Here is a 256,783-nt window from a genome sequence, read left to right as displayed (position 1 = left end):
AAATACAATCTATTTGTATGTTTTTGTTTCTTTCATGGAACCCGTTATTAGAGGCAAAGTGCACTTTGATTGCCACAATACACTTTTATTTGTTGAATCTTACAAAATTTCAATTCTTGGAGAAGTTGTTTGATCCACACAAAGTTTGCATGCGATTAAAGGGATTGTCCTATATATTCAGCTTCAACTCTAAATCAAACAACTACATTCTATTTCTTGCTCTTATACAAAATAATATTGCCTCCAATAGGTATGTGTTACCCATTAGTGGAACGTTTGTCTTTAAGAGATCTTGCCCAATTCTTATTACAATACTCAGAAGTCAAAAAGAAAACAAAAGAGACATAACAAGGGGACAACCTTTGCATAGATACTTTTAACCGTTTTCCATTAGGAATTGGACATTTTTAAAGTCACAAGAGTTCCCTAGTATATTGGGTTCCATGGATTGCTAAAGCAGAATAGTAAGTTGAAATTCCTGCTTCTTCCTCTGCTTGGTATTCTCTGATGAAATTTCTCTGCTGCCGTTGTCATGGTGATAATAAATCTTTGGCCAAGGGTTCGATAGATGTAGTCCAAGATATGTAATTCTTTCCATTGAGTTTTTCTGATGTTACCGTGAGAGTTCCAAAGAAGGAGAACACCTGTCCAAAAGGAGAATAAAAGGGGGCTGAACACCAACATACCACAAGACAAGGTTGGAAATCTGACATGAGGGTGGAAAGGCATGAGCCATTGGAGGGTAGAGTATAGAGAGGTGGCACATGTGGGCATCTGCCGAGGCTTTTGTATCAATAACCACTAGTGTAACATCCCAATTATATAATAACCAATATTATATAATAAAGACGTCAACATTCAAATATAGAGAACAGCCAGAATATGACGTGTAATTTAATTGTTAAATTACAATCATCCAAATAAAATGAGCGAAAATTTAAACTTGAACAGTTGAAAGGATTGATCACTACAAGTGTTCAATCAGGAGATTTCTAGGAAGACTACTCTGCAACATTAGCAACCTCTAGCTCTTGATCCAAAGGACTCTCCTCGACAGCATCTGCTCCCATCCAAGTGGATGATCATCGCCAAAGAAAGATATCCAAATTGGCACACAACACAAACAATGCAAGGGTGAGCTAGATATAAAAAGCATGTTATACATACATCACAGTTAATTCATGCAATCATTCATAGATTCATATAAAAGAACAATTAAAGCATACTCATTGATCCATATTTCACATATTTCCATGACATGTAAACATTCATCCACACATGGTAAACTGACATCACAAGACTTGTTACTTTATACCCCGACTTGTTCCTTTATAAACCGACTCGTCCGGACTAGAATGATTACCGAGCTATGGCGGGTCTTGCACTCGTGGTGGCTTTATGAAACTTGGGCACTCCCGCCCTGGCACTCCCGCCTTGTGAAACTTTAGGCACTACCGCCTGGTGGAACATTAGGCACTACCGCCTGGTGGAACATTAGGCACTCCCGCCTGGTGGAACATTTGGGCACTCCCGCCCGGCCACAATCACGAGGTTAATCCGTTATTACTCACCTTGGATCATATGGAAGCATCCAAGACTAGGACCTCCTGCTACTCCTCACCACATGTTCAATCCTCTCTACATGAGAAGAAAGACCATTGGAGATTCAGGATGACCCCCAAAACTGAGCTACCATGTAATCATTCTATACAACCCCAAAACACCACCATGTATCCTCTCCTTGAGGATCATGGAATTACGTCCATGAATCATACTGTTACCTTGAACCTTAACCCAAGCCATGAATAACCAGATATCACTATATTATCACAACCAATCCAGCATACCTCATACATTTACATACTTCCCACATAAATCACATCATACTATGCATTCCAACATCCCACATACGTAAAAATCTGTTAAGCAAACAACATTAATCAATCCAATACACATTACTAAACAATAACAGTCTCAAGAGAACCACTAAACAATACAAATCCCCGTAACTCATACTTAGACAAAGAAAATGGCTTTGAAACCATCACCAACAGTTCCGGAAGGGTCCAAAACCTCCAAAACGACTTAAGAAACGTCCAAAACGGACACCCGGAACCCCAAAAACTATCAAAAACAAAGACAAAGTCACTTTTTCCGAACACCTCGCGCCCGGGCGCCAAAAAGGGGCGCTTGGGCGCGACTTTCTGCGAACATCTCGCGCCCGGGCGCCACAAGAGGGGCGCTTGGGCGCGATTTTCTGCGAGACTCTCGCGCCTGGGCGCCACCGGGGGCGCCGGGCGTGAACCAGAAGTCGTCCAGCCCCATACCAGTTGACAGCAACCATTTTGCACCTGTTTTGATCAGTTCGATGACTCTAACAAGTCACAAATGACTTACCTAAGATATCCCAATAACCCACATGTACTCAAAATCCTTACTCCCCAAAATCACTACCTCACTTCATCTCAAAGTGACCCAAAACTCTATCAGCTTGTTCAAAACAGTGTATACTTTCCTTACCTTCCACTTGATCACCCCTCCAACAGAATACAAATATCAACATACCAATCTCAAATATCATTTCAACCCAACCACATCCACAGTCACAAATTTCCAGCATACAATTCATACAAAGATCAACACATGTATTGTTCATACAACTCATAGAAAAAGATCTAGCTCCCCTTACCTCTTGAAGACTTCCTTAGATCTTGAATCTATTTTCCTCAAGACCTGCAACTGCAACTTCAGACGCTCTCTGCTTCACCTCTTCTAGATCTGCAGCAAACCTCTTCACTCTTCCAGAAATTCAGAATCAGCATCCAACACCCTTCTTGAATTTATCTCTCCCAAGACTTGCAGCACTAAGGCTTCTTTGCAGCTCCAGTAACTCTGAACTTCACCTCTCTCCCAGATTCAGTAACAAGGCTTACCACTCCTCCCGGATTTACAGAACCCAAAACCTCCTCTCAGTATTTCTGAAGTTGGTACAGCTTCCCATGGGTGCCCTTTGTACGGCTGGAAACGGGAGAAGGGTTCCCTCCCTCTGCTGCTCTCTCTCTCCTTCTCACATGCTAATAATGAGAGCCCCCTTTTTGCCAAGCCTCCCCCGTAAAATGCCCCCTTTCCTTTTCTCCCTTCCTCCAATAATTCCACTCCAATCATGCAAGTGGGTGTCCCCCACCACTAAGAAAAGAGGCCCTTACAACTAGGGTTGTGCATCAGTCGACAAGCCACACCAGATCCGGTGATTGTCCAAGATTCTGATGGATTGGAAGATACAGACTGAGCAAGATGGGGCCTGCTCTTGATACCGTGTTGAGAACTAGGAGCTTTGCAGAAAAATGAATTTTATAGATACTAAACTGATCTATTAATATAGAAAATCTGCAATCTGAAATACAAAAGGTTGATATGAGAACCTACACCCTAGGACCCTATATGATTGACAGGGACAAGAAAAGGACAACTTTAAAAGATTTTGTAGAAGACAAAATAAACTTTTTCTAACATCCATATAGCACTAATTTAAATTTATGAGTGAGTAATTTAATACAATTGTATGTTGTTGTTAAACACTATGGTAGAAAGAAATATTAAGCTGAAACAGTGTCTTTCAGCAACTTGGGTGCTTTGTTATACTGAGAAAAAAATAATCAATCATGTGAATTCAACGTGATAGAAGAAAAAAGAGGTGACATGAGTTTTAATAAAGCTCAATTGTCATAATTTCAACTCAAGAAAAGGAGCAAACATAATTTTTGTTGAACTAATTTTAGTTTATTTTGTTACAAATAATTATATGAATGAGATGTTACAATACCAAAAATATAGACTACTAACTTTTGTAAGTGGTGGACTTAGTTTTATTGCTTTTGGATGACTTTAGGTTGTCACAATTTCAATTACAATCAGCTACTAAGTAGTGAGGTCATTATTAGCTTAAGTGGGTCATCATTAGCTTTAAGTGGGATGTAATTGTAATTAATGAGTCCTTTGTAATTTTGATGACTAAAATTTTTATATAAGTTGAACCATTTTTATCAAAGAAAAAAAAAGTGCAGTTTTATTTTGAAATAATTGAGTTTATCTTTTTATCTTAGTGAGAGTGATTCTCTTAAGTTATTTAATGATTCAACAACCTCTTTGGTTAACCTCTTTGGTTGTATCAAAGAACTTTCTCATCCATTGTATGTTGTCTTCTTTGGAAAGAGTGTTTCTTTCCTTTCATTTTTCATTATCACTTTGTCTTCTTCCTTCACTCGATTTTTAGAAACTCACTTAAGTCTAGGTTTATCTAGTAGTCATATCTTTTATTCTATGCACCCAAATTAAGCAATTCTTGAGTTTAAATTAAAGTTCAGAACATAAACATTTACTTTGTTTTGGAATCACTTCAATTGAAGTTCTATAACTTGAGATAACCATGTTTCTTAAATATTGTCCAACTAGGAATTTCAACAACTTTCCAATCTACCTTTTCACTAATTTTCTAAATTCCCTACAAGGTTCTAACATAAAGATCCTAAAAATCAACCTTTGTGCAAATGAGGTTTACATCATTTGGTATCAATGTTTCGGCTTCGGGTTTAGAATAACGATGAAAATTTATCATACAAGATGTTTAGTAGAAGACTACCCAGGTTTAGTTGCATACGATTATGGAAGCGACACCAATGTTGTGAGCCAAAGATTGGTGGAGAAATTCCATTTACCAACAATCTCTCATTTGAATCAAGCATGGATCAAATTCACTATGGGGTAATGTGTAAACAAAGTATTATGTTATAACACTTCCATGGACTCTTGTCATATTGTTTTAGGATGGTCATGACTTCGTTTTAAAACACTTAATCTTGATGAATGCTCACGTTACTTGAGGCACGAGGACATAAAATTAAGTTGAAATTTATGACACAGACAAGTTAGTAAGGATCAATATAATCTAAAGGAGAAAATAGAAAAAGAAAGAATAGAAAAAGATGCAATAGAGAGTAAAGAAAGAATGAGAGAAAAAGAAAGAAGAAAAAGAGAAAGAACTAGAGAAAAAGAGCATGAAAAATTTATTTGTCAATGATATTTCTTCTACGATTTGTGATGTTATTTTACAATATTAAAAGGATGAGTATATGAATGAAATACCAACTCCCATGTTTCAAAAGAAAACATGTTCGTATTGCTTTATTATGGATTCAGTTTGCTGATGAAAAACAAAGTCTTGAGGGTAATGAAACATAATGCATGGAGTTATTTGTTGTTACATATGAAGGTGAGAGAGTGTTGAAAAGAGAGGTGTTCCACATATTGCAACCATTGAAAAAGAACAATTTTAAATTTATTCAAGTTATACTTGATCTTGGAGGACAAGAACTAGTTTCAAGTTGTGAACCATGTATGTAAGGCTTGAGAGAAGCAAGAAGGGTGATTGCTCTAATGGGGAGTCGAGAGTTACAAATCAGTTCTTAACGCTGAGATTATGGGTGGTTGTATTAATTGTTGTGATGACTTGTTTTGAAACTCTAATGATATGTCTAAATTATTGTTTGAGACAATAGACTTTGTGAATGATTGTGAGACTAATTGATGAAATTAAATGGTGTTGTTATATTATTATTGATGTGTATTATTGGTTATGATGTTTAATGTTCTCGTTAGCTATTTTTTTGCATGTGTGTGTTTAAGTGCAATGATAATATATCTTAATGCATAATAGTGATAAGCTTTGAGTTTCTTTTAGAGAAAAATCTTATTTTTATAAATGAACTTGTTTGAGACAAAAGTTATTTGAAATAATGTACACTTTCATTCAATTAGGGAGTTTGGACATTACTTTTTCGTTTTGGTAACCGTTAAACGAAAATTTCATTTTTGTTAATCTTAAAAAATAATATCAAAATTGAGAAATAAATGTTTTTAAATTTACAAATTTTATTAAATATCTTAAACAATAATATAAAATTTTTTACACACATGCACATATGCATGCACACCGCACACACGCTGACATGCCCATCCTTGCGCACGCACACACGCACGAACGTACGCACGCACACAGGCACACAACCATATATACACATGCCCACACGCACACAAGCCCACCCATCCACCCGCACATACACCAACACCCATGCACACGCACACCAACACCCACACACACACGCGCACACACAAACATACACACACACACACACAGACAGACATACACACACCAACATCGACGCACATGCACACATACACGCACACAGCCACACACCCACACACCCACACACACATACGTTCACACACACATGCGCACACGCACACATGCACACACGAACGTATGCACAAACGCCCACCTACACCCACACACCCACTTGCCTACACACACATTCACACACCCCACAAACCCACCCACCCACACACACCCCACCCTCACACAAACATACCCACCCACACACACACACCCACGCACCCGCTCACCCACCCACTTGCCAACTCGCCCACTCGCGCACCCGTACATACAAACACACCCACACACACACACCCACCCACACTTACCCGCACAAACCCACACCCACACACACACACACACACACACACTCCAACCTACCACCCCCCACCCACACACACACAAACGCAAACAAACACATTAATTGCATACACACCATCACACACACACACAAACACACATACAACATCACACACACACCCACCCACACACGCCCACACACACGCACACACTCATACAGACCATCACACACACACACACACACACACCCACACGCACACACCAACACCCGCACAACCCACACGCACACACACCCAACCACCCCCCCCCCCCACAAGCAAACCCACACCCCCACATACCCACACCAGCACACCCCCACACACCCGCACACACCCACCTACACACCCACCTACACACCCACACACACAGAGACACCCAAACCCACACATGCACACACACAAACACAAACACATACGCGCACACACACATACACCCCCGCACATACGCACACACACACACACACCAACACACTTACAACCCCACACCGAGACACTTAAAACACACACACAAAATCGCACACCCGCCCACTCGCACGCACACACACACACACACAAACACACCCACCCATACACCTGCACACTGGCACACACCCACACCCACACCCACCAACACACCCCCCACCTGTTTACTCGCCTACCTACACACACACAAAAACAAGCATACACACACGCACACAAACACCCGCACACACCCACACACGCACACAGACCCCCGCACATACGCACACACACCAACACCCACACACCCGCACACACCCATACCCAGACACACCCACCCACCCAAACACACACAAAAAATCGTACACCTGCCCACTCGCACACACACAAACACACACCCACACACTCACCCGCACACTCCCACACACACACACACACACCTGAACACTGGCACACACCCACACAAACATAAACACACACCCCCCCCTCCCCACACACACACCGACACACGCCCACACCCACAAACACACATACACGCACATACACACCCTCCCACCTGTTCACCCGCCTACATACACACACAAACCCGCCCACCAGTTCACTCGTCCACCTGCACACAAACAAACATAAACACACACACACACACACACACACCGTCACACACATAAACACACAAACATACACACACACACACACAAATACACCATCACACACACACACAAACCCGCACACACCCACCCACACCCACACAAACACACACCAACACCCACACAACCACACCCCCCCTCCCCACACACACACACCCACTCACACACGCACACACATATACGCACACACGCACACACGAACACCAACGCGCACACACACACACAAATAAATCGCACACCCGCCCACTCAACCCACACATCCACCCACACACACACGCACACCCACACACTTGCACAAACCCAGACATTCCCAGACACTCACCCACACCTAGACACAAACACCCACACCTTGACACAAACACTTACACAGACACACACCCACTCACACACACACACACACGCATACAAACACACACACACATACAAATCGCACACCCGACCACTCACACACACACACTCACACACACACACACACACAAATCTCACACCTGTCCACTCACACACCCACACAAACACACACTCGCACACACCCACCCACACCAGCACACCTGCGCACACCCACACACTTGCACAAACCCACACACACACCCACACACACACAAACACACCCACCCACACATGCCCACACCCACGAACACACACACGCGCACACAACAAACACCCACACACACCCACACCTATGCCCACACTCACACACACACACACACCCCTACACACACACACACCCACACTTCCACCCACCCACCCACCCACACCCACCCATACACACACCAACACACACACACACACATAGCCACACACACACCGACACCCACCCACACACCCACATACACACACCTACACACCCACGCTCACACGCACACACCCACGCATGCCCGCCCGCTCGCACACACGCACACCTCACCAACACACATACACACACTCGCACACCCGCAGATCCACACACAAACACATACACCCACCACACACACACACCCACGCTAGAACTCATGCACGCTCGCACCCACACAGGCCTGCACCCTCGCACGCCCTCACGCCCGCACGCGCTCACATACAGACACACTACATGTTGTGTGTGTGTCTATATATATATATATATATATATATATATATATATATATATATATATATTAATATTATTTATATTTCATTTTTAATTATATTTTAAATTTAAGAAAGGAATTATTTTTATATATATTATTTATATTTCCTTTTAATTATATTTTAAAATTAAGAAAGGAATTATTTTTAAATAATGTAAAAAAATGTATTTAATATTTTTATTTTATTTTTACTTATGTTTTAAAGTAGAAAAAAAATTCATATTCTTAAAGTGATTATAGTATAATCGTTCATTATTTTATCTATATCATTATATAAATATAAAGAGAAATTTCTATTTTAATGTCCATATTTATTTTTTTATTTTACTTTTTAAATAATTAATTTTTATAATAAAAATAATTATTTTATCAATTTTATCTATTGTTTTCTTTTTAAGTTTAATTAGTTTTTTCTGTTTGATTGTTTATCACTATAATAAATTTTTTATATAATGATCCATTGACAAAAAATATATTTGGAAACCAATTCTCTAATTAAAAAACAATTAAAATAAAGAAGAGTGAACGCTATGTGCATTCGTTTTTAAAATACGATTATTGAGATATTTTTTAAAATATATAGAGACACCAAGGAATCTATTTTCTGTAGCATTATAATAAAGTTTTGTAACTTATGTTATTAAATTATTTAAAGAAATTCAAAATATAATTTAAAATAATTATTATAAAATTTAGTGAATAATATCACGGGTTGAATGATTGAATGAAAAGGGCACGTGAAAACTGAAAGGGTTCATTGCAATGACACGAGTAAGAGTTGAATACGCCATAGTATCTTATCATCTGCCACAGGTTCGTTAGTTGTTAATCTCTTTGTGTTGAGGATTCAGAAAATTTGAATCTTACGGCTGTAGGCGAATGACAGTGAAAACTGTGTCTCCAAAATTTGCATGTAAGTTTCTTTTGATTCTGCTCTATCCTTGCGACCTCATTTATCATTTATTTCAGTTTCTGTTGTGGTAATTCATACTTTCTTCTCTATTATTGTTGTTTTCTTGGTTTGGTCTCTTTGGTGATAATCTTGAAACTAAATGAATCTGTTTTGTCTCTATTAATGATTTGAATAATTGTACTTTCTTCAATTTCTTTTACAAAAAACAAAAAAAACTAATTAATAATAAAGTTCCTAAATTGCGCATTAGATGTTTCACGCCAATACAATATGTGAATCCTATGTTCAATGAATGTGTTGCAGGAGGTAGTTTTGTTCTTTGGGCTGAAACATGTTTGCTGATAATACTTTGACGGCTGCTCATGCGGATCTGGCAGCTGCTATAGTGCCATTGTTGAAGCTGCTATGCCTTACAGTCATAGGGCTAGTTCTTGCAAACCCAAGAATGCAATTCATTCCTAGAGCTACGTTTAAACTTCTTAGTAAACTTGTGTTTGCCCTGTTCTTGCCTTGCCTTATATTTACTGATCTAGGTGAAAGCATTACTCTTGAAAATTTTGTGGATTGGTGGTTTATCCCTGTTAATGTGTTAGTGAGTACAGCTATTGGATGCTTACTCGGGTTCTTAGTGGTGATCATATGTAAACCACCTCCAGAGTTAAACCGATTTACTATTATAATGACGGGATTTGGTAACACTGGAAACCTCCTCCTTGCTGTGGTTGGATCTGTTTGCCATAGTGATGATAATCCATTTGGGAAGCATTGCAACACTAGAGGGGTGACATATGTTTCTTTATCTCAATGGGTTTCTGTTATCCTCGTATACACTCTAGTTTATCACATGATGGAACCTCCTATGGAGTATTACGAGATTGTTGAGGAAGGGATTGAAATCGAGGAAGAGCAAGCATTGAATGATATCAGTAGACCACTCCTTGTAGAAGCTGAGTGGCCTGGCATCGAGGATAAAGAGACTGAGCATTCTAAGACTCCGTTTATTGCTAGGATATTTAAAAGCATCTCAGGTATATCCCCGTCCAATATTCCTGAGCTTGAAGCGACAGCAGAAAGTGGTGGGAATAGTCCAAAATCCATTAGGTGCTTGGCTGAACCTAGAGTTGTCAGGAGGATCAGAATTGTTGCTAAACAAACTCCCATTCAGCATATACTTCAACCCCCAACACTTGCCTCTCTATTGGCTATTATTGTTGGCACAGTGCCTCAGCTTAAGGCTCTGTTCTTTGGATATGATGCTCCGTTATCTTTCATTACAGACACTTTGGAGATTGTAGCAGCGGCAATGGTACCTTCTGTGATGCTTGTACTGGGGGGTATGCTTGCTGAAGGACCAAATGAGTCTAAACTTGGGCTTAAAACTACTGTTGGTATTACTGTGGCAAGACTTCTGGTGCTTCCTGTCCTGGGAATTGGGATTGTGACTTTGTCAGACAAGCTAAATTTCCTAGTTGAGAATGATGCTATGTTCAGATTTGTGCTTTTGTTGCAGTACACTACACCGAGTGCTATTTTACTGGGGGCAATTGCCAGCTTAAGGGGTTATGCAGTTAGTGAAGCCTCAGCCCTTCTCTTCTGGCAGCATGTATTCGCCCTTTTATCCTTTTCATTGTACATCGTTATCTACTTCAGAATTATTATGTATGTGTGAAGTTGCAGTATACCTTGACGTTCATGATTTAAATTGTGTTTTTCTGGCTTGTTTTGGATTCACGATGAAATTGTTGATGCATGGTTCTTTCCTTGCAATAAACGTGCGGTATGTTGTAGAGCTTAATGCATATATGATCTCTTTTAGATACAAATCAATGATGAGTGAATTTCTTGAACTATGTGTTTGACATATGTAACTTGCTATGAGTTGCATTATTGTGACTTAATGCCATTGTGACAAATTCATTTGGAGTTTTAGTTTGGCACTGATGAAAGTGGAAATATTTTTTTCCTACGATTTGGAACAGGATACGGCCAACTTTATTTATCTTTAGAAAATTTGTCTGATGAAACTGTTAAATTAGATGCAATTTCTACACTTTTGGAGCCTAACTAGCACATGTTACTCATTCATATCAGTAACTTCGTGCTAAGATGGTAATTTGAAGTTTCCCTTTGACTATTTAGCTAATTTGATTTGAACTCCACAGCCAACTATTTCTTCAAAAATTCTGCACAATTAAGGTTTATCGTGTGGTGTTTGTGTTGAAAAATGTTATCAATTTTTCTGGGGAAATGAAGTTCACTTTCCAAATCTCTGATAACGGAGATCACTGGATTTTTTTAGTTTATTCTCAATGTTATTAGTATTTTTTCCGTTGACATCCTTACCGTAAAGATATTGTATAAAAGATTCAAGCATCGAAAAGAAAGAGACGTGGGTTTGTGACATTATTATTTGCATATTTGGATGATTTGTTTCACCTTGATAATGATTAAGATAGTTTTGCAAAGGGAGGTGTTATGAAAGCTTAACTTTTCGTATTTCATGTTGGTGAAATTATGACGTTTTCCATTTTGAAACTTCGTTTCTCTGGATCAAATATTTCATGTTTCAAGATTCTTTAATGATTGATAATGGGAAGAATCAAGATATTCAATGGAGGAGTGATTCCCAACCACGCACCACCTATTTTTGTGGAAAATCTTGGGTATGAGAGTAAGAACACAACCATTCACAACTAAAATAAAAGATGAAAATAAAAGTAACAAAACAGATGATAGATAACAGGTAAAGAATGTAATTTTACTAAAGAAAAAAGAAAAAATACATATCATTCTCTCTGGTTCTAAGGAGGAAACAATAACAACTTTTTTCTTGGAAATAGAAAAAACAAATACAAGGAAAACTTTAAAGGAGAAACTAAAATTCTCTTTCTTAAAAGGAGAAACTAATATTCTCTTAATTCTTCTCTCAAGCAATAAAGCAAAAGGAATGAAAACAAAGAGACTTTGGAATGTATTCTTAAAGAAATATTGGACTCCTTAAGTAAATTTCAGGTAAATTTTCAACTATGTGAGACTTTTTTTCTTACAATCTTCTACTTGAAGATTTTGATGAAATTAATCAAATCTTCACATCATGATTTATTCTTTGCCATTATGTTGCAACTCCCAATGTTCCTTTGATGTATCTTAGGATCCTCTTAATAGTACTTCGCATGGCCTATGAACCTACTAACCACTCTCACTGTTTGTGCAATGTTTGGTCTTATACAAATCATAGCATACATAAGGCTACCCACCACTAATGCATATGGTACTCAAGACGTCTCCATCTTCTCTGCTTCACTGCTAGGACTCATACGTGAGGAACAACTGATAGGAAGTGAGGGTAGACAATGGCTTGCAAGCTAGCATGTTGAAGTGCCCCAAGATTTTTAGTAAGTATTTTTTTCTGAGAAAGTCAAATCTTCCTAATGGTTTCTATCTTGATGAATTTGCATCCTTAAAATTTTGTTTGTCAATCCCAATTACTTATTAAGCTCCTAGCTAACAGTGTCTTAAATTTCTGGATTCAAACTTTGTTGGGGCCTACTTCCAACATGTGATCGACATACAACAACAAGATGATAAAATTATCCTACCCAAACCTATTGTAATAAGTACAATGGTCTAAACTCAATCTATTGTAACTAAGACTAATGATGAAGGAATCAAATCTCTTGTATGAACACCTAGGTGGCCACTTTAAACTATACAAAGATCTGTTCAACTTGCAAACCAAGTTTTCTTGTTTTTTAAAGCCTTCTGATTAGAACATCATTACATCATTGCTAACAATGACCTTGTGGGTAGTGGGACCCTATAGGCGATACTCCTTCACATTGTCAACATAGCCTAAAGACTTAATTCTTTTTCTAGTTTCAAGCTCTACTCATGCATTAGATTCCTTAAATATTGGTAATACATTTGACTTTCTCTTGATGAGATACACCCATAATCTCCTAGAGTAATCATCAATGAACAATGCAAAATATGTTTCCCCTCCTAAGAATAATATCAGAGATCTCCACATATAAGAATGAACCAAGTCTAATATGTGTTTGCTTGTGGTAGTTACTCTAGCAAACTTCAATCTATGTTGTTTGCTTATCACATAGTGCTTGTAAAAAGGTAAATCAACCTCTTTGAACTCAGGTAAGAGATTATGTTCCATAAGGGTTTGCAAACGTCACTCTGACATATGTCCAACAAGTCTACTTTTCACCTTTTTATATTTAATGTATGGTTAATGATGTTTTATACACTTGATAATACTATTTAATAATATAATAATATACTAATTTTATTTAATTCAATAGATTTTTGTTCTGTTTTAATTATTTTTCTCGATTTCATCATTATTTTATTAAAAAATTCAATATAGTTTTGTCTTTAAAAGAATGATGAAATATGAGAATACATCGTGTTTATTCCTTTAAGTAATCCTATATACTGATATAGATAAAGAAACACTTATGATAAATAATTAGTATTTCATTAAGGTAAATTTATTATAAGGTTAATCTAATATTAATTTAGGAACATAATCATCTTATATAATATTAGTATAGGATTACATAAACCTTTTAATTGTAATATAAAAATAATTAGATAGATTGATAGAAACAAGTCATAACATTTCTTTTAATTCAAATTCTTAAAAAAATAAGTATATTGTTTTGCAAACTTATTTTTACTCATGTGAGATTAAAATGACACTTAATTGAAATGATATATCAAAGTCAATCTAAGATATTGATATTGAAATGATAACTTTTTGAAAGGAGATAAGAATGATATGGAGAGTTGTAGTTATATTATCTAATGTTACTGATTTCCCATTGCCATCCTTCCAGCTAACTCACAACAACGGCTAAGCCAAGTTAGAAACCAACTTGCACACTAACGTGGGGTTAAGGTTGGTGATTAATTATTTGTTTGATATAGACTCATATTACCATCGTCATTGTTATCGCACATTTATATATCATTTTCGTAAACATGTCTTTTTTATTGTCATTATGGAAAAGTAGTGAGTTTTTGTCCTAATCTATCACTCACCATGCAATTCAGTGTCGGGATTTTGATGTAAAATAATGAAAATCACTTCTGATTTTCATCAGTTAATCTACATATAAAATTTTAACAAAGTATACGTTGGACAAAAATCACACATTTTTTAATTTTCATTTATTATAATTATTATTACAAGGAAAAAATAAATCTTATTCCAACATTCTAATTAACAAATAATATATCTTCGGTCTAGATTACTAAAACATATCCTATGTGTGGAAATGTAATAAAATAACTTTCTTAAAACTTCATTTTTATTGCATAAACATTATGAAGAAGAAACCTACAAATAATATTTGGTCTTTTCATACATCTTATATTAAATTGAATATCGATGGAGTTTAGTTAAACCATTATACAATGAGAATAAGCGAGATTATCACAATTAGTCAAAATGATTGCATCTTTAACTACTAGTCAAGATGATTGCATCTTTAACTTTTATAAATTTTATGGACATTGCATGTTCATTGGAGTGTATCAAAGTCCACGAAGATTATTTGTTTCAAGTTTATACTATAATGTTCTACAAATTCTAGATAACTTGTTTAAGTTGTACTTTCACAAAGAAATCATTGAAGATATTTATAACTTAGTTTTAACAATTGAAAAACAAAGTTTTTTTTTTCAATTCCATATTTCTTTTCTTATTACCAAATCTTTTCTCATATCTTTTCCCTCAAAATTAATCTTTAAAACATATTATAAGCTCGAATGATATTTGACACATTCTCCTTAAGTAATATCTTAGATGTTTTAGATGAAAAACATTGATAAAAGATTCTTCTAAAACTAATCAACCAAATGTTTGTATGAGTAATAGTCACCTAGAAACTAACTAATACTTCATAGATAGAAATCCATTGTAATAAAAAAATTATAAAAACTAAAAAGAAATAGAAAAATAATACAATAAATACCAATTGTTTCATTGAAATTTCCTAACTAAAGCATAAGTTATAAATTTATGAATAAAAAAGTCATCAAATCAGAGCCAACGATTCATCATGGTGACCGCTTATACCGTTATAGATGTTTTAGTTGTGAAATTTTATTTTCATCAGTTGTAAAATATTTTATAACATTTTTTCATTTTTATATTTTAATTTAAAATTTATACCATTATAATTTTTTTATAAATATTTTTTTATATTTAATGTTTGACAAATGTTAAGTTTTCTGATGTAATTTTTATTTTTTATAAAAAAATTGATATGAAAATAATAAAAAAAATCTATAAGCACGTACACCTTTTATCCTATAAGACAAAAATCCATTGAATGTGGAGATAAAAATAGGAATAGATATTTATCTTGAAATTAAAAATAAAGTTTTACCTTGAAAATAAATATGAAATAGTTAAGAAAAAAAAATGGAGATACTAACTAGATCACATAAAAAATAATAAACAAAATGCAATCCAATTGCAAATATCACATCAATTTTCAAAAGTTGCGGCATTGCTTTACTTAACTCAGTGGGTTTTAATCACAGCAGGAAAAAGAAACAAATTAAACTGCTTTTAATTAAATCACACCCACCTTTTTCGTTTTCCATCGCTTTTAAGTCTTCATCACAACCCCACTTGCCCCCTCCTCCCCAGTTCCATAAATCATCCAAAGTTCCAATTTTTAGTTAGAATGCAACACAATCCTAAATAAACACTGTCACCATGATCAACCTCTAAGATTTCTTGAGGATCCAAAATGATGGGGTGCCATCTTTTAAGCTCTCAACACTGAACTTTCTTGTGGCAATGAAGTTTGCTTCCTTGATTGTGTTTCATTTGCTCTTCTTCATCTTCCCCCTAGCACTCTCTGTTCACTTTATTTCAGCTTTATCTCCAAGTGGGTCCATCAAACATCCCATAAAGTTTATCCTAGGTTGGTGTCTCTGGTACTTTGATTACAGGGAACGTGTTTTACCTTGGTAACTATGGTGCGCTAGCTGTAAATCTGATTTTCTCACAATTGTTTGGTTTCTCTGAAAGATGGGAATGTAAAATGAAATAATACGTAACCACTAGTGCTTCGTTTCATATTTAATATCAAGAAAATTGGATCACATAAGCTGATCAGATTGACAATGGTATTGCTAAATGCTTACGTGAATTTTGACATCTTCCAATGAAACAAGGCATATTCTTCATTCCATAACAAATAATGTTTCTATTTAAGGAAAGAGTATGTTTATTATGTGTGTTTTATTGGAAAACAAATCCAACAGCATGTTTGAACTGCACCCTGGTTTCGTCCATATTAACATATTTTGTTTTGTTCTTACCTTGCCTTTTTTGTTTTAAGGGGAAGAGAATTTGGGTCCGTGGAAGAATGAAGTCGCACAAGTAGCTCCAGAACCACGACCCGAGACTAAGGGTACTCTTGTCCTAGCAGCAAACAGGACCAATAGGCCTGACATTCTACGCAGATTTCGGTGTTACCAAGGTGGCTGGGACATTGCAAATCGACATTATTGGGCCGTAAGAGCTACAATGCTTCATTTTCATCGTGTTTTCAAATGACTGATGCTAATTTATTATGTATCTTCCCATCTCATTCCTGTTATATTTGACACTCTAGTATGTTGTTCTTCCCGGAGTTTCCGACCGACCCCACTCAGGATATTTGATCAGTTTGTTTGAATTGGACTTGACGATGTTCTTGTTGAGTTTGTTTTATTAGAGCTCCTTTTCACTTTTTTCTACTTTTGAAATGATATATCTTAAGTTGAGATTGTACTTTTCAGTTATGTAGTTCTTTGGGCGATTCTTTACTTTCCTGATGTTCCCAATAGACTCAAAATTTTGGTGTTCTCTTCAACTGAATTAATCAGTTTCAAACTCTTGTGTGTTCAGTCAGTTGGATTCACTGGTGTGGCTGGCTTCACAGTTGCTGTCCTATGGTTTATTTCATTTGGCTTGGCACTAGTGATTCATCTATGCTGTGGATGGGGAATTACAATCAAGGATAAAGGTTCAAATCGTTTGCAAAGAGTCTGGCTTGTGTTGCTGTTGTTATTCACCTGTGTTGTAACGTAATCCTCTCAACTTTGATATGATTTAATGTCTCTTTGTTAAAATCTAGGGCGACAAGTATCTTTGTTTTATTGTCTATTGTGTAGCTAATCCTGCATTTAGCCTAAACATTTTCTGTTTGGCACTTGAAAGAAGTCCACCCACGTAAATCATCATATTCAAATCCCTGGAATCAGAAATCATGGATTAAATTGTTAGAAGTTTTACGTCGACTAAGACCAATTTTGATAGTTACTCTGAAACTTTCTGAAACTTTGTGTTAACAGTGATTAATGATAAAGCTATTATTAAGACCAAAATTTACATATTTATTACATGTTGGTTACTAAAAATACTGAAAAAATCTTGTTAGAAGTATCAATTTCAAATGGTGAATTAAAAATTGATTTAACTGGTTATTCCATTCAAGCTTTGCTGGTAAATGTTACCTGGTTAACATTTTATATCCTCTTTTGATCCCACAGGACTGGATGTATAGTTCTCTCTTTTGGGCAGGAAAAATTCAATGGTGAGGCAATTGATACTCTCCATTACGTTGTGAATCAGTCAAATTACACAGTGCACACTCTAAGAAATGTTACAGAGTACCTGTCTCTTGCCAAATCTATCAAAGTGGCAGAGATGTTTCTTCCATCTGATATCATGGAGGATATTGACAATTTGAATGTGGATCTAAATACAGCAGCAGATACACTTTCTAACCACACAAATGAAAATTCTGTTAAAATACGAAAAGTATTTAATGCTGTGTATGTTTTCATAAACTTCACACTCTTCAGTTATCAGTATATGCAATTTAATATAGACATACATATGGTAAACTGATTCATTTTGCAGGCGTCTTGCTTTGATTATAATGGCAGCAATGATGCTACTACTGGCTCTAATCGGGTTAAGTATGTATTATTGATGATAACTTCTTCCAAAATTTGAGCTAATTTTCTACCTACATTCTTGCTCATGATCTACTTCTATGTTTTCTTCAGTCCTGTCTATCCTTGGATATCAACATGCTATCCTGGTGTAAGTTGTGATTATTACCTTTGCTTATTAATGTTTCTGTCTCAAGGACCGTTTTTATATTTTAATATTTCAATGCAGATTTGTTATCAGTGGATGGTTATTGGTTGCAACCACATTCATTCTTTGTGGAGTGTTCTCAATCCTTAATAAGTAAGGCCAATGTAGCTTGCTCATTCACAATGAACAAGCTAAAAATGAGTTCATTAGGGAGAAATTTGTTTTAATTTCCATTCTTATTTGTTTATTCTAAAAACATTTGTAGAGAAGTTTATCCAAATAGCTTTGGATTTCCTTTCTTAACCTAATATTAGGGTCAGTTAGAGACAGATTATATATATATATATATATATATATATATATATATATATATATATATATATAACTTCAATCCAACCCATATAAGAAATTGATACTACTTTTAATTCAAAATCTCAAGGTATTTGTCATTTCTACTCAATTTGTTAAAAAATGAACGTTAAACCTAACTCAACCCATAAACCGACTTATAAGATGAGGTTTGCACTCATTTATATATTATAAATTGACTTTATCTCTAGTGGAGGTGAGACTTCCAAACAAATGTAGGACTTAGTTTCACTGGTATTATTTCCAACACTTTACTTATCACTTATTACTTAGTCAGTGGACCAGGCATGATTAATTTATTTCTATTGTAGTGCAATCTGTGACACGTGCATGGCCATGGAAGAATGGGTGGAGAATCCACATGCAGAATCTGCTCTTAGCAACATCCTTCCATGTGTTGATCAGAGAACCACAAACAAGACACTTTTCCAGAGTAAACAAGTGGTTACCAATATTGTTAGTATTGTGAATCGGTTCATCTATGACACTGCTGATGCAAGTCCATCACAAGGTAGTATGAACTATTACAACCAATCTGGACCTTCAATGCCCCCTTTGTGCTATCCCTTTGACTCTCTCTTTCGAAAACGCCAGTGTACGCCTCAAGAAGTTCCCTCCGCCAAAGCTTCATTGGTATACTTATTAATGCAATTGAATTGAATTATGTTATTGTTTTTGTATTTATTTCTTGTAATGATGTTAGTTGAAAGTCCCACATCGACTAGAGATAAAGTCAAATTATAATATACAAGTAGGTGCAAAGCTCACCTTATAAGCCGGTTTTATAAGGTTGAGTTAGGTTTAAAAATTCACTTCTTAATAATGTTTAGGTAATTCATCTAATTCTTTGTTTGAACTTCTTAATAGGTTTGGAAGAGGTATGAATGTAAGATATCTGAGTATGGTGTTTGCTCAAGTATCGGCAGGGTGACCCCAGAGATATACTCGGAGTTAGTGGCAGTAGTTAACGAAAGTTATGCACTGGAACATTATACTCCAATTTTACTTAGCCTTCAGAATTGCAATTTTGTGAGGGAGACATTCAAAGAAATTACTTCACGTTACTGTCCTCCATTGAACTATTATCTTAAGCTTATCAATGTAGGATTGGGTCTAATTTCAATTGGTGTCTTGCTTTGTCTTGTTCTGTGGATACTTTATGCAAACCGCCCCCAAAGGGAGGAAGCGTTTGTTTGGCTCAACATAGTCATAAAACTAAGGAACAAATTAAGCAAGAACCCCAACAGAAATTCATCTCTGTCAATCGCACTGAGTGAAGTATAATTGTTGTACAATGTGTAAATAATTGGAAAAAGTAAAATGTGGTGTATAACTAAAAACAAGGTGAAGCGAAGCTACATCTTTAGTGGGAATTGGTGTACTGTACAAAATTATTACTGAGCAAAGGAAAGAAATCAAATTGTGTTTATTGAGTAATACATTTTTCTTATATATAAAGGTTATTCATGTGAAAGTGTCACTATAAATTATATGTTATGAGATCTCGATTTGGTTCACACTCAAAACTTAATAATCATTTGTTGTCAAGACAGATAAAATATGATTAAAAAAGAAACAAAATAAAAATAAAACCATAAACAAATAATATATGTTCTCACAATAAAACCATCGAAGAACCTTAGAATCTATCATGAACCTTATTTAAACTTTCTCACAATAACATATGTACACTATACTTGGTAACACCATAAACACCAGTAATAAATCAAGGGTAAATTGTCAATTCAATGCAAAAAGTATTGTCATGTTTTGTTCTTAGTACAATAAGAAAAAAATAATAATCTTTGTACACAACTTTTATTCGTTAGTTTTATTTGAATTGCCTTAGTGATTGAGGTGATTAAATAGATGTTTGGTCTTTTAGTAAATGTGTTGGTAGGGTTGTGATCCTTAACCCAAAGTATTTAAAGTTGTCTGCTCCATCCTCCAAGTTACACTAGTTTCTTTCTTCTCCTTGTCCTAGTCGTGGGGGAGGTGCCTGCAGAAGACACTCTCAGCACTTTTCATAATAATCTTGTAATAAAGATTAGTAACTAGAGTTAATTACCATTAGGTTTGACTCATTGAACACCAATAAATAACTATTATTTTCCTTAATTGCCCATTAATTCCTATTATTGTCCAGATTAATTACCAGTTAATGACTGTTCTAGACCGATAGATTCCTTACTGGATGGTCAACAGCTCGGTCCTTGGCTGACAGAGTGGTCATATAGTACAATAATGATCGTGTGTGTTTATCATAGGAAAAATTAAACTTAATATAGAATTAATCTTGTTTTTTGTTTGAAATTTAAAATCCCTTCAAGGTTAACTGCATATTAAGGTTAATTTTTTAGGATTTAATAAACACATGTCATAATTACTAAAGATAAAACATGTGCTTAATTATTCTAATCATTAACAAATTTCAATCAACACTAACAAAATTAAAGTGTTTGTACTAGAATATTTATTTTTCTTATTATACTAAAAAGAAAATATATTAATACTTGTGATATTGAACTAACTACTTACCTAAAAATTAGTTGGTATGACAATCTGATAGAAAACTCTAACATTTGTGTACATGTATAGACTAATTCACATTTAACCTTAGGGTTAAAGAAACACCATATTAATAGGACTTTTATCTTCTCTAACATTAGCTCTAATGAATTTAAAATCCATAACAAACTAAAAAGTATTTGGGTTGTTATTGCCTAAACATTTGCTCAAAGACCTAAACAAAGTGTTGCTCCATACAATGATTAAGATTTCCTTTGTTCCTATTGACACTCTAGGTTCACTCACCGTTCTCTATATATAAAACTAAACAAATTTTATCAGTTATGTACTGTTGAAAAAAAAACTTGTCTTTGCTACTAAACTACTTTGTTGCACTTTTCTCCTTTACAAAGTTACATTCAATCACATACATGTTATTGTGAAATCAACAACAATCTAGGTTTCCCTTCATTCACTACTGTTATGGCAAGTTCATTATTTTTTATCCTTAACAACACAAACTCTTACTCAACAATAACCACAAGATAATCAAGAACACATATAACATACAACTATAAACAAACAAAGATAAGTTTCCCCATACTTTGATCAATCATAAGGCTTTACCTACAATCCTAAAACACGGCCAATCTTTCTTTACACTAAGAGTTTCTCATCGCTCTCTCTCTTCTTCTCCCAAAACGTCAATCTCTTCTCTTCTTATGTTTTTTTGATTTAGAGTTTCTAAGGCTTCTAAACACCAAACTACCCCCTTAATTAATTTCAACACCAATTAAATAAAGGTAAAATACCCTTTTGTCCCTAGGCAGAAATATAAAAATAAAGAAATAACATAACAATTATGTTCAAACAAAAATATACACTAAAAAACACTAATTTTCAAACAAAAGCTTAAAGTCTCAGGACTACTTTATTTCTATAATCCCTATTTTTCCGAGTCTTATAACTGTTGGAAAAATTTATTAAAAAAAAATTAAGATCAATACCCAAATCAAATCTATTTAAAAAATTAACATGATTTTCAATTCAAAATTAATGAATTTATGATTTGTTTTTTTTATCTCAGTAACTTTATCATTTGTGAGACTTATACTTATATTTAGTTTTCTATTAAAAGCCTTTATAAGCCAATATCATAAAACAAACAATAACTTGTTAAAAATAATATATATAAAAGCTAAAATCGAATACTTTCAAGTATATTTATAAGTATGAAAATAAATAAGTAACTAATAAGCTTTTTAAAATATATTTTTTGGTAGTTGAGAGGAGGATGAAAGACCTTCTGGAGAAGAAAAATGGGGAGAGAAGACCAGATGTATCGCTAGCTACCCATCCATAAGCCTTCCTTGGATGCTCAACTTCATATTCCACTGCCATTTCAATTAACCTGCAACTCAAACACAAAGTAAATCCAACAAAAGTTAAAGACAGGAACAATAAAACAATGTTTAATGTATATAATGGAACCTGAAGTTCCTTAATTAAGAAAGCTAACTATACATAAATTGGACAGTGGGTCCTTCTGTCGTGTGCTGTTTGCCATTGACTTAATTGATGACCTACTACATTTGTTGTTAAGCGATTTTTTTATTAATGGTTATATGCTTCTTTTAATATTTTTTTACTTCTAAATCATTATAAAGAAATTATATATATTTTTGAATTAAATTATAAATATATTTAATTTATGTATTTTATAAAACAAATGTAAATAACATTTATCTCACAAATGAAATTTTACATGGACTATAATATATCATGTTAGAGAAAACATTTTACACAACTTTTATAAATTTTACAGATAAATATTTTATTATTTAATTTAGAGGAAAAATATAATTTTTATAAAATTTTTGGAATAAAAATATATTTAATTCTTAAATAAATAAAAATTATGAGAGTGTTGATAGGATAACAAAGTCTAATTAGAATATGCTACAAGAAATATCATGCTTATGTCTGTAATGGTATTAATTAATGAATACAATCAAACAGAGTGATTTGCAGTAGTCCGTTGACCATTGTTAGCGCAGCCAGCAAACGTATATGCATTGAATTAGTCAATACTTTCAATGTAAATTACAGTTTTAAAACATATGTATCCAAATTCTATTTTAATGGTATTTATGTTTGAGGGAATGATAACCAGTGACCACTGTATTAATAACTTTTAATTTTATTATATTTACGTGAAAACCTAGAATAATTAATTTTATTAATTACAATAATATAAATTTATATGACATAGAATGTTATCGTGGAATCAATGGCAATCTAGGTTTCCCTTCATTCATTATTGTTATGGCAAGTTCATTATTTTTTTTAACATATTTTCTTTCAAAGGTATGTTAATTTGTTCATTTTTGTATAAACTTACAAATGATGTTTTACAATTTTATTTTAATTCAATGCTAGGATCACACTTTTTAATAGTTTCAATATGGAAGCAAGCAGTATTAGCTCAAATTTCTAAACTAATGCATTTAAAAGTGGATCACACCTTAGTCACTACTTTGATTGAGAAATGGAGACCTAAAACTCACATTTCACCTTCCAAGTGTCGAGTATTCTATAACATTACCAAGCCTTGCATTTGAACTGGGTCTTAGGGTTTATAGAAGAATAGTAGTTAACACACAATGTCAAGCTAGGAGGAAAAGTTTGACAACTATCCAAAGTGTCACACCAATTAAAAGTCAATCATTCATCGGCTCACATGTCAAACTAAAATAACTAAGAAAATAGCTTTTAACTAGATGGCAAATCCATACAAAAAAAATTACATGTCCATTGTAGGGCATGCATACTAAGTTTGATTGCAAGAATTCTCATTCCTAATAAAATAGAAAACAAATTTCCATGTACTTACCTTTTTTTACTAATATGTACAAAACTATGTGATACAATTGGGGTTAAACTTGTTTAACTATATTATATAAGTAAATGTGTAGGGTGCTAATACAAAAATAATGGTGTTAGGAACAAAACAATAAATGTGGAAAGAGAGAAATAAGCAATACAAGAATTTAACGTGATTCAGCGTATAAATGTCTATGTCCATGATTATACTAAGTATTTTTCAAATACTCAGCAAATATCAAGGTGTGTTTTAACTTGTTTAGTGTAAAATTGAGTTCTACTGTTTAGGTCGTCTAACACCTTGTAGTTGTACAATGGCTTAACCTTTCTTAGGATGTCTAACCCTTTGAGTCATTTAACACTTTAGTAGTCTAACACCTTATGTTATCTAGAGACTTAAATCATCTAATGTTTTTATCAAGTGATTACCTTTAATGTATTAGTCTAACGCAATTACTTGTTTACTACTTAGACTTGTCTAATGTTAAAACTTGACTTTTTGCATTTGTCAAACTTTCAACTTACATTAATATTCATAATTCTTAAATATTATCAATTAAGCATATGAAAATACACATAGAAATTATATACTTTGATCTGTAAAATATATTAATCGATTATTATAACTCATTATATTTATAAGATGTTCACTTGTAGTTGTTTAATGTTTTTTTTTTTACTTCTAACCAGAGACTTCATCGTTAGATATAATGAGTGTTTTATTATCATCAAAAATCTTATTCACTTAAAAGAGGCTCATTTACTTTAACAACTAATAGAATGGGAGTGTTGACGGGCAAGGTGGTAATATAAAAGAAGAAGACGAAGGGATGGAGATGGAAGTGAGTTTGGAGAAGAAAAAAAAGAAAGAAAAAAAAAAGTAAGTTTTAAAAAAATTAACCTTTAATAATCAATTTATTGTTAACGAGTCACTATATGTTTGCATTAGAAGTGTATTGAATATACAACTCGATTATGAGAGGCTATATACTAACTATTGGATTTAGTAATTAATTTCTTTCACTAAGATGGTGTAAATACCTAGTTTCTGTGGTTAATTAGCTTGTCACGTATTTTTTTCGAATTTCAAATTCAAACAATTCAATTTAAAAACTATAAAATTAAATTTATTATAAAGTATTAAATTTTAAGTTGTTAAAATAAAACAGTATAATAGAAAATATGGAAATAAAATCCAACAATCCATTATTGAAAAGAAAATACATATGTGGCAAATCACACTAGGTATTCGAAATATAGTGGTCACTTTGTGTTTTATAAGTGAACGTGAATCAGTCCAAAGTGGTAGAAGGGTAGGGCTTCAACGTGTTGCCAACGTCAATCACAAATCGATATTTAACGTCAGCTTTGAGTAGACGCTCCATTGCTGTGTTAACATAATCCATTGGAATTACCTCAATTTCTGCTCTAACATTGTGTTCTGCTGCGAAATCTATCATTTCTTGTGTCTCCTTTATTCCTCCAATGTAACTTCCCGCTATACTTTTTCTCCCTGTCAATAATATGGAATTATAAACCTTACAATAATATTAATATCCATTGTCTTATATTAATTTAAAATCTTAGAGATAAAAAATGTTGGATTTAATAAACTTTAGACTGTTTCATACATTTACATATTTTAAATCGAGTTTTTTATTAAATTTTTTGTTCATTGAGTGTTTAAAATATTTATTTTTTTAATTGAGAATTTTTTTATTTAATGTTTGAATTAATTTCGTGATGTGGTTATTTTTTTAATATTTGCTTATTTTTCTTCATGAAGATGTGTTCAATATAATAATATCAATAATATAATAATATCGATGCGATTAATGTAAAACAATGTGACTTTTATTACTCATCGAAAGTATATTGGTAATGGAGTTCATCATATTTTCTTATGACTTCCACGTTAACATAAAAGGCTACTAAAAGACTATTTTGCCACTATCATCGATGGAGCACTCTTTTCATACAACACATTTTCAATTAAAAAAATAAAAATTAATTATTGGTTTATATTAACTTCAATATTCTTTGTAGAACTTTATAATTCTTAATATATAAACATAAATAAAGGAGACGACCAAAGAAAATAATAGTCACCTCACCTAATTAACATAAATAAATTAAACAACGAAAGTTTAATTAAAAAATATAAAAGTTTAAAATAATTAATAAAAAATTAATAGAAATTTAATCGAAATTTAAGATGGACATAAAATGTAACCAATCCAAAATTTTGTAGCTAATTTATATATGATTCTTACCCAAAATTAAAGACGGAAGTAGCAACTCGAGAGGCTTCTCTGGTGCTCCAACCGTCACTAGCTTTCCATGAGACTTTAACAGATCAATCAAGGACATGATAGGATGAACCGCATAAACAGTATCAATTATACCATCCAAGGTGCATTTTGCAGCCTACATACAAAGTTACAGGTGACAAAATTAAATGACAATACTTTCTAACTTATGACTAGTCACACTTATTTGGTAAAAATCGTAATATAAGATAGTCAAACACAATCCTAGAAAATAAACCATAAAATGGTCAAACACACAAACAATAACAATATCAGTATATCATAATTTGAAAAACATGGTGTGAGAGAAAGAACAAAATAAGACACCTTCATTTGATCCTGGTCTCTACTAAGCACAAAGTAATCTGCTCCAAGATGTTGAATGGCTTCTTGTTCCTTACTAGGAGAGGTACTAATGACAGTGACTTTCAAGCCAAGGGCTTTGGCAAACTTCACAGCCAGATGGCCCAATCCACCAAGGCCAACCACTCCTACATGCATACCAGGTTTGTCAAGGCCAAAATATCTCAAAGGTCCATACACTGTGATCCCTGCGCAAAGGAGAGGTGCAGCAACATCAAGAGGTAGGCCATTTGGAATGTTGACAACAAAGTGTTCGTCTGCAACCATGAAGTCAGAGAAACCCCCATATGTGATGCTACCATCCACATACTTGGCACCATATGAGGGAATCGCTTGTTGGCAGTAATTCTCAAGATTGTTGACACAATTTTCGCATGAGGAACAAGACCCAACCAAACATCCCACTGCCACCTTGTCTCCAATCTTAAACTTTTCTACTTTGCTTCCCACTTCCGTTACTTCTCCAACAATCTCACGCCTGAAATTAGTTATGCATTAAAATTAACTCAATCTTAAGCTTTTATCATAAATTTTTGAAATGAAAGAAACACAAAATGATGTGAAATGTCTAATGGACTTCCTTAATCTATCTTAAAAATCTCTCGTTTTGTTCAGAGACTAAGTTATAATATATAAATAACTAATATAAGTTAATATAACTTATATTAATTATTTATAATTTATTGGATAATCCAAATTGATTAGAGATAAAATAGAATTATAAATATAAAAACAAATACAAAATCTCATATTTCAAATTAATTTTGAAAAGTTAAGTCTACTTTTTAATAAAATTTATTCTGTGTTGAATTTGTTGTTTACGTTCAAACTATTGTTGAATTATTTATTATCTAATCTCAGGTTTAATATATATATTGTAAAGATGTTTTCAACAACTTTTTAAAATAATCTTTAAATAAAAGGTTAGGAATCTCAAACTTCTATTTGTAATCTCATCACATATTAGAAGAGTTTCTTTTATACGAGTTTACCATTTATTTTTTGTTATCTCTATTTTCACACTTTTCTTTGTGTAAAAAATATCCATTTTCTATTTTTTATCATACTTTTTTCTTACCAACTTAATTATAAATCATTTATAAAAGACACCAAGGTAAAAAAACATAGACATTATTAAAAGAAAGTAGAGATGATACCCAGGAACAAGTGGATAAATTGAATCACTCCAGTCATTCTTCAACTTGTGAAGGTCGGAATGACATATTCCACAGTACAACACCTTGAATGTCACATCCTTTTCTCCTGTTTTTCTGTTATTCCAAAAGAAAATTTTAGACACCCTATTTTTGTTTAAAGTAATTATCGATTGACATAGTAATATTATAAACAAAAACTCCTTATTTATCACACTACCTAAAATATTTGGAAATAAGAAAATTAAAATTGTTTCATTGTCTCTACCATCTAAATCATTATTTCAGTTAATAATTCGTATATCAATTTAAATGATAAATTATACACTCATACGACATCACATCATGAAAATAAACTATAAGGTTCCATTAAAAAAAAGAAAGAGTCTTCTATCATGAATAAAATATGTTAGAATTAGGAATCCATTAATATAACTTTTTGTGACATAAAACTATTAATATACATTATTCATATTTTACTATAATTTTGAAAACAAGATACTGGTGGAAAAATTTATTGAAAAAAAAAATTAAGATCAATACGTAAATCAAATCTATACTAAAAATTAACATGTTTTTAATTCAAAATCTTATATCTCGGTCAACTTTATCATTTCTCACACTTGTTTAATGTGAGACATATATAATTATATTTAGTTTTCTACCACTACAATAAGAAAAAAGAAAAAAAAATAGAAGGTGTACCGTAATTTAAGCCAATATCATAAAACATATTATTGAAAGTTAATATTCATATTAATTAGAAATAAAATTAATTTAGAATATCATAAAATATATAATATTGAAAATTTTACACTAATTAAAGATAAAATCAATTTAAAATATATAAAATCAATTTAAAATATACAAGTGAGTGTATTTTTAAATATATTTATAAGTATTAAAATAAATAAATAGCTAATAAATTTTTTAAAATATATTTTTTGGTAGTTGAGAGGAGAATGAAAGACCTTCTGGAGAAGAAAAATGGGGAGAGAAGACCAGATGCATCCCTTGCTGCCCATCCATAAGCCTTCCTTGGATGCTCAACTTCGTATTCCATTGCCATTTCAATTAACCTGCAACTCAAAAACAAAGTAACTCCAACAAAAGTTAAAGACAGGAACAACTAAACTATGTTTAATGTAGATAATGGAACCTGAAGTATGAAAGTTAACCTATTTATAAGTTGGACAGTGGGTCCTTCTGTCGTCTGCTGTATGCCATTGACGTATTTGATGACCTACTCCATTTGTTGTTAAGCTTTTTTTTATTAATGGTTATATGCTTTTTTCAATATTTTTTAGTTCTAAATCATTATAAAAACTTATATTTCTTTTTAAATTAAATTATAAAATATTTAACTTGTGTATTTTATAAAACAAATGCAAATAACATTTATCTCACAAATGAAATTTTACATGGACTATAATATATCTTGTTAGAGAAAACATTTTACATAACTTTTATAAATTTTATAGATAAAATACTTTGTTATTTAGTTTAGAGGCAAAATATAATTTTTATAAATTTTTGGAATAAAAATATATTTAATTCTTAAATAAATAAATTATGAGAGTGTTGATAGGATAACAAAGACTAATTAGAATCTGCTGCAAGAAATATTATGCTTCTGTCTGTAATGGTATTAATTAATGAATACAATCAAGCAGAGTGATTTGCAGTTGTCCGTTGACCAATGTTAGCAGCCAGCAAAAAGTATATCCATTGAATCAGTGAATACTTTCAATGTAGTGTAACTATTGGTTTATAGTTTTAAAACATATGTATCCAAATTCTATTTTAATTGTATTTATGTTTGAGGGAACGATAACCAGTGACCACTGTATTAATAATTTTTAATTTTATTATATTTACGTTAAAATCTAGAATAATTAATTTTATTAATTAGAATAATATAAATTTATATGACATATTTTTTTAAGATAAAAATATCTTTACTTTAACTTATATTTGCCATTTAGGTTGTACAAACACGAAGGAAAAAAAGTATTAATTTGTGGAGTTTGTGTGCTTGCTATCAAACATGTGTTTAACAAAATTGCCATTGTTGAAAGAAATACGAAAAAATCACTCTTTAGTGTTGGAAGAATCACGAAATCGTTATTCTTGGAAAAAAATTGTAAGTTCATTTTTTCGTTTTTATATAAGTTGAGGATTTCTTGTTTCTGTAATGTCAGGGATATGCGTCTAGGGTTGTTGTTATTTTTTGTTTAATGTTGATGTTACAACAACGAGTACACTATGTTGGGAGAGATATATCTCTAATTAAAGGTATTGATCTTATAAAACTGTGGTGGAAGGGGTCCAAACAAACATTACTCACTGATGGAGAGGTATTATACTTAGCTAACTAAGTAAAGGCCAATGACGAAAAGATTCAAATATATTGAAATATGTTCCTAGTGAGGCTTAAGTAATTAACTTCATTGTTATTGGTGCATTGGATGAAGTCATGTGTGAAGAGGCAGAGGTAAGACACGCAAAGGTCATGGAGGAAGAGGTTAATGTGGTTAAAGAAGAGGTAAACATATGCTCCAGAAGGTTGAAAAATGATATAATTTTACTTGCAAAAAATTCTCTTATACTCAAGTCAATAAAAAAGTTAGATCTTAATGTGCAAAATAGTAAAAGTGAGTTTCAATGTGTCTTTCTTAATAAACTACATGTGTATGAGTCTAGATGCCCTATGTCATTTATGTGATTTAAATATGAATATAATTGTTACAAACATGTTATTGAAAAACATTTAATGACTATTTAAATGATCTAATAAAATTGTTGAGATTTTAATAAAGGATCCTTGTTGGGTTGCGCGATTAGTAATGTACTAACGATCCTAATTTATGTGTCACTGGTGTTTTTTTAAATTTTATTGTGTTTTAAATATTTATATTTCAATAATTTGATATTACTTTTGCCACGTGAAATGATCCTCCATTAAACTCTATTTAAATTTTATATAAATTTTATAACAATATTTTTATTAAAATTGATATTTTTATTAAGTATTTTCATTAAATATTTTTATGTAAGTATATTTAAATTTATATTTTCATTAAACTTTATTTAAGTTTTGTTTTAAAGTTTTAAATATATGTATTTTAAATTGTTATTAAATTGTTTTAAAATTTTACATTTGAATTTAATTTTTTTAAACCAATTCTAACATTTGTATAAAAAAAATTATATATAAATATTTGAAACAAAATTTAAATAAAGTTCAATGTAAAATAGAAATTTAAATAAAAATTATGTTATATTTTTGTTTTTGCTTAACCACAAAATCTCATTGTTCAAGCCAAGACTTACATTTACGTGATACCTTATGTATTTATATTTCTCAAGAACAAATGATGGAAACCCATATAGGGAGCTTGATGGAGATCCATCCAAGAAATTACAACTTAACCAGGGTTGGTAGGATGAAAGAAGAAGAAGAAGAACTCTAATCTTGTGAAGATGGTGTTTCAAGCTTATTTTTTTTCTTTCTCTTAAGTTTAAATATTACATATGTATTTCTTTAGCCCTTATATTTGGGCCAATGACCTACTTATTCAGAAAGCTTAGTACACATTGACGACTTTGAAAATTTAAGTGCATAGGTCAAGAAAGTACCTGCTTACAGTTAATTGAAAACCTTTGGAGTCTAGTTTCCAAAAAATAAATCAGCTCATTTGGAGTTCTCTAGAGAAAGTTATGAGTCAAACAATCAACAAAGGTTAAAGTTGTCAAGATGTTGTCAATTGAGCTAGTTCTTGGCCTTCTAGCATTGCATGGGCCTTGGAAAAGGAGAGTGCCCCTTTTGGCTTGCTTAAGCTTTAAGATACATTTTATCGTTTGGTAGATTGATGAAAAGGCTCTCATGCATGCACTTGGTTAAAAATTTAAGAGAAGGTTCCTATTCTTTGCATTTGGACATTTCAAGAACCTTTGCTAGTTCAGTATACTTTTTTTAAATTCATGAACTTTAGCTTCTTTCTAAAGTCACTCATTCACTTATAAAAGGAATGCTCTATCATTTGTAAAATCAACTTGAAAATAAACATAAGAAAAATTATGCCAAATTGCATTCTCTCTTCTTCTAAGTTCACTAGGTTTTGTCTTTTATAAAGACTTTTCCTAACCCTTTACTTGTAGTTTGACATAACCTCCTTTAAGAACATCTCAAAAACCACCTACAAATTCCTTCATCAATTCATGACTTCCGCTCATCTTTTTTTATCTCCATGGAGGTTTCATCAAGTTACTCGAAGAGGTTTCCTTCAAAAAAAAAATCCTAACCCTAAAAATATCTTCTACCTTCTTTAGTCGTTGCTTAAATCTCTTATAGATATACATAAATATCCTTTTTTGTTTTTATTTTTGTTTCTAACAAAGTTTCATTGTTTTCAATACTCACGTTCCCTTTATTCCCGTTTTTGTTTCTGTTTAAAAGTCCAAAAATTTTGTTTTCAATCTTCTTTTTCTTCCTTGTGAAATCCCTATGACTTATCTACCAATTATGTATTTGTTTCTAATAAAATGACCAAAGCTTTGAATGCATGCATAATTAAAGTTTTTTTTTTAAAAAAACGTTTTTCTTTTAAAAAAAAACTTGGCTCATGTGAGGCTCCATTTTTTCATTTAAAACGACTATATGTTGTTTTCTCTCTCTCATTTTTAAGCACCACTAACATGGAGTGTTGCTCCCTCCACCACCTGCAATACCCCATACCTAATTTGTCCTTACTATAAAACGAATGTTGACATCCATTTACATATTTTATATTTTATTTTATTATTTTTATTTTAAAAAAAAAAAGAAAATTTCAACGTGGCCACATCCGTTTAATAGATTTTTAAAAAGTATTTTAATTATTGTTTAAATAATAATACATAAATTAAATTAATAATAATTATTTTATTAAATAAAAAAATATTAATTTAAAAATAATTAAGTAATAATTTTAAAAAAATTAAATAATATTTATATATTAATTTAAAATACAATAAATTAAAAAATTAAAAACTAAAAAGAAAAGAAAAACTTCAACGGACGTGGCCATCCATTTTAATAAATTTTTAAAAAACATTTTAATTATTATTTAAATAATAATACATAAATTAAATTAATAATAATTATTTTATTAAATAAAATTAATTTATAAATAATTAAATAATAACTTTTAAAAAATTAAATAATATTTATATATTAATTTAAAATACAATAAATTAAAAAACTAAAAACTAAAAAAGAAAACTTCAACAGATATTGTCTTATAAAAAATATTTTAATTATTATTTAAATAATAATACATAAATTAAATTAATAATTATTATTTTATTAAATAAAATAAAATTAATTTATAAATAATTAAGTAATAATTTTAAAAAAATTAAATAATATTTATATATTAATTTAAGATACAATAAATCAAAAACTAAAAACTAAAAGAAAAGAAAAAATCTCAACGGATATGGTACATCTGTTAGACTTTTTTTCTTTAACAGTCGACATTTGTATAAAAAAAGAGACAGGGATATAAATATTTTAAAATATAAAAAATAGATTTAGAATTTAAAAAAAAAATATATAATTTAAAAAATAATATGGGACGGTGTAGGGAGTAACCTCCTAGTATGCACGTAAGACATTTTACAAACCAAACCCTTCTTTAAACTGTGAGCCCATACAGTGAATTCCCAAGAGAATGAACCTTCAACCCATATGCATCACCAAAGTAACCCTAACCACTGTTATAAGCTTTTCATTGAAAATTTTACATAAAATTATCCATAAAAAACATACAAAATCCAATAATTATAAATTGATTTATTTATTTACCAATAATTTTAACACAAAATCACACAAAAAAAAAAACTAATTTACTTTATCTTATTATTTTCACATAATTTTACAAAAAATACAAAAACTAAATTGAAAATTTTCACACTTATCCCAACTGTTACGGGAAAAAAAATTCTTATTATAATAATTAAAAAAAAAGTAAAAACACTGGTGACAAAGTTATCGTTAGTACAAAATTAACGAAAGAATCAAATTACGTCACATTTTTTTAAATAAAGACCTAACACTCATCAAAATCTGATGACATGATATTTCAAATAAATTGAGGTTTTAAACCTTTTATTTTTCGGTTTTTAGTAAATTAGATTTTAAATAATGTACCAAAAATAAAGACGTCATCATCAAATACAGAATTGCAGAAGAGACAAACGTGTAAAATCAGCTGGTTGATTTAGTAAAAAAGAATATCTACATAGCATGTCCCTCGCATTCCATTTCTAACTGTTAACATATTTTCTGAAACTGGGGCTTTTCTTGCGGTGCATGTCCCCTCGCATTCCATTTCTCGCCATGGATTCTTCTCTTCCCCTTCATGTTGACGGTGCTGACAAAGGTTTTAATTGCGATGCTGAGAAAGGGAATTCTTCGGTACGAGTAAACTTACTTCCAATGCAATGCTCTTTTATCTGTAGTTCGCTTGCTCAGAGTGTGCTTGTAAGGTTGCATTGAAACGTTTTCTTGTTGTTTGTATTGGTAATTTTCTTTTCAGAGTGCTTTCCCCAGCGAGGACTGGAAGCAGAAATTAAACATGCTTTTGAATGATCAGAGTAAGCAAGAGTTGGTCTCAAGGGAGAAAAAGGATCGGCGTGATTTTCAGCAAATAGAGACTTTGGCGAGCAAAATGGGGTTGTATAGGTAATTTTCCCCTTCCCATTCTCGTGATTTTTCATTGTTTGGACGAGCTTATGCTAAATTGAAATTGAGTGTTAAAATTAGCCTATGCTCAAATTATTATTATTATTAATATTTTTAACTTCAAGAAAAGTCATCCTCATTGTTTCTTTGTTATTTTTCTCTCCTAGAAGTCTTAACCTGAATTCTCAGAGTTATAATTCTTAAATGCATTTATATATGGCAGCCATATGTATGCGAAGGTGGTTGTTGTCAGCAAAGCCCCTCTTCCAAACTACAGATATGATTTGGACGATAAACGCCGCCTTAGGGAGGTATGTTAACTTCTTACATCATGTGCTGTTGACTTTCCTGAATCATTTGAGGAGGATAAGCATTAATGAGTTTAGATAGAGTTTCTTATTGCTAATTTTATTTCATTGGAAAACTTACTAGCTATTTCTTTGAGAGAGTTTCCTAAAGCTTCAAGAATTGACAGGTGAACCTACCTACTACTCTGTTAAGGCAAGTTGATGGATATCTTCAAGAATACCTAACCCAAAAGTCAAGAAGGAAGGAAAACTTTTCCAATTTGTGGTGTGCAACACCAGCCGACAGCGGTGGTACAGATGAAGGGCTTTTTGAGCCACCTAAGTCACTATCATGCAGCAGGGCTGTAGTGGATAAATTTCTTTGTCAGAGAAGTTCACAAATGCGTGATCAGCAAAGAACTTGGCAGGTCATCTTCACTGAAATACAAAATTATGGCCTTATTGTCTTCCGAGATAGACTTTATGTTCATATTTTATTTTATTTCTTTATGTTTTCTTTATAATTAAGACTTTAAGCATTTTTTTGGCAGCTTCTAAGTCTGTTTGTGTATGATGGTGATACAAACCTTGTATTAGAAAAGAACATAAGAGAAAAATGTAAACATGAAATGAGAATTATATATTAATTCACACTTTCTACAGAGAGTACAAGCATTGAATATATAGACTTTAAAGCCTATTGTTTTGAAACAGTTTGAAACACATAGTCCCAGTATTTTAAAGGAACATAAGCATGGTAAGATCTAACTCTGTGATGTGTCTGTGCTTTCGTTCAACCACACCATTTTGATGGTGAGTAAGAGAGCAAATAATTCTGTGAACAATACCAGTAGTTTTTAAAAGGGTCGTGAAATATCTAAACTCCACACCCATTTAGTTTGTAAGTTTTTAATTTTGGTTCCAAACTGAAGTTCAACCATGGATTTGAATTTTTGAAAAACAGTGAGAGTCTCATAGTTTTGTTTTAAAGGGTAGAACCATGTAAACCGGGAAAAAGCATCAACAAAATATACATAATACACATAACCATTGATAGAGGAACATGAGAGGCTCCCCAGAGATCACTAAAATCCAATTCAAGAGGAGAATTGTAAACAGTTTCGGAAGCAGAAGAAGGAAGTCTTTGAGACTTTCCAACACAACAAGATGAACAAAAGTCCACAATTTTATTAGATGGTTGAAATTTGCAAAGGGTCATAATAATTTTCAAGACATGAGCATCTGGATGACCTAATCTAGCATGCCATAGATTGCTAGATTCAGAAACAGTGTTTACAACGGATTTAGAATTATCAGAAATAGTGGTAGTTGTGTAAGATTGAGGGATCTTTGACAAGGTAGGAGGAGAACCAACTTGAATATTGAGGCAAGGAAAGGAGTAAAGGCCATCAGATTCTACGACTCCTCTAAGAAGAATTTCATTTGTTGCCTGAGATTTAACAGTACAATAACAAGGAAAAAACTCAAAATTGACACCATTATCAAGAGCAAATTTACTTACAATGAGTAAATTTTTGTTAATTGACGGAACACTCAACAAATTATGTAAGTAAATTAGAGTGGTGGGATTAGTGGAATGCTTAAAAAAAGAACCAGAACCAAGGACTTGCAAACCTTCAACATTGGCAATATAGATTTGATCAGGTCCGTCAAAATGATCAAAGTGCTGAATGTTCTGAGAATCTCGTCACATGAAAAGATGCATTAATTTTTCATTAAATATTTTACGAAGATTTTTCTGAAATAGCACCAGATGATAACATGGCAGTTGACATGTAGCCTAACACTTATGCTGTCAGCTGAATTACGCTTTTGGTCCCTCCAGTATGATAACCGTAAGAAACCAAGACTGTAACTAAGGCATGGCAGTATTGTGTTAGGAAACATGACCATTGTGATGTCAACATCCTTATCACATTATCAAAATCAGTTAATATTTAATAGAATGACAAAGAAAGACCGAAATCACATTATTGCAGAACAATGGTTGAAAGACCCAATTTGTACAATTGGAATATGCAGGACCAAAATCATGCAATTGTGATACTTGAGAGATTAAAAGTGAAGTTAAGTCAAATTTTTATTTTATAAAAAGGTTAGGTTAGAAAGTCAAAATATAATATTCTTGGTAGTTGACAAGAACAATAGGATGGGATGGAGATCCAACATAACAATTAATTTTATTTTTCAACAGAAGTCTAAAATCATAACTATGTAATAGTAGCTATGATTTTTATTTTTCATCAAATTGGTTGTGGAATAGCATGTTTGAAGTCTGGTAGCTAGTTTTCATTGAGGTTGGGTCTAAGCTTTTGGGCAATTCTATTTTTTTATTACAATTTATAAAATGTGTCTTTATCCGGTTCTAGTTTACTTCTTTTTGAGTATTGACATTCTATATTCTATCCACTTGGGCCTGATCTAAGCTGATATTTCTGTTGCGCATGTTCTTAGGTTTCTTTACCCTGTCGATGGATCTTTTGTGGAACTTTTATAGATATAATTAGAAGCAATCTCTAACTGCTAGGAACCATTGCGCCAAAGGTTGAGCTTAATTTTTGTGATAATGAGTTAAAAAAATGTATTGGTCCTCGGTGCCTTGGTGCTCATTGTTTTATGTATTTCATCAAGAAAACAAAAGTACTGTTTGTGTATGCTTCAGTTAGCTATCCTTTACCCCTTTCTGTACAAATTCTTGAAGATAAAACGTTTTAATTTTAATGTTGTATCCATCCATTCAGGAATCTCCAGATGGAAGAAAGATTCTGGAATTTCGTAGCAGTCTACCTGCTTATAAAGAGAAGGAAGCAATATTATCAGCCATATCAAGGAATCAGGTTTGCTGAAATAATATATTTTGTTAATACTAAGTGACTAATGACTACACCTTATTGATACTGGAAGCCCCTCTTATTTTCACTTGGATACTAATTTGTTAGTCATTGTATTTGATTGTTAAATCTGTTTTGGCGTGTACAGATTTTTTTTGCCTTATTTTCTTTTATTTTAAGAGTGTTATAAGGCCCAACAAACGCCAAACCCAACCTTTTTAAAAGATAAGCACCAAAATAAATCTAATTGAAATGATAAAAGACTAAAAGTATCATATATAGTCTTACAAATTTTAATTGTAGTATAATATATATACTAAACAAATATTTATTTATTATTTTATTTATTTATATGTTGATAAATATTTATCCTTTGCAAATGTTTACATTATTTCTAAACTTTCTTTTTTCAAATCTGTTTTCTTATGGTTGGCGCTTGCTTATTAAACAATCTTTCTAAAGTTCTGGAGTGAATGTTAGATGTATGTATACTCAAGATGCTTCAACGAGTCATATCTTCCATCTAACTTAATAATTATATCATTGAAAAGTAAATCGTGCTTTGTAGTATTAATTTGAATCTTTTTAATGCTTGGCTTCTCAAATTCAATTTTAATTATTATTTACATATTTTTCAGGTACTTATCATTTCGGGTGAAACAGGTTGTGGAAAGACAACACAAGTTCCACAATTTATCCTAGAATCTGAGATAGAATTAGTTCGTGGAGCTGTGTGTAATATCATTTGCACACAACCAAGACGCATTGCAGCAATTTCTGTTTCTGAAAGAGTTGCCTTTGAAAGAGGAGAGAAATTGGGTGAAACTGTGAGTTTTAATAACCGTTCCAATAATTCTCTTTGTTTTGTAGTACGTTGGATTCTAAAGTTTCTATCTCCTTCTTTTGACTTCTTTTGTGAAAGGTTGGATATAAAGTTAGACTTGAAGCCATGCAAGGGAGAGATACCCATCTTCTCTTCTGCACCACAGGCATCTTATTAAGAAGATTACTAGATGATAAAAAATTAAAAGGCATAACTCATATTATTGTTGATGAAGTTCATGAGCGGGGAATTAATGAAGGTAGATTTCTGAACTTGATTGTGTATTTAGGTTTTTGTAATATTTTTTATGATAATACTATTGCAATATTTTTTTTTCCTGTGACAGATTTTTTGCTTGTTGTGCTTAAAGATCTTCTAGCTTTCAGGCCAGAACTGAAACTGATTTTAATGAGTGCTACCCTTGACGCTGAGCTCTTCTCTTCATATTTTAATAATGCTTCAACTATGAAGATTCCGGTATGTTACATAAAATGAATGCCAGCTTGTTTATGTTGTCAAAGGATAATTATATCACTAGGAATTTAGTATAATTGATTGATCATGAATCTCAGTGACAAAGCAGCGATTTATGTTTAACATCTAAGCTGTAAAATGTCTTGTATTGTTAATCATTAATGATTTAGTGAGTTACATCTCAAGCATTTATACAATTAGATTCAATCTTGTTAGTTAAAATCTCTAACTGTTCTACGACAGGCTCCAGATGTTCTAACTTCTAATAGAATGACAGATAGCTGGCCTTTTTCATATGCATAACCTCAACTACCGTAGTAAAAAGAGACATGTACAAAAAAGGGGGGCGGGGGGGGGGGGGGGGGGGGGGGAGACAAAACCTGACCCACTAATCATTAACCCTTAACCCTATAAAAGGGAAAATCATATCTATCTCTGAAGAACTAAGGACAAATGAAAGATGGTGCTAGAAGTTGTTCCACCTAGTATAACATGAGATCTAGTTTCAAACCCAACAAGTTTTTCAACACATTGATTACTCTCTTGAAAAATATGTGAAAAAGGAATACACATAGTATTACTATTTACAAAATAATTCAACCATCTACTACAAAGATCCCAAAGAGTAATAGAAGTATTAGACTACTTCGTATAAGAAGTTGAGAGACACACTCAATTCAAAACCTTTGGAGACAGCAACTGCCATTGCCAGAATCACACCTATCACTTCAGCATATAGAGCATTATGAGTGTTAGATATTATTAAGACTTTATTAATTACAATATCCCATGTTTGTTACAATATTATGTATATTTGGGCTTAGCCCATATTTTTGTTTATAATTCTTCATTATAAATATATTACCCTATGTGTATTTTCGACACAAGAAAATTAGTCTTAACCCTAATTTTCACTACTTTCAACATGGTATCTAGAGCTAGGGTTTTCTACTAATCCATACATATTTTTTTCGTTGGTCGTTGCAACTGCAATCGCCACCAGAACCGTCGCTAGAGTTATTGCTGGAGCCACCGTTTAGGTCGGTGACCCCACCAATCGTATCATCTGGATCATGTGACTACCACATTGCAAAGATTGACATCATCACAGCAACAACGCACCCGCATGCCCCGTTTAAAGTCGAACATCTGTTCTCTTTTGCTGCTGCGTGTGGTGGCGTGTCACTCCTCTCTGACAACAATCACTTGCGCCGAGATCGCCTCCTCCTCCTCCTCTTTTTGGATCTGTACTTGTTGCCTTGATTGAAGAATCTTGGATTTTAGGGTTTTTTTTATCCTATTCATCTATGGCTTCGACGACTTCAACCTCTATTGTTACCCCAGCTGCTACCAATTCCTTTGATCCGTCAATCTACACTAATTAGGTAATGGGCATCTAACCATTGACAAATTAGATGGCAATAATTATGAGACTTGGGATTAGACAGTAAACTTTGGTTAAGAGTCAGGGCTATGTGGATAATCTCACCAAGAGTGTGACTTCTATTGATGCCAGTGAAGCTCCGTGTTGGGTGAAGATTGATGCTTAATTATGCATGGTTCTCAAATCCACTATTCACTCATCTTGAAAATAATTGTTTTGTACCTATGAAACATGTTTTGAAGTTTGGGAACATGAAAAATTGTTATACACTAGTGACACTCAATGTCTTTATGGTGTTTGTCACAATCTTCTTGATGTTGTTGCTCCTAAAAGTCGTGGCCTAATGGCTGAATATGTGGGTAAAATTGATTCTCTCCTTCATGATTTTAATGAGTTATTACCTCTTGCCTCTACTTCTTCTCAAGATCTAGAGCAATGGTCAAAGTTCTTTATGTTATTGGCTTTACATGGACTTTCTGATGACTACTTCCATGTTCGTGATCAGATTTTGGGATCCCTTGTTGTTCCCACTTTTGCTTTTGCTTGATCCATCCTTTTGCGTGTACCAAATAAAAAGATTGCTAATAAACTTACTTCCATTGATGATGATTCCTTTGCTTTGGTATCTCAACGTGGTGACGGTAATCGCTCTCACAAGCTGAGCAAAGGGCATCACAAGTGTGAACATTCTCACAAGCTTGGTCATAAGATTGATCAGATGATTCCTTTGCTTTGGTATCTCAACATGGTGACGGTAATCGCTCTCAAAAGCTGAGCAAAGGGCATCACAAGTGTGAACATTCTCACAAGCTTGGTCATAAGATTGATCAGTGTTATGCCTTATATGGTTGTTGTCCTCGATTTGCTGCAGGAGACCAAATTGATCCTCCCTCACAACCATCTAATGTGATCCTACTTCATTTAATATTGCAGGACACTCTATTATTCTCAATGAACTTTTCAAATGGTACAAGGATCATCAAAAACCTAGTTCCATTGCTTTTATTGCACACACATGTACATCTTTTGTTGGCCTAAATCAATCTACTTCCCTTGGACCTTGGGTTCTTACTTGGGTCCACTGATCGTTTGACAAGTAACAAATTTTTGTTTTCTTCTGTATCTTGCACGAGTTATTTACCTTTAGTTACCATGGCTGATGGATCTAAGGTCTTATCCCATGGAGTTGGTATTGTTAATCCTTTTCCTTCTTGTCCATTGATAATGTTCTTTATGTTCCTGTGTCTCCATTTAACTTATTCTCGATTAACTAATTGAGTTCCACTAAGTACACTAACATTGCGAAGTACAACACAAGTATTCTTTGGATTCGTAACCACTTCTGATCAACCCCTTGAGTATTTTTGGGCCTTCTAGCCACTCATGACTAAATCCTTGAGTACTCTTTTAACAATCCACTATTGGCTCAATCAAGTATTATTTCACAAGTCACTCTTAGTTTAACTTGAGTATTCTTTCGACTCAGCCATTCTCAACTAGTTCCATTCAAGTTTTCTTTCTACAAGCTACTTTTGGCATAACTAAAAGGTCACCTTTGGTTCAAGCAATTATTTTTTGAAAAATAGTCGCTCCTAGCTAATAACTAAGTATTCTTTGCCAAATGGTCACTCTTATAAGATAGATAGTTGGTATGTTTGGTGATCACTAATCACACTTTAGCTCACTAGAGAGGTTGATCATTTGTTAATATATGTAGGATTGATACTTTCCTGTTGATTGCTCATTGAACATGAACAATATTGTTCTTTGAAACTTTAGTTGGATCAAAAGTTTATGCTATGTTTTGGCACTATTCAAAGTGGTTTCCCTCTTCTTCTTGAATAACTTTTTATAAAATCTGATGAAAGTAGTTGTTGTTAAACCATTTCTGGCTTATGAGCAACTTTAGCTCTTTTTGAATGCCTTACCTTTTTCTGAAGAGTTTGATAATGATGGATGCATTAAATGCACTCCATGCAACAATAAATGCGCTTTTCTCCATTAAGCAACATCCTTATAGCTGGATGTACTTTGCTTATTCTTGGGCAATGTGGATTTCCTTTTGTCTTAAACAATAGTGCCTTATGAAGAATAGAGTTCTCCTTGAGTTCAGTGATTTGGTGAAGAAAAACAACTTTTTCTATTTATCGAGGAGATCCATGGATGTGCCTGGTCCGTTGTGTGATGGATCTCTTTTGGAAACAAAAGGGGTATACATTACCTACAACATAGAATAAGTATTTATGGTGTCTTCATTTGATATGAGGTTAGCTTACTTTTATGTGCTTATCGCCTGAGTATATCTATGCTATATTAGACATAAAAAAAGATTGAACAATGTTGCTACATTTGTCAAATGAATCATTTGCGTCTTTTATTATCTGTTGTCGAGATAAGTTCATCGTCTTTCAACATATGGGAGTGGAATGGATGAGATGTGTGAAAACAAAGATTTAACTGATTTTGCGAAAACAAAGATTCAACATTTGTTACAATCACACATGGAATTTGAAATGGAGGTGTTGTGTGAAATCTTGGAATCACACGATTTCATCATCTTGATCGCGATTTTAACTACATTCGATGGTAGGTTACGGTCATACCCACTCTGATTCAAACTTGAATTGGATGTGATCAGTAGTTAGAGTATTGTTCTCAATTGATGTATTTCATATTTCATATATATATGAAAGGAGAGAAGTACAATACAAGGAACAACTATGTAGCCTATAACACTTTATCCTTTGGGATAGGTACATACACACAAAAAGCAGTATAGAAAATTTCAACACATGATGGCTCTCTATCATGGTATGCTCTTGTATTGACTTTGGAGACAAGTAAGATTGTTCAATATTTTGGCAACATTTCATTTCTAATCTCAAAGCACTTTTTACAAGGTATGAGCACCTTTATTTATAACCAACTAACCCTAGAGGTGTCTCAAAAGTAGAAGCAAAACTCTACAAACCTAAACTTTGCTAACTTGGGACAAGGCTAAAAATCCTCTCCATTAGGAGAAGGACATGTGGCCACTACTATAAGAAAATCCTCTCCATTAGTAGAAGGACACATGAACACTACTAGGAGAGAATCTTCTCCATTAGGAAGAAGACACTTGGCCACTACTCTCACTAAGGGAGAGCCAATCACGCCCTTGCCTTGCCTCCCAGGGTGATCTTGGTGGATGTTGACTAGAAGTCAGCCACAAAAGGCACCACCAATGGGTCAACTTAGGGAGTCGACTTATGTTGACCCATGTTGACCAAAAATCCTACACTACTTGGCCCATGATACAAGATCCAAATGGAAATACTATACTACTTGACCCATGATACAAGGCCCAAAAGATTCCTACACTACTAAATATGATCCAAAATGGCCCAAGAGAATAAGAGTTTGGCTTCACCTTTCATAGATAACTCTAGCTCTTCTTGAATGTGCTAGATCATGCTTCTTGTGATTGGTCCCTTGGCTAGGGGTTTTCCATCCTCCTCCTTACACCTAAACATATATATCTCAAGAGTGGAACTACACATTAATGGGTGCTTCGATAGTTCGGTTCCATCAGCAGATGACATGATAAGTCCAACAAACAATAAATCTCACATACCATTTATAGAAGTAAACTTTAAGCTAACTCAACTTTACAAAACAGACTTGTAAGGTGAGGTTTGTACCTACTTATATATTGTGAAATCGTCTTATCTTTATAGTCAATGTGTGATCTTCAACATGGTGTAACGTACTCACATTGTTACAAGTTAGTTTGTCTAGCCAGTTAGATGGTGACTGTTTATTGAGTCACTTTGTTGTACACCTATATAAGGCTTCTTTCTCTGTACTCTATTTTTGTGAAATCATTTACAAGGTAGTCTAGTCTTATTTCTCTGTTTTCTTTGAATTCTGTTAAATTGAGCAATATTTTATTTGATGGAAGCGGAGGTACTATTTATTTTAATTTAATGCTACTGACATGGCTATTTTGGGACTAAAATCTAAGTTTTCCATTCTTATTGGTTGGGGATGGGTTAGGGTTTTACCTATCCTGTCAGAACTCAATTTTTGGAGGATATTTTGGAAATCTCGGGCTACAGATTGACTCCTGACAATCAAATTGATGACTATGGTCCAGAAAGGATTTGGAAAATGAACAAACAGTTGCCAGGAAAGAGGAAAAGCCAATTATCTTCTGCTTTGGAGGTACTTAAAAAATTCTAAACATATAGTTTCTCAAACTTTGCCATGTATTTATTAAATTCTTTCTGAAAAATATGACCAGGATGTGTTAAGAGCTGCTGATTTCAATTATTACAGTCCGCAAACAAGAGAGTCTTTGTCTTGTTGGAATCCTGACTTTATTGGTTTTAACCTCATACAATATATACTGTGCAATATATGTGAGCATGAAAGACCAGGTGCCATTTTAGTTTTCATGATTGGATGGGATGATATAAATGCTCTGAAGGAGAAGCTCCTAACACATCCTGTCTTGAGTGATCCAAACCGAGTTTTGTTGGTGATGTGCCATGGCTCAATGGACAGTTTGGAGCAGGTAATGACTTGTCTTTGTTTACTGTTTGTGTATACTCACTAATCTGTACTTATTTTCTGCATTATTATTTATTGCATGAGTACACAAATGGAAAAGAATGCTATTGCATGAGTACACAAGATTTTTTTGGCTTTCTGTTGCTGTAATGCATATAATTTGGTCATTGAAAAAAATATGCGTAATGGTTTTGTTCCCAAGCAAGATATTTATTTAATAACAGAAATTATTGTTTGAATTGTGCTTACTGATGTAGTTTACCCTCTTGCTTACAAGTAATTTCTTGATAAACTATAACTTGAACATGAGAGAGAAAAAATATTTTATTAATTACAATCATAATAATTGCATTCTCAAGTCCTCTATATGTAACAATCATACTCTTAAAACAGGAAATAAATATCTGTTGAAATGAATATATAGATTCTATGAATATTTTTCCTAATTATTATAGAGAAATAGAGATATTTTAATCTAAATAATGAATTTTCTTTCTAGTTTCATAATAATCATTTCCAACTTCTGAAGTTTTGTCACTAAACCACGCTTCTCCGCTTCAGAAGCATTGTGGATATGACACTTGTCTGGTGTGTACTTGACACATTGTCAGACACACTTATTTTGGGTCAGACACGGCCTTGTTTCCAGACTCAGGAGAAACTGTCCGCTTCTGAGAAGCACTGGAGACGTGTCGGAGAAGGGGTAAAAGAGGTGCCCGGGTTGTAGAGGAGATAAGGGAAGGGCCTGAGAAGCACTGGATACGGCCTTATATTATTTAATAAGCTGATTTTTATTTCAGGGATCCCAATCATTGCTCCTCACCAATCACAATTTTTGCACTTTATCAACCTTCTCTGATTCTCCGTTAATCAAAATACATTTTGCCAAACTTACCTTCACCTCCTCACTGGTTTCCTGGATTCTGAAATAAATTTCAGCTCTAGTAATCCAGGTAGCAGGGTTGTCACCATTAAATAGGGGCAACTCGATGCTCTTGACTGATTGTTGGAATTCCTTCATTGCATTCCCTTGAAGAGGGTGCAATCTAGACCCAGAAAAACTCTTGTTTTCCTTCTTCTTCTTCGAGCCCGCCGACTTGCCTCCTACCTCTGTTCTTTTTTGTGATAGGCTAAGGGAGATCACCTACATCAGCTACATTCGTGCCTCTGCCCGAGCCTTAAACTCCTCAACTGACACTCTCATCCGTGACACTTCAGCCTCCAACAAGTTCACTAACAACTCCATGTTATCCTCCTCCACTAATTCCTCAGTCTGTATGATGATTTTCTTCTTCCTCCCTTTTGGCATCCACTAACATCAACAAATTCGGGCAGGTCGAACCAAGGATACCAAAAAATTCAAAAATAAAATAAAGCACAATAGGTGATCGAAATGTATATGATATTATTGAAGAGATAGGAAATTCAAAAGGAGTGAGACTCCAATTCCTAGAGTAGATGGTTCTCTATACCCAAAACATTCCCCCCTACCCCTTCTCTCTATGTAATGGAATTCCTCTTTCTCTCACCATAACAACCCACTAAACCTTATGGGATTGACCCTACTACCCCTGCCATCTCAGCACCCTTGCATCATGCCTTTCTTCCTTCTTCTCACGTACACTTTTCACTTGTTAAGATCGGTTTTCTCGCGTTAAGAATGGGCCAATAGTTCTTTGGGCTTCATCTCCATACGATCCTCATCAGGAAATAACTCTAAAAAATATTCTAAATCACTCGTATTATTCTCATGTATGTCACAATTCAAAGTAATGCCTAACATGAATGCCGTATTAAAAAAGTTAGATTCTCAACTCTTCTATTTGTAATAATTGCACTCTTAAAAGAGTGAAAAAAAAAATATCTTAAAATAAATGTGTAGATTTTAGGGATATTTTTCCTTATTATTATAGAGATATTAAGATATTTTTATCCCAATAATCCTTATTTACTACACTATTTTATAAGCAGAGGTTAATCTTTCAAGAACCTGAAGATGGAGTACGGAAAATAGTGCTAGCAACAAATATTGCTGAAACGAGTATCACAATCAATGATATTGTTTTTGTTATCGACTGTGGGAAGGCAAAAGAATCATCATATGATGCATTGAATAACACATGTTGTTTGCTTCCTACTTGGATTTCTAAGGTTTCAGTTCAACAAGTAAGATTATATTATTATGTTGTCATTGTCAGTAATGATTGTTTCTAACATGTTCTACATTACTTGAAAGCATTTTTTATTCTTGATGTCTGATATGTAACACTGGGTTCATTTATTTCAATTAACTTTTGATAGAAACTTTTGGAAACTGTTTATTATCAGTTTAGTTGGCCGAGTGCTGTATTAGAAGGAGTGGTGGCATTATGCTTAGTCATAGGGCTATGTGGGTATGGTTCACTTAAGATTGAAAAGAAATAATTCTTGAGGGCTTAATTGATCCCTCTCACAATCTTCTATTTATAAGAATAAATTGATACACAAATACATGATAAATAGGGTAACCCTAGACACAATATAATCATGATAAATAGGGTAATCCTAGACACAATATAATCATGATAAATAGGGTAACCCTTGACACACTATAATGATGATAAAATAGGATAAATATCCTAACACTCCCCCTCAAGCTGGAGCATACAAATTGTATGTACCAAGCTTGGAACAAATAAACTCAATCCGAGGACCCCTTAATGACTTAGTCAATACATCTGCGAGTTGATCGTTTGACCCAATAAACTCAGTACATATTTCTTTGGTCAACAACTTTTCACGAACAAAATGACAATCAATTTCTATATGTTTAGTCCTCTCGTGAAACACTGGATTTGATGCAATGTGGAGAGCAGCTTGATTGTCGCAATACATCTTCATAGTATGGATGTCACAAAATTTAAGCTCTTGAAGGAATTGTTTCACCCATATAAGTTCACATGTTAATGATGCCATTGCCCTATACTCGGCTTCCGCGGTTGATCGAGCTACTACATTCTGTTTCTTACTTTTCCATGAAATAATGTTTCCTCCCAGAAAAACACAATATCCTGTTGTAGACCGTCTATCAATAGGTGAACCTGCCCAATCTGCATCACAATACCCAGATACATGAATGCTTCCTTTATCTTCATATAACAATCCTTGCCCGGGAGCCTTCTTTACATACCTTAGAATGCGAATGAGAGCATTCCAATGGTCAACACATGGAGCCTGCATGAACTGACTAACCACTCCAACTGCAAAGGATAGATCTGGCCTTGTAATAGTGAGATAAATCAGTTTGTCAACCAGCCTCCTATACCTCTCTGGATCGGAGAATAATTCACCTTCTTCTGTCCTTAATTTCTGGTTTGGGTCCATGGGACTGTCTACCGGTCTACAATCAATCATGCCTGTTTCTTGTAATATATCAAGAGCATACTTCCTTTGGGAGATTACAACTCCATCTTTTGATTGCGCTACTTCAATGCCTAAGAAGTATTTGAGACTTCCAAGATCCTTGGTTTGAAAATGTCTACACAAGTACTCTTTTAGTTGAGATATTCCAACAGCATCATTTCCTGTAATGACAATATCATCAACATATACTATTAAGTAAACACATTTCCCGAGAGAAGAATGACAATAAAAAACTGAATGGTCTGCTTCACTGCGTTTTAGCCCAAATTTTTGAACAATGGAGCTAAACTTTCCAAACCAAGCACGTGGGGATTGCTTGAGGCCATATAGAGATCGATGCAATTTGCATACCATACCAGACTCCCCCTGAGCAACAAACCCAGGAGGTTGCTCCATATAAACTTCTTCCTCAAGATCACCATGTAGGAAGGCATTCTTGATATCCAATTGATGAAGTGGCCAGTGACGAATGGCTGCCATGGCAAAGAAGAGACGAATAGTAGTCATCTTGGCAACAGGAGAGAAAGTGTCACAATAATCAAGACCATAAACCTGAGTGTAACCTTTTGCAACAAGCCGCGCTTTGAGCCGATCAATTTCACCATCAGGGCCAACTTTAACTGCATACACCCATCGACAACCAACCGCCTTTTTTCCTGGGGGAAGGGGCACCAGCTCCCAAGTATTACTGTGGTCAAGAGCCTGCATTTCTGCAATCATAGCTTGTCGCCATCCAGGATGATCAAGTGCTTCTTTCACATTCTTGGGTATAACAACAGAGGACACTGAGGATAAAAGAGAAAAATAGGAGGGCGACAATCGATGATAGCTTAGAAAATTATAAATGGGATGAGGGTTCCGAGTGGAACGAGTACCTTTTCTGAGGGCAATAGGCCATGCTGAATCATTTGCACCAGGAGGCGTGGGAGGAGGTGACGAGGGAGAAGAATCTGAAGTAGGAGATTCACCATTGTCTTGGGGAGGTGGACTATCCATTGAGGCCCTGTGTGGGATGATCTCAGTATATGGAGAAACAGGTGTAGAAGGATTGTGATCAAGACTTGGAATGACAGAGACAGTGGAGCTATTCGACTCAGCCATTGGAATAGGAAGGACTTGCTGGAGGATAGAAACATCCTGAACAGATGGAGAGAAGTAAGGAGTCTGTTCAAAGAATGTGACATTGGCAGACATGTAATACTTCTTAGTTTCAGGAGAGTAACACCGATATCCTTTTTGAAGTCGAGAATAGCCTAAGAAGACACATTTGAGAGCGCGAGCGGAGAGTTTGTCTAGACCTGGAGACATGTCATGAACAAAACATACACAGCCAAACACTCGGGGAGATGTATGAAAGAGAGGATCATTAGGAAACAAAATGGAGAAAGGGACTTTATTATCAAGAGAGGAGGAGGGCATCCTATTAATAAGATAACATGCAGTTAAGATGGCATCCCCCCAGTGATGGACAGGAATATGGGCACCAAGCAAAAGGGTACGAGCAGTTTCAACCAAGTGTCTATTTTTTCGTTCTGCTATACCATTTTGTTGTGGTGTATGAGGACAAGTAGACTGATGTAAGATACCATGGGAACTCAAGATGGCAGAAAAGGAGGATGAGAAATACTCTTTTGCATTATCAGTTCTTAATATTTTGATTACTTGACCAAATTGATTCTTGATTTCATTCAAAAAGGATGTAAAGATAGCTAACAATTCAGAACGATTTTTCATAAGATAAACCCAAGTACATCTTGAATATTCATCAATAAAGGTAACAAAATATCTAAAACCAAAGGAGGAGATACGACTAGGTCCCCATATATCAGAATGGATGATGGAAAAACTAGAATTACATATTGATTGAGACCTTTTAGGAAAGGAAGATCTAACATGTTTTCCTAATTGACATGACTCACATTCTAAGGTTTGGAGACTACTAAGTTCAGGACACATCTTTTTTAATTTGGACAAATGAGGATGACCAAGTCGATCATGTAGCACTTTAGGATTAGGAGCAGCAACACAAGACACCCTTGGACGAGATCCAAAATGGTATAATCCGCCAGCTTCATATCCTTCTCCAATCTGTCTCCCCGAACCACGCTCCTGTATAACAAAAGATTTATGATCAAAGGTTATTGAACAATTTAACATTTTAGTCAACTGGCTTAAGGAAATTAAATTAAAAGGACAATTAGGGACAAAAAGGACTGAGTTGAGATTGAGGGAGGGAGACAAAGAAACATGACCGACTCCTTTGGAAGAAGTTTTAGATCCATTTGCAAGGGTTATGAAATGAGGTTTTTCTCGAAAGGAAATAGATGAGAACAAAGAGCTATTACCAGAAATGTGATCAGAAGCACCTGAGTCAATTACCCATGAATTTTGACATTCCATAGATTGAGAAACGCAGGCGGTTGATGTATTGGGAGATTGAGATGGTTGTGCCAAGCTGTTAGACTTTAACCTTAAATACTCTTGATATTCATCCTCAGAAAACATAGAAGTGGAGGTTTCAGTTTTCGAAGTGGAAGTTTCAGTCTTCGAAATATTGGCGGTTTTGGAAGGGAAACCATGTAAGGAGTAGCAATTCTCTTGAGTATGACCCATCCTTTTACAATATGTGCATTGAGTACGTCCCCGACCTCCTCGTCCTCCTCCTCTAGTGCCACGTCTTCCTCTTCCTCGTGTGGCAACCATGACAGATGGTTCCACTAGTTCATGCGCTTCTTGAGTTTGAGATACCGGGACACGTAGAAGGCGAGTGGTCAATGTTTCCAAAGAGGGGACCTCATGACTAGTTAGAAGTTGATCTCTGAGATGATCAAAATCGGGATGTAGGGCACGAAGGATCAACACCATGTAAAATTTGTCTAGTTTCTTTTTGATATCCTCTAATGGATCTACTTCCAAAAACATCCTAAGTTCTTCGACAGCAGATTGGGCTTCAGCCATGAAGGACACCATATCATGGTCAGCCATTTTAAGAGATGCAAGCTTGTTCGTAGTGTCATAGAGACGTTGAATATCGTTGGCATAAATGTTTTGGGCTTTCTTCCAAAAGGAGTGACAAGTTTTGAAAGCCCTCAAAGATACAAGAAGTTTGGGTTCCACTGATTGCCATAACAGGGTACACAACTGGAAATCTGCTTGTTTCCACTGAGCAGCTTTTTCAATAGGCACATGGCTTCCATCTCGCTCAAGGTGGTCATAATGCCCTTGGCCGAGGAACCACATTTCAACCGCAGCAGACCATGATAGATAATTTTTTCCATTTAGCTTCTCGGAGGTAATTGATGGACTTCCAGAGAAGGAAAGAGTACTGTCAGACGCCATCTCTGAAGAAGACAAATAGTACTAGCGAGGAACAAGAAAACCCTAAGGGTTTAGACGAAGGAAACTGTGACAGTGATGGACGACCGGTGGCCGGCAACGGCGGGCGGTGAACGGCGGCCGGCGACGGACGACGGTGGCCGGCGGCGACGGTGGCCGGACGGTGGCCGGCGGCGGCGACGGTGGCCGACGGCGGGCAGCGGCGGGCAGCGGCGGGCGACGAAGAACTGTGGCGCCGGACAGATATATATTACGAGACAGAAACCAGAGCGGGATCGACCCGCTCTGATACCAACTTAAGATTGAAAAGAAATAATTCTTGAGGGCTTAATTGATCCCTCTCACAATCTTCTATTTATAAGAATAAATTGATACACAAATACATGATAAATAGGGTAACCCTAGACACAATATAATCATGATAAATAGGGTAATCCTAGACACAATATAATCATGATAAATAGGGTAACCCTTGACACACTATAATGATGATAAAATAGGATAAATATCCTAACAGGTTCAATTAAATAAAGGCCCTATGGGCTGCTTGAAGTTTTTTTGTTTTAGAAGTGGGGGAGCTACCGGAAAACAAGACATTTGTGTTACATGATTATGTGGTTAATGTTTGACTATGTGTAATCAAGTTTTTCAGTTACAATTTGGTTCTGAATAACTTTTGTTTATAGGAATGTGGATATTATACTTAGCTGGGGACTTCTATTGAAAGATTTGTTGGAGATTTTATATCAACTAAAGATATAATCAAATTATAGTATATAAGTGAGTGTAGAATTTCATCTTGCAAGTTGACTTTCTTGACATCGAGTTAACCTTAAAATCCACTTTTGAATAAGATTCAAATACCAAAAAAAGGGATAATGACATATAACTAATTATGACCTTTAGTCCTTAAAATTTCGGTCAAATTTCATTTAAGTTCCCGGAGATAAAAGTGAATTTTTAGTTTTTCTAATTTAAAAATATTTTAGTCCCTCAAATTGTAGTCCTCCAAATTAAAAGGCACTTTAGTCCCTAAAATTAAAATTGTTCTTTTAAGTCTTCTAACTTTGAATAATTACTTTTGGTTATCAAAATTGCTAGAACAATTTAAGAAATGATTCATAATGGTTTTTGAAAGATAGTTTACTTTTCTTCCCTGTTTTTGTCATTCTTCCATTCTCCTAATTGTTGCTTGGGTGATTGGTATTACTATTACTGTTAGATGTAACTGGCTTAGGTCCGTTTCTTTCTATTTTCTTATTTATAAATACATAATCTTATGTGTTACATTATGGATTCAGTCTGTACCTCTGTTTTATTCTAACAATTCCATTGATGTAGTTTGTTTTTATCTTCTTTCTTTATTACATCTTTGTAACATTATCATTTATGGAGTTTCCACCAAAGTTTTTGTTCAGATTAAAGTAAATTTGCCTATGACAAGAATTGTATGAACACAATGTTTCCTTTTGCTTTACTAGATGTTGGGGTTTTTAAATTATTTGCAAACTTATCTTAAAGCATTATTTGATAATTTAGATTTTGGAGGTTTAAAATTGTTACGGATTGTTTCTATGAGATTGTTAGCCATGATATTGCAGAGGCAACTTTGTAATTTATTTTTATATTATAAAACTAAAAAATCATGCTTAAACTTAAAGGAACTAAAATATCACTTTTAAATTTGAGGGACTTAAGAACCACTTCTAAAATGATAGTTGACTCAAATTTTAGGGATTAAAAAGGTATTTTAGCCAAAAATGTTAAAAAGTGAATTTTAACATTATTATTTTTGTTACAGTAGTGTCATTGTTGACGTGCATGTTAATAGCCACGTCAGTGACGAGTATTGTGCTGTTAGTTCCAACGGACAAAACACATTTTCTGAAATTTAGGGACTCAGCAAAATTTCAATTCTAAAGAAAATGGCCGAAATTTGGGTGATGAAAAACATTTAAGCCTTGACTTTATTCTTTTTGAACAAATAATCTGACTGATAGTCTTTAGAAGGAGTTACATTTTTCCTCCGGCAAATATGTCATATTTAACAGATGCTTTGGGATTGAATACTTCGCCAGAACTATGTCGATATGACCTATAATTGTTAAATCTTATAGATTATAGATTAGGTGGAGATGTCATCATCATATTCGGTATGCAATGTACTGGTTTTAATGTTTCACTAGTAAACCACAATCAAACAAATTGTGATGGTTCAAAACTGCAATTACCCGCCAATTATCCATTTGATCTTTTAAAGATTTTATTCTATCCTATCACTTAACGTTTTGTTTTTTCAAGAGAAGAGGAAGAGCTGGTCGTGTTCAACCTGGAGAATGTTATCATCTCTATCCTAGATGTGTATATGATTCTTTCACAGAGCATCAATTACCTGAAATTTTGAGAATGCCGTTGCAATCTCTCTGTCTGCAAATCAAAAGTTTGAAACTAGGAAGTATATCTGAGTTTTTGTCTAGGGCTTTACAGTCTCCAGAGATACTTGCGGTAATAATAACTCTGACATAATTTTGTGTTATAACTTTATCTCCAATTCATGCACAATCCTTGTTATATTTGAAACACATTCACTTATTTATTTCTTTTTTTATTACCCTGTATGTAATTTGTTTCTCACCTCAGTTTACCGATCTTTTTCATAGGTGCAAAATGCAATTGAATATTTGAAAACAATTGGAGCTCTAGATGAGAATGAGAATCTGACTATTTTAGGTTGGTTGATCGTTATCAGGCATGAAAAACTGCTAACTGATTATTTTCATTTAAACTATAGTCTCAATTGGTTCATCAATTGTCAGGGCGCCACCTGGTAGTGCTTCCTATGGAACCCAAACTTGGCAAGATGCTGATATTTGGTGTTATATTCAATTGTCTGGATCCTATACTAACGATTGTTGCAGGCCTTACTGTTAGATGTCCTTTTCTAACACCTTCAGATAAAAAAGATGTAAGTTTTTTCTATTTTAGTGACCTAGATTTTTTTGATTTGGGTGTTAAAATGATGTAAGCTGTCTGGCAATATCTACTGTCTTGCAAATGTTGTTTTTTGATGTATTTTGAAAAACCTGTGTAGGAATAGGTTCTCCTTGTTTCAAAGTGTCATCTCTTCTTTTTTCTTGTATGCTTTTCAACGTCTTTGTTTGTGTATGATGGTGTGTGGTTGTAAATAGCAGATAATTAGGATAAAAAATAACCTCTATTTTGTTATTGATTTGGAGGAAATATCATTAAAATCTTTCTCTTTATTTCGACATATTTTTCAATTCCTTATTGGGCAAAGTTTGTTTGTTAAAAATAAAGGTGATGAAAATGTAAATAGTGTGATTGTTATTGATAAAATAATTTCATATTTTCCTACACATTTCTGATATTGAGAGTTTGGTTTTCTCTGCCATTTAAATAGCCACCATTCCTGCTATCAGTCTTGTTGCTGTTGTAGTTGAGGTTTGTGGTTGGCCAAAATGGTGCATCCCATGCTGGCCATCACAACGTCAGTAGTTGCATAACTAATGGAGTAGCCTTGTACTGTCTTGCGCCACCACTAGTATTGATGTGTTTACACTCCTGTGCCTATCTTTAATGAAGCTCATTCATCATCGCCACCTCCACAAATAGGGTCGTTTGGACCTCTTAAGCCCATTCTAAGGGATAATGATGTCTCATTTCGATTTGATTTGGATACATTTGAGCTTTCAGCTTTATTCCTATGTTGAAAGTCCCACATCGACTAGAGATAAGACTCATTTATAGTGTGTGTGTGTGTATATATATGTATATAACTTTTTAAGTCGGTTTTGTGAGATTGAGTTAGGATTAAAGTTCACTTCTTAACATGATATCATAACCATAGGTTAGAGCCTATCCTAGCGAGATTTGTGTTTGTTGGGCATATCATTCCACTTGCTATCGGACCACCCACTAGTGTCTAGTCCCATGGACTATATCTCGACATAAGGAGTGTATTGGAAGTCCCACATCGACTAGAGATAATACACATTTAGACTATATATGTGGGTGCAAACCTCAGCTTATAAGCCGGTTTTGTGAGGTTGAGTTAAGCTTAAAGTTCACTTAACATCCTAATGCGTTCTCTTTGTTACGCATTTGTTTTGTGATCTATTTAATGTTTGAGGTGAAATTCATCCCTTTGTGTCTTAATGATCTTCCTATTTGATGATAGAAATTATTCAATGGAGGCAGTACACTCAAAGGATTCCTAAGGGATTAGACCATATCGATGGTGGAGGGATAAGGTTAAATGACTACAATTATTGAGACGTGAGATAGTTAAAATTTATTGATCATGCATGATATGGATGTGACATTGCATGTTTTTTGAGATAGGTTAGTACTATAAGCTTTATTCCTTTGCTAAAGTGTTAAATAACACTTTTTCTACCAACAATGATTTTGTTGCGTACTAATTACAATGAGAGCAAGGTGCTTTGTACTAAACAAGGTTCTCACTCTATTGGAATATCACACAATTTTGATTGAGTTACTATTATTGATGATTCGTGTCATGTGGACATTATGAGAAGTAAATATGAGGTCTTTCGAGTTTTTTTGTTAATTTTTTCCATTTTGTCCAAAATCAATTCGGGAAAAACAAAAAAATAAGTTTGATAATGGTACTGAATATGTAAATCAAGAATTCTTCGAATTTTTATCTCATAATGGTATTGCTCATGAACTACATGTGTCAACACTCCACAAAAAAATAGAGTTGCAAATAGGAAAAATTGTCATTATCTAGAGGTAGCTAAAGCCCTCCTTTTCCAAATGTCTATTCTCAAAACCTATTGGAGAGAAGTTGTGTTAACTCCTCATAGCTCATCAATTTGTTAGATAACGTTAGTCTTATTGAATCGTTTTTGTCTTTTTTTCCCTCTACTCCTCCAATGTCAAGTCTACCTTGTTGAATATTTTCATGTTTTATTTATGTTTAGTCTCATAATCCTAATCGCAATATATTAGATCCTAGAATTCTTAAATGTGTATTTATTAGTTATCCTCCTTATAAAAAGGGTACAAATTTTATCATTTTGAGAGTCATCATTTCTATTTCAACGACAGAAAACACTTGAAGCGCAGGAGTTTTCCTTTCTATCCTTACATATTTGTCACATTACTTAGGATTTACCCATTGCATTAATATTGTGTGTTAGACATCTTATTTCTCAATATGTTTGCATTGACAAACTTTCTAATAAACATGGAAGCATTCTTCTTCTCATTGAAGCCATAGAAATTGTTATCTTAGTCCAAGAAATCATAAGAACTGAACAATATAAAAGAAATAACTCCCTCTAACCACCCATAAACCGTCCCCCTGACAACTGTTCTATAACTTCTAATTTTTTACTTTTTTCTGAACATACATTTGAAAGGCTTATCATAATCCTTAAAATTAAGGATAGACACTATTTTCCTATTTACATATTTATGACTTTAAGACTTTGCTATTTGATTTATTTCTTGCAGCTTGCACAGGCAGCAAAGTCTCAGTTTTCCCATGATTACAGTGACCATCTTGCCATTGTGAGGGCCTATGATAGCTGGAAGGATGCCGAAATAGACAATGCTGGACATGAATACTGCTGGAAGAATTTTCTTTCTCCACAATCCATGAAAGTTATTGAGGCTCTTCGAGTGGAATTCTTATCCCTGCTCAAAGATATTGGATTAGTTGATAGAAACATGAGCAGTTGCAATGCATGGAGCTATGATATGTATCTCATTCGAGCAGCTATTTGCTATGGCCTATATCCTGGAATCTGCTCGGTTGTGGTATGTTTTTCAACACTTCATATATGGTATGTATTATAGTAGATAATTAGTCCATACTTTGTCATGCGTATGGTGCAATTTCATTTGCAGCATAAGGATAAGTCATTTTCTCTGAAAACAACGGATGATGGCAAAGTTCTCCTACATTCGGTTAGTCCTTTCAAATCATATAAATATATATATATATATATATATATACATACATACATATATATATATATTGTTTGTTTGTAGTTTTGACCCTGATAAAATGTTTATTTTAATTGACCAGAATTCAGTGAATGCTCGCGAATCTAGAATTCCATATCCATGGCTAGTTTTTAATGAGAAGATAAAAGTGAACTCTGTATTTCTCCGTGACTCAACAGCTGTGCCTGATAATGTGGTACTTCTTTTTGGTGGGAGCATATCAAAAGGAGATACTGTAAGTTCCTTCTGATTCTTCTAATGGTTCTTATGTTTAGTCTAATCGTCTATAAAAGGTTATGGTTATTATCCTCTAGTTTTTAATACTAAGTTGATTTACGGAAATTCCTTTCTTTCTGGCAGGATGGTCACTTGAAAATGTCGGGAGGATATTTGGAGTTTTTTGTGAAACCTGCTGTTGCTGAAATGTACCAGAGTATAAGGAAAGATCTTGACAGACTCATTCACAGTAAAGTAAGTGCAAATTGGTTTCATTCATCTACCAACTTAACCTTGATATTCGAGTCATGCAACTGTAAGGAAAAAGAAACCATTGAAAGTAGAAGAGAAAGTCATATTTAAAATAATACTCCACATCCATAAACCATTACTACTACCGCCAACACTACCATTAGCGGTCATGAAAAACAATGTTAAATCTAGATATGTTATAATTTAATTCTGATCATGTTCTATACCATGTGAAACAAGAAGAGAAAAGGAAAACTTCTGGCATTGCAAGTGTGACTTGTCACTGTTCTCTTATTTTATCGAGAGCTTGACTAACGGAGTTCCTGACTAGCTGCACAATCTTTAAAAGTACAAATAATACTTAGCCTAACTATCATAAGAATAACTAGAAGTGAACTATCGAAACAACTATTTTTTTAACATTAAAAGAAAAAGTGCACGATTTTCCAATGCAACCACCAGGGGCAGAGCTCGACTTGATGATTTTAGGGGACTAAGTTTAAAGTCATATTTACAAACTCAGTTTATTATTAAGTATTAGTCTTAATTTGTATTGATGTATTTCCCTGGTCTCGAATATAAAAAAGAAAAAAGAAAAATAAACACAAGATAGATCTTAGAGGGAGAGTAATAGGACACTTGAATGCTATGAATAGGCAGTCTTAAACCCTATCGGAGGTAACCCATATTGCAATAGTATCATTTTATTATACTGATTTTATTTTAGAAAGAGATATTTTCCGTAAGCTACATTTTCTTGAAATTTGATATCAAGAATGAAAGCGAGATATTGAAAATAAAACTTGATATGTACCACTGCAACTAGCAGTACGCTGTAGCATCTTCTTTTGTTGGACCAACCTGCAATGACTGTAATTTCTATTTAAAATTATTGTTTGCAGTTACAGTTCCCGCAGATGAGCATACACTCATTCCATGAGCTCTTATTTGCTATACGGTTGCTGATTTGTAATGAGAAATGTGAAGGCAAATTTGTGTTTAGTTGCCAGCTCCTTAAACCATCAATGATGACATTGCAACAAGCATTGGTTTCAAGAACAACCAGTGGACCCGGGGGTGATAATACTAAAGGCCAGCTTCAAACATTGCTGACCCGAGCTGGATATGGTGCCCCCTTCTACACAACTACGCAATTGAAGAATAATCAGTTTCGTGCTACAGTTGAGTTTAATGGAGTGCAGATTATGGGCCAACCATATAGCAACAAGAAGAATGCAGAAAAGGATGCTGCGGCTGAGGCACTGCAGTGGCTTATGGGTATACAAACGGGGAATGAGGATATCAATCACATGACAATGTTGCTGAAGAAAAGGAAGACAGATCATAATTGAACAATGAAACATGAAGATGAACCTTGTAAAATGAAAATCTGGATCAAACTGAATACAAATCCTATCAACAAACAAACGCCACCGCATCTTCAGCGAGCAACATGCTGGGGTCCACATGGTGAGCTACGTTGCAGGTCTTCTCCCCGTACTTACTTCCTCAACACACCAATTGTCACGAACAGACAATTGCAATTTTGTTATGCCACTTACCAACATGGCCCCTAATGCACCTGTATATGTATGCACTTGTTAGGATCCTTTACCTATATCACTGAGAAAATTTACAGGTATATAATATAATATGTTAAATTTGTAGGACTTTATCTGCACTAAAATTATTTATCGTCTACATATAAAATTATTTGCGCTAAGTTGTTTTTTGTTTGTTTTGAAAATCAGTAATTTCCTTTCTATTTAATGCACACTGTATATAGAGAAGCATTACATTCACCCATCAACATTTTGTCTTATTAGAATTTCTTCTAATTGGCTTAATTTTACGTTTGGTCTCTGGAGGTTAAAATTTCACAAGTTCAGTATTCAAAGTATCAAACTTGGACGATTTTGGTCCTTTCATCAATCTTCCGTTTAATATATTTTATTGATTTGACTCTGAATGATAATGTGGGAGGTGATGTGTTGCTTATGTTCACATGACTTAACTGCACTTCTGGTCCCTTGTGATTAATGCTTATAAGTTATTAGAATCATATATAATTAGATATTATGCAATCAGTTATCTTATTTCATTTTTTGTTCAGCTTGATACTATGTTTGCTATTATATAGTCTTCTCTTTTATGTAAATATGCATATTTTGATCAATAAATTATTTTATTTCATTATCTTATAATATGATATCAGAGCTGATTTTTTCACATTCATTCTAACAATTTTTGTTTTCTCTCATGGATGAAAACGTTAATGTCTCATAGTCGATTGTTGTTAGTGTATGTTTGACCTAAATGCTAGTCATTTTCCTAATGATTTTTTTTTTTGCTATTTATATCAATCTTTTGTTCAAATGTAAATGTTTCATTGACTCCTGTGTCAGAACTCATTTGCTTATTCTGTCATGTTTACAATCTTAGAAATGTGTTATTGATAACACTCATGTATTCTTGTTGTAACTATTGACATTGTTTAACTGTCTTAAATTTATGCTTTATAATTTTTTTATGTTCCTCATTTCAATTTTAATTTGTTGACTATGACTGTTAATGGACTCATATCAATCACCATTTTTACATATATATTTTTTTCCAATAAATGTTTCACTTCAGAAAGATTGTCAATGATAATCTTATTCAAAGACTGCATGTGTTGCCTCCTTCCGTTTTTTCACAAAAATATTGCAATTTTGTTTCCTTTTTAGTAGTAGTACAAATACTGCTTTTGAGAATACCTACTTTTGACATGCTAGATTTGGATATTATAAAGTTCTTTGATTTTTGAGTAATGATATTCATATTATTTTTTTTTTACTTCCAATCATCAAATTTTTCCACCTGGTAAGGTTATAAGAAGACTATCTTTCACTTCACCCAACAATATGTATCAATCATTATTCCATATAATACACTGAGATTTGGGAATCTTGTGGTGGGCCTACTTATGATCATAAACGTTTTTTCTTAACTTTGGAGGATGATTGCTGTTATTTTAATGGGATATTTTTTTCTCACACATGAATATGAAGTTGTTCTCAGAATTTTTACTTTTAATTAACTCAGTATTTATTTTTTCAAATACAATCTTTTCTTGAATATGGTTGGTCATTTCATTAAAGATGTAATTTGAGATTTATTGTTACATGAAGAAATCAACGTTGAAAAGCAATCACAACTATAAAGAGTTTAACCTAAAAATTTGTGTATAACATTTGGTCAATAAGTGAGCTTTGAGATAATCAATAGTACCATCAAGATCAACTATGATAGAAAAGCCCACCTACAACAAACTTCCCAGAAGATAAAGGAACGAGTTTTCAAGTTTTATTATTTTTATACACTCTTATTTCATCAACTGGTTTGAGAGCAACTAAAAGTTCAGGCATTAACTGTAGATTTTAGCATTGACACAAATAAATTGATGAAAGACAAGTATAAAATAATGGAAGTAGCCTATAATAAATCAAACTAATACACTAAATAGATGAAAGATAAGTATAAAATAATGGAAATAGCCCATGATAAATCAAAGTAATACAATGAGGAGAAGAATTATGGGTAGAGCTTATACTTATCATATTTAAGTGTGAAAGTTTGATTGGATGAAAAAGTTGACACTAGAAGAGAGTCATCCCATGGATGATGAGAAATTTTTTGAAGACTATACACCTGAAGAGGTGGGGTACCTGTAGGTACATTAGACACAATAAAAGGATCACAAGCAATTAGGATGACATGATCAGATGGAAACACAGTAAGTGAACAATTAAACTTAAAGTAGAGGGATAACAAAGTGAAGGTGACATTAGCTAAAATGAAATAATGACTAAGAAAAGGAGAGAAACATGTATACAGTTTTTGTTATCTACTGAATCCTAAAAAGACATGTTTATATGATCTAGCAATAATTTATCAAGACAGGATCAAAATTGTGAACAATGCACGTGAACTAAAAAACTCTTCTTAGTGGTAAAAGATAACGAGGTTAATGAGAAAATAAAATAAAATGAGGAATTTTGTTAAAAATAATACATCTTGAATAATCATCAATATAAAGTGATGAAAAATTGAAATTTTGAATTTGACTTAACACAACTCGGTTCCTAAATATCATAATGAACAAGGCAAAAAAGAAACAAAACATGTTGTGAGACACTTGTAAGGAAAGAACTATGGTTGTATTTTTCTAATTAACACAACTCACAAGACAAACTTGATAACTTAGATAAACTTGGAACAACCTACTACATCTTGGCAATGCTAGAAAGACTCAACTTAGCATGAATGAGAAAGAGAGAATACATGATCAAACTAACATGAGCAAATGTTGTAGATGATAAAGACCTGTAAAGCATAACATTGATCAATTTTGTGACCAAGCTTGTGAGAATGCTCACACTTGTGACGCTTTTTGCATAGCTTATAACAATGATTGTCATCATCATGTTAAGATACCAATATTGAAGAGTCATCAAAGGTGACTAAAGAAGGTATTTTAGTGGTTGACTTACTTGACACACGCAAAAAGGTGGAACAAGTGAAAGTAAATGTACGTATAATAACCAAAAATTTGATCATAGATATGCGAATAATCATTAAGAAGTCCATGTAAAACCAAAAACATGAAAAACTTTTATCGTTCCTCTTGTTCTTGAGAAGGAGTAGAGAAAGAGGCAATTACAACTTTTTGAAGTCATGGAGAACATGAACTTTATCTAAATATTCATCCATTGTACCAATAAGATATATGGGAGTAACAATATTTAGGATATTTTGACAAATATCAAAAAGATGTTGAGTATCATTGTTGTATGATGGGCGCCCACACAACAACCAAATATAACAGCAAGTATATTGGGGTAGTTTGTAGTATATAAAGTGTCGTATCCACAAAATTTTCGTAGAAAACACAATGTTCTAACTAGTTTGGTTGTTGATAATATAGTTAAAATGATTGTGAAATGTATAAAACAGATTTGTTTCATGAAAATAAAGTAAGAGATGTCAGAAAACAATTTGGATTACAAAACGAGTAACTTTTAGATGATTAAGATGTGTGGAATAGATTTAAAGCTTATGATCGCCAAACTTCAGTATGATTCTTTAATGACTACTTGAATGGATCACCTGATTTAAGATAATGACTATGTGTCCAACTACAATCTTATATCAATTCCTAACATCTAAATGTAGTGTTGTCAAAATGGGTTAAAATCTGCGGGCCAACCCGGCCCACCACAAGTTCGGACTGAGTTGAATTTGAAAAAAATGTAATTTTTTTATACGGGTCAATTTTCAAGCTGATCCACTCAGAACCTGACTCACCTGGGTTGAATGCCTGGTGAGTCGAGTTAGATGACCAACCCACCTAATTTAATTTAATTATTTATTATTATGTGTTTCAATATTATTAGATTACATTTTTTTATTGTATTGTGATAATGATTTTGGTAATCATAAGTCCATTTCGAAACCTTTAAATACAGGTCAAAGGTAAAGAGATATATGATTACATTTATTGCAAATTTAAGATTTTACTGTGATCCCGATCAATTAAATTATTGATTTAAACGTTATAGTGTCTCTAACTAGTATTCACTGGTACGATTTGGAGTTCGTAAAAAACATAGAAAAAATTTAACTAACTATGTTGAAGACAACTTAAGTTAACCTTAACAAAAAAAATTGTGAATAATTGTTTTCTAAAAATCTTCCGTCACCACCATGAGAATTTAAAATAACTTCAATTTGATTAGAATAAAATGGTTGAGAATTATCACGACTTCCTCGTATGAAGGTTGTGTCACTTTAACAAACTTACTTGTAATTTTTTTTAAATTACCATAATTTTAACTTTAAATTGTCCCATCATAAAAAAATATCACTATTTTTATAAATATGTAAGTAGAATAACCAGCATTTTATTTTCCGTAGATGATAAGTTATAATATACATTCATTGTTATGTAACTAAATTATAATTACATTTTTATACGACCAAATTACAATGATTTTATTTATTTATTTATTAAATAATTTAATTTAAAAAAAAGTAGTTGTCGACATTTCTTTTCTTTATTTTCCATTTCTGCTGGCACTAATACTAAACCAACCGCTGCGGTTTCATCACTGGCAGCACCAAATGGCAATGGCATCAGCGTCACTCCCTTCCCCTTTCCTCTTCCTTCTCACCTCTATTTTCATGTTGCTTTACCTCTCCCTCCTCACTCACTCCATCAACGCCGACTTCCACCCTCTAATGTCGTTCAAAGCCGCTTCCGACCCTTCCAACAATCTCGCCCAGTGGAACTCCACAACCTCAGACCCCTGCACTTGGTACGGTGTCTCTTGTCTCCGTAACCGTGTCTCTCGCCTCGTCCTTCAAGACCTAAACCTCACAGGCTCCATCCACCCCCTAACCTCTCTCACCCAACTTCGTATCCTCAGCCTAAAACGCAACCGTTTCAACGGCCCCATCACCTCTCTCGCCAACCTCACCGCGCTCCGCCTTCTCTTCCTCTCCCACAACAACTTCTCCGGCCCCTTCCCCGCCACGCTCACCTCTCTCTACCGCCTTGATCTCTCACACAACAGTCTCTCCGGCGAAATCTCCCCCACTTTCAACCGCTGGACCCACCTCCTCACCCTCCGCCTCGACTCCAACCGTTTCCGCGGCCGCATTCCCAGCAACATCAACCTCTCTCGTCTTCAAGACTTTAACGTCTCAAACAACCTCCTGACGGGTCAAATACCCGAATCGCTCTCGGGTTTCCCTGGATCCGCGTTTTCTCACAACCCCTCCCTCTGCGGAGCTCCCTTGCAAGAATGCATAGCCAAAGGCGAGGCAATCATCCCGGCCCTGGCTTCCCCATTGAAGCCGCGAAACGACACCGGTTTTTCCAAACCCCGCGGGCGGGAGAGAATAATGGGGGTGTTGGTCTTGGTGGGTATTGTGGTGGGGGACGTGCTGGTGCTGGCTTTGGTGTCGCTGCTTCTCTACTACTATTTCTGGAGGAACTACTCTGCTGCTGCACAATTGAGAAAAGAGGAAAAAGAGAGGAGGAGTTGGAAGACGGCGGATGAGTATAAGGGTGATGGAATGGTGTTTTTGGAAGGGGTGAGGAGGTTTGAGTTGGAGGAGCTGTTGCGTTCGTCGGCGGAGTTGTTGGGAAAGGGTGCGTTGGGGAGTGCCTACAAAGCGGTGCTTGACGACGGAACTGTGGTGGCGGTGAAGAGGCTGAAGGAGGTTAGCGTTGGAGGGAAGAAGGAGTTCCACCAACGAATGGAAGTGCTTGGAAGTTTGAGACACTCAAACGTTGTTAGTTTGAGGGCTTACTGTTTCACCAAAGACGACAAATTCCTCGTCTCTGATTACATGTGCAACGCTAGCTTCTCATTCCTTCTCCACGGTAAGTATTGCTTTTTTACTCTTATTATTATTTCAACCCTTTCAAATTACAATAAAATTATTCTGCTTAATGTAGAGAAGTAAGAATTAAAAAAAAATCTACTTTTTTCAACATACCTCATAAATAACTTTGGATGAATTTCTTGATAAAATTTAGAATGAAATTAACAAGTTTAAATATTCGAATTAAAAATTATCCATAATAGGGAAGTAAAATCTCCAAACATTTATGAAATTGTAGAAACCTTGTCCATTCTCCATACCTTCTGATTCAATTATAAACACTTATCATGAGAATAGTTGTTAAGTTTATTTAATATATATATATATATATATATATATATATATAAAGAAGCATTTTTCTTAAACTAGGATGAAAATGATATATTTAAATTTAAAGATAAGAGTATTTTTTAAATAATAACATCAAATAAGATTTAAAAACACTACAATTTTACATATAGCTAAATCAATTAGATTTTTTTCCCCTTATATTTAGTTTAAGAAGAATATAAATTATCCATCTCTAGCTCCAAACTAAAACTCAGGCAATATACTTTTTTTCTCTAGTCTTCTTTATACATATGTAGACTCTAATTGCTGTGATTTTCTACTTTACTTAACCTAAGTTATGAAATATAATTATCCTTTTTATTAATTGTATAATTTATTTTTTAAATTAATAAAAATTTCAATTTCATCCCTCACTTTTTGAAATTTATGTAATATTACCTTTTCCAATATTAACAAATAATGGTACGTGACAATTACGTGTCACTGTTTATTCTATTAGATATAGAATCAATTCACTATCATGATTATGAATATTACGATAGAAAATTTTCTCAATAATAGAAACAATATTTAATGTATTAAAACAAAAGGATATATCAGTTTTTTTATAACTTTTTTTCATAAAAGCATTTAGAATGGAAAAATAAAAATTGCTGAAAATTAAAATCAACTATAGGCTTTTTTAAAAAAAAAATTAGTATCTCAATTTTTTTAAAATATATATAAATTACTTTTAAGATATGAAAAATTCATTTATATTTCTTTTACTTTATTTTAACTTTTTTTCTTTCCCATCTATTTTTTTTATAAAAATAATTGTGGAAAGATTCCTTCGTGCTATCAAAGAAAATCTAGTTCTTAAACTATTGTTTGAGATTTTCTCAGTAATTTTTAAAATTTGTCAATTTATAATATTTTTATTTTATATACGAGTTCACACACTTTTCACAATATATTTCTATTTATTTTCCATCTTCTTCTCTTTAGTTGAAACAGTCACTCTCTTCTTTATTTCTCTTCTTTTATCCTTTCTACACTTCAACCTAATTTCCCCATTTTTGTCGAAGGAAAGATTAGACATAAAATATAGTGTGTAAGGTTAAAAAATGTCACCACCAAAGTCTGGCACCCAAATTATTCATCCATGATGGTGTAATGAATAAGACAGCCATGCATGTAGGGTACCAAAATCAAACTAGTTATGTTTTTGTTTTTATGGTAGGGGCCCACATTGATCATGCATCTTTCTTTGCATCAAAACATCAACCTGCACTTCTTCCTTCACTTTCATTTCTTGCTATTTTTTCATACGGTGAATTTCAATTTTCTACTAATTTTTTATGGTATTATTGTTAAAAAATAGACTTTAAGTCTAATTTGATTTCACAAAATCAGTTTCTAAAATGAGATTTGAATTTGTTTATATATTATAAATTAGTTTTATCTTTAGTTAGTGTAAAACTTTTCACCTAATTATTTGTTAAATTTTCAAAGTACAATATTTTAAAAATTTTCTTAATATTATTTAAAACATCAGAGGAAAAAGACCAGTAAAATGAAGCAGGAGTAGTAAGGGTTTACTGCTAAGAAGAACAGACTGCATTTCTGTGTTAGATTCTTTCCTTATAAAAGTGAGGAAAAGAACAGACACACTTCGTCTATTTTCTTCTTTGCTTTTTGTTCTTTTCTTGAACAACCTTCGGTCTTTTACTTTTATCTTTAGCCACCCAAAGCAGAAAATGTAACTAAAAAAAGCAAAGTAGGCCAATCATAAACATTTGAACCCTTATACAAAAGTGAGATGCCCATGCTAATATACCATATTAAACTGGAAAAGCCAAATTATTAAGATACTTAATGCCATTTTCTTCTATTGATTACCTTTAGGTTATGTATGTTTTTCTTTTTTTAAATTTACTTATTAATTAAGCCTTCTAAATTTAAATTAATAAATTTTAGCCTTTACTTCTTTCCCTTTCATCAAAAACTGATAAACTCTCTCATTTTATACCTAATCAATTGAGGTGATACGATGAATTGAACAACGTCTTCGAAATTAAATTACAGTCAAAATTTGAAGATAAGAAGTCTAACTAAGATTTGAACATCTGAAAGTATGATAGTTAGTTGATTAATTTTTTTATGCTTTTTTTTATAAATATATGTAGAGACTTGTGTGTAAAAGGGAGGTTAATATTAGATTAAAAATGAACTTAATCTTAAAATTAGTTAATTGATTAAGTAAAATTAAAATCTAAAATTAAAATCAAACCTTATAATTAATATGACAAGTCTTTACACAAGAAATGACCGATATTTGTTATATTTATCCGACTTCTTTCTCTATTAATTAAAATGTACTAGATTTCTTAAAAAAATCAAATTTACTAAATATTAAAATACAACAGAAAAAGATCACTAAATGAAAAGAAACTTTCAAATAATTTATTTATTTGTTAGCAAATTCAACTCATGTTTTAAAGACGTGTTTACAAGAAATGAAAATAGCTATTGAAAACTTTGGAAGAATAAAAATTGAAGAAAATTATGTTACAGGAATTAAAATAAAAAATGAGATCTCTTGTAATAATTTAAAAGATATAAAATTATTTAATTAGTTGGTAATAGAAAAATATTAAAAAACCAAAATAAAAAAATTACATGGGGTTGAGAAGGGGCAAAAGAGTAAATAAGAAAAATGAGTGTCATCCGACAGGTAATCGAGGACCAGGGCGGACCCCACTGGACTGGACAACGAGGTTGAAGATCGCAGCTGGAGCGGCACGAGGCGTGGCATTCATTCACAAACATAAACTCACCCATGGAAACATCAAAGCCACCAATGTTCTTATTGACGTGGCGGGCAACGCGCGCGTCGCGGACTTTGGTCTCTCCATCTTCGCTGGCGCCTCCATTCTAAGATCCAACGGCTACCGGGCGCCAGAGGTATCGGACGGTCGCAAGCAGACACAGATGTCTGACGTGTACTCCTTTGGCGTCTTATTAATAGAGATGCTGACGGGGAAGTGCCCCTCCACCGTGGTGGATCTCCCCAGGTGGGTCCGGTCGGTTGGGAGAGAGGAGTGGACGGCCGAGGTATTCGATTTAGAACTGATGAGCTATAAGGACATTGAGGAGGAGATGGTGGCGCTGCTGCAGATAGCTATCGAGTGCACTGAGACCGAACCTCATCAACGGCTCAAGATGAGCCACGTGGTGAAGATGATTGAGGAATTGCGTCGGGTCCAGATGTTGCCGTGTGATGAAGGGTTGGAATCGCTGTCTGGGTCACTCTCGATCCCTGAAGCAAGTGCAAGTCAATGATGCCGAGGAATATTGTAGATTAAAACATCATCGGATATTGATTATTGTTTTTCAATTTTTTCTAAAATTATTAGTATTATATTTGGGTATTTTTCTTTTGTTTTGAAAATTTTCAGAAACTTTTATTTTGATTTCGTCTATGATTCAATGTAAGCTATGTTTTATATTAGGGAATTAATAGTAAGTTAATTAAAGTAATGTGGATTTTATGAATAATTTTAAATAATTCGCAACTGCTTTTCTTTTTTAGTTTTAATATTTTTCGGAATTTAATATTATTGTTTAAATTAATCTTCCTCGTGTAGTACACACATACAATTTAGATTCTTAGTCGTTTAATTTTTTTAACATTAAACAATTTTGTTTAATACTATTATGTTATCTAGTTATTTATTGGAGATGTTATACATTAGATTAAATTTGTAGTATCTATTTTTTTTAGAAAAATATCATATTGATATTTCTTTTATTGTACTATATGAATCTCTGTATTATTATGTTTAAGTGATAGATATTAAGTGATAGATCGGTCAAATTACCATGAGATTATTACTAACATTAATTACCTTAGAACAAATTATGATTATGAATTGTGATTATGTTGTTGTCTGTTAATCCAACAAGTAAAAAAAATAAGTGATTGTATTTAATGCACATTAGTTATTGTAACTATTTGATTATTACTAACTTTAACATCAGTATATCTTCTGTATGTAATCTCTAGTTTAATTGAACTGGATTTAAAGATGAATGATAATAAAAAATGAGACTTGAATATTAAAACATACAAAACACAATAAAAGAGACAACTTCGATTCAACGGAAATATTTTGACATCTAGGATTTTATAAGCTTTTCCAATGAAGAGTTTTTTGGTCCTACAAACTTCTTTGGTCCTAACCCATATAATTCACTTTCAAGCCCTAAATGAACTTTTTCAATGAAAAGTTTTTTGGTCTACAAACTTCTCTGGTCCTAACCCATACATGTCATTTCAATGAAAAGTGAGCTAAATAGACATCTCTACTCGTCATTTCCCGAACTTAATATAATTCACAATCTATTATCCTACCACGTAAAAAAAAACACATTATGTTATTAAACATAATTACTTAATGTTATTTTTCACCGTAAGGTATTATATAGTTAATTATACATTAAATAAAATTATTCTAGTGATTGGTCCCTTACCAGAGTTGCACACAGGATGATTGAGCCTCTGCTCAGTTATTACATTGCATGAATTTAATGAATACCAGTGCAGAATTAATAAGAAGCAGTGTGCAAAATTTCTAATCGGGTGATGGATTTGTGAACGTTTTCACTGGAAATGTGACAGCTATCTACTATCTCTTAAATTCTATATATGTGTTGATAGCAATGGTGGCCTAGCTATTTAAATGGTATACATGTGGTGCTGGTAAATGGCAGTTCAATTGGGTAGTTTGTACTTTGAAAAGATAAACTATTTTATTTTTATTTGGATCTTTTTGAGTAACTCCGATAAAGAAAATAAAGAATTAATATATATGTAAATGTAGAGACAAAAGAGAAATAGAAATAAATAAGTATTTGCTCAAGCAGCAAAAGACAAAAAAGTGTTGAAGCGGAACTGAAAAAAATAAAAATAAAAGAGGAGTTCAATTGTAATATTAAAGTTGTACATTACTTTCATTTTTGAATTTTCCCCATTTCTCCTGTATTTTCTTTGGGTTTTAAGATTCTAATCCTAAATGGATTCACTTTTATGGCTTCCTCATTAAAACTAATATGAAGTTTCCTTGATCTTGGATGTTATTAAATGATTATGGACACTAAAGTCTTGTTAAGTTATGATAGTATTTGTTTACATGAGTGCTTTATATATATATATATATATATATATATATATATATATATATATATATATATATATATATATATAAACACTTGAGAGTTAGAGAATTTATCCCGTGTAGACTCTATATCATCTTTAATTCTCTTCTTGATTGAAGTTACTTTTTTATTTGTTAATATAGGGAATTTTATTCTTCTTTTTCCTGATTCTTTGATTTCTTGAACACTGTATTTTACCTACAATTATGTATTCTTTTGTTTAATTTTCTACCTATTCGATCATTCTTCAATTTCATAAGAGTTTTTCCTTGCAAAATAGAGATATTTGATGATTACATTTTTACTTACATTTAGAATATCAAATCTTAACTTTCTTGTGTTTGAAACTAAAGTCACTATAGAATCATATAGTTATTAATTTAGAGTTGTAAGGATTGTTCCTGCTACATAAATAGTTGATGGTTGAAGAGAGTGATCATTCCTCACCACTCACGCCTATTTGCTCAACTCTTAGTCATACACTAGATTTTTATATTTCTCCTTTTGTAATTCTTTCTCTTGTCTTCTGCATGGAAGACTTAACCTTTCTAGTTTGATTTTCTCGTGAGTTCATTAGTAAATTTTTTGAATTTCAGTTTCTGCTTTTGGGGTTATTTCATAACACTTCTTGATAATTCAACCTTGTTCTTTAATTGAAGTTCTTACTAATTTTCTCAATTTTAACAATCTTTTGTTGCTTAATTCAAGAGATAAAATTGTGTAAATATCAAACATAGACATCTGAGATAGTAGAAATTAATGGGTAGTCCGACAGCGGCCCGACAACGGGTGGAAACAAAAATGCCCACTTAAAACTTGCTTGGATAGGCTCTAAGCATGACTCTGATACCATATTAGAAAGTGGGTTTTAAGCCTAACTCAACCCCACAAAACCGGCTTGTAAGGTGAGGTTTGCACCTCACTTGTATATTATAAATTGACCTTATCTCTAGCCGATGTGGGACTTCCAACATTGATTGATGTTTGTTTGGTTAATTCGAGTTTATTTAAATTTGGATGAATGATCATTACATGATAAATTATAAAAAAATTAACTATGAAAGAACTAGAGAATCAATTTGTCATTTAATTTTTTTATTTACTCTTTTAAGCACACCCATTATCAACAAAACTTCCCTTTTTTTACTTTAATGTTCTTTCAGACTTTTAGCTTATGTTGACACCTTTTGAAATATGTTTACTGATATTGCAATTAGACGACCTTGAGTTGATTAACCCTATCTATACTTTATTAGTGTGTTGTGGCTCTAGAAAGGGGTGAATAAAGCTTATATACAAATTCAAACAATTTTTGTGCATACAAATAATCAAAGTAAAAGCTTGGGAGAGAGAAAAGCATACAAAAGGATTTATACTGGTCCTCTCACTATTGAGGTTACGTTCAACATCTTAATCAACATGCTTAAGAAATTTCACTAATAAATTTCCTTGACAATAAACAAGTATCACCTTATCCAAGTTACAACGAGTGTCAGCCTCTCTAGGTATCAGGAGTGCAAACCTTTCTAGGCTACACCAAGTACAAACATCTCCAGGTATCACCTTCTTAAACTCTCCTTATGATCAATAACTCACAAATGAAAATTACAAGAAACATCTCATAGTAAGAGAGTACAACTTAGCTCACAAGGTACAACTTCACTTTTCCAAAATAATGTCAAATACCAACTCCTGATCCAGCAGCACACACACGGCCAGAGTGCTTAGTGTTAAGAAAAAATCGTCTATAAAACTAATATATCTAAACTCTCTCATATCTTTTGAAGTTTAACAAAACAACATTAAACGAAATGAGAATATGAGGATGCCATCACTAAAATATTAGGATAACAAAAACTCAAATGTTAAGCTCAAAATTTCTAAATATCTAACATAGGAAAGCCTTAGAAAAACACTTAGGCCTAAACAAGACGCTATACTAAACAATTCCAAAAGTTAAAGTGTCTATGAGAGTTGTGCTAAAAGTGAAAGCTATACTATTGAAAATGGTAATCAGTCAAACTCTCAAAAAAACATAAAAGTGTCTCGACAATATTTTTGGTAAAAGCCCTTTAAAAGTCTCAATCAATATTCCAAAAACTTGTAGAGGACAAACTTGTTAAACGCTCTAGTTGAAGGAAGCAGAATATTAAAGTGTTTACAATAGTCTAGATGATACTATGAGCTAAACCTCGTACTTCGTCCAACGATAAAGTCCTTAACAAATAATTGATATCTTAAGAGAAAAGCTTAAATGATAAAATACTACCTAAATGGTAGAAAACGTAAAAAAACACTTTGATGTTCTGAACAAGCATTAAATGTCAATAAATGCTCAACGTTAAAAAAAAATAAAAGTGATAAGAGAAAAGACATATCTGCTACATGCATATCTACTCTATTTTGTGTAGATCACCTACTACACACATCCACCTACTCTCTTCGAAATATATTAGAAGTGGATGTTAGAGACAAAGAAGATATTCACAGAATGTTCTTTCCATCAAAAGTCATGTCAGGAAAATAGTACAACCTACTTCTATCAAAGTATTTAAAAAACATGCCTGACAAGTTGATTTTAACTAACAATTGCTTCACACGACAAGATAAGGAAGACACAAGATTCAAGGCAAAAACTCAAGTCTAACGGATATCTTTTGATAAGCCTTTAAATAGAAGAAGATTTGAAGAAAGAATCAAAAGAATAACTTACAAAGAGAATTTTTAATGTGTTTTTTAGTAATAATTTTTAAGATAAAGTCTTCTACTATTTTTATAAAAAAAACTTATGTATGAGTTAAATGATTGATAAGACCTAGTCACTCACATCTGGGTTTTGTTCTAGATCTTTTATAAGAGCTTCTTCGTAGTGAGAAGATTCTTCTAAATTGGATAATAAATAGTTATAGACTTTCTCTTGTTCTTTGATTTCTTTTTTGTGATGGTGGATTTTCATTTGGAAATCTTAATGGTAACAAGTAAATTTTTCTAGCCTTTTGAGAATCGGCTTAAAATCGTACTTGTTGCTAGCAAGCCATAGAGTAGATAGATTATATTAAAACAGACCATGATAGAGACAAGGTACTAGATCATGATTACTATATTGTTCCTAAGAACTTGTTCTAAGGTTTGATTACTTCAAATACGAGATGATCTTGCTTTTTTTGTTAAAACATTCACCGTTGGAATGTTGTCATACTATGATTCTTGTTCATCTTTTTTGTATTTCATTAATATTTTCTTTAGAGGATTTTGGATTAAATTCCTGTTCCGAGGTTTCTACTTGAAGGCTGTTAATTTTCTCTTTTATTCTAGATTAAGGTTATTGATTTCCTTTTTGAATATACAGCATTTACCGGTGTGACCTGATTTTCTACAATTGTAACAGATACTATTTTTAGACTTTAGTATGGTGGTTTGGTTTATGATTTTTTTTCCTTAAGTTGTCTTCTAGATTTTCAAAACCATATTTTATTATGTCTAAATTTAGAATTTGAAGGTTCTTCATGTTTGGCTATCTTTTTCTTCCTAAACTCTTTTCCATATTGAGTTTTTCCCTTAACAATTTATATTTGGAGCTTATAGTTTTCACAAAATTTTTAAGACTCTTTTTTGTATAAAAGATATTTATTAACTGTAAGTCAAGCTATCATAACGAATAATATCATCATGCATTAAGCTTTTAATCTTACTCCTATCTCCTAATATATATATAGTCTTTTATATAATATTATAGATTAATAATTTTAATTAATATATTAATTTTAAAAGCGTTTTTTTCTTTAAGAAATATAAAACCAAAATGCTGTTTTCGCCACATTGATGATAAACAAAGACCAGAATTTGCTTTCCAATGACCAAAATAACCTAAATCTAACATATTTTTGAAAAATATAACAATACTTCAATCATTTTAACAATATTTTAACACTATCTATATAATTAATTTATATTAATATTTATGATTATTATTATTTATTATAAAATAATTTTAAACTAAGTAATATTAAAATATTATAAAAAAAATATCATAAAAAAAATTATCATGAAAGTATCGTCATCCTGCTAAAAAGTGTGTTTAGATGGGTAATCTTTATTGCAACATGTGCCACCTGGAACAAAATGACACATGTAAACTTATTTGTGTTCAACACAGAATCAAGCTAATAGTATTACCGTAACAGATAAAGGTGCTACAAAAGATTAATTGCGGCGGCGATGGCAAGTAATCCATTTAAATAAAATCGACAGAATGAGTTTTCTTTGAATGTGTTCCTCACAGGTGGCGTCTGGAATAAGCTTTTCCCCTTTACTGTCTCTGCAAATTTAAGAAACATAAACAAAACTGGTTTCTTTCTTCAAGACCCATCAATTGCAGCCATTAAAACCAAGAGCCAAGAAGAATCAAGATCCTTTTTTTCTCTCACAAAGAAGATTAGAAGATCTCGTCCCTCGTGGGTTCTCCACCGTTTCTCTTTTGCTGAGCCTTGGAACCCTGCTTCAAGTTGTTTGAACTTAAAGTGAATTAGTTAAAGTGAATTAATTGAGAAATTGAAGAGAATTTCAACGCCCCAAGGACCCAGAAAGAGAAGAAACGATTCAACGAGAGAGAAAAAGAGTGGAAATAACCCAACAATTTCTCATTCTCTTTCAACTTTCAACTCTTGAGACCGTTGATTTTGCTTGGCAATTTTTCATTCCCCGAAGAACACGTTTCAGCCCCTTCGTTAGACCCATTCGCCGCGTAAACAAAACCCTGCTCTCAAGTTAACCCCAAATCGCACCTTTATTTTTTTTTCTCCTCTCAACACTTGAAACTTGGAAGATTGTATATAAACAAACAAGAATTTAAGATCTGCCATGAAAATAATTCCCTTCCCTTCTTCTGCAAACTAAGGAACTACTTGCCTTCGACTTCGATAAATTGCGTTTTGGGATTCTAATATGAGTAGCAATGGCGAAACTTGTAGTGCTAGTCTCGACATTAGGGCTTTAATTTGTCACGCTGCTGCTGGTGCCTCTGCAGGTATTTAACTTTCGCTTCGACCCTTTTCCTATTTTGGGTTCTTTATCATTGGGCCTGTGTCAATTTGTGAATTTTGATTCTCAGTTGATGTTTTGGTCATTTCTATGCTAGTCTTTTCCAGAACGGCTTGTTTTACAGCGTGACATTCAGTATTGATGGATTAACTATACAATTGCATTGTGCAGGGACAATAGCGGCTACATTTGTGTGCCCGTTGGATGTGATCAAGACTAGGCTACAAGTCCATGGCCTTCCTCAAGGGCAGAAAGGTATTTGTCTTTTGTTGATTGTTTAGGCAGGGCTTTAAATTGTGTCCAGTGTGTTGTATTGCAGTGGTGCAATTCAGATGTTGCAATTGCGACTCTTGGTGTGGTCTGAAATTTGAAACTTTTACTTATTGCATGTATGGTTCCACATTTTATGCTACCAGAGTGCTCCAATTTATAGCTTTTACATCATATCTCATGATTTATCGCAATATCATGGGTGTATGAGGCAAAACCAAACACGCAGTTAATAGGTCTCTGACAATGCTGTGGTTGAGGTTGAATTTTGTTAAGATTAAGAAGTTTCAAATCGTTGATAATTGGCATAAGTTTATTGGTTCAATGTGTCCTTGAGAAGATTTTGCGAAGGTTTTTTAGAAGTGCTTATCCTTCTGAGTGTTTAGTCTTTGTGATTGTGTCATCAACATGTCTAAATTTGGCGATCTTAGTTCAATTCAAACTGTCAATGATATATAGCTCTATGAAAGAATTATGTCCAGCATTTGTTAAGTGATTAATGTTTTAGCCTAACTTTTGTTGTTCTCCTAGGTAATGTCATTGTCACAAGCTTGCAAAATATAGTAAGGAATGAGGGCTTCAGGGGAATGTACCGTGGCCTTTCACCGACGATACTGGCATTACTTCCAAACTGGGCAGTGAGTTTCTTTTCCTGTTGCCTCTAACTAATGGCTGTTGTAGATAAAGACGCAATTCAAGGCTTTTTGAAACAGTGCCTTGGATGTGCTTCCGTTTTTGCTTCCTTTAAGCATTATTACCTCCCATCTTCTCATGTCATACACACAAACTATTATACGGGTCATGTTTTATAAAAATAATTAATGTGGTCAATTGTCAAAAGGTTTCCCACAATGCAAAGGTATGAGAGAGGGTCATCTATGCAGCTTTATCACTGCATATGCGAAGAGGTTGCTTCCAGATTCAAACCTAAGACCAACCCATCACCAAAGTGCAACTTTCCCATTGTGTCAGGACTTGGTCTCATGCATATCTGATGATAATCTTCATAAAAATTGTATTTGTCTCATAATCTGTCTGTGACACAGTCTTCACCAAGTTACTTGCTAATACATTATTTATTACAACTAGTTTGCAAAATTCTGTGTCCTTAATAGGTGTTTTTTCTATTTCATTGTTTGCTTCATTTTGTAATACAATCCACTTTTATGTCAGTCTTCTCTTCTGTTTATTTTTAGGCTTAGCTATAAACAATTTTTCCATTGTTCTGAAATATTAACTGATGATCTTTATAATCAATTCTTATTTGCCGCAAAATCCTGTCTGGGTTACAGTCTTTCTCTAAGGTTCTTCCTAATATTGTTCATTAATCATTATCACTGGTTTAACAAAGTATTGGTAAAAAATGTGTTAACTTTCTTTTTTGCTTCATTTTATTATAGAATCTAGTGTTTATGTCAATCTCCAATTCTATTTGGGTCAAGAGATAAAACAAATATTTGCATCTGTTTTAGAAAAAAAATGCTCTTTGTGTGGTCATATTATATGTGAAATAAATCTGTGTTTAATCATTTACCAGTTGCATCTACTTTGTCCATGAGGATCCTTTTTCAGAGCATTGATTAATCGTATTCTTTTTATATTAGATGATGGATTATCTTTATTTTACTGTTTAATTGTATGATGTTTTCTTTTCATAGTTCATGTTTTTTCAAATAATATTAAGTTTATTGTAGGTTTACTTCACAAGTTATGAGCTATTAAAAGACCTGCTTCGTTCACGTGGTATATATTATCCCAATTCTCAGTACTTTTTACACATTTATGTTTTTCTCTTTAAGCTTCTGGTATACTAAATTTGTCAAAAAGTGATTTTTGGAAGTGAAGTTCTTCAGATCTAATATTTAAATTTGATGGATAGACTATATTTTTATTGATGTTCTTTGTTGGAAATACTCTATCAGATGGTTGCAAGGAACTCACAACTTTTGGACATATGACAGCTGCTGCTGCTGCTGGAGCAGCAACAGCAATTTCTGTAAATCCATTATGGGTTGTTAAGACAAGACTTCAAGTAAGTTTAGATAAAGTTTACTGTTAAAACATTAGTGGTTTTTTCATATTGTTTTTGCCAACACTGGACATTCATTAATTCATTTTTTCCTGATACCCATTAGACACAAGGAATGAGACCCGATGTTGTTCCTTACAAGAGTGTTCTGTCTGCTCTGACAAGGATTACACGTGAGGAAGGCATAAGAGGCCTATATAGGTCAGTTTCTTTGTCCTGGTTTCAAGTTTAATGTTATGGGCCTATTAAATTATGGCAACCATCTTAAGACAAAACTGTTTTTGTGTCTAATTGTTTTTATTTGCACTATTATTTCCCAATGATCAGTGGTTAACAGATTACATGTTAATTTCTTTTACCCCGTTAATTTTTGCTGGCTCTCTGAGATCAAAATTAGCTCTCTTTTTATATATAATGGTAACAGTTGGATCATTGAGAAAAAATGTCTATTTGAAATGATACATCTTTCTTCATTGATCCTCACCCATGTTTATATAAATCATGCCAAGTTGAGTAGTCCATAGATGTAAGCAAACAGCCTTCATGTCATAACTGCTGCACAGTATCAAACCACTTTCCAAGGGAAAAAAATGATATAGTGAACTGAAAGTGTGATAGCTTGAGTCTGTTTCTGTGTATTTAGTTGACATAGAGTATTTTGTTGATGTGAAACAGTGGCATTATTCCTTCATTGGCTGGCATAAGTCATGTTGCAATTCAATTTCCAGCATTTGAAAGGATCAAGTCATACATGGCAGAAAAAGGTATGCATGGATGCCTAGTGAATTAAGTCTTCATTCATTCAGCAGTTCTTGAAATAAGTGTCTTTCTGTTTTTTTATCTGTACTTGTTGCTCATCAAATGAAACTTTCGGATATTTTAGATAACACAACTGTTGATAAGCTAAGTCCTGGAAGTGTTGCCATTGCATCATCAATTTCAAAAGTGTTTGCCTCTGTAATGACTTATCCACATGAGGTATGTATGACCTCTCTCGCTAAATTTCTATGTATGGATCATAACCTGAGCATTCCTTTGAGTGACAACTTTGTACTTTCCAACACTTTTATATCACTAAACCCTTGTTCGGGAGAATAGAAACACTCTTTGCAATTTCAACTTCATGTTGCATGTTTTGAACAATAGATTCTGTATCAATTAGAGATAAAACCAATTTACAAAATATATAAGTAGGTGAAATATAAGGATGACTTGATGATAAAGTTGGAAGCAAGAGTGGAAAAGGTTATAGGTTCAATTCTTCGCGCTGAGATGTACATGTCGGGGAAAGGTGTTAGAGATCGTATATCAACTAAATATGATATCAATTTACATTATAAGATAGTTTTATAATATGTAAAAATCAATTTTCTGAAAAAATAAACTTCTTCATGAATGAAAATTTGTATGTTTATGATTAAAAATCCTAATTAAAATTTCAAATTTCCAGGTAATACGATCCCGGCTGCAAGAGCAAGGGCAGGCCAAAAGTAACGGGATACAATATACAGGGGTTATTGACTGTACCAAGAAGTTGTTTCAAAAGGAAGGCATTGCTGGGTTTTATCGTGGTTGTGCAACGAATCTTTTAAGAACAACTCCATCTGCTGTTATTACATTCACTAGTTATGAGATGATACAGAGGTTTTTGCAGCGAGTTGTACCCCAGGATAAAGGGTATCCACAAGGCTCTTCTAAACCCAATGAACTGAACAAAGCTCAGTCAAAAGCAGAAGCCAGTGACACTGATAGGGGACAACCACCGTCTCAGTCTAACATGAAAGCTTCGTCAATTCCTCTCGGAAACAAAGAGCAGCTAACACGACATTGATTGATTCACAGTTATGTTTACATTTAGTTTCTAACTTAGAGGATTTTCATTCCTTTTTGTCCAAAGAAATAAAGAAGTTAACAAGGTCATGTTCTCAATCATAATAGAATGCAGGAATATACGTGCCATTTACATTTAAGGTTTTTGTGTTATTCTCTTTTGCTCGTAAATAATAACTTTTTGGTACTTTCTGAATTAGCTCGTGTTCAAATTGGTGCTTTAATTTTTAGTATTTTTAATATTTGATATTCAATAAATATGTTAATTTGTTGTTGAGATTACTTACATATTAACTGTCAATATGTAACTATCTTATTAGATATTTGAAGGTGTGTTGGGATGTGACTAAGAGTAATTGAATAAATATCAAGACTAAAAATAATTTATACAATTCAATTTTGGAATATCAAAACCTTATTTTAAGCGTTTAATAATGTAAGCATTTAATAAACTTTTTGCCCTTGAATTTTGGGGTAGTAGATTTTGGTCCCAAATCTAAACAAAACGTTATTAGTCCCTCAAAATTGAAAATGATATATATGAAAGAGGAACTTTATGAGCTTATTAGAAGTTAAATGTGATGATAATAATACTTGTAGTTAAGATTGATTAGTAAATTCTTATACTTACCACAGAAAATTTGGAAAGAACTAATATAAAGTAATGTATTTACTGTGATTTAGACATTTTCAAAAATACTACAAACTTATTTTAAAATTATTAAACGACCCCTACAATATCTAATAAACTTATTGTGAAAATATTTTGAAAGTTTTTTATAAATTCTATTCAAAACTCTCTTTTTAAAGCTCCTTTTTTTCGGTTGTTTTTGAAGTTATCTTATTAAGGTTAATTCCTTACAAGAAAAAAGAGTATATCTTATAAGAATCAGAACAAAAGACAAACTGTAAATATATCTCCCTTGTTGAGGTTGTTTCTTTTCTATTTATTATTTAAAAGAAAATATTTGTAAAACGATAATTTATTTTCTTCAAGTTGTTTGTTTTGTATTTATCCTTCAAATATTCTCAATATAACATAAAATTCCATAAGACTTTGTTCACTTGAATAGATTTAAAAAAAAGTGATTGAGGAAATTTGAGAAGATTTGAAGATAAATGTTTTTGTTGTTTATTTGAATAAATTTGGAGGTAAGTGAGAGTGAATTTGGAAGTAAAGTTTGTAAGAATTAGTGTAGTATTTGATTGATGTGACAAATTAAAAAAATTTACTTCTAACTCCACTCTCATTTACCTTCAAATCCACTCAAATAAACAATAAAAAAAATTTACCTTCAAATTCTCTCAAATCTCCTCAATCACTCTCCCCTAAATCTATTTAAGTGAACAAAGCATAAGTGTTGGGTCTATCAAAGAGGAGGTGAAAGTCTAATCATATAAGAAATTGACACAACTCTCCGTCCAAAATATTAAGACAATGAGTTAATGAATTTTTCACTTTTATTTATTTTCTCATTTGTATCTAAGGTGACATTTGGCTCACACTTAAATTCTTAATGATTTAATTAATAAATTTCTTTTGATGATGTGGAAACTTTTAAAAACATGTTTGCTTCATGCCTTTCTTGTCTCCTGGGTTGCATGTTTTTCATGCATTTTTCTCCTTCACTTTTCAATACTTTGACTTTTCTTCTTGGTTAAATTTTAAGCAGGCTTTACAACAGTTTGATGATTTTAAAGTAGTTCCTTACTTTATCTTTCAAAGCTCACAATCCTAACCTTATTTGACTTAATAGGCCTAAATACAAAACTAACATTTATACTTATTTTACACATAAAAGTACATTTTTTATTTTTAAGAATTTACAACCAAAATACACTCTATTCTACAAAAACTTATTTATTTAAGAATATTTAAGATTCTTTTTATGTACATACTCATCAAAAGATAACTATCTAATTGCAATTTCAACACCACACAAGTACTAGACATAAAGAAACTCGTAAAGATAAATTGTAAAGAAATCATAAAACAAATCACGTTTGGATGTCCTAAACGTGGAGAAACTACTCGAGAAACATGCGTGTCCATTGTCCCACATCGAGAATTCCGTTTATGAAGACCCTACTACGCACTAGTTTCGTACTGACCCACCCCTGTTGTAGAACTTTGGGAGGAATGCATAAATTCTACCTTCTATTCATACTAATAATCCTGACTAAATTAAAATATAGATCATAAACATACAAAAAATAGGAAAAGTAATGCTTAGATAAATTTAAAATACCTAAAGATATATTAAAGATACTAGTTAATATTTTCAATATACTCTTAGCTTTTGCTTTTACTTGTTGCAAAATTACTAAACGCCTAAGTGTAGGGAAGTACTATATATGAAGAATCAAATTGCATCTCTAATGGGTTCATGCTGCATTTGGAAATGGAAGTGCCAAATTGAATTTGGGATGAAACTGTGTTGCATGATACAATAGGATGGTGGATGGACCAAATGAGTTCTGGGATAAACTATTTGCAATTGAGCAAAAACCGCATGAATTTCAAACTAAGCTAGACAAAATGGATCTAAAATTTAATGAAGATTCTCCTAAGTCACAACAAATGACATCAAACTAACAAAGACTCTGTTATTAGTATTACATGCAACTATCAAAATATGATGACGTTTTCTGTGTATATATATATATATATATATATATATGTATGTATGATCAGATCATGTTTTTTATATAATATGTTGAGCTAAGGTATTTTGTAAGCATCCGAATCATCAAACTCCAACAAGACAAGTATTTGACGAACTCGTTTAGTCTAATGATGCAAAGTGGAGTTGAAATCTGCACAACAATAGAAATGAAAGATAGGTTCTGATGTATTTTGCAGATCCCTTTTATCAGTTTGTTTTGAAAAGGCGGTTTTGTGGGTTTATCAGAGTGTTTGGAAGAGGTGGGTGAGCATAGCTTTGAGAAGCTCTTATAGCACCATTAACGACAATTCCCTCCTGATTCGGTGGCTCATCCCTGCCACTGTGAATTCTCTCCAGCACCTCCAATACTTCAGCCATAGAGGGTCTCAATTCCTTGTCCTGTTGCAGACACTGAAAAGCCAACTCTGCCACCGAACCTATCATCATTTTTAGTTTCTCATCTGATTGGAAACCAAGGGAAGGATCAACCAACTCAGAAAAGGCACCCTTTTGAATCTTCCTAATGGCAAGATTTGCCAACTTAATTTCTTCCCTGTTCCTGTTCATATCAACTGCTTTGAGAGATGATATTAACTCAACAAGCACAACCCCAAAGCTATATACATCACTCTTTGTTGTCAGCTGGTAACATAGCCGATAATCTGGATCAACATAACCAGGGGTACCTCTTGGAGCAGTGGAAACGTGAGTGACATCATCAGGGAACAGCCTTGAAAGACCAAAATCCGTAACCTTAGCATCAAACGCATTGTCCAAGAGAATATTGCTGGTTTTCACGTCCCTGTGAATGGTGTCAGAAGCGTGGAGATAAGCCAATGCACTAGCAGTTTGTATGGCAATTTTCATTCTCAGATGCCATGGCAGAAAGCATGAATTTCCTTCATCACCATGGAGATGAGAGCTAACAGTGCCATTTGGGATGTGCTCGTACACTAGCAGTAAGTCCCGGCTGTGACGCGAAGTGCAGCCATAGAGGGACACAAGGTTTCTGTGTCGCAGACGTGTGAGAATCTGGATTTCATTGATGAATGACTCCACTGGCCTATAGCTGCGCTCGAACAGGCGCTTCACTGCAACTTCACGACCATCTCTAAGTTTTCCTGGTCGTTCAAAACCAAAAGTTATTCTACATAGCAGTTTGAAGTTATGATAGCAGATTTTCTTCCTTTCTTTAGAATCACGGAAAAGGTAATTTTTAAGTTTAATACTAGACGATTTTATATATTATAAAAATTTACTTTACTTATAGTCTCTAAAGAAAAATTGTGAGAAGGTATAGTTCTTACCCAAGTAAACAGTTCCAAAGCCTCCTTCTCCAAGCTTCCTAGCTTCATCAAAATTGTTGGTTGCCTCTCTGAGCTCGTCGAAGGAGAAGACAGAGATCCCAAAGTAGACACCTCCACTTTCCATGGACGTTGTATTTATGAAGGAAGAAGAATAAGCGTTTCTTGATTTGTTTTGGAGGCCTGAACGTTTCTTTCTTCCTTTCAACAACAAAAGAATAACACCAACCAAGGCAAAAACCCCAACCAGGACTGGTATTCCAACACATAAAGCTGAAGAAAAAGGGCGAGGAAAGCGCGTTAAATAGGAACAACTCTGTATAACAGCGTGACCTTGTAGAATAACAGTCAGTAATGAAAAGATACAACAAATAAAACTTAAGTCTAATCCACAAAGACACCATTTTTAACACTGCTAGACTTCCCAGCATATATAGATAGATACGATCGATCATGAACTTGTCTATTATTTTTTTCTTTTTCAAACTTTGTCATGTATTAGTGCATGCCGGTGTTTCACAGTAAATATGAAACTATGTTAGCGTGATTCAACATATATGCAAATAAAGAAAGTTAATCACAGTACCCAGTTTCTTAGCCTTGGCCGTTGGAGGTGGAGAAACCAGGGACGGGGAAAGACGAGGTGGTTGTCCATAATGACTGGGTGGGTCACAATTGAGGCGTTGCCCTTCAAACTTCAACTTACACAGGCCATGAGGACAGGCTTTGCAATTTTTGGGCATGTTTAATTTAATTTGGAGAATAGAAAATAAAAGTGTAAATGAAGGGCAATTGCAAAAGGATCCAGATTGAGAAACCTGAAAAAGTAAGCATGCGAACGGAATGTTGGGCATGGGATAGTCGACTTCATGGGAAGAACTGAAGTACATGTCGTAGTTTAAAGACATGTTTTGACAGTGTCTGTATAAAAGCATGTTTGGAGGGGTTGAAATTTTGTTTTCGGTGTTGCGAAGGCATCCAAAGAAGGTAACATTGTTATAGATCTTGAAATACTCTTTATCCATCTCAAAAGGCTGCCTAGGCTGCTCTGGAACAACGGTGTCAAAATCTGGGTAATGGATGAAAATGGCAAGGTCATTGGGATCCAAAGTTGGATATATTATGGAATCAATTTTATACCATTTTTGGTCTGTCAGTGAGATTTGTTTGACTTCACTGTTGTCATCACAGCCACTTATTCGCAACCCACATTTTGGATCTTTGCTTGTTGTGAAGGGGGGGAAGATATGCCCCAGATAGCCACATGGTTGAGGAGAAGGAGGACAATCTTCTGGGTATTGTTCCCATTGAGCTGCAAGCAAGACAGGAAGCATGAAACAAGAGACTAGAAAATGAAAGCAAAACACGGAACCAAACATTGTGTGGCCCTTGAGCCAAAAAACACAGTTGGTTCTTCTTTAGTTTTATTGTGTCCGATGATCCTGGTTTGTCTTCATAATATAGTACCGTTAGCTGCAAACCAATGTGTTGTGTTGTGAGTATGAACCACGCAAGTTGACTTGACTTACCTTGACTTGAGAAACTAGCCCGAAAGAGGCGTATTTCGAATTCTGCCTATTATTCTTCAGGGGAGGAATAACACACGGCTATGCGTGACTCCAATGGCTTGACTTTTGGAGCTGCCTTTCTCACGAACTCCAACTACAATTTTGTTCACAAAAATTTCGACATAATTGAGACCACTACTCTTTATAAACCATCTTAAATTAAGTTTAGACGTGAGTGTCTTAAATATTAGATTTTAAGTTTAAGACAATTTTACAGATCATCATTTATAACATATCCAATTTTTTTATATATCTTGAATTTGAAAATAAACATTAATAAATAATTCCATAAAAATTTAATAATAGATAACAGATCCAACAAATAACAAATTAATTATAGCATCTTAAATAAATTTTAAACATAATTTAATCTTATAAAATTAACTTATAAAATAGAAGTATATATTAATCTAGTAAAAAATAAAATACGTGCTAACAATTTTTATTTCAATGATTAAAATATAGATTCATTCAAAACATAATGTATTCCTAAAATAAAATATAAATTAAATAAATGGTAGTTTGTCAAATGCATAAAAAGAGAAAAATAATTGGAAAAAAAGAGAAATGAGACATTTATTTCGACAAAATTATAAGAATATCAAAGACGTTATTGATTAATGATGTGAAATAAGTGTTTCATATTTGAATAAAAAGTAATCTAAAGCTAAAGCAAAAGTAAGACTATTTTAATATTAATAGTAATTCTTTTATAATAAAAATAAAAAAGATATATATATATATATATATATATATATATATATATATATATATATATATATATATATATATATATATATATTATCTTTTAATAGAAAAGAAAGAATTTAAAGAGAAGAAAACGGCCTTAAAACAGATGATGGATGCCAACATGGGAACTCACGAAATTACAACCTTGAATAGTTTTCCAATACCTTTACAATATGTAAAAACTTGATAAATTCACAAAATGGGAAATCGTAGAAATCTCGATCCAAAGAAAATTGGAATCAATAAGAACTTTTCATATGCTTTTCGTATAAATGTGGAAGACTCTCGTCCAACACTTTAAAAGTAAGGAATAAATGTTTGAGTTTTGCTAATGATCTAAAAAAAACTCAAAAAGAAACAACACAAGAAACATAGGTGTTTTACATAGTGCAAAGTAGAGATATATTAAGCACTGGTTTCATTTAGGTTTAATGTCTCAATAGGTCCCTATTTTTGTTCAAAATTTGAAATAGGTCTCTTTATTTTTTGGCGTCTCAATTAGGTCCTTATTTTTGTTAATTTGATGCAAATAAATCCTTTCCGTCAATTTCATCAAACGGCGTTAATGAATGTGTGACGTGGCCTTACACGTGTCAATACTGTCCTCAGGCCACGTCACACATTCATTAAAGCCGTTTGATGAAATTGACGGAAATGATTTATTTGCATCAAATTAACAAAAATAAGGACCCAATTGAGACGCCAAAAAATAAAGGGACCTATTTCAAATTCTGAACAAAAATAGGGACCTATTGAGACATTAAACCTTTCATTTACGTTCGCTCTCCTCCTGCTAGTAGCATCCCGTGCTGCCACTATTGTGCTGCTAAGGAGGTGTCACTCTTAACCAATTATGACTGTTTTGTGTTCAACCTTAGCCACCATCATTGCTTAGTCCTAGGTTGTGGTGGGTTTCATACCGTGATGAGTCTCTCTACATGCATTAATGGTCTCTGAGTGGCAATATATTGGTTAGATTTTTGTTTGTAATCACTATAAAATAAATTAGAATTATTTACTGTAATTCATCGATAATTAAAGTTTTTTGACGAATTATTAATGGACTAAGTTCGTTGATAATGTTCTTGTTAAAAACAATTACCGATGATCTATATTTGTCAGTAATTACCGATAAATATACAATCCATTATCCAACAGTAAATGATGAAACTGGTAAAGTGAAGTGAATGACATTTACTACTTACCATTGTAATTAGAGACAATCAAAATTAGACAATGCAGGTATATGCGAACATTAATCAACCAATGCAGTGACAATGAAATCCATATCATTAAAAACATAATAAAAACATAATTATAATGTGAATAATACAAACGTAGAAGTGTTTTTAAAATAAATATATACATAAACTAACAAAGTTCCTATTAATCATCATAATAATCAGAATTATTTCCTTCTTCTTCACCTACTGCTGCTAGGGAAGTGGCTGGACTGGGGTGGGCTACAGTGGGAAGCATCGTTGTTGGGATGAGGTTGGGGTAAATTGAGGTTGTTGCACCATAGGTTGTGCGTTTAGAGGTAAGTATTGCAATTTATATAGTTAGCTAGTTTCTTCGGGAAGATTTCATTAAAGCTCATGGTCAACAAGTAGAGAGGAAAAAGGAAACAATGATGTCATAAATGGAAAAATAGAGTTTTGAACTTACTAGAATGACAACATGCAGTGATAAAGTGGCAATGGTGGCCATATAGAATAAACATCCACCTATATTATTTTAGGTTGCTGGTAAAGTAACAAATTATATTTGCTCAGAAGTCATAGCCACTTAGACAGGATGCTTAGCCAAATAGCCATTAAAAGGCTCACTTACTTTAACCATAAAAACGCTAGTATGGACATTTTGTAAATCTACAACAACAGACCTATATTGATTAGCATTGGAGTCCTAAAATTACCATACTGACCAATTTATAACTATTGACTAGCCCCTAGACTACACCTTATACTTAACCATTTTAAAGCTAATCTGGACAATTTTCAGAAGTTGTAGAATTCACTTCCGAAGGCTAATCATGTAAAACCATTTGTTATGTTAAACTAGACAAGGTTACAACTGTAGGAACAATCAAAAAAATACATCTAACTTTGGACCATTCACTTGTTGATTAGGTAAGTTTTAATGCTCCAGAGATACTCTTGGTTCACTCACCACAATGAACTCTTTTTATGTTAAACTAGATAGTTCTAGTGTTGTAGAAACAACCCTTGGAATAAACTTTCTGAATCTAAACCATCCATGATGAAACTGAACATTTTCCATGTTGTAAAAACTGTCTTTAGATTACTAATAATATTAGGACTAACATGTTGTAAATTCTTACCTTAATTGGATAGTTGATTGAAGATGTGACTAAAACGATTCTGCACATCATGGATTATTTCCTAGTGTTTCATCTGAAACATCTCATATTCTTTGACTAAAGAGTTCTTTCAATCACGTTTAACTTCATTTGTGCCTTCATGAGTTACTCTTAAAATTTTCCACATTTCTTGAGCGCTTTTACAAACAAAAATTATATAAAACTCATCAAGGGTTAAAGCAGATGAAATAGCTCTAACATCATATTGAGCCCTTTTTTTCTCATCAAAATCCATTAGGCATAGGGCTTAGGTTCTTGCACGTTATTAACAGTAATAGTAGGAACAAAATGATCATTTTTAATAGCATCCCAAATACCAATATCGACAAACTCTAAAAATATTTGCATTCTTCTTTTCCAAAAAGCATATTTTTTTTCAAACAAAAAGAGGGGGTTTGTCAATTGAAGCACCCTGTGCAAATTTTTTATGTTGTCCAAACATTTTTTTAAAATTCAATAATTATCAAAGCAAGCTCTAATACACACCATATTTAATTATTTAATACAACACAATACAATTAATAAAATAAAAGATATTTTTATTTTTCACAGGTCTTATAGTTGCTTTAGTAAAGTATAGCAAGAGTGCGTTTAACGAGACTCTAATATCACAATGATGCATTTTGTGAGGAATTGTTTGGTAGTGTATCCACTAGATATTAGTGGGTTTACTAAAGTTTTTCCTTTTAAACATTCAGATTTAAAATGGCTTTTTCACCAAACATTTATCATTCAGATTTTTCACAAGGATAACACTTTGTCATATGCTTATTTGTAACATATGAGGATGTTAGACGCTCGGTTTTTGTCATAGTAATCTTCCTCTATTCTTATAACATTGATTACTTGTGTGGTAATCGTAAACTAGGCTCTGAATTTCGCTCGGATAGTTGCAAAGTAGTTTATGGAGTTTACTAGCAACATAAAAACAAAGCTAGGGCTTCCCCCTCAAAATGGTGGAGAAAACCCAACACCATATGGTGTCACTTGTAGTGTACAATGTCATCTAGTTCATGAAGATACGTATGTGCTCGTTTGGTGTCATAGATCCATCACACTTGTCAAATACCAACATAAAATATCTTAGATATTTTAGACGGTTAAGTAACTAACCACATTTTTAGGTAAGGTGGTTATTTTTATTTTTGCTTATAAATACAATGACAGGGCAAAGGTCCAGGTACGTTCTCTTTATGCTCTAGAGACCCTAGAATAATATTTCAGAGCAGTATCATAATTACTCTCTTGAGAGCTGAGGCTCCATAATTCACATCTGACTTGAGCGTCGGAGTATCTTTGCAGGTACCTCCCCCTCCTTTGGCGAGTATGAAGAAGAGCAGCGTCCCAGACAGCGTCCTAGACAGCCAGGAGCAGTAAAGACTTACAGGAAAATCCACACCGAAACATGTGGTAATCGTAAACTAGGCTCTGAATTTCGCTCGGATAGTTGCAAAGTAGTTTATGGAGTTTACTAGCAACATAAAAACAAAGCTAGGGCTTCCCCCTCAAAATGGTGGAGAAAACCCAACACCATATGGTGTCACTTGTAGTGTACAATGTCATCTAGTTCATGAAGATACGTATGTGCTCGTTTGGTGTCATAGATCCATCACACTTGTCAAATACCAACATTCTCAAATTATCGGGCAAATGAATATATATAATCCCTGAAACGAACAATAGAAGACCAATTGTGTTGACAATTGCAATGGAATGACGCTGGACCTTGCTTGTAGTGAAGTTTCTAGCTTGGATTATTCGGTCCGACTTCCGAAGTTGTTTAGTTGGTCTTGGGAGAATCGAGGTGAACGACATAAGACAAGTTTCTACTTGGCCCAACGGTAGGCACCAAAAATGTTTTGAGTGTATAGGGTCAAGTGTATACTTAAAGCAATCTTCCTCACTCATCAATTTTCTTCCTTCTTGCTCGAATACTCTAATCGATAAAGTGTACTAGTTAAAGATGCTCTAATATTTAAGTCAATTCGGATTCGACTGGTCAAACAATTAATGTTGTAATAAATGCATCATAAAAATCTCAACAATCATACCTTTATCCTCTATTTATAAGTTTCTGTATAGGCTTATAGTTAAGGTTGACTTAATCACAACCCAATTTTGGTAAACCTAATTATTGATCTGTTTAGCTTAGTTAAATGATTAGTTGATTATGATCGACACTACTCGATTTTCTTACCGTTTGAACGATCAATTTAGGAGTAGTTTGAACAGTATGTATCGATCTATACATATAATATCTAAAATAGTTTATACTATAAATAAAAATTTATAATTGATTTGTGAATTAAATATAAATAATTTTTAATTTGTAAAATAATATCTAAGTTAGTTTATATAGTAATTAATTACTTTTCAAAATTGATTGATATATAATGATTTTTTTATGGTAAGATATAAATTTTGAATTCTTATATGTATACAAATAATTAAATGTAATGAGAAAGAGATAATCATTTTATCATGCAACATTCTTCTTCTTTAAGTATATTTGTCCTTTTGTATATTTTATCATATGTTGATGATTACATTTGTATCTGAAAAATAATTTTTTTTAAGTTTTATTTCTTCTTTATATTTATAATTTTGTTATCCAAATTACTTTGCTTTTAATATCGTATCATATGGCGTTTTCGCTTTCCCCATTACATTTTTTTTTCATTTTCCTTTATTTTAGCATGATGTATGAAAATTACCTTTTGCCACCAACCTAAAACCCACCGGTTTTGAAAGCATGATGAACAAGGAAAGTATAAAAGCAGTAACATGGATGATAACGCCTACTGTCACAATCCCGTTGCTCTCGAAAAAAATGTTCTCCAACCACGCTTCTACGGTGTCATTACCTTCCACATTATTCCTCAACGCGACGTCGTTTCGTCCCGAACGCCAATTGCCTTTTCTTTTTCTCCGCCGACCGCTCAAACCGCCGGCACTCCGATCAGTTTTGCCGGTGAGTTTCAGCGCCTCTACACCACTCTTCGATCTCAGAGGTGGCAAAGGGTAACTGCAATTTCCTCATATATCCCTTCTTTTACTCTTTAAACTCTTACCTGTGCGTTCAAGTACTGAACTTCAATTCGGGGCTTCATTGTGTGCAATTGACGGATCCCACTTGGAATTCCGCTAATTCTCTAATTTTTTACTGTGATGAGCAATTTTCTTTCGAGCTTCTTTTTTAAGTAGTGATTAATTTATTCATTGTCTATATATCTTCCTGCAATTTATAACCTCACGATTGTTTACGATGTAACAGAATGAGTGGATTCTGTGATGTCGAACTGAAAGTGCGTGATTATGAGTTGGATCAGTACGGTGTGGTCAACAATGCAATTTATGCAAGTTATTGCCAGCACGGTGAGATCTCATGCGCTTCTGAACTCTTATTGATAAATGAATTAGGGACTACCCTATCAACAAGTTTCTCCAGAAAGTACTTCGAGAAATCCCTATGCGTGAATTAAAAATAAAAATTTAAAAAGACTATACCTGAGGGCTCCACACGTACCCTTGATGTTACAGAAAGAAAATCTTGCATATATATATAATTGTAAACTATCTATGGGAGTAGATGTTAGTTTTGAAATGTTTACAGCACCAAATGAGTTTGAGGGGATTATTGTGGGATGTGATAAGCTGGTGGGTTTGACTACAGTTATTGTCTGCTTTTCTTGGTGTATATTTTGAGATCTTCGTCCTTTATATGTACAAAATTACATTTTTTATTTCTTTAAAACATGATCATGAATTTACAACGCAGTCTAGATTTGATATATTTTAGTGTTTGTAAAAATCATGAAGGTAAAACAACAAAATCAGACTAGCACAAGCAAGTGGTAAAAAATTAACAAACTTTCTTCCCTTTTCCTTATAAAACAAATGTATTGATTATGACAGCAATATTGTGAAGGAATTTAGTGGACAAGTTCTGAAATTGTATTCATGTGTAGTTTCATTGAAGTGTATTCCCCAGATTAGCATCTTGCTGAAAGAAAAATTCTCACTGTCAGTATGCAAGATAAAATAGGTGAACTCGGACAAAGAAGAAAGTCACAGTTTGTAAGAAATCAACGTTCATATATACACATGAACATTTGTTAGGTTATTATAAGAGAAGAAGAAAGAATATCACAGAAAATAGTGATAGGACACTGAAATATTTCTTGGACAAAAGCCAGATAATCTGGCATGTGTGTTTGGTATTACTAACTCAAGAAGAGTGATTTTGGGTGTTTCTTGGACTACAAGAATTACAGAGGGAGAAAAGTACTGAATAAAAATGAGTCATTCCAAGCATGTTAGTCAAACAAAGATTTTCTTGGAACTTCCCTGTTCAAGCATTTTATTCATCACTTGGGAAGAAATAACCTATGGAGCCTGACTCGAGGACTTATTTCCAACTCAAGGATATTTGCAGTATGAAAATGAGTGATAACCATTTAGTCTACTAAAGTTTCATCATATTCTGTACCTTTTTCAATAAAAAATCTGCCTTAAGATTTTGTATGGTTACATCAAAGCTTTATGTTCTAATTTAGATGCAATACAATGGTTCATCATCACGCTGATACTTATATTTGTTTCTCTAAGTTGTACATATAATATTTTTTCTTACAATCCATGTATGTGCTCGGAATGTTTCCTCTCTTTTGTTGATCTTTGTTTTGATATATTTCAGCCAGTATAATTGCTATAATCAGGGGATGGACAATTGACATGATACTGAATTGAAATGTATTCAGTTGGATAATCTGCAAACCTTTTAAATTATCCTTGTTCATGTGTGACAACTGTCAATTAAAATTCTACTTTCTATTTTAGATGTCTAAACTGACCAAATGCCATACATATTTGTTAGGTCGTCATGAACTCTTGCAAAGCATCGGTATTAATTGTGATGCCGTGGCTCGCACTGGTGATGCATTGGCATTGTCAGAACTGTCGCTCAAATTCCTTGCACCTCTAAGAGTATGCCTCTCCAATTCTGCTTGCTATTTCTGTATGTTAGGATATACATTTGTTGGGATGTAGTGTAAATAACCTCTTAATATGTTTTAGTACACTAAAGAAGGATATGATTTTCGTATAAGCTAGTTCTGTTTACTAATATTTGCTCTCCTTTTAAGAACATGCAACCAGAGTGGAGACGAATTTATTGTAAGGGTTAGGATTTCTGGGTCTTCGGCTGCTCGTTTATACTTTGAACACTTCATCTATAAGCTGCCAAACCAAGAGGTCTGTCTCCACCATTTATCGTATAGTTTTTTCCATCTTTGAATATTTGTTGATGTTTGGTGAATTGGTTGCAGCCTATTTTGGAAGCTAAGGCCACCGCGGTTTGGCTTGACAAAAACTATCGCCCTGTAAGAATTCCAGCGGACATGAAGTCTAAATTGGTAAAGTTTATTCGAGTTGATGATTCTTAATTCGGATACCAGATGACTATAGCTTATTGGTTAAAAGAGCATTCAACTATTTAAGTGCTGGCCTTATTAGCTTGTGAGTGGGAAGGAGCTAACGGTGCTCTGTAATGGATCCACCAATGAAGTTTTAAACTGTAAGAATATTAAATTCATGATGCTGAAAAAGAAGTGTTTTCATTTTTCTTGTTTTTCTGAGTCTGTGTAAGCCTTGTATGACTTAATTGAAAGAGGGGGAAGGAATTACAGGCTTGAAGCATTTTTCCATGTCCCTGTATCCTTAATTTCTTCAGGTGTTTGACAAAATGCCCTGTGTGAAATTGTTGCCATGCTTGTTCAAATATAAGCACAACGTGAACTTAGTGAAGAATCGAAATGTTATAGAAGGAAATTTCCATATCAAATAAAGTTGAAACTGATCAGAAGGTGATTTTTAGCAATATAGCCTTTATTTTGTTTTATGCGGATTGCATACTTAAAATTTTTGTAGTACATGCTTGGAACAACATTCGTCTTCATTGAATGTGTTCAACTTCGTTGATTAATTCACTTCCGTTGACAGTGATTGGAACCTATGTCAACTGATGTCTAAACACTCACGTAATCTGCTTGCTCCATTAAACAGATAATTTTACTGTTTGAAAAGTGCAGATTTAATTTAACTGAACATTTATCATTCTCCTGCAACCATGTACCACCTGGTTATGTGCAGTTAAATTCATATGATGATATCGGGTAGCTTATTAAAGAATTGATGGTATGTAACAGATTCATTTAAACACTGGAATAAAGTTTATTAACTGAAATCTTTTAATTTTTTGATTGTGATTATTGATATTGCTAAAGTCAACAAATCTGAAATAAACAAAAATTATTTTTGGTAATCTTTTATAATATTAGTGACATACATTTAACTTAAAATTGGGCATTACTCCGGTAACTTAAATTTTCTTTCATTTCACCTTTCCGTATTCTTTCAGTTTTTCTCTTACATTCAAACTAATTTAGCCTCTTCTTTTTCATATATATTTTGTCACTATCTCTGGAATTTACAGTTATAATTTTCCACAAAATAACACAATACGCCCATCCTCTTGCGAGTCTATTGTATAACCATTTTTGAGTGATTAGTATATTGACCACTGAGAAGTAGAAACCCTTAGTGTCATGAGAAGCAAAAAAGTGGTGTCTTGGATGAGCTGATTAGGTGTTGGAGCTTTTCACTTTACGTGACATTGCAAACCCTAACGCATGTCCCAACATGACTGTTCATATGTGTCTTGGACGAACAATTTAGTATTTATTCATAGTAATCTTCGTTTTCTTTTAAGAAACTTCTCAAAATAAAACTTTGAGATATTGTCAAATATGACTTATATGAATTTTTATTATGACAATGAAATTCTCATTGTTACTAACTTATATATTGATGAAGCAAAATTAGAAGTTATATTTTTCAATAAAGATTACAGATATAAAATTCAAACATTATGATATTTTTTTTATAAATGTTTCTCTTAATTTTTTTTTAATTTATACCCGTATCTTATTTTTTTTTTCAATTTAGTCGTATTCCCATATTCGTGTGTGTTTCATAACTTCCATTTCATCATAGTAATTTAGCATATACATGTCCCTGGCTAATTAAATGAGCATTTTCTTGCACACACTTAAGTTAAAAAAAAACACAAAGAATTGACTATTCTCAAATACATTTTTAAACACTTAAAAATATATTCCAAATATAAAAATATATTTTAGATTAGATAATTTGAAAGAGAAATACTTTTCAAAATATTCAATCCAAAACATACTTTTTATACATTACATATTAGATATTTCAAAAATAATTTTGATTGGAATGGCCTTCCGGAATATTTACTCCAAAAAATATTTAAAAACAAGGAAAATACAATTATAATTTCATGAGAGTAGTTTGGAGTTTACCGTGGAGGTGCAGTAAGGAAAGCCCTTGAATTTGAATTTGAAATTTCAATTTCAAATGACCTTGCATTTGCAGTTGCAGTTTTATTTGGTTTTAGAATTATATTACATTAGCAGGAGTTACCATTAAAATTGAATCTCTATTTCAAATTACTTTTTAATTAATAGAATTTAACCGGAATTAATTAGTGGCTATATTAAAATTCAATTATATTTGTGGTTGAAAATTTTATTGATTTATATTAAAATTAAATTGGATTTGTGGTTCAAAATTTTGTTAGATTCACAATTAAGCGCAAGTGTAGACATGCAAAAGAATAACTTCACTATAGAATATTTTATTATTAACCTTTGAAAACGTAAGCTAGACTGACACATAACTTTATATAAATTATACACGTATTTATTTTTTAATATTTAAAAGTAATCTATATACCAATGCTATAATTTATATTTACTATACTTATCTTTCCTAACGTCGACTATTGAAACTTTATACGTAATCTATTTATTATTTCGTCTCATTAGTGTTTGTTACTAAATAATTAAATTTTATTATTTTTGAGTTGGCTAAGTTAATGTTACATTCTCATAATAAATTAATATTAAATTTATATTTTCTTCTTATGAGTTTATTTCGTACTGTTTTAATATACCTTTCCACCTCAAATCATTCTTCCCTTGCATTTCGTATTTAATATTTATTAAAAGATATTTTGATATTTAAGTAAATAATTAATTTGATCAGGATAGAACAAAATTTTGAATTCACAATAAATTTTTTTTCTAATTTTTTATTCTTGATTCTCTATTCATAGTGTTTAGGATAAATATATGATTAATAAAACCCTATCACGACCTAATTATGACTCATTACCTATTAAATAACACTTACCAGTTATTTAAGTTTCAAGTAATTTTTAAGAATATATACGATTAATGTGTCATTTCGGTCTCTGATTATGTCTAACCGGACAGTCTTCATAATTTCACGGGTTTAAACATATTTATTTAGTCGTTTCTTCCGCTCGGTTCTATTTCTATGACCGTCGAGTCATACAGTACATATACTAATACTTTTTTCGTGTTTAGTTGAGGCAAATACCATAACTTGGATTTACATATAGTCCTTTGATACTAACTACTCGTTAGAGTTGATTATTTGTTATTTTAGTTAATTTAACACTAATTATAATTAATTTTTCTTGTAACGTTTTTATTGTATAATAACAATATCTTAGCAAGATTTGATTCACCGTTGAAAATAAATATAAAATGTTTGATAGTTCAAATCATTTTATTAACCATGATCGAATGACACTACATCTCCGCTGCATACTTGGTGTTAAAAATACGATTAAGAGCTGCAGCCAATCGAACTCCTCCTTGAGCTAACCGCAAATTCACTATCGGAAAACGAGAGAAGAAGTATTCATCTGCAGAGTGCATTTTCATGTTACAGTTAGAAAAAACAAAATGATAAAAGAAAATTTTCACAACTATCAAAACTCTCATTGCTTACCATCTAGTAGTGCACCTTCAGGGGCATCTTTATAGGCCCATTTACAGGCATCTTCCGCACTTTCAGACGCATATCTGAAAAAACTGACCCATGTTAAATAAACCATAGTAGACATGGGAATAACCTAAACTTTTTCAGTAAATTCAGATATCCATGAAAACGAAAATCATTACTAAAACTTTTTATATTTGTAATTGTTTTATATTTTAGTAAAATTTTGGAAATAAAAATTCAACAAAATATAAGAAAATGGAGGCATACGTACATAGCTGGGCATGATATGTCACCATTACTGCAGTGCTGCCAATCTTGTACTTCATTTGCCCATACTCTCTATTTATTATTAAAACAAGTTAGAGTGAAGAAAACATAAAACTTGAACAAACGAATCATTAGATTGAAGACACCAATACCGTAATATTCCTTTGAATTGCATCAACCAAGTCGTCGAAATCCTGATCGAATTTTTCAAACTCTGTTTCAATTATGTTATCATCCCAGACCTGAACGTTATATACTGTTAGTGGAGTGGTAACAGAGATCATTATGGTGTATGATCCAAGAAATTACGAATTTGATTTACCCGGTGAAGTTTTTGCGTTGCGTTATACCAAAGAACATTAATTGCATTGCCACCCTGGTCTGAGACAAAGCCACAATGTAGAGGCTACAGATAATAGAGAATAAAATGTCATTATAATGTAATGCAGATGGGAGATAATTGTATTTAAATGGGTCTTAGTTATTGGCTAGGACTTCGGTATATAAAACTTAAACAATTTATATACATACACAATAGATACTTTCATTAGTGAAAAGTTTTCTAAAGTGATTAAAAAACCAAATTCGTAAGAATTTGACTGAAAGCGACAATATCTTATTAGTGTGGAGATTTAATTCAAAACGGACAATACCTTATTAGTAAAGAGATTTATGTGTGTTAAACCTCCCTACAATTGATATCAAAACTAGGTTAAGCTCATATGAGTACAATGGTCCTGTACCGAAAGTCTTCCTGACAAAGACTTCCAGATAAAGGTAACTCGTTAAATGATCAGTGGTACAAAAAGGGATAGTCGAATTCCTCCGCTAGAAGGGGAGTGTACCAATACAGAAGGGACTCACTCTTGAGGAAAAAAATTATTAAGAATCCAAGTGTGAGTCTAAATCCCACAATGGGTAGAAATGTGAAAGTAGAGCAATATATAAGTGTGAAGACCCATTAATCCATTGTCTTAAGGTTTTAGATACAGAATAGTGTCAATCCCTTATGTAATTAGGTTCAAATCTCGTTAGTGTTGTATTTTTTCAGCAGTGAACTTCTTTCTCGGTAGACTTAACAAAACTCAACTATTATTTACCCTAATATCTATATGAGTAAAAACATGTCTTGAAATAAATAGATGCACGTATTAATACCTGATGAATGTCACCAAAAAAATGTGAAAGGAACAGAAGAGCTTCAGTGAGATTATCTGATGTTGATGATGAAGCAAAAATTGTTAGTGTGCAAACAATAGAAGTGATGTGGGTATATATAACATTATAGTTTGAAAAAAGGGTTTACAATTAGATTCTATGTTACTTCCGTATCCGAGGAGCTGGTTGGTGTAGTTGTAAATAGCTGCCACAACACATCGATTTTGAAGTCCTGTTCTCGGATCTACACAATCTCCTGAAAGTTCAACTACTAATTAGTACTTCTACACCAAAACACATCACATTATTCCTTCAAATTATTAAACATATAAACTTATTTATTTTAGATTTTATATCAAGACATTGATTAACTATTAATTTTACAAGTCAAGTCATGTGCAAATCTTTTATGGCTTCAATACAAAATATCTCGTGTCATCATCATCAACTTTTGTTTTACTTATTCTATGTTTCTCTTCATATATATGCTTAATAAAATTATACAATTAGTCATTGGAAACAAATAGTTATTTATATTTCATATTATTTTGCTAATTTTTAATTAATTATTAAAATACTTTTAAACCTTTTTGTGATTTTTCCCTTTATTTTGTTTATCATAATAATCAATATCTTTACCATGATATTACTATCATCTGGTGAATTCTATAACACATCAAGCAAAACACATTTAATATATATTACTTTTGAACATTTATGCGATGTACACATTTCAAATTAACACGTGCACGTGAATGATAGATGAAACTTTTAACTTATTAAATGCTTAATTTAAAAAAATATTTTATAGTAAAAATATTAATCATAGATCAAAGGTAATTTTTGCACATAATTTATTTATTTTAGATATTTAATCGTCAAATTTTAGTTTTACAAGTGCCAATTCTTATTAATATATTCATGACAGATAAATATAAAAATCGTGGAGTATGTATATTTGAAATATAAAACTAAATATTGTTAAAGATTTCCACAGTAACCGAATAACAATAGAAAATAGTAGACTCATTATATCATAAAATGTATTAGAATAAATTTTAATTTATAATTCTAAGAAATCAACTTTAAATTTAATTTAAATCCACAAATAAATTTATATTCATGTCACATAAATATAAAAATTACAAATACATACAAATCTTAAACATAGAAATACACATTAATAAATGATGTTATAACAATTTGATAATATATATAATAATAAATCTAACAAATAATAAATTTAAAAAAATTAAACTCTAATATATGAGTTTAATAATAATATTATATTAAAAACTCAACTTTAATATATGTCATAATTTACACCAATTTATATACATTATAAATTCACCTTTATCTTTAAAATTTCTAAAAAAACAGGTAAATTTGAAGTATAATTTAAATTTATAAGATAAAAAATGAGCTGGAGGTAAGATGTATATTTTGTCTTGAATATTGGAAAGATTTGAGAGGAAAAAGCAACTTACTGGTGTGATCGTAACTGCAAACGGAGTCGGGAGTATCAGCAAAGTGCAAGGCGGAAGACCAAGGAATCGCCCTCCTCACATCATCTGGCCACGAACACAGGCTAGCCAGATCATTTTCTGCAGATTTCGGCAATAATTTGCTTACAGCTTCTGCAGCTGCAGTGTCCAGGCGAGCCTGCAAAATCAAATTTCAACCGAAGGAAAGATGTTACTGATACACTACATTGAACGTTGGAACACAAGATACAGATCTAGATAGAAGAGAAAGAGAAACCTGAGCAATCTTGCATACAATGGCGTGCCCTTCTTTTCCCCATCCTTCTGCATTTGGAAGCACCAGCATCAGTGACACTATGACCACTGCCTCAATTCTAAAACTACCCATTTTTCCTTACTGTACCTCTCCAACCATACAAATAATATATATAATGCATATTTTCCTTTTAATAACGAGAATGGAATGGAAGATTCTAGTTTCCATATCAATAACATTATTTTTTATTTAAAACTTTAAAGTCTTAAAACGTCAATGTGCTGTGTTTGTATGAATATATAGTTTTTTTATATTTAATTAGTATTTTGATTTCAAATTAATTTAACATGATTTTTTATTTGTTTCATTTAGTTTTTATTTTATTTAAAATTATTTAATATGTTTTTGTTTTGTTAAATTGCCTTAAAAGGTGATTATACGTTTTTTTTCCTTCCTTCACTCTTTTCTTATTTTCTCCTTCTCTCTTTTAGAGTTTCTTTACCCTTCACACTCATTCCACCCAAACAACTAGAACCGGATTAGATAATTATTTTTTAGATTTTAGTATGAGAAATCATATAGCAAAACATTTTGCCATTTATTTTACTTGTCCATCATAGCATAGATGAATAACGATCATCAAGCCAAATGAGATAACAGATGTTATTTTGTTTCTATATTATTTAACTTTGTAATTTTGATTAGTGATGATATTTTGGATTTCTAAATTTTGATTTTTTAAGAATATTACAATTTTTTTAGTTTTCTCTACATGTTACATGGAATCACAAATTCTATAAAAGTAATAAAAATGAAGTTAATGTAAGAATAATTTGAAAGAGTGACAAAGCTTCACATTTCATTTTCTTATAAATTAACTATTTTAGGAAGTTATTAGTTTATAATTTATCGATAGTTGCATACCACTTAAACTACATCAAACTGATGATCCAAATTAATATGAAACTAATCAATATATATTAGATTCACTTAGTCATTCGATTAAGTTAAACAAATTAGTAATCAGGTTTAATAGAATTAAGTCATGATTAGGCTGATTATAATTAGAAGTTCATGGAGAAACTTGTAAATACAGGTTAAATGTATAATTGTTGAAACTTTTGTGACACATATATTACAACATTAAACTGATCGAATACTGAATTGACTTAAGCATCGAAGTATCTTTAGTAGATAAATCTGATCAGTTGAAGAACACAAACAATAAGAAAAAGAGTTAAGGAGTGAAGAAGATTGCTTGAAGTGAATACTTGACCCATACACCCAAAATATTTTTGCAACATTATGAAACCAAACAGAATCTTTTAAACCTACACAGTGAAACATAATGAGCAACCAAACATAAGAGAAGATTGTTAATAACTAAACCGACACGATTGAAATGATAAGAAAAATACAGTGACAAATGAACGAGACATAAAGAAAGTAAAGATAAAAAAAAAAAAATAAAAACACTTAAACACTTAAAATTGAAAATGAGATCATTGAACAGGAAAAGGATAACAAAGATCCTATGTCATCCACCTTATCCTCTCGAAGCTAGATAAATAATCTTGGAAGGAGCCATACCAAACAATACAAGATAGCAGTTTCGCTACAAGAAAAAATTGTTGCCATTCCGTGACAATTGTCAATACGGTTGATATATTGTTTTGTTCGTTGCAATAATAGTAGATATACATACATCTGTATTTTATATTTTAGAACAATAATGTTTTTATTTTATGTACACATACATACATTTGTATTTTATATACTTTAGTCAAATATAATTTTTTTATATTTTTTCTTTGTAACATATATATTTATAATTTTTACTTTTATATATATATATATATATATATTACTTAATATTTTAAATGTTGATGAATATTAAAAAAATAGAAAAGATGTGCTGTCAGTTTTAGTGAGCTGTAGAGAGGAGACAACTTTTCTAAAAGTACTGGTTTTGTCTTTGTTTTGATTTAATTATGTTGTACTGTCAGAGCTTTGAAGAATTCAAAATCTTTAACTTTAATCCATAAATGTTAACAACCCAATCAACATTCATTGAATTTTGCATTCCAAGGATCTGTGCTCTGACACCCAGCTAGGCACTGCTGATATGAATGCAATGTGTACAGAAATAATGGACGTTGGACGATATTATAAAGTATTGTACGCGAGCAGATGGAAATTTTGATGATGTCGATTATTTTTGTCTACCAAAAGAAACTAGACATATAACGTGTGATCTGGATAGAGTATTGCGTTATACACTTTTTCTTATAATTATTAATTGTCACGTTTTAAACACTGTGTTAGGTGATCAAGGAGACGGATTATATTTTATTATATGTGAAGAGGATAGAAAAGATCAATGAAAATAGAAAATATTGTTTTACTATATGTTTGGACATAAAAAAAGTAAGTAATTAGTTTTATTATTTAAATAATTTATCTCCTAATAAATTTGTCATATTACTTAATTAACAAAAGGTATCTTTCTATATTTTTACTCCACCAAACTACTAAGAATGCAATTTTATCCATTATTGGTTTCTCATTTTTTCCAATACACTTTTTATCTATTCGTTTTTAATTTCTTTCTTCAAATTATACTCTTATATCATGTATCAATTGTTTCATACTATAAGTTAGATAAGTCAAGTCAATGTTTGATCATTATTGGTTAAGTTGAAAGAATTATATTCTAATTATTTGGTATAACTTGTCTTAGTGATAAGAGTTTAATCTAGTAATTGGCATTAAATTCAATATTATGAATTTAACTTTTCAATGAGAGATTTTGCAGGTTGAATAAGTATCCTTTGATAATTTTGATTTTATTGAAAAAAGTTTTTGTTGAATTTTTTTAATTTGGTTGACTTTTCTTTTAAAAGAAATATTTTTCTTATATTAAGAGATTGAGCACTAAACTTAAGTTTTGGTAGCAAATATCTAAAACATGATATTTACAATATTAGGTTAAAGGATTTAATTGAAAAGGTTTGTCATTTACCACATTATTGTAGATATTTCTTTTAAACTTTACACATTATTTACACAATTTTTTTGAAGGAATAATAAAGACACGAACTGCACACCAAAAATGTTTACTATGCCACCATGTTAAGACTTAATGATCTAATACACTTTTTTACCAACAAAAACATATATAAGTACATTTACATGAGACATTAGAATAATAAATGCATGAACGTAATGTACTTCTGTTTGCCTTTCTTTCTTTATTTGTGTAGATAATGACAATATCAAGTTTTACTCAAAAGCACACTGCACATGGATCAGAAAGATGTTGTGAAATAAGGAAGACATTCTTGGAATGTTTCCTAAAGCTTTATGTCCTACTTTAATAATCGTATAAGCTCTCACTACTAAAGTAGTGTTGCTCTTCCCAAGATGCAGAGAAGCATAAATCTTCACACAAGAAGTCACTTACTCTTAAGAATGTCAACTCTCTCTAAGTAATGGTCATCTCTCGAAGAAAACTTTATAAGGAGGACTCCCTAAAGAGAAAAGAAGAACTTTTGCAATCATTGAATTGTTACGTTGTTATTCTCTTCAGAAGCTTACATCGTCTGAGTCTGTTCTAAGAACAAGGAAATGTCTTTCAAGTTATCAAATTTTATTTTATTGAATTTATCCTCTCTTTAAGAGTTATTTGAATATGTACTTGTAATCAAAACACTGATTGTGTTTGTATAATCAGAAATGAATTAAAATACGTGTATTGTTTAACTTAGTTGAGCTAAACGTTCTAAACAAGTTGTCTAGGGTTGATACTTGGAGTGATTAAACTTAGACTAGTCATGTTGACAAGGGGAACCAAAAGTGGTTGATAAGATTAGTAGAACCCTTTAAGAGGTCATAAGAGAGATTTGACGTACCTTAAGTTGAGTGATCCAATATAAAAATACGTGTGTTATTAATTTTCTGTTTAAAACGTTTTCCTAAATGCTTCCTTGAAAACACAAGCCTCTAACAACTACTGTAGTTTATCCAACACTCGTAATTATTATTAAACATTGTTTTTGCGAAAAGTTTTGAAACACTATTCAAACCCTCTATGAAGATTTACAAATATTTAAGAAGATTATGTTAGATTTCAAAAGATTTGGTAGTTATTATCTTTTGATATTTTTTATCTATTAAATAAGATAATTATTTAAAAAATTCAAATAAAATATTTAAAGATATATTTGTCCCAAATTAAATAAGCTAAACTCTTATTCACTTGGGCTATCATGAATTATTTTTAGACCTTGTATTAAGGATCAAGTAGTGTAGGATTTCTTTTTAGGCCTTGTATTAAGGGTCAAGTAGTGTAGGATTTTTAAACAATCTTGCTTAAGTTGTAGGGAAATATTTGTGCCTAGCTTAAGCTAATATTGGGTGATTAGTTTTGTAATCTAGCTTAGTGGAGGGTGTCATGAGACATGGTGGCTACATGTCAAACTCATAGTGAAGAGTTTTCTTATAAACGTAATGATCATGTATCATTTTTCTAGTGGATAACTTTTGCTAAAGTGACGTTCCACATGACAAGCTCTTAGTGAAGAGTTTTCTTATAATGGTAGTGACCATGTGTCATTTTCCAAGTGGAGAAACTTTTGCTAAAGTGGCTTTCCACGTGACACTCTAGTAGTGGAGAGTTTTTCTAAAAGTTAGTGTTACGTGTCAAGTTGTCATTCACCAAGATAGATTTTTTAGGGTTTGGTGCAAGATAGCATTTTAGGTTTTGGTCCACTTTGGAGACACCTTCATCTATAAATAAAGGTGTCTCTCCCATTATAAATCCACTTTGAAATTAGTAATGAAATGCTACCAAATTTTTTACTCATTCTTAAGTTGTCTCTAAGTCATGATTAGAGCATCCCATGAGATCCCTATAGCCACCCATCTATGGAGTTGGTCCAACCTCTCTAAGAGCATCATCAACCATAACCATCTCCATTCCATCACTTAAACCACCAAAACCGAGAGCAACCACCGCTATCTTCAAAGCTTTATGCCACTTCTACCACCATACATTCATCTTCTTGCTTTGACTCAAACTAACTTGAGGAGGAGCCTATCATTTTATATGGAAAAAGATAAGAAAAAAATGGAAAACTGGACCAAAATTTAATTCTTAATAAATTAAATTCGTATTATAAATACAAATGAGAGCTTAATTCGTAAATTATCATGTTTGAATCCATTTGGATAATTATTTTTAAAAAATTATCTTAATTAATTATTCTTCGTTTAAGCATTTTATTTTTCTTCCGATCATGACTAATTTTGACACTATGTGTAGTAGAAAAACTTATAAGATTCTTTAAATAAAATCTAAAAATACAAAAACAATATGAGTTTAGTTCTCTATGAACTATTTTATGAAAGAAAATAAAAATAAAAATAAGGTTAACTTTTGTTAGAATCGTGCAATGGAATATTAAAGCCTAGATAAAATCAAAAGGGTGAATTGATTTACTAATTAAAAAAATTTAAATTTTTTTTCCTTCTCATAAATTTATTTTATAACAAAAATCAATTCTTTTAACACAAGAACAATAAAGTAAAGAGTATAGGGAAAGAGAAATTTGCACATGTAGTTTTATGCTTGGATCAAAAGAGTCTATGTCCAATTGTTAATATATCTAAAGAGGGATTAATTAATCACTAAAAATAACTAGAACTTACAATAACAAAAGAGTAGAGTAAATGTTAGAAAACACCTCTGTTAAAGGTACAAGAGATGAACAACACTTCCTTTGACACACAAATGATGGAAAACTTATCCTAGGCACAACAGATGTTTACACTCACTTCGACACACTTAGTGGAAGCACTTCCTTCTACCAACACTAGGTATTACAAGCTCTTAACTTAGAACACAAAGAGTTTCTCAGCACAAGCACTAAACTATTCAAAAAGGATTAACAGTTTCAAAAACATTCAGAGACAAACTATTTATAAACTCAAATATGAAAGTTGGTTAGGCTCATAATCATCAATTGCCCTGATATGCTAGATAATCAGCAAGTGCGCTTCCTTTTATTGTTGTCCGAGTGAAGCTGAAAAGCCTTTTCAGAACTGCCATTAATAAGAGATTATCTCAAGTGATAATCGATTATTTTACAAATACAAATCCTTATGGTCTCTCCAATAGATCGTGTATCTTTCTATGCTAAGTCTAATCTACAAGTACAAATACAAAAGTTTTACATTGAACTACAAATTGAACTACAAATTCTACTGATCTTCAAACAAAAAGTTAACTTCATCATTAAAACATCATTTACTTCAGTTCTTCCTTTGTTGTTAACAACTTTTTTTTTTATAAATTAAAATTTTATTATATAAATTAATTTATGAAAAGTTCTTCATATTATTTTCTTAAATAATCCATGAATGAAATTTAACTTATGATATTTTTTTCTTATTTTTCTTTCCATTATAAGTCTGTCCAATCATTCACTGATGACCAAATAAATTGTTTATTGCAATTACAAGTCTCACCTCTCCGAAAAATTATCACACAACATTTTTCTTCTTATTTTAATACATCTTAAATTCACCTATTTAAATTATGATTTAAAAGTTTGATGCATGCCACATTTTAATGAATTCAGTATCATCATTCTCATTTATTTGATTCAATGAAAGCACCTATAATATGATATCAAATTGCTCATGAGCGGCCCCTCCCAATGTCTTTCTTTTCGTAATCAGCAAAGTTACCTAAAATCTTAAAACACACAAACTAGTTGAACAAATTAGCTTTTACGGTTTATTCTATTATAACATGGAAATTGTTGATCTATTTCTAACCTTCAATAAATTACATTGACATTAGAGATACTGTGTCAAAAATACGATTAAGAGTTGCAGCCAATCGAACTCCTCCTTGAGCTAACCGCAAATTGACTATCGGAAAACGAGAAAAGAAGTATTCATCTGCAGAGTGCATTTTGATGGTATAGTTAGAACAGAATAAGACAAAAGAGAGGTTTTCACAATACTATCGAAATTACCATTGCTTACCATCCAGTACTGAACCTTCAGGGGCACCTTCATATGCCCATGCACAGGCATCTTCTGCACTTTCAGAAGCATATCTAAAACATTTACCATGTTAATTAACAGCGAATACAAACATTCTTTGAAACAAAAAGGAATAAAAAAAAAAACCAAGTTTATGAGATGTTAGTCATGATATTTTTTATGCAATGATGAACGATCTTAGTAATGGATTTTAAGGGACATACATAGCTGGGCATGATACGTCGTCGTTTCTGCAGTTCTCCCATTCTTCTACTTCATCAGCCCATGCTTTCTGTTCATTAAAATAGACTACAAAAAATCAAAATTCAACTCACAAATCCTTATGTTGAAGACAACAGAAGAACCTTCACACCATACCGTAATGTTCTTTTGAATTGCATCAACGAAATCGTCAATATCGTCGTAGAATCTTTCAATTTCTGTCTCAATAATGTTTGCATCCCAAACCTGTACACATATAATTATATGGTATATATATTATATGGTATATATATTATATGGCAGGAACAGAGATGATGATGTTATATGGTTGAAGAAAATTGTAATTTAACGTACATGGTGAAGATTTTCCTTTCTTCTGTACCAGCGAACGTTGATGTCATTGCCACCCCTGTCTGATGCAAAGCCACAGTGTAGAGGCTATCCATAAAGCGCATAATTAAAATAAAAAAGTAATATTATTATCAATGTTGGAGTTCCATCCATTTAAATTCATGCAGGTATTCACAACCACATACACTTTTACATTTATTTGACACACAATATAAGAATAAAATAGTTATAAACTTTTGTATTTTATCAAGAAAGAAGAAAGAAAAAGTAAAAGAGGTTAGTGTCAAATAAATGTAAAAAATTTATGTGTCAAAGTATCATTTTTCATTTATAATTTAAGCAGTGATACTTTAACAACATGGTAAAAAGACTCATTTCACACGCTAAGTGTCATTAAATTTTTAAGTTATGTATTGTGATGGTTTGGAAATTCAAGAAAGATGAGTCTCGTGTCAAATGAATGTTAAAAATAAAAAATGTCTCAAAGTATTATTATGTTATAATTTATATGAAACATTTCCTATTGCTTATTTTAATCCATTACTTTTTTTTAATCAATATTTGTGAATTTGTTTCTTAAAAAACTATTTTAAGAAAAATTTTAGAACTAAATATGCAAAAACTTAATAACAATAAAAGATAAACCACTAAAAGTAACATTTGAGGCTAATTTAACCAGTATGAAAAATACATCAAATAGTTTATTCAGAAGTTTCTAATTTATAAATTAGCCCGTTTGTAATTTCTAAATTATAACTAATTTAACTTTTCTCTATTACTACGTATTTATATTTTAATATATTTTTTATTATCTTTATTATACTTTTACCCTTTATTATTTATTTTAATTTTATAAAATAATTAATTGTTGTATTATTTTTACTATTTGTGAAATTACTTTTTAATTTTTATGCATTTCAAGTTTAAAAAGAATTATCATTACAAATTAAATTTATTAATGCTTCATTATAAATAATATGTCAAAAGTATACACAGTAAAAATTATAAAAACAATTAATTATAAAGAGAGTTTAAATTAAAATTTAAAAATAAATTTAATTGATATTCATTATATAAACTCATTTAAATAAAACGCCCTATTCAAACTAAAAAAAAACTTATTAAACTTTTAAGGAATAAAAAACTAGTAAAAAGTTTAATTAAGAATTTAAACATTTTAAAAATATATATATAAATATAATTTCATAATAAAATATTTTTTAAAAGAAGCATAAATATTTAACTCACACACTAAAACTTATATAATTTATATTCATCAACTAATTTATTAGCTAGTTAATCAAATACTTTTGATCTAATAAATTATTTTGTCAATTTAAAACCTATAAATTAGAAATCTATTACCTAATAGTTAATACATATCACTCTCAACTACCTTATCAAATAGTTTTGATAAACAAAACCTTATAATGTACTAAAATTAACTTTCCTACCTAAAACTTGCCTAATTCTTTCCTTCTTCTTTTTCCATTAATTATAGCGTTATGGATTGAAACTTCAGTAGCGACCATAGAATGACTCGAAAAATAGATGCAAGTAAATGCATATATAAAAATATACCTGATGGACGTCTCCCATAAAATGTGAAACGAATAGCAGAGACTGAGTGAGATTATCTGATATAAGAAAAGAAAATTGTTAGTGAGGTCGAAAATGATGTGGATAAATACAGCATTAGTTTGATATTTACATTTGGTTTTGGTTCCATACTCCAGGAGCTGGTTGGTGTAGTTGGTAATGGCCGATACAACACATCGCCCTTTAATTCCAGTTTTCAAGTCTACACAATCCCCTGAATGTTGAAGATTCATTTTAATATGTATGTAAGGTTTTACAAAAAATCTAATATATGTTAAAACTTTTTGAAACAATTTTTTTACAGTGTGTTACTGTTTTATTGACTCGTATATTTGAAACAGACCAATCACACACCACGACATAAACATAGTAAAAAAATTATCAAAAAAAAATGGTTAAAAGAAAGAAAACTTTGTTATATAGATAGAAAGAGTTGAGAGAAGAAGGGAGTTACTGCTGTCCTTGTAGTTGCAAGCGTTGTCAGGAGTATCTGCAAAGTGCAAAGCAGAGGACCAAGGAAAAACCACCCTCAAACTATCAGCCCATGAACACTTGCTGGCTAAGTCATTGTTCGCAGATTTTGGCAATAGTTTCTTCACAGCTGCTGCAGCTGGACTGCTCAGTCGAGCCTGCTCAAAATCAAATCAATTCAAGAAAGTTTTGGCAAAGAATAATTATACATCTTTTTCTTTCTTCACTGTATTGATTTTAGTAAATTTATGATTCCGACATGATATGTGAACGTACCTGAGCAATTTTGCAAACAATGGCATGTCCTTCCTCTCCCCAGGCATGGGTATTTGGAAGCAAAAGCACGAATAAGACTATGGCCACTGCTTCAACTACTCTATGACAACCCATTCTTCTCTGTACTATTCAAAACTATGCAAATAAATCCAACTTCGCTTGCTTTTCTCGTATACTTATATCCACACGTTTCCATTGGATAACCCTGTTTGTTAAATACCATTAGGGGTCTCAAACCCGATCTGCGCACATAGAATATTAATGTTAGATCTCCGATAAATACGTAATTTCTAATTGAAAAAATAAAAAATCTCTCCGTAATTATTAGAAAGATCGAATGGTCAAGGTAAAATGAGATATATAATCATAATAAGTTAGATTTCTTTTTCAAACTAATTTTGTTTTACCATTATTCAATTTACCTATAAATATCCTACAATTCGTATCACTGGACCAAACAATTCTCAAACAAATAACTTCATACACAAGTTAAGTTGTCCAACAAACTTTAAAACATGAAATTGTATATACATAAACATTTATAACTTTTACAAATACTCTCTAAAAAAATTGTATTAAACTTAAGATATTTACAAATGAAAACAATATTATTCTCCTTGTTTTCAACCTACTATATGAAGCATCATCTCTAGAAGATCCTAAATTAAGCACATGACCATTAATCACACCAATATTTTCTCTTTTACTTCTTATAAATTTACTTATGTCCGTGTCACTAGATTGACAAAAAATACGTGTTTTTATATCGTAGAATGTTCTTCAACAAAAGTAGCCCTTATAATCTTTTGGATGGCCACATAAGTTGGAGGTTGTTGCATCCAGTCAACATGATCATCAGAAACAATTTATAGTAATAATTGTATTGTATGATCGCCGGTCAAAGAAAGATTGAACGGTCAATTGTTATTTAGACAAAGCAAATCGAGCTACTTGCAAATGAACAACCATGAAATTGGACCGAACAATCATGTGACAAAGGAATTATCTCTAATGCTGAACAACTTAAGGTAAAGTGTGATTACCTCCAAGTAGGCCATAATTAGGTTGTCGTTAATCAAGGTCCATGTTGAAATCTCTAAAAGTCAAAACATGAGGTTGAGTTTGGGAGAGAGACGTGTGCAATAGATAAGGCATAGACCATTCTGTCGATGGCTGTGGGAGACGACAACATCTTTCGTCAACAGTGTGGAGAGGCAACGACGTCTTATGTCTGACGATGTGGGGAGGCAACGACTTGTAGGACTCTATGTGAGGACTTCTATAAAGAGTATTTATGGATACTAAAACAATAGACAAATTAAAAATTTAAAAATATTATGATAATTGATGAACTAATAGTTTTAACATAATTTCAATTTTGTCACTACGTTCAATTTATCGTGACAAGTTAATTAAACCTATCATATTAAGTTTTTTTTTTCTCTTGTTATGACATATTACATTTTACTAGTCATAATAAGTGTTATTTTTATTATTTTTACTAGTTATAACAATTAAACTGATCAACTTATTATGATAAGTTTACTTTTATTTATTATAATTAAATTTTTATTTTTATTATAAAAATATCACTTATCAATTTATTATGATTGATGATTGATGGACTTGTCATTGTCATGATAAATCGTTACCGAAAAAGTTTCTAAAAGTGCTTTAGTTTAAGTCAAGATCAAGATGGCCGTTCCAGGACGTCATTTTTGTATTTTCGTATTGGATTCATGGCAGATATTATTATATGTCAAAAAGTCTATGTCTATCTACCATCGGAGTAGGAAAGTAAATGGCATAAGAGGAATATTCCTTTGGCATGTGGTATGATCGTAAATGTAGTAGCGTGACGTGTTACCCTAGTTTTTGTGATCATTTTTAAATTCTTTTATAACATGGAAGTAGTCTTATTTAATTCAGATCCCACTTGATAAGACAATACCTTTTTAAAAGAATTCAGATCCAACTTATCATGACAAACAATATTCAGATACAGTGATTGATCTTACTATTTCAATATATTTAGAATTAAAATAATTTAAAATTATTTTTTAAGCAAAAATTAATAGATATAAGTTTTTGTATCTGTTTAATTAGAAATAAATAATTTTTACTTTTCAATAAACTAGTTATCTACCTGAAGGAAATGAATATTTGAAAAACTATTTATTTTATTGTATCGAAACTTAATATACAATTTGGGTAAACTTATTGATTAGCATATCCACGTAAGAAAATAACGGATATATTCCGAAATGCTGTGATTTTGATCTAAGCACAGTTGCGTGATGCAGTTTCTTTGTGATAGTTTTAGACATTATCGTTGCTAACTTATAAAATATACTATCGTTTACTTTTAAGTGTGCACGTTTTATATAACTTTAAGCGATTATTTGAATTATTTTAAGCCGGAATTTTAAAGTAAACTCAACAGAATATACGGAGATGAAGAGAACAGTTAGAAATTCAATGAATTTAAAGACAACTTTGCATTATTGTTACGGTGAGAATAACTTTTATAACTTTTGAATAAAATCAAATTTTATTTCTTTTCTTTAACCTAGTGTTTACAAACGCTCAACTTAAAAACAATTTTTTTTCAAACTAATTTTACTAAATCACAAAAAGATCTATACAGGCATCTATCACATCATCAAACCTATAATTAGTTATATTAGTACGAAAATAATATGGTAATATAGAAATTGTTGAGAAATTTGAGTAGAAATAGGGAAGGAATTTTCACTAATACTAAAGATGAATTATTAGTTTTGATATTGCTTTAGAAAGTTTTGAAGGAGAAAAATATTAAAAATGTTTCACTAGTTAAGAGTAGCTAACATACAATGAATATGTTTGAGGATTTTTTTTATTTGTGAGACTTCAACTACTACTATGTGACTTATCTTTGTAAAAAAGTATTTATCTGTTAAGAAGTGGACTTTAAGCTTAACTCAATCCCATAAAACAGGCTTGTAAGGTGAGGTTTGCACATGCTTATATATTATAAATTGGCAAAAAGTGGATTTTAAACCTAATTCAACTCCACAAAATTGGCTTGTAAGGTGAGGTTTGCAACTACTTATATATTATAAATTGGTGTTATCTCTAGTCAATGTGGGACTTCCAACACTATCTAAATATTAAATATTATTTTTCGGAAAATAAAACTCACAATTGTGAATATTATTTTAATAAAACTTTGATATAAAATTTTTGTTGTTTAATGCAATAAAATAGATTAAGAGTGTTTAATGGTATAAGATATCTCTCTCATTATTATATAGTGTTTGTCTTCTTCTTTACTCATTTGTCTTCACTCACTTATAATTGTTGTAAAAACATAGAAAATAGAGTATTAAAGTTGATAGGTATTTTAAATTAATAAGATTATAATATTTTAATGTTAAAAGTTCGATAATACAAAAAGAAATTTAGAAAGACGTCTCATTATCTAAAACATGTATCATCTCTCTAGAACTTTTTCTCTAGACTTTCTCTCCCTTCTCTCTAAGTTTTCTAACTCTTGAGTCATCTCTTTGACGATCAGAAAGTACCTAGATGATCACAATAGTGATATCTTCAACTTCATCATATCGATTTTCTAGAAAGAGTAAGTTAGTTTTTACTCTTTTCTTGAAATGATTTTCTTTCATGCATGCGAAAAGCTTCATATTCCTAAAGTTCTTGTGTGTTCCTTGTTGATCATTGCTCCTAATGATCTACTTTGATCAAAATTATACGTTCTATAGGTACAGATAGAGTTATCTAAGCTAAGGTAGGGGTAATTTGCTTTCAAAATCTGTTTGAGCTTTCCAACCAGGTTAGAAAAGCTAATAATTGCTTTAAATTCATGTTAAGAAGTATGAATGTTTGTTAGATAAGTTTTGAGATTAATGTTTGGTTGAATATGTTATCAATTGAGATGATTATTGAGTGATGTTTGTGTATTAATGAGTGAATGTTGTCTATTGAAGCATATTGATATGTATGGTTGTGAATTGGTATTTGATTGAACCTTGAATGTTGTTGTTTTGAAGTTTAATTAAGTACAAAACTGTTGTAGAATTGAAAGTAGTAAAAAGGTAATGTTGTATGCTAGTTTTGGTCTAAATAGAGGGGTTTTGATAGGTGAAACTTTGAAGGAATGGTTGAATGGGTAAATCTGATTCTTAGGGTTTGTTGTTGGGCCATTTAAGACTTGTTTAGCTAATTAGTTCACTAAAATCTAGTTGGTAGCATGTCAAGTTTGATGTATACTTTTTTGGATATTTGGGTTTAGCCAATTGGTATCAAATTTGAAGAATAAACATGTTTTTCAAATCAAATTGAGTGTTAAAGATAAAAGTTGGATCAATTGAATAGGTCTTGTGTACATCTAGATCAAATTCTGAAGTTTCTAAACTTCTACTATGGTGCTCAACGACATTAAGCAGTGCTCAAGCACCAAAAATCTAAGAGCTTTGGTGCTCAACTACACCATGGTGGCAGTCAGGCGCCAATTTTGTGCGAAGAATGGCACTCAACTATAAGGGTGTGCCACTCAACAGTAGTCTGCTTTTCCAAACTCTACTTGCTTTGAGATTCTTTTGCTTTTATGGTTTTCCAATTCTTGCTTTGGTACTTAAGTTTACTCTGAATGATCTATATACACTTTTAATGTATGAATGTTTAGATTTCCTATGTAAACTTTGTGATAGAATTATACATGTCTTGTGCTTAGTGTAATGTATTGTATGGGCTCTAAAATGGAGGAATCTTTCAAACACTCTAATAGCCGCCCAATATCAATTCAAGAGGGATGGTTATGTGGTGAGGAGTAGCAAGAAATCTTTAGCCTTGGGTCAATTTGACTGAGGTGTTTGACGGATTAACCTTGTGTGATAGTTTGGGTGGTATGTTGTTTTCACCACACATGCGTAGGTCCTCCAAGAGTCTGACATAAATACATGTATCCGGATGGTCAAAGTCTAGAGTCTAAATATATGTTTTTGGATAATGGAACTGTTATAATCTGAAATTGATTGAACTACATATCTTTATTCTTTTATAAATTAACTTACCATGTTGCTTATGTTTTGTTTAATCTTTCTCTTTGGCAATAATCACCTGATTGGTGTGAGCAGAGAATGATGTTTCAATTGAGCAGGTGCTGGGTGCGAAGGATGTTATTGTATAGATAGTTAGAGTAGAATTGGTTTAAATTCTGATATTTTGAATAACCTTTAGTTTATGTTTAGATAATATTAGGAATAGAATATCGTGTATATAAAGTTTGAATTATGGTTATATTTTTGAATAACTGTAATCGTATTTTATATGTTCTTTTTAGATTAACTAATCATGTTTATTGAATATGTTATAATTACATAATAGTGTTAAAACTATAAATTTGGAATGTTACAATTGTTGTAACCAACTTAGAGTTGAGAGTTTATAATGAAAGAATCCTTAAATTGTAATATTTATTTTAGTGAATTGTTGGTAGAGATAATAATGTAATTTGACCCAATCCATTTAGGCCTGGTCTACAGTTGACTCCCAAATAGTGAGTCGAACTAACTCGCCCAAGTTTAAAAATGCGGACTAAATATTAGTCTATCTTACATTGCTCTTAGTTTGTGAACCCACGAAGAGATCTTCTTTTTAACATCAATTCAATATTCAACACATTAAATCTAATTACACATTTTCATTTTTGAACACCAACACAATTGTATTCTCTCTCCTTCATTTTTTGTTCTCAATCATAAATCTCTACTAAACACCAAATACTCATAATAAATACATGTTTTTCAAATAAATTTAAAAAGAACATGTTAAGATCTAAATAATATATATGCTTCCCAGTGTGTATTCTTTGCATTTGTTTGGCAATAGTTGGGAGATAGAAAGATTAGACTGTTTATAAAGGTTTAGTTTTTCTAAATCTTGCAGTTTTCTCTCTTAAAAACACCCATTTGGGAAAATTGAAAATATATTATATAAACGTCAAAATTTCCTCAATTTTACTTTCTAAGTATGCTTGGTATAAGTGGTTGATAATGGGAAGATGAAAAATAGAGTGTGGAATTAAGAAATAATAGTGTTGAATATAAACTTGAAGCTTAATCTAATAAAAGAGAATCGATGTAAATGATTAAAAATAATATATTTATATCAATTTCATAAACAATTGTAAATTTACAATAGCTTTTTATGTTTTTTTTTTATTTCTTTTCTATTTTGGTCTTGTTAACGTTGATGAGTCGTAATAAATATTTTGACTCGTGACAAATAGGAAATAAAAAAGCAAAATAAAAACACTTATAAAGTTTACAAATTTTCCAAGTTACCTTAAATTACAAGAGAAATTTTAGTGTAATGTAAGAGTTTCTTAATGTTAATGAAATGAGACAACCTTCCTCAAATTATAAACTACTTAATTTTAGTGAAAATTTTTTACCTCAAATTTTGATGTTAGTTTTGGTACTTACCCTTTATTAACTAGCAGTTTATAACATTTATGGAAAAATTCAAAGACACTTCGTTAACACCTTAATACAAAAATGTCAAACAACTTGGTTTTCATGTCACTTTTGTTGATAAGATTGACAGTTACTTAAAAGTAATAATACAAGATTCCAAAGCAACACCACAATTCTTACACCTCTAATCTTAGAAACTCAATTACACAAACTCAAAAAGTAAAAGCTAAACTAAAACCTATCTACAACTTAATTACAAAAATATGAGATAAAACAGAACAAAGACGTGTGACTAAAAACAAAAAAAAGTAAGAATATCATTAAAAAAAACCCAAGTACCATATCTTGCATGCGTTTGCCGGGAGTCGAACCCGGGTCTATTGCTTGGAAGGCAATTATCCTAACCGTTGGACTACAAACGCTTGATGTTTTAGTAATTTTTTTCACCAATTTTAATAAACACTCTTTTGATACAAACACTTAGGCTTTGATCATTTGGAGATAGTGATTGAATGAATTTGAGAGAATTTAAACATAAGTTTTTGTTTTTTATTTGAGTAGATTTCAAAGTAACCGAGAGTAGATTTGGAAGTAAAGTTTATAAGAATTAGTGTAAGATTTGATTGATGTGACAGATTAAAAAAATTTACTTCCAAATCTACTCTCACTTATCTCCAAATTCACTCAAATAAACAATAAAAAATTTACCTTCAAATCCTTTCAAATTCATTCAATCACTCTCTCTTAAATTCATTCAAGTGAAACAGAGTATTAAGAACATAACAATTATAAATACGGCATAGATTCTAATGGTTCACTTAAATCCCTTTGTTTATTTTATTTTAAGTTTTAGCACTTTTTAGTAATTTTTAAAACAAAAATAATAATAAGAAAAAAGAATAATTGTTGCTTTAGTGTTATATTACATAAAAAAAAAACAGTTTCAATTCAGAGAGTACATAAGGGACAAGTGTCCAGATACACTTTCCAATAAAAAAAATCAATTATAAATTTACTAACCAAAACTAGTAGAACTAGTGGTGAATTTTAAAAAATATCTGCGAAGTTAAAATTTATTTATAATTATTTATAAATTTAAAGATATTAAATATATTATATTTAAAAAAAATATTTTTATTTGTATATTAACTTCGCCACTAATCAGGACTAAGTTTTTGATAAATATACATATTAAAAATAATATAACGTGTTAAAAAATATTGTTTAAATAAATATTTTTACTGCTATTTGAACAGTTACCAAATATTTTTACTGCTATTTGCATATAAAGTCACCAAATATATAAGGCTTATTTTCAGTAAGCCTCTGGGTTGGGATAAAATTTATGCAATTAGCAAAAGTTTAGGAATTATTCATGATTTTTCATTTAATTAGTTTGTATATAAACAAAAAAGAAAATTCATGGGAAAGTGTCTGATACACGTTCTAGTAAAAGGAAAATCAATTGTAAATTTACTAACCAAAACTAGCATATTTAATTGATTATTTAAGCTAGAAAAATTTATAGCATAAATATCTCTGAAAAATAGTTTAATCAATTATATAGAAATATGATCAATTAAAAATGTTGAAAGAAATTTTAAGTTTGATACTATTTTTAGAAAAAAAATCTCATTTTTTAATATATATTGTGTGTTGGAACAAAATAAACTTAGGAAAACATCATATTTAAACCACAAACATAATAAGAAAAAATAGTGATGTAATCCATCTTGAAAACTAAATGAAGATTTATCAAAGAAGCATCAACTTAAGGTAAGACTAGAAAATTAGAAGAAAAATAAGAATTTTCAAACTTGTTCTTGTTTTCCCTCGAGCCTTAGAGGACATTGGATATCTCATAAAGAGTCATGGTCAAGAAGATGGAACTTCAAGGATTCTACTCTTGTGGAGGATCACATTTTTTATCTTCTTCTTTTATCTTAAACATCTTTTGTAAATATATAATATAGTACATTTTAGGTTTTGTATTTGGCCAAGAATGTTGTTTAGCTTTATTTAGAAGACTTGGTGCCCTTAAGAGTAGCTTAGAGCGTTATTAGTGCCTTAATAAAGTAACTAGCACCTAAATGTGTTTCAAAATGGGTTTAGAATGAGTTAGTTACAAAATGAGCCTCTTCATTTAATGTTTTGACCTAGTTAGTTACAAGCACAGGCTCCTTCATTTAATGATGGAGAAATACTTTGACTAAGTTAGTTATAAGCATAAAGTTTTTCACATTTAATGTTTAGGCTCCTCCATTAAATGTTTTAAGGTTCTCTTTTGTACTTTAGCTTTTATCCTTTCATCTTTAAAAGGAGAAGACACCCTTTGTATATTTTTAAAACTTGATTGAATGTAAAGATACTTTGGTAAATTTGCAAATCTTCTTTTCTTAAGTTCTCACTTAGGATATGTTTTCTACTATACTTCTTTATCATTTCTCCTTTAAGGTTGACCCAATCTCCTTAGAAGAATTACACTTGACCATAACATTCAAAGCACCATCTTCATCTCTTCATCAAATTTGCTTCCGCTACTACATCTCTTTCATGAAGTTCATCACTTTTGAAGGAGCTCTCTTAACCTTCACGGAGATCATCACTTATTGAAAGAGCTTCCTTCATCAATTCTCCATCATTTAGCATCTATATCTTTAAACATCATCAAAATATCTTAATAAGCATTTGAATCTTTGAAGCTCTTCCTCACGATCAATAATTTATTTACTTTTTATTTTTTTATTTTTTAGGATACGACAGATTTTTTCATAACAATATAATAACTATTTTATCTCATGGTAAATAGAAAAAAAACAAAGAAAAACACTTATAAAGACTACAAATTTTCTAAGTTATATAAAATTATAAGAAAAGTTTTAGTGCAATATGAGTTTCTAAAAATTATGTGAAATAAGGTAACCTTTTTAAATCTTGAACTATTTAATTTTAGTGAACTTTTGACTTAAAATGTTGCTACTTTTTTTGGTAACTAAAAGTGTAGAACACCTATGGAAAAGTTTGAGCCCAGTGAACACTTTGTCAACACTTTCCTAATACAAAAATGTTAAACAACTTTGTTTTACGGTCACTTTTCTTAATAAGACTAAAGAGTAATTTAAACTAAATAATAAAAGGTTTCAAAACAACACTGCAACTCTTAAACGTATAATCTTAGGAACTCAATTCACAAACTCAAAAAGTAAAAAGTAAATAAAAAATTATCTACAACTAAATTACACGAATTTAAAAGAAAAAAATGGAACGAAGATATATGACTCCAAACAAAGGAAAGAAAAACTGCTTGCGTTTGCCGGGAGTCGAACCCGGGTCTATTGCTTGGAAGGCAATTATCCTAACCGTTGGACTACAAACGCTTGATGCTTTCAATATACATAATGATACAATTTATTTTCGGCACAAAGTAAAGGCTAAAATACATGATGGTATTATATATATACACTAGGTCATCTAAATTTACACTATGATTATTAATTATATAGGAAACTCCACTTTAGTCAGTTACTCAACTTAAGGAAATAGCAATGAAAAATACACCATAGATTTCAAACCTTCACTTGAATCACTTTGTTTCCTTTAGTTTAAGTGTTGGCACTTTTTTAATAACTTTTAAAGTAAAAACAATAATGAAGAAAAAAAAAATAACTGTTGTTTTCCAATTCCTACTGTATCAATAAAAATTAATTGTCGTTTTCCAATAACTGTATATCGCAAATCATGGACAAGTGTCTAGATACACTTTCCAATAAAAAAGTTCAATCGAAAATTTACAAACCAAAACTAGTAGAACTAACGGTGGATTTGTTTAAAAATATCTTAGGATGTCAAAATTTTATTTAAAGTATTTATAAATTTGAAGAGATTAAATATATTATAATTAAAAAATATTTTTATTTGTATATTAACTGCCGCCACTGATTAAAACATAAGTTCTTGATAAATAATATGTATATATATATATATATATATGTATATTTTCGCACCAATCACATTTTAGTGGTTTAATATATAATAACGAAACACATTCCAATTTAATAGATGAAGCCTTTATAACTTGAAGTTTCCTAGACTTCATTTTGTCCAACGTTACATAAACCAGTAAACTCAACGATCACAAAGACTAGTGCACTTAAAATTAAGCTCAGGAATTAGACGGCACTTTATTAACCTAATTGTCGACGCAACTACATCGACGACGAAAGCTTTGTGTCCAAAACACGATTAAGAATAGCAGCCAAACGAACTCCTGCTTGAGCTAACCGCAAATTCACTATTTGTGAACGTGACAGGAAGTAATCATCTGCACAGTATATTTTCACAGACTAATCAGAAAATCTTAAAGAAATTTCCATTTTCTCTTAGCCATATATCAGAGTTCTGAAACCTTACCACTTAGCACTGAACCTTCCGTCGCATCTTTATATGCCCATTTACAAGCATCTATGCTACTTTCAGATGCATATCTATAACAAAATTTCAACCATAAGACTGCTGTTATATTTCATAATTTTCTTTCTAATTGAGTACATAATAATAATAATAATCAGATATGTGATGGGTGTCTTAATTTTCTACAACAATTATCATATTTGACTTAATACCTCTTTTTGTCTTAATATTTGTAGTAATTAAGACAAAAATATCAGGAGTGTTTGAAAAGAATGTTGTGCATTATTCGTAAAATAATATTTTAGTTTGGAGATATGATATTAATAAATGATAATAGTGGGACATACTGAGCTGGGCATGGAAGGTCATTGTCACCGCAGTGTTCCCACTCTTCTACTTCGTTGGCCCATACTTTCTGTTAATTACGAAAAAGACAAACAAAAAGTAAGAGAACATCAAATAGTAAATATATATATTATTTATTTATTTAAGTTTCGTTTCATAGTGTCTCCCACCTAAGAATTATAGTCGAGTCACGCATAAGGGTGAGAAATCTATCATCACGATATTTAACAAATAATTTGATTTTTTTTTTAAATTTTCATACATGACATAAAAAGTTTCAATAAGGCATTTAAGTACAAAAGTTATTTTGGATGCCATTACCAAATGTCTCAATTTTATAAGACTCAAAATGAATAGTTAGTCAAACAACAACTTTGGCTAGATTGTATAGAACTTTTAGAAAAGAAAAATAAAATAAAAAATACAATAATTTCTTTTATAAATTAAAATTAACTTATACATAAGTTAAAAAAAAATAAAAACTTAAAAGAGTTATTTTAGACGGTTTTTGTAAATTAATTTACATATAAACTAACATTTTGGATAAAGTTCATTTTACTTTTTCCCTTCTTACTTTTTTATCTTTTACTAGTTTATGCGCTCACAAATTCTTGATCAATCCATACTTTTTGTTTATTTTGAAACTATACAAAAGAAATTATACAATACCGTAATATTCTGTTGAATTGCGTCGACGAACTCGCCCATGTCTGAGTCATAAAATTTGTCAACTTCTGTTTGAAGTATGGTTTGATCCCAAACCTATATGTTCATAATGAACCATATTATATATAATCTAATACAAATATAATAGATGGTTAATCTGCTGATAAATAATAATAATAATAATAATAATAATAATAATAATAATAATAATAATAATAATAATAATAATAATAATAATAATAGGTTGTTAAATATGATGTGTTTGACCATAAAAAATGACATAATTAGAAATATATATTAGTTGTATAAATCTATATAACTAATAAATGAACTTACATGGTGAAGATTTTGCTTCCTTGTGTACCATTTAACATTAATTGAATTGCCTCCACTATCGGAGAGAAAACCACAATGTAGAGGCTGCAGGAATGCAAACAAAGCCATTACATATATAATGTTTTTTTAAGACTATAAAAAATTAAGAAAAAATATCGAAGAATTACGTAAAATAAAAAGAAAAATGAGGCTTTTTGTAGATATAAATATATACCTGGTGGATATCTCCGACAAAATGTGAAAGGAAGAAAAGAGCTTGTGTGAGGTTATCTGATATATTGATAAATGTGTGAGTAAACAGAAAATGAAGGAGATTATTATTAGTGTGAGGGTTAAATATGTTTTTAGTCCCTAAACTATTGACCGTTTCTGGTTTTCGTCCCTCTTTCAAAGTAAGGTACAATTTGGTCATCATTCTTTTCGAAACGTTCGTTTTAGTCCTCGAAAACTAAACACTGTTTAAAAATTTGGTCCTCATTTAACAACAAATGAGGACTAAAATCAAAATTCCAAGGACTAAAACGAACGTTTCGAAAAGAATGAGGACCAAATTGTACCTTATTTTGAAAGAGGGACGAAAACCAGAAACGACCAATAGTTTACAGACTAAAAACATATTTAACTCTTAGTGTGAAAGTAGGGTTTACATTTGGATTTTGTTTCACTCCCATATTCCAGAAGTTGCGTTGTGTAATTGTTAATGGCAGCCACAACACATCGTCCTTTAATTCCTTTCTTGTAATCTATACAATCCCCTGAATGTTCAACAACAACTTAGTACTAATACAACACAATTATTACTTTAATTCACTTTCATTAAATGAAATACTTGTCAATTATTACTTTAATTAAATCTTATTAACTTTTCATTCATATATACCTCTAGTTATCAATTTTTCTTTATGTTGTAGCATCAATCAATAATTGAAACTATATATATCAAATAAAAGTAGTTTAAAATAAATATAAATTAATAATCAATATTTTACAATATCATCACGTGACAAATATTTAATAGGGCGTGTAGTACTGTAAGCTCACATGCACTGACACTTCTTGGATCGATATTCTCGTCGTGACTCCTGTACAATTTATTCTAAACGTGCGCTTATTCGATTTTTTTTTATACATTTAAATATCCGATAAAAAAATTATAATATGTGGATACATCCTACTTAGGATAATAAATTTAAAATTAAACTTTGCTAATCTTTTCATCGAAATAGATTAACATAATATTAAATTTTAAACTTTAAATTTAAACCTCATATAAAAAATACAATTTGTTTATAAAATTTATTTTCTATTAAAAATTAAATAAAATGTTATTAAAATATAAATATTATGCTACTTATATTTTAACAAATTTTTATTGAATTTTGCATTAAGATAGAAGCTACAGATACATTATTAAGAAGATATGATGGAACAAATATGACCTACCAAGGGTTAGATAGATGAAAACGTGATGGAATAGCTGTTTTCTCTTTTTCAAAATTTGGTACATGTCTCAGTAGTTGTTACAGATTCTTTACAAAATGTGTCTGTTGAATTATTGCTCACTAGTTTGTCGGGTAGTATTTTGAGGTTTTACATCGTACTAACACACTTTTGGATTTTTTTTAATAAATTTCCCATCTTATTTAAGGCTTAATATTAAATTTCCACATGAAGCATTTTATATTTAATATCGAATTGTTTGAAAGGGTCACATAGAGTTGAGAAAGAAACGAAACATAAAAACATATATAAATATTTTAAGGATTCAATTCACCTAATTTTGAAAAAAGAAAGTTACTTGGTAAATTTAATATATTTTTCGTTATTAAATTGTTTTAAAAAATTACATTTTATCTCTAAATTAAATTAAATTTATACTTTACATTCCGAAAAATTAATACGTAGAAGATTATTTATAATTTATTATAAAATTATGTCCTTTACATAAAAAGATACTTTATATATATTATTAGAAAAGATATTTTTATGAAAAAATAATTTCATAAAATATAAAGATAATATATATATATATATAAATTAGTTTATAAACAAAATATAATTTTTAAAATATTTTGAAAACTAAAAAATATAATTTACTCTAATAACAATAATCATTATAGATTTAATTATATTTAAAAGTGTGATATAATTAAATATATATTTAATAAAATTCAGAATTTATTATGATATTAATTTTTAAATTACCATTATAAATTTATCTTTTGCATGTCTAAAATATCAAAAAAACGTGTTCAACATCTTTATGTATAAAAAAAATCATGAAAATTTAACATTGGATCAATAAAATAAATAGATAACCAATTAAAAATGTAAAGACAATATCCACGATCCTATAAATTTCTTCAACTAGATCAAACTCATTATTTTACTCTCTTTTTTTTAATAATTATAAAAGCCTTTCATAAAAAATATCTTTCAAAAACAAGTTGCATATAATGTAAATGTAAAATAACTAAGACTGAAAGAAGAATGAGAAAGTGTGGAACTTACTGCTGTTATTGTAACTGCAAACGGCATCAGGAGTATTTGCATAGTGCAAAGCAGAGGACCAGGGATAGATATGATGAACATGATCTGCCCACGAGCACTTACTCGATAACTCCTTTTCTGCAGATTTTAGCAGCAGCTTTTGCACAGCCTCAGCAGCAGTTTTGCTCAGACGAGCCTGTTCATAAGAAAGCCCACAAAAGGGAAAGGAGAAGAAGAAAACGGGTTACTCCGGTTCAGTTCTGACGAATATTGTCAGAAAGAGAAAGAGAAGAAGGTAGCAAGTGACCTGGGCGATCTTGCAAACAATGACATGGCCATCGTCTCCCCAGCCATGCGTATTTGGAAGCAAAAGCGTGAGTGAAAGTAATGCAACAAGCTGAATTGAAAAGTGACTCATGCTGCTCTACTTCGACAAAGCATGCATATAGTGAGTGGCCATGTTATATAGAGACTGCCACCCCCCCGAGGAGAGATATTTTTGGAAAATACTAGAACCATGTAAATATTGAAAATTAGTTATTTATTAATAGTAGATAATGTTGTTGCTAAAGGAGTAGTCACCAAAGTCTTACCTTGGAGATTCTAAAAAAAGGAAAAGTAATAAGATATTATTAAAAGAAGAAGAAATAATATAAATATCATTATCACAATTTAATAAGTTTCTTAGTTGTATAACATGTTGTTTTCTCGAGTGATATTTATCAAAGAGAGAACAGTAGTATTATAAAAATAAATAGTTGTTTTGTGGAGTTACCGTTATACAGTTATTTTGGGTGAACATGAGATTTGGGTAGTTTGTGTCATTAGAAAGTTTGAAATTTTACAAGAAAAATTGCACTATGAAGGGTTTACAATTTTGGTACACAAAAAATTACATAGTTGCAGTTTTGTCCACACAAAAATTACACCAAAGTTCTTACATTGAGTAATTTCAAGAAAAGAGCACTAGATAAGTATTATAAAAATAAAGAGTTATTTTTGGAGATGTCAGCACAACTTGGGTGTATGTAGGGCTTAGGTAGTTGTGTGTCATTAGAAGGTTTGTAATTTTTGTGAGAAAAATTACATCATGAAGGATTTGCAATTTTCCATAAAATATTACACAATGCTTTGCATTTCTATTCCACAAAATTTTGCACATGTTAGGTTTATTCTTTTTTTCATAAAAAATAAGAAAAGAAATCAAAATTTCACTACTTAGGACTTAAAAAATAAATATGCTAAAAGTAAACTAAAATTAAGGGCTACACAAAAATACTATAAGAGAAACCATATTGAAACTATCGATTCAAGTTTTAAATGGCTAAGTGTAACCAAAAATTGACTCAAACTGATTTCTAAGAAAGGTTAAAAAATTCACCACCTAAAACTATGATACTCTACTGTATTACTCCAAAATACATAAAATTGCACCGAACTATCCTTGAAGAAAATAAAGCAACGGTCCTAACAAGTTTAAAAAGGTTAAATCTAACTAAGAAACAACTCAAGTTACCAAATCTACCTAAAACTAAAACTTAGATTGTAACTATCTAAGACCTAAAACTAGTAACTAAAATAAACTAAAAGCGCTGAAACAAAGAACTGTACAAGACTACTGTTTGGAACTCTAGAAGGAAGTAAATCAATTGTCCTAACAAGTTTAAAATAGTAAAGTCTAGATAAAAAAACAACTCAACTTATCAAATTTACCAAAGCCTCCAAATATGACTACCTAAGACCTAAAACTAGTAACCAAGGTTATCAAATTTGAGAATTTACGTAAATTTGTGAGAGTCGAGTAAACTTGTAAGAGTTTACTTCAGATGAAAAATAATTATATAAATAATATCTTAATTTAAATAAGTGTACAAAATTATATAACGTTAAATAAATAAAATTTATAGTTATATTATTCATAAAAATAAATATTATAAAACATAAATAATTGAATTATTGTCATTAATTTTGATGCATTTCATTAAATATATCATTTTCAAACTCGCAGAATTGCTCCAAACTCGTGATTTTACACGATCCTACCGATTTCACAGTCGATTCTATCGAATTTACGCAAAAAACAAGTTTATTTCTGAATTTACGAGTTAACTCGAGAGTTTGATAACCATCCTAGTAACTAAAAAGATTAAAGGTGTTAAAGCTAAGAACTTAAATATATGACTACCCAGAATTGCACTAGACTACTGATTGGAACTGTAAAGTAATCTATCTAACAGTAAAGTAACCCCTAAGCCCTATGTCCTTATACCATATGCCATATGTCATTTGGATGAATTTGGGTTCTGAGGTTTGTGTTATGCATTGTTTTCATGATTCTCAAGATGGAATTATGTTTTTACTCAAGAACTTTTGGGATATTGTACTTGTTGACAGCCTAATTGTATATAAAGTGATGAAATTTCCTGTAGTGGAGAAGTAACTAAGAACTAATATGTTTGGGCTCTAATTATACTATGATCTTTTAATCTGTATGTGCCCTTAGAAGTTAATGTATGCACTATGTCATATGTTATGGTTGATCATTCATACACTAGAATGTTGTGTGCCTTAATTTGTGATATAAATGAGTATATTCTGTATTGGCTAGTAGTCTGATGGTTATGTGTGTGAAATTTGTCATTGGCTTAATATGAGTGGTAAAGAAATTGCGGTCTGTTGGAAATTATTGGTTCAGTACGTGCAGATTTCGTGATGATAAGCTGGCTGCTTTGTATGTTTTCTAGTTTAATATAAGGTTATAGCTGCATGATTGAAAGTATAGAGATGAGATTTTCGTACTATGCCCTGTGCTATTCTGGTTTTGAATGTTTGAAAAGACTAACAAAGGTTTTAACAGATTTGAAATGAATATGAAAAGGGATGTGTACTGAACATCAAATTTTGAATGTGGTTATTACTATGAAATGACTGCCTTGTGATACTGGATAGAAATCTACTATGCCATGTTTTGGGAATGATGTTTGGAATGTCAATTCACTTTGTTAGAATGAATATGGGCCTACAACTGTGTGTGAGTTATAGTTGTTGAGAATTTTCTATTGCTGATATGTTATGGATAGTGTTCTGAAAAGCTTAAAGATCATAAACGAGTATGTTCTGTTTTGATCAATCTAGTAACTGTTTTGATGTCTGCACTGTGGGGAATATGATGCTATATATCAGATTTGAACATGGAAATGGGTGATATTGATGATGCTAAACTGAACTTTCATTGCTGTCACCATATAATATATATATAACAAAGTTAAAACATGGTTACATTCATTCACTCCCTGAGGTTTTTTCAGAGGCAGGTTTCTTGACCCAAGGAGTACCAAGAAATGAGTTTCCCGAATAAATTTAGTTATTAAAACAAAGAAAAAAAAACTTCATTATAAATTATGATAAATATAATTGTAAACTACGATAAATATAATGGTATTTTATTATGTATATAAATTTTGTATACATTTTATATTTCATATAATATTTTTATTTTACTTTATTATTTTGTTAATTATGAATATTTAATTTTATTACACAAACATAAAATTAAATAATTTATGATTAAATTATATTCTTAAAAAAATAAATTTTAAACAGAATAATTTTATTTTATTTAAATACAATATTATTTTAATTTTTCTTTTTTTTTCTACTACTTAAAATATATTTTAACCATTAAATACATTTTTATAAATATCATTTTATATTACTATTACTATTAAAGATAATTGGGTAATTTTTATTTTTTATCCATTAAAGCCTTTTTATTTGTCGGGTCAAGTTCTATTGAAACTTTAGTTTCAAATTCACTTTCGATCACTTCCAAATCTCTTCAAAAATAAAACACAATTTATTCTTGAATCCCCTCAAATTTATCTACTCTTTCCGTTAAATCTACTCTCTCAAGTGAACACACTCTAGGTGTTTGCCATATTCATTTTCATAACTATACATATTTTGTTGCCCAAAATTACCACACATATACTCCAAACACTTCCTAATGTCCTGAAGAACGATTGACTACATAGCGTGTCACACTGCCAAAAAGAAAATTTATATCTAATCTAATAAAATCATTTAAGCTTGTGAAATGTCTTCTATACCAATGAAGAACTTAACACCATGTAACACATGATATGACAAGCTAAATCCAACCATTGCTCTTATCTTTGCTTGCTGAAAAAATGCAAGCATATGGTTACTACACATAATGTTAAAAAAAATGCATCACACCATACAATGACTCTGAAAAATTCCTTAAATTCTCTTATAGGAATCTTCACTCTCCTCTCAATCAATATAGACATTTCTTCCAACTGAGCGAATTTGAGTTACTTAGCCCTAATGAGGAATCTAAATTTATCATGTGATGGAAGTCTCCTCAACTCGAATCCTCAAGTCCAAAAGATAGAGATCAGAGATGCAGCGAATATGGTTAAATGTGCACTGAAATAGGAGAATTGATGTGGTTGGAAATGCTTTTTGATGAAAGTGCGGTAAGTGTATGGTGCCTCAAGCTTAGAAGGTCTTCCTACTAAGGAAGGAAGTTAAAGGAGAAGAAGAAGAATCTAGAATTAGAGTGACTCAAGAGCAAAGCAAGGCTAGACAGATTTTTGTAGCAATTCATTACTAAACTCAAAAGTGTGTTTACAAGAACTAGGCTTTCTTATTTATACTTATTTATAGGTAAGGGAGAGCCTCTAATTCGGTCCAATTTTCCCTCCAATTATCGAACTAAAAGCTAGCTAAAAAATTCACACTTTCTTTGCTAAATCACACCAAAATCGTGGCACTCATGTGGCATCTTACTTGCTAGCTTTGGGTGTCCAAGGGTTTACACTAGGCAACTCAAATTCCTAAAGGTATTCCAAGTTCATCCAAAGCCTTGATATGAGTCTTGAGTTGCCAATTGAATTACATATATATTCTCTTCAGAATTGTAATCAACTGAATTCTTACAAGTCGTCTAGACTATTACTCTCAAATAGAGGATATATGTTCAATATAATATAGTCTATAGACTCGCTTAGTCTCACTCTCTTTTCTCTCTTCCTTCTTCTTACAAAATAAGCAAATATTACAATAAAGCTTTGAGAGAACTTCTTAGTATTTCACTCTATCACTCTCTTTCTTCTCTTTATACAAAGGTAAGCATATATTCTGATGAAGCTTGAGAGTATTTTTTTTCTTGAGCTCTTATCTTTCTTTATTTGACTTTTCATTTGGCACAACTTTTGATGAACGAATCATCCTTCTTATATCTTCTTCTTTCTAACGTTCACTTTTGATTCTCATAAGGTAAGACAGATGAACACTTGTATTAATTGTCTTGTGCAAGGTAGAGCATATGTCTATATAGCAAGTATGTCCTATTTCTATTTACCTCGACATTTTCAATCGTTGGACAATAAATGTTGTTTAATGTTTGTTTAAAAGACTCAATATTTTGTGTTTTCTATTGTTTTACTAAGAGTGTGTTTGATATTGTTTAGCTTGTAGGAGGCTTTTTAGTTAGTATTTTATTTGGTATTCTTAATCTTTGTTAGAATTGTGTACCTTTATAGTGCACAATTAGTAGTGGGTGAAACTCAACTAGGCAGCGTATTAGGGGATACTAAGATTATCTAAGGATACCAGGAGTGGTGAGAATACTCAGTTGTAATCTTGTTGAAAATTATAGTGGAACCCTCTAAAAATAGAAGAGATTGGACGTACCTCAGTTAGAGTGAACAAGTACAAAAATATCTATGCACTTATTGTTTTATTCTCTCTCGACGCTGCTCTTACACAACCTGTAGTTGCAATTTCATTTCTAATATATGAGCTTTCTATACTAAACAACTTTTATTAAAAAGGAAGTTTCATTCAAATACTGAAGCACATATCTCTTAACCATTGTATAGAACTTGAAAAGAACACATCGTTTAAATCAATTTCAAAGTCGAGCTTTTAAACAAGCTATGCAAAATCTTTCAATCTCAACAAAGGTTCTATATCATACCGGTTGTGAAAAAGTTTATCAATAACATTATTCAACCGCCCCTTATAGTGTTTTTCAAGTATTTCAGTTAGTTTCAAAGTTAACCTCGCGGGATTAATCAATTAATAGTGTGCACAAATTCTAGTTTTGAATTAGAAAACTAATAAAAGGATGATATTTGATCTGATATCATGTTTTTTTTTGAAAAAATTGTACTCATGACATTCGAGAAGGAATGTATTTGAAGAAGGAATGAATGATGAGCTTTTGGAGGATCTTTTAAGTTTTCTTGTAATTTTATCTTTTCATTAAGTATAAAAAATAATCATTCACATAATGAGGATTGAATGCATCATAAGTAGATATTAAATATTAGTTATTAAGAATTATTGTGGAATATAAAAAGTTTTGTGTAATTCATCTTTTATACATGTGTAATTCATAAGATATATTATCTTATGAAGATAATATATGACGATCATCCCCTAACTTATTAGTCATATTCTCGTCTTTATTGAGTGTGACATCAATATTGTTTTAAAAAATAAATATGATAACGTTATCCCGTTTTACAAAAAGATAAATAAATATGATAACAAACTTCAAAAATAACTTTAAAAAGAATCAAATTATTTACTTTATAAATTAAAATTAGTTTATACAGAAATTAATTTATAGCTCTCAAATAATTTTATAACATTTTTATTTATTTTTCGAAATTATCTTTAATTAAAAATATATATATATATATATTTCTTTGTATTTTTTTCTAAACTCATTTTAGTTAGATTTGCTTAAAACCATATCAATATTTATAGTGTAAAACACATTTACGATTACCATTTATTGTAGTTAAACTCTTTCTTACAACGCTAAGCCATATTTAAGAAATAATTTGGGACACCTTAACCACATCTACGCACAAAATAGAAACCTTGACTTGTAAAGGAGAATAAACCTTGAGAGGCACAGCGTCTTTTACTTGTTGCAATGGTTTAAACCATCGGCTCATCGCCACGTATAACTAAATGTTGAGTATGGTTGAGGACCACCTATAAAACTCTAGATAACCATATAAGCTTCGTTACTTCCACTTCATTTGGATTATCACGAATGCTCTTACACAGTCATCTAGGATAACACCAAACATTTTCCTTCTGGATTTCATTCTTTTTTATATTCTTATAAATAAATCATTTTTTTAATATATAAAAGTTAACTTAAATAAATTTAATTTTTCAACGCATTTCTGTGTTTAATATATCAAAGGTTTAATCATTCACTAAGTCCCTATTTTCGAATGGAATCTCAATTTCGTTCCTTTCTTTCTGAAAATATCAATTGGGTCTCAATTTTATGAAAATTGCAACAAATCGATCCTTTCCGTTAATTTGGCTGGACGGCGTTAAAAAAATTGATGAGTGAATGCTGAGATAACGAACGAGCGCTCGTCCACCAGTGAACGAACGCTCGTCCAGCAGCGAACGAACGCTCGTCCACCAGAGAACGAACGTTCGTCGATCTCTTACTGCTGGACAACCGTTCGTTCCACACTGGACGACCGTTTGTTCGGTGGTCGACGAGCGTTCGTTCGCTGCTGGACGAGCGCTCGTTCGCTGCTGGACGAGCGCTCGTTCGTCATCTCAGCATTCACTCATCAATTTTTTTAACGCCGTCCAGCCAAATTAACGGAAAGGATCGATTTGTTGCAATTTTCATAAAATTGGAACCCAATTAATATTTTCAGAAAGAAAGGGACGAAATTGAGATTTCACGCGAAAATAGGGACTTAGTGAATGATTAAACCTATATCAAACGACAGCAAAACAAATACTCAACCACTGCACAACACGACGAACCTTGAAAACTGACCACCTCGAAAACAATTTAAATTAAAAATAAAACAAAATACTGATAGAGCAATGACCTGTCGCCACGTGTCGTAACTGCACTGGAATGTCACAGGGGAAACCTAACCACCACAAATTTTAAGCCTCAGAAGTGACCTTTTCGTTCGAGTGGGACCCACCACACTTGTTTTTGGGCTTTTGCTGACTCAACCGTCCCAATCTCTTGTCCTCCAAAAAGCATTCTCTTTTCTTACGTGGCACATCATTCTCCTCAACCCTACTAACAATATCATTTTTTTTCAAATTCTTTAGTATTATTATTTAAAAATAAATCAAATTTAAATGTCACTCATTTCCTATTAAAACCACTCATGATTTAGTGCGTTCTATCATAATTGCATATTGTTAAAAAGATCAATTTTAAATGAATGCAATAAAGAAATACACTGATGATATTTTCACCGTAATAAGTTGAATAAAAAATAAAGCATTGAAAACGAGTTTAATGATTTTATATTGACGATGTAAAATAATTTTATTATACATTATTATTTAATTAAAAATATATTTACGATGTTAAAATTATCACTTCAATATAGTCTAGGTATTGAATCTAAATACATACTTAAAGAAAGAAAATTACGTATTATTTATGCCACTTCCTTGGATAATTTGTTGTTGCCTAAATATCCTTCCGACAAGCAACCATTATTTTATTTTCTAGTTATACGAACTCAGTTGAAGCTTGATTTCCATCAAATACATGTTATTTAAATATCTAATAAATTAATTACATGTTTGATAGACGCGGTTGTTTTGGAAAAAAAAGAGAGAAGACATGAGGCATAATTAATTCCAACTTGTAGAAAATTAAATGTGCCCCCTTAGTAATTTTTAAAATTAATAAATTTTACTTTTATTTGTATAAGAAAATACATTATAAACTTTGAAATAATAATTTATCATTTTATAAATATGTGTGCTTTTTAGTTTTATACTTGTAAATCTGAAGTCATTATTTTAAATTTTTAATATTTATTTTAAAAGAAATAAATAACATTAATTCGATATTTAGTTTTAATATTATAAATTAAACATGTTTCAGACAAATTACTTTGTATATATTTATTTTAAACCCAGTACCACATAACTAGTTTCTTACTCATGTTTGCCTATAAATCACTCGATTTTCTGCTACAACTTCCCCTCTTCTCTTCCGCAGCTTTCAGTCTAGGATCCTCAAAATCTCAATTTTTTCTTTCTCTGTTGCAGTAACGCAATCATGCAAGTTCCTTTGATAGACAGGATCAACGATCTTCAAGTGGGTTTAAATTCTCTGCAAACCCCATCTTTTTCTTCTCAGATCACAACTTCCCTCGCTTCCGTTTCCATAGCATACAATTTCTGCAAATGGGGCGCAGTGATTCTTGCCCTAGTCGCTACCTTCGGCAGCATAATCAACAGAATCACCATTTTCATCATTCGCTTCCGCACCAAAGCCCCTTCTCTTCCCTCAATCGAAGAATACGACGACGTTTACTCCTCCACTGACGACGACGACGACTATGAAAACGACGACGATTTAACCTACTCGTCGTCAGAGTACGAAGACGAACCCTCCGCGTCTTCCAGCTTCATTCGTTTGGAAGACTATTTCCGAGTCAGAGGTACCGACGATAACGACGATAACCAAAACGACGAGTTCCAGACCCAAAACGGCACGCACAAACGACGTGGTAGCATCGGAGATATATTTTCCCTCTCAGAACTCGCCAACAGCAAGAGCGTCGTGAAGCTCTGGGACAGCATAGGCTTCGGGCTGGGATTAGATTTCGATGATTACGAGGATGGCGTCGTTTCGACTTACGACCCCGCGAGCTCCACGGCGTCACCCGCGGTGATGGTCTCGGCCGGGGAGGGCGCGTGCGGGAATCTGGCGGTGGAAATTTGGGACACGCGCCTGCGGCGTCGGAAGCCGACGGTGGTGGCGGAGTGGGGGCCCACCGTGGGAAAGACCCTGCGCGTGGAATCTGGCGGCGTGCAGAAGGTTTATGTAAGAGATGACGGACGTAACGGCGTGACGGTGGGGGACATGAGAAATGTCAGCACGCCGTTAGGCAACGTGACGGAGTCTGACGCGGATACTTGGTGGGATGCGGACGCAATTGTTGTTTCGGACGAACAGCAATCAATGTGCAACAACCAACTTGAATAATTGATGTTCCTTTTTGGGTGCTGGAAATATAATAATAATAATAAAATGAAAAAAAAATAGAAGGCCCCACCATTTTTTCTTAAGAGAAATTGTTTATTTGTATTATTCAATTTGAAGTTTATAATTGTAAATTAATAAATTAGTTCTTTGGTTTTGTACATAGCTCAAGCTTGTGTGGTGGGAAATAAGCGATCTTGTTTCCTTGAAATCATTGATGACAACTTTCTTATAGTGATTGTTTCTTAGTTGAATTTCCAAAGATTTAGTTATAATTTAATCCAATAATAAATTTAATAATTATACGAAGTGTTGTAAATATGTTAAAAAATATGGACATAAAACCATTACTTTGACTTTTAATTAATTATGATTTAATGTAATGAAATGTTGACCCTACGAAGTTTCCTAGCCAGCGAACTTTTCAAATATGATGAAGGTATCTTGAGAGGTCACGTGCATTGGTCATAACAAAGCGAAGAGATTTAGACGCATAAGAATGGTGTCTGACTAAATATTTGGTTCACGTTGTTTATAGATGTTCTAGAGATTCCTCGACTTTAAATTAGAAAAATTAAAATTAATATTTTTTTTTTACCATTTCTTATTTATGAGTGATATGTCTCTTGTTATAATTATATTTTCCAAAGAATGAGTAGTATATAATTTTTTTATTATTTGATTTACTAATTGTTTTTCGATATTTTAAGAATTATAAATATCTCAATATATTATGAAATATTTTAGATGTTTTCATTAATATTTTATTTATAATTGTATATGAGTTCCTAAAATTTTTTTAAAATTGTAAATTGATCCTTATATTTTCTTAATGAATGCAAATTAGTCCTTAATTATTTTTTTAGTATTTGCAACTTAGTGTATTAGTATTTAATGTTAAGTCTAATTTTGAAAAGAAAAGAACAAATAAAACTAACAAGGTTGGAATCAACTCTAGATAGTACCAAATAATCAAATCATTTTTCTTGCATATGGACAATAAAAGAGAAACTCCTACCATAATGCCAAGATAATGGACACAAAAGACGAAAGGAAAAAGAAGGAAGAACCAACAAGCATCGAGAAAAATCACAAGAGAAAAAGACACTAGAAAGATAAGTATAAACATTCATCCGTCCTTTAATTTCATGTACCATCTTAGCTTAAAATATCAAACAATTATTATTTCTATTCAAAGTAGGAAGATGACAAAAAGTAGAGTTCAAAATAATGAGGTTATCCTACAGGCTAAGGTTGTACAATCTGCTAGTTTTAAGGATAAAAATACAATTACAACATTCATGTGTTATTTCGGAATAATACAAGAGATGAGTTTATTATGTTAGTTTTAGAGTTTCAGTTTTCAAGTGTAAATGGGTTGATAGCAATTCGGGTGTAATGATAGATGATATTGGGTTCACTTTGGTGGATCTTAACAAAAATGAGTAATACAGATGAACAATTTATTATGACTAGTTAAGCAACACAAATATTCTATGTAATTAATCCAACAAATCAGAAATGGTCAGTGGTATTGGAAGGTAGAAGCATGCATATAAATGATGATGAAGACTATATAGATATACTTAAGACAAAATCTTTCTCATCAAGAACCATTGAAAACAAGATGAGTGATACAGATGAACCATTTATTATGACTAGTCAAGCAACACAAATATTATATGTAATTGATCAACGAATGAGAAATGATCAGTGATATTGGAAGGTAGAAGCATGCATATAAATGATGATGAAGACTATATTGATGTACTTGAGACAACATCTTTCTCATCAAGAACCATTGAAAATAAGGTCGATGACATAATCGATGAAATCCATGCAATTCGAAGTGATTCAATGACTACATATGAGAGAAAACAATATCCTAATAGGTGTATTTTTATTATTTTTTCCACTTTTACAATTTCTTTATTTTGTTTATTCTAACTTTATAGAGATAATTTGGTTTTTATATATATGATTTACTAACACTATGTTTTCAAGTATGACGAGCTCTTGATCAAGAAAGAATGGACATGGTAGATATGTGACTCAGTTGCTTGATGTCATATACCGACGAATTTTCATGGAGAGGTTAGTGGTGGAGATTAATCCTTGATTTGGTACACTTAAAGGCGCATATGCAGAAAAGTTTCGGAGTTATTTAAGCATGTTAGCAAAACACATGTCTCCTTGGGATGACGTACCGGAGATGGAGAAGAACCTCCTATGGAAGGATATTGTGATATGTTTACTTAAAATAGATACATTATTTAATACGTTTTTACTTTAATCATTAACATCTTTTTTTTAATAACAACAAAATTTTGATATTCCTAATAATGAGAAAATAAGGAAGAAAGTCTTACCCCATATTGCAATCAGATAGGGACATTCCTTAGGGAAAGTATAAAATATCTAAGGTGGAGTGGATGCAGTTTAGAGTAACTAGAGAATCTTGGGACTGACAAGTTTATTTCCTAATATTTTGTTCTAGTCATACAAGGCATTCGTTTATTACTTAAACTTATTAATTTTTATGGTTTGAGAGGAAAAAAAGGATTGTTTTCCAACAGAGAGAAAGACTTAATGATGCATCACACGTACTCTCACATGGTGGTTATGCATTATTAAAGAAAAAGATGGGAAAGTCTCGTGCCAAGGCTTTAGGAATTAAGTCCCTTGACCTAGCACCTCCACCTGCTAGGTGTGAGATGTGGGAGACTGCATAGACTAAGTTTGATGATCAAAATACATCACAATGAGCTCAACAGATATAAAAAAGAATTGTAAGTACAAACTCTAAACCTAAAACCATAGTTCATTTGAATTTTATGTAACAAACTTCATTATGATATGTAGGATGAGTTAGTTGAGAAACAAACTCAGGGTTCATATGTTAGCTAAGGTAGGGAGAGTATTCTCATAACAGCCACTGGAAAGCCAGACTACCTAAGTCGTGTGCGTGGCGTTGGAGGTGTTATTGGCTTGAAAGACTACTTTGAACTTGCACAGAGAAGTACAAATTCCTTGAGTCAAAAGGTATGAGGAAGTTGGAGCTTCAAATGGAGGGAAAACTAAACCAACGCATGACTGTTATGGAGCAACACTTCATGGAAGGCCTCCAACAACAACAAGAAATACAAAAAGCACTTGAAGAAATATTTCAATCCATGACCCAGCAAAATGATGATCTCCCCACTGAAGATCCAATAGGATGTCATGTGAGCACCAAATGTTCATGTCTATTGCATATCATACTAACTACACTTGTCAGTATGAGCTATTGGTTGATGGAGATCCCCATGCATAGTGGCCGTAAGACAACAACTTGTAGGAAGGCACACTATTCATGGTGCCCCACAACGTGCATGTGACAATTGATGAAGTCCAAGACCCCCACACTCAAGTGCTTATGCCAACTTCTGAAATTCAATTCGTGGGGAGGCATTAGGCACATTTATAGCTTGGCCTAAAGCTTTGATCATGCCATATTTTGGCCCACGACAGATATTATATTGTTATTCTTAATATTTTTATGTCTAAGTTAGAAATAAATGATTCATAACTTTTAAAATGTTTATTTCAATTATTCCGTCTTGAGAAGTAACTCATACATGAACTTGTGATCCAAGGATCATGACATGGCAGAAGTAAAGGATGACCCTCTAGAAAAACTAATGACAAAATTATACAGGTTGAATAAAGGACCGATAGAGCTGAAGTGGGAGTTAAGAGTATTTGGTTGTCAATGTCATGTGCCATTGTATATTACTCTAAATGATAGAGGTCATTGGTGGAGAAATGATGTTAAATATTTTAATCCTACAACTATAGTGTATGTAAGATTTTTCATTGTCTTCCATATTTAAATATTCAAATTGTTATTTTTTAATATATATATATATATATATATATATATATATATTCACTCAACTTTATTGTTATAGGTAAATGGACACCATCATGGTGGACCAAGGTCGAGCATTCATGTATGGATTTTTTTGAACCTCAAAGCATTCAACCTTCTGGAAACACAATTGAATTCAAGCAATCATATTTGCAAACATGGATGGTTGAGTGTAAAAGAGACATGTACATCGCGTCATACATTGATAGGTATGTGTTACTCATTCTACAATTTTATGAAGGTTTACTTAATTAATCAACTCACTATTTGTGATTCATGATAGAACTCATTGGCAACTAATGGTAATCATACCAAGTCAATGCACACTGTATGGTTTTGTTCCTTACACAGGAAGATGAAACCTGCCTTGAAACTTTTGCTAACAGCCAAGGTATGAGTTTAGTGGTGATGGACGTTGGATATATATTTTTTAAATGATAATCATCATCTAACACACATTAAAATAGGTAAAATAGTCATAAAAAAATAAATTGTATATATATTTTTTAAATGATAAAAAATAAAAATAATAATATTAAATAAATGTAAAAAATTCATATATATTAATGTAACATTTCTTTACCCTGAATGCATTAAATGAAGCGTATAACAGCACGATACATTCAAAGTTGACCTAAATCAATTCGGGAGAAATTAACTAGGGGAATAAATGCTCTAAATATAAAAAATCGCGTAAATCAAAAATAAAACTTGAAAAGAAATAGTAGAACTGTGTTAAAATATAAAAATGAAAAAAAAAACATAAAAAGACAAAAGAGAGAAAACAAATAGAAACAAATAGAAAATGAAAAATAGAAATAGTAAATTAAAAAAAACAGAAACTCAGATAAAAAACAGGAAATATAAAAATAAAATATAAGAAAAATACAGAAAAATGTAAATAAAGAGATTAATAATTAATCTTCAACCTTCAACCTTCCACGGATGATGAAATATAAAAATTTGAAAAGGTAAAGAAAGAAACATAAGAGAGAACATGAGAGAAAAGTTAGAAAGAAAAAAAACTCTAGATGTAAGTAAACTTAAAATTTGAAATTAAACCATAATTATAATTAAGTACAATTAAGTTAACTTAGATAAACTTATAGTAATATTTTCATATTAGAAAACATACCAAAAAAAATCTAATAAAAGAATCATTATAAATAATCTAGTGCCGTCAAAATGGGTTGAAACCTGTGAGTCAATCCGGCTCACCACGGGTTTGAGCTGGGTTGGGTTGAAAAAAAACGTGAAAATTTTGATGCGAGTCAATTTTGATCCGGCTCGTTAAGAACCTGACTCACCCGGGTTGAACCCGTGTTGGCTCACCAACCCACCTATTTTTTTTATTGAAATCAAATTAATTAAATTAATTATTCAAAACGTACAACCTTTACTTCGAAGTAGAGCTTTTAGTGTTGTGTTGTATTGTTGTGTATCCAAAAGTTCCCCTCTAGTATATATTTTTGTTAATTGCTATAGGTAGTTTCTTGGTCAAACGGTTGTGTATGTCTTATTAAACTAAATTGACAAAATTTTATGCTTGATAGCTTAGAATATATAACAATAGAGTTCTTTTGTTTCATTTTCTTTTATATCAATTGGTCCAATTATTATTGTTTCAATTTGATCGATTAGAGTAACATGTTATAAAAATCTCAAAAGAAGAGGGTGAAAAAAAAGTTAAGTGAGCGAATGAGCCAACCCGTTTAACCCACCAACTAGTGGTGGGTCAGGTCGGGTTCAAATTTTTTCGGCTCGCTAATAAATGAGCCGGGTTGGGTTGGCTCATTAAGTGACCAATCCGTGGTGAGTCGGGTTGGATCGAGTCGAGTTACCTGTTTTGATAGCTCTAAAGTAATCCATGCATTTTCGTAAGTTATGTAAGTATTGGTAATTGAAATCAAATCAAATTTCTTTTTTGACGAAAAATTAAAAGTCCTTAAATATTGATTGTTAATAGTTTTTTCGTACAATTGTGTAGATAAGTTCTAGCATTTAATTATAAAAAAGTTTGTTTCGTTTAATTAATTAACCCAGTTAAGGTTGGAATGCATACTTCTTGTTTGTTATTATAGGATTGAAAAAGTGTATGTGGATTACTTGAATTCGAGATAAAGAGCATAAAGCTGTTTGAGGTTTGAATATAGGTGTTAGGTGAATAAATAAATCCAAGACTCAAAGTTAACAATAATTTATGGTTGGTGTGCCTAATGTCGGAATTATGGATATAATTTATGTGACATGAAAGGCAATTATTGATTATTTAATAAAATGAAATGGTTGGCTTGAAAATGACATCTTACTCGTCTTTCTATAAAATTAAAGATAATATTTATACGATTTATATAGGATGGAATGGTATGGTAATAGCTTCTAGTTACTTTTTTTAATTGGATAAATATTTGCCTCTATCAATACCTATGTACGATATACATTATAAAAGTACTATTATATCTTTTTAATATCGTAAATATTTATAAAAAATTAAATATATTTAACAAAATATTTTAACTATAAAAATTTATAAAAAATTGTATAAAAATAATTTAAAATTAAATAAATTTTTAAAAATTTGTATAAATATGAAAATTTTTAAAAACTTATATTAAAAATATAGAAAATTTATATATAAAATTTGATTTTAAACATTTAAAGATAACCAAGTCCAAATAAATTCAAATAAAATATATAAAATATAATATATCATTATTATAAGTTTCAAATAAAGTATAAATAAACTTGAATTTATATAAATCCAAATAAAATTATAAAAGTAAATATTAATCTTATTTTTTATTTTATACACACACACATATATATATATATATATATATATATATATATATATATATATATATATATATATATATATATATATGAGGATAGTTTAGTAAATTAAAAATTAGCAATATAAATATTTATAGGTACAAAGGATATGATACCTACCTGTATTCGTCCTATTAATATGTGGATATAAAATATATTTGTATTCGTTAATTATAAATCATTTATAATATTTATTTTCTATCAGTTGCAGAGTTTATCTATATATATTCATGAATATAATTATTTTACATCCTTAATCATCCTCTTAAACCACAAATAGAATAAACAAAATATATACCCACAAATTTCACTAATTACAACCCTTCCCTAACAATGGTTAGGTTAAATGGTATTTGTTTTATCCAATTATTATCAGTAATTTCATCTTAATATTTTTTAAAATTTTAATTTGATCACAATTATTCTTTCATTAAATTTATGTTGACTAGATTATTATAATGTCACGAGGTATTCGTTGTTCATATTATATGACATTTTTGTCAACAAGTAAACTATAATCGTTTTTGTAACATCCCAGATTATATAAAAATATATAATATAGTAGTCCACATTTTAATATAATAGAACAGTTAGAATAAGACTTACAGATAAAGTCTTAAGGTTACAATCATCCCAAAATGGTTATAATTTAAAACTTTAAACACCCATAAGACCTGCTCTAGGGGCACATCACCTACTTCTGTTCACATCCAAATGGATGATCGTTGCAAAAAGGACACACCACACACAAGCAGACACAAAACAAACAGAAGGGTGAGCTAGATATACAAAACTCATGTTATAACAATCACACACAACATACAAGTTTAATTCAAAGTTACTGGATCACATAACATAACTTGTTACACTTTAAAAAACTTGACTCGTCTGGACTTCTACTACTTTGCACTCGTGGTCATGCACTCGTGGTGGCTTCTACTGCTTTGCAAAGCCGTTGCTAATGGGTTTCACCCTACCATACTCACGAGGTTAGTCCGTTATCACTCACCTTGGGTCATACTGGAAGCACCCAAGACTAGGACCTCCTACTACTCCTCACGACATGGATCGATCCTTTCTAACTGAGAAGAAAGACTATTGGAGCTTCAGGATAACCTCCAAGACTGAGCTTCCATGCAAATCATTCTAAACATACTAAGGGGCACCACCATGGATCCACTCCTTGATGATCATGGAATTACGTCCAATAACATAGGGCACCACCATGTAACCTCCCTTTGAGATCCATGGAATTACGTCCATCAACCATACTGTCACTTTGAAACTTAACTCAAGACATGAACAACCAAATACCATAATACTATCACATTGAATCCAAACATATAACCTCAGTGATCATACACTATCATAGATACTTCTACACCATTCTAATAATCAAAACATAGTTCAAGGTTATCAGAAAATAAGAATAAAAAGAATAAAAATAGGTTCTGGGCAAGTCGCTTAGCGCACCAAACTCGTTGAGCGAATAACCAAAACAATGGATTTTACTCACTCACATTCGCTCAGCGCACCAAGCCTATGCACTCAGCTAAAGTCCATTCGCTCAGCGCACCAAGTTTGTGCGCTTAGCTAAACTGAAAATTCTGCTACACATTATCAGACCCTAAACCCTCGCATAGCGCCCCAAATTCGCTATTCGAATTGAATTAGCATTTTCCCAGGCAACCACCATTCGCACAGCGCCCAGATTTGCTATGAGAATTACCAAAACAGAGAGCAGCACCCTCCAGTCATTCGCATAACGCACCAGCTCGCACAGCGAATGACTCAAACAGAGAGCACCCTCGACAGGGACTCGCTATGCGAGACCATATGCATAGCGAGTCTGCATAATCTACATAACACAAATTCTGTAGAATTATGCACTCAAACACCCCCTTACCATTTCTAGGCCTTATCTCCAATTTGTAACACCTCTAATTCATGTTTTACACCTAATTAAACTTGTCTAGATGTTCCTAAACCTTCTTACTACAGTTCTAACTTGATTACAACTCAACTTTTTCTCCTCAACATCAATTTCCACAACTTGAGGACCCCAAACCCAATTCTAACACTTCGCACCTATTTGGATCACTTTGGTGACTGAAACAAGTCACAATACACTTGCAAAGACTGCCCCAACAGACCACGATAGTCCTTGACCACTACTTCTCAAAATCACTACCTCACTTCCTTTATAATAACCTAAAACACTATCAAAACTCCAAATTTTCTATCTAACCAAAGTTATAACAGATTTCACACTTCAAACACTTCCAATGTGACTAATTATAGCAATTTAAACTCATTCAAATCAATTTGAATTATCACAACACAATTTCATAGATTTCAGTTTCAGCACAAACCACAACATAAAATTAAGACCTCAAATACCACTCTAAAACAGCACACCAATTCAAATTTCAGCATACATACATATCATACCACAAATTCAAAGAAGTATTCTAGCTCCCCTTACCTCAAAACTTCACAGCCCAGCTCAAAGACTCGCCTCAACAGTACCTTGAGTTGTGACAAACCTAGACAGCACCCTACACACCACCACTTGGTGATCAAGAACAACTCTTAAAGCTAGAATCGGACAGGAAATGCAAGAGAGGAAGCATAAGACGCATGCAACCAGCAAAGATTGCATGCTTTAGGTCCAAAACAGCAGAGGAAAGGGGAAAATAGCTTACCGGTCCGAATGAAGAAAGTGATCGGTCAGTTGTGGAGTCCTCTACGCTGCGGATACTAGGGCACCACCTGATCAGAAATCAAATGGTTCAGAGAGGAGGAATGGTAGAGAGAAAGTAGAGGAACTTGAAGAACTGAGTTCTAGAGAGAGATAGAAGGATTTGGCTAATGAACCAGGATGTTCTAAAATTATATTTATACTAGTGAATGTGTTTTAACATTAAAATTTGGTTTCATTAATGTAATACACCTATCAGCTTTCTAATTCTAATTTTTCAGGTCTCACAGTTTCAAAGCATATGTATTGTTATAATATTGTTACTATAAATTTTACGAAAAATATTATATTAAGTAATTTTAAAAAAATAAATTAAATTGAGAACAATTAAAATAGGTTTAATCCTTTAGTACATCCCTATTTATGTACGAATGTCTCAATTGGGTCCTCGTTTTTTAAAGTGTATCAAAATGGTCCTTAATTTTGAAAATTCATATCAATTGAGTCCTTTCCGTTAAGTTGGCTGGACGGTGTTAAAAAAATTCATGAGTGGATGCTGAGATGACGAACGAACGCTCGTCCACCAGCGAACGAACGCTCGTCCACCAGAAAATGAACGCTCGTCGACCTATTATTGCTGGACGACCGTTCGTTCCACACTGGACGACCGTTCGTTCGGTGGTCGACGAGCGTTCGTTCGCTGATGGACGAGCGTTCGTCCGCTGGTGGACGAGCGTTCGTCCGTTGGTGGACGAGCGTTCGTCCGCTGGTGGACGAGCGTCCGTTCGTCCTCTCAGCATTCACTCATCAATTTTTTTAACGCCGTCCAGCCAACTTAACGGAAAGGACTCAATTGATATGAATTTTCAAAATTAAGGACCATTTTGATACACTTTAAAAAACGAGGACCCAATTGAGACATTCGTACATAAATAGGGATGTACTAAAGGATTAAACCATTAAAATATTGAAATGAGATTGAAAAAGATGATTATAATAATGCAATATTAAAAAAAAAACCTATTATCAGTGTATTACGAGTTCTTCTCCTACAACCTTTGGCTATATTGATGAAATAAATAATTTAGTCCACTAATATAAAAATCTAATGCTAATTGGTAGCCTATATTGGTCTAATTTGGAGAACCAATTTAAGCTTCATTTTTGTCTCTACAAAATTCAAAATATTATAAGTATTTTATTTTTTTCTATCACTTTGTTCACTTAAATGGATTTAGGGGAGGTGATTGAATGAATTTGAGAATATTTGAAAGTAAATTTTTTGTTGTTTATTTGAGTGGATTTGGAGGTAAGTAAGAGTGGATTTGGAAATAAATTTTTTTAATCTATCACATCAATCAAATTCTACACTAATTCCCACAAACTTTACTTCCAAATCTACTCTCATTTACCTCCAAATCCATTCAAATAAATAATAAAAAATTTACCTTCAAATCCTCTCAAATTCATTCAATCATTCTCTTCCAAATCCATTCAAGTGAACAAAACCTTAGTGATCTCACCTAATCATGTAAAGTGAATTGGAGAAGGTTAAAGTGAGACTGGCTCTCCAAAACTAAATTAAATATTTTTTTTGTATTTTTAATTATTTATTTTATTAATATTTTTTTTCTTCTTTACTCTAAACAGGATGTTGAATACCCAAAAAAAAAGTTATACTTTAAGAATTTTATTGTTCAATGGTAATTTTTCATTATCAAATAAAAAAGTAGTTTTGATAAAAGTTAGTGTAATTAATTTTGAAAAATGGAAATTAATTTATATTTGCTTGAAAAATTATTATTCCTAAAGAATATATATTAATTTTATAAAAATTTATTCAAAATAATTTTTTAATTGTAGTCATATTTTAAATATATAATTTTATTATTTTCAAAAGTTGAAAATATAACCTATGTTGAATTTGCTTGAGAAATAAGGTAATTTTGAAAGAAAATATATTAAAAGTAAGTCCTTTTTTATATGTTTAGAAATTACATATATTTAGATCAAATCCTAAAAACACATTTACTTTTATATCTTTCATATTTTGAAGGTTTTTATGCATTTAAAATTATATAAATGTGTTTGAGTTTAAAAAGAAATAATTTTTTTCTAAGAAGAATTATTGATAAAAAATCAAACAAATTATTGTTTTTATAAAATTGTGCTAATATAAAAACATTTTCGTATATCAAAACTGAATAAAAATAAACATAATTTTATTAAATTAAAAAAAACAATAATAAAAAACTAGATGTTAATACAATTGCATAATTTGTTTCAAGAGTGTAGGACTAATGGATGTAATTAAGTTACACAATTAGTTAGATGAATACGTTAACTTAACGAGAAAACTTTTGAATATTATTAAGAATAAAATAGTTAACTTGTCAAAAGAAGGTCTATGGGCTAGTCTTAACCCATAACACTTTGTGGATATATTGTCGTGCAGACTTTTTTACTAAATGATTTATTTTGGTCCTTTAGAATTTTTTTGTCTCCATCCATATATATGACTAAATTATATGAGATAGACTAATTTGACACATCTATGGACATTACATATATAACATAACTTTCTTGTGTGTTCTGCGTTGTAAGCATTCCTTGTTGATTCACATTTATTCTTTCCTAATATTACTTTGAGTTGTTATATTTATTTACACATTACATAGAAAGACAGCATGTTGTGATGAAAAAAACGGTCAAAAACAATAACAACTTAACAAAGAGTAATAATGCAACGAAAAATTAATCTACCTTCTTGTGAGAATCTACTAGGAACACCAAAACCAAATAAAACAAAAGTAGAATCCAAAACACAAAAAAGCACCAACAATTTTAATATGGAAAACCCCTCAATACAAGGGTAAAAACCACAAGTCGTCCAAACCAAAGAAAAGTCCACTATGATCAATAATAGGATACAAAAATGTCTAATAAAAACACTAAATGGTGTTTTCAATAAGCCAATTTAACTAAACACAAACGTTTATAAATGAGAGCAAAGAAAATGAAACTTCTCCAAAACAGAGTTGTTGATGCAAGACTATTTTCTCGAAAAATCTAGACCTCCGATTGATGATACGAATGGTCAGAATGAAGAACCATACGTCTAGAACCCACTGTCTAAAAATCAGCTCGATCCAACGGTAAACGGCTTCACAATAATTAAAACACTGTGCATATTTTGTGTTATGCGGAAAAGATTTTTTCTCTTCCTTTTTCTCTCCTTTAGACTTTTCCCTCTCTTCAAAATCACTATAATATGTGTCTTTCTAATCTGACTCATCTTCATTAAACCAAGTGATACATAATGATTTACATTATTTGGACTTATTCTCCACGTAGAAAGAAAACTCAATAATTCAACTTGTTGGACGTTGCTTTTGAATTGATATATTCAGTTTTATATATAAGAATTAGTTGAATGTTGTAACTTATTCATTTTCTTATTAAAGAACATTATGATAAAATGTAAGTGTAAAAGTAGTTTATCTTAACAAATGTTATCAATTTATTGAAAGATAATAAAACAATATAAAATATTTAATTTTATTTATTATCTTTAAAACTTTAATTTAGTAACATTTTAGAGATATAGATGGTAAGTGTGTTAATCTTAACATTAAAGTGATTTTTCAAAATCATTAAAGAGTATATAATTTAAGAAATAAAAAACCATGCTTTTCAAATTTCAGAAATGAAAATAATGTTTAAAATTTATAAAGCTAAAAATGGATTTATTCTAAATTTTGGAAACTAGAATCTTAATTAAATAATAAAATGATAACCTTATTTCTCTAATACATGTTAGTAACTTAAGACACAAACCGAACATTTAGTTTAATGAGACCACCATGAAAGTATTTAAATATAGTAATAAATTTTAAATATCAAAATAATTAGACACCTTTTTATAGTTAAAATCTTGTTAATTAATGTTAGACACCAATTTAAATTTTAATTCACAAATCAATTATAAATTTTTATTCATAATAGAAACTATTTTAGATACCACTAATTTTTTATTTATAAAATGATATATATGACTAATTATTTTTTATCTTTAAACTTAGTTTTTATTTAATGATTTTCTTGTAATAGACTTACTATACTCATATACTTTATTTTACCTATTTTTCTAGACAACGAGGAATCATCAACCTATCCCCTTATATTTGAGAATATTCATGCAAAATTGGATATTGAAATTGTTTTTATTTAATAACGTGGTACAATTCAACTACAAATTTATAAAATTGTTGTAAAATTTTAAAAAATTATAAGTTTGGTGACACGACTTCAATATAAGAAAATTGTTACCTATTAGTATAGCTTTACTTTATCCAGTTTGAAGTCATGTGATATAGACGTGACTTTCATGTTATGCTAAGAGGTATTTAACATTCACACAACTTTCATTAAGTTAATATAATTGGTTAATTTTTTTTTCACACGATTTTAATATGAATCATCATACAAGAATAGTTCAATAATAACACGACTTCTATTCTACACAAAAGTTGTTTCAGTCTATAACGACTTCAAAAGAAAATTAAAATCAATGAAATCATTTCAATATGGCACGAATGTGCTATGTAAAAAAAAAACCAACATATTAGCCTTAATCAAATTTGTGTTAATGTTGAACGACTACCTCAACACTAAAGTTATGACTATATCATATTACTTCAGCTTGATATTAAACTAAAGTTGTAACATCCCAAAATACAATAATTACCATAATTCAGAATTAATTACAATTAACCGTAAACACTTCAGTCTTTACATTAAAAAAACGAGGTTCCAAAGCCGAACGACTTTAATACATAATTAACATGCACGAAGCGGAAAGGGAAAATCTAGAACGAACGGTTTTACAAAATATTTAACCGAACGTCAAAATGGAAACTAACATTTACACTCCTAACATAAACGAGCGTTCTAAGGCTCGGCTTTGACTTCCACTTCGACCAGATTTTCTTCTTCAATGACGTCTTCTAGAGTGGCCTCGCATTCTGCTCACATCCACACGGATGATCATTGCAAGACAAGACGAACGTACACATACAATGGACAACACAAGGAAAAACAAAAGGGTAAGCTTAAGTAATTTAATTAATACATCAACATATACACCAACATTTCAATTCACACAAGCACATAACTCAACATATAACATCATCCTACATATGTATATATATTCTAGACCGACCGTCCGGACTGTATGAATCTGTGTAGTTACAAGCGTCCTTGCACCCGAGTGATGTAGTAACTGGGATACACCAAACAGCTGCCACTCGAGGTTAGTCCGTTCTTACGTCGCCCATGTTAACTTATGGACTAAGGACCTCCTGCCGTTTCCACACATGACATACTCCCTCTACATGAGGATGAGTACTCACGGAACATCAGGATGGACAGCGAGTCTTAACTTATCCACAGTCATACTTTACCAAATTTAATATTCCATATAAGTAAGAGTCGTTCCTCCTTGGAACGCTCGTTCAAATTCCATAATCGTATAATCGTTCCATATAATGTTCACCTTTTAAATCTTCATACTTTATTATCATTTTCATCATTCGTTTCAAATACCCAAAATAACGAACGTTCAACCCTCTGAAGGATGAGGACAAACGTGAACAGCGAGACCGAGAAGTACTCGTCGCCAATCAGGATAACTCGACATATGATTATTTGACGAACGTTACTACTACTCAATTCAGTTGAATGAAATGACTCTAAAATGATACCATCAATATTCAGAATATTCTAAGTACTAAGATGTTAAACAGAATCCAATGGATGAAGATACAACAAGATGAGGAATTGACTACACTATGAACCATTAGTTTAAAGGAGTCGACTGCCAGTCAATGACCGAACGCGACAATATACTTTTACGAAGTATTTGGACGAACGCTAGTTACGTCCGTTAAGAAAAATCCAAGGTAAGGACAAGCGTTCGGTATAAGACCGAACACTTCATTAGCACAAACGCTGGGTAGATGACCGAGCACCAATTATGACGAACGCTTGATACAAAACCGAGCGCTACTTAAGACGAACGCTTGGTTTAAGACCGAGCGTTACTTATTTTAAGGTGTAATTTAATATTATTGGATTTAAGGTATACGACATCTCTATACTAAGCCGAACGCTCAAATATAGTAATTCAAATGGGGACGCTCGTTCTCGATCAGAGTTCTTTCCAAATGAAAGAATTCCATTCTAAGTCATTTTCAGGGAAACCGAACGATATAAGACCGTACGATGACGAGCGTAATTTATCATAGGGAGAATTATCATATTCAGATTTTTCATCTATCTTAACTCAACATTTTTCATACAACTCAAACTTTATCCTTTTCATATCCATCATTAATTCACATACTTTATAGAATTCATCATATTAACAAATTAAACTATACAATAAACATTCATCTTCCAACCCATACGTATCAGAATCAACATGCAGTTCAACCAACAGAAATCACATTCATTCATGCATAAAAGCGATCATTCATGCATACTCAATCAGCACATATACATCTATATATCATACAGTAAATCCATATCATGCTTTCATACAACATACAAGTATAAATTAAATTATTAAGCTTCCCTTACTCGGATTCGTAAACAGCTTGACCTAGACGGAAGGTTTGGCTTCGTCCAACTAATGTTTTTCTACCCTCAATGTCACTTGACTTTTCCAAAACAAATCTAGCCACAGGAAAAACGAAATACTTAGACTACACACTTGCATGCAGCCAAACTTAGTTTTTCAGGAAACCCTAGAACGAACTACTAAAGGAGACTTACCAGTTTCAGCCTTTGAAACTGTTCGGTCCAGCTTGTAGCTCACGGTTCCGCGAACGTCCCTACGGTCTCTGAAAGTTGATCGGAGAAGATGGTGGTGAGTTTCAGTAGAGAGAAGGTGAAGGTTTCTAGAGAGAAGGTGGATAAAATGAAGGGTTGGGTTCTGAGGAAGAAGAAGAGTGTGTGCAGGTGAGAGAGAGAGTTTTTCAAAAACTCAGTTTTGTTAATCCCACGTCCAAACGGACGAGCGTCTCCTCTGCTGACACCTGCACCCCCACTTCTGATTTCAGAAGCTTCTAACGTGACAAGTGGCGTTCGTGCATGCAGTGCTTAGTGGGTTTTTAATGGCTCTGCAAATGACGTGGCGTGCATTGATTGTGATTTGACAGATAATTTGCAGTGCTGATTTCCTAGGGTCTTACAAAAGTTGTGATAGTGGAGATTGATTTCTCGTATTGTAAATACATTGTTAATTGGGAGGCTAAGGGCTTGAACTGTTAGACGCCCATTGAAATTATATATTAAACCATGATAAACAGGAAAAACGAATTTATAGTATTCACGCAAGTGCATGAGCATGCCCCTTGTTTTAAAAATCAATAATGCAAATAAACATAATAATTACAAAATACTAACTGGCAGCCTGTAATAAGAAAATACTAAAAACAAGTGGCTGCATAATATAACAGGGAATCCAACAATGTCTCACAAGATAGATAGAGCAAGCCAGAAAATTCAAGCTGTGCTAGCCACTGTTACAAAACAAAAGTTAGATAACCCTAGACAGAAAATTCAGTTGAATTTTAATATATATATAAAGAAAATACAATTTTATTATTTTAAGATTTTTGAGTAGAAGATGTTGTGAATCTTTTATATAAGTTAAATTTATGTGTTTGAATTTGTCTGTATAATGAATTTATATATCATTAATTTCACACAAATATTATAGTTGTGTTTTATTTATAAATTGATAGTCAATTTATAATATATAATCAGGTATAAATCTCATCTTATGAAACAAATTTTATAAAGTTAACTTAAACTTAAAAATTCATTAAAACTATTGTTAGAGCCTAATAGAATAGCTATCATCAGATTACCCATTCTTAACATTAACATACGAAATTTTCAAGAAAAAAAAAAACTTGCATCTTCATATTCATCCAAAAATCTGAATTTGGAAAAAGAAGATTCATCTCATGTACATGTAAACAAACTAACATATTCAGATTGAACTAACTGATTCCACTAATATTCAGGCAATTCTTTCATGAATTCCATTCCGGAAGGTGATAACAAAGCACCCAAAAACCCAAATGGCGAACCTGCTGCATATGTAAACACAGAATTTGGAGTGAAAATAGGCAAATCCGAAAAATCCATACTAGAACGAGAAAAAGGCTCTTCCTTAACACAACTTTGACCATCCCCAACATCTTCCCGATGTTGTTGTTCATCTTGTCGGTTGTTGGAGTCATCACTCGTAAGAGACCGAGAATTCTGAGAGGAGGCAGCATCGTGGAAGAGATGTTCATTGGAGTTGGATATGCCAGTTAGCCTTTGAACCAGAGCCATGAAATCTCGAGGCTTAGTGTGAATTATCTTGGGAGATTCCGTGTAGGTGATGATGGGGTTATTGGTGATGGCTTTGGTCAATACGAGATGAGATGTGGAAGATGATGAAGAAGGCTTGCGAATCAAATGGGAATATTTGTTGATGGACAAGGAAGAAGGACGTTGACCCTTAAGGGCTTCCAACTTTGTGGTTGCAGTTCTCATTTCAGGACTTGAGACTTCACCACCAATGTCAAAACACTGAAACTGTTTTGGGGAGATTGAAATGGGAGAGAGATTCAGAATGTATATATACAGACAAATGTTTTAGCCTACGTTTCTGACCATTGACTTCACTTTTTTATTCGTCAAATATAGGCATCGTCGACTCAGATGTAAGGTAAAAGAAAATAAGAAAAAGACCACACACTTCAACTACTATTCCGCGTTTATGCCTTTCTGGTCAAACTTTGAATTCGGATTTCAATATTAATAAGGTAAAATAGTTCTTAATATACTTTAAGTGTGAGAATAAATTTTAAATTATTAAATACATTTAAAACGGTTAACAAACGAATTTTAAGCCTAATTCAATCCTACAAAATTGACTTATCAATGGTAATCCAACCGTTCGATGAATAATATGTCTACATAAATCTTGTTAAATAGGATCTAACCTGGTCCTGATACCATGTTAAGAATGAGACTTTAAGTCTAAGTCAATCCTACAAAATCAGTTTATAAGATGGATTTACATTTACTTATATATTAAAATTGGTCTTATCTTTAGTCGATGCAAAACTTCCAACATCAAATAACAAATATATTCTTATTTTTATTTAATCTACCACAATCACATGTGTTGAGCCTATATATCCGTATTTTGAAATAAATAAATATATATATACACATTTTTAAATATATATAATTTGGTATTATATTGTAAATTTGGAAAATTTGTAATTTTATGAATGACGTATTTATTGTGTAAAAACTTTTAAAATTTTACAACTAAAGGAAATCTATTATAGGAAGTATTTCTCTTTACATCGGATGACTTACTTGACATCAACTACCTCTCCCTAGGATTCATCCTAATACTGCTTAAGCAAACCAAGGACAGTTGTTTGTTTATGATTGCTTCGATTACTGATTAAATCAGACTATATGACGAAGATATTGTGTTGACTGAGAATTATAAATTAATAAATGAAAGGTATATATGAAAATTATGTTGTATGATTGTGCTTTTAGGTTGATTAGAAATTTAGAAAAGTTTGAATGAAAATAATTAAGTTTGTAAAATTAGTTTTGATTTTGTGTATCTGAAAATGTTCCATAACAAAATAAAATAAAAAAATATTAATATTGAAATTTATTTTATATCGATTAAAAATAACAAGGTTTAATACCTATTTTGGTCCCTCGATTTGTAGGGTATGTTCAAAGTTGTCTTTCTTTTTTTCAAAAGTTCATTAACATCTTATATTTTGCAAAAACGGTTCATTTTAGTCCTTTTTGCTTACGGCGTTAAAAAGGCTAACGGTAGACTTGCCCCGCTGGCAAAATCTTGATGAATTCTACATTTGAGGTGTTAATTACATTTAGGGTTAAAATGATGTGGAATTTCCATCAACACCATCTTCTTCCTCGTGATTCAGACACAACAAAACCCAGAAAAATTTCTAATTTTTGAACTCCCAAATCGCATAGTAGAGCAACCCATTTGCGTCACTGCCATGAACCCTAGCTCGCGAGCGCCGCCGCCATGAACCCTAGCTCACAAATGATATGTGTCAGCACTTGGAATGAGAGACATCCATATTTTGTCTCGAGGTTTGTCATTTTATTCTCTATAATGGCAATCTTAGCATCCATTTTTTAATGCGACCTTCATCTACCCTTTTCCTAAAATTTTGATCCCTTTCCTCCAAACTTTCCCTCTCAACAAATCCAGTAGATGGGAAAAGTTTGATGGAATCAAGAAGCGGTATAGGTAATAACATAGAAATCATTAAATGAAATGAAGAAAATGGTGGGTATTGTTTTTGTAAAGAATAAAATTATAGTGGAGAAACCCTTCTACAATAACCAACCACCAAGCTCTTACAAAGAACTACTGCCCCCACAAAAAATAAACATGTTTAATTTTCACCCAGAGGACTTTCTACTCTGCCTGCATTATCTAATAACTGCACCACACTTATGTAACTAACTTTGCCCCTATTTCCATCTCTCAGCCACTCACAATATCATTCTTTGTCCCTCAACCATTCAAGAAGATTCCTAAAGATATTAAGGATATGTGTGATGTAGGATACTGCACATATCATTAATTGCTCCCTAAGATCTCAACCGGTGAGATTTACTTTAACAGTAAGGGTAAGCAGACCCAGTCTACAAAGATTTTCCAGACAAGTAGCTGCAAGGTTGTGAGAACAGCTGCCACAACCTACAACACAGTGAAAACAGGAGAATAATGGGGGAATCAAGACATTAACTATAGGGAAAAACACAAGACCTTATTTCCTTGCTCTGTTAAAAAGTGAGAGCGAAATTAAACACAAAAATCCAAAAATAGAAACCCTAAATCACATCTTCTTCCTCGCGAATTCATCGTTCTTGCACAACCTGCCAATGCACGAAACCCATTCTCCTCGCAAGTGCTGCCATCAACCTGCATCCAAAATAGAACCAGAAACTTATTTACATCGTGAGGACCAAATTGTAGTGCCATGGAGTTCTCCTTTAAGCAGCAGTCGCGCCACCATTGTCAATACCTAAATCGCGCTTCCACGGCAATTCGTGTTAGAACCTCTAGTTCTCATGAGGACGCAGAGAAAGCCTTAGCCCATTCCGCAATTGTGAAACCCTAACTTTGGGTGAAAAGGGATCTGCCACATGGCATCTTCTCATTGGCCTCAAATGACCTCACAATATCACATCAACAATAATTGTACAAGTCATCAAGTTTTTGCCACGGGACAAGCTCACAACAATGGAGTTTTCCTTTGAAACTTCACTAATCACCGGTGCTGTCATCTTAATCACCTTCTTTTCCTTATTGTAACCATTAACATAACTGAATAGTCTGCCCAATTTGACATAATGTTAAAAAAACTCAAGGAGTTCAAACTAGTGAGACAATAATTACAGTTATAAATAGTGCTGATATATAAATGAAAAATTAAATCAATAAAAGAAAATAAAAGTACCTTGAAAAACCCTTTCTTGTAGCTGCAACTACCGAATCGTCTTGAATAGCGGAGGTAGAAATCCGACGGGAGAATTATAGCGACGAATTTCATAGTCCTTGCCCGCCCACTTCTGTGACATCATAAGTGGGACACTCGTACTTCTTGCATGTTTCGGGAATCTTTCCTTCAACATTCAGCAATGATGCTAAGATGAAGCTTGTGAGAACTAGGAATTGGGATCTGGTAGCAGCCATGATCAAAGAAATGACAAATGTTTAATCACCAACAAATTCGATTTAATATTCACACAAGTATCATAACCTACAAAGTTCACAAATATATGCACATGTTTGGACTCTCAACTATTAAATGAGTCTAATGCTTGAAAACAAATATTTATTACATAATAAATTATTTTATGGGGTAAGCAATTAATTCACTGTTTCTTTTAATATAATAAATAAAAAATTAATTTTAGTAGAAAGATATTAAAATTCTCTTCAAAGTTAATAGCATATTATTCTTAATTACTTTTAGTAAAATTACGTTTACATATTAAAAATTAAACACATGTTTAATTACTTTAATTATCAATTATTAATGGAAAAATTATAACTTTTTTGTACTAAAGATGTTTTTTTATATAGAATTAAAAGTAAAATATATTAATATTGTTATATTGAATCGATAAATATATATATATATATATATATATATATATATATATATATATATATATATATATATATATATATATATATTATCATGTTTAAATGAATTACATGAAAAAGTAACAAAAAAAAATCAAATATTTAAATGAATTAAACTTGTGCAAAATTCAAAAGGATTGATTATTTAAAAGAAAATGAGACCCTAAAGTATTATAATTTTACCATATTACATACAAAAGACACGCAGATATGTATACATGCACCCTGAAGAACATACATGTGCACTCAAACTAAAAAAAATGTTATTCTGTAGACGTTATTTTGTGAGTTTATAAAAACCATTCACAAATTAATATTATTTAAAATAATTAAAAGGAATTGATTGAATGATGATAATAATGGAGGTTTTGACGTTAGGGAGGTTTATTTTCTCTACAATTTAAAATACAATTTTTAGATTCTAGTTTCTTTTTTAGACTCAAAATTTTCCAAATTTGTACAACCTCTCACATTTTCTCCTTTCCCAAACAGAAATTTGGTGTTTTTTTCCCTAAAATTTTCTAAACGATCACATTCATCATCTTTTTTCTAAAATTTTCGCGCAAGATTTTTGTTTTTCCCCACAACTCAACTCGTGCTCAAATCATCATCGATGTCGTTGCGATTGTCGCTGCAATCATCGTTGCGTTCGTCATACATCGCGCTCGTCATCGCATTTAGTCGTCTTCTATCCTAATAGGGCCTTCAAGGTTAATTTAAATTCTTTCCTTTCAATGTTAAATAAATTCCCCTTTTAAATTCAGGGCCTTCAAGGTTACTTACTAAACTGATATAGAAAACATACTATTATTATTATTATTATTATTATTATTATTATTATTATTATTATTATTATTATTATTATTATTATTATGTATCTCAATAAAATATTTACTATTTATTTCTTTAATTTAAATCAAGATTTTAAATACAAAAATTGAATTTAAATTAAAGTTTAAATTAGATCGCAAATATAGGCTCATAACGCATCCATATGTCTTACTCCACCCGGATGAGTCCAAACAATAAAATGCAACAATTAATGATAACAAACTATCTTACTTATATTTCTATTTATGGAAATTGTAATTGGTTTTTACTTATTTATGACCTATGATCAAATCACACCTTAATTACAATTACCAATTATACAATCAAGCTCATTCTATACCCATGATAACAAATACAAATATTCTAAGTGTTATGAAATCATATTATACAAGTGAATATTTTGAAATTTGTTGGGATGGCCCAATGAATTTTCATGAGTTATCTTGCTTCATAGAAGATGGTCTAAAAAAACTCATATAATGCTATAACATTCTTTCTAGTACACCACCTTGTTTGATAAACCTTAAAGTGACTTATAAATTTAAGTCATAATATTAAGTGTTTTGTAAACAAAGTTAAAATTCAACTTATTGACTATGTATTATTCATGTTGACATTGCTATATATGTTCCTTCGTTCACAACGTCCTTATATAACATTATCGCCTTATGAGTGTTTTTTCAACAAAATTATGGTTTTTGTGCATCTAGTAACAGTACCAAATCTCGCAAAATATCTATTTTATCTAATTGTTGTAAATTTAACAAGACAAAATTAAAGTTTATGCATCCACAAATTTGTTATAAAAGTACCATCACACCGATATTCATTCATATAAGTATTTATACAATTGCAACATTCATCTATGACATGATTACTAAACTAAGATAACATGGAGATTTTTTCTAGTCTAGTTTATTCCACTCGATTGTCAGTATCATCACTCAGACAAGAACCATACCTCATTAACTCTATCGAACAATTTAAAAGGAGGATCATATTGTGCTATAATGAAACTTTTGCTAGAAGCAAACGAGGGTTTGGTTCCACCAAGACTAGCATTCAGGGAAGCAACTATCCTCCCAACGTTAGAATCTGTCAGAAACCCACCAAATTGTTTCACTGCTACAAATTTACTTTTCCATCTTTTAACACTGAGACCATCTGCCAGAGCTGGGTTCTTTTGGTTCTCTAATGCCACAAAGAAGCTCACAACAATGGAGGGCTTTCCTCCATTAAAAGAGACTTCACTCGTAACTGGTGCTGTCAACTTAATCTGCTTGTTCTCCTTGTTCTTACCATGGGCATAATTAAATAGCCTGAAAACTCAAATAAAATACCAATGGTTACCCAAGTTTATCACTGTTTTGATTTATTAGAATACATTTTAAGTGATCACAAATTTAGCCAATTAAACCAAATACACAATTCATATGTTTATTTGAATTAATTTGATAAAACAATTACTATCGAATATTACTTAAAAAAAGTACTTGGTAAGTAATATCTAAATATATGACCTACAAAACCCTAAAATGATTATCCGTCAATAATTATAATAAAAATTATAAAAAGATCATCCCATACGCGTGTTTAAGAAAAAAAAAAGTTACAATAAATAGAAAAAACATATGTAGATATAAAATTACAGTTTTATATTTATAATAAGAATTAACCAAGTTCCTATTCATAGGGGTGTTTAACTTTTTTGAACCTTATCTGTATATTTTGATATGAGTTTAATGTAGTTTTTCATTATTCTATTTTCTTAATGTAATGAAGAATAATAGATAAATTTTGAAGTGTCGGTAAATTTAGCATGAATCTTTTTGACGTTAACATTTATAACTAAAGATAATGCTAATTTTCGTTACAAATTCTAAAGATTATTGGTGAAGGTTTATGTGTACACATTTTTTCCTTCTTCAACTCGTTACCTTTAGTTTTAGTTGGTTTAATTAAATTATATACGTAACACAGCATTAGCATATAGAGTATCTTACTTTTTTTTTAGCAGATTCCTTACAAAACCTAAAGTTATTAATGTATTACAGATAAAATTAACTTTATAAAAAGGAAATGAAATAACCTGATAAAACCATTTCTTGTAGCTCCAACGAAAGATTTGTTCTGAATTGGAGGCGTAGAAATCCAGACAGGTGAATCATATTTTCGAATTTCATAACCATTTCCAGCTTCTACGACATTGTAAGTGGGACACTCATATTTCTTGCATGATTGGGGAAGTTTACCTTCAACACTCCAAAAAAATAAAACTAAAAGAAGAGATATGAGAACTGAGAATTGGAATTTGGAGGTAGAAGCCATGGCTGTTACTCACCAAAAAATTATAATCTGCAAAAGTCCACACACATATATATAGATATCTAGACTTGGGAAAAGAAAAAGAAAAGACAAAATAGAAAACCAATTTCACAACAACAATACGATATAATTGAATTCAATGGTATTAATTGTATTTAATAAAAAAACATTAGGTTTTAAAAATGCTATTAATTTTGAACATTAAATGAAATAAGCAAAACCTTCCTTGTTAATTTTCCGTTAATACTATTCAGCTGTATTTTGGAATTAATTTTCCACTAATTTTGCAGAAGTTAATGTATTTTTTTAAAGACTAATTAAATCTATTAAAAAAGAAATACCTATAGCATTATAGTAGGCAGGTATTCTTCCTTCTTCATTGAAATTAAACTTTTTGGACTGGTGTTCAATGATAAAATAAACTTTAAGATTGAAGGGTTGAAAAAATTCTTTGTTTTAAGATTGCAAGTGCTCAGTTTCTTCTTTTTTTTTCTTTTTTTCGTTATGATTTGATAATTTTAATCAAAGTATAATATATTTAAGCTTTTATGGGTAATATGTTGAGCCCTTATTTTCTAAGCTTGATGTCTGTAGGCTGTTTTTCCCATGCTAGTCTTCATTACTAAGTTTTCATTGTTCATAGTAAGTAGGTATTCATGAATACTCATTCCATTAAATAATTTTTTTTCTTCAGAATCCAAGATAATAACGAATTTGATATTTAAAATTATTTATTTATAATTATTTTTTATCAAGCAATATAGAGTTATTCATGTCTTTCAAACTCAGAATAAATGAATGTTGTTGATCATTACCAATTAAACTATTTTGATATACCACACTTTCGATAAACGTTAGATTAATATTCACATTAATAATAATTTCTTACATTCTTTTTTTCCTAAGTTGAATTTTTATAATATAATGTTATTTACAATTCATTTTATGAACATTATCTTGCAATATATAAGAAACTCATATTTTAAATTCATTAAATATTTTATATTTCATGAAATATTTTCTTACTAATAATTTGTTGAAAAACTTTTTCCATTAACATGCCATGGTTGAATTAAAAATTTGAAAAGAGAATCTAGATCTCAATCCCTTTGATATAAGTGGGAATTAAATACGTTACAAAGTTTACAAACTGAACTAGAATCTTACCCTTAAACCTAACATATATTTTAGGCTTAAATGCTTACTTTGTTTATATGTTAAGAGAAGAATTTTTGTTTAGTACATGGTTTTAAAAATGAAGACATTAGGTCCTTAGAAAAGTGTATGAATAAGGTCTTATCCGTTAAGTTTACAGTAATGGGGTTAACTCCAGAAAGGGCGTTTAACGCCTGTTATTTTGACTTTTTAACGTCAGCTCCAGAACCGACGTCTTTGTGGGTGACGTTAATCAAACGTCGGACTCAACAGGTCTGACGTCTTTATAGACGTCGGTTACTGCATGATCCGATGTCTAAAGGGCTCTATAGACGTCAGACATTACATTAACCGACGTCTACTGCAGCTCGTGTCTTTAGGTAGCGTAGTAGCACCTTCTTCCTTTGCTAGTTTCGTCATAGAAAAGGTTGCGTCTTTTGGATCTCTTATGGCATTTCAACCGAAAACCGAATCTGGATCCTTGCCTAGTTCCATTAAAACCGCCAATGAAAACGAACGGTGACAATAGAACTAGGCAAGGACCAAAGTTCGGTTTTAGGTTGAAACGCTATAAGACATCCAAAAGACGCAAGCTTTTCTTACGAGGAAACTAGCAAAGGGAGAATGCGGTACTACGCTACCCAAAGACACGAGAAAAACTGCACCAAAACACAACAAAAACTCATTTTAATTAGTTCAAATGAAAGATAATCAATCAAAGACTAATATAATCGGAATAAAGTACGTTTAAACGGTTCAAAAGAGACAAAAACGCACCTGGAAAAGCAATGCCGCAGAGAGAAAAGGCGAGAAGGAAGACAATGAAGTGCTCATAACTACGGGTTTGATGTCTGATTTAACAGCAAACTAGACGTCGGCTCCTCAGGTGAACCGATGTCTATTCTGGCCTAGACGTCGGGGCCCTCATAATATGACGTCCAAAACAACTTTTCACCTACTCTGTCAGGCCATTTAGACGTCGGGGTGGCGGGATCGAACGTCTCTAAGATAGAAAAAAATGACTTTTCACCTACCTGTCAGACATATAGGCGTCTGTTAGGAGGGGCCCCGAAGTCTATAATATTATAGACGTCGGGGACCCTCCTAACAGACGTCTATATGCCCACTTATTTACGAAAATGCCACTGATAAATAATTTACGTTGGTTATTTTGTGGTCTGACGTTTACAGGGTGACGATAAAGCCCAATTCTGCATTAGTGAGAGAAGAGAAAAAGTATGCCACATCATAATGAAGTTAATGTTGTTACTGTAAACTTAACGAATATGACCTTATTCATACATTTTTCATAATATAGAACCCAATGTTTTCATCTATATTTTAATATGTATTAACATTTCAATAGTAACCAATACTTATTATTTTTAATTTTTATCATTATGATTTCTTACCTCTTTCAGATATTTGATTTCATCTTAATTTTTTTTTTCATCTATGTGGTCTTCTATATCGTGACTTTCTCGTCTTATGATTCTAAAGTTTTATTTTAAACAAATATTGTAGCTATATATAATGTGATTTAACGAAAGGAATATTTTTCAAATATTTGTAACATATATTATTGTATAATTAAACAGATTTCAAATTGAAAAGGGATAAAATTTAAGACACTTCTTAGAAGTAGTTCTTAAACTTATGACTCAACAAATTTATGAAATTAAGATCAAGGTTAATACTTTCAATCCAAAATTATAAATTTAAATACGCTAAAATATTATATAGTTATAGTTAGAGAAAGTAAGATCACATGAAAAGTGTTATACTTTTAACTCAAAATTTTCTATGAATAAAATGCGAGAAATGAAAGGTAAAATAATATATATATAACCAAATTTGATTATAAAAGAAATAATCATAATTGATTTTAGTGAAGAATTAAAAAACAATATAAAATCTGTAATATTTTAATCTTAATTAAGCTGACTTAATTAAAGTTGAAGAAACATGTGTTAACCTTGATGGAGATAATGATATCTTGATTGAGTCAACAACACCTTCAAATAAAGTCAAACAATGAAATTCTTACATTTCAGGTAAATCTAAACTTTTATTTTATATAATCAAATTTACTTTGTAAATTTTAGAATTTTTGTCTCTTGAAATTTATTCATCTGAATAAGATATATTATCTTCAGACACTTTAAATTATCTATAAAAATAAATTCCATGGAAACGCTAAGAACGAGAGAGGCCTCGTTTACTTGAACTTCTAAAATCAAGCCACGAGACAATGTCATCATGTACAGCAGATATTCTGTCATCAGGTTCGCCTTCCAAAATGCAGTGGTAACCACCTTCATACAGCTTTAAAGTCTTATCTTTGCTTGATGCTTTCTCATAAAGAAATTTACTCACTAATGGATCAGTCACCTTATCTTCTGCTCCATGAAGAACCAATAATGGTGATGAGACCTGCAATCACCCATTCCACAAACCAATTAAATGCTTGTCTTAGTGAAAAAGTTCATTTCTCTTTTTTTCTTATTTTTATCTTCTAATAGTCCTTTTGGAGAAGTTTATTGAAAGACTTTTAATGCATATATATATATATATATATATATATATATATATATATATATATATATATATATATATATATATATAGAAAGAGAAACAACCATAGAATAAGCACAACTTACATTAAGAAAATAACTAACCTCGTGAACTTTTGACTCAATTTCTTTTGTGGTTCTCAAAAGCTCCATGCCAGTTCTAAGCCGTGGATTATCATCATAACATAGAACATTGTAAACAGCCTACAAAGAATGACACTAGAAGAATAAAAATGTTTGTAACGGATCTGTTTTGGTCTGTTTCGGTTGCATTAATGACACCCACGTATTGGAAGTAAAACATTAAATTCTGATCTGATCAGATGATAAATGTATAGAAGAGTTACTCCCTCTGTTCCAAAATAATTACAGTTTTAGTATTTTAAATAACTGATGCCCTCACCTTTTAACAAGATATTTAAGTATCTCTTCCAACACTGTCCTCTAATAAATACTCTTGTCTTAAAAGGCTTAATAATGCATTTATTGAAATCAAGAGAGAGAACACGAATATTTTAGTAAAATTGTACCTAACAAATACTACGTTTCTTGGAATGCTTAATTTTATAATGTATGAAACATCCTTCAGCATCAGTCATCTGGGAAGGAGGGAGTTTTATATACATATGGCTCTTCCTTGACGACCTTATGTTGTCATGTTAAGGATGATGAACCTCATATATATATAAATATATATTTATATGCTCATAGAAACTAATACTCCAAACAGCAAAACTGGTTACAATGCCATCATTTTATCATGCGGATAATATTGATATAGTAGTCACTGAAATGTAAATCATGGCTGTAGTAAAATGAAGGGAAGTTTCTGTAACAGAAACTGTGGTTGTACTTTCGTACTGTTGGCAAATTGCAACATATCTAAAAAAAAAATGATCATGACTAAAATTTAAAATCATAATGAAAAGTGACAAATTTAAAAACAATCAGGACATTTTCGTAAAGAAGCATGAGATGGAAGAGAAAAGGTTAGTTATATCATTATGGAAGCACGCAATAACTAATGATTGCAAAGATACCAACCAATTTTCTTTTGCTCGGTTCCCTGAAGAAGAGCTCATCTAGATCCGGGTTTGGGAAGAGTTTAGCCTTTGGCATCACCTTAGAAAAAACAGTTAACACCTTCATAACTGCATCCGATGGTAACACATCATCTGCAATCTTTATCAGAAACAGGAGATCGGCAAGTCAAGTTTTATCCAACTATAAAAAAAAAATACAGCCCCGATTTAGAGTGGGCAGAAACAAAATATAACTTTTTGTTCAGGTTAAAATAAATAATTTGTAATGAATGTTAGAAAGAATCAAAGCAATCCAAAGTACTTTGATGGTTAGACCTTTGAAAGATCTCCAATGTCAAGAGGGCATCCAAAAAATTATGTGGCTTTGCGAGGTAAATATTGAACATAGATCATAACTATAGTATCGATCTCATTTCTATTTTAATGAAGAATACTGGAAGTTAGAATGATTCCTCTAGTGAGGGTAATCATGCAAATAAGGCCAATCATTATTTGTTAGAGGCTAAAAGCCTTTGAACTCGATTAAACAAAGTTTTCTATAAACACCTAGAGAAGATATGAATTGAGCTTCTACACAAATTAAAATTAGTTTATGCATAAACTGTAAAAGTGTTTACTCCCTTACCGGAGATGTGTGATACAGAAAGCATAGATAGCTTTTGGGGTATAACAAGTTAGTATCCAAATTAGGGAAAACAGAAACTAATTTACAGGAAAGGAAAGACTCAAAACTGCCATGTACAATTAGGGTTAGAGCTTGGATGCTCTTCTTGAAAGGTTTACAATGGGAAAATCTAACTTTGACGCCCTTCTTAATTCCCAAAAGTGTGTAATAGATAGAGTTTGAATTGGATATTCTTTTTCAAAGAAGCAAAAGTCATTCCCAAAACACCTTTTGTTTCTTGTTTCTGTTGTTTAAAAGAAGGGTCATGCATCAAATATTCCAAATATGTTGGTGTACTTAGTAGCAAATATACTTGGATTCCCAAAAGCAATATCAATGCTACTAACATGAAAGGACCCACATTTAAATTGCGTAGCTTAGTTGTTATTTACTTGTTTTGCAGGGCTTATGAGAAAGCCTAGGAATCAATGTGGTATCTTGTTTTGAACTGTTTTGAGATTTATAAGTAAAGCTAAGTCTGTATCATTAAGGCTTCAAATAAAACATCTAATGTGTGTAAAGTAGTCTTTGATTCCTTAAACTAATTGAGGAATTCTGAGTTAATGTTTTGTGACCCTAGTTTTCAAAATTGATGGTGTTTCTTGGAGCAATAAATTAAAATTGCTTCTGCAAATATAATGCATATATGTTGTCATTTTCTAATACTTTAATCAAATGAAACTGTATATCAACTTAGTGGCTGCAAGATAGTTGTTTTCTGCAGGGGGAGTTTTTGATCCCTTTCTGCAGTATGAAAAGCTAGAAAAAAATGTAAATCCTGTGAAATGCTGCTGAAATGTACAAAATGTGTAGCTATGTGTTGGATTCATTATGCTGTATCTTTGTTGATAATATGTCAAATGTGCTGAACAAAAGCTGGATATTGTTTTTTTCTGTTAATCAACTGATCTATAAATGAATATGCCATTTTGTGCTTTTCGAAGATGTTTCCAGTAACAAATATCTTCTTACATACAATTTACCTCACAGTTCCTGAAATTTTTCTTTACTACATACAATTTATCTTATTAATTGCATTCCTTCACCTTTTCTCAAAAATATACCCCTTTACAAAATTGCATGGTCATCAATGTGATATTAATATGCTTAAAGTCTTTGGTTATCTCTGTTGCATCACAACTATCACTTCCCACTGCATGAAACTTGACCAAAGAGCCCATCATTGCTTTTTTTAGTTTTTCCTCTTTATATCAAAGGTTATCTCACCTACAATTTACATATTTGCAACCTTATCATATCTCACAACGTCATTTTCAACGAAGATCATTCTCCCTATCTATATACCCAACTCAATGATCTAATCCTAGCACAACCTCTCCTCTACCTTTTCACATATGCTCATACAGACACTAAACCTTTTATCCCCACTATTGACATCATTGACATAGTAGTCCCTCATCTTTATTAAAGAATATGATTTGAGGCAGACACTTCACTCTAGAAATTAATCCTGACCATACTTTTTACTTCCCAATGCCAGAAAACAGAGATCCGTTTATAATAGTGTCTAACATAGCAACGACATTGTTTTAGCTTGCAGCCTGAAACTACGATGATGCTTGCAATATGGCAATTTTTGAGGTCTTTACAATTTCATCACAACAGCAACTGACACTGCATCAATCTTAATTACTTGTAATTTCAGTATTTGCTTAAAATTCATGGATAATACCAAAATGCACTTATCAAGGTATACTTCTTTTATAGATTGGAATAATTATTGATAAAGGAATACGCTGAATTGTTGAATCGTACTTTGAAAATTAAAGAAAACTGAAGTTCTTGAGCAACAATTAAAGTACAGAAGAATGAGCTTACTTTACACATTGGAGCTACAAGTATCATTCCATCCCAATCATCTGGCTCCCTCAAATGAACTTTAAGAGAAACTGCTCCACCCATTGACTGCCCTAATATAAATCTAGGCAAGTCTCTCAGATCAGGCCTGACTGTCAATTGAAATACAAAACATAATCAATAACAACATTTCTTTTAGCACGTAAAATATAACGACATTTATCAATATGACACCAGAGATACTGAAAAGTTAAAGACGCACCTTTAATTTTTGTATAATGCTCTATAACATCATCAACCAGATAATCAAAGTTTGGTATATAACCATGCAAGCCTTCTGAAAGACCAAAACCTGGATAGTCCATTGCGAAGACACCATACCCTGATGCTGCAATTCTCCTGGCTATACCTGAATACAAAATCCAAATCCTCCCCAAATCAGAATCTTAGCTTCCTTAGAAACATTTAGGACATCATATACCATTACAAACCTTCAAAAAAGAAGGTGCAAGTATCACCATATCCATGACAGAAACACACAGAAGCCTTGAGTGGAATCTCTGGCCTTGGCATCCAACTTTTGCAGAAAATTTCTAATCCCCTTGAATTCCTTTCGTACCACTACCCATCAAGCAAATAAAAAGTAAATAACATTTTCAAGCAAGGTGACAAATAAGTCAAAGGAAAAAAACTTCAGAACATCAACATTTTCTTAGGTTTTTTAGAAAATAATAAGGTAAAGCAGAAAATCTTACTTCTTCAGTTCTGATCCCAGCAGGAGCATTCTAGCAACAGAGGTTAAACATCAGTCAGTCACCGAGTCTTGTAAAAAGCACTACTCACATACATTAATGGAAAATTAAAGGAGTTCGTACATAACTTGATTCTGTAAAGCAAAGCTTTAACGATGTTTAAATAAACTTCTCCATGAGCACTTTAAAACAAAAGAAAATAATTAGATATGAATAAATTAAAAATAAGCTTTTAGAGAAGCCAATTTAAGAGAGTTTTTACAACTGAGCTTATGCTTAAAGGGTATGGTTAGATGATTTGTTCTATAAATACTTCTAGAAGAAGAAAACAAGAAAGCAAAATGAAATAAATTTCTCTTTAAACTAAAATTAGTTGAAGTTCTCCTGTACAACTTAGCTTTAGCTTACGGAAAAAATTATTCAATATTTTTCTTGTGCTCTTTTTCTGAAAGTGTTTATGAAGAAATTTATCCAAACAAGCTCAAACTAATTTTGGCTTACGGTAAGTTAATTTCATTGATTTTTTTATTCTTCTAAAAGTGTTTATGAAATCATTTATCCAAACATAACTTAATTAAAAGGCAAGTGTGGCCAAAAGTGTCAAGGTTTCCAGGTCTCCCTGAGTGAATCGCAACTCAACCACATCAGCCACATTTGTAAGCAAATTTCCACATTACTAAGGATCACAACCACAATTGAAAACCTTAGTATAAAGATACAAATTATGTTACACCATCAAAGCAATGATAGTTAAAAACTTCACTTTCAAACACCAAATAATATACTAACTCAAAACTAAAGATATAAATAGAAATGTTAACCTCAAACTTCGTTCAATTAAAACCTTTTATCTAGAAGATGTTCGGATGGATCTCTAAAGACAAATATGAAGATAAAAAATGAAAAAAGTTTTTACAAATTAAAATTAGCTTACATAAATTAAAATTGCAAATTTAGAGACAAGAAAAATTTTACAAATTATCTTGCATACAATAAATTTTAAATAATTTGAACTTACAAAAACAAAAGCTAATTTCAACTTTTTCCTATCTTTATCACCTAGAAGTCCTTAATGTAGTTCTTCCAAAAATACCTATCAGCCACTCTGTCAAAACTAAACTAACCTTGAACAAGCAATGATCCAACTGCTGATGCACCTCGGTGAAAGCATCGCGAACCCTTCTTCGAGTGTAAGCAAAGTCGAGGTTACGACGTGCAATAGTGTTCAACTCATCGCTAAGCCCTTCAATAGGTGTCTTTCTCAATGCTCTCACCGTTAGTGTAGAATTTTTGGGCTTGTTAACGAGCTTGGTTGAAAAGGGTGGTGGATGCTTGAAAGGGTGGCTGATGGGTATGTGTGTGAAGGGTAAGATGAGGTTCCTTGATTGAAATCTGAAGGGCGTAGAGAGCTCCATGGTCAACGAACTTTAACAAGGGTGTGTATGGGATCACGAAAACGCTTACAAGAGAATAAGGTTACAAGAGAATAAGGTTGGATTTCTTTAATAGCACTAGTGGTTTTCATTGCAATCGAAGAGAAAAGTCAAAACCCCAATGTGAGCATTCGCGAAGCACCGATCAGAGACCACTTTCCAAGTTTCCCAACAATGGTCACCACATCGTACGACGTTCACTTTTCTCGCCAAATTGGGGTCGGTGGAAGCACGCCTGTTGCACGTGTCTAACGTGCACTAAGCAGGTAGTGTGTTTCTTTTGTATGGAAAGAAAATTTATGTATTAGGATATAAATTTAATTAAATGATTTATTACAAATCCGTGGTTAGCTTATTATTTAATAATCTTTTCTTAATTAATTGTAGAACATGCAGTTGAAAAGTAGTTTTGATAATTTTATTTGTATTTTTAAATTTATCTCATTATTTTTTTATGGGGATTTAATCATAAGTTTTGTCTACCCAGAATTCTGGACTTACTCTCTTCAATAAAAACTTTGGATTGGATTAGTTTAAATTTTTACTTTACAAAAAAAATAATTACTTCTCAAAATAAAATCATGTGATTTTAATTTCTACAATATCAAATTTCAGAACTGAAACTATTATTAAATATTTTGGGAGACGATCTTAGTATTTTATCAGAGAAAACTTTGCTTCAATATTAGTGATAAATTACTTTTTCCAAAAATTATTCATCAATATATATTAAGATTTTAATTCAAAATTAAAGATGAAGTGTTCTTTTTGGAGTATTTAATATAATTACATATTTATAATTTAGTTTAAAATTATTAATTAAAAGAAAATAGTTTTATGTTAGTTTATTCTAAGTGCTCCCTTCGCTTTCTCATGATTCAAAGTTCAAAGTCAAATAAATGGTTCAAAGAAGTCATTTCACATTCTACGTTTGCTTAATTTTATTTCCTATAATTATATGTGTATGTGGTTGGTCGGTCTAGTGAAATAACTTGCTCTGTAATATATTTGTTTGATATGTTGGTTTCAAGTATAATTTTGTTCCCGTAGTATATATCTATGATCTAGATCTAGATTTTAAGAATGTTCCTTATATCTAGATAAACTTATTAATTTGGCTTATTCCACAATGTTTAGTCCTGTTATACATAAGTAAGGACTAACAAAGCTCAAAAGGCTAAAAAGTTCATATAAGAAAAATCTCCGAACCAAAGCAACAAAAGTTTTATATGAGCTAATATATGCGGGACAGTATCAAATCAAAATACACATGGTTGGGTTGAATCCAACTTAGTAACTCTCCTTCATTGTGTTAAGTTGAATTGAGTCAACATTGCTAAGTTGAATTGAGTATATTGAATATAATTGAGTGGACCCACATATCTAAACAATTTAAGTCAGACCATGAAAGGTTAAGTGTTAGACATGTATATACTTTTATAAATAAAACAATTCTTTTATAGGTTTCATTTTATTTAATTCTTAAGTTTATCTTATTAATTTTTGTCTTTAGTTATTTAGTGTTTGTTTTACTTCTAATCTATATTCGAGCGTGTGAAATAAGGAAATAGGAACAATATTGATGAAGGAAAAACTAAATTTCAAGAAAGCATGATTCGATAAGAAAAAAATAATTATGAAGCAAATACTAGTGTTGAGGAATTGCACCCAATATTGAAAACACAACGAGCAAACAAGTTCTAGAAGCACTAGGCAACACATCACGGACGTTGGGCGCCACAATATAAGACGAGCTTGTTGGGCAACCATAAACCCTAAATCCTAAACCCTTAACCCTAAATTCTAAACCCTCACTGACTTCAGGCAGTGGCTGCTAGCATCGGGTGGTGGTTAGGCGATGTTAGGCAGTTCTTTGGCAAAGACTGTCACTTTCACATTTTAACTGATGGTGTCCAACAATACTGAGATGTTATCGAGTAAGTGGTATTGAGTTGTCAAAAAGGGGTATTTAACCATGTTCTCTACAAGGGTTTTGGAGCATTTCTCATTTTTCATGAGAAAGAAACATTATGGGTTCTTAGGAGAGGCCTTTGAAGGCTATTAGGGGTGCTGGGAAGCTTTCCCTCTCCTCCTTAGGTCTCAATCTTCATCCATGGATTTTTTTTCCTTTTAGGTTAAAAAGGAAGGTAGCTTGATGTGGATGTGATTGGGATGCAGAAATGGAGCTTGGAGCAGCTCCTAGGTGCTTAGGGAAAATGCCTTTTTTATTTTCTTTGGTTACAATTTCTTCTTTATCTCTTTAATTTGTTTTTGTAATTAGAGGAAATATCTTCTTAATTAAAGAAGATATCTATAGAATCTTACTAATTAGATAAAATATATATGTAATCTTCTAGATTATTTTGTTTCCCTATTTTAGAAGATTCTATAGATATTTCCTCTAATTACAACAATCTCCTTCAAGTTGGTAAATGAATATCAATCATTCTCAACTTGCCTACAAGATTTTGAAATATAACCAGAGGAAGCCCTTTTGTAAAAATATCTACGATTTGAAATTTTGTAGGAACATGAGTTGTAATTAGAAAACCTCTGTCTAGATCATCTTTGATGAAATCCTAAGTTCTCCACCACAAAGAGCTAAACATATTGTTGAATTATTGTGTGTTTTTGTTGTTAATGTATATATTTTCCATTTTGATGTTAGTATTTGATTTTTATGTTTAATGCTTATTATGGCTTGATCACCCATGACTTGATGGTTGGTTCTTGAGAGGTTCAAAAATGTCTTTTGAACCTATCACCAATCAGGGAATAACTCATGTATGTATATATTTATTTGTGATAAAATATACTAAGATACTCTTCATTTCCAACTTATATAACAGTGATGATGTCCTAGTTTTAGGTTACATATTTGAATTCCACACACAATTTACTCGTGTTGAAGATTAATCTAATTTATTTGGAAAACCAAAAGTGACATGATCCATGAATGAAAAAGTTATCGTTTCTTTTTCACCTACAGAGACATGGAGCAGTTAAAAGAACATAAGATCTGCAGGGACATGAAATCAAAAGAAAAGAGAAAAATAAGTAAAACAACAACACTTCAAGCATGCATGGAGTTAGAGACAGAGCAAAAAACAACTGGGAAAGCTGCTATAAAAGACTACGCATGTGCATGTTTTCGAACTCCACAAGTTGATGAACGAGCAAAACATCCAAAAGTGGTCACGATTTTGGGTTGTTTTGTAAAGTAACGTAAAAAACGAGATATGTTTTACAATGCGTTGTGCATGTGATAGTGATGGAGAGTCGACTATGCTCTTTCAACTTTACCTGGGGATGCAGAAAGTGAGTGATTCTCTATCCCCAGCCACACGATGTTTTGAGGCCTCTGCTGTTCAGTCTCCCATCATGAATTCCACACTGTAAAGGGTTTCGTTCGGTGAAAACCATGGTCCAGTTTTGGTTGTTAACATCATGGATACCTCTATTATTAACTCTGCACCCTAAAACTTCTGCACCAATGCTTTAATTCTTTGTTTTAATGGAGATTATCTTTTCACATCCCACCAACAACTTGACAAAGTTAACCATTCAATCTTAAAGACATTATAATTATTAAAAACAGTAAATTTTTATAATTATGAAAGAAACATGAAAAGTAAAACAATAAATGCATACTATACAAAAGGATTTATTGACTGTTAAAAGTATCAGTTGTCCATATTTTTATTTGCATTCCTATATTCTTCCACCTATACTACTCCTCTGATTTTTAATTTGGTGTTTTAAATATTAAATATTAAATATTAAATAAATGAATAAGTTGAAGATTTAATATTAATTTAAATTATAAAAGGAAATTGAAAGTCTATAATTTTATAAATTAAATAAAATATTTTAATAAATAACATTTCTGCCTTGTATATTTTCATTGTATTAATATATATATAAAAGTTCGATACAATATTATCATACTAATATGACATCATATCGGTTGCAAACATATGAATATATGTAGACTATGTTGATTTGTCTAAAGATTAACATAATTAATGTTGGATATTAAGTAACAAGCCAGGTTAACTAAGTATTAATACATTTAAGAAGAGGATTTGACGTATTGAATATATTATAAATAACACTTTTTATAAGATAAATTTTTGTACCAATACTGCATTTATTTATTGATTACAGACATATTTACTATTTGAGCATCAAAATGTTGTTGCAGGACAACTCCCATGCTCGAGTTGAGTAAATTGAAAAGATGTAACATAGAAGAAATGATGCTTTGAGAAAGGAAAATGTGAGATGAAAGGATCGGGTTCGAAAAAGTTCAATGTTGTCAAGTTGGGGAAAATAGGAGGCATATACTTGGGTTTATTTTACCGAATTTTCAGAAAAGCCCATTATCTTTAGAAAATAAATGTATTTTGTTAGTTTAATGGATTATGATAAGTCTCTAAATAATAGATTTTATAAAATCTTAACTAACTCGTTTTTCTAAATAAATTATCAAAATCATGCACGCTAACTTTTATAACCATCACAAAAATTATATAATTAAATATTATAAAAACTACAAGTACATATATATACAAGAAATTCACAACTAATCATAATTATTTTAAAAATATATTTAATTTTTATATCACTTATTACATCATACCAACATATATAATAACAATAATGCATGCCACTTGAAACAATTACGGTGAGATAATTTTATAACTATCCTAATTATATACCTCTTTTATTTTGTATATAAAAACTAAGTACCTATATAAATTATATTTAATATCTAAGTTTATAAATGTTTATTTTTATACAATAATATTTAAACACTACAACACTACTTAAATGCATTATATTAATGGAGCTCTTTGGTTAAAGAGATTTGAATGAACCTGAATTTATGTTATTTTACTAATGTTCTTGTTCTCTTCATTAAATGGGAGTATTCTTCTCTTCATTCTCTAACTTTTTTTAGGAGAGGGAAACTAATTTTCTGAAGAAACTTGAAAAGTTTTAAGATTCTCGTCTTCCACTATAAGGAGGAGAAGATGATTGTTCCATCAAATAATCTTAAATATGTTGACAATATTATATAGATTACTACATCTTGAATACAATTGTTGCTTGAAATCAACCTTCAAAAAATCATACACATGCACTTTTCCAAAATATTTTTTCACCAACATCACGTATCATTCTTTCTGATTGATCGTTCATCATTCTTCAAAAATTTTATTGTCGAACTAGTTGGAATGTCTAATATTTCTCCATGTCATTTTATAATGAATATCTCTTGAAAATATCAAAGATAAATAGGTAATCACATATCTCCCAAAATACTTGACGCATCTAGTTAAGACAACAATTGCATGAACAATAACATGTCTCATTTATAGGTTTTCCATCTTGGTGAACGACCCATCAATTCCCTTTTATACTCTTAACTAATGTCATGTACATTCATCCAATTTCATTTCATAGCTACATATGTTACAAACTTCATCATCACCACTCATATAATGTGAGTCTCACTTTATAATTGGAGGAGAGAGTCTACCCATTTAGGAAAACATTTTTTGTAATTTGATGTCATATATTATGTCGATTATTTTACACTTTATAAAATTTTGACAACATTTAATATTGGTATCAAAAATACATGAAATGAAAGTAATTAAAAAGAACACAATATAGTTAAATATGCACCTAAAGAGGGTTTGAACAGAAATTAGACTTAAATTTAAGGTTAGAATTATAATATGTATGTATAAAAAATAATTATTCAAAATTGTCTAATCGAAAATTTAAAATTTAACATAAATGATTAATGGTTAACGGTGTTTAGACCTTAAATGAAAATTAAGGCTTGTTCCATGTGTTTATGAATACAATATTTATTTTAAATAAAATTAGTGAAATAAATATACTAACATCTACTATACATACAAAGAAATTCAAACTATTACCACATTGTACCAATGAACATATACAATAAATCACCACACCATACTATTATACAAATAAAATAAACCTTATTTAAGTGTTTTAAAATCACCATACTAATAATAAAAAAATATCAAATATAATGGCTACATCGGTATTTACCTACAAACGTAAAGAGTAGGGGAAAAAATTGCGACTAAGAGGAAGGAGCGACGACGAGTAACGAAAAACCTTTGAACTTGGTAACAAATAACAATCACCAGTACATTTAAAGGAAACGGCACCGGTTAAATTCGCTAATAGGCACCGGTTTTTGAACCGAAGCATATTCAGACGAGGTAAAAAGTGATCAACTTTATGCCTCGGTTCTGGAACGAGACAAAAAACGCTACGATTCGGCCTCGGTTATCAGATAACCGAGATTGTTCTTGTCCTTCAACTGCCTCGGTTGGAGGCTAAACCGAGGCAGTAGGGTCTTTTTTTTTATTTTTTTTTTTTGGTTATGCATTACCAGTAGGGTTTTTGAACAAGGAGAGAACTCAAGGAGAGAACTCAGATTAAGCAAAACCCTCACCCCTTTTTGTAGATCTGAACACATTTGCTTGCACATTAACACAGAAAAGTTAATACAGGCAACATCTCTGACCCTAATTTTACCCCAATCTCAGATTCAAAGAAGCAAGTAAAACAAAATCTCAGATTCGAAAAACCCTAATCTGACCCTAATTTTACCCAATCTGACCCTAATCTCAGATTCACACCACCACCATCAACATCAGAAAAACCCTAATCTAACCACCACCTCCACCACTATCACCGCCGCCACCATTGACGCACCACCACCGCTGCTCTTCCCTCCAGAGGCGACACACTCGCAGGAGATTTTGGAGACCGAGAGAGCGACGGAGCGAGCCAGCGAGAGAGTGACGGAGCGAGACCGAGGGGGGAGAGGCGCGAGAGCGAGGGAGGCGAGGTGAGGGGAGGGAGGCGCGAGAGCGAGGGAGGCGAGGCGAGGGGAGGGAGGCGCGAGAGCGAGGGACGCGAGGTGAGGGGAGGGAGGCGCGAGAGCAGGGAGGCGAGGTGAGGGGAGGGAGGCGCGAGAGCAGGGAGGCGAGGTGAGGGGAGGGAGGCGCGAGAGCGAGAGGGAGGCGAGGTGAGGGGAGGGAGGCGCGAGAGCGAGAGGGAGGCGAGGTGAGGGGAGGGAGGCGCGAGAGCGAGAGGGAGGCGAGGTGAGGGGAGGGAGGCGGGAGAGCGAGAGGGAGGCGAGGTGAGGGGGAGGCGCGAGAGCGTGGGAAGTGAGAGTGAGGGTAGGTTTTCGTTCAGGGGAAAATATTTGGGGAAATAAGAGGGTTATATGCCTCGGTCCTTCTGGCCCGAGGCAGTAGAGGCTGATACGCCTCGGTCCCTCCTACCAACCGATGCAGTATACCTCTTTTTGGCACCGGTTTTTTTTAACCGTGTCAGAAACCACTAATTAGGCACCGGTTGCCTTCACAACCGAAGTAGTAACCCTTTTTGGCACCGGTCAAGTCTGAACCGAGGCCTATAAGGTCTCGTTAATTACAAAACTGCCACCGTGTCTGAATAGACAGCGGTTTGGTGTAAACCGAGGCCTATTCTGCGAGTTTAAAAGCCCATTTTGTACTAGTGAATCATGAATACAGGAACTTTAAATAGCCACATGTGATTAAGGGAGGGTGGCAACTGACACAATTACAATGTGGATGAGGCGCTAATTATGGCGAGGATGCGGTGACTAAAGAGTCCATAGCTAAAGAGAACGAAGTAACACTAACAATGTCACGAAACAAAAGAGTTTTAGTATATCGAATGTGGAGTCAAGGTCAAGTGTCTGATTTTCACTATACTCATCTAAAGTCCAAGTTATGTTGAGTGTCCAAATAAATTATATGATAAGTACTTCGATATCAAAGTCAGTTCAACTTAAACAAATAGTAATAAATGTTGTAGTTAATTAGTTTAACCATCATCTTACTTTAAACATTTATTTATAAGTTTTTTGGTAGGCTTTTAATTAAAGTTGATCTAATTATGGTCAAAACGTGAGTAATGATACTTTAACCTTAAGTTAATTGGTTTTAATATTGATCTTCCTTGAACCTGTTTGATACAAAGTTGAATTGTTTGTTTGGTGATCATCCGAGCTCAATAGCTTCTTTGACAAGTTAGTGATTGATAATCTGATGTAATGCATGGTTGTTCAATCTGTTTGGTAATCGTTCGGACTCAATGGCCTATTCGCCGAGCTAGTGGTTGATCACGCGGTTTGGCGCATAGTCATTCGGTTTGTCGGGTGATTGTCTGAATTTAATGACCTATTTGCCAAGTTGGTAGTTGACTATCCGGTTTGGTGCATGGTCGTCCAATCTGTTCTATGACTATCTGAGTTTAATGGCCTATTCGCCGAGCAGATAGTTGACCAATTGAGTTATAGTTAACCATCCAAATTATAATTAACCGATGGTCATACAATAGAAAAAAAATTATAATTAGGTGAAAATAGAACATAGAACTAAATATTTATGTCAACTACGTAAGTACTCTTTTTTTATTCTAGTCTAAACGATGAAAGAGTTACTACAAATTTTTAAATTATCGCCACGAATTTTTTTGGATCTCATTTTGTCCAGCATAAATCATAGTCGTGGATATTTTTTTTATTCAATCCTTTTATTACATTTATAAATAAATACAAATGCTAAAGGATTGTCAAAGTGAAAAGAAAAGAAGAAAAAAAAGTGCATTGAATCTTCTTTATGTAATACCATTTATACGAACTAAAGGTTATGGTTACGAGAGATTTACAAGGTACATAAGTCTAACAATAAAAATGTTAAAAAATAAAAAGTTTGATGTTGTTTATTCTAATTTTGTAAAAAAAATTAATTGAATTTATCTATGTCTTATAATCCAATTTGTATAACTTTAATTTTTTAAACTAGGTCAATATTTTTATTTCTTCAATTCTTAAATTGTTATTTGTATACTATGTACTTTAATTTTCATCTTAAAACATTAATAGACAAAAAGAAAATATCATGTTATTTTTGTTCTTCATATTGATAATATCAATAAAATCGCTCACTATATTATTATGATTATATACTATAAATTAGATACACATACTTTCAATGGTTACTAATCATTTTCTATTTCAAAAAATATCAATGAAGATGAATGATATTTTTTATATGAATATATATTCAATAAATTACCTTATTAAACTGTAAGACATGATATATTTAAATTGTTAATTATATTCTTATTAAAAATATTTACTTAACATTGATTTTTTTAGGAAATTATATATAATAATATAAGATGATAGTTATAATAAATTATAATTTTATAAAAAATAATTTATCTTTTGTTTAAATTATTTTTGTATTTAAATAAATATATACAATGGGTGTGCATAACTCAAAACAAAAGGGAATACTACACTAATTTTCTCACATATTTTACTTCTGAGAATGAGAAGTTCTTCCATACTTTGAAAAACTCAATATTATGCAGTAAAATCTTGTATGTATGTTGCATGCATTGGTGGAAGTGATAATCAAACAATTGTGCTATTGTGCTCTATAATTTAAGAAGTAAAATATCCTTTATATAAATCAGAGTACTTGTAATGAATAAAGACACCTCTAGAAATAATTTGTCTAAAAGGGTACGTAGAGAGTTTTCTTATTTTAAAATTTGTTTCAACCTCTTATTTATTTTCAGAAAAATATTTTAACAGTTTTGTTTGTAATAAAATAATAATAAAATGTAGTATGTTAAGTAAGAAAAGAAGAAAATAGATAAAGAATATTTAATAATAAGGAGGTGGTTTAGAATTGAAGACCTGCATTTAACATGTTATTGCTTCTCATACCATTTAGGATACACACAACAAGAAGAACATAAAAGCAAAGAGTTGAAATTTCGCAAAGAGCTTGAAGCCAAAGTAGCTGAGCCTATGCATGAGCTCAAAAGCTGTGTCCATTAATTAAGTATGAAACCAAAACCCGTTTCTCTCTCTCTATTTCCTTTCCCTTCATGACCCCATGTGTCAGTTCGTTAAGTCTCTCTCTTTCTGAATAGCATGTCTTTTGTGATGCATAATAAAATCGTCACCACTCATTGAAACCCTTCGTGACACCGATTGATCGCTGAAGGAGTATCCAATAGCTGCCGTGTTCCTGAATAGCCCCGTCCCCAATTCAACGTATCGCCCTGAGGAGTCTGCAGTGACCTGTCTTTGCCACCACCCACCAATGTTTGTCCTACGGGTGCCCCGATGCAAGTGCAGTCACTGAGGACGTGATTCTTGGTGCTGCTGCCCAGAACGTGACCCACATAGTAGTCATTCACTGCATGATGGTGGTGAGAATACGACGGTGGCGGTGGAAAAGGAAGGGGTGGTGTAGGAGGTGAGGCTAACAAGAGATGATGAGATGGTTGATGCAGTTGCAGCTGCGGCGGTGGTGGAGTTGGTAGATGGAACGAAGATGAACCCGAACCCGAACCCGAACCCGACATGTATCTTGGGAACCTTGCATGCATTGTTGGGTCTCCCATGCTACTTGCAGGATGATAGCCCCCTGATGCTATTGGTTGACAGCATCTGAAACAGTTGAGCATGGTTATAATTTACTTTTGCAAGAGACAAAAAAAAACCCATAAAAAGCAGGTCAGTTTTATCGGTTCTTCTTAAATCTGAGATGTGAATCAATTAATGAGCTCTAACTTTATATATTTTATTAATTTTTTATTAACTTAAAACCAACCTCTTCAGTATGTAATTATCACAGGCAATTTTTCATTATTTTTCCATTACTTTATGCTATTTTGATTCAATATATAAATTATTTTATTTCTATGTAATTCTTCCTTTCTTTATTATTTTCTGTAAAGTCCAATAGGATTCTCTAAAATTCATAGAGTTGATATCATAGAAGACTTTATGTTAGCATTATTATTTCGATAAAAGACAATATATGTACCTAGGGATGTTAAAACAATTTCCTTAAAACTGGATGGTTAATGATGTTTGAGAAGAACAAAAATAAGAGAAAAAAAGATGGACCAGTTCACAAGAATACATGAAAAGGACTAATAAAACAATACTACTGAGTTTAGAGTTAGGGTGAGTACATACCCTAGGTTGGGGGCGGGTGGAGTGCTTAGGGTATGATCGTTACGGTAGACCAGCTGACGAGCATGGTTCAGTGTCTCTGTTTCCCTCTCTGCAAAACAGATGAAATAAGGAAACAAAAGCAATTTTCTTTTATTCAAAACAAGTACAACCACTTCCATTTCAAGAATTTCAGCAATCCATTCAATTTTATCATTGAAATGACCACGTCTCGTGGTCTAATCATCAACAACCATGCATTTTTTTAATCAAGAAATATTCAAAGACTGTTATGTTAAGGTTTGTAGAAGTGATTTTTCTTTTTTCTGGAGAAACAGTAAAAAGATAAAACAACAAAAGTTATGAAGATAGCAGCTATCTAGCCTTGTCGGTGACGGTTCATGTGTCCCCCAAGAGCCTGTGATTTGCAGAACTTGAGGGAACAAAATCTACACTCGTAGACCTTCTCATTCTCATCATCTCTCACTATGTCTTTGTTTCTCTGGTATTCTTCTGCAAAACGAAGCAATTTAACAATATCCATGAGATCCATCTTCCCTCGTTTAAAATAAAAATAAAAAACCCAACAAATCAACATTTAAACCTAACTTTTTTGCAACCCTTTCTTCTGATGGATTTTTCCTTATGACTGATGTTTAACTTTCTAGTTTGTTTTGATAAAGAAAAGGAGGCAATGAAAGAGATGGGTGAGGGAAAAGTAAATAAGAAAAAAACCTATGAAAGAAATGGGGGTTTGTTCCAATTTTGTTTGCTGATATATGGCCGAAAAAGATTAAGTTGTATACTGAAAAGGAAAACTAAAAAACAGTAAAACTTTTATGATGCTTTGAACTTTTATAGTAACATGCATGTGGTATAATGATGATTCAGAGAAGGATTACCCGATGAGAAACTGTCTTGGAAGAGCTGTATGCCATCTCTGGAGTAGTCATCGGGAAGGTTGTTGAGATCCAAAGGGTTATTTTCTGGTCTCCTGTCAAGCAACAGCAAAGTGAAGAGAGAGAAAATGATGTGTGTTCAACAGTTAGAGAAGATAGTGAATGAGAAATGTGAAGGTGTTGTGTGAAGGAAGACCTACATGATGCCGACAGAGAGAGACAGAAAAAATAAAAGGGAGAAGTTGGGGTGCAGTGGGGCAAACACTTTGTTTCAGATGGGAAGATAAGACTAAAGCATTTTGTAGAACACTTCAGTTTGAGACTGCCATATATAGATGCTATCAGCTGTGAGTGATGGTGCAAGATAAAAAGAGGTTTGAAAGTTCTCTATCAGTTCCTCTGCCAACTCTCTCTCCCCTTTAAACATAAAATTAAACTAAAAAAGGAACAACATCGTCTAGTGACTATTGAAACAACAAAAGAAAAATAAAATCTATGGATTCAGACTGTAAAATAACTTTTTAATGTTTTCACACTTCTAAATTACTTTCCGCAATAGTAATTGCGGCCGCAGTGTTATTTTTGAAGTATCTCCCATAACCACAAAGTTCCTCTTATTTTGAATCACATATTTTTATTATTTTTTTAACATTGTTCTGTATCATTTTTATCACAAGAAATAATAAAGATTGTAATATTAAACTTCTGTTATAACTTCTGAATGTCAATGGCAGAGTGAATGTTGTGTGAGATGTTGAGAAAGTGCGAGAGACACCATGGTGAGATGAATCCTTCTTTTTCACTTTTATTACAAGAAGAAAAACTTCTAAATTTAATTTTTTATTTTAACTTTTAAATGTAAATTATATGGAGTGAATAATTGTAAAGAGTAGCTGAATGCATGATTGTAAAAGATAATCCAATACTTAGAGTAATTCTAAAATTATTATATTTTACTAGTTATACAAAATACAATAAAATCATGGTTCAACAACAGCAATTTCTTACATCCTAGTGGCAACTATAAACCACAATGACAACTGCAATTTAAAACTATCTTTGGTATTAATTTTGAAATAAGTATTATATATATATATATATATATATATATATATATATATATAACAGTAAAAATTCTTGATCTTATTAGGGAATGACCATCAAGTTCTAAAAATTATTTAAAACATTATTATAATGATATATATTTCTACATTTCAATGTGCAGATTGGAATTGAAAAGGAAAAATAGCCGAGCTAGTTTCTTCTAGTTTGGTTGGAAAGAAAGAGAAGAATGAAAACATTGGCCGGAAGAGGATTTGAAAAATGCTGAAAAAGTTTGTCTTTACGTTAATTAATACAAATTATAATAATTATTTTTATCTAATATTATAATATGTAACAACAACACGGACTCTCCTCTATACCCACTACTATATCTGGCTCTATCTGGGTCCTTGTTGCCCTAGTATAACAACGAGTGGTCAAATTTAATGAAATTAAAGAATTATTTATATAAATAAACTAATGTATGAAAAAGTAATAAATGAATAGCTGAAAAGAAAATGGCTCTCCCATAAAGGATGACATGAAAGACACTTTACACATCTTTGAGCAATAAAAGCTGCCTTAAGAATGAAAGATGAAATCTATACTAAGAAAAAAAGTAAGACAAGAAATAGGGTCACAAGAGATTTTGTGTGGTTTTTGTGTTGAAAGAAGGGCACATATCTGATAAAATAGCATGTATGGTCCACAATCGATCAATGCCTCCTGAAAGGGTTTAAAATTTGATCCAGGGGACTTCGACTTGCATCGAGGAAGGGTTGCTATCAGTATCTATCATTAGGGTTTTTGCAATCTAGGTTGATAGAGCCAACCCCACATATTGTTTTATTCTTTGGAAGTTGTGATATCTCATAGATCACATACACATAGTCCTTTTCTCTTCATGGTTATGGATGTCAACAAGTGAATTTCAATTTTCCTAACTCTACATATATTGTTTCTTTCCTTCTTTCTTTATACTTTATATTTGAACTAAAATGCATTCTCTTCTCTGATAAACAATGTCATGTGGTAAAGTTTCCCCATGTTGGCCTTTTCTTTTTGTTCAATTATTTCAAGGGAATATGCTAATACCAAAGTCATAGTTTATGATGTTTTTGTTATTCAAATGTGACACATAGAGACTACTATTGAATCCAATTAATAGTTTAAAACTATCACACTTGCCAGTTTAATTCTGGTGTGCTTTTTATTGACCAAAAAGATACATTATAAGAAGATGTATCAAAAGATATACATATAAATGATGTCTCATTTATAACTATAGGTTATGATGCACCGTTACAAAACAAATATATATATTACCAACAAAAGAAAAATATATGTGACATATGTATATGAAAAAATTATAAAATATTTGTACATGTGAAATACAAATACATTATTACAAATTGAAGTATCCTACATCATAATAATATATTACACAGATTGAAGTATCGTATATCATAAATTATAGATTATAGTTATTTAAGAACTACTATCTTTATCATTCTTAACTCTTAAATATCTTAAACACCTAAACCTTTTTATGTACTTCTAAAGTTGATATAGGAGAATACAAATTTTCACACGTCTTCAATGTCAAGGACCACCTTATGGCAAAATTAAAGTCACTCACATCTCGTTAAAACCGATAACCTCCTTCATCTTTCAAGCCATGCATATTTGATTTAACACCTTTAAATCTCAAATATATCAATGTGAAAAATAAAAGTTGTTATTCAAACTAACTATAATTTAAACGTGAAAAATCAATTCAGGTTTGTAAATGTGAAAAATTAATTCAGGTTTGTCCCTATCTAGTCTTAAACCATACAGGACAACCATCATTCCAAATTTTCATCGTTAATTCTTTGTGTTATTAACAATTTTCGTTATCAACTAAAGATAAAATAAATTTAGACTATATAAATGAATATAAACCCTATTTTCTGTTGAGTTGGTATGAATGAATGTACTTTTTAAGATGGTATTAAAGTAATCAAAAAATTTATTTTAACGAGATTTGTTATTTGAAGATTTATCATGTCATCTACTATTAAATTACTCATTAATATTTATATGTGAGAGAATATGTTTTACGACATCAACTAAAAATGAGAAAAAGATGCAAATCTTAATTTATAAACTAATTTTATAAATTAAATTGGATTTAAAGTTGACATTTTTCAATGTTTCCTCTCTTATGGTCTAACGTGATTATTTTCTTTTTGGTCCCTTTGTTGTAACATACTCCAAAGTTTGTTTTATATAAACAAAATCATATTAATTTTAAGGAAAAAAACAAGAGACTGCACAAGAAGGCACGTGAATAGAAACCACCATTACAAAAACAATTGCTTAGGTTTCTTATATCCATTAGCTGTAATGCTAACACAAATACCAAAACAATCCAGTTGTGGTTTTATGTTGGCTTTTTCTTGGAGGGAAGTCACATATGCATGATAACCTCTTGACTCATTGCGGGTTTAATTTGATAGGTTTGAATGCTGTTTGACAGAAAATTATATTATAAAAGAAAACAGTGAATCATTCATGAAAATAGCTATTATTATGTTATGAAAAATATTTGAACAATTTAGACCCTGTTATTAAAATAATTTCACTTAAATTCATTTTAAAAATACTCATTTGAAGAGTTTATATTACTCTCATGTCTGACTACAGATGGTGGTATATCTCAAATTTATCGTGCATGTTTATAATTCCTATAGTTGTGTTTCAATTCGGATATAGATTAATCAAGTATGAATCAAAAGTCTGGTAATAAATTTATCTTCAATGATATATAATAAAAAAATTTATAATATAGTTGTTATATGTAAGAAAGGAACAAATTTATTAATTTTTTTCAAACATCTTTAACTTAAATGTAACATACATTTTCTGTGTTTGAATTTTATTTATTTAGAAGAAAAAAAAGGTAAGAATGTAGCATACATCACTCTCTTAGGGTCAATTTGTGTTAACTTGTTTATTATTGGATTTTGATATTTGTTTATTCACAGTTGATGATGCTTAACTCATATTTAAGCTTTGACAATTTCTAGTTTAATATCATGTCCTAATCATCACTAGCTCATCCTTAAGTATTGAGCATTTCTAGTTCGACTATAAACAAGTACAAAAGTATAGTTAGTTTGATTGCAAAAAGTGAGAATCTTTAGTTTGATCTCATACATATTAAACATCTCTACCTTATGCTATGTAATTTATTTTATTAAAGTATGAAATTATTTTAATTCGATATAACCTCTTAATCATATTTAGTTATACAATTTAAGGATCTTTAGCTAAATTTTATGTTTTGAGCATTTCTAACTACACTCAAATCCTTCAATAGCTAGATCAATGTAAAGCCTTAATCAAATTTTATTTCAAAATAACCAAATTTTATTTCAAAAAGCATGAAAGACATTACGAAAATTCAACAATACCTAAGGGATGCAAAAACTCTAGGACTAATATAACATTCATGGCTTGATGTTTGATTAGTGACTAAACTAAACAGACAATTATGTTGGTGTTATTAAATTTGAGCAAGATATGATAGGATCCAACTTTCCTTGGAACTAAGGAAGACGTTATCAAGTTTCCTTCTTGAATTTTATACACTTAGACGTGTTAAGGAGTGTGTTGCATTGAGGATTGCATGTACCTTAAGTAGTTTGATATTATAATTATTATAAAAAAAAAGAAATTTCAATTTAATTTAGAACAGGTGATAAGAAATTTTTAATCGATTAAAAGATAATTTAATAAAATTTTCTTATTTGAATCTCGAATGACTGTAGAAAGCATTTTAATCAATTACATATTTGTTTAAATCGGTTAAGATCGTTGATATTGAAGAAAACTTCAAAAAATATAAGGTAATGTTTTGACGATGGTTGAAGATGTTGATGAAGATTTCATCTTAGTCTAAAACTTGTTTTGTTTTTAGTTTGAGTCTTTCAAAGTAGTTGTTGGAACTCTAAATACAACATACAACCTTTAAAATTGAATTACAATGAATTCTTTTTTTTCCTAAAAACTTAAAAGTAGTGAAAAATGAAACTTAGCATTTTGAATCGATTACATAATTAGCTAAATTATTCTTCGGAGGTTTTAAGAACAATATAATTGATTATACAGGAAAATGACGAATTAAAATATTTTCACGTTATATTTTATCATTAAGATTATTGTGCATTATCAAAACCCTTTAACTTGAAAGAGATAGAGAAAATCATATTGACATTTTTGTGTTGGCTTTCCTCTCATTTTTGTTGAACCAATTATTTAACCTCACTAAGCCATGTAAATAGTGCACAAGTGGATGTGAACATTCCAAAACTCGTAAAATCTTGTTGGACACATAATGCTTGTTAGATGAGTTGGGTTTTGCACTTATTCATTCTCTAATTTCCATCTTCACGTCATGTTTGACATGACTTCTTATATCATTGATGATTCTTTATTATTGGATTTATTTTGAAGGTGTCACAGATAATTAATCAATTTAATTTTATAAAAAAACATTTACATAACTAAAAAGTTAGTTTTAACACGTTTTTATATTTTAAATTCAATAAAACTAATTATAAAAAATTCTAATAAAAAATATTTTAAGCACAAAAATCAATTAGAAAGACAAAATGATAGATTAAATTAGGTTATAAACTTTAACATGTTTTCATATTTTTTTTGTCAGTAAATCCTTTTTCTTTAGTGTTTGTTGTTGTAAGTTTTTGTTCATAAAAGTTTTTGTCAAAGTAACTAAATACTAAAATTAACTCGACTAGTAATATTTTGTTCTAAATTTTGAAAAATATATGATAGGTGAATTCATTCCTTCAGGCCCTTTATTCTAACAAATTAAAATATATTTCCTACTTTTTTATGTAATTTTTGTTTCTATATTTCATGGAATAAGTTCAAATGTCTTTCATGTTGTTAAAGTCGGCTTTTTTTAGAGTGGTTATTGAATATTGGAAGGTTGGGGTCACACGTTCTTAATAGCTATTGTTAAATTGAAAGATAATTGATAACACATTTTTTGTGTACACACTTATGAAGTTATCATAAGTTATTGCACTTTCCAAATATTTTATTTTCCGTATTTAGCTCATTTCCATTTCTATTAATAAATTGTGATCTTTGTATTTGTTTTCATTTTGTATTTTTGGTTCATATGACCTTTATTCACTGTTTTGGCCAAACTTTTTTCTAGATATATTTTTGGTTTATTATAGTTGTATTGGATATTTAAATTTATAGGGCTTTAAAATGGATATATGGTTTTCTAGATTTGAACTCCTATAGTATTATCTATGATTTTCAAAAGTTGAGGTAAATTTGAAAAAAAATTGTAACCACACATGATTATTTTTATTACTTGATTCGTAAGTATTGTTTTAACAAGTTGACTTTAACCAAAAGTTGTTTTTACAAGACAAGACTAAGAAGACTCAAGAATCAAGGAAAATGCTCTATCGAACACATATATCTTTGAGAAGCCTTTAAAGAGAAGATGATTTGAAAGGAAAATCAAGATAATAGCATACAAAAAGAAAGAGCAGAAGTGAATATCGTCGAGAGAAAAGCTCAAAAAAACACACGAACTCAAAAGATAATATCTAAGAAGAGAAAAAGCTCAAGATCAGAAACACTTTCAAGCTTCATTAAAATATAAGCTTATTATTGTAGTCAGAGTCAAACGGGTCTATTGCAACAAGCTAGATGAAGATGGAAGAGTCATTCGAAGCAAGACTAGTTGTGAAAGGCTATCGTAGCTTTAGTAACAAGGTTAGAAGTCATTCGTATTCTTCTGTCATTTGTGGCTTTCAATAAGATTAGACTATATCAAATGGACATCAAGAGTGCATTTCTAAACGGCGATATTAAGGAAGAAGTGTATATGGAACAACCTTCGGGACTTTGAATGTCCAATCAATCCAACACACGTCTTCAGACATAACAAAGCTTTATATGGTTTAAAACAAACCCCTAGAGCTTGGTATAAGAGGTCAAGTCTCTTCCTTACCAAGAATGGTTATACAAGAGGTCAAGTAGACACCACGTTATTCAGGAAGAAGTTCAATCAAGATTTTATAGTAATTCAAATATATGTTGATGTCATTATCTTTGGTGCTACTACTAAGGAGCTATGCCAAGACTTCTCCATCATGAAGCAAGATGAATTTGAAATTAGCATGATGGGTGAGCCAAATTTCTTTCTCGAACGGCAAATCAAGTAAGAAAAGGATGCAATTTATATCCATCAAACTAAATACATCAAGAAGCTGGTGAAAATTTTCAAATTGGATGAAGCAAAGGAGATGAAAACTCCAATGCATCCAACAACTAGCCTAGGACTAGATGAAAACTCAACAAAAGTGGACAACACTACATATTGTCAAATGATAGGTTCACTTTTGTATCTCATTACATCTAAAACCTAACATATTGTTCAACATCTTTCTATGTGCGAGATTTCAGTCAGATCCTAGAGAAACTCATATGAGTGTTGTTAAGCGAATAATTCGTTATCTAATAAAAATAATTAATCTTGGTCTATCCTACAAAGTGATGTTGACTATGCTAGAGACAAAGTGGAACGGAAAAGCACAAGTGGAGGTTGCCACTTCATCGGAGGAAACTTTGTCTTGTGATTAAGCAAGAAGTTGTCTAGGATTTCCAAAAACTCAAAATCACCAAAATTCAAAATCTAAACCTAATCATAAATTCCCTCATTACTTGTTGTGTGTCAATCAAGCCATTAATTCTCTCTCCTCTTCAAGAAGACAAATCATCTGACTCTGCCACCTTTTCAACATTTATCTTGCACCAGTGGTTCTTTCCAAAACTTCTCGGTTCTTGAGAAATACAATATATCTTCCCAAATCCAAGTTGTACAAAGTCAAATAAATGAAAAAGACAAATCACAATCGGCTATGACTAAAATCGCACTCTATTTAAATTTGACTCTATTCTTCTCATTCTCAACTCATCCATTCATATGAGAAACATAATCTACCACCTCTTCTCTCACTATCGCTCTCATACTCTCTCGAATGCTCTCTCCTTCACTCACCAAGTTCTCAAACTCTCAATCATCCAAACCAATGAAGCCACCACCTGAACCTTCAAATCATCATCATTATCTTGTCCTATCTCCAGACCAAGATGCATATGATAATCAAACAATCCTTCCTACCTGCATATTCAGAACTTACCTGCCTTACGTAAGTAGTTCTCTCACCTAACCTACACCCTTCACAGTCGGACCTTACCATACTTAATCACCATTTTCTTTTGTTTTCCTTCTTTCTCTCCCACTCTTTTCATACACATCTCTTCTTATCTTCCTCTTTAAACCCTTCTCTTTCCTTTCCTTTTCTGTAATTTCCCATGATTATAAGAGCTTAGGTCTATCTTTCGTAGATGACCCCAACTCTTCTTGAGTATGCTTTGCCATGGCTAGGGGCTATGCCATCATAAACACCATACCTTGCTTAAATGAAAATGGGTTTTCATCAAATATATTCCTCCCTACTCCCTTTGAACAAACCATCACAAGTAGCATATCTTGGCCAACCAAAACGACACCACTATTTATTTTAGGGTTAAATATGTTTTTAGTCCCTAAACTATTGGCCGTTTCTGGTTTTCGTCCCTCTTCCAAAGTAAGGTACAATTTGGTCCTCATTCTTTAGAAAAACGTTCGTTTTAGTCCTCAAAATTTTGTTTTTAGTCCTCGTTTTAGTCCTCAAAACGTTCGTTTTTTCGACTAAAACGAACGTTTTTTAAAAATTGAGGACTAAATTGTACCTTACTTTGGAAGAGGGACGAAAACCAGAAACGGTCAATAATTTAGGGACTAAAAACATATTTAACCCTTTATTTTAACCCAACCCACTCTAAAAAATTTCTAACTAACCTATATTGCATTAGTTGACTTCGTTTGTCCAATTCTAATATCAAATCATTTTAAAACCAAAAAAAAAAAATCATCCATATCATTACGCATGGTTTTACTAAAGGCATTACCATTCAACTGAATATAACCTTTAATGCTCTAAAGAATAAATTGCAATAAGGTACTTTTCTAAAATCTAGAATTATTCCTCATTTGCCATATCATTGTGTAAATGAGTCTTGCAAGCTCGACCGATTTCAACAAAGTTATCTCTAGTAATTTTATAAAGGATATAATGGAATCAGCAAAAACATAATTCCAATCAAAGAATACCTTCAACCAAGACCACAAGTAAATCATTGCAACATAGTCAAAGAAAATATGTTGAATAGATTTCTTCTTCTCTCTTCACAATGAACATATGGAGCACAAAGTGAGACCTCTACATTATGCTTTTGTGTCAACAACAATCTTATTTTGTAGAACTTTCCACATGTTTCTTAGGAGGAAAAGAAGAATGACCAAATTAAAATCCTTCAATATTTAAAATCCAAATAAAGAACCTCCTAGCATCTTTGTGAATCAAAATTCCTAATTCCTAGTCATTTAGTTCATGATATCCTCTTTGGTAGTAAGAACCACATTTTGCATAAGTCGTGGTTCAACATTAGCACTTAAAAAAAAAGAGTGCAACCACCAAAAATTATATAAAACCTAACAATAAGAGTAATGTTAGGAATAATACATATACATATAAATCATTCAAAAAAAATGTCTTTTCTCTATTACCAATGTTAAGACAAGATCGTCTAAGAAGAATAAACTATCTATCTCGAGTTTTGAAGTTTAACAAACAACATTTTACGAAATATCGTTTAGAGAAGTATAATGTCTGGTCAATGTGCACATCAAAACATTCTTATCAAATGCTTACATGATATACCATGACGTGTCAAGTATAAAATATTAAACAACATTTGACATAAGCATGTCTAGTGAAAGAAGTCATAAACGATATATATCTTATGAACTCTCACTACTTGAAAAAGCTTAGAGTTGCACTAAACAGTTATTATACGAAACACGTTTCAACACTCTATCAACGTATAGATCATTAAATGGATGTATGTATTGTACCTTGTTTGCTATGCTTTTTCTCTCTTTATCTATGAAAATATTGACAATACCAAGCTATACTCAAAATCATTCCATGAAGATCAGAAAGACGTGAAATAAGAAGACATTCCTAGAATGTTTCCTAAAGCTTTATGTCCTACCATAGTCGTACAAGCTCTTCCTAAACTGCAGAAAGGTACATATCTTTGTATGAGAAGCCACCTACTATCAACAAAGGCAATTATCTCTAAGTAATGGTCATCTCTCGAAGAAATATATAAAAGGAGAATTCGCACAAAAGAATGAAAGAACGTTTGTTATCATTGTATCATTACGCTGTTATTCTCTCAATAAGCTTACTTTTTCTGAGTCTGTTCATATAATAAAAGAAACTAACTCCATAAGTTCTTAGATTTCTTTGTATTGTATTTATTCTCTCGTTGAGAGCTATCAGAATTTGTACTTGTAAACCAACACTAATTGTGTTTGGTAATTCTGAAGACAATTAAAACACTTGCATTGTTTAACTTAAGAGAGTTAAATGTTCTAGATAGTTGTCTAGGGTTGATACCAGAGGTGGTTAGAATACTTGGATACCAAGAGTGGTTAAACTCATACTAGTTAGGATTGACTAGAGGGACCAATAATGTTAGAATACTCGATGTATACCAGGAGTGGTTTATACTCAGCTGTAATCTTCGATAACATTAGTGGAACCTCTCAAGAGTTCTTGAGGAAGACTGGACATAGCTCGGGATTGAATGAAGCAGTATAAAGTACTTATGTTATTGTTCTTCCTATTTAAAACATTTTTCTTAAATGCTTTATTTAGAATACATGTCCAATAACTATTGCAGACCGTTTAAACCATGTAACAGTTATTAAACGTTGATTTACAAAAAGTTTTGAAACATTATTCAACCCCCCCTCCTTCTAGTGTTTCCCTGTGATTTCAATCCGTAGTCCAAAATGTGTCTTCTAAAACCACGACATTCCTTAATACCTGGTCAAATAGAAGAATAATAAAAGAATGAAAATTTTCAGTGTCTTGCCTTTGATAAACTTCAAAACGCGATGTGCTAACTAGACAATCTATTAATATAATCTTGTGTAGTCTGCTCAAGTAATGCACACCACAAGTGACCACTCTAAGAACCTTAAAGAATCATGATGGTATGAGCTTAAAGGAACTAGCTAGAATCCTAAAGGTACACGAGCTGGAGCTTTAGAAAGGTGGAGTGCTGATGAAAGAAGGAAACATCGTTCAAAAGGCATAGAAGCCCACCAAAAGAACACCTACAGAGGAATTTAGTGCTCATGAATCCTCGGAAGAGTCAAACATTGAAGATTCAATGAGTGATGAGGAGAAATATGAACTATCGTTCATCTCGAGGAAAATATTTTCCACGTGGAGGAGAAAAAGAGCCACACCTTCCAAAAGTAGACACATTGGATCCATTTCTTGAAATGACAAGATGAACAACAAAAAGGAAGGACCAATAGTCTCCTATGAGTGTAGGAAGCTGGGACATTTCAAGTCAAATTGTCCAGATCTTGAGAAGGCTAAGAAGAAGATGGTATTCAACAAAAAGGATAAGAAAAAGGTTCTCATCAGCACCTAGAAGGACCAGGATGCATCAAAATCTGAACAAGACAAGGAAGTAAATCTCTGTCTCATGGTAGACAATGTTGAATACTAGTTAGACGACTTTGACGAAGAGGTATACTTATATGATCTTCATTTTATTATTCAAGTTTATCACGAGTTATTGTCAATTTTGTCAAGGCTATATTAGAAGCCTATCAGCTATTAAAAAAACAAAATAAAAAAGTTTTCCAAAAAAAACATGACATTTTGAAGAATGAACTAACATCATGATGATGCAAAGTCCTTAAAGCAAAAAGTTAGCAACCTAGAAGGGAAGCTAATTGTTTTAAAAAGGGAAAATGAAAACATCATTTCAAAAAACAAAAAAATAATAAAGAATACAGCTATTACTGAAGATACTAAACGCGTTGATTCACTCAAACAAGAGAATGACACATTATATTAAGTGTTAGAAAGAACGTTTGAAGGAAACAACTGTCTAGGACCTTTGCTTAAGGGTTGTAAACATCCTTCTGATAAAGGTTTAGGGTTTAAAGGAAATAATACTCAATATATGTCTAAACCTAGAACTAATCGTTTTGTTAAGGCTATAGAGAAAAATCAAGGTTGCATATCATACTCTGAAAGAGGAAGATGGTCAAACTCAAGTTTACATTGCATATGTACATACCTTTATCATAGTCTTTATCAAAATAGAGCTTGTACAATATGATAGAGCAAAAGACTTCAAGGGAAACATTCTCATAATGTTCTTCATCTCTCACAACGTCTTTTTTTTAGGTGTAGTGATTTTAATCATATCTTTATGCTTTAGTTATCTACACAAATATCAAGAACAAAGTATACAAGTATCAAGACACTTTTTTCTGACATGCGTTAAATAAATGTAAATAAGCAATAGATCGTATTGTGTGTTCAAAACTTTTTATCACTTGTCATTTTATTAATAAATGCATCGTTTAATAAAACATACAACATATATAATCATCATATGGTATAAAATAGTAGATGCTTTATTAAAAGCTATATGTAGATGTAGCATTTAATGGTCATATGTTAGATCATACATTTATAACATGTTTTACTTGAATTAACACTATTTGAATAAACATTATTTCAAACTTTAGTGTTATCAAAGAGATGGAGAACTTTTGTTCATAAAATGTTAGCTTTTAAGGCGTTATTTGATTGGCGTTTAGGTACCATTTATAAAACACTATTTAGTGCCCAAATCGTCTAAGGAGACACTTTCTTTCTTTCAATGCTACTTATTTAATACAACTTTTCATTCAAAGCGTATTTAACGATTTTGTTAAACTTCAAAACAAACTTAAATTGTTTAAATGATCTAATCTCTAGATAATTGTCTTAACAGTCTTTCTGATGTTTAACAAATTTACATGCTAAACAATATAATTTTTAAAACAAAATTTAGAACATACGTTTATAAGAATATCAAAGTGAAAGTAACAGCATTTATAAATTTTTCAAGAATATCGAACTTCTTTTAAGATTTTCAAAATATTTATACTATCATATCAGAACATAAAGTGTAAATATCAGTATCAAAGCATGATGAATAATAAAACATAAGTGTATTAGAGTAAATTTATAATTATCAAAACAATTATATTAGAACAGGTAATTATAATATCAGTTTTTCTTTTTCAAATATCAGAACATATGTTTATAATTATCAGAACAATGGTTATTTTTAGTGTCAAGGCATCAGAAATTACAAAAAATTGAGACTACATTAAATATCCAAAAAAGATTAATATCACATTAAACAAAGTTAACGAAAATAAAGAGTAAAAAAATACTTAAGTCTTCCAAAAATATTTGGAATAAAATATTCAAGATTATATAATAACTTCATGAGAACGAGGGTGTAAGGAGCAATCTCAAAGTGCAACAATACATAAACCCACCCCATTATTGGTAAAGAAGACGATTTTGACATGTCTTCGTTTACAATTTTTCCGCTTACTCCTAAAAATATTAAAATTATTGAAGTAATTTATAAAACTAAACATAAAACCCAATCAATCAGTACTCCAAACACTTTGGCACACTGAAATGCAACAGGGGAAACTTCGAATCTCTAATCATTTATGTGCACTCAGAAGTTCAAAAATACAATGCTCACATCAGCATTTGCCCACAAACTTTAATTTGGAGATGCTGAATTAGAGGTAACCTTTTTCGAGCAGCTGAATTGGAAGGATTATGTACTGAAATTCGTAAATAAAAATAAGTAATATGTCAATGCGGTGTATCATTTAAGAATCTCACATCGATTGGTGGGTTGTGGATGCGCTTAGGCATACAAATGGAGAACCGACAACTACATGTGCACCGTTACAAGTCATGCATGATGTTTCAAAGAAACTCTTCCAGGTGTGCTGAAAAACAAATAACATTATGCATAGAATTCAACATCAGCATTACACGTGATTAAGCTGATGACATAAAATTACACTTCCAATGGCTTCGATTTGTTACTGAGAACCCTGATTAACCCGGACCTGTAAATTGAATAAAAATCGTCAGTTTCACAAGTAATAATCGAATTAAGATCTTTAAAGAACAGATAACCATACATAACATAAAATTATCTAAGATTGCCTTTGCCTTTGACAGCCGTACAACGTTCTCAATAAATGCAAGAATCGTAGTCCATGCCCAAAGGGTCAGATGTCTGCAATCTCTAACCTTGATTTCTCCAACTTTTCAACGACATCTTGAATTGCAAATACTGTCATTTTCTTTACCTGTTTCAAAATGAGCAATCAAGCGGAAAAGTTACACAAAATGACAGTGCAAACTGTTATTATGACAATATTATTCAGTGAAATATCAGTCTAATGACACATTACATCAATAAAAAAGGATATTAATGATAAATATTGTCAAGATCATTCTCACATTAGCAGCACATTTTGGTTGGGAATTGCAATAGTTTGATGCAAAAAAATAACTTTTGCATGAGCACCAAGAGGAAGAAGTCTATATGAAGTAAGAAACAATGTTGTCAAACTCAAGGTTGAAAAGGAGATAAGAAATTGTTACTCGGGGATTGTAACTCAACTCATAAGAGTTACAAGTATCCAAAAAATTGCATTCATAAACATGTGCATCCATTACAAATAACATAGATGATATAGGTCATGATTCATAAAATTATTCATGCATAAAATAACTAATAAATTCATAAATGTTTAATACAAACAAACTATCCAAGAAAGTCCTTCATATTAAAAAGAGGATAATCATCCTTCTCCACCTGATCTTCATTTTCATTAGTGTCATCTCCTTCATGACCTTCATCATTATCAGCAGCAATGGAATGAACCACCAAATCATCCTCAGGTGCAGCAACACCACCACTAGCATCTTCATCTTCTCGAACTTCAACTATGATGTCTTCATCTTCTCCAACTTCAACTAAGACGTCTTAATCTTGCAGCAACACCACCACTAGCATTTTCATCTTCTCGAACTTCAACTATGAAGTCTTCATTTTCTCCAACTTCAACTAAGATGTCTTCATCTAAAGAATCCAAAGTTGAAATTGCTTCATTCTCCTCCACAGTCCATTCATCACAGAAGCAATATCACCAGTATCACCACATCATTCATGGTTTTTGATATAAACGATTTCTTTTCTTGGTGTGGACTTAAATAATTATAAAATTAATTAACACATCATACTAGCCTCTCTAAATAATTATATAATCAATTTCATAAATTTGAATTCTTAGCCTCTCCATAGAACTCCAATTATGCTCACAACCGGTTGAACAAGTCAAACTCAATACTCAAATTGCAAATCTTTGTAATCCAGGATGTTCATCACTATCTGATCCCACCACCATAAGATGGAGTTTTGGTTTTGAATGCATGTTGAGCATCCATCTTAGTGCTCTCATCATTGTCTCCCACCAACCTATCCAAACAACCATACATTCTACATTTCACCTCATAATCAGCCTTAAACTCAGCATCATAATGCAATATGGGATTAAGATAATAGGTTGTAGCATGCAATGGTCTATGCAATTGGTTGTCCCATCTTTAATCAATGATTTCTCAAAGAGGGAGTGTAGCTATGTAAGATAAATATAAATTAATTAATTTCTAAACAAAGTCTATAGTTCTAAAATTAATAAATTAGAAAATCATTTTAGTTCTAAAATTAATAAATTACAACAAGGGTCCAAGGCTAGACCTCATTTTAGTTTCCTTATTCCTAATATATACCAATAAAGTATAATTGTATAAGTTTTCTTTCACTTTCTTTGTACTTTGTACTTTTGGACAAGCTGTCGAGCTTTTATGTAGATAGTCGAGCATTCATGCTGCTTCCATCCAAGCTCCAAACTGACCTGCCAGACTACTACGTCAAGCTCCTCTACATCTAGCCAACCTATCAAGCTCCTATGGGTCGACTGACGAGCTTCATTGATGGCTGACTTGCTGAGCTCCTCTAAGGGCCGACCTGCCGAGTTAGCTCATGGCCAGGCTGTCGAGCTCATCTTCCAAGCTGAGCTACCGAGCTCCCTCATGGCCGAGCTACCGATCATCTCCCAGGAGGTCGGCCTTCTTTCCAGAGGCATTGTTTTTCATGCTTTGCTCATTTTTTTCACATGTTGTAAATGCTCTAGATCGTAATAACATGCCACTTGACACTTGATCTGTGAATTGTGGAAGGACATTGGTCACATGTGTAGCGTAAGAAAGGGATTCTCGTCCCTATAAATACAGTGCCTTCCACCTCTGTAAAACGAACTCTCATATGATTAGTAAAATGCTATTGAGATTACTCTAGCTTTGCTTTTCTTCAGAGTCACCGGCTAGAGGTTCTCCATAGCCTCCTTTAGCCACCCTTCCCCTAAAATTGGCCTCACCTTTCTAAGTCCTTGCATGACCGATTTGAATCCTTTTTCCACCATACTAAACCATATCTTTATCTTTTCGCTTTCACTGATTCCAGGTCAAACCGTTATCACAGCAAACGGTTCATCTTCTTCACTCTACTAGTTCACGTGCCTCTGAGCCTAGAGATTCGTCATCAGTTGTTATTACACTTGAAGGATTAATATGAAAGAAGAATTTTATTCAAATTGTTTATTTGATATAGTACATCAACATCTATATAGTGAGAACTCTAACACTAAAGTAATAATTACAAAAATATCTAGAACTTTATAACAACTTGTAGTAGAACACTTAATATCCTACCAACAACAATTACCTTTTACTAACTCCATTAAAAAGACTTTGTATCTTCTCTTTAGCAATATCCATTTATTCATAAGTAAATCCCAAGGCTAATTTCTCATTTGAATCCACCATGTGCAACACCTTAATTAGGCAAAGAACACTCCTCATGAAATTTAGAATATTTTTCCAAAATCCATCCTCCAACATCAAACTTTCCACAAACCCTCCATCTCCAGTCTTAACAAATGGACTAGATTGGCAATCCTTGGATGTGAACATCCTAATAAGCGATATTTTCTTTTCATTCAAACATACCCAAGTCAAATAAGAGGTGGCAAAACAAGTATTGGTTGACCTTATCCAATATGCCTCTAGTAAATTTGTACAACAAGGAAATAAGACCCATTCTTGAATAGATGTAGATTGTGATTTTCTTACCATTACCCATTGTCTCATGATGGAATGTTATTTTCTTACCAAAATCTTCTAACATTAAATCAATGCAGCTACACAAGGTCTCCAATGTAACTATTGTCTCTTTTGCATTAACAAGTTTCCAGCAGCCTTGTGATTTGTTGCATCACCAGTTTACAATTTGGATCCTATTATCTTCCCCAACCTCCTCAACAACACCATCGATCAACATGAAAATTTTTTCAGTTGTATTACATATGTCAAAAGCATCAATACACTTCAAAAAGATAGTCCCCTTTGGATTATTTACCCGAAAATTAAGTATAGAGATTCTCCTTCTATCTATCCATCCATTTCCTTATTGTGTGCCCATTTTTCTTCCAAAACAGTTTATCTTTTTCCGAGATCAGATTGATCTTTGGAACCTACTACTTCAAATATGTCACCCTAATTTCAAGGTATGAGGGTGGCTTAAATTTAGTACCATGTGTGGCAACCAACTCAAGAATCTTCCTAAACACTTCACTCTTTGCTACATTAAATGAAATAGTATTGTCATAGAAAAATAGAGCAATTTCTTGACATGCCTCCTCTCTCTCTCACTTTTCTTGAAAATACTTGACAACTCCTCACTTTCTTCTTGCCATAGTGTATTTTCTAGCCTTTTCTGAATCATCCATACTAATCTCCCATTCAAATTCTCTAAATATTGAATTTTTAATCAAATTTTGCTACAGCACATAAACCACTTCGAATATTAATTTTTTAACATCTTCAGGAACCACTATACATGCTCCAACATCCTCGAAGTTCAGACTAGATGATGCTTCAATCAATAAATTCCACCCATTAATACTGTCTCATAATATTTAAATTTCAAAATTCTTGCTTTCGCATCAATATAGAGACAATGACTTCATGCAACATCAGTCCTTACATCAATATAAACACAATGACTTCCTCTTCAAGATACATGCTCCAACATCCTTTGAAGTTCATGCTAAATGAGGCTTCACTTGATAAATTCCACCCTTAATACTTTCTCATAATATATCCATTTCACATTTCTTGCCTTCTCATCAATACAAACATAATGACTTCATGCAAGATCAATCCTTGCTCCAATTCCACTTCCTCTTTTAGGAGGATCACCTGAACCACATAAACCACCCAATGCCATTTTTTCCTTCAAATTCTAAATAAAATTGAGAAGCAAGCTAGCAGAACAACAAAAGGAACATAACAAGGAGCAAAACAACAACAAAAGTGTGAAGGACAAAAGAAGCGATCATAACAGAGTGTAGAAGGTATGAAGCGAAGTACCAAGAGTTGTGTAGGCAAGAGCTAGCAGTTGTCGGGGTTTCTAATTCTAAAGACAAGTGTTGCTGATTGCAAAGGCAATCATTGGCGACTACGAAGGCAATCATCAGGGATTATGAAGGCAAGCGCAGATAATTGTTGCAATGTCAACAATACTCATGACTTGCGAAGCTTTGTGTCTCATGGATCTTTGTTTCTAATTTGCAATGGCAATCCTAGTAGAAAAAGGGTGATGAGTCATGGCCTTTTTCGAGTTGGGTCAAGTCATTTTCCTAGTCAACAATGGGTTGTTGAACTCAAGCATCACAAGATCAAAAGGATTGATGTGGCCCATGATCCCATGATTCAATGAGCATCGTTGAGTACTTGCTTTGATCTGCGCCTCCCACTATTCACTGTCCACATCAGCTTGCATCCTCCATAATCCCAAGATTGTGAGAGTTTGCAAGTTTACTTGCAATCTTAATAACCTTGGTGAGAAATAAAATCTAGTTGCCAAGTCCAGTGAAGAAGCTTAATTCCAAGTTCCAGTTACGGGACAAGCAGTTTGTGAATTATTGTTGAAAAATATTTTGAATGATCTCAAACTTGTTAGAGAACTAACTGAGACATTTTATTCATTCTTATATTTCTAACAAGGTTATTGTTACGTGCCTGACCACGTAACCTTGCTTCACACAATGAACGGAACAGTACTCAAGTGAATAAAACCTCTTTATTAATGAAATTCTGGAAATAACGAACAAAACCAATGACTGGGAGCAGGTTCTCCTTCAGCCACACGAGAGCATAACCTCTCTTACAATAAACTCAATAATCAAAAACTGCCTCTAACCCTAGGTGCCTCTCCTAATTAATACTAATTACGCCTTCCAGAAAAGGTAAGGAATAATCATAATTGCCAATTTATTATAATTAAACTTAATTGCCTATTTAATGTAATTATCTGGAAAGAATAAATCTGTCCTTATTAACTCTATTTATTACTGTCTTAATTACAGTAATAATCTGCCTATCCATCCGCTGGCCAGCTATTCATTATGGACGCTCGTCCTCGCCCCTCGCAGGGACGCTCGTCCTCTCGTCCATGTTAGGACGTTCGTCCACATTCTGCTCGTCCTCGCTCGTCCTCGCCCCTTGCCCTGAACGTTCGTCCATGTTAGGACGTTCGTCCACATTCTGCTCGTCCTCGCTCGTCCTCGCCCCTTGCTCTGAGCGTTCGTCCATGTTGGGGCGTCCGTCCTCGCCCCTCACCCCCCTCCTGTATCTCTTCCTCTCATACACTCGCCAGGCCCTAACATTACCCACCCCCTGAAGATCAACCTTGTCCCCAAGGTTGAAGTCAGGATATTGGTCGTGGATGGTGAGGGCATCTTCCCATGTAGCCTCGTCAGGTCCTCCCCCTTCCCATTCGACCAAGACTTCCTGCCGTGCGTCCTCCCCCTGGTGTACTTGCCTGTTATCCAACACTCTGGCCGGTCGTGGAGACGGTTCTTCCATCTCCAAATCTTTGGGTAACTCTGGCTCGACCGGGTGGTCCCCTACTGCCTTCTTTAATTGGGACACATGGAACACGGGATGTATTCGGGCGGTCTCTGGTAATTGCAGCTTAAATGCGACTGCCCCTACCTGCTGAATGACCAAGAAGGGACCAAAGTAGCGTGCGGCCAATTTAGACTGCACCATGGACGACATCGTCGTTTGACGGTGAGGTCTAATCTTCAGATAGACCCAATCTCCCACTCTTACTTGGGACGGTCTTCTTGCCTTATCTGCCTGCCTTACCATCAACTCCTGCGCCCTGGCGAGATGGAACTTTAGCTGGCGGAGGGCTTCATCTCTCGTCTGTAATTCCTGACTGACGGACTCCACTAAGGTCTCTCCTGGGACGAACCTATGCAGGGAGGGTGGCGGTCTCCCGTAGACAGTTTCGAATGGCGTACATTTGGCTGATTCCTGATAGCTGGTGTTGTACCAATATTCCGCCCATGGTATCACCGTGCTCCAGCCCTTGGGCTGCTCTGAACAGAAACATCTCAGATACCCTTCCAGGACCCTGTTGAGAACCTCCGTCTGTCCATCCGTCTCCGGATGATAGGCTGTGCTCATCTTCAGTCGAGTGCCTTGTAACTTGAACAGCTCCTTCCAAAAGTTACTTAAGAACAGTGGATCCCTGTCACTTACGATCGAGAGTGGTACCCCATGTAAGCGGACAACCTCTTTCACGAAGATTTCGGCTATAGTGCGAGCGGAATATGGGTGTTTTAGGGGTATGAAGTGTCCGTACTTGCTGAGCCGATCCACCACCACTAAGACAGCATCATATCCTCTTGACTTGGGTAGTTTGACAATAAAATCCATACTTATCTCCTCCCAGATAGCGTTGGGAATGGGTAACGGCTGCAGCAGTCCTTGCGGAGATGAGGTTAGATATTTATGCTGCTGACAAACTAGGCAGTGGGCCACGAAGTCGGTCACTGCTTTCTTCATTCCCACCCAGTAAAGTGATTGTGCCACCTTGCGGTACGTCCGGTAAACCCCTGAATGGCCTCCTGTATGAGTGGAATGAAATTCTGCTATCAGCTTGGGCACCCAGGCCGAACGAGCGGACAACACGAGCCTCCCTTTATAGTGCAAACGCTCGTTCTCCAGCGTGTACGGGGGGTGGGAGTTGGGGTCCTTCTTTAAGTCCTCTATCACCTTCCGTAGCTCCTCATCCGCCTCAACTTCTTCCAAAATCTCTCTGAAATCTTGCCAATATGGCCGAACCACCACCCTTAACTCCTTCTCATCCCGCAGCTCATCCTCATCCTTGCGTGATAGGGCGTCAGCCACCTTGTTGGTCACCCCGGATTTGTACACGATCTCAAAGTCGTATCCCAGGAGCTTGGCCAGCCAATTCTGCTGATTTTGTGTGGTAATGCGTTGCTCCAAAAGGTACTTCAAACTCCTCTGATCCGTGTGAACCACAAACCGTTGCCCCAGTAGGTACGGCCTCCAATGTTGTATGGCCAAAACCAGCGCCATGAGTTCCTTCTCATAGATAGACTTCCCTAACGTTCCCTCCGACAGCGCTTTGCTAAAGAAGGCTATGGGCTGTTTCCCTTGCATGAGTACCGCTCCTATCCCCCTCCCGGATGCGTCACACTCAATGTGGAACGGCTGATTAAAATCCGGAAGAATCAATACTGGTGCTGTCGTTATGGCCTTCTTCAACTTAAGCATGGCGCCCTCTGCTTGTTCCGTCCATGCGAACTGCCCTTTCTTGAGGAGGTCGGTCAAAGGCCGGGCAATCTTCCCATAGTCCTTAACGAACCTCCTGTAGTAGCCGGTCAGCCCTAGGAAACCCCTCAAGGCCTTTACTGTCTTCGGTTTCTCCCACTCCAACACTGCCCGCACCTTGTCCTCGTCCATCTCCACCCCCTTCTCTGATATCCGATGGCCGAGATACCCTATTTGAGTCCTGCCGAATTCGCACTTCTTCCGGTTGGCGACCCAGCTATGTGTCACCAATTCCCTTAGCACCGTCGCCACCTGTTCCAAATGCTCGTCCCAAGTGCGGCTATACACCAGTATATCATCAAAAAATACTAGTACGAACTTCCTCAGGTAAGGCTGTAATAGTTGGTTCATGGCACTCTGAAAAGTGGCTGGCGCGTTGGTGAGGCCGAACGGCATTACCATGAATTCGTAGTGGCCCTGGTGCGTCCGGAAAGCAGTCTTCTCTATGTCACCGGTTCCCATTCGTATTTGATGATAGCCTGACTTTAAATCCACCTTCGAAAAGTACTTGGCTCCCCTCAGTTCGTCCAACAACTCCTCTATCAAGGGAATAGGGAATTTGTCAGGCACGGTGGCTCGGTTGAGGGCCCTGTAGTCCACGCAAAACCGCCAGCTGCCATCCTTCTTTTTCACCAAAATTACAGGGCTTGAATATGGGCTGGTGCTTGACCTTATGACGCCTGCCGCCAGCATTTCCGCCACCTGTTTCTCAATCTCCCCCTTCATTACATGGGGATATCTGTATGGCCTTACGTTTACGGGGTCCGTGCCTTCCTTCAAGGGAATTCGATGAACCATTCCTCTATCAGGGGGTAGTCCCTCCGGCTCGTGAAACACTTCCGCGTATCGCTCCAGGATTCGCTGCATGTCGAGCGTCTGCGCCGGAGTCAGTTCTGGACCGAACGTTTCTTTTTCCGGAACGTACGGTTTGGGTCCCTTCTCCTTGTCGGTCTCCCCAAGCTCCCACACCAATGACCATATCTCAACTTCCGTCATTTTAAGCAAGGCTGACGGTTCTACCAACCTCCTAGTTAGCGTTGGATCTCCCTTGATAGTCACCCTGCTCCCTGCTTGTACGTACGCCATGGTTAGCTGCCTCCAGTTAATGACTACCTCGCCCAGCTTAGCCAACCATTCGACCCCCAGTATCACATCCACTCCGCCCAAGTCGAACAAGTGAAAACGTTCGTTAATCACCACATCCCCTACCTGGACCGTTACGGACTCACAACATCCTCGCGTCTCCTTCCTCCGTCCATCCCCCAAACTCACCCGGTAGGATGGTGTATCCACCACGGGTAAGGCTAGGTCTTCTACCAGCTCCCTGCTTATGAAGTTGTGGCTGGCGCCACTGTCAATTAGGATCAGAACCTGTTGCGACCCTATCTGGCCGTGCAGCTTCATCGTTTGGGGCTGGGTGAGCCCTCCGGCTGAGAAAGCAGACAGCTCCAGTTGTTCGCATTCTACCTCTTCCTCCTCTTCCCCTCCTGGTTCCTCTTCTTCGGCCAAGATCAGCGTCCTAAGCCCTCTTTCTGGGCATCGGTGGCCTGGACCGAACGGTCCATCGCATCGGAAACACTTCCCCTCCTCCCTGCGCCTGACGTACTCTGCGTACGGTAGATCACGTACGTTCCTGCCTTGAGCGTTAGAGAACGTACGCTCATTCCCCCTCCTGGGGCCTCCTTCAGCGTTCGTTCGGTTCTGGTTGTTGCGGCTAGGGTCCACCCTTGCCACGGGCCCGCTCGTCTTTCCCCACGACTGCCCTTTGTTGCTGATTCCTCCACTTCCCCGCGTACCTGTTTGGAACGCCTCTACGTCCCTGGCTAGCCTCATGACATCCATAAAGTCCTTCGGATCTAGCAACCTGAGTTGGTTACGAATCCCCTCTTGTAGGCCGGCCATGAAATACCCCAATAACTGTGCCTCGGGTATGTGTTCTGCTTGACTCACCAACACCTCGAATTCTTGGTTGTAGTCTCCCACGGGACCCGTCTGTCTACATGCTGCCAGTCTCTCAAAAACCGTTCCTTGATTTCGGCCTCCAAACCGCACCACTAATGCCTCCTTTAACCCGGCCCATGACCGGTTGCTGGCCTTCTCCCTCCAAAACCTGAACCAGTGTCCTGCTATTCCTTCCATGCTGATGTACGCCAGCCGCAACTTCTCGTCCTCGGGCACCCCTTGGAGTTCGAAGAATTTGTCCGCCCTGTAAATCCAGTTCATAGGGTCGCTGCCTTCGAATACGGGCAATTCAACCTTCTTCCTCCAATAAGGTTGGTCTTCCCGGTGTCCCCCTCCTAGTCCTCCTCCAACTCTCTCATCCTCGTCATTCCTTCTTCCATGTACTGACCCCTGGCTACTATCCAGGTGTCCCTCCTCCCGTCGACCTCGCTCGCCTAGTATCCTTACTAGTTCCTGGACTGCTGATTCCAGCCCGCCCATGGAGATTTCTAGGGTCTCTATCCTCCCGTCCATGGCAGTCATTTTCCCCTCCATCACGCTCTCCCTCCTTTAATATGATCCGGCAGGTCGGACCAATTTGTTACGTGCCTGACCACGTAACCTTGCTTCACACAATGAACGGAACAGTACTCAAGTGAATAAAACCTCTTTATTAATGAAATTCTGGAAATAACGAACAAAACCAATGACTGGGAGCAGGTTCTCCTTCAGCCACACGAGAGCATAACCTCTCTTACAATAAACTCAATAATCAAAAGCTGCCTCTAACCCTAGGTGCCTCTCCTAATTAATACTAATTACGCCTTCCAGAAAAGGTAAGGAATAATCATAATTGCCAATTTATTATAATTAAACTTAATTGCCTATTTAATGTAATTATCTGGAAAGAATAAATCTGTCCTTATTAACTCTATTTATTACTGTCTTAATTACAGTAATAATCTGCCTATCCATCCGCTGGCCAGCTATTCATTATGGACGCTCGTCCTCGCCCCTCGCAGGGACGCTCGTCCTCTCGTCCATGTTAGGACGTTCGTCCACATTCTGCTCGTCCTCGCTCGTCCTCGCCCCTTGCCCTGAACGTTCGTCCATGTTAGGACGTTCGTCCACATTCTGCTCGTCCTCGCTCGTCCTCGCCCCTTGCTCTGAGCGTTCGTCCATGTTGGGGCGTCCGTCCTCGCCCCTCACCCCCCTCCTGTATCTCTTCCTCTCATACACTCGCCAGGCCCTAACAGTTATGGTATTCTATATATATAGAATACCATGACAGAATACAACCCACCTCTTAAGTTGGGTACACACTCACAAAACAACATAAACTTAATACATTTCAACACTCCCCCTCAAGGGATCACATGATGGTATAGGAAGCATCTCTTCAACAGATGAACAATCCTCCTTGGAAGACAAGAAGAAGGGTGTATCCTAAGACATATAATACCTTCTTGTGGAGGGAGAATAACATCTATATCCTTTTTGAATGCGAGAATATCCCAAAAAGACACATTTAATAGACTTGGGAGAAAGTTTATCAAGACCTGGGGAGACATTATGAACAAAACAAGTGCTCCCAAAAACACGTGGAGAGACATGGTAAAGAGGACCGTTTGGAAAAATTACGGAGTGAGGAACTTTATTGTCAAGAGATGAAGAAGGCATCCTATTGATCAAAAAACAAGAAGTGAGGATTGCATCCCCCAATGATGAACAGGAACATTAGTATTTAACATTAGGGAACATGTTGTTTCAATCAGATGTCTATTCTTTCTCTCAGCTATGCCATTTTGTTGTGGAATGTGAGGACATGTTGACTGATGTAAAATTCCTTTGTCAGACTTGTATCTCAAAAATTCTTGATACTCTTCATTTGAGATTCTTGATTCGTATGAGCATTGCACATACCGGCTTCGACTACCATGGCCTCCTCGATTAGCTCCTCTCCTTGAAGTGGCAGATAAGGAGAAATTAATTTTAGTAAAGGATGTCATTCTAAATCTGTGAGTAGGATCCAAAACAGAGACAAGGTCTTATGACTATGGGAAATCAGAATCCCTGTCCAACCATACTAAGAAATGAAGCTCATCAACAGTAGACTGTGAAATCTGGTATTAATGAGGAAGAAGGCTCAATATGGAAAACTGAATCTGGTTCCACAAGTAATGAAGCATAACAACATTGAGGGAGAAAATCAGCTTGAGGGAGAAAACCTTAGGTGCAAACAACAGCCACCAAAACAGCGAAGCAAGGGCCAAAACACGCTCAGGAAGCTATGGCGAAACTGTCTGCAGTGGCGCAGTGTCGATCTGACACCGAGAAGGCAACGCGTGAGGAACACACGCCAGAGACTTGCCGGAGAGAAGCGGCGCGTGGAGGAGCGGAGGTTTCTAAAGAAGCGACCACCAGGGTTGGGTCGCGCTTCTCGGGGCGAACCTAACCCTTAACTTTGCCTGACAAACGGCTGCGACGGCAGACGGCTGCGACGGACGGCGATGGCGATAACAGCGACGGCGGCGGAAAGTGGCGGCGACAGCAGTGGCACACTGGGTCTGGCTCTTGATACCATGTTAGAGAACTAACTAAGACATTTTATTCTTTCATATATTCCTAACAAGGTTATGGAATTCTATATATATAGAATACCATGACTAGAATACAACCCACCTCTTAAGTTGGGTACACACTCACAAAACAACATTAACTTAATACATTTCAACAAAACTAAAGTGTGAATAACCTATATAGTGATAAAAAATCAGCTATTTGTTTTGCTTACAATTTAATTCAACATGATAGGACAAAACACATTGAGATAGATTGACACTTAAAGAAAGAAAAATTGGATAATGGTCTTATCAATGCTTTCTACATCCCATCAAGACTTCAGCTTGCAGATTTGTTTACAAAAGGCCTTAATGGTTTCATGATCTCACATGCAATACAAACTAGGAATGATAAATATTCATTCACCAACTTCAAGGGAAATGTTGGCTTATGAAAAGATATTGAGTTACAAGAAAATATTATCAATCTTTGTAACTACTACATCTGAGATATTGTACAATAGTAAAAGAGATATTGTAATCATTATTTTAAGGGGTTTATAATTGAATTAATAGATTCAGATTTTTTTCTTATATCTAATTTTTTTTAATAAAGGCATGATTATGAGTTCGGCCTAGGTCCCAACTGAAACAAATATTATCCAAAGTGCCAAGGCTTTCTCCCATTTCGCTAAAATTTCACCAAAAAACATTTGGGAAAACATCTCTTATTTTTTCACACCAAATCCTTCACAATGAGAATTGGATCTCCGCATCTCCACATACTTCGCCACATGCTTCTATGATCTTTACACCTCTTATGCATCCAACATGTAAAGCCAAATATTGAATTCAACATATAACCACATTAAATTCCAAATAAATTATGCAAATAAATTTATTTTTAGACTACGTTTCAATAGAAAAGCATCAACAAACACAATCATCCCATTTAACGGGTTTCCACCTTCAAAACATCAAAAACAAAAAATTGATACATTTTCCTCCGCTCAAGTCTATCAAACCAAAAACTATATTTAACAAATTACATAGGTGTGTAAAGCATAATTTCCAAAGCCATTAAGACTAAGAACAAAACAAGAGATGCTTTATCTCAAAAATGGAGAAGCAAATAAATGCCAAAATCAAATCACAAAAATTAGTTTGGCATACCTCCAATTTGTCCTCTGTGGACTTGTGATTTATTGGAAGTGTGCGAAATTCTTCTGTCAACCGAAAGCACTCTCCAACATTTTCAGGGGACACAAAATCCGCCGCAACTTTTATACATGACTGCAAAAAGAAAACATAAATTATGAATCCTAACATGGAGTTGATACATTTTGAAGATTAAATAAAATCAATCAAGCGACAAAAGGTTGGCTAGCAACAAGGAATTTGAGTGGTATATAAGATATCAGAGATTCAAACCTCCATGTTGCCATTGTATCATAAAATAAAAATAAAAATTACAATTAAAAAAATAAAAATTACAATTAAAATAAAAAAGCAATCAAATTTAATGCATCAAAGAACACCCTAGGGATGTAAAACCAACAGTTTTCACTTCCTGAAAAGTCTTTCTTTGCTGATGAAAGATTTAGGTTTAATTTTAGATGCTAAAAAAAGATACTACCAATGAACGTTAGAACCACACCTAAAATAGTAACATGCTTAGCATTTATACACTTCCGGACAACAAGGATACCTCAAGCCTGCAATAAACAATCTACCTTGAGATTTCTGACTTGGTGAGGACAACCAGCAGGAATAAAAACAGCATCTCCTAACTTCTGAATAAAAGTCCAGGGCTCAATTCCTATAGAAAGTACATAACTATAAATTTAGAACCAGCTGAACAACTCTACCAATCAAAATCTGAAAAATCATGTGTTACTGACCATACTCCTCCTTAAGCTTCCTCTTATGCTCCATAGTCAGATAAAAAGTCTGGTCATGAATGGGGTGAATAACCTACATTTCCAAAGATGTGTCATTCAAGAAAAAATAAAGCATAATCTTCTATGGTCTGCCAAAGTAAGGTAAAGAAAACATAATTATTTGAATAACTAATTGGAATTTTGGACTAGCAATTACAACACCATTGTTGAAATGTAATAAGGTTAGTTTATTCATCTGTGTAAACTTAACTTTAGGGTTAGGGTTGTATTCTGCCCACCTCGATACTTTATAAATAGAGTAGCAAAGTTATAACATTGTAAGACACATAAAACGACTGTTTTTAGTTATTTCTAAGCTCTTCAAGTTAGTGTCAAGAGCCAGGCCATTGTGCCTTCACTGTCTGTCATCGACATCGTCATCCTTCCATCGTTTCCATCGTTCGCCACTACTGTTCGTCGTCAACCATAGCATTTTCTCCAGCAAAGTCAAGAGTTAAGTGCCCCTCAAGAAGAGCGACTCAGCCCTAGTGGTCTCCTCAGCAGCCTCCGCAAGCGCCGCCTCTCTCCTGCCAGTCTCGAGCGCCTCTTTTTCACATGATGCCTTCCTAGTGTCGGAGTCACACCACGCCACTGTCGGTCGTCTCGTCGAAGCCTCCTGAGTTGTTTTGGTCCCTATTTCTTTGTTTCATTGATTGTGGCTCATACATAGGGTTTTCTCCCTCAAGGCTATTTTTCTTGTTTTGGAATCCTAAACTTTTTCTCCACAACTTTCTTTGGAATGGCGTCTTCTATTGGAATAACTTCCTCTCTATCTGCTACTCCTATCAAGACATCTGCAAAACTCAACTGGAAAAATTATTTATCATCCTCTTATGTGGAATTATGGTTTCTTGATTGCTTTCAGTGTATTTTCATTCAATAAAATCGTTTCCTCACTGTGAGGATTCATATATCGATTGTGATTATTTATTGAAATAGTATCTAGATTTCTTGTCACCAAGAAACCTAACACATTTCTAGGAACTAGCTCCAGCACAGAGCACACAACACCTAACAATAAATCCTATTAAAGGCTATCACTTGATCCAACAAACTCGGTGCAGAGTTCTTAGATAGCAACTTTTCTCAGATGAAATGGCAATCATTTCAATGCACTTAGTTCTCTCATGGAACATTGGATTAGAAGCAATGTGGAGAGTAGCCTAGTTATCACAATAAATCTTCATCAGCATAATGTTACAAAATATAATTCTTGAAAGAACTAGTTTACCCATATAAGCTCACAAGTAAGAGATGTTATTGCTCTATATTCAGCTTCAGTAGATGATTGAACAACAAAACTTTGCTTCTTACTTTTCTAAGAGACAAGATTTCCTTTAAACAAAACACAATATCGTGTAGTAGAGCATCTCTCCATAGGAGAATCAGTCTAATCAGTGTCACAATAGCCAAAAATTTGAGTATATCTTTATCTTAGAATAGGAATGACAGCATTTCATTGATCAATACATGGTTTCTGCATGAATTGATTCACAACACCAACCGCAAAGGACAAAGTTGGTCTAGTAATAGTGAGAGAAATAAGTTTTTCAGTTAGTCTTCTATATCTTTCTGGACTAGAGAAAATTTCTCCTTGTTCTACCACTAATTTCAAATTAGGATCCATGGAACAATCTACTGGTTTACAATCACAATCAATCATACATGTTTCTTTCAAGATGTCAAGAGCATATTTCCTTTGAGAAATTACCACTTTTCTTTGATTAAACTACTTTTATGCCAAGAAAATAATTAAGATTTCCAAGATCCTTGGTCGGGAAATGATTACATAGATGCTCCTTTAACCGAGAGATTTTAGCAGCATCATTTCTTGTGATTACTATATCATAAACATACACTATTAAATACAAACATTTTTTAGGAGAGACATGGCAATAGAAAACGTCATGGTGCTCATTACGTTTCTACCCAAAGGATTCAACAATGTGACTGAACTTTCCAAACCATACAAGTGGAGATTGCTTGAGACTGTAGAGAGAGGATGCAACTTACAAACCAAACCAACACGTGGAGATTGCTCAGAATGGGCTTTCATTAAATAAATTGATGTACATCTTGAAAACTCGTCGATAAAAGTGACAAAATATCTAAAGCCAAATAATGACGCATGACTAGGCCCCTAAATGTCGAGGAAATAAAATAAAAAATAAAAAACAAAATCATATAGATTCATAATGTTTGGGAAAAGAAGACCTCACATGAAGCAACACAAGATACAGAGATAAAGGGAGTTAGATAGTGAATGCCACAATAGGCCCACTTGAGATTAAAACAGGGAAATATATTTCTAGAGGTCTTGAAGTACCCCTCTCATGGTTCTCAATTTATATATTTGAAAGTTAATACAATAGGAAGATTAAACATCAAAAGCACTGTCCTAGACTACTTGGACAGAGAACTAGGTAAAGAGGTTATCTAACACTCAACCCCCTACCTTAGACATAAGGATTACATAGATTTACTAAATATTTCAACGAGCCCAACATACCTTAATAGAACATGTTTTGATACCATCTTAGAAAGTGAACATAAAACCTAACACGACCTCATAACTCAGCTTGTAAGGTAAGATTTGCACTCACTAATATACTAAAATTTAATCATATCCTAAGTCAATGTTGGATCTTCAATAATATCTATACAATAGTAGCATGCTTTGATGACTTGCCTATATAGGTCTAACTACAACTCAACATAATTGACTTCAGTAAGTTAGTTACAACAAAATTCGGCCATGAACCTACAACACTAAGTTGGTTACTCCATCAAAATTCTTGTACCTTCATACTTTTTACCCTGGCAATCCAACCAATTGGGTTTGCCCCCACAAAGACTAGTAGCTTCCCTTAGGCCCAAATTCCTCCATCTTTAACACTAGCTTTCCCTTGAAGATCCGATAGGAAGAACAAATTTTCTAGAAACCAAGAATTGAAATAAGAAAAAAATATAGAATAAGGTAAAAAGAACAATGAACATGACATAAATTGTCCTAAAGTTTCCCTTTACAAGGAGTCAATGCTCAATTTAGATTAACAACAAATCTCTTTTATCTTATCCTTCTCTTCTACAAAATGCCCATAATGTCTTCAAAGTGAACAGACCAATACCCAAAAGAAACAAACAAAAATAATTTATTTTTATTCTCAACATAACTATTCACAACTACCAACTAGCAGCATTATCTTCAGCCAATCCTTTTTGAGGTGGTAGATGTAATGAATTTGCTATCAGTTTAAAATAAGGGAATGGAAGAATGTTCATATTAAAAGGGTGCAAAGCTCCAAACATTACAAACATAACCCAGCAGTAAAAGTATTGACTAGGAACTAAGTTTATAAATGACTCAAGTTGACACGGTATTTAGACAGAAAGCTGGAAGACATTTTACTAATTTACCTGCTTTAAGGGGCAGCAATGGACATGCCTGAACTCTCGGAAATGCTTCTTCAGATATTCTTGCAATTTAGATACATCCTGCCTCCGAAAAATATCCCAGAGAGCACCTTCAGAAGCATCCCCCCCAAACAACAAATCATTTTCTAGTTTTGTGTCCACTTTGTCAACCTCTTTGACTTCTGACTCACATAAAAGACCATCCTCCCTAGCAGTGGCAATCTCATTATTACCAGATTGATGAAACTGATTGACTGCTTTCTGATCACATAATCCACCTTCATGTTCCATGAGTTGAACAGTATTCTGGTTGTCCAAAGCAATTATGGCAGAAGAGGAATTATTAAGCATGTCAGTATTAGTTTCTACATCATGATCATTACCACATAACTCTCTTTTGTCTTGCTCAAAATGCTTTTGTTTCAACTCCTCAATGGCAGTAAGTTGCTTAGAATTCAATTTCACTTCAGCAATGTGGGTCAAAACATTTACCTAAAACAGCCAAATTATTAAAAATGATATGCCAGTTCCTTCATTGATAAGCATTCACACTTACAGCAATAAATACAAAACACTAACAAATATATGATCAGGAAAAGCTATGCAACTGACAGAAGTATATATACCCAATTTACAGATTTTCAATTCCTCAAAAGAACTAACGTGAATGTATGATGATTCCACAAATCATAAAAAGAGTACTTTTTATAATTATCAATCAATCATTAGACCAACCAGAGAAATAACTAATCAAATATAGAATCAAATGAGAGTTTAAGCAATCAAAACAAAGAAACTGACATGGAATTGAAGCCACAATCAACTTTAAAAAAACAGAACAGAGAAATGCAATGTATAATCATAGAAAACAATCTATACATCCTACAAACTATGCATCTCCCAATATAAAACTCCTTAAATAATAACTTGAAAAGTTCAAATGTCAGAAAATAATTTTGAAAATAACAGGACAGCAAAAGAATAAGCACAAAATGCGTACTGCATCTGACATGTCACAATGGATCTTAGTAACAGAATCACCACGCCCGAGCTCTGAAGGAAATCCATAAGCAATATAAGACTTTGGCCCCATGTCTGGCTTTAGACAACCGTCAGGCAACTTCACAGCAAGGTTAAGAGCACCTCTGAGAGGATCAGTATATTCCTTGAAGGGTAAGGATGATATGAACTCAGCACAATGACGAGGCAATTGTTCCTCAAATAAATTAGAAGGTGGCCAATCCTTTAATTTCAAAATTTGAGGCCAACCAAGCCAATCCATTCGACCTTCTGTATACCCAGTAAAGAATTGGTGGATATTAATTCTCCCCTGCATTTAACCAACAACTCAGATGAAAAATGCAGAAAATCAGCAGCAACAGAATAAACAAGTGAATTTAAAGCTGTAAAAAATGTGTTCAACAGAAACAGACGTATATGATTTACTCTAGTCTGATTGCAAAAACAGAAACAGGTTGAAAATAATACTTTCAACAGTAGCAACAAAAACTAAAAGGTGCATTTTAACCAACATCATTTGAGGAACACTGATATCCCACGAAAACACATTTGATCAACAGAGGAGAAAGTTTTTCTCGACCAAGTGTGAGGTTATATACAAAACACATGGTACCAAAAACATGTGAAGGAAGACTACACAGAGGGTAATGAGGGAAAAGTACAAAGTAGAATACCCAATCATTAAGAACGGATGATGACATTACACAATGAAGATGACTACGTAGAAGAAGTATCCAAGCAGTTTCAATAAGATGTTTGTTTTGGTATTCAGCTACTCAATTTTTTTGAGGAATGTGACGGCACAAAGTTTGGTGAAGGATGCCATGAATTGTTGGGATTTGTGAGATGGATATTCAAGGGCAATGTCACAAAAAAATACACATATGGATTTATCAAAATGTGTTTTTTATTTCATTACAAAAAGATTGAAATATAGAAAATTTCTATTGATTAATCATTAACCAAATTCATAATTTGGTGTAACATGATAGAACCAAAAACATTTAAATTGATCAGCGTTTTATCCAAGAAAAGATAAACAGTGGTCAAATCTGCATTCCCTATGTATCCCTGCAAGACTACATTACAGACCTTCTAACAAAGGGGCTTAATACCAACAGCTTTGACAGGATTGTTTACAAGCTAGGAATGGAAAATACATATTAACCAACTTGACGGGGAGAGTCAGCAATCATATTTTATTACTTCCATATTTAGAATATCATAGTTAAAGTGTATAACAGAAATATCTCTGAATTATAGGGACCTGATAATATATATATATATATATATCATAGGAAAGTGATGTATTCTTAACAATAAAATCATTCTATTCTACCCCAATATTTGTGACTCAATACCCATTTCTTGACAATGTTGTGAGATGCAGCATAAAGCAACATGGGGTTAAAGTTTGTGAGTCATAGACAAACCACATCCAGAAAATGATTTCTACTTACCATTGTACCACCCTTATTGTGCCTTCTTTTTTGTTGACCAACATTCCACCTTGTACTTATATTTCTTTATGACCCAGATAGTACAACATCTACAAACTGTTTCTTGAGTGGAACCATCCACCAAAACATTATAAATTTTCAGTACTTTCCAAATTATTTCTAGGACACTCAGCACTGATAACTATGGAATTCAGTAATTAACAATTTAAGAGTACCAAAACAACAGCCAATCCAGAAAACATGAAGTTACTTAATTCAGGAAACATGTAGGATATTCAACAACATAAATAGTGGGACAATTAAATTATATTACAAATGTCATTTTCAACTGTAGTGGTCCAGTATAAATACGTAACATCATTAAATTAAATAATCAAGCATAAGTTTCATAAGTTCTGCAAGGTAAAAAAAGTTAAAGATTGAGAAATTAAACAGACCTCACACCAGTCTAAGCAATCAATTGTTTCCACATCCAAATGTTGACCACGTTGGGTAGCACTAGCTACATTACGTAATGCACGCCACATGACAAGTGGTTCCCAGCTTAAACCAGAAGTGCACTCAAGCACATTGCTGACAATGACAGGTTCCCCCTTTTCCCAGTGCCACTGAAAATGATTTAAATCCTTGTCCTGTAGATCTACAGCCTTAGGACAGAATAAATAGTTGTCGGCCAAATTATCACGAGAAGCAGCCTTCCTCATATTACTATTCCTAACATCTGTGTTTCTATCCAGCCCCAAACACGAACAGAAGCTGTCAGGGGGCTTAAATACATTCTGAATCTTGTATGCCTGCACAAGTTCTTTCCCTTTACAAACTAACTCAGAGATAAAATGTTGACCTAATATACTTCTCAGTTCAAGAAAACCATGGTTGCATTCATTGTTGACTTTTGGACAAGGAATGCTACCATTATTATGGGAATGCCACCTGGATCTTGACCATTCGTGAACCTCGGGCTTAGCACCTGCATCCCATGCAATTTGGTTTACCTCTTCAAATTCTTTTCCAGCATGCAAGTAATCACGTCCTTGCCAAACAAACTCCAACACAATTGGATCTGCTCCACCTACAAGCTGCCCACTACGAAGCTCACGGCAACAGATGAGACAAAGGTCAAAAGAGCATTTTGTGCAGCTTCTGTGGTAATCGAATATTGAAGTTTTGCAGTTGTCACTACATGAGAGTGTTAAGTTAACAACTAAGGAATATGGGATAACTGAGGAATAAAAGATCAGAAATCAGAAAATTCCCAACCAGTACACACGCTCTTCTAAAGAGAAATCTGCCTTAAATATATTTAGCTCGGAGACTGGGAGCCCTGTAGTGCACATCCCAAAAGCAAATTATACAATGCAAAAATATGGATATTGTACTGAAATGACTGGGGTGTGAGATGACATATAAACTCAAGCTATGCTGCTAAAGTGCATACAAGAAAAAAAGTTCAAAATATGTAACTGATCCAAAAGAGAGGGAGAGAGAATTAATTCTGAAATAAAGAACCAAGACCAGTAAATACTCGCTAGAATAACAAACTAGAAGGGAAACTAGATAAGTAGGACATGAAACAGTCGGCAGTTCAAAAGCTAAAAGGTTATCCATGATTGTGAAACAGATAATTCTCTCTTATTGCATTCAAACTTCAGTGCATAGAGATCTGTGGCTTCAGGCATCACTTAGTTGTGTGTAGCATAACTTGTATTGTAATTTAGCACAAATACACTAATCAAATCTAGCTTTGCTTCAGCATTAATTTAATCTCTTTAAAGAGGTAGCATAATTCACACAAGAATAAGCTTAACCAAGTCTCCCACAGGAAAACATAATACCTTGTATCTTAGCTTCTGTCTCTTTCTCAATCATCTGTTCTTCATCCAGCTGCCTTAAAAACGGAAGAAGTACTTGCAGCAAATACAAAGAGTGTTCAACCTTCTCACCCTCATCTCCTGTAGCCTTATCCTTCATTTTCTACAGTAAACCGAACAGAAAAATTTCAATGCCGAATACAGAAAATCACAGGAAAAAAGCCAATGTATAGAAGGGGGGAAAACCTAACATTAATAAGTTGAACAGAACTCAGGCATGCTTTGCAATTGCAATTACGACGGCACACAGGACATGCCTCAGCAATATCCTCCTCTTTCAAATGAGGATACCTTAACAAGATCAAAAAATGAAAACATTGGTCAAGTAATCATCTTTCATGACAAAACTCCGCAATAACTTCTCATTTCAGGGCAATGATCTCGCAACTGTCCCTATCATTTAAGACTTTTCTCTCAGCTAGCCGCCCATGCAATATTTTAAACACGACAAGAAAAGGAGAAAAAAGAAAGAAAGGCAAAATTATACCAAGCTCGTAAGCAGAATAGGCAAAACTTTTTCTTGTTACAGTCCAAGCACCCTACAACACGACCTTTATCGTTTCTCTTACATTGGTGGCATGTTAAGCGCTCCTTTTCACCATTCTGTTGATTGAGAAACAGAATCAAGACATCAAATGCAATGCTTTGCGCAAAGACAAACTCAAACAGCATCCACATTTGAATGATAAATCATGTCACCTTAGTAGCCTTTTTCTTGATGACTTTTGACATCGTCTCTTCTTTACGACCCCTAAGACCATACGGTTTCTCAGCGCCAGACATTTGAAGCTCACCATTCCCATCGTCCTTCTTTCTTTTCCTACTTGGTCTCTGCACAGAAACCCCACCCTCCTCCTCAGCAGCATCTAACATTCTCTTCTTTCTCATGTCTTCCTTATCCTTTTTACTTTTTCTGCCGGGCTTCTTTTTCACTCTTTGAACACGACCGGAATCCAAAGACTGTGTTTCTTCGTGACTGGGATTTGGATTTGCATCCACACGAGGATCTGGATTCCCTTGCCCCATTGGAAAGAGACAAGAAGTTTCAAACTGAACCCTAGCTTCGTTTACCCGGGTTCAGTCCTATGTCATCTCACAGCTTTATTGCGCACACGTGGACCCAACCCTTCGTCCACACGTGCTATATTTCTTTCCCGATATTTCAGTTTATCACCTCACTACATTAGTAATAATACTATAAATATATACGTATGTATATTTATCTTTTTGTTTTATAGTGTTTAATATCAATTACGAAATTAATTAATTAGTAATATTATATTTCTAATTGTATCGTTTACATTATCAATTACTTCTTTTTTTCTTTACTAAATTGATATTCAACCTTCTATTCAATCATACTGAAATAGTTACGAATTTTTTAAACAAACAAAATTTTGTTGCTTTGCTTGTAAAACTTTCATCTACATTATTCCCTGACTAAAGACTCCAAAATATTATCCTTCTTTAACATATGCTCAATTCTAAAAAAAATGTATATTTCTTTTAAACAAAATATATAAATAACAGGAAATTTTTCAGTATATATATCTTAAATATATATATATATATATATATATATATATATATAATTATGGCATATGAACACTAAAAATTATAGTAAATTTATTTATTTTTAAAAGTTATATTATAAATTTTTATAAAGATTTAAATAAATTTTGTAGTAATTATTTAAGATAATTGAGCTTCATGAGTCAATATATGATATGGTATCATTTCATACATTGAGTTGAATACTCGTGTTAGTCATGTACATGTTATGACTCATTAAATTTAACATCAACAACAACATTTTTATTATACAAAACTCAACATTCTTATCACAAACCATCATGGGTTAATTCATTATGTTCTTTAAGTCACGGTATTATTTAATACTGATTCTGAAAACTGAAAACATTTTTCTACTCTCATCACTTAAACCATATTCTCTGTGTGAGTATAAAAGTTTAGTTGAATTAGGATGAGTTCACTCTATAAATTCAAACTTATTACAATAGTACCTTATTGAATATAACATCACTCCTTAGAAATGATTATATTAATAAAATTCTCACAGTATATTCGCATCACATGATCTCTTGCATTCCCTCACTCCAAGAATTCTCATATAATTCATTTTCACTAAGTCATAAAAAGTCATCATAGAAAATTTCATATCATATCAATTAAGTTGCAATAAGATATTAATCAGTCAACTCATCCTTTAACATTAGACACAAATAAACTTATATGGCTTTGGTTTCAGAGATGTATACATATGGTATTAGTGTTCTTGTAAAATCTTGCATATGTCATAAATTTTTAATACAATAGATTCAACATCAATAACAACATTTCCCTTTATCCCAAAATAATCATTCTTATCACAAATACCATCATGACAAGGTTAGCTCCCTTACATCCTTTAAGTTAAAGTATTATTTTGTATTGGTCCTATAGACTTGGAGCCTTCTTGACAAGACACACATATATACATAAATCTCAAAACTGACAAGATATTGTTCGCTTTGGACCAAGCCCTCACGGATTTGCTTTTGGTATCACTCCAAAAGACCTCTTACCAATTGAGGTATCTTATGTGTATATAAACCCATGTTCGTCTCTTAATTTATCGGATGTGAGACTTTGTTTGTACCCAACATAACTATACATCAAATATTTATAACATAATGATGCTTACATATTTAAATCTCAAAACTATTTATATATGCAACAAGGGATAAAAAGTAGGAAATAAACTACCCATCCACTCAAAATAATTGCACACACCACTATTTCTCACTACAATTACTTTTTTCTTTTTTTGTTTTTCATACGAATATAATCGGTAATATGTATTGCTTTTTTATTATTATTTTAATTCAAATTATGAATTACGTATCAAATAAAAAATATATTTTTATTTAACTAATTTATACATTATAAAAATAAAATTAATATGAATATTATATTTTAAGTTAATAAAGTGAAATAATGTAATGAAAAATATATAAGTGCTTGTGTTTTTTTCAGTATGTGTATATACGAAAAAACAAAAGCGTCATTTTCATTCTCCATTTAGGAGGCTTTCCCCTTTTGTCACTTTCCACATAAACCTGGAGGCATTAACCATAGACTTCCTTCTTTTAAATTCCTCATTCTCTTTCCCACGCAGACACTCTTCCTCTAAATTCTGTTTCACCAACCTCTTACAGGTGAGTCCCTCCCTCGATTTCTTATTCCTTTTAATTAGCATAGCTCTTTATGCTCACGCAATTTCTAAATGTGTAATTCCAATGTCTCCAAATCACTTCGGACACTAGATTTCTGTTCACAAAGGTGTGGAAAATGATTCACATTCGTTGTCAAAATTCCAAAATGAGTTTAGCAAGACACTCTTGGGGGCGAATATGTAATTTAACTGACAGTTATTTTCTCGGTGTTCATGTCTCTGATCTGAGAATTTTGGTTTTCTACCGGTGATTCCTGCTATAATGTGTGGAAAACTCAGTTGAATTTTGTATTCTCTGTTAATATGCGGGCTGTGAATTTTTTGGCTGAAGGTCTGTATAGTTGTATGGAAGATCAAATCCTATCTGTAATGAGATTCTAGAGTTAAAATGGCAACGACAGTTAACATTATTGCATTACATATTTTTCAGGCATGAGCAAGGGACAGAGAGCGTGTTATCTGAAAGACTGAAACTAATAAAATTGAAATTTGGGAGTTACATTCAGACTGCAATTGTATTCGCTATCTCCTTTGAAAATTATTTATGTTCCACCTTTTTTTTTCTGGCATTGTATTTCTTTTGTTTCTTGTGTTTTTTATTTTTAATGGGCTCTATTTTTTTCATGTGCTTCAGAAAAAATGCCTGAAGATCAGTTAAGCAGACGTACTATTAAATCACATGGAGCTAAAGTTGCAAGGAGACATATGCAGGACTGGTTGATTCTTTTGCTTCTTGCTATCATTGATGCTATCTTGAATGTGATAGAGCCATTTCACCGTTTTGTTGGACAGGGGATGATGACCGACCTAAGTTACCCATTGAAAGACAATACTATACCCTTTTGGGCTGTACCAGTACGTTTTTGCTTCTAAGAACTACATCCTTGTCAAAATTGACCTTAATGGACATTCAATATATGAATTCTGGAATTTCAAATTTAAAATTGACAGATAGTAGCAATATTGTTGCCAATAGTCGTCATTCTTGTTTACTATTTCTTCCGAAAGGATGTTTATGACTTCCACCATGCTATTCTGGGTACCTTTCTCACCTTCAGAAATCTTTTCCTGTCCTTATTTAAACATTACTCTGTTTTAACCTATCCTATGCATTGCCAAATGCTATTCAGGCCTTTTATTCTCTGTACTCATTACTGCGGTGATAACCGATGCTATCAAAGATGGTGTGGGACGGCCACGCCCAGACTTCTTCTGGCGTTGTTTCCCTGATGGGAAAGGGGTGGGTTCTCAATTTTATATACCGAATTTCCTAATTAATACCTTTACCACGTGATACGTAGTTGGTTTTACTTAGTGGTATGCTCAAGAAACATGGTGTTGATTCATGATATGTTCAGGAGTTTGATCCAGTAACAACGGATGTCAGATGTACAGGAGACAAGGCTGTTATTAGAGAAGGGCACAAAAGTTTTCCGAGTGGACATACCTCTTGTAAGTACTAAGAACAACCTCGGGTTCGGTTAGGACAATGGAAAAGAGGGAGTTACAAATTATTAATGTTCAATTTACAAATGAGAATACATCTGAATCTTCTCTTGCACTCTCCTAGTTATTTAACACATTAATTCTCTGACTAACTAATTAGTATGGTAACTGTTGCAACTAACTCTTTCCTTCCCGCAGTCCTAACCGGGTCTCTATGGGACCTCAGTTTTTATTTTGATATATAGTATAAATCCTCCTCTATGTTTTACATTTCATTGGAAACAGTGGTCTCATTTCTTCTTTAAGTCAGCATAGGTATAAATTGATAATCTTCAGCTTCATTTCAAAAAGCATACCATGTTTTAGAAGAAACAGGGTTCAAAGTTGAAGTTAGAATTGAATATTCATTGATCAAAGTTCACTCCATCATAGTATGATATTTTTTTTTGAAGAACTGATAATTAAATGATATTAAAAACTGAGTTCCATTTACAAGTCTATATTGTCAAGGATAAAATTTTTTCTATGTAAATAAATATAATAGGAATTACACTGCTGGAAATTATCATTGGGCATTTAAGGTGTGTTGAAAAGACCTATTTATATAGTTTGTTCTCCTTTTATAATAATATATGCTAAAAGAAAAATCAAATTATTGGTATACAGGGTCCTTTGCTGGTCTTGGTTTTCTTGCATGGTATCTATCTGGGAAAATTAAGGTGTTTGACCGTAGGGGTCATGTTGCAAAGCTTTGTATAGTGTTCTTTCCCCTTCTCGTGGCATCTATGATTGCTGTCTCTCGTGTTGATGACTATTGGCATCATTGGCAAGATGTTTGTGCTGGAGGGCTTATAGGTACGTTGAAGACTGGATTTTCTTTGTTTGATTTATTAACATATAAAAGTTCCTTTCTCCAGACATTTTTATACGAGATTTTATGCAGGTTTGACAATCGCTTCCTTTTGTTACTTGCAATTCTTTCCACCTCCATATGATAAAGACGGTATGTCCACAAATTTATTCTTCCAAACTTTTATTATATGTTTGTATTGTGGCCTAACATGTGCTTTCTTAGTGTGTTGGTGGGATTATTGCTACAGTTTGTTACTAAATAGTTTATTTTTTATCAACAATAATATATACACACACACGTAGATGACTTTGTGTACTCAAACTGTATACATAGTTCTAATATATATATAGAGAGATCTAATAGTACAAAACATGCCATGCCTACTCCTAATTAATGCTATGAGACCTCTCCTAATCTAGCCAAAGGTGTCCTTCAAGCTTGCATCTTATCGCTGCTAACCATCTAACTTCAATTATGATGTTATCAGCTGCATACATTACATATCTCATGACATTCTTTGTTCCTTCCTTTACAATCGGCCCAGCCTAGTCACTAGTCTCTAGCTTCAAAAACACTCATTTTGTATCTTTTGTATTTCACTCAAACACTTCCTTGAACTTGCTTCCTTTGGATTACTTGGGCAATGATGTTCACTGTTAAAATGTCATCTGCAGCAACTAATAAGAAGAGCTCCAGACAATGGAGTCTGCGTGTGGTTGCTTTAAAACTTAAAATACAATAAGATTAATGGCTCCCTCCATTACTTGAGTTGTTTGTTGCATCATTGTATATCCTTCTTTAAAACAGCGTGTATAATAAGTGTTCCAAGTGTACTGTGACTACATTTAGTGTCTTCCTATCTGTTTTGGTTACTTTGCCCACTGTTACAGTCGGTGCAATTTTCTGAGTATGATGAGGACCGGAACTATACATGACCTTGTTCTTCTCTTTATAATCTTCTAGCTATCTTCTGTAGCTCGTTAAACTTTAAAATTATTGTCTAGGGTGGTTCTTCTGTAGATTTTTTTTTTCACAACCTCCTAATGTTTTTACGTTTTTATGTCAATGTGAATTTCTTTTGTAGGATGGGGACCTCGTGAATATTTCCAAGCATTGGTTGATTCTAATACTTCTTCGAATTCTTCGAACAGCAACGACAATATTTGTGCTCAACAAACTGAGGTTCAGATTGTATCTTTGTGTATCCCACCCCACCATGATGGTGATGCACGAGTAATTAATAGATTGAACTCCAACCCCACGTTAGATGAATCACAAATTGCACGGGTACACTGACTTACGGTACATTAACGATGTATGTTACAAAATAAAGTTCAATTAAAATTCTTTTGTAAAACAATGCCATAGTATATTGACGGTTACAAAATGCACTATATCAATTACTTAGCTTGAGAGATGTTGGTTGGAATAGAAATATCTTACTATTTTACATTGAAACAATAGAGGTAGAATTTTTTTACATCAAATTGAACATCAACAGATGTACACAGTATCCCCATAATACCCGATTTAGACGTTAAATAATCCAATGATTGTGGCAGACTAAACTTTTTAATTTTAAATTCGAATTTATTTTATAAACATTCTGCCATGTAAATTTAACAATGATTTATTGTTTTCACATAATTGCCTTCATAAGAAGATAATACCATTCCAATGAACAACAAAAATACTAAAAAAAAAAAGTGTTAATATGAAATTTATTATTGTAATTGTCGATCTTAGAAATATGTGAAATTATTTCTGATATAGCATAATTGATGTAGTTATGAAGAGGTTTGGAGAATAATTGATGCTCGATGGGATAACCAACTTCATAGGCCTTTGCATGCAGCTCCCTATTATCTAAACCCCCATTTCCACTATGAACCTAACTTTAGATGTGAAGATGGTGGAGAGGTGAAAGAAGGATTGTATATTTGCATGAGAAGATTGATACCAGATATGGCAGAAAGAAAAAAAAATTAATTTACAAATTGTTGAATTTCATTATGCTAGAGGACTTTTTGGAATGGAAGATGCAAATGAGTGTAGGAAAGAGTTAAATCCTGGGGAATGGTGGGAAATGTTTGGTGATGGAACTCCAGAGTTGAAGAGATTTGCTATTCGAATTCTAAGCTTGACTTGTAGTTCTTCTGGATGTGAGCGTAATTGGAGCTCATTTGAAATGGTAATTTAAATTATTTTTAGTTTACAAACTTCTTTCTTATGTTTATATCCTCACTAAAAATATCATATTTCATTTTAAGTTCATACAAAGAGAAGGAATCGTTTGCATCAAAAAAGGATGAATGATTTAGTTTATGTGATGTATACACTAGTACAATAAGAAGAAAAGACACCAGTTATTTTTTATTATTGGCATCGGTTTTGCAACCGAGGCATATGCGGGCGAGGTAAAAAGGACAGACTTTATGCCTCGGTCATGGACTGAGATAAAACTAGACAGGAGTATGCCTCGGTTCTTAGATAACCGAGGCAATATCCTTTTTTTTTCAGATGCAACCTGTTTTTCAGTACGCAACCAGAAACGGAGTGGTGCAAGTCATTGTTTTTCACGCAACCGGAAAATCCAATCCCAATCTCAATACGAGATCAAAACAGACCTAACATTACCCAATTTCAGAAACCCAAAGTGCTTGTGATTGTGAGTCTTCATTGGCCTGGCCTCAAGAACAATGCCAAAATCTACAAAATTTCACAGATCTAACACTGTTAAACTTCATTTTTATTGCAGTTGAACACCTTCTGCAACGAACCAGGAAGCTCCCTTAGGGTTTCCAATCACATAGGGCTTCGACGGCTGGAGGAAGATTGTCGGTCTAGGGCGGCGGCGACATTCCATTAAGGGGTGAGAGGGTAGCGGCGACTCGCAGTGAATCTGGAGCGGTGGATGAAGATGAAGATACAAAGGGGAAGAATGGCGGAGGCAGCAACAACGGAGGGCTCGCCGATCTGGAGCGCCTTGGCCATCTGAAGCGGCTTGGCAATGGCGATCTAGAGCGGTGGATCTAGAGCGGCGGAGGCAGCAAGGACAGAGGGCTCGCCGATCTGGAGCAGCTTGGCGATCTGGAGAGGCTTGGTGATGATGATTTGGAGCGGTGGATCTAGAGCGACGGAGCCAACAGCGACGGAGGCAGCAACGACGGAGGGCTCGCCGATCTGGAGCGGCTTGGCGATGGCGATCTAGAGCGGTGGATCTAGAGCGGCGGAGGCAGCAGCGGAGGAGGTACAGCGGCGGAGGCTACAACAGCGAGAGAGGGGAAGAATGGGAGAGAATAGAGAGGAAGAATGGGAGAGCACGGACAGAGAAGAAGTGAGAGCACGAGGGAAGAAGATGTTGGGCTGTGGAAATGAAAAAGATCAAAGAAATGAAGAGTTAGTAGGACCACATCATGCCTCGATTTTCATCATAACCGAGTTAGTAGCAATTGGCAGGTCTAGGTGGCAGGAGTTGTATGCCTCGGTTTCGCCTAGAACCGAGTTAGTAGTGCCCTTTAGGCATCGGTTGCTGGGCAACCGAGTTAGTAGCTCTTATCAGACCCATCAACTGTCAGGTGGAGCAGGTTTGGGCAGAGTTTTATGCCTCAGTTTTACGTAGAACCGAGTTAGTAGCATGCTTTAGGCACCGATCATGGGGCAACCGAAGCATATACTTAAGCTATTATTACGAATCTGCTACCGTGTTTTTATAAGCTTCGGGTTTGCTTAAACCGAAGCGTATATTGCGCTTTCTAATCCCTTTTCTTTACTAGTGATAACTCCAAGTTGAAAAGTAGACAAATTCGAAAAACTGTAGCTCTTCCATTTGATGACATTGAATCAGATGATGAATGGATAACTGAAGAGGCAAATGTTGTTGTTGAGATTGAGCAAGTTGAAGGTCAAAATGATGGTGAAAATGTTCAGTTAGATGGAGCAACAACAGATCCGGCTCTAGATGCTCTTGATCTTGATAACATAACATTTGGGGACAATGAGGATGCACAACATTCATCAGGGGAAGAGTTAGATGAGGATGATGATGGAGATGATGATGGAGATGATGATGCCATTATTAGAGGATTAGACATAGAGACTTTGACATTTCAATTTATGTTTTACAATATTTCTATGAACTTATGTTTTTGAATTTATATAATTTTGTTATTTTATTTGAATTAAGATGTTTTTTATATTTTTTTTTCATGCAAAGTAAACTCTTACGAGTTTAGTGAACTCTCACGAGTTTGACAACCTTGGCCTAGACTGTCCATTTGATTTGTGATTATGGAAAGATTTTGCATTTCCATTTCCATTTGGATGGAAGAAAACGACTTTAATGAAGAAAGTCAGCCAGGTTTCTTTTATGAAAATTAGTCATCAGCAAAATTTGTGGACATATTATACTGGCACAAATTTTGAATAGTTGGGGGAATCATTATGGTGTACATGTTGAAATTTATGCAATTTATGAGAAGCTGAAAGCTTTGTTTATGTTAGCTGATATTTTTGCTCTAAAAATTGTATGCATTTGCCCATTAATGACAACAATTATTTTTTAATATTTTATCGACCATGTTCATTCCTTTATTTATGTTGTAGGGCCATCGAATGAGGAGAAAGGGAGCGATGAGCTTAAATTCTAAGGTTGAAGGCAATCTTATATTGTTAATTTTCTCCATTGGTTTTGTTGTTTAAACATGATTTTCATATACATGGAACCACAGAGGGCTTTTCAGTAGCTCGAAAGTTAGCAAAATTAGCCTTATTGATCTTGTTGGACTGGACAGGGATGAAGTTGGTGATGTAGGTAGCCAATGTCCAAATAAAAACATGTAGAGAAATCATTATCCCGGCTTTAATATGATTCTGTGACTAAATTACATCTTAGGGTGTGTTTGGGTTAACGAGTTATTAAGTACTTTTTCAGCAAATGATTATCACATAAGTGGTTATGTATAAGTTGTTTGTAATTGTATAATGAAAAATAAAACAGGGTTAAACAATTTTAATATAATTTGTTTTTTTAAGTTATTTGAAGATTTTCTAAGCTGATGGTTCATTGGTTGTCACTGAATGGGACTTTTGGCAACAATACTTTATTAATGTATGCATACAGTTTGTCATAAAAAAACAGTAAAATAGTGGTTAACTTAAATGAGTATTTAACCTTGACGATCAATATGACTTGAATAAGAATGTTTAAATAGCTTTCAATTTCCTAATCACTGATTGAGAGTTTTAGCAACAAGACTTTTTTAATACGTGCATATAGTTGGCCAGAAAAAAACCCAGGTTAAAATAGTTAAAAACAGTGGTCAACTACGTTAGATAGTTAATTAAATGAGTGTTTAGTCTTTACAATCACTTTAACTTCAACAATAATGTTTATATAGCTTTGAATTTCATAATGGTTAATTGGTTTTCACTGATTGGGAGTTTCAAAAACAAGACTTTATTAATGCATATGCATGCAGTTGAAAAAAAAACATAGGCTAAAGTAGTTAACTATGTAAAAAAAAGTAGGTTAAATGAGTACTTAACCTTGACAATCAATATGACTTGAATAAGAATGTTTAAATACCTTTTAATTCTCTAATTCTTAGTTCAATTTCACTGATTGGAAGTTCCAGAAATAAGACTTTATTAATCTATGCATAAAGTTTGCTAGAAAAAAATAACCAGGTTAAAATAGTTCAAAAAAGTAGTTGAATACGTTGGTTAAATGAACAGTTAACCTTACCAACCAGTTTGTCTTAAATAAAATGTCTAAATAACTTTCGATGTCGTAAGGGTTCATTGGTTGTCACTGATTGGGACTTTCATGAACAAGACTTTATTAATCAATACATGGCCTGAAAAAATCCATGTTAAATATTTAGAGTCCGGAACATATATAAGAAAAGAAAGGTTGCAATGGGTACCACAAGCCTTAATTCACGGGATGGTTTAGACGAACTCTGAAAGGTGAATATAAAAACTTCGACCATGATAATTTAATAACTTTTATTAACAATTTTTTTACAACAGGTATCACTGTTTTATTAATTCATATATTTAAAACATACTAAGTAAAAAAGTGATCAAAAGAAATTATTAAAAAGATATTTTCCCTAAAAATTTATACTTCATTTAACCTTGGATACAAGGTGTCGCTCTTAGAAGGAGGCAATGTCACGAGAAACTAAAGAAAATGTGACGTGCAGTTAAGGTAGATGCTAAGAGGAAGGAACAATGAAGTCAATTGTCCATGCATGTCTAGAAAGGGACCTTTGTCGGATGGAAAACTGTTCATCTTTTGTTTCTGTGTAGCCTGAGTTTGTGGTTATGCTTTGTGCCATTTATGCTATTTTGATCATGGACTATTTGTATATACCAATCACAAACTATCATATAAATTATTGTAAAAAAAATATAAAAAAGAATTATTAAAAAAATATCTTCCTTTGTTACATGACTGACAATCTTACTTATGATATATTATTAAAGAGAATTGTCAAATGAATATATTTGTTTAAGGCATGTTAAAATATTATTTTCCTAATTTTCGAACATACAAATAATGAATAAATACATATAATGATCCTTTCAATATGAAAAATGAAGATAATAAATTTAGGAATATTTTATATATTATCCTTTTATATATTAATTATTTTTAGCCAATATAAAACCCAACCGGGTCTTCACCAACATAATCATTTCCTTGCCATGCATTTTTATCGAGTTCATTACATCAACAAAAAGTACAACTAATTAATAGGATCTGGGGAGTTCTATTTCCCTTACATGACACGTATCATACAAAGTAAATCCTTCCGTAAGCAATTCACAACAAATTCTTGTGATTGTCAGCGAAAAACAAAAAAATCCAAATACGAAGAAACATGAATAACAGCGAAGTAAACAACCGCTAAAAACAGATGTTCTTTCCCAAATAACAACCTGCAGCTTTGAAATCACAAAATCACGAGTTGTGACTCGTTGAGAGAAGAGTCAGAACCACATAAATCCTGTGATTTCTCATAAATTATTGTGTATTTACAAGAATAATTTTTAGACAACTAAGGAAGATTGTTGGTCGTGTTTCTCCTTCGGTGTCATTTAGCCTAGAGCTTAACGATCTCAGGAATGTGAACCGGGTAGCGATGAATGCAATCACTCCAAGGGCCATCAAGAGGTGTCTCAATGGTTCTATTGCACTTCCAAACAGCACTGTTGCACTTGAACCCACTTCCGAATGCAATCTGCCAAACCCTATCACCTCTCTTCATTCTCCCCTTCGACTCAATGTAGTTCAGTTCGTACCACAGAGAGGAAGAAGAGGTGTTCCCGAACCGGTGCAGGGTCATTCTGGAAGCCTCAACATGCTCCGCAGAAAGCTGAAGATTCTTCTGCAACTCGTCGATCACAGCACGCCCACCAGCGTGGATGCAGAAGTGCTCAAAGGCTTGTTTGAAGTCAGGGATGTAAGGCTTCCATCTGGGGTTGAAGATTTTCCTTCCGATAAGCGTGAAAAGGAAAAGTAACTGCTCCGAAGCAGGAAGCACGAGGGGTCCCATGGTGGTTATGTTCGACTTCAATGCTTCTCCTGCTATGGCCATGAGGTCCTTGGAAAGTGAAATCCCCACTTTTCCTTCTTTGTCTTCCTCTTCAAACACACAACGGAACGCTTTGTCGTCGGAGCCCTTGTGGGTTCTCACCACGTGAACAAGTCTGTACTTAGCCCTCTTGCGTTCAGATTTTCTGTTGGATAGCAGAATGGCAGCACCACCCATTCTGAACAAGCAGTTCGGAAGAAGCATGGCTCTCTCATTGCCCTGGTAGTAGTTGGGGGTTATGATCTCCGTGCTCACAACCACAGCGTTGGAATTAGGGTGGATTTGGAGAAGGTCACGAGCCAGGTCGATGGAAATAAGCCCCGCACTGCACCCCATTCCCGAGAGGTTGAAGCTCTTGATGTTGCTTCTGAGTTTGTACTTGTTGATCACCATAGCTGACAAAGATGGTGTTGGAGAGAAGAGGCTGCAGTTCACTATGAGAATGTCAATGTCCTTTGGCTTCAGACCCGTTTTCTTGAACAACGAGTCCATGGCCGAGAATATCACAAGTTCGGCTTCACCTCTCGCTGCTTCCATGGTGGGTTTGGGTGGGATGTAATGGATAGCAGGAGGGAGACATGTTTCTTCTCCAAGGCCAGATCTTTCTAGAATCCTCATCTGGAACTCCACGCTTTTGGGGTTGTTCTTGAGTATGAGCCGCGAGTGCTCCATGAAGGTGGCAAAAGGGACACGGCACGTGACCGGTGGCTTGAAGCAGGCGTAGTCGACAAGGAACACCGTGCGTGGCTTGGACACGAAGTAGATGGTGGCGATGATGATGAGGAGGAAGGAAGAGGAGAGGATTTGGACGAGGTGAAGGTGAAGAGAGTTCCAAAGTTTGAGGATTTCATCTGGGCCTAAACGAAGTAGCTCTATGAATGTTGCAAGCATTAGGGGTATGATGATGAAGGTTATGATGTGGTTGACAAGGTATTGGTAGCCAAGTTTGACATACTTGAGCTTGACTGAGTTTGAGAAATGAGGCATGATGATGTGAGTGAGTGAGTGAGTGAATTTAGCAGTTTGAGGAGGGTGTGGAAGGTAGCTAGGGTTATTTGGGAAGGATTGATTTTGAACATGGGATTGGGAGGTGAGGTTTTAAAGGCAAGAGGGACCTATGCAATGAAGAGGTAGATGAAGGGATTAAATGAAAGAGTCTACATCACCCAACGCTCTTCTAAGTTGGCATTCATTTTCATAACTCCCCCTTCCACTTCTAACTAAACCTTCAAGCACTTTTTCACCGATAAAACTTTATCAGTTTTTTTTTTCTACAGTTTGTGGTCGTGGCTACAAAGCTACAGAGAACATCTTTGCAACCAAATGACACGAGAAACACATATACACCAGACATTGCTTCAACTCCTAGAAACAAATTATTATACAAAACCAATATGTACAGAACATTCAAGGGACACTGTGATCCACTGATAATTTAAAAAAAAAAAATTATACTTGACACACATCATCTTTTCACATTCATTTCACATTACTCTTTCTTACATTTTATTTTTTCTTTCCTAAAAAACTATAAAATTGAATGTGAATATGTGATATATTATCCTTACTCAATTTTTGTAGACAATTAAATTACACTATTTTACAAATCATACGTGTGAGGTGAATGTGTTTGACACGGTAACATGTCAAAGTACAAATACTGTTTTAAAAATAAATAATATTACAAAATTCAATAAGCAAATATAATAGATTTTAGATTACTTTAATACCATTTTAAAATATGAATTTAAGTCTAATTCAGTAAAATGTTAACAAAAATGAAATTAATACATAATAAAAAATGTTTAATATGAGAAGGATTTGCCTATGTGTATGGTGGATTTATTAGTCTCAAAAACGGGAGGCAGCATGAATCCAAATAGTGAGGTTTTTAGATTCTAGAAGATGCAGAAATGGTTTGTTGGTTGATAGGATATGAATTAATTGTGGTAGAAATGGCATCGATAAGTGGAATTTTGTTGGAATTGATCTCTTAGGGAATGGGCCCTTGCTTTTTTATCAGAAGGTTCTCAAATCATTCGAAAGCATTGACTCATCATTTGTCAATTCTTGCAAAGCAGAATGATTACGTTTCCTGTATCATTTGTTGCCACGATCAAACAGAGAAGTGTACGTGTCCTCTATGCATGAGACATTTCCACATTCGCTGCACTTTGCCTTTACGATAATGTTTTCCTTCTCATTACAGGTGGGAAGCCAGAAGATTGTTCTTTGCCATTTAGAGCTGTGCTAAATTGATAACACATTTAGAAGGTTAGGAAAAAGAAAAATCTAAGAGTATAGCGTTAGCCGTTCGATTCGAGGATTTTATTATATTTATAGTAAAGAAAAACGTTTTTTTAACAATTTTTTTATAATTCTTTTAAAACAGTCTTTGTAATAGTTAGTGATGATAGTTAGTGATGGTGAATTTCAAATATACAAATTAATAAAATAGTAATACATAATTTATTTATTATAGGGTTAAATATGTTTTTAGTTTCTCAATTATCAAGCGATTGATCCATGTCCAGGAAACTATAATTTTTCGTCCTCCAAAACTAACGCTGTTAGAATTAGGCTAAGTTGGCTAACAGATTGCCACATCATTATTTTTTTCTGACACTAAGTCAATATGTCCCTCACGGTACGATAATGACCGAACAATATTGTTAATGACCGAACAGTTATGATGACTGAATGGTGATGGTGACCGAACGATATTGGTAATGATCGAACGGTTATGACGACTGAATGGTCTGAATGGTGATGGTGACCGAACGGTATTGGTAATGGCCAAACGGTTATGATGATTGAATGGTGATGGTGACCGAACGGTGATGGTGACCGAACGGTGGGGGTCAGAAAAAAAAAATTGATGTGGCACTTCACCGTTAGCCACCTCACCTGGTTTTTAACGCCGTTTGTTTTGGAGGACAAAAATTATAGTTTCATTAAGAAGAGAGATCAAAGTATACAAAGTTTGAAAGAGAGACAAAAAACATGATAGTTGAAGGATTAAAAACATATTTAACCCTTTATTATAAAAAAATTATTAAAAAAAGTTATTAAGAAAATTTGTTAACCTGTATTATAGTAAACATAAATTTAACAATATTTACACATTTTTATTGTGAAAGTCATAAATTTAATATTTGAATTTTATAAGATGCCATAAAGACACTGCGGATGATACAAAATAAAATTATCAATAGCCAAAATAAAATATTAATTAACTGACGTGTGGTTCTTAAAAACCTTTTCCACGTTAGAGTAAAAGTTGAAAAGAAATTTTAACAGTGATATAAGTGGAACCACATAATTAATGAAAGACTCACCCAACTTGCGGAAAATATTTATAATTTATTATTGGTTTGAACCCTTGAAGGTGTAATGTTTTAACCATTGTTATAGTGAATGCATTTAAGTTCTTGTTTTTGAAGTCTAGGATTGAAAAATATATACTTTTACAAATTAAGAAAAAAAGTATTTATAAATTTTGATTAGAGCTTGAAAATGTTTTAGACTTTTTTTCATCATGATATCTATTAGATGTTTTATTGGAGGTCATCTAATAATTTTGAAATTTGTTTAAATTTTTTTTATAAATGTTTGATAAAATTAACAACTTGTAATAGAAAGATTTTGGTTTATATCGCTTTTTTCAAACCTAGAATATGTCTAGTTTTCCTATTGAATATAGATTTCTACAATTAAATATGATTATAAGAATTATTTTATTTTAGTTATAGATATACAAAGTCATTTATGGTTATTTATTACTAGTGTAAAAATCATTTTTATAAAGAGTTTATATATACAGGTTGAAATATACTCTTTAAGTGAGATGACTATAAAACTGTAAATAAATTAACACTTTTTATACTGATTTTAGTATAACTAGTATAGAAAGTTACTTAATAACATTTTTGTAATAAACAAAGAAAATATTTTATACCGATTGAAGTTATAACATGTATAAAAAGCGGGTATGATGACATTTTTATAATATAAAAGAAAATTTTCTATACTAGTTCTAGTTTTAATCGGTATAGAAGTTTATATTCCTTTTTTAAAATTAGGATACACTGAAATTCTAAACTTTTCAGATCCCAAACTACAACCACGATTGTCGACGAGCCTACAACCATGGATTTGCAACGCTTTTGCAACCATGGATCTTCACCGTCGATGAGCCTTCTCCTCTTGTGGGAGGGTTGCTCCTTCCCATTCTTTGACTCTCACTTTAGCTTCTCCGACATCGCATCTTTGTTTAGGTGAGTCATAATCAAAGACATAGTTCTCCACAATGTCGGCTACCACTTGTCAACGGAGGCTAGAGGTGCCATGCTCTCTAAACTCTATCATCTTTTGAAAATCACCATTGTCAATGGTTTCATTCCAAAACGTTCTAGAGGTCGCTTGTACAACACTTGTTACATTTTTGACACTAATGTAAAGTTGTTTGCTAAGCACTGTTATTTTGAGCATTGAGTTTTGTAATTGAATATAATTTTGGAACATGAATAATGCACAAATTTGTTTTAGAATGTGCTTTGTTGTTGTGTAATTTTGGACATAATGATTATGTCGCATATATATCTTTTTGAGATTGACATCTCATGGAAGATTACTCTGGATGAACAAAAATGGTAAATTCAAAACTAGAAAATAACTTTGAAACATGTGTATGATTTGGATCTTTCACTATTTGATTTGTCAATAATTTCAGTTACTACTTATAATTTTCCGAAGGCTAAATTTGGAACACAAGGGAACCTTCGTGGGTTCATAACGATTTGTCAGTGAAAGTGACATTTTATACTGGTTATGATCTTAAATGATATAAAAAGTGACACTTTCTATACTAGTTCTAAAATTGATATAGAAAGGCATAAATTTCTATTATGTATGTATCTATAATCAGTATAAAAAATCCTTTTTAATTGGTATAGAAAGATTTTCCTACACCAGTCTCCTCCTCATGAGATAAAGAACAAGTGTATGTCACCCCAGCTTAGTGCACATTGTGGTTCCTTAGTATACAATAAAAGTTGTTTGGTGGTTTACATGGAAAACTCATAAAAAAGGGAAATATAAACTAAACATTCATTGCACCGAAGTCTAACATCGTAAAATTGAATGATTTAATAAACGAAATCTCTCACTCTAAAATTATCTAGCATATAATCATTTGACAGTAAGCACTTATAAGCTTGGAGAATGTTTTTGAATGTATATCTCATGTGATTTTTGTATATTTCATCAGGTTATTTTGCATGACATCACTTATATTTATAAAATACCTAAAAAGGATTGTTGCATGGCATCACTTATATTTTCAATTCAAAATGAGACAACTCCGCCATCCAATAAACCTTTACAAAATTTTATTCTTGGGTTTCCCACACGTCAAGATTTAAGTGTTCACCTACATATGTTACCAAATTATTAGTACTGCCATACACTAATTAGTGTTTATCAGTACGGTTATTGAAACCTATAAATTAGGACAAGGTAAACAATTGGCCAACAACCTTAGCTTCAGTCTTCTTCATAAATCAAACATATATATATTTATCTATCTATCTATATATATATATGTGTGTGTGTGTGAGATAATCATTTATGTAGTTCTGTCAGGTGGAGAATTAGTAGTGGAGTTTCCAAATTAGGTATGTCTGTAATAAAGTAGGTGCCACGAGCAAGACTTATGAATGGAAGGTGGCGTTTGAAATTGAAGTTTTTGTGGTTCTCCTACAACAACAATGGAGACACTACTCCTTATAACTAATCACTCTCTTTGGTTATTGCCATCTCAGCAAGCAAAGAGCGCATCCCACCAATTTTATATGGTTAATATACTAAATTTAAGTTTAAATGTAGTTGGAAATTCCACATCGACTAGAGATAAAGTCAAATTATAATATATAAGTGAACTACAAACCTCACTTTACAAGTCGATTTTGTAGGGGTTGAGTTAGACTTTAAAAAAAGGTCTTACGTAAGAGTTACTTGCCATGGCATATATAGAGAAGTAAGATGGCATTACGTAATGTTTTTATCGAATTTCCTTTTATAATAAGTTTAACAAATTATTCGCAGGTTAAAATTTATTTATTTATACATTATGTTGCTTATTCTGTACAATATTATATATATAATTATGTAAGTAAACGTAGAATGAGATTTTGTAATATTTGGATACTTTTAAATATTCAATTTTGGTTCGTGATTTTCTTAAAAGCTGTAATGTGAAGAAAAACCAACTCAGAAAAAAAAAGGAAAATAGAATATATATTATTACCCTATTTATATAGAAATATTTGTAACTTTTCAAGATGTTACGAGTAATTTATAAAAATTCCATTTAAGTTAAAAATTTATAATACCATTATAAAAAAGTGAATAAATAAAGTTTTTATTTAATATCATAAATTAAAATGAAACTAAGTGAAAATCTCGATAACACAGTGTTTCAAAACGTTAAATAAAAAAAAACATTGTCCTAAAAATTTCCTTTAAGATTTTCTTATGTATATTCTTTCTCTTCAACAACATGTGAAATATCCTCTATTTTTGTATAACAACACAAGTTAAGAGGATTTAGTCAAATAGTATACAATAATCATACTCACTCACTCTACTCAGTTATTCAATACTAACAAAGAGTTCACACCACAAACATGTCACAAGATGGACATCACGTTAACAAAAAACTATGCCATAGACACATTACCTCCAAAGTGATGCCAAACCAAAGGTCATTCTCATAGAATCTATTGATTATTCTGAATGGTCAACAAAGCCTTATAATCAGAGTCCCTTTACCTACTCATGAACAAAGCCTTACGGTTAGGATCATCCTACAAACACAACCAATATGTCTTTCCCATGTAACTTATTGGTTACTTTGCCTGCTCACCAAAGCCTTATGGTTAGAGTCACCCTATCTACTCAACAAAGCATGTTTCATTTGATAGATTTTTACACTCATTTCTTTACAAGATCCACTTAGACACTTTTATGCCTATCTCTTTGTGAACGTATATGTATTTTTAAGCATAGTGTCTTAACAAGTATGTGTAGGTTTTTCCTACTGATAAGATGCTTCTTCTCAAGAATACATCATGCCATTTTAGCTTATCTTTTTCGCTATTTAATATTTAAGCGCCTCATGTAGCCTTAGATATAACCTTTGATTTTTACTCTCGTTTGGCCTGACGCTTATATGTTTATAATCTTTAGACATTTTTCTCTCTAACTTCTTTTTCTAATTAACCTCATGCTTCTTGTTTGTTATTTGATGTTCAAACGCCTTCTCTTATGATCACTCGAGAATAAGATTTTATTCTTTGCATGATATATCTATGTTTATTCCTTTTTCTTAGACATTTGATTATTCAAGATTATTTTGTTTAATGTTATGAGTTAAATTTCAAAATTAAAAATGCTTTAGATGATTTATTCTCTCTAAACGATTTTGTCTCAACAAACTATACGACTTAATTAAGTTGTTAGAATATATTAAAGCCTCACCCACCACACACCATTGTGAATCAACGTACAACTATTTTATTATGTTGATATCTTGTTCATTTTATTTCATAAAAGTTTTGTTCTTTGTTTTCGTAGTTTGGTAAAAGTTTCATTCAATTCCTTCTTAAATTTAACTCTATAATTCTATTAGTCTTAGCAAACAAAGTATACTTTTATGATACAATTTACATAATATAAAATCAGATGACTAATAGAAAAAGCTGTTACTAATTATTCTAGTTTAACTTTTAATTCTGCCAAAATAACATTTAGATATACAAAAGCCTTATCCTGGAAATCAAATGAAAATCATGTGTCCCACCAAACAGAGGAGAATGCATTTCACATGACTATCCTGTTTCTACCTAGAATGGGACACACATCTCACGTGCCTCTCTGGTGTTATCGATTTTTGAGTTTTGTCTATTCTTTCGTAGTGAGTGGTGAGAGGTAAATAAGAGTCCTTTCCTTTGAAACGAAGTGAGACTTTGAAACGAAGAACCTGAAGATAAAGTAGTTAGAAATGCCCGAGTTTTGCGTGACAGGAGGTACTGGCTTCATCGCATCGCACTTAATCAAGACCTTATTAGAAAAGGGTCATACGGTGACGACCACCGTGAGAAACCCAGGTATGCCATTAAATTTGTATAATTTGTAGAAATAAGTTTTTTTTAGTAATATAAATTTGTATTTCTTAGTTGAATATGTAATTTTTGTTTCAAGTAATTGGTTTATAGATGGAACTTTCTCCTTCGATTTCGATTTTCTAGTGATTTGTATAACAGTTGATAATTTTTGTTAGTAATCCACTTTCTGTCTCTTGCTACAGTTCTGAATTTAATTATTTATTTTTTTATCAGAGGATGAGGAGAAGGTTGGTTTTCTGAGCGAACTCAATGGAGCGAAAGAAAGACTGAAGATTTTGAAAGCAGATCTCTTAGTAGAAGGAAGCTTTGAGAAGGCAGTGACAGGAGTTGATGGTGTCTTTCATACGGCTTCACCTGTGCTTGTTCCATTCGACGAAAACGTTCAGGTATCTTTGCCTTTTTAATATCTTGTTATTTTGAAGAATCTGACATGAAGTTGAATATGCCTAAATTTAGTAGAACTGACTTTGATATAATGAACTAAATGATACTATGGAAATGTGATTTTAGCAAAACTAAACGATGTGAACACAAATTGTTTGTGAATAAGCCTTCTCTGTTTTGACGTAGGGTGAAGTTTGTTCTTTATTAGTAGCTTCTTATACTAAGATTTATCATGATTTGACTTATATCACAGAAGAATTTGATTGATCCATGCGTAAAAGGAACTTTGAACGTGCTTAACTCCTGCTTAAAGGCAAATGTGAAACGTTTTGTGCTCACTTCTTCTTGCTCTTCCATAAGATACCGTGATGATGTGCAACAACTCTGTCCTCTTAATGAATCTCATTGGACAGACCTTGAGTACTGCAAACGCTACAACGTAATTGCACTTTCTACCCAATTTCACAACTATTATATGTTTGTGTAGTTGGCATTGTATTAAAGTATTAGAAATATGTGCAGTTATGGTATGCATATGCAAAGACGGTGGCAGAAAGAGAGGTTTGGAGAATAGCAAAAGAAAATGAAATTGATGTAGTTGTGGTTAACCCATCTTTCGTTGTTGGTCCACTCCTTGCACCACAACCAACAAGTACACTCCTCTTGATACTTGCCATTGTCAAAGGTTAGTAGATCGCCATCTTATGTTACACAAATTTTTCATATTTGACGTAAACTTAATTTTTTTTTTCAATCACTAATTGTTGGTTTATAGATTTAAAAAACAGGCAATTACCATTTTCATAAATTTCAATTATTCGATTATGATTATCACGTTGAAAAACGGGTAACTTTCATCTTGGTATAACTTATCATCCATTCTTTTAACAATTTCAATGATTTGACAATCTAACTTATGTATTTCGTGATTAGTTATCTGCTCTTACAAATTTCCTCCTCTTCTATTCTCTCTTTCAAATGGTAAAAGTGTAAAATTATTTTGTAGGTTTGAAATTATTCTAATACACAAAAGTATTGAGAGAAAAATGAGAAATTGATGCATTGTAAACCCAGATATAATATTATTTTATTGATTTAACATAAACTAGTTTGTAGAGATATTTTCATGTTGAAAAGATTATTGATTACTCTTACCTTTTAGGATAGATTTGTTTTTTTTCATTTTTATTTTTATTTTTATGTATAAATGTTGATTAAGAAATTCCATTAATTAAAATGTTGATGTCACAAAACACTAACTGCTTAATTTATTTTTTATTATTTGAGTGCTCATTGGGTTAACGTTTTTTTTAATAAAAATGGGGACAAGGATAGATGTTTTAAACATATAGGTCAATAAGCAAATCTTATAAAATTATGATTGAGACCAGATGATTGCTAGATTGAATAACTGCCTTATATTTGAAAATCTTCCTTATAGTGTCAAATTCTTTTCTATGAAACCTTCTTAGAGAAATATATATTTTTTTCATAATTTAAAATTGACTTGTGCATAAATATATAAAGATTATCTCATAACTTTTTACAAATTTAGTTTCCAAATTATCCATAAGTAAGTTTTAATTTATAAAGAAGTTACAATTTCATTTTTTTTATTTGTTTATGCAGAAATCTTTATAAAGAAAATTCATATTAGAAAATTTTTTTGATAAATACTTTTCGGTAAGAAACATTAAAATAAAATATATATTTTTTGTATAAACTGCATAATTTAATATGATTTGATTTAATTATGAATTTCCTTAAATACTAAAGCTTAACACGTGTGTCTATAACCCAATTTTAGTGTCTATATAACCCAATTTTAGTTTATATTTTTTTTTTCTCTTGTGAAAATTTTAGGTAGAAACTACCCAAATTGTATACTACATACATAACTAAACATTAAGTAATGTCGTATGTGATGATTGAAAACAATAATTTTAAATTTCTCCAATATATCTTCTTCTAAAAATTTCTCAATCTACTTCTAAAAATTTGCATGATTAACTTTTTTACAGTTTTTATTTATATATCTTTTAACAGGCATGAAAGGGGAATATCCTAATACAACAGTGGGGTTTGTCCACATAAATGATGTTGTAGCTGCTCACTTGTTGGCCATGGAAGATACCAATGCATCTGGAAGGCTTATTTGTTCAAGCACAGTAGCTCATTGGTCACAAATCATTCAAATGCTTCGTTCCAAATATCCCTCCTACCCATTTGAAAACAAGTGAGTAAAATCATATTATTAAGTTAATTAATTAAAACTAGATATAAATTAGAATAACTTCTATAAATCTAATAGATATTATTAAATGGATAGTTCAATCAATCATAATATTATCGGACTAGCCTGTACTATTATTTATAAATGATTGCGATAATTTCAGAAAAATATAGTAGAAGATAATCTAATTCAAACAAAAAATTTAGGGATAAAAAAATAATAAAATCAACCATCATTTTTAGTATGTTATATCTAACAGATTGTAAGAGGTATAAATTGTTATTTATATACCAATCATAATTAGCTGTAAATAGAAAGATAATATAACTACGCATTAGGAAAATCTTAAACATTCACTCTAAATTTTTTGTTTTTTTAGTTTATCATAACCCTATACAAGAGTTTATTTATATTATCTTAATTTAGTTTTGTAATTTCACAAAAACTTATTATGGGCATATGTGGAAATGTAGTTAAGATTTGGCATAGTTATGGAATAATAAGTATATAATAAGATATTTTTATTTTTGAGCATCAAGTATCTACCTGTGTGTTTTTCTAAAAACTATTTATTCAGACCATGTTTGAATAAGAAAAAAATATTTGCACACAGAAATAAGCAAATCTATTTTCAAATTACAAGCCTGACTAAGAATTAAGAACATCAATTGTGAATTTGAAGCACAAAAAACAAGCTTATTTTAAATTTAATACACTGTAGAAAGAACATTCCACTAATTTACTACAAATTAAATGATCTAAAAACATTTTGCTACAAATCACCTATGTTTTTCAAGGTCTGGTCTCGTTGTTACAGGTGCAGCAGCCAGCAGGGAGATGATAACCCACACAGCATGGACACCACCAAAATTACTCAGTTGGGGTTTCCTCCATTCATAACCCTAGATAAGATGTTTGATGATTGCATTACAAGTTTTCAAGACAAGGGCTTTCTGTGACATGTGACAGTTGTTACGTTTCATGTTTCGTATAGCGTAACATGAAACAAAATAAAGAAATATGAACAAATAAAATAATTTATATATTATCTATTATTTTGCATTAATTATTTTTTTCTTACTTTTACAACCTTGAAATTAAGTTGGTATCACAAAATATTTAATTAACAAATAATGTAAATGATTTCATTATGATCGAATTAAAAATGTTAATGCTTAGTTACTTGAGGGTGTTACCGTTGACAAAGAATGAAAAAGAAGGACTTGTCTGTTAGTTTGGATTAATAGATTTAAGAGCAAGAGAAGAAAACGTTCTCTGGGATAAAAAAAATTTTTGAATCTCGCTTTAGGTGATTTGAGAGTGACAAAAATGAAAAAATATTTTTATTCTCGATCTTTTTTCATGTTTTTTTCACGTAATGATCTTGGTTGCTTTCGGTGACAAAGAGATTCTCAAAAGAGTAACACAGTAAAATTCCCAGCAGTGCAGTACAGTGAGATTTTCAGCAATGCAACAACAAGATGCATAACATGTGTGACTACGGTAACATTTTACAAAAGGCATATATTTCCAAACTTTCATATGCGGAGACATATTTATCAAAAACCTCAACGTGCATAATTAATTAAAAACATATACATTTAATATTAATTAATATCTTAGTTAATATTAGGACTTTATCTGGAACCTCAAAACATTGTAAATTTTTCTTTGCACTAATGTTTTTTACTGTTCCTTTTCTCTCCCCCAGAAAACATTTCTCTTTCCTTATCTTTCTATCTCTCTTCTCTCCAAAGGTTTAGGTTTTTCATAAACTCCCTCTCTTTCTTCTATTCTTTTTTTTTTCATCTTATCTTTATAATCTCTAATTCAATTAAGATTATCTCTTATCTTCTCTTAACTAATTTTTAAAATATAAATAACTAAATCTTATAAAAGATTCACGTTATCTTTTTAAACCTTCAAATTATTTAATTTACATGTTTTTAATTTTAACAACTTCTTATGTATAACAACTTAGAACATATTATTTATTTTATTTTATTTTAGTAAAGTGTAATATATAAGAAGATTTTAATTAGAAATTGTTAAAATAGTAGCATATTCTATAACGTCTAAAGCCAAGATCATAAATAACATTTTCTGAACCAAATTGTTGAAATGAATCGGAAAATCATAAACGATATCTAAAAGAAAGTATGAAATCATTTAATAGATTGTATGAGAAGTTCATTTTGTATTTTTCAAACTAATGCAATACACTGAAAATAAATCCTTAAAAATAGTGAATATACCCTCTAAAAAAGCCCACTTTGCTCTTGTTTTTCATCAGCTTTTACAACATAATCCAAGAGATGATCATCACATTTCACCTCTCCTATGCATTATATATACCATATTTTCCACATTGTCTCTAATAATAAAAATAAACTTGTTAGAGGAGAGCACTTTTCATGGCTTCATTCAGCAAGATAAGAATCATTCCTAGATTCTCCCTTGGGTGTAAGTAAAAGGGGCTAGAAGGATTTTTGCAAGAGATCCATGAAGAAAGAAAACTAAAGAGAAACACAACAAAGAAGAATATGCAAGACCAAGAAAAATTAGTAATGGAAAAAAAAATATAGTGAAAGCACTGAAGCAAAATATAGTGAAAGCACTGAAGCAAAGAGGGATCCACTCTGGTACCATCTTTTGCCATGAACGCGAAAGATGAAATCAAACGCCAAAAACGGATAATATAGCGAAACGAGAAGAAAGAAGGTTCTATTGTAATAAACTGATTCTATTAATGCATTTTAACATACATCAGAGTACGTGATGCATGTTATATTTATATACATGCAGATACGTGAAAAATGGAAGCCCAAGGCCCATAAAAGTAAAACGGCAAGAATAAAAACAAAACTCAAGATACATGAAAGCAAGTTGTTTACATTAAAAACTCATTTTATGAGTATTGTTGTGGAATATTAGACATCCTCCAAGGATAGTCCAAAGTTAAAGACTTAAATATCCATTAATGTACGCAGGACTTTTTATGTCATGTAAAAAACCATCGTATTATATGTTTCCAAATTTCAGAAAATCCAAGACATACTTCAAACAAAAAAGTCAAGATTCTCCATGGAAGCAATTTCTCAACATTCATGAGCAGGTAGAAACTATAATGCAAGATATTTTATAACAGCATGCTAATAAAATAAGAAGAATAGACGCCAGTTTTTCCTGCATGAATCCCTTTCTAATGAACATGAAATTACAAATTGAATAAGGTAAATAATTGGGAACTTAATTTGCACTGAACTCATCTACATCATGAACCTAATACAATAAGATGCAATGACTACCTCATGGTCCCAATCACTGCTTTTACAAATTAAGTCGACAGATTATGCTGATGCTATTCTTATTCAGAATGCATTGTTTCCAGCTTTCGAATGAGTATGCACATTTACTCAAGAAGCTTATTGCAGGTGCCAACACCAACAGCAGCAGCAAGATGCCATGCAGCATGAAGGTAAGGAGTTTTAGGAAATAAATCATCAGCTACAAAAAGCATACAACCAAGTAATGACGACATCTTATGCACTGTGTGAGCCATCCTCAAGTCTGGATCCTTCAATGCTCTTTTAGCAAATGCTACCTGAATTAGAAAAATAATGGTTAGAAAAGCTTAATTCTAAAATGTTTACAGCTAATTTTTTACAAGATCATATCATGTTACTACAATACATACAAGAGCTGTGCCAGTGCCAAAAACACCTTAAAGAATATATTCCCAGAATGAAAAGGTATCAATGATAACATTAGACTTTGATGCCCAAAAAACAAACTAGAAAATATTGTAGCTAGATATACTTTTATATACTAATTATTTTACTCAACATTTATCGTTTATTTATTTTTGCAATTTTTAACTTTGTTTATGTGTCATATCCTCAAATTAATAGACAGATCTGTAAAGCATTTTAAAGGCCAGAGTAACAACATTTCCATACATTTGCATGAATGCTTTCAATGCTATTAATGTATTCTCATTCTTATTTCTTATAATAGGTTTTGGTGTATTATTATTTTTACCCAATTCCTTAACCACTGTCTTTGAGACATAGTCAGAAAAATCCATTTCATATTTAGGCAAAATTTAAATATATAAATTAAAAATATATAAACAGAAAAGAATATTATCATTACAAAGCAATGATGAAATCGTGTTTGAAGATATAAAGTATTAGTAGGAGATACTTCATTATTTAAAAAAAAAACGTTTTTATTTTATTATAGAAATTAAAATAAACTTTTTAAATTGCTACATGCAGGATAACTTGATGAGTATATTTAAGAATACTATTTGAAAAAAAAAATTAAAACAACGATAGAGTCTGTGGTGCAAGTCATCTGACGCATTGATAAAGTTTAAATTGAGAAGGTCTAGCTAAAATTAATATATACAAGTTAATAAGTAAATTATACAAGACTACATATTTCAATCCTTTTATATAAAAAAAGAGAAGGTTCATATTTATCTTTTTTCTTTTTGAACAAATTGAGAATCATGGCAGACCATAGTTTATTTTATGCAGTTCATGAATATATTTCATATTGTGTTTAAATTGTCATATTATGTAATCTGAAAATGAATTTTTGAATTGTATAATTCAGAAATATATTTCATATTGTGTAATTCAAAAATATATTCAGAATTGAAAAATTCGAAATATATTTGTAAAAATGCGTTATGGATTTCTAGATTACACAATTCGAGATGCATTTTTGAATTGTATAATATATTTCTGGATTATACAATCAAAAATATTTTCAATCCATGAACAAATTGGATTTAGGAATGGGCGGCAAAATAGGTTTTGGAAAGTCCATTTCGGAATGCATGAATGCATTGAAGTGCTCGAGAAAATTGTAAGGCTGCATAAAGATGGAACCAAAATTATTTTAGACAAGTATCAACAGTTTCGTTCGCTAGACCTAAGATCCATCTGAAAACTAATAAAGAAAAATAGAGATGCAATATTCTTGTAGAGTCCTAATGGTTAACTTCGTAACCAGGCTTTACAAATAAAATGTAAATCATCACAAATAAATAGTTGTAAGACTTACCTCCATCATCCCTGTGTGAATAACTGAAACCATCATCGGATTAACAGGAAGAAATATTGCAGATGCTGCCATCAGTAACTTGGGATTCTCATTTCTGAGGGCCATTGACAAACACTGCAGAATTGATTTTATATTCAAATATGATATCAAAATGATTTACTCACAGAAAAGTATATAACAATATCATGGTAGACAATAAAGAAAAATGATACACATACAGAAAACATGTCCAAATACGCAAGTAATGTGCCTTCTTTATTTCGTTGTTATACTTAAGCAACAAAGCAAAAAAGAAAAAAAACTTTAGGCACAGAGGATAGTAAAACCATGAGAAAAACAACAAGACATTAACTACAGATAATCAATGTAATCTTCATAAGGCTTCCTCAGTTTCCAAATTGGGTTTTTAGGATTAAGGTAGACTTAAAAGTTCAAATTCTAAGACTATAAAAGCCCTATTATTGGATACTTGTATTTGTCTAGGCTCTAGATGTCTATTCATAAGTGTGAGAGAGTGTTATAATTGAGCCACCCACATTTGTCCATGTTCCAGATGTCAAGTACGCATTACAGGGTGTGTTGGAATAACACATTGACTGCAATATTGTCGATATAATTAATCCTTATACAACTTGAGCAACCCTTACCATATAAATCAATTTTGTGGAGTTAAGTTAAACCCAAAGCCCAAATTATAAGATGTTGAAATATTGAAACTTGGTTATTTCTGAATATAGCGTAATGATAATCTAACCTCTCCTTTATAGAATGGTCCTGATTTCAAACAATCCCTTTCTCCATATTCAGTGACTCGGCATTATTGTTGATATGAAAGAAATATAAAAAAGTATACCTTTTTCTCCAAAAGAAGTTCGATATAAGTACAAGAAATTTGCCATTTGAAACAAAATTAGGGAAAAAGGCATTTCTAAATTGAGTGGACGTGCAGAAGTGCTGATGACCAGTATAACTGCAGAAAAAAACTTAGTTCTTCTAACCATCATTGTAGTGGTGGTATAATTTCCAGTTATTAGGTCTAGACAATATCGATAAAAGCTTGCAAATATGGGTTATTAGTACATAATAATTTCCAGTTATTAGTACAGAATATAGCAAATATGGGTTTTGCACATGATTGAATAGCCAATTTTATTCATCTGTATGTTACTTACAACAGTTGTTGTGGCTATCATTGTGTAGTCAACCCATCTCAAAAATTTCCTCAACCTTCCTCTTGAGGAATGATACATGCTTGAGGCCACTCCAACTCCAATTAGTGAATTAGCATACAACTTTGAATTGACATTCTTCCTACATTACACAGTTATTTATAAGATTACAAGAGCTATTTTTCTCGCCAAAATAATTTACGATGCTAGGAGGGAAATATTACCTGGGGGCCTGGATTCCAAGAGCTATAAAAGGAATTGAAGTAACCACATTAGCAAACCTTTCAGCAAGATTCTGATCACCTGATAAAGGGATGCAGTACTAACCATTATTTACACAAGATTGGATCATTCATGGGAAACAAATTAACAAAACATCAAATGGAAAGAATAATTATCAATATTACCATGACAACTAATACTACAATGAATGGGTCTTAAGCATGCTGGTCTCTGGTGCCACAGTCTTCTGGTACATGTAAGAAGTAGGTTAGTCGTGTGCACGTGTTGTAAATTTCAATTCTTTGCAATGTCATAAAAAATTTACAGTCCAGTAAAAATTGTATGACATTTCTGCTGAGTACATAATTCACTTACTGCATTAGCAGCTGCTGATTTGCTTCCGTAGTTGACGTTCGTCCAGTTGAAGTATGAAAGTCCTCACTTTGAATAGTTTCTGTCAAATCAAACGGTGAGTGAGGTGCCACTTGAACTCCATGGACACCCTCAAGGGCTCTACTGTGACTCAGTATGCTGTTTTGAGTCATGTCCTCCCCCACAGAAGATTTTAGTCAACGTAAGTACCAGCAAGAAGTTGCTGGCACTGATCGGTTGGAGAGTGGAGTCTAGCCAATGCTGCATCAAAAATAGAATTTTGTTATTACTTCACAAAAGTTGGAGTCAGTTTGTACGTAGTTTTAATTTTCGCCACAATAAAATTTTAACATACAAGAATGAAGAACTACTAATGGCAGTGATTATATAACAAATGAATCAAGAACACGCGGGTGACCTGCCCCTATTTATAATGATTAAAATAGTGGAAGAACTGCTAATGGCTGTGATTATATAACAACTAACAAATTATCTAAGAATTTGAAACAGGTGACCTTCCCACTTTTTATTGTAATTCGTAATTAATTGGCATGATAAAAATTCGGTTGACTTCAAACTTCAAAATTAAATGAGATGAATATCCCCGAATTCGTTCAACTTTCTTTGATATGTCATACATAAAGTTGTTCCGCCTGAACCTCTTACTAATATATACATATCTATATATACATATATACACATATACATATATACATATACACACACACATACATATATATATATATATATATATATATATATATATATATATATTTATATATATAGAGAGAGAGAGAGAAAGAAAGAGAGATTGAGATAATCATGAGACAAATATCCCAAATTTCGAAAGAATTTCCAATTCAGCAGTTTAGATAGCTGAAACGTTATCATCATCCCTCTTCAGATTTTCACAATTAAAACAACCTAAATATAATCTCCTAGAAGCTATGTATCATAGGCACGCGAGTACTTCTAATTCATTGGTGAACAGAACAAGAAAGGTGAATACACAGGTAGCCGTTGGTGACAAAATTCCTCTTACGAAAAAATCCAATGCATTAAGATATAACAGAATTCCTCCGAAGGAAGAACCCAATTCACAAAGATATGACAAAATCCCTCTTTCACAGTTGCACTGAATTCAGGTAGAAAAGAAAAACAAGACTATCATCCTTTGCAATTTGTATCAACTAGATTCAACACGGTAAACTATTGAGCTAGTGTTATAAAAGACAGAACCAATCCAAGATCAACCCAATCGGCAACATATGCTAGCTGAGTCGTACAAATTATTTACATCATCAATGCACCGAAATCAAACTAAAAATCATATTCCTATTTATATACCTATACAATACACTCTCAATCCTAATTATAGGGAAACAAACCATTAACTAAGAGAGATAATCTAAAATTTTACTAGGTATTTCTACGTTTTATGTACTCAATTGAATTCTTATAAAGCTAATCCCCATCCATATTCCTTCATTCTCGAATTAACTACGAAAAACTGCGTTCCATCGCCAGTCTCAACTCAACAACAACATAACCTGGCCAATTACTCTACAATGTTTCTGAGCATCGTTCCTAAAGAAGAAACAACAGTATAACCGTCCTAATTACTATATCACGGTTCCCTTGAATTAAACTCCAATAGCAGTTAAACCATTATTCGGCTTCAACTAAGAACCACAAAGAAGAAAACAAAAGTTTACAATAATGTGTGTGAATGAGTGAAAGAGAGAGAGAAAACCTGAGAGTGAATAGGTAGCAATGCAGAAGCGCGTATTGTATTTATAAAGGAGAAGGAGGTGAAGGTGGTGATTGATTTTTCAGTTGATGGGTATTTTGAATTTTCAGATATAAGAAACAAAAATAAAAATAAGGGAATAGAATAAGAGAGAGGAAGATGCTGCTTACGCAAGAATCTTCCTATTTCCCTCCACGCATATTCGCTTTCTTTTCCAATTTCGCACTGGAAAACCCAAATATACCCATTCAACACCTATTGTTATCTTTGTCTTCCAATTTTGTTCTCTATTTTGATAACTGAGTCTTCGTCCTTCTCTGTTCCCAGACTGTTCTCTTTCTTCTCACTCTAACAAGTCAAATTATTAGGTTTGCAATATGACGTGGCATTTGCATTTGGCAACTTCATTCTATTGTAAAAATGGTGTTTTTTTCTTTCAAGTTTCGTATATAATTAAAATTGGTGTACTGACACGTAAAATACAGATATTAAGTATATCTCCCAGATATTTTTTTAGTTAATATCTTATAATATAATAACCTATTATCATATTTTATTATTTTTAAGATATTATGAAATATTTTTATCATGTTTACAGATAATATTTTATAATATAATAATGTATTATCATATTATATTATATTTTTAAGATATTATAATAATATTTTATTGTTTAATATGTCTAAGATATATGACATAATCATTATTATATAAAATATTAAAATTTAATAATAGATTATCTTCCAAGTAACATAATTTGTTTGATATATTTCTTTATTTATTATTTAAAAAATTTATAAATACATGTATGAAAAATCTTATAATTTTATAATTACTTTATTTTCATATTTCCACTTATTCTCTTCGAGTGACTTGAGAGTTTGTGTAAATGGACCTTCCCTCGTAATGATTCAAAACTTGGTAAAAACAATATATATTAATATGTCTTTCAATCAATTATATTTGTTAATTAGTTCGGACTTTAAATCCTTTAAAATCAATTATGTTTGATGTATTGTTCCTTTAATTTTTGATAGTTTTATTAGGATTTTATTGTTAAAAAAAGTTTTGAAAAATTAAGAAAGAAATATTTATATATGATAGAAAATGTCCTCCCACCAAACTTGAAGAGTTTCATTCTCAATATTTACCACAAAACTATTGATTGGAATGAACACTTAAATGTGCACCCCCACACTTTCCATTATAGTATCTTTTATTGAGTCTTTTCATGTTACAATGAATTAGTCCACACCACCAACTAAGTATACTCCATAAATTGTTTTAACATATTGATAGCAAAGTTTGACACATTATTACAAGTCAACTTCATCACCTAATTTTCATCACATTATTGAACGTCTAAGAGGAAAATGAAGAACTTTTATGATTGTTCGTGGAAGGGTTTAGTAAGGTGACTTTGAACATAAGGATTGATCATTAAATTAGTTATTATTATAAGGACGGATTCATTTAGGTGAAGTTGCATGTGTTAAGTAAAATGCTACTTAATTATGCTAATTACAATTTTTTATGATTAGTTAATCAAATTGTGATGATTCACTAATAGGACTATTTATGTTTTGAAAGAGTTTCACCCAATTTTATGTTATTATTCACCTATAAAAAGAAAATTAATCAATATATATAATTAAGGTTGTTTCTAACTAATCAACACATGAGGGAAACTTGATGGAAAATTTTTGGGCTTAAAATATCATTGAAGTATTCTTTTGACTATGTATGAGAAACATGTTCAACTTCTTTTATAGATAATGCACTATATTAAAAAAAAGGTTAAGTCTAAAGTTCAATACAATGGACTTTATACCCCTTTTTGCATCCTTAACCTACCTTGGATGGGTATTATGAACTTTATACATGACTTTCCAAGGCAGAGAGGGATAAGATTCAATCCTTAACCCATTTCATTGTGTGACACAAGGTGGATATATGCATATTATATTATTGTGATATATGCATGGTAAGATTTCATGGCTTCCTAAAAGTGTAGTATATAGAGATTCAAAGTTTTTAAATCACTTTTGGAAGATATTAGGGAAAGAAAATAAACTTATCTTTTCTACTGTGCTCATTCTCAAATTGATGATCAAACAAAAGTACTGAATAAAATATTTTCTAACATATTAATTAAGGTATATAAGTTTTTGAAACCTAAGATAGTAGGAATAATTTTTGCCTCGTATTGATTTTACATATAATAGGATAGATGACACTATAAGTTTCCATTCCCATTTTGAGATTGTATATGGGTTCAATCCATTAATACCTTTTGACCTTACATAAGTTTCCATCCCCAATTTTAAGACTGTATATGGATTCAATCCATTATCATTTTTTGACCTTATATCTCTTCCAAACTTTGTCTCTATGTTATGAAATAATAGTTTTAGAAAAACATAATTTGTAAAAGATTTTCACACCAAGTCGAAGACTAAGAAGGTTGGTTGATATGTTAAATATGCCAATAAGAAAATAAATAAATGATGTCATCCTTGAGCTTAAGCATTAAGTTTGACTTCATTTAATGAAAAACAAATTCCCAAGTTCAAACACTAACCAAGGAGTGATGAACCTTTCCAAGTCCCTAAAAGAATATATAGTAAGGTGAGATAGATCTACAATATTGATCATAAGCTAGGTCAAACCTTTTTAGGCCAAGTCAGCTCTTATTGACCAAAGGTCATTATGAAATTTTTAAAGAATTAAGAAAAGGGTTAAAATTCAAATATGCACATTCAAAGACCTATCTAAGCACAAAGAAAATAAATATTTTTTTTCTATTTTAATTTTTCTACAAGAGTAAGAGACAAATTATCTTAAAACATTTTAAATATCTAAAAACACAAAATTAACCATATTTTTACAAAAAAAAAAACTTATTTTCACACTTTAACAAAAAATCTAATATATTTTTAATTATTTAAAACCTAAAAGAGACTAAGAAAGAATTTTTAAGAAAGAAAAAGTGAGAAGAATGGAGGGTTAACAATACGCCATTAGCTTTGGTAATATAGAAGGTAGTTAGATGGACCAATAGGTAGGCAGGTCGGGGTACAGGTCGATAGGTAGTCTAACAAACCGTTAAGTAGTCACATAGATCACGATATGTACTCGACTAGACAACTTAGTAGTTGGCAGTTCATCATTTTGGTAAGCAACACCTAATCTTGATAGGCGACACATAACTTTAGTTGGTGACACCTAGTCTTAGTAAACAACACAACACCTAAGGTGTGTTCTGTCCAAAGTTGTCTTAGGACGAAATCAATTTGATAAAGCCGAAAAATACTTAGTAATATATAATACACCAACTCCCTAGTCTTTTTATGACATTGAAGGCGTGTAAAGAGCTTTAATAAAACAATAATGATAGTCGATCTTTCGTTAACTTGCCAAACATAATCTCTGTAATTAGTAATTGTTCCACCGAATTTTGCAAGAAAATTTGTACCTTTAGTTGTAACCTTATATGTATAGTAGTCCCTTAGTCTAAAGGAGTATAATGACGAAGATGTTTAAATGATGAGATATAAGATCTAACTAGATGAATAGTTGTAAGGTTGCATAAAAACGAAGTCATGTGACATAAAATTTTATTTGAGAATCCATGTCGAAAGAATAATTTTCTATTTTACAATGTAATTATCTATAATATAATATATCCACCACTTAATACCTCACTTCATTCACAATAATAGTAATAATAATACCTAAAAAATTATTAAAAAATTAACAAATTAAAAACTTTAACAACTTTCAAAATCTGATAAAACTTTTACCGGATTTTAACGGATTTCAAAATAAGTTGAAAGCTGAAACCTTGATCTTTTTTCTAATTGGATTTTCAAATTTGTGAATTCTTACATATTCAACTTACAGCTTCGAAATGCAAAAAATTTAACCATGCACCTAATTCTTGTCGCACAAAAAAAGTAGAAAAAGAAGAGCGACCATCAACATAGTGAGGAAGAAAAACACGAACCACCAACGAATAGTAGGAGACCAACACTGCACACCACAAGCAGCTAGACGAAGGAATGGAAACAAACTGAGAACACGAGCACGATGAAGGTGAAGGAGAAACTTAACAAAAGCATGTAAGACGAAGATAAGAATTATATGAAACTTCATAAAATTGGATAAATAGTAATTACCACTTACCAATTTTTTTTTCCTCTTCCTATTTACCGAGGGACAAATTCATGGATTGGAGATAGGAAAAGAACTCTTAGAAATGCAAGAAGAAACAACCTTACCGACCAAATACGAGACTATATAATTTATTTTTAAAATTTGAGAAAAAAGTATATAAATATCTGAATATAATGCTTTTTTTTGGTGCGAAAATTGATGATTGACGGTGACATCACGATCTCAGGACACTCTCACAAGGTGTACATTCTTTTTTTCACTCCTCTTCGTCACCAGAGCCAACCATGCTTTGGCAGTCATACTGTAGAACCGTGCCCTTCTACGTCGACCCTTCTAGAACCCCTTCGCCGCACGATTTCTCATTTCTCTATCCTTCCCGCGCCAAACGGCACCGTTCCACCTCATTCTCTCTGCACGGCCAGAGCCCGCGCCACACTTCTTCGCCAGTTACATCCAATACATGTCACGGATCGAACACGCCCGTTATTCTAGACTCGAGTTCGGATCCCACGCCGGAGAATGAGAATACCCGTTCGGATAAAAACCCGAACCGTTTGAGTCAAACCCGAAGTTGGAACTCTGTGTTCGGATTCCGAAAGCGGTGTCTGTGGCGGAGGATTCTGTTCCCATCGAGGAAAGTCAGAAACATCATTTTGCTGAATGTCACCACTTTTATTTACGGTAACCTTCCTTTGTTTCCTTCTCTTATCGAATCCCTCTGTTTTTGGAAAAGGTTGACGAAAATTAACTAAGGAAATTTATTGTAGCTGAAGAAGATGTTGTATCTTTGAGTGATTAATGCTTTTATTTGCGTATGCTTATGGCTATGTGCAGACTGGGGTGTGTAAAAATCATGATCTTACTAGTTAGATACTAAGATCTTACAATTTTACATTTCTGAGTCTCCAAACAATCCCAATTATAGGATGACACTCGATTTGTTGGGATGGGTCGGGATCACATGCTCAATTCTACCATTCAGCATCAAGAAAAACTGTTTTTTGAAGAAAAATTCGAAGACCCACAGCTTTCCTCCATTTTAAACTTTCAAACGGTCAAATCCACTATGTTCTGTATCTTGCTTTACATGTTTTTGCGACTGTATTTTGTATGACTTTTGGGAAGCTTTTATTATTTATAACTGAACTCTGTTTCAACAATATATTGCCTATTCATTATCTATAAATCTCTACAAGAAAATTTATGGCAGTATCAGCTGAAATTTCAGGTAAAACAGGAAAATTACAAGCTAAGCAACTGGTTGCATTGTTTTACCTTTTGATTTTGTTAGAAATATTGGAAATATACGATCATGTGTTATCAAATTTTAGAGAACTCATAATGATCTCATAGGATTTAATATTTTATTTTATGGTTTGTTTTCTTCCTTAATTAGGATCTTTGTAAT

At 32.6% G+C, this 256,783-nt stretch overlaps 21 protein-coding genes, 2 non-coding genes and 3 pseudogenes across 36 annotated transcripts in view; 11 read left to right on the top strand and 15 right to left on the bottom strand.

The window, feature by feature from the left end:
• The first annotated feature begins 9,459 nt into the window (after window positions 1–9,459).
• LOC124834700 (Auxin efflux carrier family protein) lies at window positions 9,460–11,446 on the top strand. Its single transcript, XM_047309460.2, has 2 exons — window positions 9,460–9,647; window positions 9,951–11,446. The coding sequence occupies exon 2, from the start codon at window positions 9,979–9,981 to the stop codon at window positions 11,314–11,316; it is 1,338 nt and encodes a 445-aa protein (XP_047165416.2). The 5' UTR covers window positions 9,460–9,647; window positions 9,951–9,978; the 3' UTR covers window positions 11,317–11,446.
• A 4,873-nt stretch (window positions 11,447–16,319) lies between these two features.
• LOC124834698 (uncharacterized) lies at window positions 16,320–20,722 on the top strand. The gene is made up of 9 exons (XM_047309459.2): window positions 16,320–16,603; window positions 17,024–17,199; window positions 17,575–17,753; window positions 18,219–18,503; window positions 18,592–18,650; window positions 18,741–18,777; window positions 18,856–18,927; window positions 19,455–19,776; window positions 20,011–20,722. The coding sequence occupies exons 1-9, from the start codon at window positions 16,477–16,479 to the stop codon at window positions 20,425–20,427; spliced, it is 1,674 nt and encodes a 557-aa protein (XP_047165415.2). The 5' UTR covers window positions 16,320–16,476; the 3' UTR covers window positions 20,428–20,722.
• A 4,985-nt stretch (window positions 20,723–25,707) lies between these two features.
• On the bottom strand, window positions 25,708–29,489 carry LOC124834696 (putative mannitol dehydrogenase). Its single transcript, XM_088110915.1, has 5 exons — window positions 29,332–29,489; window positions 28,364–28,477; window positions 27,171–27,684; window positions 26,808–26,961; window positions 25,708–26,047 (listed from the first exon to the last, which is right to left on the bottom strand). The coding sequence occupies exons 1-5, from the start codon at window positions 29,427–29,429 to the stop codon at window positions 25,827–25,829; spliced, it is 1,101 nt and encodes a 366-aa protein (XP_087967041.1). The 5' UTR covers window positions 29,430–29,489; the 3' UTR covers window positions 25,708–25,826.
• A 5,170-nt stretch (window positions 29,490–34,659) lies between these two features.
• On the top strand, window positions 34,660–60,384 carry LOC124834697 (DExH-box ATP-dependent RNA helicase DExH5, mitochondrial-like). 2 transcript variants are annotated; one of them, XM_088110913.1, is made up of 19 exons: window positions 34,660–34,820; window positions 34,942–35,087; window positions 35,311–35,398; window positions 35,563–35,802; window positions 38,137–38,232; window positions 38,865–39,053; window positions 39,149–39,308; window positions 39,396–39,526; window positions 44,943–45,110; window positions 45,190–45,462; window positions 47,430–47,624; window positions 54,498–54,701; window positions 54,857–54,926; window positions 55,013–55,161; window positions 57,699–58,004; window positions 58,095–58,154; window positions 58,276–58,428; window positions 58,554–58,664; window positions 59,564–60,384. In XM_088110913.1, exons 1-19 carry the CDS (start codon window positions 34,716–34,718, stop codon window positions 60,011–60,013), a joined length of 3,294 nt encoding a protein of 1,097 aa, XP_087967039.1. In that variant the 5' UTR covers window positions 34,660–34,715; the 3' UTR covers window positions 60,014–60,384. The 2 variants fall into 2 exon arrangements, with proteins under 2 accessions (XP_087967039.1, XP_087967040.1); XM_088110914.1 differs by lacking the exon at window positions 47,430–47,624.
• A 4,280-nt stretch (window positions 60,385–64,664) lies between these two features.
• Window positions 64,665–69,933, top strand: LOC124829958 (putative leucine-rich repeat receptor-like protein kinase At1g68400). Its single transcript, XM_088110911.1, has 2 exons — window positions 64,665–66,090; window positions 69,100–69,933. The coding sequence occupies exons 1-2, from the start codon at window positions 64,824–64,826 to the stop codon at window positions 69,705–69,707; spliced, it is 1,875 nt and encodes a 624-aa protein (XP_087967037.1). The 5' UTR covers window positions 64,665–64,823; the 3' UTR covers window positions 69,708–69,933.
• Window positions 69,934–75,770: 5,837 nt separating this feature from the next.
• On the top strand, window positions 75,771–80,950 carry NDT2 (NAD+ transporter 2). The gene is made up of 9 exons (XM_088110912.1): window positions 75,771–76,608; window positions 76,794–76,877; window positions 77,424–77,530; window positions 78,587–78,635; window positions 78,815–78,924; window positions 79,028–79,122; window positions 79,597–79,685; window positions 79,805–79,899; window positions 80,372–80,950. Exons 1-9 carry the CDS (start codon window positions 76,527–76,529, stop codon window positions 80,750–80,752), a joined length of 1,092 nt encoding a protein of 363 aa, XP_087967038.1. The 5' UTR covers window positions 75,771–76,526; the 3' UTR covers window positions 80,753–80,950.
• A 2,016-nt stretch (window positions 80,951–82,966) lies between these two features.
• On the bottom strand, window positions 82,967–86,372 carry LOC124829960 (LEAF RUST 10 DISEASE-RESISTANCE LOCUS RECEPTOR-LIKE PROTEIN KINASE-like 1.1). 2 transcript variants are annotated; one of them, XM_088110910.1, is made up of 5 exons: window positions 86,251–86,372; window positions 85,862–86,033; window positions 85,308–85,790; window positions 84,725–84,994; window positions 82,967–84,538 (listed from the first exon to the last, which is right to left on the bottom strand). In XM_088110910.1, exons 3-5 carry the CDS (start codon window positions 85,744–85,746, stop codon window positions 83,625–83,627), a joined length of 1,623 nt encoding a protein of 540 aa, XP_087967036.1. In that variant the 5' UTR covers window positions 85,747–85,790; window positions 85,862–86,033; window positions 86,251–86,372; the 3' UTR covers window positions 82,967–83,624. The 2 variants fall into 2 exon arrangements, with proteins under 2 accessions (XP_087967036.1, XP_047159503.2); XM_047303547.2 differs by lacking the exon at window positions 86,251–86,372 and having other exon boundaries at window positions 85,308–86,162.
• Window positions 86,373–92,143: 5,771 nt separating this feature from the next.
• Window positions 92,144–95,127, top strand: LOC124829962 (acyl-acyl carrier protein thioesterase ATL3, chloroplastic-like). The gene is made up of 5 exons (XM_047303548.2): window positions 92,144–92,443; window positions 92,697–92,797; window positions 94,299–94,408; window positions 94,580–94,675; window positions 94,750–95,127. The coding sequence occupies exons 1-5, from the start codon at window positions 92,175–92,177 to the stop codon at window positions 94,864–94,866; spliced, it is 693 nt and encodes a 230-aa protein (XP_047159504.1). The 5' UTR covers window positions 92,144–92,174; the 3' UTR covers window positions 94,867–95,127.
• Window positions 95,128–98,039: 2,912 nt separating this feature from the next.
• Window positions 98,040–101,661, bottom strand: LOC124829961 (endonuclease 2-like). Its single transcript, XM_088110909.1, has 9 exons — window positions 101,507–101,661; window positions 101,233–101,407; window positions 99,894–100,001; window positions 99,746–99,801; window positions 98,910–98,993; window positions 98,740–98,829; window positions 98,592–98,659; window positions 98,327–98,400; window positions 98,040–98,240 (listed from the first exon to the last, which is right to left on the bottom strand). The coding sequence occupies exons 1-9, from the start codon at window positions 101,615–101,617 to the stop codon at window positions 98,125–98,127; spliced, it is 882 nt and encodes a 293-aa protein (XP_087967035.1). The 5' UTR covers window positions 101,618–101,661; the 3' UTR covers window positions 98,040–98,124.
• Window positions 101,662–108,209: 6,548 nt separating this feature from the next.
• LOC124829967 (endonuclease 2-like) lies at window positions 108,210–111,657 on the bottom strand. The gene is made up of 9 exons (XM_047303553.2): window positions 111,458–111,657; window positions 111,165–111,339; window positions 110,823–110,924; window positions 110,693–110,748; window positions 109,115–109,198; window positions 108,917–109,006; window positions 108,763–108,830; window positions 108,539–108,612; window positions 108,210–108,451 (listed from the first exon to the last, which is right to left on the bottom strand). Exons 1-9 carry the CDS (start codon window positions 111,569–111,571, stop codon window positions 108,336–108,338), a joined length of 879 nt encoding a protein of 292 aa, XP_047159509.1. The 5' UTR covers window positions 111,572–111,657; the 3' UTR covers window positions 108,210–108,335.
• Window positions 111,658–118,283: 6,626 nt separating this feature from the next.
• Window positions 118,284–118,355, bottom strand: TRNAG-UCC (transfer RNA glycine (anticodon UCC)). The gene has a single exon. It is a non-coding gene; the product is annotated as a tRNA-Gly (tRNA).
• Window positions 118,356–121,238: 2,883 nt separating this feature from the next.
• Window positions 121,239–121,310, bottom strand: TRNAG-UCC (transfer RNA glycine (anticodon UCC)). Its single transcript has one exon. It is a non-coding gene; the product is annotated as a tRNA-Gly (tRNA).
• Window positions 121,311–121,963: 653 nt separating this feature from the next.
• On the bottom strand, window positions 121,964–126,641 carry LOC124829968 (endonuclease 2-like). The gene is made up of 9 exons (XM_047303556.2): window positions 126,488–126,641; window positions 126,202–126,376; window positions 124,338–124,445; window positions 123,905–123,960; window positions 123,691–123,774; window positions 123,358–123,450; window positions 122,691–122,758; window positions 122,344–122,417; window positions 121,964–122,254 (listed from the first exon to the last, which is right to left on the bottom strand). Exons 1-9 carry the CDS (start codon window positions 126,596–126,598, stop codon window positions 122,139–122,141), a joined length of 885 nt encoding a protein of 294 aa, XP_047159512.2. The 5' UTR covers window positions 126,599–126,641; the 3' UTR covers window positions 121,964–122,138.
• An 8,524-nt stretch (window positions 126,642–135,165) lies between these two features.
• On the top strand, window positions 135,166–136,389 carry LOC124829964 (uncharacterized). The gene has a single exon (XM_047303549.2). The coding sequence runs from the start codon at window positions 135,299–135,301 to the stop codon at window positions 136,229–136,231; it is 933 nt and encodes a 310-aa protein (XP_047159505.1). The 5' UTR covers window positions 135,166–135,298; the 3' UTR covers window positions 136,232–136,389.
• Window positions 136,390–153,630: 17,241 nt separating this feature from the next.
• On the bottom strand, window positions 153,631–154,355 carry LOC124832653 (VQ motif-containing protein 8, chloroplastic-like). The gene has a single exon (XM_047306911.2). The coding sequence runs from the start codon at window positions 154,282–154,284 to the stop codon at window positions 153,754–153,756; it is 531 nt and encodes a 176-aa protein (XP_047162867.1). The 5' UTR covers window positions 154,285–154,355; the 3' UTR covers window positions 153,631–153,753.
• A 2,055-nt stretch (window positions 154,356–156,410) lies between these two features.
• LOC148202833 (uncharacterized) lies at window positions 156,411–157,510 on the bottom strand (annotated as a pseudogene).
• Window positions 157,511–159,737: 2,227 nt separating this feature from the next.
• Window positions 159,738–161,125, bottom strand: LOC124832650 (uncharacterized). The gene is made up of 2 exons (XM_088108689.1): window positions 160,887–161,125; window positions 159,738–160,116 (listed from the first exon to the last, which is right to left on the bottom strand). Exons 1-2 carry the CDS (start codon window positions 161,123–161,125, stop codon window positions 159,738–159,740), a joined length of 618 nt encoding a protein of 205 aa, XP_087964815.1.
• A 3,174-nt stretch (window positions 161,126–164,299) lies between these two features.
• On the bottom strand, window positions 164,300–170,801 carry LOC124832646 (caffeoylshikimate esterase-like). The gene is made up of 8 exons (XM_047306906.2): window positions 170,252–170,801; window positions 169,131–169,160; window positions 168,867–168,996; window positions 168,638–168,784; window positions 168,397–168,527; window positions 165,895–166,032; window positions 164,956–165,054; window positions 164,300–164,710 (listed from the first exon to the last, which is right to left on the bottom strand). The coding sequence occupies exons 1-8, from the start codon at window positions 170,540–170,542 to the stop codon at window positions 164,474–164,476; spliced, it is 1,203 nt and encodes a 400-aa protein (XP_047162862.2). The 5' UTR covers window positions 170,543–170,801; the 3' UTR covers window positions 164,300–164,473.
• A 9,580-nt stretch (window positions 170,802–180,381) lies between these two features.
• On the bottom strand, window positions 180,382–190,768 carry LOC124832651 (uncharacterized). The gene is made up of 5 exons (XM_088109687.1): window positions 190,671–190,768; window positions 182,534–182,625; window positions 182,016–182,144; window positions 181,656–181,743; window positions 180,382–181,121 (listed from the first exon to the last, which is right to left on the bottom strand). The coding sequence occupies exons 1-5, from the start codon at window positions 190,766–190,768 to the stop codon at window positions 180,635–180,637; spliced, it is 894 nt and encodes a 297-aa protein (XP_087965813.1). The 3' UTR covers window positions 180,382–180,634.
• Window positions 190,769–196,300: 5,532 nt separating this feature from the next.
• On the bottom strand, window positions 196,301–219,779 carry LOC124832647 (lysine-specific demethylase JMJ26-like). 5 transcript variants are annotated; one of them, XM_088110904.1, is made up of 13 exons: window positions 219,369–219,776; window positions 219,157–219,272; window positions 218,861–218,960; window positions 218,634–218,772; window positions 218,059–218,122; window positions 217,236–217,977; window positions 215,319–215,648; window positions 214,322–214,624; window positions 210,866–210,938; window positions 210,698–210,783; window positions 210,138–210,257; window positions 196,849–196,994; window positions 196,301–196,748 (listed from the first exon to the last, which is right to left on the bottom strand). In XM_088110904.1, exons 1-12 carry the CDS (start codon window positions 219,693–219,695, stop codon window positions 196,914–196,916), a joined length of 2,481 nt encoding a protein of 826 aa, XP_087967030.1. In that variant the 5' UTR covers window positions 219,696–219,776; the 3' UTR covers window positions 196,301–196,748; window positions 196,849–196,913. The 5 variants fall into 5 exon arrangements, with proteins under 5 accessions (XP_087967030.1, XP_087967028.1, XP_087967027.1 ...); XM_088110902.1 differs by having other exon boundaries at window positions 196,824–196,994; window positions 214,322–214,810; window positions 219,369–219,775; XM_088110901.1 differs by having other exon boundaries at window positions 196,855–196,994; window positions 214,322–214,810; window positions 219,369–219,774.
• Window positions 219,780–221,757: 1,978 nt separating this feature from the next.
• LOC124832645 (lipid phosphate phosphatase 2-like) lies at window positions 221,758–225,636 on the top strand. Of its 4 annotated transcripts, XM_088109839.1 has the most exons (10): window positions 221,758–221,887; window positions 222,335–222,419; window positions 222,539–222,620; window positions 222,697–222,759; window positions 222,856–222,943; window positions 223,035–223,144; window positions 223,263–223,356; window positions 224,017–224,205; window positions 224,294–224,353; window positions 225,288–225,636. In XM_088109839.1, exons 4-10 carry the CDS (start codon window positions 222,700–222,702, stop codon window positions 225,497–225,499), a joined length of 813 nt encoding a protein of 270 aa, XP_087965965.1. In that variant the 5' UTR covers window positions 221,758–221,887; window positions 222,335–222,419; window positions 222,539–222,620; window positions 222,697–222,699; the 3' UTR covers window positions 225,500–225,636. The 4 variants fall into 4 exon arrangements, with proteins under 4 accessions (XP_087965965.1, XP_047162860.1, XP_087965964.1 ...); XM_047306904.2 differs by having other exon boundaries at window positions 222,539–222,759; XM_088109838.1 differs by lacking the exon at window positions 221,758–221,887 and adding an exon at window positions 222,022–222,235 and having other exon boundaries at window positions 222,539–222,759.
• Window positions 225,563–227,239, top strand: LOC148202832 (uncharacterized; annotated as a pseudogene).
• A 3,707-nt stretch (window positions 227,240–230,946) lies between these two features.
• LOC124844647 (3-ketoacyl-CoA synthase 6 pseudogene) lies at window positions 230,947–232,865 on the bottom strand (annotated as a pseudogene).
• A 6,812-nt stretch (window positions 232,866–239,677) lies between these two features.
• On the top strand, window positions 239,678–243,676 carry LOC124844642 (tetraketide alpha-pyrone reductase 2-like). Its single transcript, XM_047321617.2, has 6 exons — window positions 239,678–239,975; window positions 240,207–240,379; window positions 240,631–240,816; window positions 240,900–241,062; window positions 242,424–242,613; window positions 243,428–243,676. Exons 1-6 carry the CDS (start codon window positions 239,870–239,872, stop codon window positions 243,567–243,569), a joined length of 960 nt encoding a protein of 319 aa, XP_047177573.2. The 5' UTR covers window positions 239,678–239,869; the 3' UTR covers window positions 243,570–243,676.
• Window positions 243,677–245,728: 2,052 nt separating this feature from the next.
• On the bottom strand, window positions 245,729–251,545 carry LOC124844648 (fold protein). 3 transcript variants are annotated; one of them, XM_047321624.2, is made up of 7 exons: window positions 251,203–251,545; window positions 249,453–249,710; window positions 249,263–249,321; window positions 249,080–249,158; window positions 248,859–248,997; window positions 247,687–247,800; window positions 245,729–246,214 (listed from the first exon to the last, which is right to left on the bottom strand). In XM_047321624.2, exons 2-7 carry the CDS (start codon window positions 249,620–249,622, stop codon window positions 246,023–246,025), a joined length of 753 nt encoding a protein of 250 aa, XP_047177580.2. In that variant the 5' UTR covers window positions 249,623–249,710; window positions 251,203–251,545; the 3' UTR covers window positions 245,729–246,022. The 3 variants fall into 3 exon arrangements, with proteins under 3 accessions (XP_047177580.2, XP_047177579.2, XP_087964305.1); XM_047321623.2 differs by having other exon boundaries at window positions 249,263–249,324; window positions 251,203–251,538; XM_088108179.1 differs by having other exon boundaries at window positions 249,263–249,324; window positions 251,370–251,538.
• A 4,020-nt stretch (window positions 251,546–255,565) lies between these two features.
• Window positions 255,566–256,783, top strand: part of LOC124844641 (uncharacterized) — an 8,396-nt gene continuing 7,178 nt past the window's right edge. The window contains exon 1 of one of the 3 annotated variants that reach the window (XM_088110897.1): window positions 255,566–256,056. In XM_088110897.1, coding sequence (XP_087967023.1) covers window positions 255,660–256,056 — 397 coding nt within the window. In that variant the 5' untranslated portion in view covers window positions 255,566–255,659. The remainder of the gene's footprint in view (window positions 256,057–256,783) is intronic. The other 2 variants (XM_088110896.1, XM_088110898.1) reach the window with 2 other exon arrangements.

The sequence above is a fragment of the Vigna umbellata genome, chromosome 3 (genome assembly GCF_029865625.1).
Source record: "Vigna umbellata cultivar VRB3 chromosome 3, Vumbellata_1.0, whole genome shotgun sequence".
Taxonomy (NCBI): domain Eukaryota; kingdom Viridiplantae; phylum Streptophyta; class Magnoliopsida; order Fabales; family Fabaceae; genus Vigna; species Vigna umbellata.
Note: the sequence above shows the minus strand (reverse complement) of the source record. Positions and strands in the feature narration are given on the sequence as shown.

Coding starts and splice junctions, on each gene's coding strand:
- LOC124834700 (XM_047309460.2), top strand. CDS start 9,979: ATGTTTGCTGATAATACTTTGACGGCTGCTCATGCGGATCTGGCAGCT.
- LOC124834698 (XM_047309459.2), top strand. CDS start 16,477: ATGAAGTTTGCTTCCTTGATTGTGTTTCATTTGCTCTTCTTCATCTTC. Junction 17,754..18,218: donor TTATTCACCTGTGTTGTAAC/GTAATCCTCTCA, acceptor TTGATCCCACAG/GACTGGATGTATAGTTCTCT. Junction 19,777..20,010: donor CCTCCGCCAAAGCTTCATTG/GTATACTTATTA, acceptor ACTTCTTAATAG/GTTTGGAAGAGGTATGAATG.
- LOC124834696 (XM_088110915.1), bottom strand. CDS start 29,429: ATGGCAATGGAATACGAAGTTGAGCATCCAAGGAAGGCTTATGGATGG. Junction 27,685..28,363: donor ATTTATCCACTTGTTCCTGG/GTATCATCTCTA, acceptor AACTAATTTCAG/GCGTGAGATTGTTGGAGAAG. Junction 26,048..26,807: donor ACTTCCGTCTTTAATTTTGG/GTAAGAATCATA, acceptor TATTATTGACAG/GGAGAAAAAGTATAGCGGGA.
- LOC124834697 (XM_088110913.1), top strand. CDS start 34,716: ATGTCCCCTCGCATTCCATTTCTCGCCATGGATTCTTCTCTTCCCCTT. Junction 39,054..39,148: donor GAGAGAAATTGGGTGAAACT/GTGAGTTTTAAT, acceptor CTTTTGTGAAAG/GTTGGATATAAAGTTAGACT. Junction 58,429..58,553: donor GCATATCAAAAGGAGATACT/GTAAGTTCCTTC, acceptor TCTTTCTGGCAG/GATGGTCACTTGAAAATGTC.
- LOC124829958 (XM_088110911.1), top strand. CDS start 64,824: ATGGCAATGGCATCAGCGTCACTCCCTTCCCCTTTCCTCTTCCTTCTC. Junction 66,091..69,099: donor CTTCTCATTCCTTCTCCACG/GTAAGTATTGCT, acceptor GTCATCCGACAG/GTAATCGAGGACCAGGGCGG.
- NDT2 (XM_088110912.1), top strand. CDS start 76,527: ATGAGTAGCAATGGCGAAACTTGTAGTGCTAGTCTCGACATTAGGGCT. Junction 79,123..79,596: donor GGCATAAGAGGCCTATATAG/GTCAGTTTCTTT, acceptor GATGTGAAACAG/TGGCATTATTCCTTCATTGG. Junction 79,686..79,804: donor GTCATACATGGCAGAAAAAG/GTATGCATGGAT, acceptor CGGATATTTTAG/ATAACACAACTGTTGATAAG.
- LOC124829960 (XM_047303547.2), bottom strand. CDS start 86,100: ATGTTTGGTTCCGTGTTTTGCTTTCATTTTCTAGTCTCTTGTTTCATG. Junction 84,995..85,307: donor GGCCAAGGCTAAGAAACTGG/GTACTGTGATTA, acceptor CTTTTTCTTCAG/CTTTATGTGTTGGAATACCA. Junction 84,539..84,724: donor CTTTGGAACTGTTTACTTGG/GTAAGAACTATA, acceptor TTGAACGACCAG/GAAAACTTAGAGATGGTCGT.
- LOC124829962 (XM_047303548.2), top strand. CDS start 92,175: ATGATGAACAAGGAAAGTATAAAAGCAGTAACATGGATGATAACGCCT. Junction 92,444..92,696: donor GATCTCAGAGGTGGCAAAGG/GTAACTGCAATT, acceptor ACGATGTAACAG/AATGAGTGGATTCTGTGATG. Junction 92,798..94,298: donor TGCAAGTTATTGCCAGCACG/GTGAGATCTCAT, acceptor CATATTTGTTAG/GTCGTCATGAACTCTTGCAA.
- LOC124829961 (XM_088110909.1), bottom strand. CDS start 101,617: ATGGGTAGTTTTAGAATTGAGGCAGTGGTCATAGTGTCACTGATGCTG. Junction 98,994..99,745: donor TTTTTGGTGACATTCATCAG/GTATTAATACGT, acceptor TATTATCTGTAG/CCTCTACATTGTGGCTTTGT. Junction 98,830..98,909: donor CAACGCAAAAACTTCACCGG/GTAAATCAAATT, acceptor TATAACGTTCAG/GTCTGGGATGATAACATAAT.
- LOC124829967 (XM_047303553.2), bottom strand. CDS start 111,571: ATGGGTTGTCATAGAGTAGTTGAAGCAGTGGCCATAGTCTTATTCGTG. Junction 109,199..110,692: donor TTATGGGAGACGTCCATCAG/GTATATTTTTAT, acceptor CTTTATGGATAG/CCTCTACACTGTGGCTTTGC. Junction 108,613..108,762: donor GACGTATCATGCCCAGCTAT/GTATGTCCCTTA, acceptor TAAATGTTTTAG/ATATGCTTCTGAAAGTGCAG.
- LOC124829968 (XM_047303556.2), bottom strand. CDS start 126,598: ATGAGTCACTTTTCAATTCAGCTTGTTGCATTACTTTCACTCACGCTT. Junction 123,451..123,690: donor GGAAGCAAAATCTTCACCAT/GTAAGTTCATTT, acceptor ATGAACATATAG/GTTTGGGATCAAACCATACT. Junction 122,418..122,690: donor GACCTTCCATGCCCAGCTCA/GTATGTCCCACT, acceptor ATTTTGTTATAG/ATATGCATCTGAAAGTAGCA.
- LOC124829964 (XM_047303549.2), top strand. CDS start 135,299: ATGCAAGTTCCTTTGATAGACAGGATCAACGATCTTCAAGTGGGTTTA.
- LOC124832653 (XM_047306911.2), bottom strand. CDS start 154,284: ATGAGAACTGCAACCACAAAGTTGGAAGCCCTTAAGGGTCAACGTCCT.
- LOC124832650 (XM_088108689.1), bottom strand. CDS start 161,125: ATGGCTTCTACCTCCAAATTCCAATTCTCAGTTCTCATATCTCTTCTT. Junction 160,117..160,886: donor ACAAGAAATGGTTTTATCAG/GTTATTTCATTT, acceptor TTGAGTTTTCAG/GCTATTTAATTATGCCCATG.
- LOC124832646 (XM_047306906.2), bottom strand. CDS start 170,542: ATGGAGCTCTCTACGCCCTTCAGATTTCAATCAAGGAACCTCATCTTA. Junction 168,785..168,866: donor TTGCACCTTCTTTTTTGAAG/GTTTGTAATGGT, acceptor TTTTGTATTCAG/GTATAGCCAGGAGAATTGCA. Junction 166,033..168,396: donor TTGTAGCTCCAATGTGTAAA/GTAAGCTCATTC, acceptor TTTCTGATAAAG/ATTGCAGATGATGTGTTACC.
- LOC124832651 (XM_088109687.1), bottom strand. CDS start 190,768: ATGCATCTTGGTCTGGAGATAGGACAAGATAATGATGATGATTTGAAG. Junction 182,626..190,670: donor ATTGAGAGTTTGAGAACTTG/GTGAGTGAAGGA, acceptor GTTGCTTGACAG/GAGACCAGAAAATAACCCTT. Junction 181,744..182,015: donor CATGAACCGTCACCGACAAG/GCTAGATAGCTG, acceptor TCTGTTTTGCAG/AGAGGGAAACAGAGACACTG.
- LOC124832647 (XM_088110902.1), bottom strand. CDS start 219,695: ATGGGGCAAGGGAATCCAGATCCTCGTGTGGATGCAAATCCAAATCCC. Junction 219,273..219,368: donor TCAAGAAAAAGGCTACTAAG/GTGACATGATTT, acceptor CTCAATCAACAG/AATGGTGAAAAGGAGCGCTT. Junction 217,978..218,058: donor TTAGAAGAGCGTGTGTACTG/GTTGGGAATTTT, acceptor ACTCTCATGTAG/TGACAACTGCAAAACTTCAA.
- LOC124832645 (XM_047306904.2), top strand. CDS start 222,544: ATGCCTGAAGATCAGTTAAGCAGACGTACTATTAAATCACATGGAGCT. Junction 222,760..222,855: donor TACCCTTTTGGGCTGTACCA/GTACGTTTTTGC, acceptor TAAAATTGACAG/ATAGTAGCAATATTGTTGCC. Junction 224,354..225,287: donor ACCTCCATATGATAAAGACG/GTATGTCCACAA, acceptor TTTCTTTTGTAG/GATGGGGACCTCGTGAATAT.
- LOC124844642 (XM_047321617.2), top strand. CDS start 239,870: ATGCCCGAGTTTTGCGTGACAGGAGGTACTGGCTTCATCGCATCGCAC. Junction 240,380..240,630: donor CATTCGACGAAAACGTTCAG/GTATCTTTGCCT, acceptor CTTATATCACAG/AAGAATTTGATTGATCCATG. Junction 242,614..243,427: donor TCCTACCCATTTGAAAACAA/GTGAGTAAAATC, acceptor TCGTTGTTACAG/GTGCAGCAGCCAGCAGGGAG.
- LOC124844648 (XM_047321623.2), bottom strand. CDS start 249,622: ATGACTCAAAACAGCATACTGAGTCACAGTAGAGCCCTTGAGGGTGTC. Junction 249,159..249,262: donor TTGTAGTATTAGTTGTCATG/GTAATATTGATA, acceptor TCCCTTTATCAG/GTGATCAGAATCTTGCTGAA. Junction 247,801..248,858: donor TGATAGCCACAACAACTGTT/GTAAGTAACATA, acceptor TCAATTCTGCAG/TGTTTGTCAATGGCCCTCAG.